Consider the following 288,358-nt stretch of genomic DNA (forward strand, 5'->3'; position numbering starts at 1 on the left):
GACCTGAGTTCAAATCCAGCCTCAGATACTTGACATTTACTAGCTGCGTGACCCTGGGAAAGTCACTTGACCCCAATTGCCTCACCAAAAAAAAAAAAAAGATATATGGCATAAATGTCAAATTAATAAATACAAACATACACAAAGTAGTTAAGGAGGAAGGACACCAGCAAGTTGGGGGCATCAAGATAGGCTCCAAGTAGAAGGAGGCATGTGAATATCTTAAAGGAAGAGATGGATTCTATGAGGTGGAAATGAGAAGAAAGTACATTTTAGGAATGGGGGAAAGGCCAATGCAAAGGCATAGATGTGGGAGATAGCGTGTCTCTAGGGAGGAACAAAGAGGCCAGTTTTGTGGGAGGGGGAGTAATGTACTAGGAGTCCAGGAAGATAGGCTGTAATAAGGATGTATGAGGCTTTAAAAATGAAACTGAGTTTATGGTTGATATCAGAGGCAAAAGGAAGTCACTAGAGTTGATTGAGTAGGGGAGTGACACAGTGGAATCTGCAGTTAAGGAAAATAACTGGCAACATTGTGTAAGATGAACCTGGAATGGGGAGAGACTTGAGGAGGAGAGATCAATTAAGAACTGTTGTAATTGTTGTAGGTTGTTGTAATAATCCAGGCTAGAGGAAATGAGGGCCTGAACTAGCTGTGGGAATGAAGAAAAGGGGTCAGATGTGAGATTTTGTGATGGCAGAAATGGCAAAATCTGGTATCTGACTGGATATATAGAAGAGAGACAGAGACAGAGAGAGACACACAGAGAGACAGAGACAGAGAGAGAGAGAGGGAGAGTGGGGGAGAGACAAAGACAGAGAGACAGAGACAGAGAGAGAGAGAGAGAGGAGGGGGGAGAGAAAGAAAGAAAGAGAGAGAGAGAGAGAGAGAGAAATAACAACCACAATAACAAGGAGGGTTACAAATGTGGGAGACTGGAAGGATGGTGATACTTTTGACAGAAACAAGGAAGTCTAGAAGAGGATTAGGTTTGGAGTTAAATATGCTCTATTTTGTACATGCTGAATATGAGATTTCCCCAGTATATCCATTTTTAAATGTCTTATAGACAACTGGTAATGTGGGACTAAAATTCAGGGGAGAGACTGGGGCTGGATAGATATGTGAATCATTGTCATAGAAATGATAATTAAATCCATGAAAGCTGATGAAGTGTGTAGAGATCAATAAGGGCCTATATCATAGAGAGCATTCACAATTAAAGGGTGTGATATGGATGATGACCCAGCAAATAGATAAAATGAACTTATCAAACAGGTAAGAAGAGAATGAGAGGAAAGTAGTATCACAAAAACCCAGAAATGATTAGCTAGGAGGAGAGAGTGGTCAACTTGGTCAAATGCAACAGATAAGTTAAGAAGGATAAGGACTGAGAAAAGAGCATCACATTTGGTGATTAGAGATCATTTCATCACTTTGAAAAGAACAACTTCAGTGGAGTGCTGAAGTCAGAAACAACCTTCTGAAGGGTTAAGGAATGAAAGGGGAAGAAGTGAAAACAATGGTTACAGACAGTTTTTTCAAGTTGTTTTGCTAAAAAAGGGAGGAAATATATAGGGCAATCATTTGAGGGGATGGTAGGGCACAGTGAAGGTGTTGTTTTTTAAAGGATGGCGGCACAGTAGAGGAGGAACCAATAGATAGGGAGAGGTTTAAGATGAGAGAATTCTCACTGTCAAAGACCTTGCAGCTTCAAATGGCTATCAGAAATTGATATGATTTTGCTAATGGAAATGACACTAAAGAAGGAACTTTACCTTTTACTTTGTTGCTGTACCCCAAGTACCTTTCTATATGGGTATTTCCACATGATCAGCAGTTGAAACCTCCTGCTATATGTGCCACCTTCCTCTATTTAGAATGTGAACTTCTGGAGAAAAAGGATTGCTTTACTTTTCTATTGGTATCTTCAGTGCTTAGCACAGTGCATAGTCATTCATTCATTCATCCATCCATCCAAGGAAGAGAAACTTGGAGCTACCAACTTGACCTGTGGAGTTAAGAGATCAGAGCAGGGCATCTAATGCCAAAGGTCAAATGTAGGAAAGTCCATGCATTGAAAGACAGGAAGATGGTTATTCTGAGATAAACAACATTGGACAGGAAGCTCAAAAGTGATAAACCAAGTTGGAGCCAAGGATGCCCATGTCAAAATCCAACAGGGGCCTGGCAAACAGGGCCTAAATGTAATGGGCAAAGGCAAGTTTTTGTGCTGACAGTACTTCCATGAGTGCCATCTCATTCTGCTGGGCTGTTCTCCTACTCACCCCCAACCTTTTAACATATTAAAAGACCGGTAAGCTGCCATATCCAGAACTAGAATGACTACAACAATAACAATGAAATTGTGCAAGCTCCAGATTAAAGACAGCAATCCTGCTGTCTAGTCCTTAACTATGTTAGAAAGAATAAAAGGTCTGGAAAGAATAGGTTCCATTTAATGAGTTAAAGGAATTTTTTATGAAGAAGTCTCATGGGGTGCTCAGCCAGCAGTTCAGAATCTTAAAAATATATGCCGGGGGAGGGGGGGTAGGGGCAGCTAGTTGGCACAGTGGATAGAGCACTGGCCCTGGATTCAGGAGTACCTGAGTTCAAATCTGGCCTCAGACACTTGACACTTACTAGCTGTGTGACCCTGGGCAAGTCACTCAACCCCCATTGCCCCGCAAAAAAACAAAACAAAACAAATATATATATATATGCCAGGGGGCAGCTAGGTGGCGCAGTGGATAGAGCACTGGCCTTGGATTCAGGAGTACCTGAGTTCAAATCCGACCTCAGGCACTTGACACTTACTAGTTGTGTGACCCTGGGCAAGTCACTTAACCCCAATTGCCTCACCAAAAATAAAAAGATTTGAATAAAAAATCTGTGCCAGACCTGCGTTTGAGATCCAGCTTCACTACTGAACAGCTGTATCTTCTTGGGCAAATCTTTTGACTTCTCTAAAGTTTCTATATGATAATTTGTTGTTGCTGTTCAGTTGGTTCAGTTGTGTCAACTCTTTGTGACCCTGTATGGAGTTTTCTTGGCAAAGATACTGGAGTGGTTTGCCATTTCCTTCTCCAGTGAATTAAGGCAAACAGAGGTTAAGTGACTTGCCCAGGGTCACACAGCTAATGAGTATCTGAGACAAGATTTGAATTCAGGTCTTCCTGACTCCACATCCAGAGCCCTATCACTGAGCCACTTAGGTGCCTCTGTTCTAGGTTTTTGGGAAGATTAAAAGATATAAGAAACAACCCCACCCTTCAGTGAGTTTATAATTTAGTAGAGGAACTAAGGTATATACAGATATAACTATAAAAAATAACTATAACACAAACTATTTTATGTGTACAAGAGTGGTTTGAAGATGATACTAAAAGATTTTAGGAGAGGTCACTTTCATATGGGCGGAAGTCAATGAAGACATATCATATCATAGGATTTAAAACTGGAAGGGACTTAATAAATCAGTTAATACAAAACTTTCATTTGAGTCCAGTGAAGGGTAAGGAACTGAGTAGCCTTGAGCAAAACATACTACAGCCATGGAAAGCTAATTATCCCCCAAAAGGGGAGTGGGTGAGAATAGGGCAGAATTGTGATATAGATCTAGTATGGGAGGAAATAGGAAAGAAACTGAAATCAGATTGATTCTAATAATGGATTCTGGAGTTATTTACATTTTTTGGGGGGGGGTTGCAGGCAATGGGGGTTAAGTGACTTGTCCAGGGTCACACAGCTAGTAAGTGTCAAGTGCCTGAGGCCACATTTGAAATCAGGTCCTCCTGACTCCAGGGCTGGTGCTCTATCCACTGCACCATCTAGCTGCCCCAATCAAATTGATTCTAAAAGAATAAACTATAAATACCTAGTGCTGATTTCCTTCTTTTTCTTTTTTTTTTTAAGAAGAAAAAAATGTAATACAATTTGATGGAGGGGAAAATAAATTTAATTGTTATAGTCATGAATTTGAACGGGAGGAACTAATTCATAAAATGGAAGAAAGTGACAGACTGGGTTACAGAATAAAATCCAAAAATTTGCTGTAAGAAAAAAAGGTATTCAAAATGTAAAGTTTCATGGAGAATTGAAATAAGGGGTTGGAGCTACACTTATACCTTTGCTGAATTTTTTTTAAAAATCAAGTGTGGCAACCATTATAGAAAAAACAAAATGGTTAAAAAGAGAGAGAGAAAAGAAAATTAAGGAGACAAATAGGTAAACTATTTTATACATAAAGACCCCAAATAAAAACAATTTAAATATTAAGTATACACATATCAAATGGCACAATATACTTAAAGGAAAAGTTAACTGATTTGCAAGACTTAAAGGAAGACAATGACAGTAGGGGATTTCAATGAGCCTCAATTAGACAAATATAAAAATAAGATAAGAAAGTAAGAATCTAGATAGAGTGTTGGAAAAACAAAGTATGTTGATGCAGTGGAAAACAATGGATATGGAATCAGATGTGGATATGACTTTTAGCTGTACCATTTATGATTTATTTGACCATGGGCAAATCATTTAATGTCTCTTGGCTTGAGTTTCATTTGTCTAGTGAGGAGGTTAAAATAAATGATCTCTAAGGTTTCTTCTAGCCTATAATAGACATTTTAGTAATTTCTGAATGGGAATCTTTTATTTTATATCATAATCATTTAAAAATATATCCCTCATCTATGTTTGCCAGTATATGGTATTTTAATTTAATATTAAGGATTATCCCGTTTTTAGCATCTCAGAGCACTTTTACAAAATCTGATCAAGTGTGCGGACATTAAAATACATAAATAAATGCAAAAGGCAGAAAACTCATTCAACTTCTCCTCTAAGAATTTTGATGCTATACCAGTTGGGGCATACATGTTTAGTATTGATATTACTTCATTATCTATAGTACCTTTTAGCAAGGTGTAGTTTCCTTCCTTATCTCTTTTAATTAGATCTATTTTTGCCTTTGCTTTGTCTGAGATAAGGATTGCTACCCCTGCTTTTTTGACTTCAGCTGAAGCATAATATATTCTGTTCCAACCTCTTGCCTTTACTCTGTGTGTATCTCACTGCTCCAAATGTTTTTCTTGTAAACATCATATTGTAGTTTTTTAATCCACTCTATTTGCTTGTTTTATGGCAGAGTTCATCCCATTCACATTCAGTTATTATTACTAGCTCTCTATTTCCTTCCATTCTATTTACCCCCTTTGTACTTTTCCCTCTTTCTTTCACCCTATTCCTCCTCACCAACGTTTTCTTCTTACCCCTGCCTCCCCCAATGTGCCCTCACTTTTATCAGCCCCCCCTTCATTTTCTTTACCCTTTTCTCCCCTGCTTCCGCCCTCCCTTCTATCAGTACCCTCTTTTCCCCTTTCCCTTTTACTTCCCTAAAGAATATGCTAAGTTTCTTTATCCAAATGAACATTTATATTATTCCCTCTTTGAATCAAATCTAGTGACAGTAAGGTTGAAATAATGTTCACCCCTCTCTTCTTTCCCTCTATTGTAATAGGTTTTTTTGGTTTTGTTTTTGTTTTTTTTAACGGGGCAATGGGGTTAAGTGACTTGCCCAGGGTCACACAGCTAGTAAGTGTTAAGTGTCTGAGGCCGGATTTGAACTCAGGAACTCCTGAATCCAGGGCCGGTGCTTTCCACCTAGCCGCCCCAGTAATAGGTTTTTTGTACCCCATTCTACCTCCCCTGTCCTCTTCTCCCCACAAACTCCCTTTTATCCCCCTAATTTTCTTTATATCATCACATCAAAGACAATTTATATTTATACCCTCTGTGTATAATCCTTCTGTCTGCCCAAATATATATACAGTTCTCAAGAGTTAGAAGTATTATTTTCCCATGTAGGAATGTAAACAGTTTAACCTTATTGAATAACTTTTTTTCCCCCTGTTTACCTTTTTAAACTTCTCTTGAGTTTTGTATGTTAAGATCAAATTTTCTATTCAGTTCTGGTAAGCCCCCTATTTCACTGAATGTCCATCTTTTCCCCTGAAGGAGAATGATAAGTTTTGCTGGGTAATAGATTCTTGGCTGCAATCCAAGCTCCTTTGCCTTTTGGAATATCATATTCCAGGCCTTGCTATCCTTTAATGTTGAGGCTACCAGGTCCTGAGCAATCCTGACTGTTGCTCCATGATATTTAAATTGCTGCTTTCTGGCTGCTTGGAGTATTTTCTACTTCACCTGATAATTCTGGGATTTGGCTACAATATTCCTTGGAGTTTTCCTTTTGGGGACTCTTTCAGGAGGTGATCGGTGGATTCTTTCAATGACGGTTTTATCCTCTGATTCTATAATATCAGGGCAGTTCTCCTTGATAATTTCCTGGAATATGTTGTCTAGACTCTATTTCTGATCATGGCTTTCATGCAGTCCAATAATTCTCAGATTGTCTCTCCTGGATCTTTTTTCTGGGTCAGTTGTCTTTCCAATGATTTATTTCACATTTTATTCTATTTTTTTCCATTCTTTTGATTCTGTTTGACCGATTCCTGGTGTCTCATGGAATGATTAGCTTCCAACTGTCAAATTCAAATTTTTAAGGCTTTTCCATTTGGCCAAATTAATTTTTTAAGGAATTGTTTTCTTCAGTCGATCTTTGTGATTTCTGTTCCAAAATGCTGATTCTTTGTGCTTCCTTTTCCAAGCTGCTGATTCTTTTTTCATAACTTTCTTGTGTTGCTTTCATTTCTGTCCCCATTTTTTCTTCTACCTCTCTCAATTGATTTTTTAATTAAAAAAAATTTTTTTTTTAGTGAGGCAATTGTTAGTGACTTGCCTAAGGTCACACAGCTAGTAAGTGTTAAGTGTCTGAGGCCGTATTTGAACTCAGGTCCTCCTGACTCCAGGACCGGTACTCTATCCACTGCGCCACCTAGCTGCCCCTCTCTCAATTGATTTTTAAAATCCTTTTTGAGCTCTTCCGAGAAGGCGTTTTTGTCTTGAGACCAATTCATCTTCCCTCTTGGGGCTTCACATGTAGGCAATTTGAGAGTATTATCCTCATCTGTTTGTGTTTGCTTCTTCCCTGTTGACACAGAAGCTCTCAATGGTGAGAGCTCTTTTTTGTTTCTTACTCATATTGCAGCTTATTGGTTTTTTCTAAGTTGTGGTCCAATCCTTGGGCACCAGGGTCACTGTTTCAAGCTTCTTGTGCTGGGAGATAGGGGCTGTGTCATTGACTTTCTACTCTAAGGCCTCTATAGCTTGTGGATTTCTCAGTGCCCTGGGCTTCCTCCCTGTGCTTGTTCCCTTCATGCTGGGATGGCCAGGCCTGGTTACGCCTATTCTGTGGGTGGTCACCTAGCTGGCAGCCTGCCCTCTCAGCTCGTGCTGGTAGATCTCACCACTGGCCTGCTGCACTACCAGCCTGCTGAGCCAAGATCAAGGGGCCTCAGTTGGTCTGCCGTGGCCTGTTGCTTCCCATTGACTTGTCCAGACCCTCTCCACACTGTGCTGCACTAAGGTGCACTGCACTGCCCCCTGCCGGACTAAGACCGACCTTTCCTGAAGTCTTTTAAATTATCTCATGCTGGAAAATTGTGTCTTTCTGTCTTTTTTTTGGTTCTATACTTTCAAAATCTGTTTAGAGGCTTGATTTAATGTTCTTTTTGAGGGAACTGAAGGAGAGCTCAGGCAGCTTGCTGTCTTTTCTCCACCATCTTGGCTCTGCCCCCCTCTTCCTATAAATATTGCTGACTTACTAATAATTATTAAAATTATCTACTCCTATTTTGTGGTCTTTCAGACCCAGCTCTCTGGAAAAGGATGGGAAAGAAGAAGCTTAAACTCAAACTCAACTGGCGAGGTAAGATATATGCCATTTACACGCCATTTACAAGTTATTAGCCATATATATGCCACTATGCAACTTTGCCACATGCCAAGACATGCCTCTACATGACTTCACCCCCAGCTCTGCAGAGCATGATGGGAAGAAAGAAGCTTGAACTCAAACTCATCATGCAAGATAATGTACATGCCATTTACACACCATCACATGCCAAACATGCCTCCACAGTCACAGCCAAACACATACCAAAACACACCACATGCTAAAACATGCCCAAACACACGGTGGAGACATGTTTTGGCATGTCACACACCAAAACACGCTGCATGTCACATGCCATAACATGCCAAAACATGCTTCAGTGAAAGGAATACTGACTCTGGAATAAGAGGACCTAGGTTCAAATCTCATGTTTCTTGCTTACTATCTGTGTGATCTTGGGCAAGGCAAGAAGTATGAAGTCCTCACCATGTACCAGGTACATAAGAGTAGGGGTCAGAGAAGTAAAACCCTTGTAGGAAACAAAATAAGAATTTTTTTTACATATTTACATACAATTTTAAAATGTAAAAAATTATTTTACAACCATACAAAAGCAGGTTGAAGGCTGGATTTGGCCTGGCTATAGTTATATCCTGAAAGATAGTCCCTGCCCTTGTTGTTCAGTCTTTTCAGTAGTGTCTGACTCTTTGTGACCCCATGTGGGTTTTTCTTGGCAGAGATATTAGGATGGTTTGCCATGTTCTTCTCCAGCTCATTTTTACAGAAAAGGAAACTGAATGACTTGCTCTGGGTCATACAGTTAGTAAGTGTCTGAGACCAGATTTGAACTCGGGAATATGAGTCTTATTGATTCTAGGCCTGGCACTCTATTCACTGTACTATCTAGCTGCCCCTTCTCTGCCCTGAAGAAGCTTACATTTTAATGGGGTCAAGAAATTAATAAAAAGGAGCTGAAAAATGGGCATGGAGGAGGGACATGGTAGTAAGTCTGCAGAGTCAGAAGCAGAGACAGGGGAAAATGAATGATGTCTTGCCTGGACTACCAGCCAAAATGGAGGGCTCAGAAGGAACTCACCAATGGGAGATAGGGTCTAAAGGTGCCAAAGGAGGTTCTAGGATGAGAAGTCCCCAGGCATTGAGGGAGTCACTAAAACTTTTGGGGCTTCAGCTCCCTCATCCATAAAATGGAGTTGGTCTTGATGGCCTCTGAGATCTCTTCTAGCTCTCGGATCCTATTGTCACTGTGTATAGGTAATTTTTTGTAGGCCTGATAATAACAACAGAAAATGATTTTTTTTTTTTGCGGGGCAATGGGGGTTAAGTGACTTGCCCACGGTCACACAGCCAGTAAGTGTCAAGTGTCTGAGGCTGGATTTGAACTCAGGAACTCCTGAATCCAGGGCTGGTGCTTTATCCGCTGCGCCACCTAGCCGCCCCCATCAGAAAATGATTTTGAAAAAGAGAAAAAAAAAGGGGAGACGGTACCCAAGATTAGTAAGGAGGGAGTTAAAATGTTCCTATTTGCCCTTGAATTCAAATTATCTGATCTTCATGAAGTACCTCCCAGCATCCCTAGTGTCCATGCTGAGTCACTACTAGTGAAATCTGAAAGATCATAGAAAATAAGAAAAGTACCATAATACTGGAAAAGGGCAAATGCTGTCCTACTTTTTACAAAAAGGAGGTGAACAGAGTCTGCAAACCATATGCCAAGTGAGCTTGACTTTAATTCGTGAGGAAATTGTAAAACAGATCATGAAAGAGCTAGTTAGTGACCATTTAGAAAGGGAAGTAAGTGTTCATTGCAAAGGACCAGCATGGCTTCATCAAGAACAGGTAAAAGGGGCAGCTAGGTGGTGCAGTGGATAGAGCACCGGCCCTGGAGTTAGGAGTACCTGAGTTCAAATCTGGCCTCAGACACTTAACACTTGCTAGCTGTGTGACCCTGGGCAAGTCACTTAACCCTAATTGCCTCACTAAAAAAAAAAAAAAAAAGAACAGGTTAAGACAGACTAACCTCATTTCCTTTATTGACAGGATTACTAAACAATTGGACCTATGAAATGCTGTGGATACAGCTTACTTAGACTTTAACAGAACTTTCAATACTGTATCTCACACTAGAGAATTTGGACACATAGATTATATAAGAGTATGATTAGATGGGTTCAGAGTACAATTAGATGGTGAGATGGCTACAATCAATGAACAGTTGTTAATGGTTAAACACCACTGTGGTAGGTCTCCAGTGGAGTACCCCAAGGACTTATACTGGGCCCTGTGTTATTTAACATTTTTATCAGTGACTTGGATAAAGTCATCGATATCATCAATATCTGATGAGCACAGATGGCACGCTAACCAAATTTTCAGATGACATCAAATTGGGAAGTCTAGCTAACACAGTGGATTGCTGAATCAAGATCCAAAAGTTCAGGGTAGAGCACTGAGGAAGGAGGGAAAGAAACAAGCATTTATCTTAATAAATACTTACTACATGCCAGGGATATTATTTTATTTGATCCTGACAACAACCCTGGGGGAGGTAGGTAGCCTGCATTTTATAGTTGAGGAAACTGAGGCAGACAGAGTTTAAGAGACTTGCCTAGGGTTACACAGCTAGTAATTAATTGAGCTGAGTCTTGTACTTAAGTAATAATAATAATAATCTACTCTAACAGCATAAAATGGGGGAGGCCACCATTAGCTAGCAGTTATAACAATGCTCTGAGAGTTCTAGTAGATTTCAAACTCAATATAAGTTAGCAGTGTCATGGGACAACCAAAAAAACTAATACAGACTTGGGCTTACAGTGTGAAAGACGTGGCTTCTAGGAATAAGGAAGTGGTGGTCAGACCTCATGGGGCATCTTGTTCAGTACTGGGTACCATGGTTTAAGAAGTATACTGATAATCTAGAGAATGTCCAGAAGAGAGCAATTTAGGATGGAGAAGGCCTTGAGGCGAACTCATATGAAGGAAACAGGCATGCTTTGCCTTAAGAAGAAAAGTCTCAGGAATAAGAAGTAGGAGAAATCAGTCAATCAACAAACATGTATTAAAAGTAAAAACATGGAACTTGTCCTCAAGAAGCTCCCATTCTAATGGGGAAGAAAACATGTAAAAAACTATGAACATATACAATAGACATGGTGCAAATGGGAGGTAATCTCAGAGGGAAGGCACTGGCAATAGGGGACAGGGGAAGGGCAGACCAGGAGAGGCCTCTTACAGAAGGTGGGACTGGACTCAGATTACTTTGAGGTGAGGAAGGCCTGTACCCAGGGAGGTTGGTGTGAGTGGAGAGAAGAGGGCATATATGAAAGATGCTGTAAATCAAAGCTTCTTTTTTTGTTTGTTTGTTTTGCGGATGAGGGTTAAGTGACTTGCCCAGGATCACACAGCTAGTAAGTATCAAGTGTCTAAGGCTGGATTTGAACTCAGTTCCTTCTGAATCCAGGGCTGGTGCTTTATCCACTGTGCCACATAGCTGCCCCCAATCAAAGCTTCTTAAACTGTGGGTCCCAGCCCCATATGGGGTCATGTAACTGAATGTGGGGGTCTTGAAAAATTTGGCAACAGGAAAAAGGTTATATATACCTATTTTATATACCTTTATACCCAGGGTCAAGTAAAAATTTCGCTGGCGAAAAGAGACTGAAAGAGGAAAAGTTTAAGAAGCTTTGCTGTAAATGACAAGACTTGGCAACAGCTTGGCTTTGTTGGGGTAAGAAAGTAAGAAGCTGAGGATGGCTGCAAGGTTGTGAGCTTGGGTGACTGGGAGGATGGTGGTGCCCTAGACAGTAATGAGGAAGCTAGTAAGGGGTGGGTGGCTAAGAAGATAATGAGTTCATCGTGGGATATATTGAGTTACAAGGGCTTTGGGAAATACTATTTGAAATGTTCAATGAGCAGTTATGGGAGACTGGAGCTCAGGAGACAGGTTAAGTCTGGATAGAGAGATCTGAGAATACTTACAGAGAGACAATAATGAATTCTTGGGAGCTGATGAGATAGGCTAGTGAGATAGTATAGGGGGACTGAGAAGAGGGCCTAGCCCAGGGCAGAAATTTGGGAAATACCTTCAGAGAATGCCTTGGGAAAAGATCCAGCAAAGGAAGCTGAGGACCAGTCAGACAAGTAGGAGAACCAGAAGAGAGTTAGTTGCTTTACTTCATGGGCCTCAGTTTTCCTGTCTGTCTGACTATCTATCTATCTATCTATCTATCTATCTATCTATCTATCTATCTATCTATCTATCTATCTATCTATCTATACCAAATGGGGTTGGATTAGATGATCTCTGAAATCTCTAACTTTATCATCCTATAGAAATAAAACCCAGGTTTTTTGACTCCAGATCCAGCCTGCTTTCCACTTCTGACTGCAAGTTCAGTGCTCAAACTGCTGAGAAAAAAAGTGACCCAGTTCATGACACTGTTTAGGGTTAAAGACACAGGGAATATAAATACCTAGTTTGGGAGGAAGAGCAAGGAGGATGGAGAACGGGCTTCTGAAGGGTATAGCAAATATATTATTTTTTGTTGTTTGTTTGTTTTTGTGGGGCAATGAGAGTTAACTGACTTGCTAGTAAGTGTCAAGTGTCTGAGGCTGCATTTGAACTCAGATCCTCCTGAATCCAGGGCTGGTGCTTGCTTTATCTACGGTACCACCTAGCTGCCCTCTAGCAAATATATTCTTAAGAACAAACTTTTAGCAAGTTAAGCCTCCTTGACTACATGGTGAGACTCCTTTCAACCCAACATCTTCTTTCCAGGGTTGAACTCTTCTTGACCATCTATTCAGATCCTTGATCATATTTATAATTATCCATAAACCATGAAACAAAACTAAATATAAAATAAAAAGTGTCTGCATATGTAGGGATGGGGAGAGAAAGAGGGGGAAAAAGCATGGTATAATGAAAAAGAAGGTTCGCTTTGGAACCAGAGGGGTATGGGTTCAAGCTCAGATTACATGTGTGATCACCAGCAAAGGCCCCCAATCTCTGGTGTCTGTTTCCTCTTCTGCAAACTAAGGGTCTGGATTAGATGACCACCAAGGTCCCTTCTAGCTCTAAAGCTGTGAAAAGAATAGTTAGACACGGAGACTTTCTGTACCTATTTTCTGAAGCAGGGCTTCAGGCCTGAAATGTCATGAATATCCTGGAAATTTTCCTTTTCAGCTTTCTTTTCCATTGTCCCCTTCTATTCTTCAAGATTTTTTTTTAAACATTTGAGGAGCTCATCCCCATCATACCTTTGCCCTCCTCCTTCACCCTTCTCTCTGGATTGGTTACTATCTGTAAGATGTAGGGGAGTCAGCTGAGGTGACAACACATAGATCCTAAGAATGGAAAGGACAATTTTGGTCTTTTCAGCTGCGGTAAAGAGAAGGGAAGGGAAAAGAAGGAAAGGGGAGGGAAGAAAGTGTCCACTACGTGAGGATGGATGGACACACACACACACACACACACACACACACACATACACACAGAACGAGAGAGGAGGAGGAGAGGGAGGAGGAGGAGGAAGAGGAAGGGGAAGGGGAAGGGGAAGGGGAAGGGGAAGGGGAAGAAGAAGAAGAAGAAGAAGAAGAAGAAGAAGAAGAAGAAGAAGAAGAAGAAGAAGAAGAAGAAGAAGAAGAAGAAGAAGAAGAAGAAGAAACAGGAGAGGAGAGAACGAGACGAGAGACAAGTGGGACAAGAGGAAAGAGAGAATAGAGACAAATGAGAGAGAAGAGACAGAGGAGAGGAGATAGAGAAGAGAGAAAGGAGAGGAGAGAAAGGAGATGAGAGAATGAGGAGGAGGAAGACAGAGAGAGAGAGAGACAGGCGGACAGACTTACCAGAAGCAAAGAAAGCAATGAATGACTCGCCCCAAAGTGAAGGTCTGAGTCGGGGGCGAGGAGGGAAGCTGGGGAGCATCTTCTGGAAAAGGAGGGCTGGGAGGCAGGAAGTTACAGTCCGGGCACCCGCAGGGATCCCCTGGGGCGGGCGGGGCTCCCTAACCACCTCCCCCCACCCCCAGCCCCACTCCTCCCCGCTGCTGCTGCCGCTGCCGAGGGGCGGGCGCTCGCTCCTTCGTGACTGCGCTCCTCCTCCGTCCACTTTGGTCCCTGAACTTAGTTTGCGCTCTGTGCCCGGAAGCCTGCCCCCGCGGGCGCCAGCTCTGCGCCGCCCGCCCGCTCCGTCCGTGCCTCCAGGACCCGGACCCGGGCCGGGGCCGCGCCGTCCAGGCCCCCCGAGCTCGGAGGCGGGAGGGCGATGCCCATCCCCGCGTTCCGCCGGGCACCCAGCAGTGCGGGCAGCGCTCTCCAGGCCAGCCCTCGGGGCAGCTGAGCCGGCGCCGGGAGCCCCCGGGGTCTGCAGCCGATCGACAGCGGCCCCTTCCTCCTCCTCCTCTTCCTCCGCTCCTCCTTCCCCAGCCGCTTCCTCCTCTTCCTCCTCCTCCTCGGCTGCTCCTCCTGGGCTGGGGCTGCTCCCAGGCTCGCGCTCCAGCTCCTGCTCCTCCTCCTGCTGGGAGCCGCCGCCGCTTCCTCCTCCCTCGCCTCCTCCTCCCGCTCGGGCTCCCCGCCTCCTCCGCCGCCGCCACCGCCTCCTCCTCCTCCTCCGTCGTCGCCGCCCGGCCGGGCCCAGGCCGCTCCCGAGCAGAGCCGCTCCCGCCCAGCCCGGGGCTCCCGGCGGCTCGCCATGAGCCGAAGCGCGGCCGCCGCCGCTCCTGCCCCGGCCGCCGCCGCAGCTGCCGCTCCCTTCCCACCGCCGCCGCCCGGGGCCAGCCTCCCGGAGCACGGCCGGCGCCACCGCCACCGCCACCCGGGGCAGCCGCATCGCCCCGAGGCCGGAGGAGGGGGCGCCGGGGGCCACGCCGTCTCCGTCCCTACCGGCCCCGGGCACCAGAGGGCGGCCCCCGGCGGCGCCGGCAGCAGAGTCCCCGGAGCAGGTAGGGGGGCTGGGGAAACGAGGCGGGGCCGGCGCCGGGGAGCTGGCGGGGGGGCGGGGCGGGACCCCAAACCCCCCCACCCCAGGCTTGCTGGGGCAAGTGGGGTGTGGGGGGGAGTGAGAAAGCCCGGAGAGCTCACTTGCCCAGATGTTCAGTTACTCAGACTGACACTCCTCCCCTCCCCCGGGGCTGGGGAGGGGGAGGGGGTAGGAAAGGGCAGATGTTGGGGCATCTTGGCTGGGGGAGGGAAGAAAGAAGCTGGATATGGGGAAAAGGAAACTGGGGGGTGGGGGTGGAATGTAGAAAAAAAAGGAATGAGAAGGTAGGGAATGCAGGGGAGACGGAGCTTCAGCGTTTGCAGGGCTTTTAGAAAGAGTTTTAGGGTGAGGAAATAGGACTGTGAATGATTCTGAAACTTTTTGGCCGGGGGCTCAGGCAATGCCCGAGAGTCCAGGGAACACCCGCGTGCCTCACCTGCTTCGCGCTTTACCGCCCTATCTCCAATCTGTCTTGGGTAACCCTCCTCCTCCCTTTACTCTCCCCCACCCCCAGCAAAAATCTTCTACCTTAATCAATGCAAGACCTTCCTCGCTTTTGATGAGACCGCCAGGAGTTTGTCAGTTTCTTTTTTAAAAATTCCATCAAATGACTTTATCCCTAAATGAAAGTGAACACGGGCTTTGCAGCATGTTTTCCTAAAGAAACCCAGCGGGCTACCACTTAAGACCACACCTTGAGAGAACCGCTGGACTAGGGGGCGGTCCTAGGGGAAGAACGTAGAGGTCCGAAGAATAAGAAGTCAGTCATACTATGCAGGAATGAAGGAAGTTTGGTAGATTGGACCCTGGCTTGTTAGGAAGGGGGAGAGGTAATGGGAGCGATGACCCGGAGGGCGAAGTGGAATTTTCTTTTGGATTTTGGAGTAGTTATTTTGGTTTTCCTGGGGGTGCAGCTTGAAGAGGAGAGGCTGGGGGCATCTTTTTCTTGAGGGGAGAGTTATGAAAAGATGGAAGTGAAGGGAAAAAATGATTTGAAAAAAGGAAAAGAGGGGTTGACTTACTTTTCAGGGGAAGAGAGAATGGAACAGAGGAGAGGGTCTGGGTGTTTGATCTAGAGGAGAGGGGATTGAAAGTTAAGTGAGTACTGGATTTTTTATCATCTTGGATGTGTGGTAGAAAGTGTGTTGTAGATTTAGTAGTTCTTTACTGTACTGCTATTTCATGGAGTTAGTTCCCTTTGATTTTCTTTGATTAACAGTAATCAGTACTTTAAAAAAAAGTTCTCTTCCCTCTCATACGTGGTTCAATCATTGTCAGTGCTGAAGATGAAAGAATAATTAGCAAATTCTTTAATTAGAACCCTGTTGTGCAAGATTTAAGTCAGCTGCTCTGACTATAAAGTACCCCCATACAGTTCATGTTATGTTTGAATTTTGAGTTTTATGTAGGCAGTCAAAATTTAAGATCCTAAGCTAATTATTTTTCATATTGGAATAGCCTGATTCATAAATTTGCTAATTGTCCTCCAGCTAGACCCTTTTGTCTTTAATCCTAACATATCTGTGAAGAGTGTAGTATTAACAAATGGTAATTAACATTCGGTAATGGCATCTATGAAATAATTTATCTATGATGTGTAGTCGCTTCTGAAATTTCATTAGGAAAGGGGTTATTCCTCATATTCACTTTGGAGAGGAAGCTTTTTACAAGGTACATCTTTGGAAATATTTGTCCTGGATTAGGTATTGATTAGATACTCATGGTAGATCTCATTTTTGAACTATGACATGTATTTTTGAGACTTAAAAAGGGTTGGCTAGGTCAGTCATCTCATTTTGGACCTATAGCTGGTTTTTGAGACTAAAAGCAAATCAATTACTCACAAGCATTTGTGTTACAAGTACCTACTGTGTGCCAGGTGCTATGCTAGGCATTGGGGGATTCCCCCCCCCAAAAAAAAGGCAAAACAAAACAGCATGTTAGAGTTATTGTTCTGGAAGAATTCTCCTTTATGAGAAGCTTATTAGATTAAAACCATACAGTTGATCTTACATATCACTGTGTTCAATTAAACTTAGGTTATGCTTAAAAACTGAAATTTTATTGCAGGGTCATGTGTGTATCTGTATGTATGCCTCCATACACACACCTGTATATATAAATAACTACTTAGAACTGTGACTTATATTCAAGAGAGAATTTATACAATTACTGAGGTATGGGGGGGGCAAGGAGGAAAAAGTAACTTTTTCATATTCCTGAACTTCAGTTTGAGGGGAAAGTAAATTTTAAAAAATTTACATAATTTTCCCTCTTGTGAATGGCCTGCAATTGTCTACAGTAATGGCCCTGAATCCCTCTGAGGTTAGAACAGTGGTGTTCTAGATAACACATTCTGGAAACATTTGCTCATTTTGTTAAGAGTTGTTATTTATTTTTTATCTTTTTTTTTGGAGGTGGGGGGAGTAGTAAGAGAATCTCTGCCCTCCCAGGACTTTTTAGAAACAGTAGCAGTGTGTCTAGACAGCAGTTGGCATGGAAGAACATATTTTGCTGGCTTAAGGGTGTAGTGTCATAGTTGAAGTGGTGTTTTGTTAGTTTTCTCTTTCATTATCTTCTAAAATATGTTTGAGAAAAGGAAAGGGAGGGGTTATTCCTAGGTGATCTTACTGATATTTAGGCTGATTTTTTTCTTTTACTCTTTCTATAGGGATGAACGTAAAAATTAAACTATTCAAATAGTGTCTAATACTAAAACTAGGAGAATAAATCATCTAAATATCATAGCACATTTTAACACAATTACATTTAAGTGGTTATCACTGTCTTTAATATTCTGATTATTTAGAAATTAGTTATGCTGATTGGTAATGAACCATAGGTAAATTATGCTGTAGGGACTGCTTAGCTTCTTGAAGACCTGACTCATCTAATAATGTAAAGAAATAGTGAGCATTTTAAGTGCTTATTAAGGACGATTCAGCTTTGAGGGATGTTTTCACCTCTTGGCATGGTCTTCTGAACCTCCTGATGAGAAGGCATTACGATGAAGTAGAAAGAGCCTGACCCTCAGGTCAGAAGTTCTAGTCTTTAGTCTGCAAATATCCAGCAGCCACTTCACTGTCTGGGTGTCATTTTTCTCATCTGTAAAATTAAGAAACTAGATGTCTAAGAATTCTTTTAGCTCTGAATTCTGAAAGTGTAGCCTTCACAAGACTGGCTTTGAAGGGACCTTTAAACTCCCAGGTGACCAGGCTGGGTGAGGCTCAATAAGAGACACTGGTACGTGAACCTGAGTTGATACGGTTGCTCCCTCATTCTCAGCTACTCTTACCATTGACCTGGCCCTGAGAACACCAGGACTTTCCCCTGGACATTCTCTAGGGCTTGGCTTCTTAAACTGTGGGTCTGAATGTGGAGTTGTGAACAATTTGGCAACAGAAAAAGGTTGTATGTACCTATTTTATACATCTATGTATCTGGGGTCGAGTAAAAATTTCTTGGGTGAAATGGGGTCATAAGTGGAAAAAGTTTAAGAAGCCCTGCAAGACTGATTTCAGAAAGACAGCAAAATTTCTTCAACACAGACTATATCATGAATGTGTTTAGGTTGGAGAGGCATTTAGAAGTATTTGGATGTATCTATAAGTATTAGTGGGAAGAGTGGAATTAAAAACTAGATGCAGATACTTAAAAAAAACATTAATTGAAAGTTGGCTATTAAGATGATGGGGACATTTTGGGATAATTAAATAAGTTTTAAGGTTTTACATTGAAAACTTTAGGAACTTTAATATGTAATATTTTAAGGGAGTATTTTGAACTGGGAGTATACTGAGCTGTTATTTCATTAAATTGTAAACCTTGTAGGGCCATACCCAGAAGGTATTTAAGAACTTCTATGAATCATAGAATTTCAGAGTTAGAAATGACCTCAGAAGTTACCTACTTTAACTACCAACTGAAGCATGTATCATCTCTGTGGCAACCTCTATAAGTGGTCATCTGACTTCTTGAAGATATTCAGTGATGAGGAACTCGTTACTTAATGAGGTAATCCATTCCATTTTTCTTATTCACTAAATTCATTGAAACAGGTATTATATTAGAAAGGTCTTGAGTTGAAATCTTCCTCCTTTACTTTTTATCAACTTGTCTTAGTTCTACCCTTTTGGACTGAGCAGAATATGTCTAGTTCCTCTTCCAAATAACAATACTTCAAATATTTTAGCAGGTGATTATATTCTACCCAATTCCACTCACCCTGGAGGCCCCTGCCACCATGTTTTCCATTTCTTAACAATAAGATTTTTTTGATATCTGTTTTTATATCATCATTTCTCCCAGGATCTCCCACCTTGAAAACCATTCCATATTATAAACAACATTTTTTAAAGACAAAAAGGAAAAGGAATAGGAAAAAAAAAATCAGCATCTGATCAATACTTCAAAAAAGTATGAAAATATATTCAGTGCACAACACTTTTATACCTCCCTACTTCTACAAATAGGTGGGGCCTCATCTCTTCTTTCTAGCCACACTTTGTTCCTCATAACTTTGCAGCATTCACTATTGATTTGTGTGTGTGTGTGTGTGTGTGTGTGTGTGTGTGTGTGTATCTTTCCATTTCCATTTTTGAAATGATTGTGTATATCATTTTCTTGGCTTTGATGACTTCAGTCTACATCATTTCATGTAGCTCTTTCCATCCTTTTCTGTATTCATCACATAAGACATTTCTCACAGCACAGTAATATTCCATTACATTCATGTACCACAATTTGTTTAGCTATTCCCTAATTGATGGGAATCTACTTAGTTTCTAATTCTTTACTATAATAAAAAAAAACCCAAGCAAACAAATATACTTTTCTTCAGGAGAATCATCTCTAGTTTAAGACAGTTTTTCTCCATGCTGGTTACCCTTCACTGGATACACTGAAGCTTATCAATATTCTTTCTAATATGTGTCTAGACAAGACCACATCTGGAATATTATTTTCAGACAGAGACAGAATACAGTTTGACTATCACTAACCTTCTCCTGGACCCTTTACTTTTACCATTGCAATTTAAGATCATATTAGGGTTTGGGTTTTTTTGCATTAACTCATTCAGCTCTGCTAAAAACAGCAGGTGTAATCATGTGCCCCTTCTTGGTACTTGTAAGATTTATTTTTTGAACCTAAGTGCTAGGACTTTACTATTAAATATCTTGTTTGCTTCTGGCTTGTCAGTATCTTTTTTCATCTCGTTTCTAACAGATTAGTTATCGCTTTAGCTTTTTGTCATCTCCAGATTCGACAAATGTGTTCTTTATAGCCTTATTTCACCATTGAACTAGCCATGTGAACTTGATTGAGCCTCTTGACTATAAAATAGCAACACCAATACCTGTACGTAGTAAATGTCTCCTAGGGGCAATAGGAGGCTCAAATAGGATAATATATGTAAAAGCTCTTTGCAAATTGTAAGGCACCATATAAATGTCAGTTATTACTATCATCACTTTTATTTTTCCAAATCATCGATGAAAATGTTGGTCTTCACACAGGACACTGAATTTCCTGCTTCTTAGCATTGTCACTGGCATTTCTCCATTCCTGGAATTCTCTCCCTCCTCATTTCTATTTCTTAGCTTCCCTTTTTCTTCAAGTACCAGCTAAAATCCCACCTACACATAAGAAGCCTTTGCTGATTTCCCTTACTGCTAGTAACTTCCCCTTACCCATCATCTGTATCTTGTTTGTACATAGTTGTTTGTGTGTTGTCTCCTCCATTACACTGAGTTTCTCAAGAACAGGGGTGATTTTTGGCCTTTCTTCATACCCAAGGACTTAGCCCAGTGAATTGTACATAGTAGGTGCTTAATAAATGCTTTTGGCTTGACTTGCAAGCCATATCTTTTTCTCATTATTATTCTTTGTTCCTGTTTGGGCTATACACAGACAGCTGACTCAGGAATAATTTCCACATCAATAAAGTCTTCCTGTTAGTTAAAATATAATATAAAGAGTATATCAAAAGGCATAGAACCACACTAAAACTTTTGGGACACCCTGTATTTCATTCTTTATGCTATTATTTAGTGTTCACAATTCCTGTGGCACTATTTTGAAAGAAGAGGTCAGGTGGGCATCTATTTAATAATCATTTATGTACTTTTTGTCTTGGAGCCACATCAGGCTCCAAAAATTTGCATTTTTTAAAAAAAAATTATAACTGGAATACTTCCTGCTATTGCTCACAAATCTTCAGAAACAATAGTTTAGTAATCATATTTGTAGGTTCATTTAGTACCCAGGAATGTAATATATTTAGGTAAAGGTTTTAGTTCCCGTTTGTCCCTTCCTGCTATATCCTTTTCAATGTAAAGATTGATGTCTCAGAAGGAGTTAAGAAGTTCTCCTTTCCCATTGTAATGTGTTATCATTAACCCATTCCTTCCATGCTATGGGCTTATCCTCTCCTTGGTATTCAGTTTGTGTGCTGCCAACTCTAGGTACAGGGAGCTTGGCACAGACCCAGGCCCAATTTTAGAATAGATTGTTAAAATGGGTAGTTTGCGAGACTACTTGTAAAAGGTTTATTATGTATGTTTGTGATGGTAGACTAATTCATTGAATTTTCTTCCAGAGAAAAACTGATCATCTCTTATGCATAGTTCTTACATGTTTGGTGTTGAGTGAACATTTGTAGTCTCTTTTAGATGATACTGTATTTTCTTATTTTTTTCTAATATTTTAAAAGAAGATATCCATTCAAAATGAGATATTTGTCTTATATTTTATTATGTTATTTTTCTTCTTTTATTTTAAACTTTTAGTGGAGATTTTTTTAAGGCCGCCAGCACTGGATAAATCTTGGAAAAGGATTTGTGAGATACTTGGGTAGGAATCCCAGAATGAAAAAGTGTGGAGGAGTTTGATCAGTGGAGGGGACACTTTTACTGAAGAAGTCATGGATCGGTCAAAAGAAGAATTTTATTTTTTGTGTTTCTCTTTTTGTATGGTAGCTTAAAAATACCAGTCTTCTGTTATTAAAGAATAAAAAGCTCTTATCTAAAAAGATATCAAAACCTCATTAGTTAGCACTGGAAACAAGAGACTGATCTTTTTTTCAGACCCACAGTATCATGTGGAAGGGTCTGTGTTGTATCATCCCCCTAGCCCTGAGAGAATGTTTGCTCTTTGATGGGAGGATTCATTTCCTTTTTGTGTCTTTGTAGCTCTAGTGCCTTATACATAATTGGCACTTAATAAAGGTTGAACTTCTGAAAACACTGATTATAGGGTAGCTGTGCTCCTAAGGCATTGTGGATGGTGACCCCAAGAAATCAAAATTATTAGATTTTAATATATAATATTCATAACATTAATTATGAAAAATTTTAATTGTTATATCAATAAACACAAATGGCTAAAAATAGTAATCAAAATAATAACAACAGGGGCAGCTAGGTGGCACAGTGGATAGAGCACTGGCCCTGGAGTCAGGAGGACCTGAGTTCAAATCCAGCCTCAAACACCTGACGCTTACTAGCTCGGTGACCCTGGGCGAGTCACTTAACTCCAATTGCCTCACAAAAAAAATAATAATAATAACAACAACAACATTTGTATAGGATGCTGGGCATTGTGCTAAATTCAGGAGGATCTAAATTCAAATCCAGCCTTAGACACTTGACACTAGCTGTGTGACCTTGGGCAAGTCACTTAACCCTCATTGCCCCAGAAAAAAAAATTTTTTTAAATGCTTTACAATTATTATCTCATTTGATCCTTACAATAACCCTTGGAGGTAGGTATAATAATAAAAATGATATCTAACATTTATGTAGAGCTTACTATGTGCCAGATACTGAGCTAAGTGCTTTTGCAATAGTTATCTCATTTGATCCTGGGAGGTAGGCGCTATTATTATCCAATTTTGTAGGGGAGGAAACTGAGGGTTATGTGACTTGCCCAGGGTCACATAGCTAATACTTAGAATTGCTTAAAAGGGGTTTTCTTATTAATTATAGTTATTACAATTATTATCAAAATACTAGTACATTTACATAATGCTTTGCAGTAATAAAGTATTTCTCATTTTTTCAAAAATAAAGTATTTCCTCATAAGTGTTCTCATAACTCCTCTATGGGGGAGGGGGTAGTAAAAGTTTCATTTAACCCTATTTTGTACATGGAGAAACTGAGACTCAGAGAGGTTAAAGTATTTGGCTGCGGTAACTCCCCCAGAGTAAGATTGGCACCTTGGTCTTCTAATTCCCTATCCAATGGCCTTCCATCAGTAACTTTCTGAACATTATAAATAAAGCAGCTCAAGACATATATGTCATATATAAAGAATATTCTTTAGTTTTGACTTTAATTCTTTGTGCCCAGCATGATGTTTGTCTTGGCATCAAAAAGTCATCTGATTTATTTGTAGGAATAGTGAAGTGGTGTCATGAACTAATTTGATTCAATATTTTAATTTTTTTGGAGAAGCAAACTGACAGCCATTTCCAAAGTGACATTTTATTTGAGATTTACAAAAGACAAAGGGAATCCATTTTATCTGTCTGTAAATAGAAATGAATTGAACAATTTCTTTTTTTTGCCTTCAGTTTTTATGAATATGCCAATACACCAGGACTTTGGTAACTTAATTGTTGGGGAAGTCAGGAAAAACTGAGTTTAAATCCACCCTTAGACACTTCTTCCTAGCTGTGCGACCCTGAACGAGTTAGTTAACTTCAGTTTGCCTCAGTTTCTTCAACTGTAAAGTGAGAATAATAATAGCACCTGTCTCCTAGAGTTGTGAGGATCAGATGAGATAAAATATGTAAAAAAGTCCTTAGCACGATGCCTGGCAAGTGCTAGGTGTTATATGAAGGCTCACTCTCTTCTGCCCCTTCCCCTTAATCGGAAAACCCGATTTTCCTTCTGGATTTTTGAACTACTTTCTTCATTAGCATCATATCTTTCTTTTTTATACAGATATCTCTCCTAGGTATTTAACTCTCTTGACTGTTCTTTTGCTTTCTCTTTGGGAACTGCTTGATTCTGAGACCCTGGCACAGGAGGTCTTGGGTTGTTGAGTCTGTAGTGAGGGGGAGAGAAAAGCTGGGGTAGCTCTTCACAATTGTATTACCCTTTTCATATGCTAATAGCTAGTGGGCACCCTTTCTCTAGCTTTTCCCCTCCCCTTTCCCCCCTACTCCCTCAGTCTCAGTCTCAGTCTCTCTGTCTCTTTCCCTCCCTCCCCTCTCTCTGCCAGAATTTAGCCCACATATTACAAAAGCCTACCAAGTAGTAATGATCATTAACCTAGCAAATTAGTAGATCACAATTTAGTATTTCTCAAAACATTGGTTTTTATATATAAGGGTCATCAAAAAACATTTAGAAAAGGAGCATTTAAACTCTGATTACATTTCATTGACAACAAAAGAGTAAATGTGAGTAAAGTCTATATAACTTTCTCGAACTGACAGAATGATGGAATATCATACACAGCTGGACAGGACTTGAGGGATGATTTCATTGAATCATTTTATAGTAAAGAAACTGAGGCCTGAGTGTTGAAGCCCAAGGTCACAAAACTCTTAAATAGCAGGATTAGGAGCAATGGGTAAATGTTGCAAAGAGATATATTTACAGCTTTGTGTAAGAAAAATCTTCCTAACATTTGGAACTCTTCCAAAGTAGATTAGGTTGCCTTTCACTGGAGGCCTTAAAGCAAAAGTCAGATGACCACTTGTCATATAGAGGGGACTCTAGTTCTAGAATGACTTGGACTAGCTGGGCTCTGATATCCTTTCCAATTCACAAAATTCTGTTATGATAACAACAACAACAACAGTAATGAGAGCTCACATTTATATAGCACCTTAAGTTTTTAAAGTATTTTACAAATCTTATCTCATTTGATCCTCACAACAACCCTTGGAGGTAGGTGCTGTTATTATCCCCATTTTCCAAATAAGGAAACTGAGACAGTGACTTGGCCTGAAGTCACACAGCTGTCTAAGGCCAAATCTGAAATCAGGTCTTCCTGACTATAGCTTCAGCATTCTATCTGGCAGGCCACCCTGCTGCCTTGTCTGATTCTCTGTCTTGTGCTTTTCAAAATTCTATCATAAAAAATTTGTGTTGTCACCATTAGATAGAATGTAAGTTCCTTGAGATCTGATTCTGTCTTTCTTTTCTGTTTACATTCCCAGTACTTAGTTAAGTGCTTAAATCCTTTTCATTCATTCAAAAAATAGTATTTTTAATAAAGCATTGTATATTTCAAGTTTTTGTGTATATCTATGTAAGATGTGTATGTCCAGTGGATTGTCTAAATGTGTCTCAAGGGAGGCATTGATAGAGAGTTCAGAAATCTTGCCTATCTCTCTAACCTGAGTTCAAATCTAGCCTCAGACATTTATTTGCTGTATGACTCTAGTCGAGTCACTTAACCTCTGTCTGCCTCAGTTTTTTTCAGCTGTAAAACGAGCATACTATCTTAACATCTCCCTTCCAGTTTGTTGGTATCAAATGGAGATGATATTGTAAAGTACTTAGCACAATGCCTGGCACATAGTAGGCACTGTGATAAATACTTATTTTCTTCCTTACTTCCTTTTCTTTCCAAGGGGTGCTCCAGTTCCTGCCTTGAAGTGGACGTGCCAAGTAGGAGAAGAACAATGAGACTCAGTGTTCTTTTTTCCAATCTCAGAGGATTATTGGGTTAAAATTATGGCTAATAGTATTGGCTCTCTCACTCCCCCAATTTTTTTCTTTTTTTTTCCCCATAAAAGTATTTTATTATTTTCCAGTTACATGTAAATATAGTTTTTTAAGGGTCATTATTTTAGGTTCAAAACAAAAACCATTGCCTGGTGCTATCTTTTAAAGGGAGGAAGAAGAGTTATCCCAAATTTATACCAGCAGGTATAACTCCTTCCTCTCAAACACTGTTTACATGAAAGACCATACTACTGAATAGAAGTAAACCCATTTATCTAAGCAGGAAACCAGGGATGTGTTGAAGAGCTGGCTTTCCCTACAAGCCTGGAGTTTCTGAAGTCGTTCTCTCTCCATGTGTCTGGAGCTGGTCTGAAAGAGAGGCTGACACCATTTGTGTCTCTTCAAAACTCTTTCACTGACTCTGCCCCTTATGCAAATGCACAAATCTGTAGCCTTTGTCAGCATTCTCTGTAGCGGCCTGGAGTCTGCTGCATCCAAAACACCCCAGGCTTGAAAAACCTGAGTTACACTCAAGTAGGCATGTTTAGCATACTGCTTTAACAACAAAACAACAACAAAAACAGTTTCAAATTTTATTTTCTTTGTATAACTTTTACTTTTTAAATTAACAAACATTAATTTTCTTACCCTTCCACCTTCCTCCCAATTCTTACCATTATTTTTAAATAGTTATTTTATCCACTGCCATATACCTTTCCTTGCCAAATTTCTAAGAGTTCAATAAATAAAATCATTTGACATTGTCAGCAACTTTACCAAATACAAAGGAGGAAAGATCCCAGTTTAAAAACATCTTTGTTAATGGGTAAAATGGGAGCAATTTTTGTTAAAGTGAGAGATTAATTACATCAAATACAGAAGGAATGCCAGGTGTAAAATGCTGTTCCTCCGTATACACTTTAAATTAAAACAAAAGCAGAAGTTAAGTGAATAATTATTTACTTTATAAAAAAACCCCTCATTTCACAAATTTTATTCCCAATAAAACTTGCTGACCCAGTCATCTAGCCTTGTGTTTTCAAATTCATTTGATTTAAATTTCTATTAATATCTTTTGTTTCGGGGCAGCTAGATGGCACAGTCGATAAAGCACTGGCCCTGGAGTCAGGAGGACCTGAGTTCAAATCCAGCCTCAGACACTTGACACTTACTAGCTGTGTGACCCTGGGCAAGTCACTTAACCCCAATAGCCTCACCAAAAAAAAAATCTTTTGTTTCTATGTAATCTTCATTTCCAAATATATCTGTTCCTTCCCCTTCCCAGTGAGACAGCCCTTGTAACAAGAAAAGAAAAAATGAAATAAGAAAGAAAAAGAAGAAAAAACAGTTTAGCAAAACTAATCAATGTATCAATTGAGTCTGACGGTATATGCAGTGTTCCACACCCATATTCTCCCACAACTGCAAGGAAGAAAGGGAGGACTTATTTTCTCACATTTTTCAGGGACAAGTTCGGTCATATAACTTGATTTTTAAAAGTCTGATTTATGTGCCACTTTCCAGACACACCTGTTATACACAGATGTTCTAGTACTCTGGAAAAAAGCCAAATTCAAAAGGAAAAAAAAAAACCTGTCCTGAAGGGCTTCAAGATAAATTATGTACTCATGCTTTTTTCCAGAAATTAAAAAATGGATAACTTAAAAGAATTCCACTGATTATTAAAGATCATAATTTTAATAATGTTTAATGGCATTGAATGATGACTGTTACTCCCCATTTTTATAGTTAGGGATTTTGACTGGATGGTCTAAATCTCTGTTCCTGTGAGCTGAAAGATTGGGATATAAAAATATGTATGTATGTGTACATATAAAAATATAGAGATGTTCACATATATACCTCATAGAGTTGTTGTGAGGCACTATATAAATGCTAGCTATCATTACTACTAATATTATTACATATTTTTATCTTTAATGGAAGAACTATGATTTATTGACATTAAATGCTATAGAGACATAAGTTTAATGCTTATGGAGCAGTTAAATATAATTAATGTTATCTTGTTCATCACATTCCTCGGTTACAATGTAATTATCTAAATCTGTGCAGAATAATCACTGCTACTATCTCCACTGCTGTAATGTTCCTTTTAAAAAAAGTTTCCAAAGTATCACCATCTTCCTTACATTGTAGCTTCTTTATCCAGATCAGGAAATAGACCAATACACTAACAACTGATTTAGAAACCAGGAAAAAAAAAGGTCAACTTTATGGGAGTGAACAAAAAAATTACGAGGAAAAAAACCATAGGGTTAAATAAACTCTGTACTTGAGTTTGCTATTAAACTTCATAGGGTGGTAAATTCTAAAAAACCTTCAGGAAAATTTGCTAATAGAGGGCAGCTAGGTGGTGCAGTGGATAAAGCACTGGCCCTGGATTGATTAGGACTTGAGTTCAAATTTAGCCTCAGACACTTAACACTTACCAGCTGTGTGACCCTGGTCAAGTCACTTAACCTTCATTGCCCCAAGAAAGAAAGAAAGAGAAAAATTTGCTAATAAATGAAGATCTTCAGTCAAATTTCAATCATGACCCCATTTCGGGTTTTCTTGGCAGATATACTAGAGTGGTTTGCCATTTCCTCTTCCAGATCATTTTACTGATGAGGAACCTGAAGCAAACGGGTAAATGACTTGCCCAAGGTCACATAGCTAGTAAGTGTATAAGGCCAGATTTGAACTCAGGAAGATAAGACTTCCTGACTCTGGTCCCCAGCACTCTATTCACTTTACTATTTAGATGCCCCCTAAATGAAGATAGTTACTACTAGTTAAGCCACCATTCGGATAAGAACAATGAGTAAAGAGGTACATCTCTTAATTTGAGGGATGTTAATCAATATTATCTAGGTGGTAGATTAACTTGTCTGGAACTCAACATAATGGCAGACATAAATGTTGCCTAGAAGTTGACCGGAATATGAAATTTAACCACCAAAGATATTTTGACATCATATGGTTATCCACCAACATTACTCCACCGAGAAATAGCTGCTTTCCTTTGTTTCTTAATTTCCAAATTTTAGTGGCATTTTTCTGTTTGAAATCTTCCATTCAGTTGTACTTTGAAGCAGAATTTCTATGGGATAAGGTATGTTTTAAACTGAATAGATTTATATTAACCTTTAAGTTACTACTGTGTGTGTGACTCTAATATAACTCATACTTTTCTGAATATCTGTGTACTCAGGATTGGGGAGGAGGGGGTGGAACAACACTATACAAAAAACTAAAAATTTTTATATTATTTGAGGCTAGATCCATTTGGAGAGTCTTGCTGAGAATATTTGAGGCAGTTGGATGTGCCGGGGTGTCCATGCTACATTAACAAAGTATCAAGAACATAACTGGAGGAATGAATTTATTGCCTTCGTCACTCTATGTTACTGCTGAAAGGAGGGTAGTATGAGCAGAAGCTTCTGAAACAGTCGCATGGTAGACTAAATGGAATGTTGCTGGGGAGAGAGAAACTGATCTGCCTCAGGATTTATGTATTAAAGGAGCTGGTAGACAGGAATTCATATATACTGTGTGTACACATACACGTATTTTTATGACCTTTTGGGACTATTCTCCTTCTCACTCTTCTGTAAGTTTATGTTCTTTTAGCACTAGCCTGTCTTTCTCTGGTTTGGCTGCATTGTCTCTGTAATATCTTTCTCACTTTCCTTCTGTTACCATTAATTTATTAATATTTATTTTATTTATAGGGAACCCATGTTAACAAGGTGATTCTTGTCACTGTGGGAACTTGGCAGGTCAAAGGAACTGAATAGGCATAAGGACATGAGTCAGGATTACTCCACAGAGAGGTATGAAATAAAGACAAGAAGTTGAGGTTAGGGCTCTACCCCAAAATGAGTAAGAGGCAAACCCTTGGGAAGTGCTAAGGGGCAGTTAGGTGGCACAGTGGATAGAGTGCCAGGTTTGGAGTCAGGAAGACTCATCTACTTGAATTAAAATATGGCCTCTGATACTTAATAGCTGTGTGATCCTGGGCAAGTTACTTAATTCTGTCTGCCTCAGTTCCTCATCTGTATAATGAGCTGAAGAAGGAGATGGCAAACCACTCCAGTATCCCTGTCAAGAAAATCCCAAATGGAATCATGAAGAGTCAGACGTGACTGACACAACCAAACAAGAAGAAGCAGCAAGGCTGATGGAATGAAGTCAACCAGCCTTGCTTGTATGTTAGCCCTCTGCCTGCCACTTGACTCATTATCTCTTTAAAAATGTTATCATATGCTTTAGAGTAATCAAGGGATATGCTATAGTATTTTTCTCATTGATACAATTACAGTCTCACTAATTAGTGCCCCCCCACTCCACTACTTTAAATATTACTTATTTAGTGAATGATAAATATTCTTCAGTTAATGAACTGAAGAAATCTTTCCCAGTGGTAATTATGCTTATTTTTCTATAGTTTAATAAATATTAAAATCATTGAATATGTACAGCTTACACAGTGTGAGGGAAGGGATTCCAACTCCACTTCAAAACAGAGGACTCAGAAACTTCAATTGAATCAATGAATAGTTTAAACTAGATGTTAAGGAATTTTCCTATAGTCCCATTAGGATTTTTTTTCAAACTCCAGATTACTATTAATGTCTGAAGAAATTTCCTAACAATTAGAATTATATACTAGTGGCATTGGTTGCCATGAGAGAGAGTTGATTCCTTCTATTTTGGAGATTTTCAAGCAGGGACTCTATGACTGACCACTACATAGCCACTGAGGACCCTTCCAACTCAAATTTTCTGATTCTGTAATCCTGATTACTAAGTATATAAAAAATGATGTTTCTCTAAGCTTCAAAAATGTTCACATCCGTTACCCCCAGTTTTCTTAGTAACGTAGACAGCTGGGTCATTTAAATATGGGGAATGGGATACAGTTGGTGACCAACAGAGAAGAGAAAGTTTGGACCAGCAATTTTCTAAAATGAGATAAAGATGTGATGAAGAGTAGGCCTATCAAGGAGCAACAAGGTTACCTACCTCAGGTTACGTTCCATGATTCTGTACTGGGTAAAATGAACTTTATTTCATGACTGTGTTCAGCAGTGCTTTGCAGACTGGGAGCAAAAGGGGAAGAATTCAGGTGGTGAGGGTTACCCAGGGATGAGGATTCATAAGTCAGGACTCAAACAGAGTTGAGGAGGCAAAAGATAGTAGTTAATGAAATACAAGACAGTAGTAATGGGTCTAGTCTAGGTGAGGAAGCATGCCAAAGCAGAGTGGGGAAGTTGGACTGGGAGGTAAGGATCCAGGACCATACCTAGTCTGTGGTGAAGAGTAGATTTAGTGTGTGACACAGTGAGAGAGGGAGAAGGAGAAAGCATAGGAAGGTTATGTTGGGAGATTGCTATTGAAAAATTCTAGATCTTGGAAATGGTGCAATTCCAAGAGATGTTGAGGACTAAGTTTTTTGGTTTTGTTTTGGTTTTTTTTGGTGGGGCAATGAGGGTTAAGTGACTTGCCCAGGGTCACACAGCTAGTAAGTGTCAAGTGTCTGAGGCTGAATTTGAACTCAGGTCCTCCTGACTCCAGGGCCGGTGCTTTATCCACGGCGCCACCTAGCTGCCTCCGAGGACTAAGTAAGTTTTGAACATGTCAATGTGGAGGTGGTTGGAATTGAGCAGGTTGAAGAATATGTGGTCAGGTTCTTAGAGGGGTTGTTTGAAAGGAATAGTGAAGTTCATGAGGATGAAATCAAGGGAGTAAAGTAGACAGGAAGATTATAATTCAGGTACTGGGGGTGATTGACAAAATTAGGAGACTTCATTTTAGGATTTCTATAACCTAACCAAGAATTGACTGGTACCACCTTAGAGGGAACAACGTGGCAGTGTTCCTGGAAATGGTCTCTTCTCTAGCTCCTATGATTCATTTCCTAGCTACAGACCTATTATTTTCAGTTCAGACCAAGCATCTCTGAACCGTGTTTAAAATTGCCTTTAGTAAAGCTCAGCTGCCTAAAATTCTTGTCCTAACTGGCATGTATGCTTGGCCTTACAGGGCCAGTCACCCTGATCCCTTGAGCCAGGCTCTCTGTCCCACCAGTCTTCCTCAAACAGATGGTCTTTTTTCAGACCTTGAGCTTATATCAGACAAATTCATCAAGTCCCAGTTTTCAGCCTCCCTAGTATCCACTTATTTCTAGATCTTAGATAAGACATTTTGTGAACCTAACATCTGAGGTTTTTATATTGATTTTTTTCACTAAGTAGTATTTCATTTTTTCCAATTACATGTAGAGATAGTTTTCAACATTCATTTTTATAAGATTTTGAGTTCCAAACTTTTCTCCCTTCCCTCCCCCTTCCCCAAGACATCAAGCAATCTGATATAGGTTATACATGTACAATCATATTAAACATATTTCCACCTTAGTCATGTTGTGAAAAAAGAATTAGAACAAAAGGGAAAAGCCATGAGAAAGAAAACAAAAAAAAGTGAAAATAGTGTGCTTCAATCTTCATTCAAGCTCCATAGTTGTTCTTCTGGATGTGGAGAGCATTTTCCATCATGAGTCTTTTGGAATTGTCTTAGATCATTGTATTGCTGGAAGAGCTGAGTCTATCATAGTTGATCATCATGTAGTGTTGCTGTTACTGTGTACAATGTTCTCCTAGTTCTACTCACTTCACTCAGCATCAGTTCATATAAGTCTTTCCAGGTTTTTCTGAAATCTGCCTGCTTGTCATTTCTTACAGCACAATAGTATTCCATTACATTCATATATCACAACTTTTTTCAGGCATTCCCATCAAAAATGGGGGGAAAAACATGCAAAAACAATAAAGTGAAAATAGTAAGCTTCGATCTGTATTCAGACACCATAAGTTCCTTCTCTGGCTGTGGATAGCATTTTTTATCATTAGTTCTTTGAAATTGTCTTAGATCATTGTATTGCTGAGAAGAGCTAAGTCATTCATAGTTGATCATCAAAGAATGTTGCTGTTACTGTGTAGAATGTTTTCCTGGTTCTGCTCATTTCACTGAGCATCAGTTTAGGGAAATCTTTTTGAAATCTGCCTGCCTGTCATTTCTTACAGCACAATGGTATTCCATTACATTTTTACATGTGGGTTCTTTTCCCTTTTTTATGATCTCCTTGGGATATAGACCTAGTAGTGATATTGCTGGATCAAAGGGTATGTACAGTTTGATTGTGCTTTGGGCATTGTTCCAAATTCTCCAGAATGGTTGGATCAGTTCAAAACTCCAACAACACTCATAGCTCCCTTTCTGAAGCTGAGTGCTTATTAATTTAAAATATATATATTTTTATCTGTTTTGTTAGATAAATTATATTTTATCCATTCTCAAATTTATATGTATGTGCATGCGTGTATACATACATATACATATATAAACACATGAATATCTATGCACATACACATTAACACATACACACATATTCAGAATTCCCAAACACCAGCAACCCAGTAGCCTCATCCCCCGCCCAGAGGCAGGGGTTAGAAGCAGACAGCATTGTACTCAGTCGTGTCCTCAGTTTTAATTAGCTATGCTCCTCTGCCAGAACCATATAATAATAGTTATTATTTTTAATCCAGAATTTGGTGCTTCTAAGATGTGAGCAGGCTATGGTGAGAATTTCTTCTGCACTATTCGTTTTTCTCAATACAACTCCTGCTACAACTAATATTGGCTGTCCCAAAAGTCTTAGTGCAGTTGGAGGAAGGGGGGAACCCATATTAACAACAGCAGGAGTTTGTATTTAGGAAAGCATTGCCTCTTTCTGTATGCCCAACAGTTAACAGAATTAGCCTGGCACACAATAGGCATACTTACTAAATGTTTATTAATCGATTGATTTATTACAATCATAGATCTGTGTGAGGGTGGATTTTTTCTAGCTTTAATAGGTTATGACTGCACTAAGACTTTTGTGACACCCTGTATAATTACAAAGAAAGGGTCTATAGAGTTGTGTTATTTTTAGACCATAGTAGAGGACTCTGACATGATGGTCTGGTGAGAGCGCTTTGTGAATTTTCGTTACAGTGAATAGTACTATACAACAAATCTGTTCCTATAACCATTACTACCTTCTCTCCTGGTAATGGAGGCCCCCCTTTTTTCTTTCTTTTCTTCTTTTTTCTGGTCGTTTTCAGGGCTTCAGCTCCCCTCATTCCCCTTTACCACAAACATTTCAGCAGTTCTCATTAGAAAAGCCTACCTAAAAGTCTCTAGCTGTTCTCTGAAACAGCACACAGTTTGGTTTGGAAATTTCAAGAAGGAAAAGTTGTGTCAGTGATGTCAGTTGTGTCAGTCTCTTTCTTTTTCCAGGTTTGGGATACAGGTTTTTCACTTCTTTATTCCTAGAGAGGTGCATGCATGCGTGTGTGCGTGCATATATGTGTGTGTGTGTCTGTCTGTCTGTCTATGTGTCTGTGTGTATATGTTCTTCAGTTTACCCACCTATTATTAATGTGATTTAGAGCAATGTACTTGTATTAAAACAGAGGACCATTTTAACAGAACATTTAGATGTCTCTTGGAGCTCCTTATAATGGGCTTTAATGTAACATAAGTTTTGGGGGTTTTTTTGTTTTTGTTTTTTTAGTGAGGCAATTGGGGTTAAGTGACTTGCCCAAGGTCACACAACTAGTAAGTGTTAAGTGTTTGAGGCCAGATTTGAACTCAGGTACTCCTGACTCCAGGGCTGGTGCTCTATCCACTGTGCTACCTAGCTGCCCTGTAACATAAGTTAATAAACATAAGTTTATGGTCATGATTTTATAGTGTAGTGTAGTGTAGCACTACCTCACCCTCCCAGATCAAGGTTGGCTACATCTCCTGATCAGGATTTTAGGGTCTTTTTCTAATGCTGTTCGCTTGAGATATCACTCAGTGTGTTTTTTCTATTGTTAATCACCTAGCTCCATTTAACCCATAACATCAATTAGCTTTTAATAAAAATAATAATAATTGATAATAGCCAACATTTGTATAGTACTTAGTGTGTGCCAGTCACTCTGCTAAGAGCTTTACTATATTATTATCTCATTTGATCTGCACAATAACCCTGGGTAGTAAGCGCTATTATTACCCCATTTTATAATTCAGGTGATTGAGGCAAGAAGCATCTGAGGTCAGATTTGAACTTAGGTTTTTCTGACTCCAGGCCTGGTGTTCTATGTACAGGGCCACTTAGATATATAAATAAAGGGATATTTATTTGGAGGATATAGAAAGAATATAGACTAGAAATACAAATATCCTCCCATATGGTGGGGTCAGGTGCGAGGGGGCAGCACACAGCACATTCTCCCCTCTACCACCCTGATCATTAAGGAGAGTGAGCTGATACAACAAATGTGGCATAGTTGCTGGATGAACCAGGCCACATCTTTGCTATTACTGATCTGGGTTAAGCAGCTCTCTCAGTACTTAGCTCTTTTGTGTCTGGTTTCTGACAAATTCCAGCATAGATTCTAGCCCCAAGACTTCTAGTGGTTGGTTTTCCTAACCTTTCAATGCTCACAAGGTCATAGATATTTCTAACACTCCACCTAATAGAAAAGAATGAACACCACAGAGACAGAAGCAAAAGCAGGGTTATCTTCCTTCCTTCCTTCCATGAGGGTTAAGTGACTTGCCAAGGGTCACACAGCTACTAAGTGTCAAGTGTCTGAGGTCACATTTGAACTCAGGTCCTCCTGAATTCAGAGCTGGTGCTTTATCCACTGTACCACCTAGATGCCCCTATGTACTTTCAATTTTGTGCCAGCTCCAGATGATAGAGGGCCTGAGACACCTCCCCAAACTGGAGATCCACAAAGCTCAGTCTCCTTGTCCAATGACAGCCAGGTAGGAATGAGAATCCCTTATGTTTTGGCCTTTTACTGCCTTTCGAACACACCCCAGTTCAAACTTTGCAGCCAGGCAGTGGTGGGTCTCTTAATGATGTTGGTAGACCAGAACCAGTTATAGAATGGCTTTGAACTAGGGAGTCAGCCCTTATGCATCATCATGTCTTTCTGGAGATAAGTTCCCCATCCTCTTCCACATGGGGATTTTACATCAACTGAGCTCATCAACTCCCTGTTACAATCAAATCATATATCATTTAGAACTGAAAGAGATCTTAGAGATGATCTATTATGTGACTCTTATTATATCAATTATTTTCTAACATACGCTTAGGTTTTTCTCTAACATACATTGTTTCAGCGGTTCTCAAAAATTTCCGTTTCAAGATCCCTTTACATTCATAAAAAATTATTGAGGAGCCCAAAGAACTTTTGTTTATGTGGCTTACATTTGTTGATATTTAGCATATTAGAATTAAAGTTGATAAAATTTTAAAATGCATATTCATTTAATAATAATAATAAACCCACTGTATGTTAACATAAATAACATTCTAAAGAAAAATAACTATTTTTCAAGGCAAAAATTTAGTGAGATTACTTTAATGTCTGACAGCAGAAGACAGCTGGATTCTCATGTCTGCTTTTGCATTCAGTTTCTTGTTTTATGTTTTCTTTGAAGTATCTGAAGAAAATCCAGCCTCACATAGACGTATGATTGCAATCAATCAACAATGTTTATTAAGCACTCACTATGTGCCAGGTACAGTTGCTAATTACTGGGGATACAGAAAGAGGCAAAACCAAAAAACAGTCCCTGCCCTCAGGGAGCTTGAAATCTAAGGGGAAAAAAAGGATGAATATTTTAATAGATAAATCATGTTTTAGTATTATTATGAAAATCATTTTAACCTCAAAGACCCTCTGAAAGGACTTGGGGACCTCCAAGGGATCCACAGACCACACTGGGAACTATTGAAAGAACTGGTGGTCTATATCATTAACCAGCATTTGAGAGCCAAAGGCTGATGAGTCATATAAAAATATTATATGCCTATTGGTTTAATTCAAAATTGTTAAAGTAGTGCCTCCTCTTTGTTGAAGATCTTTATGCTAAGTTATTTCGTTAGTTGTTAGTGTCTCCAGTGACAATTTCTTTCCCATCTCATATCATATCACATCTTCTTTTTTTTTTTGGTGGCAAGGCTATCAAGGTTAAGTGACTTGCCCAGGGTCACATAGCTAGTATGTGTCAAATGTTTGAGGACAGATTTGAACTCAGGTCTTCCTAACTCCAGGGCCAGTGCTCCCTCCACTGTACTACCTAGTTTGCCCTTTATCTTTTTTCTTCATCTCTGCTGCTGAAATTCTATACCATTATTCTGGGCCCAGTTCAGTGATGTCACTCAACTCCAAGAGGCTTCTCTGATTTTTCCGGTTACATATGATTTCTCTTTCACAAACAAACAAAACCCATACCACTTTGTGTCTTTTATCATATTTAGTCTTTTACTATAAGAGACCTTGTCTTATTTTTATATCCCCCATGGTAGTAGGCACTCTAAATATTTGTTGAATTGATTTGACAGTTAAGATCAATTTATTTACTGAAAAGAATGGGATATCTTTCAACTAACTGTATTGTGTGGTATTTTGCATTGATTTTATTTATTTATTTTTTGGTCTGACTTTGGAAGGTGTGTCCTGACTTTCATCAAATTTGATAGACTATTAAAGGGTATCAAGATAAACCTCCTATGGTGGGGTTTTTTTTGTGCTTAATCTGCTATTTTGAACCAAAATGATGGCTACTAAAATGCATTCAGTGGTCATTACTTCTATGCTATTTGACAGACTGCAGGGAAATTTAGTATCTGGGTAAATGTTAAAGATAAATTCCTTAAGTGGTAAAATTGTAAAACAAAGTGAATTTATTTTTCATAACTCTCCATTGCCTAATTCTAACCTTCATGGAATTACTAGCATATACCGTCAATGAGAAGTTATATATTAACATATTATTCATATTGCTGATTATCTAAGGCAAATATTTTCATGTTTGCAGTTGCCTTTACTCTGCTTAATTCAGTATTATTTTGTTGACATTATCCATAGCTTTGTTTTTCATTAGCCCAGCAGGAATAAGACAAGGTTTTTAGATAAAACAACTCCCTTCCTGCAGGGAAGGTATGAACCAGCTAGACCCTGTCTTTTTTCAGGCTGACCCTTTGTAGCAATAGGAGAAGTGATTTAGTCCATTCCCTGTTGATGAAGGGAGACAGTAGGTGAGGAGGGTGAAATGTATAGTTAGTCTTTTATGCTTACATTATTTGGAAGAATCAGAAATTCAGAGTATTAGACATATAGGTATTAAAATATGAATACGGAGGCAGCTAGTTGGCACAGTGGATAGAGCACTGGCCCAGGATTCAGGAGGACCTGAATTCAAATCTGGCCTCAGACACTTGACACTTACTAGCTATGTGACCGTGGGCAAGTCACTTAATCCTCATTGCCCCACCCCCACTCCAAAAAAAAAATATATATATATACACAAAACTACCTTCTGAAGCCACTTATATGATTTTTTATTTTTCTTTCATCTAGAATTATCGGTACCACTATGAACAACCACCCATTCATAGTTTTAGATAGTAATGACCCCATCCTGAATCAACATAAATTATTTCTCATTGACGTGTCTTACTGGGACCATAAATTAAATGTAATTTTATTTCATGTTGGCTAATTAATTGTGAAGGGGTATGTTGAAATTATTTTAATTTCTGGGCTTAGATTTGCTGTTTTATTGGTTACAGACTTCTCTAAGTTACTTGCTATCTTCCCATAGTTATTTTATACAAATATAAGTTATGTGAAGGCTTACTGTTAAAGCAGTCCTTAAATTTTGCAATATACATTGCTCATAGTTATTCCTCTTCTTATGGTAATTGTAGTGTTGCATATTATGCTTGATTAATTTTAACCCCTTTCTGTATTGTGCAATTTTGTAATACCAATTAACAGTGCTATACTTTAGATATAAATATTGCCTATTACTAGTTTTAGTCACCAGTCTTGAACAGGGTGTTCCAAAAGTCTTAATGCAAGCTTAGACTTTAATAGTTTAAAATAAGACTTTTGGGACACCCTGTATAAATTCCTGTAAAAGAAAATGATTTTTAAAAATCATTTCCTCTCATCCTCAGTTTTTTAATTTATAAAATAAGGGCTAGATAATCTCTAAGGTGCTTTGCTGCTCTAAATTCTTAACTTGAGGTCTATTAACTTGGTTTTAAAAAAAAGAAAACATTTTGCTATTTCATTATAATTGGCTTCCTTTGTAATTCTGTTTTATTGTATGTACTTAAAAAAAATATTCTGAGGAGGGTCCATAGTCTTAGCCAGACTGCCAAAGAAGGGGTGGAATTCATGACCCAAAAGTGATGAAGAGCCCTTCCCTTAGCTCCAGAGATCCCTCTTCTACATGTTTACTCTAACAAGATCAAAGACAGAAAGAAAGGTCTAATATATGCCAAAATATTCACAGCAGCAGTTTTTATGGTAGCAAGGACCTGGAAACAAAGTATAGTTTCACCATCTGTGGAACAACTGAACAAATTGTGATACCTCAATATTATAGAACATTACTACATTATAAGCATGAACCAATACTGAACGAAGTAAATAGAACTCGAAAAATGTCCTCTGTGTGTGTGTGTGTGTGTGTGTGTTTGTGTGTGTGTCTAGAAAGAGAGACAGAGACAACGAATAGTGGTGAAAATAAGAATAAAATGAAAATAAATGCTGTATAATAGTGATGTAGCTTGGTCTTGGAGAAGAGGTGAGAAAATCTGGATCCTTCTCTTTACTGCAGGGGCTAGAGGCTATAAGTATGTAATATTGGGTTGCTTTTGCTGAACAGTCTTTTTTTTTTCCCCTTTTTTAACCTTTGCTACAAGGGAAGGCTTGTTGGGTTAGGGGAACAAAAAGGGTATGTTTGGAAAGAAACTTAATGTAAAAACAAAAAGTAATTAAACTTAAAAAAAAGACCAGAAATAAATCCTGTGATCATCCTGTCTTCTGGATGAAAAATGAAACCCCAATTCATACTGTTTCCAAATTGATAGATGAGATTCTTAGTTAGATTCTGTTCTTTTTCTGTCTTAAATTCATTTCTTGCATAAATTCAAATTCTCTTAGGCCTTCAGTACTGATAGGGAAAAGCCTTAAAGTATATAAGCACAAAATAGTGGCTTCTATCCTATCTCTGATTGTGACCTCTGGCAAGTCACTTAATCTTTCTGGGTTTAGTTTCCTCATTTGTAAAATAAAGGGGTTGGATTAGATGACCTTTAAGGTCCCTTCCAGTTCTGGATCTATGCTCCCCTGGTCATATTAATGGGTCAATTATAGATTTTTCTGAATGAATAGCCACTCATTTGCTGACTTGTAGAAATGGCAATAGAATGAATTATCACTGCTTGGGGGATCCAAGCATTATTGCCCATTCTAATGGAAGATCCAAATTAATTTTTCACAGATATTTAAAATAAGAAATTTATACTGCTCTGTGGGAGCAGTATATAATCACTAAATATCTTTCACATTAAGAAAAAAATACCTTAAGATAATATATTAAAAAGTATTAGGACTTACCAAGTTTAATAAATTAAGGCAGAGGAGGAACCATGAAAATAATTTATAAAATCATAAAAGGTATGGATAAATTGAATGTGGATTTACTGAATATTGGAATTGAGAGACCTCCTTTGAAGCCTGAGAGAGGTAGTTATAAAATGTTAAAAAGAAGTTCTAAAAAAAAAAAAAGTTCTGATATATGCAGTGATTACTAAATTCTGAAACCCCATAGTGGTAATGATAGAAAATATAAAGAGATTTTAAAAGGGTTTATACACATTAATAGATAGTAGAGGTTGATATCATAGATACCTCCATGCTAATGTATAAACTATCCTGGGACATCAAAGTTGACAAATACTGGATTAGATGGATCTTTTTGCTGACCTAAGATAGAGTGTGTTGGTAAATGTTTAACAGCCAGCTCTATTGGTGGGGAAGGGGGCAGTGTATTCATGACCCTTTTAAATTAAATCAGCATTATTAACATTTTTTTTATTATTAACATTTTATACATCAACAAAATAATAACTTAAGTCCCAATATATAGCATTTGCTGATTTTTGAGGTTTAAATGCTCATGCTGAAATTAATCAACTTGTAAGCCATGGCTCCAACACATCCCTGGTCTTACATGTGTTCTTTTTGTTTTGTTTTGTTTTGTTTTTGTTTTGTTTTTTTTTAGTGAGGCAATTGGGGTTAAGTGACTTGTCCAGGGTCACACAGCTAGTAAGTGTTAAGTGTCTGAGGCCGGATTTGAACTCAGGTACTCCTGACTCCAGGACCGGTGCTCTATCCACTGCGCCACCTAGCTGCCCCCCTTACATGTGTTCTTAACACTAAGAACACACACACACACACACACACACACACACACACACACACACACACACACACCACTTTATCATATCATTGATTCAGGTATGTTAAGGACAGGGCCTGTGCTATATATTTCATTATATTATCTACATTGCCTTGAATGATAATATTAACTAGCTCACATTTATGTGATGCTCTTATGTCTGGAAAAACACTTAAAACAAGGTCAGTCATGGTGTAATAGACAGAAAACTGACCTTGAAGCCAGGAAGACTTGGGTTCAAGTCCAGCTTCTGACACATATTAGACATGTGACCTGGACTAGGCACTTCTCAATCCAATCAACAGTTATTAAGTACCTACTATGTGCCAGACACTATGCTAAGAGCTGGGGATATGATTAATAAGTAGAAAGACAGTCACTGCCCTTGAGGAGCTTATAATCTAATGAGGATGGTGAAGGAAGTAGGAAGAAGGGAGGAAGACAGGACAAAAAGAGATTTCTGGTATGGGGAGCATCTTGTTCCATGAAATTATAACCAGGCAGAGCATCAGATGCAAAGTGGAGTGAGCTGAGAGTGCAGTTTCTGCTTTCTATAAAGGAAGGCATTGGGAGGAGTTTGGTACTCCACCCTCCAACCCTCCAGTCTGAGGGGGAAGAGGCTGAAGGAGATGGTGTCATTCAAGACTTGAATATCTAGTTACATGCTATTATAACTTAGAGATATCTAGTCAGACCCCTTGATTTTTACAGATGAGGTCCCTGATGCAGAGAAAAATTAAGTGAAATATACACCAGGTTCACTGAATCCTAATCAATCAGTAAACTTTTCTTAATCACCTACTATGTGTTAGGCACTGTTCCTTTCCTCAAGAGAAAACAATTGGGGAATGGCTAAACAAACTGGTATATGATGGTAATGGAATATTACTGTGTAGTAAGAAATGATAAACAAGATGACGTCAAAAAAGCTTGGAAGGACATGTATGAAATGAAGTATTGGGAAGTGAGCAGAACCAACAGAACACTGTACACAGAGACATCAATATTGTTCAATGAAGAACTGTGAATGACTTGACTGTTCTCAACAATACAATAATCCAAAAAATCCCAAAAGAATGTTGATGAAACACTATCCACCTCCAAAAAAAGAACTGATATTGATGGAACAGACTGAAGCATGCTATTTTTCACATTCTTTCATTAAGTGACAAATATGATGATGATATTTTGCATGATCATAAAAATAAATAAAAATGTACACCATTTAAAAAAAAAGAATTGTTGGGAGCTACATAGATAATAACCAATCCATTATTGACCACTGTGACCATGATTTCATGACTTAAAACAACGACATTAATAGATCAATAAACTACCTATGTGCACAACCAAAAAAAAAAAAGAGAGAAAACAACACATACATGTACAAATAAACACAAACTATAAACAAAATAAGTAAATTTTTGTTGAGGGGAGGAAGGATAAGGGCAGCTAGGGGGCACAGTCTTCCTGATTCCCTGTGTGACCAAGAGATGATAGTGGGATCATTTGGAAATCATTTAGTCCAGCCCTTTCATTTTGTAAGCTCTTTGAGGGCAAGATGCTCTCTCAGAACCTGGAGTGTATTGGGTACTAATAGATGTTTCAGTATTTAAATGGAATAATACTGTTTTTGGTCAAAAAGTAATTCTTGTGGACCAGAGTGGTGGTATCTGTGAGGACAGTCATTGGGCCACAGTTCATTCTGTGTACCTGGATGGTACAGAATCTGTCAAATGCTTCATAATTTCTACATTATAAAACTGGTTGATTCTTCAGATTTTTTTTTTTTGGAGTACCATTTGAATAGCACTATTGATGTCAAAGAAACAAGTCAATATCACCTTCATCCATGATTTTTGGTGAATTTATTGCTGAGCTGATGTCAGTGATCACTGAAAAATCATGATAAATGGGAGAAGGTACCATAGAATGAGAGAAGCATACATGACCTATTTTTCAGAAAGAACAGGATAGAGATTTCAAACTATAATAGATCAAGGAGCTTGACTTTAATTTCTGACAAAGTTCTGGGAGGTGTTATTAAAGGGATGGCTTATGAACATTTAGAAAGGGACGTACTGATTACTGAATGTCAGCATGGCCTCATCAAAAACAAGGCATGCCAGATTAACCTCTTTCTTTCTTTCTTTCTTTCTTTTTTTGCAATTATTAGATATACAAAGTATATCTGGATTTCAGCAAAGCATTTAACAGTCACTCATGTACTTGTGTGTAAATGTGATGGAAAGATGTGGGCTAAATAAATATAGTCAAAACTGGCTAAATTATGAAACCAAATAAATCATTTTCAGTTTGGAGTGAATGCCGTAGTAGAGTGCCTAGTTTTTGGTCCTATGTTTTACATTTGTTTCCAAAGCATGGATAAAGGATTAGTTAGCATATTTATCAGATTTGCAGATGACATGAAGCTGATACACAGGATGATAGGATCTCAAAGGATTTAACAGGCTTAATAGTGGGCCAAATCTAATAGGGTGAAATTTAGTAGGGAATACAGAATTTCAGAAGTACAAGTTAGGAGAAAGTGTGGCTAGATAATATATCTGGGCTTTTGAGGGGACCACAAAGCTATGTGTGAGTTCACTGTGTGACATAGCAGCTCATTGCATTGTATTCTGCCCTGGTCTGATCACATCTAAATTATTGTATAAAATTCTGGTCATCCCAGTTTCAGAATGACTTTGATAACCTGGAAAGAGAGCGTTTAGAGGGTAAACAAGGGTATAACCATGTCATATAGAGATCAGTTGATTGTTTAGCCTAGAGAGGAGAAGAGGTATAGAGTTGGGGAGGAGGCAGGCCTGTTGGCTCTCTTGTAGTATTTGAAGAACTGCCATACAGAAAAGGAAATAGACTTGTTCTGCTTGGCTTCTAGGGCAGAACTAGGAGCAGTGGGTTGAAGTCGAAGAGGAGCAAATTCAATCAGCAAGCATTTTTTAAAATAGAATTTTATTTTTCAAAATATATGTAAAAACAAAATTTTAACATCAATTTTTTAAAAACTTTGTGTTCCTACATCTCTTCCCCCCTCCATTCCCACCCCCCCAACCACAAGAACTCAAGCAATTCAAAATAAGTTATACATGAATTAGCAGGCATTTTTAAAGTGCTTTCCATAGACCAGATATTATGCTAAGTGTTGGGGATACAAAAAGAAAAACCAAAATATACCTGCCCTCAAAGAGTTTACATTCTAATGGAGAAGATGACATGTATATGAATAGGTACCTAAGAGTAGATTGAAGTAATTTTAGAGGGGAAGGAAGGCACTAATAGCTGAGTGGGGACAGAAGAGGGGAATGGAATGCTGAAAGGTCTCTTACAAAAGGTGGGACTTAAGCTGACTCATTTTTTGTTTTTGTTTTTTACTTTAATATATTTTTCTTCCCTCCCACTCCCCTTTTCTTTTTCTCCCTCTCCCACTGCTCTTCTCCCTTGAACTGACTCTTCTTTTTCTTTCTTTCTTTCTCTTTTTTTTGGTGAGGCAATCAGAGTTAAGTGACTTGCCCAGGGTCACACAGTTAGTGTCAAGTATCTGAGGCTGGATTTGAACTCAGGTCCTCCTAATTCCAGAGCCAGTACTCTATCCACTGCTCCACCTAGCTGCCCCTAAACTGAGTTTTTTTTTTTTGGTGGGGCAATGAAGGTTAAGTGACTTGCCCAGGGTCACACCGCTAGTAAGTGTCAAGTGTCTGAGGCCAGATTTGAATTCAGGTCCTCCTGAATCCAGGGCCGGTGCTTTATCTACTGTGCCACCTAACTGCCCCCTGAACTGACTCTTAATGAAAGCCAGAGATCAATTCTTAGAAGCAAAGGTGAGAACAGAAGGCATTCAAAGCATGGAGGAGAGCCAGGTGCAAAGCCGTGGACACAAGTGATTAGGAAATGCAGTGTCATAGTGTGTAAGCAACCACAATTAGGCTGCCATGGCTGGATTGTAGAGAGAATGAAGGGAAGTGATAAGTAAACAGATAGGAAGGGGCTGTGTGATGAGGTGCTTCAAGTACCAAACAGGAGTGTTTCTATTTGAAACTAAAAGTAATAGGGAGCTACTGAAGTTTATTGATTAAAGGGGTGACATGGTTAGATGTATGCTTTAGAAAAAATGATGCTGGCAGCTGAGTGGAGGATGAATTGATGTGGTGGGAGCCTTGAGGCAGGGAGCCCAATTATCGCAGGAGTCCAGGCAAGAGGTAATGAGGGTCTGAAATAGTGTTGGGTATGTGGGAGATGAGAGAAGGGGCTATATAGGGGAGAGGATATGGCAGCAGAAGTGACAAGATTTGGCAACCGATTGGATATGTGGAGTGAGTGAAGGTGAGAAGGTTGTGAATGAAGGTGACTGGCAGGATGGTGGTGCCCTTAGTAGTAATAGGGAATTTGGGAAGAGGATGAAGTTGTTAGATGACGGGTTTGATTTTGGACCAGTTGACTCTCAGATGCCCACAGGACAAACACTCAAAATACTTTGCTTGTAAATGTGGCATGGGCATGGCATCCCCCTTTTCATCTTTGGGTTGGTTTCTTTACCCAAGGTGCACTAACAATGACTGGTTAAGGGTTTCCAGAAGGGGTGGTTATGCTACTGTAATTCATTGTTAGGGTAACCAAGGATAACCCTGGGATGGGGGCTAGTTCTTCTGTTCACACTGTAGTACCTGAGGCCTCACCAGGATGGCCTCACTAGTATGCTTCCCATTCAACAAGACTCGAGTTCCTATTCTGCCTTAGACATTTAATAGCTGGCCACAGACAATTTACTTATCCTCTTTCAGCTTCAGTTTCCTCATCTGTAAAATGCAGATAATAATAACACCAACTGCACAGGGTTGTGAGAATGAAGTGAGATAGCACAGATAAAGTGCTTTGCCAGATTTTCAGTTGTAGGCTAGTGAGTATCATGCACAAATCCGTCAAGATGATAACCATTAATTCCTAATCTGAAACACTGATTAAACAGAGGGCAGTGCAAGAAGAATTAAAATCCAACACTCTAGCTGTCATCTAGGGACATCCGTCGCCTTTATGTCTGTGGGGGTAGGGAGGAAGTGCACACGGACTTAGAGAACCATATAGTCCAGCAGCCCATGTGTAGGGAGCACTGGTGCAACTCACTTCATTGGAACAAAGATTTTAGTGTCCTTTGACCCCCTCAGGGACAGTCTGCAGGACAATTGGGCCACTTACTCCTTTTCTGGGCCTCTACCTTCTCTGCCTGGCCCAGGTTACCTTTCTGTTGGTTTTTCTCCTGGGCTGCCGAAGCAGAAACCCAGGTCCGAGCTCTACAAAGAAAACAGAAACCCTAAGCCTGCGATCCTTTTCTCTTTGGGCTGTTTTCTCAGTGTCTCCTAAATGCTCTTGTTTCTGCCTCTTTCCCATTACTGTAGTTAGGTCTTGAAGCAGTGCCTGGATAGCCTAGTATCAGGGATATAATTTATTGAGGGCATTTTTGGTTTGTGTGTGTGTTGATGAGACTGGGTAAAGAGAGGAAAGAGGCCAGCTGGTTGGCACAGTGGCTAGAGTGCTGGGCCTAGAGTCAGGAAGACTCATCTTCCTGAGTTCAAATCTGACCTCAGACATTTACTAGCTGTGTGACCCTGGGCAAGTCCCTTACTCTTTTTTTGCCTCATTTTCCTCACTTATTTTTTTTCTTTTTTTGTGGGGCAATGGGGGTTAAGTGACTTGCCCAGGGTCACACAGCTAGTAAGTGTTAGGTGTCTGAGGCCAGATTTGAACTCAGGTACTCCTGACTCCAGGGCCAATGCTTTATCCACTGTGCCACCTCGCTGCCCTATTTTCCTCACTTATAAAATGAACTGAAGAAGGAAATGGCAAACCACCCTAGTGTCTCTGCCAAGCAAACCCCAAATGGGGTCATGAAGAGTCAGACATGACTGAAAACCACTGAACATCAGCAAAAAGATAGGAAATTCCCCAATGTCCAACTTTCAAGTGCACCTCTGAATCTCTTAGGGTCTGGTATTCTTGGGATTTTGGGCCTTGATCTTGTTGTGCTAGAAAGCTAAACCCCACAAAAATAATGATATCTTTGTTCTAGAGGGAAGAATTTATTGTCAGAATTCAGACTGTAAGGGAATTCTTAGTTCAGTAATAAAAATCTGGACCATGAAAGGAATCATAAGTTCAACAACATAAATTTTATGAAAAATGGCATGTATTTATTAAAAAAAGAAAATCTTTGACAAGAATCCTAGAAATGTAATACACAAAATAATCCCTTAAAGAGCAATTAAATTTTTTTAAAAAGAGCAATTAGATTACCTATCCTAAATCCAGTTGGGCATACCTGGATTTACATCTATGTGGACTTTAGTAGGAGGTAGATTTAAAAGAGAAGAAAGAAAAGAGCTGCAAAGCTAGACCTCTATCATGGCTGCCTGGAAAGGAAGAAGCCCCTGCACAGCTCAGAGGTTGCTCTCTTATCACTAGTCTGCTGGAAAGAGAGGAAGAGTTTCCAGGCTCTTCTACCTCAGCAGACAGGGAGGGAAGAAGTACCAGGATAGGAGACAAGGTGAAGGGCAAAGACCCAGGAAACATATCTACTATTATTCTGTCAAACTAGTCACTGCCTTCTCTGTTGATTAAATGCCTCACTGGAGTTCTGCCAACAAGAAGTAATTTTGAATGAGGGGAGTCTCTTCATTTCATGGAGTGAGAAGTCCCATCCCTTTGATTCTCTGATCATTGGGCAACATTTTTATGCTGGTAAAAGCTAGTTGGAGAAGGGATGGGTTATTATACTTAGAACACAGCTACAAGGTATCAGTTATTAACTCTGTTATTTCCAAGGAAATTTGTCCTGCAATACTGTAACAGCCTAGTTGACTAGAGCAGGGCTTCTTAAACTTTTTCTAGTCATGACCCCCTTTTTGCCAGAGAAATTTTTATATGACCCCAGGTGTAAAGATATATAAAATAGGTATACATAACCTTTTACTATTGCCAAATTTTTTGAGACCCCCACATTCGGTTACATGACCCCATATGGGGTTGTGACCCACAGTTTAAGAAGCTAGGGATTAAAGGACCTTCAAGGTCTATTCCACTTTTAAGGTTCTTTGATGCTATAGTTTCTTTTTTTTCCCTTTTTTTAAATCTAAAGAATTTTGGAGTTTTCCATTACAGACTTTGACTCTTTATTTCTGGTTCATAGTCAAATCACCATGTTTTGTTATAAGTTTCTCTCTCTCTCTCTTTTTTATTGGTGAGGCAATTGGGATTAAGTGACTTGCCCAGGGTCACACAGCTAGTAAGTGTCAAGTGTCTGAGGTTGGATTTGAACTCACGTCCTCCTGACTCCAGAGCCAGTGCTCTGTCCACTACGCCACCTAGCTGCTCCAGTTTCTGTTTCTCTTAAAAATATATAATTTGTCCAGCTTTCTTTGCTTTAAAAAAATCAGAACAGGGACATCTAGGTGGCGCAGTGGATAAAGCACCTGCCCTGGATTCAGGAAGACCTGAGTTCAAATCTGGCCTCAGACACTTGACACTTACTAGCTGTGTGACCCTGGGTAAGTCACTTAACCGCCATTGCCCTGCAAAAAAACCCCCAAATCTACAAAAATCAGAACAGATGGCATCTTCCCCTGTGAACTGTTCATTACTAAAAATTCTTTCTTGTACAACCTTTGCAGAAGTTTTGTCTATACTTTTGTTTCTTTCAGAATGAATCTGATCTTTTATTTAAAGTTAATGCGTTAGTCATCATTTTTCACAGATAGTCATCATTAGAACAAACTAAATTTCTGGCCTTGTCACAATTTTTACTGATTCTGAGCGTGTTTGGAGGTGATTTAATGCATTATCATCAGCACCTATGCATCTTTAAACTTTTTGTCTTAGTCAACAACTCTTGTTCTTGACATTATTTCATCCCTGATAAGTTTCTTTTAACAAAGTAACTTGCAGATTTAGCTCCACAAAACTCAATTCTTTTTAATTGTCCATTTTATATTGGTAGGAAGCTACATGCACTTTCATCATAGCCAGTAGGACAGAAGTGATCCACCAACTTTGAAAATGCTGATGCTTCAAACTAAAACATCTTACTACAGATCTTGACTGTCATCATTTTTCTGTTTTGTGACACTGAAACTAGGAAGACTTGCTACCCAAGACACACAAAAAAATCTAAAACTTGGAACTGTTCTCAGGCCATTTGATATTATGGTCACTTTAAACAGGGCCTTCTATGTGCCAGGCACTATGCTAAGAGTTTCACAAATATTATCTCATTTGGTTCTCACACCAACCCTATGAGGTAGTGCTGTTATTATCCCCATTTTTCAGTTGAAGAAACTGAGGCAAACATAGGTTAGATGATTAATCCAGGGTCACAGAGCTAATTTGGAGTGTGGAGAAGTGGGAGGATGAGAAAATAAAGGCTTCTTAATTCAAAAATAAGACAAAAATTTATCCAAGCTATTAATAGCCATGTGAGAAAAAAGCTGTAAATCACTAATAGAAATACACATTAAAACAGTTCTGAGGTTCCTCTTCATGCCCATCAGATTGACAGTAATTTTAAAAATATATTTATTTATTTATTGGGCGGGGCAGTTGGGGTTAAGTGACTTGCCCAGGGTCACACAGCTAGTAAGTGTTAATTGACTGAGGTCGGATTTGAACTCAGGTCCTCCTGAATCCAGGGCTGGTGCTCTATCCACTGTGCCACCTAGCTGCCCCAGTATTTTTTTGAAAGGGACTATGACAAATTTTGGAGGAACTGAGGGAAAACAGGGACATTAACATACTGTTCGTGGAGCTGTAAAATCAGTCCAGCCAGCTTGGAAAGTAATTTGGAGTTATGCCCAAATTACTTTCCAGTAATTTGGAAAGTTATTAAACTTACCAAAATTTAGGAAACTTTGTCACTAGTCACAAAATGACTAAAAACTAGGTATATTCTTTGACTCAGAGATACCTCTACCAGACCTATTCCCCCCAAAAGATGAAAGACAGACGAAAAGAACCCATATGTATAAAAATATTTTAACAGCTTTTTTTGGGTGGTGGTTCTGGCAAACTAAGGAAATGCTCTTCACTGGGGAATGGCTGTGAAAATATTATTGTGTATAAATGTAACACTATGATGCCCTAAGAAATGATGAAAAGGGACTGTTTCGGAGCAACCTGGAAACACTTGTTTGAACCGATAGAGAATGAAGTGAGCAGAACCTGAAGAGACATTTACAAACAATAATAACCAACAACAGTAAATGACTGAAAGACCTAAGAACTCTGATCAATACAAAGCCTAACAGACAATATGCTTTTTGACCCTGGAGGCGATAACATGGTCAAGTAACATGGTCAGACTTGCTCTTTATGAAGATCAATTTGACAGATTTGTTCATTGAAGAAAAGTAAAAGAAGTTAAAAGAGAGTGAGTCACACCAGACTAAACTAATTCTTGACAAGATTAGGAAACTAGTAGGTGAGGGGAGTGATGTAGATATAGTTGCCCCGATTTTAAAGATTTTGATAAAGTATTTCATGCTGTTCTCTTGAAGAGGATAGAGAAATGTGGGCCAAAGAAAAGAACTTTACTCCCCTTTTTAATCAGTTGGTGTCACTGTGGAGCAGAGTTTTGCCTACAAAAGTTTGTTGTTTATTTTTGGTTTTGTACTCTCCTTCATTAGGATTGGGTGAGGAGCTGCTGCCTCCCTCAGTGGCAGCCCACTATACTATATCCATTCTGCCCCATCCACTTTGGAGACAGGAATTTCCATTGGCCAGCCATCCTGGACCTGAGCAGCCACACCTGCCTATAGTAACTGTTCATTCTTAACCCTAAGGACAAAAGTTCTGATTCTTCCTTTTGAGGCAGTTTGTTACATATGATTAATAAAATAACAATTGTGAGGTTCTCTCACATGGTCAACTCTGAAACCCTCACATAAAAATCAAATGATGACATTTAAAAATTCTGTGTATGTTTCCTCATTTTCCTTTTTTAGGGCTTAACTTAAAAGGCCAAGGTCTCTCACTGTATCCGGGACATCTCCAGTTGTCCTGATAGATATCTTGCCATTGGACCCAGATGGCTCCGGAGGAGAGAGTTAGACTGGTGACTTTGCATAGCCCTGCCTCACTTAAATCCATTTCATTGGAAGTCATGACATTACCTCCCCAATGTTATGATTCTCTTTGAGAATGAAGGACAAACAACAACATTAGTTCTATTTATTAGGTTGGCTGTCAGGGGTAGGGGTGTGGGGGTGGGGGGACCTGAACTTCCTAACAGTGAGAGCTATACAAAAGTACACTGAGTCGTTTCAAGAAGTGGTCAAGCAGACACTTGTCAGGTAGGTAACAAAGGGGATTCCTTCTATTTGAGGCTCAGAGCTGAGAGCCGCTGAGAAGCCTTCCAACTCTTAAATTCCGCAATTTTGTCAAATGCACAGTTAAAAAAGAAATATAAAAATACAGGCATGTGTAACAAAGCATTCACAATTGATTATGTATTTTTATGTGAAACAAAATCAGCATAAAAATAGAAAAACTGTATCTAGCTTACCTATTAACAAACAGGGTCAGGGGATTTGAAGTGAATGACCTTGTAGACCATTCCTCAGTTTTGTTTTGTTTTTGTTTTTTGGCAGGACAATGAGGGTTAAGTGACTTGCTCAGGCTCACACAACTAGTAAGTGTCAAGTATCTGAAACTGGATTTGAACTCAGGTCCTTCTGAATACAGGGCCAGTGCTTTATCCACTGTACCACCTAGCTGCCCCCATTCCTCGGTTTTTAAAGTGATGGCTGCAGTGGGAAAATGTGGTGTGAATTCTTCTCCCCTTTGAACAGATTCTCTGCCCAGAACCTCCCCTTGTAAGCTTTAATCCCTAGCCTTGGAGCAAATGCTGGAGTCCTACAAGAAGCCTTGTTGCTGTTGAAGATTCTTGCCTCTCTCTTCCACAGATTCTAACTCCCTTCTCTGTCTCAGAGTGATTCAAAAGGCAGATCCCTGTTTCCACAGGTCCTTGCTATTTTCTGGTCTTTCTTAAGGCTTGGAGGGAATGCTGACCCTCCAGGACTATAGTTCTCAAGATTCCCAGTGAAAGAGTCAAAACTGTTTCCTCTGCTCATGGGGAAATCAGTCTGAGACCCATGTGAATACCCTGTAAAATTTTTGCAATGGGGGTACCATAAGATAAGCCCATCTTTGTACTTTATTTAGGACCTTATAACTCCTCATTGTATATCAGTTGTCATTCAATTGTTCAGTTGCATCTAACTCTTTGTGACCCTTTTTGGGGTTTTCTTGGCAAAGATACTACAGTGGTTTGCCATTTCCATCTCCAGTAGATTAGGCAAACAGAGGTTAAGTGACTTACCCAGGGTCACATATCTGAGGCCAGATATGAACTTGAGTCTTGACTCCAGACCTGGCTCTTTATCCACGGTCCACCTAACTTCTTCCAAGGCAAACAGAGGTTAAGTAACTTGCCCAGGGTTACAAACCTAGTGATTATCTGACTTCAGATTTGAACTCAAGACTTCCTGACTCCAGGTCCAGCACTCTAGCCACTGAGCCGTCCAGCTGCCTGTCAGGTACCTACCTCTAAAATGTGGTTTTGTCAGCTGAATGGAAAAGGTGTAAATCAGTTGATGGGTGTATGTGTATGTGTGTATCTGGCATTCCTGATCAACTTCCCCTCCTCACACACAGACATTGTGTCTCACCACATTGATTTTGTTATCTAACATGGTGTCCCAAAAAGTCTTAGTGCAGTTTTAAGCTTTAATAGCTTAAAACATTACTTTCCCACCATACACCCCTCACTACCAACCCTCCTTTATAAAAAGTTAAGTAGAACCAGCCAATCCAGGGACTACCTCTCAGAGCATATATAACATCCAGCATCTGCAGTTGCTCACTTTTCTCTAACAAGAGGTAAGTACTGTATTTTATCATTTGTTCTTCAGGACAAAGAGCAGTCATTACAGTTAATCAATGCTGGGCTGCCTTTCAGGGATGTTTTTTATTTGCATTATCGCAATCGTTTTCTGTATTCTTGTTCAGCTTGTTTAACTCTGCATTTGACAGAATCACAGAGTTGGAGGGTTGGAAGGCTGCTCAGTGGCTCTTGGATCCTAGCCACACATGGAAGGAATTCCCACTGTCACCTACCAGACAAGTTCCTGTCTGACCGCCTCTTGAGATTGCCCAGTCTACTTGTGCACAGCTCTCCTTCTCAGGAAGTTGTTGGTTTTTGTGTGTGGTTTGTTTCCTGATATTAAAACCTAAATTCACTTCTTTACAACTCCCACCCACTGCTCCTGGCTTTTCCCCCTCAGGGACAAACAGCAAGTCTGATCCCTTTTCCATATGTCAGCCCTTCAAATCCTTGAAGAGAACTGTCATATTCTCCCTGAGTCTTCTCTTCCTCAAGCTAAAGGCACTCTATTCTTTAAAACAACTCTTATGTGTCATGGATTTAGAAGCCTTCACCATTGTGGTTGTCTTCCTCTGGATACTTTCCAAAATAGCAATGCAATTGTTTTCTTAAGCCATAGTGCCCAGAATTGAACACAATACTCCAGATTGGGATTGTGCTTGAGGTCAAAGTACAGTGAGACCTAGCACCTCCCTATTCCCAAAAGTTATACCTTTCTTAATGCAGCCTAAGATTGCATTAGCTTTTTTCTTTCTTTCTTTTTTGTTGTTTCCATGACTCATACTGCCAACTCATCTTGAGTTTGATATCTATTAAAATCTCCAGTGATTTTTTTCAGACAAGCTACTGTCTTCTTGTACTTTTGAAGTTGTTTTTGTACCCAAGTGCAAGACTTTACATTTATCCCTACTGGGTTTTATCTTAATAGATTTTGCCTAAGACTTTAACCTGTCAGGATCATCTTGGATTCTGATTCTATCATTCATCGTGTTAGCTGCTTCTTTCAGCTGGGTGTGATCTGCAAATTTGATGAGAATATCATCAATTTTTTTATCCAAGTCACTGATAAGTGTCTTGAACAGCCAATACAGATCCCTGGGGTACTCCATTATAGACCTCTTGCTATAATTGACACCGAACCATTATCAGGTGTATTGTGTGTAACCATTTAGCCATCTAACCATCCAGCCAGTTCTGAACCCAATTGTTTCATTGCTTGTAATTGTCTAATTCATCTTTCCATTTTCTTCATAAGAATATGAGATATTTTATCAAAAGCTTTGCTAAAAATACCAATTCAAACTGAATATTGTAAAATTATAATGATTAAGTTTGACCCTAAAGAAAGATATAAGAAAATACCTTCCTCTCCTCCTCCTTTCCCCCCTTGCTTCTTTGCATTGGTGAAAGATCATAAGTGTGGAAATACTTTAAGATATACTTGTTAGTTTTGCTGACCTTTTTCCCTTCTGTTTTTTTCTTCTTGATTATAAGAGATGGCTTTCTGGTCAGAAAAAGGGAAACGTAGGTGATGTAAAAACTAAACATCTCAGTAAAATTTATTTTGCTTTGTCATGATCTAGTAAAACTGTTTCCACAACATTCCCCTCATATGCTGGTTAGTAAACCTGTCAAAAAAAATGAAGTGAGGTTTAGTCTGGCATAACTTGTTTTTAAAGAAGCTTTTGATTTTAATGCACTGGTGGTGGAACTGTGAACTGACCCAGTCATTATGAAAAGTACTTTGGAACTGTGCCCCAAAAGCTATTAAACTGTGCATACCCTTTGACACAGTGATACCACCACTATTACAAAGAGCTCGAAGAAAGTGGAAAAGTACCCGTGTGTACAAAAATATTTATAAAAGCAGCTCTTTTTTTTGTGGTGGCAAAGAACTGGAAACCAAGGTGATGCCCACAAATTGGGGAATGGCTGAACAAATTATGGTATATGTATGTGATGGAATACTTTTTTTCTTTTTTTTGCAGGGCAGTGAGGGTTAAGTGACTTGCCCAGGGTCACATAGCTAGTAAGTGTCAAGTGTCTGAGGCTGGATTTGAACTCAGGTCCTCCTGAATCCAGGACAGGTGCTTTAACCACTGCACCACCTAGCTGGCCCCAGGAATACTCTTGTCTTGAAATAAACGATGAAGGCGGTGGTTTCAGAGAAAACTGGGAAGACTTATAGAAACTTATATGGTGAAGTGAGCAGAACCAGGAGAACAATTTATATAGTAACCCAATATTATAAAGATAAACAACTTTGAAAGACTTAGGAACACGGATCAACACAATGACCAACCACAGTTCCAGAGGATTCATGATGAAACATTCTGCTGATAGAGAAGTGCAGATTAAGCTATAAATGTGTGTGTGAGTGTACAGACACATGCATATACATATATATATAGTTTTATTTAAATATGGCCAATATAGGAATTCATTTTCCTTGGCTATACCTATTTGTAACGGGGCTTTTGTTTTTCTTGCTTTCTCAGTTGGAGAGGGGAAGGACTGAGAGGGAAAGAATGTGCACCTGAAAATAAAATTTAATTTAAAAATTGTGTCTTTTTAATCACCACTTCCTATTCTACACGTTTGCTGACCATCTCTTTAATGATTTACTTTGTTTTAATACTCTCTAAAATGTTATGGGTTTTGGTTGCTGTAAGACTTTGCAAAAGATACCAATTCATAGTTCTACCCATAATGAAAAAGTGTACCTGTTTTTCTATATTCCTACCAATCTCACTCATATGGATCTGTCATCCCATCAGATCAGCAGTTCTCTTCAGTGATGCAAGATTGCTGCTCATCCATGCCTCTTCATCCTACATCCATGCCTTTTAAAATATTCATGACAGTGGGCCAGCCCAACTTCCTTCGTTTTTCCTGACATTGCAAAAGTACCAAAGGAGCACTCTGTCTACCTGTAATCTTTCATTTGTTTCCTATGTCCAACTCATCATCTCTTATTGTACAGTTCTTTGGTGATGTCTTTTACTCCTATTCTTCTGAATTAATTGCAGTAGGTTGCAGCCTATCAAGATCCATCATGTGCTACTCCACTACCCTTTATGTGATAGATGTTTTTAGTTCTGAGGTAATTGTATTCCATTTTTTGCTTCCATAGGACAATGTCAGAAGAATTTTAGTATTGATAATATTTGGATAAAAAATAATTGTTGGAGGGGCTATGAGAGGACAGGCACACAAATACATTGTTAGTGGAATTGTTGATTAGTATGAATGTTCTTTTAAAAACATTTTAATAGTATTTCATTTTAATGAATTTAATTGGCTATTTTATATTTATACTGTTATAATTTTTCCAATTACATATAAAGATAGTTTTCAGTATCCATTTTTGTAAGATTTTGAGTTCCAAATTTTTCTCCCTCCCTTTTTCTCTTCCCTCCAAGACAAGCAAATAATCTGATGTATGTTATACATTACAATCGTGTTGAACATATTTCCACATTAGTCATGTTGTAAGAGAAGAATCAGAACAAAAGGAAAAAAACACAAGAAAGAAGAAACCTCTCCCTGCCCCCCCCCAAAATGTAAAAATAGTATGCTTCAATCTGCTTTCAGACTCCATCAGTTCTTTCTCTGGAAATGGAGAGCATTTTCTATCATGAGTATTTTGACATTGTCTTGGATCATTGTATCAATGAGTAGAGCTAAGTCTCTCACAGTTGATTATCACACAATGTTGCTGTTACTGTGTACAATGTTCTCCTAGTTGTACTCACTTCATTCAGCATCAGTTCATGTAAGTCTTTCCAGGTTTTTCTGAAATCTGCCTTCTCATCATTCATATAACTGTTTTTTAAATCAATTTAGAACTTTACTTTAAGTTTTATTAAACCTTGCCTACCCTTTGACCCAGTGATACTGTTACAAAGCATATACCCCAAAGACATCAGAGTGAAAGGGAAAAGAACCATAGGTACAAAAATATAGCAAAAAAAAAAAGAATCTATCTATATCAACATTTTTTGTTGAAGCAAAGAACTGAAAACTAAGGGAGTGTCCATTAATTGTGGAATGACTAAACAGGTTGTGTCATATGAAGGTAATAAAATATCATTACACCATAAGCAATGACAGAAGGAATAGATGCAAAAAAACCTGGGAAGACTTCTGTGAACCTGATATCTATCAATCTATCTTTTAATCAGCCAAGATTTGCCTTCTCACCCTCCTACCCCAAATCCTGCCTCCATTGAGAATACAAAAACCAAACAAAACAAACAACCCATTGTGCACACATGTAGTCCATCAAAACAAATGTCTACTTTGGACTTTAAAAAAAAAACCCAATTTGTCTCATTCTGCATTAAGACTTTCACCCCTTTATCAAGAGGTGGGAAGCATGTTTCATCATTAGTCCTCTAGAATCATGTTTGGTCATTAAATTTCTAGAGTTCAGCCCAAAAGTATTCTTTCATATTTACATACCATAATTTGTTTGTTCATTCCCTAATTTATGGGCACTCCCTCAGATTCTCATTCTTTGCCACTTCAAAAAGAATCTTGCATATCCTTAAAATTTGTTTTGCTTGGGACTAATTCACCTCCTCCCTTCTTCCCTTTCCTTCCTATATCCCTATTAAGTGAAATGTATTTTTGTTCCCAACTCTATGGATCTTCTTCTTCTTTTTTTTTTTTTACCAGTTTTAGATGAAAGCTAGGTTCAAATGTAAGCTACTCCCTTTATCCCAAGGAGGTACCTCCTTGCCTCCTTGTTTGTATAAGATTTTACTTGTGTACCCTGATATTGTGAGATTATTATCCCTAACCTTCCTTTCTTTTCCCCTTAAACACAACATACTCCTCTTTCCCTTTCTTTCTGTTATTTTCTTAAGATCATCAAGATATGACAGAACTACTCTTAGGTTTTGTCTAATTGGCCTCCCTCTATGAACCCCAATCATGATAGAGTTCAGAGGGAATACACATATCCTTTCCCCATATATATGCAGTTTATCCTTGTTTAGTCCTTTATCATTGTTCAGTACTGTTTACTTTTTTAATGCTGCTTTTCTCTCTTGTGTTTGTACTTCAGATTCTCTACACAGCTCTGTTTGTTTGTTTTATTTTCCAATCAGGAATGCTTGGAAATCCTCTATTTCATCTAAATTCCATTTTCCCCCTGTAGTATATACTCAGTTTTGCTGAGTAAGTTACTCTTGCTTGTAAAACCAAATTCTTTGCCTTCTGAATTATCATAGTCCAAGTTCTCCACTACTTTATAATGGTGTTATCTAAATCATGTATGATCCTGACTTTGGCTCTTTGGTACTTGAATTCTTTTTGGCTGCTTGCAGTATTTTTTCTTTGATCAGGAAGCTCTGGATTTTGATTATAATGTTCCTGGAAGTTTTCATTTGGGGATTTCTTTCAGGAGGTGACTGGTAGATTCTTTTGATTTCTACTTTACCCTCTGGTTCTAAGAGATCTAGAAAAATTTCTTTTTAGGTTTCTTGAAATATCTAGGATCTTTTATTGGTCATGATGTTCAGATAGTCCAGTGATTTAAATTGTTTTCTCCTTGATCTTTTTTCTAGGTCAGTTGTTTTTGCTTTTTACCTTATGCTTTCTTATATTTTTTCAGCCTTTTGACTTGATTTAGTATTTCTGATTGCCTAATGGAGTCATTGGCTTTTATTTGGTCCATTCAAATTTTCAGAGTGTTTATCACTTGGGTAAGTTTTTGTGCCTTTTGTATGAAGCTGTTAATTTCCTTTCTAGTTCTTTCTTCCATTACTCTCATATCTTTTTCATTTTTTCCTCAAGCATTCTCATTCCATTTATGAAAACATTTTTAAAATCCTGTATCATCTCTCCCAGGAATTCTAGCTTTTGTGTCCAAGTTGTGGGTTGTTATTTTGGTTTTTCGAGGGTCTCTTTTTAGATGTTTTGCGGTTGTTTCTTCTGCCACCATTCTGCCACTTATTATGATGGGGTTCTTCTTCTTCTTCTTCTTCTTTCTTCTTTCTTCTTTCTTCTTTCTTCTTCTTCTTCTTCTGACTAGTTCCTCTAGCCTGCTTCTTGATGTTAAGGCTGGGCTTTGTGGTATTTCTAGAGGGAAGGTCTGGGCTGGTCCGGTTGCTGTTTTCAGGAATAGGTTGGGACCTTTAAGCTTTCAGTACTACTAAAGTAGTTCATGGCAAAGTGTGAGCTCTACAAGTTCCTGACCTGAGTTTGAGTCTGATGCAGAGTAGACTGCTGCAGTACTCTGCTCCTATCAGCCACCTAGAAAGCTCTGTTGGCTCAGAGTGGCAGAATCGTAGGCTCCTTTTGGACCAAGATTCTCATCCTGGTTATTCTTCTACAGGCTTGGCTGGATGGTGAGAGACTCCGTTTTGCACCTGTGGTCTGAGCTACCCCACTGCTCCTGCTGCTGCTTCCACTGGCTTTTGGACTTCCTCTTTTCTCCATATACCATGTAGGGTCTGCGTACCCAGGAATACTGCTGTGCACAGGTCCCCTTCTCACTCCACCCTCCATTTGTGACCAGGAACTAGGTGGTGATTGACAGAGCTGACACTTGGCAACTATCCAGTCTCAGTGCCCCAGTGTGTATGTCTGGGAATATGCTGGTATGGGCCTGAGACTTCCTCTTGCCCTAATTCTCAACCTCTCCCCAGGTATTGGAGTGTTCTATGGGCAATGTGTTCCTGGATGACCTATCCCCAATGTCCACAGACCTCCTGATCTGACTCCCTGTGCAAAGCTGGGCTGGACAAAGGATTCATTGTGACCTTTTATGGATTTCCCCATCAGGATTTGATCTGGTGCATTTTCTAGATCTCTCAGAAGTTCATGGAGAGGAACTCACTGCATTGCTTCCTATCACTCTGCCATCTTGGCTTTAAGACAAAGGTTCTTAACTTATTTTTGTGTCACAAGCCCCTTTGCCAGACTGGTGAAACCTATGGACACCTCAGAAGAATGTTTTTTAAATGCATAAAATACATTGGACCAAAGGAAAACAATTATACTGCTATATCATTGTCAAAATATTTAGAAAAAGCAAACAAAAGTTCATGGACTTCATGTTAAGAATTCTTACTCTAGCTTGCAGCTAATGGGACTAGGAAAAGCCTCCTATAGAAAGTGATATTTGAGCCGAGTGTTAAAGTCTTTTTTTTTTCTTTACATTTTTATTTAAAGTTTTGAGTTCCAAATTCAATCCCTCCCTCCCTTTCCTCCCCCCTCTTCCCTACCTGAGGCACTAAGGAATCAGAAAAAGGTTATACAAACAATTATATAAAACATTTCCATATTAGTCATTTTGTAAAAGACTAAAATTTAAAAAAAGAAAGTGGAAAATTGATTCTTGAAGTCTTGGTAATGTAGAATGCCTCTTAGCTTGTGGTGCAGATGTGAAGACTAGATGCAAAATGAGATAGGTATCTTTTTTTTTAGTGAGGCAGTTGGGGTTAAGTGACTTACCCACGGTCACAGTCTGAGGCTGAATTTGAACTTAGGTCCTCCTGAATCCAGGGCAGTGAATCCAAGGCCAGTGCTTTATCCACTGCTCCACCTAGCTGCCCCTGAGATATATATTTTTAAAAGTTACCTTTTTTTGTTGTGAATTTAACAAGCAGCAAAAGAACATTTCTATATGAAAAGTAAACCAATATCTCACAAACTTATAATGCATTAAGCTCCAAATAAATACATGATCTAGATATAAAACATACCATAAATAAATGAGATGCAAAAGACACTTTTACTCACAACCAATACAACACCAGTTTGTTTTATTTAGCTATAGCTATTCCAGTGGAGGGCTTTTATTTAGCAGGGACAGAATAGGGGGAGTATAAGTGATAGCAGTAAAAAAGGAAGAAAAGTGAAAAAGAATGAAACAGTTTTTAAAGTATCCTGAAAAGAAGAGAAGTAAACTGAGTGAGAAGGGAACACAGATAAAGCAGGACAACATTAGTTTTGCCACATTAAATTTTATATATATACACATAAAATTTATATATGTATATATGCACACTTTTTAAAAAAAGGTTAAAATTACCTTGCTTTCAACACAGCTTCTCTCAGAGTATTATGATCCAAACATTTCCCAACTTTGTCTCCTTAAGTTCTGTTTCATTTTCTTCACATGGCACATTGAGGACTGGGGTGTCTAAATGTGATGGTTCCTCTGTCACTGATGATGAAAATAGATGGTTATTGGAACACTGAGAAATTGGTTCCATTTTCTATTTGTGGTGCTCCTTCCATTTTCATCTATGAATATTCTTTCAATGAGGTGGCTCAGTTGGATGTCATGCCAAATTATCTTTAGACTTCTTTTCACTTCCATTGTGACATTACTCATAATCTTCAGCTCTCCTTCATAATGTTTTACAAGGAGTTTGTATTCTAAAACAATGTTGCCATCTGACTGCTGTCTGTGACATTACTCATAATCTTCAACTCTCTTCCTCTATAGTGTTTTGCCAATGAGTTTATATTCTAAACCAATGTTGTCCTTTGCTGCCAGTTCTCTCCCCTTGACAAGTAAATCAGGTGTTTGTCTCAGATGGTTTTTGGACTCTTTTGACTTACTTATTATGGCAACTCTTTTGCATTGCTTCAACTTTTGTTTTTGTTTTTGGTTTGGGGGGGGGGCAGGGGAATGAGGGTTGTGACTTGCCCAGGGTTGTACAGCTAGTGTCAAGTATTTGAGGCCGGATTTGAACTCAGGTCCTCCTGAATCCAAGGCTGGTGCTTTATCCACTGCGCCACCTAGCTGCCCTCCCAATTCCTTTTCATACAATTATGAGTAATGAGCTCTACGATTCTGCTTTCCTGTGTTTGTCTTCCTATAGTCCTGCTAATAATGATCATTTAACTTTTTTGCCATCTTTGATAATCTGATGTGTGTAAGGTAGAACATCAAGACTGTTTTAATTCTCACTCTTTACATAATTTCCTTTGAGATTCTTGGCCTTTTGTTCCTCCAGATGAATTTTATTATTTTTTATAGCTCTATAAAGTAATCCTTTGGTAGGTTGATTGGTATGTCACTGAATAAATAAGTTGGTTTTAGTAGTTTTGTCATTTTTATAATAAAGGCTCAGCCAGTCTATGGACAATTAAATATTTCTCCAGTTATTTAGGTCCTTTATTATTATAAAATATTTTATGTTAAATACTGTCAGTACATATAAATAGGTAAGTTCCCAAATATTTTATGTATTCTGTTATTTTAAATGGAATTTCTCTTTTTACTAAATGATGCCTGATTTTCACATACCTTACTCCTTGTTTTTATAATCTTCTCAGGCATCCCAATTATGAAAGATAGTCATTTCCACCCCCTTCTTCTTGATCTAGTGTATTCCTTTCTTCTTCCCTTATCTTTCCTATCGTCAGATCATCCAAGAACAAGCCACCCCCAGGCCTTCTATTAGTCTTATTTTGCTCCATATATGATCCTTGAAGACATCAGGATTTTGAAGAGATACATGTCTTTCCATTCCCTATCAGAAAAATTATTTGTTCAACATTTAGTTCCTTCCAGTCCCTCAACTTTGTTTACCTTTTTAGGTTTCTCTTATCTCCTGTGTTTATATCTAAAAGTTTATACTAAGTTCTGCTATTTAAGTCCTCTCTTCCATTAAAGGTCCTATTTCTTCCCCTGTAGGATTATGCTTCTTCTTTGAGCATAAATTATTCTTGGTTGTAAGCCCTAATCTTTTGCCTTTTGGAAAATCCTCTCCTCAGGTTTTCCTGTTATTTATAGTAGTTACTGTTAAAAAAATTGAGTGGTCTTTGTTATCTGAATTTTTTCTAGCTGTTTACAGTATTTTCTTTCTTTTTAATTTGAGAGCTCTGTATTTTGGCTTTGATACTCTTGAATCTTTTCAATTTGGCATCCCTTTCAGGAGGTGATTGGCAAATTCTTTCTATTTCTCTCTGCCCATTAATTAGATCTGGACAGTCTTATTTATGACTTCTTGAAATATGGCATCCAGGGGATTTCCCGTGATAGTTTCCAGGTAGCCCAATAATTCTTAATTTTTCCTTTACATGTTTTCCAGGTTAATTATGTTTTTAAATAGTAGATACTTTATGTTTTCTTAGATTTTTTTCAATCTTTTGATTGTGTTCTACTATTTCTCTTTTGGAATCAATGAATTATTTGCTCCATTCCAATTTTCAGGGACACAGTTACTTAGGTAAGGTTTCCTACCTCCTATTATAAAGCATTAATTATCCTTACAATTTTTTCCCCCTTCCAGAGTTCTTATTTCCCTTTTAGTTTCATTTCAATCTCTTGCTGCTTCATAGCTTCCAAGTTCTCTTTGTGGCCAAATCACTTTTCTCACCAAGGCTTTCTTGTAGTTTGTTCAGTGTCTTTGCTTTATTCGTATCTCAATTCCTGGTTTGAGACTTTGTACAAGGTTCAGACTCCACCTCCTCCCACACTTCTGCATGGATTTGGTCATACCCTGTTTTGTTCTGACCTTAGATTCCTGTGTTCTTGCTGTTGTTGGCTTCCACTTCTGATGTTTTTGTGCTCAGAGTTCTGATAGTTTTCAGGTCCCTCTATGCTGTCCATGGTCACAGTATTGTGGTCTTCAGGGCCATTTGGAGTCTGGACAGGGTCAGGGTCATTTGAGGACAAAGTCTGCCCTTTTGTGTTCTTTTTATTGATTCTCGTCCTCTAGATTTTTTGACCATCATTCAATCTGATGCTTTAGATCTTTGCAGAAGTAAATGTGAGGGAGTTGGTCTCCAGTATAAACTTTCCCACTTTTAGCTCCCCTTGCTTCTTTGCAGAGGTGGGGCATACTGAATATAATGTCAGACTTTTTTAGCATGTTGATTAGTTTTGCTGAACATTTTTCTCTAGCTACTTGGCAGTCTAAAGCTGATTTTAGATTTAGATGGTAGAATCATGGGAGTCTTTATCAACAACAACAACAACAAAACACCAGAGTTTTATGGATTATCAACTTAAAAGAGGGGAAGAAGGAAGAAGGAAACTGAGAAAAGAAGATGTCAGGAATGTAGCAAGTATGTTATGAGACAGTTTTCCAAGGATGATAGTCTCTTTTCAAAGGGAGCATGGAAAGAGAGGAGATTAGGTGATATGACCTTGACACTCTACTCCTCTTGAAAGCATTCCACCATGTTCTAAGCCAAGTATAACCATAGTATGGTATGCCATTCTGTAGTAGGACAGGTAGTCCCCTGGTTTAGGGGAAGTAGATAATTGTATCTGCATTCCAAAGAAAAGGCTACAATCTTTGGAACAGCTAGGCATGGGGAAAGGAAGGGCTTAACTTCTGAGGAGTAAGAATGAGCAGAGATTTGTCTTTATGATTTGAGCTTATACTCACAGACTAGAAAGGATTTTTTTTTTTTAGGCTTAGTCACTTTGTGAAAATACTTGGATCGACAGCTCCATCCTCATTCTTTTTTCACCAGTTATAGGCTATATGAAGAACCTGATTTTTATTGGTCTAGGTTTGAATCCTGGCTTTGCTATTACCTTGTTCTATGGCCTTACGCAGATCATTTCATCTTTCTGGGTCTCAGTTACTGCTGGAAAATGAGAGAGTAGGGGCAGCTAGATGGCGCAGTGGATAGAGCACCGGCCCTGGAGTCAAGAGGACCTGAGTTCAAATCTGGCCTCAGACACTTAACACTTACTAGCTGTGTGACCCTGGGAAAGTCACTTAACCCCAATTGCCTCACTAAAAAAAAAAAAGAAAATTTAAAAAAAAGAAAATGAGAGAGTTGAAGTGGTTAGTAGGCTTATCATAGACATGAATCCAATAAATCCTAATGGCTCTCTATTGCCTCCAAGATCAAATAGAAAATCCTCTCTTTAGCTATTAAAGCAAGCTGGCCCCTTCCTACCTCTCCAGTCTTTTTACACCTTGCTGTTCCTTAAGCAAGTCACTTCATCTCTTTACTCAGGGCATTTTCACTGTCTATCCTCTACCTGAAACGTTTTTCCTTCTTTGCCTTCTGCTTTCCTTCAAGGCTCATCTCATGTGGGAGAAGTTTAGGGAAGAAGGAACCAGGGAAGAGAGAAGGAAGGACTTAAGTCAAGTGAAATCAACCAAAAAGCATTTATTTATTTATTTATTTTTTAACATATAAGGTATTTTATTTTTTCCGTTACATGTAAAGATAGTTCTCAACTTTTGTTTATACAAGCTTTACAATTTCAGATTTTTCTCCCTCCCTCCCCTCCCTCCCCCGTCCCCTAGACAGCAGGTAATCTGATGTAGGTTATGTCTATATATCTCTATACATATAGATATAGATATATACACACATAATAACATTAATCCTATTTCTGCATTAATCCTGTTACAAGAGAAAAAATCAGAGCAGTGATGCAAAACCTCAAAATAGAAAAAAAAAACAGAAAAAACCAACAGCACCCAAAACAAAAGGAATAATATGGTTCAATCAGCATCTATACTCTACAGTTCTTTCTTTCTTTTTTTTTCTTGGATTTGGAGATCTTCTTCTATCATGTGTTCCCTGGAACTCTTCTGTACCATTGCATTGGTGAGAAGAATATAGTCCATCACAGTAGGTCAAATGTTGATGATACTGTGTACAATGTTCTTCTGGTTCTGCTCATCTCACTCATCATCAGCTCACGTAAGACTCTCCAGGTTTCTCTGAACTCTTCCTGCTCATCATTTCTTACAGCACAATAGTATTCCATTGTATTCATATACTACAACTTGTCCAGCCATTCCCCAATTGATGGGCACCCCCTCAACTTCCAATTCCTTGCTACCACGTAAAGAGCAGCTATAAATATTTTTGTACATGTGGGTCCCTTTCCCCCTTCCATGATTTCTTTGGGCAAAAGACCTAAAAGTGGAATTGCTGGGTCAAAGGGTATGCACAGCTTTATTGCCCTTTGGGCATAATTCCAAATTGCTCTCCAGAAGGGTTGGATCAGCTCACAGCTCCACCAACAATGCATTAGTGTTCCAATTTTCCCACAGCCTCTCCAACATTTATTATTTTCCTTTTTTGTCATTTTAGCCAATCTGATAGGTGTCAGGTGGTACCTCAGAGTTGTTTTAATTTGCATCTCTCTAATCATTAGTGATTTAGAGCATTCAAAAAGCATTTATTAAGCAGCTATTATATTCCAGGCATTGTGCTAGCACTGGGGATACAAATACAAAGAATGAAACAAAACTTAACTTCAAGGGGTTTGCAGTCTTTTAGAAGGTGAGATGGAAGGGTTTGGGCCAGTGAAGTAGGTCTAAGATTGAATATGGGAAGGAAAAATATGACCAAACTTTGGAGAAATTAAGACATATTGGAAGGAGATTAATCTCTAGACCCAGATATTGGTCCAGATTATACTTCAAGTGGGCATCTAGGTGGTGCAATGGATAAAGCACTGGCCCTGGATTCAGGGGGACCTGAGTTAAAATCCAACCTCAGACACTTGACACTTACTAGCTGTGTGACCCCGGGCAAATCACTTAACCCTCATTGCCCCACCAAAAAACCAAAACAAAACTAAAACAAAACCAACAGATTATAATTCCAGATTGAAAAATAATAGAATCAAGGACAATTAATGGGAATATATAATAGGCAGTAGAATTTCAAGTGGTAGACTCAAGAATGACAAGGTAAATAAGAATAGCTTAGTAGAACAAGTAGAGGGTAGAACAAATTAATAGAATGGTTTGGTGAGTGGGGCAAATTGGTGAACTAGAGCAGGGCTTCTTAAACTTTTTCCAATACCAACTCCTTTTTTGCCTGAGAAATTTTTACATGACCCCCACATTCAGTTATGTGATCCCATATAGGGTCGTGACCCATAGTTTAAGAAGCATCAAACTAGAGAAGAGGTTGGGTGCAAAGATGAAAAGAAAATAGGTGTGGCTATTGAGTTATTTAGACTAAGGAAAGGATGTTGAGTGGAGATGTGAAATTATTCATAGAATAATAAATTATTAGAAAAGTTTTCACCAGATGCTTAGGGTTGAGGTGTAAACAGAAATAGTTTTTGTGAAAAACAAGATTGAAAAGAGAGTAGGAAAAGTGTCTAATGACTATCATTGAGCATACAATGTTTCCATTTCTGCCACTGCTGGAGTGACTATTATTGAACTTCCAAGTGTGGGCTGATCTGTCTCCTGGAAGAGAAAGTGAAGGGCCTTGAAGAAAACATCCTCATACTCCCTGGTGTTAAAGAGAATGATATATTCTTTTTTGTGTGTGTGTGTGAGGCAAGTGGGGTTAAGTGACTTGCCCCAGGGTCACACAGCTAGTAAGTGTCAAGTGTCTGAGGCCATATCTGAGCTCAGGTCCTCCTGACTCCAGGGCCGGTGCTTTATCCACTGTGCCACCTAGCTGCCCTGAGAATGACATTTTTTTTTTTTGCAGGGCAATGAAGGTTAAATGACTTGCCCAGGGTCACACAGCTAGTGTCAAGTGTCTGAGGCTGGATTTGAACTCAGGTACTCCTGAGTCCAAGGCCAGTGCTTTATCCACTGCGCCACCTAGCTGCCCCGAGAATGACATATTCTTAAAGGAAATAGAACTGGGGGCAGCTAGGTAGCACAGTGGATAAAGCACCAGCCCTGGTTTCAAGCGGACCTGAGTTCAAATCCATCCTCAGGCACTTGACACTTACTTTCTGTGTGACCCTGGACAAGTCACTTACTTAGCCCTCATTGCCCTGAAAAAGGAAAAAAAGGAAATAGGACTGAGGCTTTAATAGGAACAAATGAGATCTGAGATATAGGAGCTGGAACTTAATTATTGGCAAGATACTGAGAAGTAGAAGGGTGTTAACCCAGAGGTTAAAGAGAAGGGGAAAAGACAGTTATACAATTAGAACTTAAAACAGATTTGAGGATCTTCATGAAGATGACAGAGCTGAATGCTCTGAGGAGGAAAAAGCTGCTTGTCCTCCAGAGAACAATGATATATCAGAGCTTCAAAGCAGTCAGGCAAGAGATTACCCAGTTAGTGTCAGGGGAGACAGTGAAAAATTGTAGCAGTTGGTGATTCCCTGCGTAGAGGTACTGATGCATCTATTTGTCAACCTGATAATGACAATGGAGAGGTTGTTGTCTTCCCAGACCCAACAGAAGACCTCCCAAGGCTTAGCAAAATGGATAACAAGTGCCCCCTGCTGGTGATTCATAGAAGCACAAATGACACTTCCATAAGGAACTTTTAAAGTAGAGGCAATGATTATGAAGTCTTGGGTGTGTGAGATACTGAAAACCAAAGGGGGCACAGTTCATTTTCTTCACTGTCTGTTGCTCACTGAAGAAAAGGGATGCCAAAGAGAAAAATTAATTTGGAAAGCAAGCAGTTGGCTAAGGAGGTGGTGTCTGAGAATGAGATTTGGACTTCAAGCCCGTAGCTTAAAATATGGGGACAACAGATTTGTGACCAGAAATGGATTATACATACATAACAAAGCCTGGTAAGAATATATTTTCTGGATGTCCTAAAATTTAATCCAGAGGGCTTCAAGCTAAAAAGGATGACAGAGAAGATTATCTATTCTGTATCCCCCAAGTTATATATCACGGCGCAGGGCTTGATAACCTTTTTTGCATCATGGACCCCTTTGGCAATTTGGTGAAGCCTGTGGACCCCTTTTCAGAATAACACTTTTAAATGCATAAAATGAAATAGATACGATGGCTTTCCCTCTTTTGATTATCTCTAATTTATGTGTATATTGTGTTGTTTAAAATCTAAATGTGGCTTCTAATCTGCTCTGGATGAGTTCACTTTAATTAAAACAAAATGGGATGGATAAAAGATATTAATAAGCAGGTCTATTCATGTGAAGAAATTTCTCTGTCAGAATTAGGGGAAGAATAACATTATTTGGGTGAAGGTAAGTGGTAGAAGAAACAAGTGATTTTGTCATTAGAGTCTACTATAGACCATTTGGACAGAAAGAGTAAATAGATGCGTTTGGGAAAGACCTCACAAGCCTGCCACAAAAGATTGATATTGATGAATGTGAATTATCTAGACATCTACTAGAGCTCTTTCTCAGTAAAAAGCAGAGCAGCTAATAACTTCTTGATTTACCTTAGTAATCATTTCATTTTTCAAAAGGTGGAGGAACAAACAAGGCAAAGTTCTATTCTGTATATGATTCCCCCTAAAATTGGTGAACTGGTTGATGGTGTAGAAGAAACTTAAAGGGGAAGTGGCTACTCAATCCTAGAGTTTGTGATAAAGAAGGAGTCATTCCAGGCATCCTGTGACTTGCAAACTGGATTTTGGGGAAGCAGATTTCTAGAGGTTCAGAGGAAAGGTAGATAGGATCTCCTGGAGTAAAGTGTTTTAGGGGACATTAACCCACGAGGGCTTAGAGATGCTCAAGAATGAAATTCAGAAAACTGAAAGGGAAATGGTTGCAACAAGGAAGAAATATTGGATTTGTCTGTAGAGACCTATATGAATCCACAGGGAAGCAATTAACTGGGTTGGGGAGGGGGGGAAGACACACTAATGTATCTGATGAAGATATAATATATGTAAGAAATTGATTCAAAGATATAAGAAAAAGAGTCATTCCCCAATAGATGATCAAATGATATCAACTTATATTTCTGAAATCAGGCAAGGTATCAACAACCTTATGAAAAAGTGCTCTATACCACTAATAAAAGGGAAAATACAAATTTGATCAATTCTGAGGTTCTATTTTTTAACCCATCATGTTGGTGAAGATTTAAAAAAAAGGAAAATTACAATTATTGGAGAGTTTGGGGAGGACAGGCATATTATTGCACTGTTAGTGAAGCTATAAATTAGTAGTCATTCTGGAAAGTATATTGCATACATATTCAAAAAGTCACTGAGCCATCTATCTGTCCTTTTATCCAGTGACACAACTACTAGGCATATGCCCTAAAGATGTCAAAGACAGAGAGAAAAGATCTATATGTACAAAAATATTTTATAACAGCATTTCTTGTAGCACAGAACTGGAAACAGTGACCATCAATTAAGAAATAGCTGAACAAAATATATGTGAATGTAATGGAATATTCTTGTGCCATAAGAAATAAGGAAAATGACAGATTCAGAGAATCTGGGAAGACTTGTTTGAATTGATACAGAGCGAAGCAAGCAGAACTGGGAGAACTATTTACAATGACTAAAGTAATGCGAAGGAAGAAACTTTGAAAATTTAAGAAAGGTGACTAATGACAAATCATGACTGCAAAAGAATACATGATGAAGCATGCTTCCTACCTCTTGGCAGAGAGCACAAAATGAGACATTTTTTTCATAGGTGGCCAATGTATGAATTAATTTTTAAAATGTATACTTATTTGTTATAAGGAAGAGGTTCTATTTTTTCTCCGTAGGGAGGAGTCAGGAGAGGGAGTTGGCTGGTAGTGATAGTGATGCCCAAAAAAGGAAGTAAAAGAACATCAATAAAGTATTTAAAAATAGAAGATGGTAGAAAGACATTCAGAAAGACATACAAACAGTACACTCCTAGAACAACCATGACTGACAACCAAATGTATTATATAGTTTAGATGTATTATATGGTTTAAAAACAAAGCATAGTGGGGGCAGCTAGGTGGCGCAGTGGATAGAGCACCAGCCCTGGATTCAGGAGTGCCTGAGTTCAAATCCGGCCTCAGGCACTTGACACTTACTAGCTGTGTGACCCTTGGCAAGTCACTTAACCCCCAATGCCCCGCAAAAAAAAAAAAAATTCTCTGTTAACTATGCTCTTTTTTCTTCTTCTTCTTTTTTTTTTTTTTAAGTGAGGCAATTGGGGTTAAGTGACTTGCCCAGGGTCACACAGCTATTAAGTGTCAAGTGTCTGAGGCCAGATTTGAACTCAGGTACTCCTGACTCCAGGGCTGATGCTCTATCCACTGCGCCACCTAGCTGCCCCCAGAGAATTGCTTTTTCAAATTTTTTTTCTCTTCTTTGTATATAATAATAATAGTAGTAGTAGTAGTAGTAACAGCATTTATATAGTGCTTTAAGTTTTTTTTTTTGCAAAGCACTTTACAAATATTCTCATTTCATCCTCACAACAAGCATGGGAAGCAGTTAAAACTATCATCATCCTGATTTTATAGGTGAGGAAACTGAGGCAAACAAAGATGAAGTAACTTGCCCAGAGTCTCATAGCTAGTAGGTATCTGAGGCTGAATTTGAATTCAGGTTTTCCTCATTCCAGTCCCAGCACTCTATCCACTATATTATATATGGAAATAGTCATGTTTGTTGTTATTTTTCAAGTTCATAAAAAAAGGAAAATTTTTAAAAATATTCTGGAAAATGGAGGATACCATAAGATTGGAGGACAGATGTTCTTCTGGGTTTTTTTTGTTTTTGTTTTTTTTTTAGATAAGGGAATTCTGCAAGCTGTAGGCTGTTAAGCATAACTTTGATTCCTGGGACAATTCTAGAACATTAATGAGATTTGGGGCAAATGCCTAAAAAGGGAAGTGATTAGAAAGAGCCAGCATGGCTTCAACAGGAACAGGCAGTGTCAAACTGACCTTATTTACTTTTTTTTTTTTAGTGAGGCAATTGGGGTTAAGTGACTTGCCCAAGGTCACACAGCTAGTAAGTGTTAAGTGTCTGAGGACGGATTTGAACTCAGTTACTCCTGACTCCAGGGCCGGTGCTCTATCCACTGTGCCACCTAGCTGCCCCCTTATTTACTTTTTTAATACAGCTTGATAATATTCCATTTAGATCAAGCATTCTTAGCCTGGGGTCTGTGAGCTTGTTGCTGTTTTTAGTAACTTTTTTGGGGGTGAGGAAATTGGGGTTAAGTGACTTGCCCAGGGTCACACAACTAATAAGTGTCAAATGTCTGAGGTCGGATTTGAACTCAGGTCCTCTTGAATCCAGGGCTGATGTTCTGCACCACCTACCTGCCCCCAATAAGTATTTCAATATAATCAGTTTCTCTTTGTAACCCTTTGTATTTGATTTTAGGCATTTAAAAACATAATTTTGGGAAGGGGTTGGTAGGCTTCACCAGGCAGCCAGAGGGCTCCATGACACAAGAAAAGATGAAGAACCCCTGAATTAGATGGATTCAGAACTGGATGGACTCAGACTAGTTGTTAATGGTTTAATGTCACTGAATATGCTCTATCATGCTTCCCCATTCTGGTTTCCTGATTTCCTCAAGAGTATACGTTGTTTTTGTTTGTTTGTTTGTTTTTTGAGGGGCAATTGGGGTTAAGTGACTTGCCCAGGGTCACACAGCTAGTAAGTGTTAAGTGTCTGAGGATGGATTTGAACTCAGGTACTCCTGAATCCAGGGCTGATGCTCTATCTACTGCGCCACCTAGCTGCCCCAAGAGAATACGTTTTTAATATACAATGCTATGCATTCCTTTTTATTGGTCAGTCAGCAAGCATTTTTTGTTTTGTTTATTTGTGGGGCAATGAGGGTTAAGTGGCTTGCCCAGGGTCACACAGCTAGTAAGTGTCAAGTGTCTGAGGATGGATTTGAACTCAGGTGCTCCTGAATCCAGGGCTGCCCTGGCAAGCATTAGGTTAATAACCTCTTACTATGTGCCTGATTTCCTCAAGAGTATACTTTCTTGGACTTATGATGAAAAATGCTCTCCACTTTCAGAGAAAGAGCTGATGGAGTCCAAATGCAGATAAAAGCAAATTTTTTTTTTTTTTTTTTAGTGAGGCAATTGGGATTAAGTGACTTGCCCAGTGTCACACAGCTAGTAAGTGTTAAGTGTCTGAGGCCAGATTTGAACTCAGGTACTCCTGACTCTAGGGCCGGTGCTCTATCCATTGAGCTACCTAGCTTCCCCCAAGAAGCAAACTTTTTAAAACTTTCTCTTGAGGTTTGGGTTTTTGTTTTTGGGTCTGCATTGGGGTTTTTTTTCCTCACAAAATGACTATTGTAGAAGTATGTTTTGCATGACTCTGCATGTATCACTGCTCACCTCAATGAGGGAAGAAGGGAGGGTTAGATAGAGAATTTGGAACTCAAGCTTTTAAAAATGAATTAAAAAAATGTTTTTATGTGTAATTGGGAAAAATGAAATATTTTTTAAAGTATACCTTCTTTATTAGTATAAAAAGTGTACCTTTTTATTAGTCAGTCAACAAGCCTTTATTAACCACTCAGTCTGTGTCAGGTTGCTGTGCTAGGCATCGGGTATGCAAGAGCAAAAAAGAGAAAACAGTCAGCTCTCAGGGAGCTTGTTCCAATGGGGAGATAATACGTACAACATACAAATGCATATCTGACCATGTCTCTCCCTTACTCATTAGCTGGGGTCTTTGCCTTTATATTTTCAGAACTTAGGACAGATCTGGCACCTAGGAGGTGCTTAATAATGACAGCTGGTGGTGATGATAATATAATTCTGTATACATATGGGATAAATACAAAATAAATAGAAAGTAGTTTGGAAGCAAGGGCTCTAGCGGCTGGGAGCAGGAAGGGCTCTGTGTAGAATTCTGAAGGTGGCACTTGAGCTTCATCTTGAAGGAAGTGACATATTCTAGGAGGAGCTATTTTGGAAGGAGTGCATTTCAGGCCTGGGAGACAGACGGTGCAAAGGCAGGCACATGGGACAAGGACATGAGTGACGAATACTGAGAGGGCCAGTTTGGCTGAACTGTAGGTAGTGGGAAGGGGAATAATATATGATGAGTTTAGGAAAATTATATGGGGCCAGATTTTGAAAGGCTTTACTATCCTAACAGAGGAATTTCTTTTTTACCCTAGAAGCAGTAGGGAGCCACTGGAATTTATTGAGCAGGGGAGTGACAGTGCTTGAGGAAAATCACTTTGGCAACTGCGTTGAGGTTGGATTGGCATGGAAACAAATGTGAGGCAGAGAAACTCATTAGGAGGCCCATTTCCAAAGTCTAGCTTAAATGTGCTAAGAGCCTGAATTGAGGTGGTAGCAATGTAAGCAGAAATTGGATTGCCTATGAGATATGTTGTTGAAGTAGAAGTTACAGAATCTGGCAATGGATCAGATATTGGGGTGAGGGTACTTGAGGAGTTGAGGATAATGCCAAGGTATTACAAAGCTGAGAGACTAGAATAGAGCCAAGGCCCTCTATAGAAATAGAGAAGTTTAGCAGAGGGGATCCTGTTGGGGAGGGTGGATAAGGAGTTCTGTTTTGAACATGTTGAGTTTCGGGTGTTCTGTCCTCCACACAGGTGCAAAAATGATATTGGTAAAGCAAATAAAGGTCTGACTACAACTCTCCCCTGCTCCAAAAACTCCAGTGTGTTTCTCCTGTTTTTAGGTTAAAATACAAAATTCTTCACAATCTGGTTCCATCTCACCTCTCAGTTTATTACATTTCATGCACTTACAAGAGTATCTTATGTAATCATGGTATCTTTTGTTTTTATATCCCCTATATGCTTCCCTTACACCCTTCCAGAGGACCATACCATATAACAAATAGATTTTTTTTTTAAATAAGAGAAAAAAAATTCAGCAAAATTCATTACCACATGGGAAAAAGAATCATTACCTGCAGAATGAGGGAAAGTCTCTTTTCCCATACAGCTTGAGGTTTTTTTTGTTTGTTTGTTTTTGTTTTTGTTTGTTTTTTTGGTGGGGGGGATATAATAAATTCCCTGGTGGAGCTCTCTGAAGTGAGATCTGGCTACATCATGGCTCAACCCATGTCTAGTCCTGCTGGGGAAGCTACCATCTTGACTTCCTGCTCTGGCCTTGGGTTTGTTTGTAGCCCCCTTTCTTATTGCATCTTGACTTCTAGACAACTTTTCATGAAGTTTTGGGGTGGCAGGAGTCACTTTTCTTTTCTTTTCTTTCTTTTTTTTTTTTTTGGTGAGGCAATTGGGGTTAAGTGACTTGCCCAGGGTCACACAGCTAGTTAAGGGTCTGAGGCTGGATTTGAACTCAGGTCCTCCTGAATCCAGGGCCAGTGCTTTATCCACTGTACTACCTAGCTGCCCCTCACTGGATTTCTTGATCTTTATTTGGTGTGCTGCAGATTTTAAGTTTTGTTTGGGTAGGTATGTGAGAGATGGATGGTCTGTTTCTGTTCAGGAAGCCATCTTGGCTGGAAGATGTTTACCATTCCAGACCCATTTTCTAATTATAGGTCTCAATCCCACCAAGTCTGTGGTGATACAGGGGAGTCAAACTTTTCTGGTTTGATTAGGTTCACATGGCTTGTTATCTGTACTTTGTGTTTCTGTCTATACAGATCTAAGGCCATGGGTTTTATTTCTGACTTCCTTCTTTGATTTTGTCTCCTGTGGATATCTGGACATTTCTATTATTGTTTGTTTGTTTTTTTCCCCCACATCATCTTTAATTTCTAAGGCATCTATTTTAGTGGATATAGGCATGCAGCTTTCTCAGTTTAAAGTTTAAACCTTTTTCAGTTTAAAGCCTTTTTGATTAGATTCACAAGTTCCCAGACAAATACATTTTTACCAGTTCTTGTTAGGCACGCTTAATCTCTTACCCAAGATTCCATCATTCCTGTATTTAAATAATGATATCAAAAAACAAATCCCTTTTTTGGACATCAACTTCTTTTTTTTTTTAATAAAAGTATTTTATTATTTTCCAGTTACATGTAGAGATGGTTTTCAACATTTGTTTTTATAAGATTTCCAATTTCAAATTTCCCCCCCCCCAAAACAGCAGGTAATCTAATATAGGTTATATATGTACAATAACATTAAACATATTTCTGCATTAGTCATGTTATAAGAGAAGAATCAGAGCAAAAAGGAAAAACCTCAAAAAAGAAAAACAACAGCACCAAAACCAAAAGAAATAGGATGCTTCAATCAGCATCCATATTCAACAGTTCTCTTTTTTTTCCTGTATTTGGAGAGCCTTTTCCATCATGAATCCTTTGGAACTTTCTTGTACCGTTGTATTGGTGAGAAGAATTTAGTCTATCACAGCATCAACTTTTTTTGTTTTTTTGTTTTTTGTAAGTTAATTGGGGTTATGTGACTTGTCCAGGGTCACACAGCTAGTAAGTATCAAGTGTCTGAGGCCAGATTTGAACTCAGGTCCTCCTGAATCCAGGGCTGGTGCTCTATCCACTGCACCACCTAGCTGCCCCCATCAACTTCTTTTTAAAAAATTTATTTTATTCTGAACTTAAGAAATAAAACAAGCATTTCTGTAACATAGAATAGAAAAAAAGATGATTGTAATGAAGCAGCAAATCTATTATGTACAACTTCCTATCCCTTTTAAATATGTAATAAAGTTATCATGTAACTCTTCCCCTCCCCCGCCTTTTTTTCCCTTTCCTCTCCCCACTCTAGAGATGACTATATCATTAGGCACAAATATGTATATGTATGTAAAACTGATCTATTCATACTTCTATTTATCAGTTCTTTCTCTGGTTGCAGATAGCATCTTCCTTCATATGTCCTTTGTAGTTAAATTGGGCACTTATAATAGTCAAAATGGTTTATTCACTCAAAGTTGTTTTTAAAACATTATTGTTGGGGGGCAGCTAGGTGGTGCAGTGGATAAAGCACCAGCCCTGGATTCAGGAGGAGCAGAGTTCAAATATGACCTCAGACACTTGACAATTACTAGCTGTGTGACCCTGGGCAAGTCACTTAACCTTCATTGCCCTGCAAAACCAAACCAAAACCAAAAAACAAACAAACCAAAAACCCCAATATTGTTGTTACTGTATACAACATTCTCTTAGTTCTTCTCATCTCATTCTTCATTATTTCATTTAAGTCTGTCCATGTTTTTCTGAGATCTTTGAGTTCATCATTTCTTATAACACAGGAGTATTCCATCACAATCATATCCCACAACTTGTTCAGCCATTCCCCAATTGACAGGCATCCCTGCAATTTCTAATTCTTTGTGACCACAAAGAGAACTGCTATATTTTGGGACTTGTAGGTTCTTTTCCTTTTTCTTTAATCATCTTGGGAAACACACCTAGTAGTGGTCTGCTGGGGTGTAAATAGTTTAATAACTCTTTGGGCATAATTCCATCATCTTCTTAACCATTAGATTGGGAGCACCTTGAGGACATGGACTGTCTTTTGTCTTGTTTTGTATCTCCTATATTTAGCACAGTGTCTGGCACATAGTAGGTGCTTAATAAATATTTATTGACTGACTACTCAGCTGTTTACTTCCTAAATCTGTTTTTTATCTTTCAAAGCCCTTGTCTTCAATTGGCAACCATAATGAAAATTCTGCCTGAGTCCTGAATCTTATCCAGTACTTTGTAATCATTAGCAATGCTTTCTGGATTCCTTCTGGCACTATCGACTGTGCTAGAAGTGAGCAGTGGTATCTAGTTTGACAAGTCTTGGTGGTTTTTCTGTCTTAGCTATTTTCCCTGGGAAGACTACAGAGCTACCTTTTGTTGTCAGGTTGATGGATAGGAGATTTTGGATTTCAGTTAAGTGGTCTCCTGGACTGAAGTATCAGTTTATCAAAAGCAGAAAAAGGGCAGCACAGGTAACCATATTGAAGCCCTCTGTCCAGTAGGCCTCACTTACCGAGGCTGTTAGCTGTGGGGAAATATAGCAAGACCTCTAAAGAACTGACGGTCTCAGTTTCAGAAGGTGTGAAGGATGAGGAGGATATTCTGGTTATGCATAGAGATCCTGCTGGGATACATTCCTGCCATTGTGACAGAACAACACACGAGCTTTGTACAGAATGCAAATTGGTCTCTTTATTAGGGATGGCAGAAGAGGCCATTCTGCCCTTCAGATGACTGGAGGAATGAAGTATTTTTTGAAAAAATGGGCAAAGTATTTCTCCCCCTGCCTTCCCCCCCACCGGGGCAATGAGGGTTAAGTGACTTACCCAGGGTCACACAGCTAGTAAGGGTCAAGTGTCTGAGGTCACATTTGAACTCAGGTCCTCCTGAATCCAGGGCTGGTGCTTTATCCACTGTGCCACCTAGCTGCCCCCATGGACAAAGTATTTCAATAGGAACATGAAGGAAAAGAACACAGAGAGACATAGGGGTAATCCTAACTTGTGCTATGAAGTTGAGGAAAAATAGGATTTAAGGCAGAGAAAAGGGTCATGGAACTGAACAGGTTCTGTGATAGGTTTGAGACTCTTCTCATAGAAGATAGAGCTGGGCCCTCTGAGGAGGAAGCACTTTCTCCTACTCCAAACTTTTGATCTCCCACCTTTTTTTTTTTTTGGTGGGGCAATGAGGATTGTGACTTGCCTGGGGTCACACAGCTAGTAAATGTCAAGTGTCTGAGGCCGGATTTCAACTCAAGTACTCCTGAATCCAGGGCCAGTGCTTTATCCACTGTGCCATCTAGCTGCCCCTCCCACCTTTCTAAGTAAAACATTTTTAAAAACAGCCCAATATCTGTATATTTGGTTATAAGTTTACATGTGTACTACTATACAGATAAATCATGTATATTATAGACACTCAAAAATGTAAATTGAGAAAGGATGAGATAAAGATTAAATAAATAATATGTAAAAATATTTTTATTTTATCAATGCAGCAAAACATCTTTTGCTTACTAAAACATTAATAATATTATCTATGGTAACATAATATTAAATATAACAAATGTTTGTTGTTCAGTTGTGTCTGACTCTTTGAAACCCCCATGGACCATACTGGCCACGGGTTTTCTTGGCAAAGATACTGGAGTAGTTTACCATTTTCTTCTCTAGTAGATTAAGGCAAACAGAGGTAAAGTGACTTGCTCAGAATCAATCACACAGCTAGTCAGTGTCTGAGATAGGATTTGAACTAGGGTCTTCCTGACTCCAGGTCCAGTGTTCTATCCACTGAGCCATCTAGCTGGTCCATAACAAATATACTTAACAAATATTATATATAACAATGTTTCTAGTGAAAGCAGCGTTATTTAATAAATACCTCTATGTCCTAGAGGATAGGACAGACTTGTTGTTTACTCATTAATTATTATTATTAAGTGTTTTGATTAATGTAACTAGTCAAGCAGGTGAATTTCTTTTTTAGATACCTTTTAATTGAGAGACATAAAATAATTTGTTATTAATTACTTCATTTGATTAATGTAGCTAGTCAAGCGAGTTTCTTTTTAGATACTTTTTATTGAAAGATACACAATATGACAATCAAATAATATTTTAACAGCAATCATAATTTTTCAACAGGAGTCACTTCTCTGTAGACATACACCATATACCAAGCAAAGCGACTTGCAAAAGTGAATTGTCCCTGATTTCAGCTGAGCAGAAAGTTTCCTATATAAATACATTTCTCCTCACATAGGTCTTCTCTAACATTTTTAGACATACTTGGTAGTTGCTTAGTTCCCAAACTTTTAAGTAACAGAAAATTTTGCTGGAACATTTTTCTATTGGGCCCCCTTCCCATCTTTCTTGAATTTGGAGTCCTGAGATGTCTGAGCTCTTAGTGTTATTTTCATCTTTTATAGGAGCATTTAAATTTAGCAGCAGCTCTAGTTTTTGTCCAAATAATCCACAGCTGGTTGCAGTGGGTGAGTGGTTTTCCAATATGCCTCTGAAGATTATGGCCCAAGTCTATCTATACCTGTGGGCAACAAATGACTGGCAGCATTAGAGATCACATTGGAAATAGACCCCAGGGTCATCGGATGGGCTTACCCAGCCCCTTTCTACTTTCTCTCTTTCTGTCTCTGTGTGTACACAACACACAAAAACTTCATCTATAGGAGTGCTAGAGGGCTGCAGGCTGGACAGATGTAACAATCACATTTACCTTAGTGGTAGAAGCATTTCTTTTTAAGGGCTCAGACCAATGACTCCAAGTCTACATTGATCTGTTTAGGAGATGTTTTCCTCTGTAAAATGAAACTTCGAGGAGTCACCAGCAGAGCTAAGCAAGACACTGAGATCTGCCATCCTCTGATTTTTCCACCTTTTTTTTTTCCTGTCTCAACCCCATTTAGAGATAGCCTTATCTTTGGAATAGTTTTTCTATTCATTCCTGGTTTCTTAATAGGTTTCTGGACTTTAAAACTCCTGATGACCTGGTTTCAGCCTTATTACACACTATTACCCATCACATGGTCTTTGGTTCAGCCAAACTAGCCTTCTTACTAGTCCTCATGCATGATATTCCATTTCCCATTTCCCTGTCTTTGGACTGGGTGTTCCCTTAACTTGGAATGTACTTCCTTCTCATCTCTAACTCTTAGAATACCTAGTTTCTGTCAAGGTTCACTTTAAGTCCAATTTTCCAACTGGGTATGGAGTCAGGAACACCTGAGTTCAAATCATACCTCTGACATTTACCAGGCATGTGACCAAGTCAGTTAATTAACCTTCCTAAGCCTCAGTTTCCTCATCTGTAAAATGAAGGGGTTGGACCATAAGACTTAAAAGGTCACTCAACTCAAAAACCTATAAAACTATGAGTCTAAATTCAGAAGAGGGGGGAATTTGGCTGAAAAAAGCATTATGCAGGGGGCAGCTTTGTGACACAGTGGATAAAGCACTAGCCCTGGATTCAGGAGGACCTCAGTTCAAATCTGGCCTTAGACACTGACACTTATTAGCTGTGTGAGCCTGGGCAAGTCACTTAACCCTCATTGCCCCGCAAAACAAACAAACAAACAGAAAACCCAAAAGAACAAACAACTCATTATGTCTCCTTTACCTGGGTTACACTTTCTCACTGAATAATGAAAAGTGATGTACCCACTGCTGGCTTAGTGTTGTGATTGAGGACAGTACTGAGGACATTGGATTGGGACTGTGTAGGGGACGGAGGGTACAAGGAGAATTTTCCTGTGCACTTGGCACATTAGGCCAGTGGTGGGAAGGTTGTAGTTGTTTTCAAGACTAGCCCACATTTGAGGGAGGGGTGGGGATTGCTACCCTTCTTTGGGATCTTCTCACCCTCTGATTAGTTCATCACACATCCCTATCATACCATGACCCCCATTTAGGATTAGCAGCATGCTGACAAATGTTTCCCATTTTAAATTCTTCTTAGAATCCTTACCTCCTTACATAATCCACCATTTCCTAAGGATCTGCAGTTTGTCCGTGTGGTAATCCCTTCATCAACACAGACCACAATGTTCCTACAAGTTAATCAATAGTCTTCAGAAGTTACTGTGTCTAAAATATTTATCAGCCTTGCAGCCCAATCAGTAATGAATGAGTGGCTCTCTAAGCTTGGTTATGATGGTCCTTGGACAGCAGATAATCCATCACTGGGCCTATTCTCAGCGCTTTTTCATCTTGAAGAGGAACTAATAGAATTTGTGTCCCACTGACATCCTACATTAGCCCAGAGTAACCTCTATCACCACCACACTGAGGTACTGGAGTAAAACATTAGTACTTCAGGCTAGTTGAGCATTTGTACATGTAGCTTTTCTTTTTTAATGGTTCTGGATATTTTTGTCAGCTTAGTTTTGCTGCCATTGTAAGCTAACCACTCCTCAGAAGTAGATCAGAATACCAAGACTTACTTCTTACACATCCTCTTACTCCAGTAACACCTTTTGTACTTTACTTAACTTACTGAACTGTAGTTAAGAAGTGTCTCAAGTAAGGCTGCATCCATATGGTCCATCTCCATAGGAACTGGCCTCCTGCTAATTAAGTTTAAATGGTTATAGGTTTGTGCTACATGCAGAGTGAGGAAATTCATATGGTACTAGAATCTTCATAATAACCTATGGGAAGATAAGCCTGAAAAAGTTCCTTAAAGGCATTTAGTCTGCCTCAACTCCTCCATTAGATTGTGGTCTCTTTAAGGACAGGTATTGTTTTTCCACCCTTATTTGTGTGCTCAACCCTTAGCATAGTGCCTGGCTTGTAGTAGATGCTTAATAAATGCTAATTGAGTGATTAAATCTTAACCAGTGCAAGAATCTTATTTACGATGCTCAGATTCAAAGCGGGTAGGAAACACTGGAAATTAGTTGGGTGAATCACATTGTAGGGGGCAGCTAGATGGTTCAGTGAATAGAGTGCCTGGCCCAAGTCAAGAAGAATAGTCTTCCAGAGTTCAAATCCAGACTCAAACAAGTACTCAGACTATACAAGCTGTGTGACCTTGAGCAAACCTCTCCAGTATTTTTGCCAAGAAAATCCCAAACGGGGTCATGAAGAGTTGGACACAACTGAACAACAACAAAAATTACATTGTATATTCTTCCTTTTTGCAACACCTGTCTTTTCTCATCTGGCCTCCAAAGCTGATGCAGGGTAGGTTTTTGCTGTGATAGAAAACTGTCAGAGTAGGATCAGTTTTGTGATAAGGGGTGGAAGGGAGGACAAATTCTTGAACAGGGGTTCTTTTTTTTTTTTTTTAATATATTTTTAGTGAGGCAATTGGGGTTAAGTAACTTGCCCAGGGTCACACAGGTAGTAAGTGTTAAGTGTCTGAGGCCGGATTTGAACTCAGGTACTCCTGACTCCAGGGCCGGTGCTTTATCCACTACTCCACCTAGCTGCCCCAAACAGGGGTTCTTAACATGGGGTCTTATGAACTATTTTGTCTTTAAATTTAAATTTTTACTCCCCCCCCATTACATGTAAGAACAATTTTTTGTTTTGTTTTGTTTTTTGTCCTTTTAGTGAGGTACTTGGGGTTAAATGACTTGCCCAGGGTCATACAGCTAGTAAGTGTTAAGTGTCTGAGCCTGGATTTGAACTCAGATACTCCTGACTCCAGGGCCGGTGCTCTATCCACTGTGCCACCTAGCTGCCCCAAGAACAATTTTTAACATTCATTTTTTAAATCATAAAAGTATTATTTTCCAGTTACATGTAAAGATAGTTTTCAACATTTGTTTTCATAAGGTTTCTAGTTCCAAATTTTTCTCCCTTTCTCTCTTCCCTCCCTCCCCAAGACAGAAAGCAATCTAATATAGGTTATATATGTACAATCACATTAAACATATTTCTGCATTTGTCTTTAACATTCATTTTCCATACACTTTTTTTGTTTGTTTTTTGTGGGGCAATGAGGCTTAAGTGACTTGCCCAAGGTCACACAGCTGGTGTCAAGTGTCTCATTAACATTCATTTTTAAAAATTTTTGAGTTCTAGATTCTTTCTCTCCCTCCCTAACCATCTCCCCTTCATTGAAAAGGCAAGTAATTTGACATAGGTTATACATGTACAGTCATGCAAAACATATTTCCATGTTAGTCATGTAAAAGAAAACAGACAAAAAAGAAACAAGAAAAAGAAAGCAAAGAAAAATTATGCTCCTATTTGCATTCAGACTCCATCAGTTCTTTCTCTGGAGGTGGATAGCATTTTTTATCATGAGCTCTTACGAATTGTCTTGGATCATTATATTGCTCAAAATAGCTAAGTCAGTCACTTCACATTGATCATAATACAATACTGCTGTTACTATATACAGTGTTCTGGTTCTGCTCATTTCACTTTACATCAGTTCATCCAGGTTTTTCTGAGAGCATCCTGCTCATCCTTTCTTATAGTACAATAGTATTCCATTCCATTTGGGATCTTAGTTCTTAGCATGGCTCCTGCCTATCTTTTCTGCACTAAGACTTTTGAGACACTCTGTATAATAAGCACTTAATAAATGCTTTTTCATTTATTCAGTCATTTCTTTCTCACTCCACAATCCCATCCTTTGTTCTTCACCTAAGAACTGTGTCCCTCCTGAAATCCACCAGTCATGCATGGTCTTTGCAGCTGAGACTTAAAATAAGTTTCAAAATATACTATTTGTTTTTATTTTAAAATCATAAGTTTGGAAGGAATCTTAAAAGATCATTTAATCTATCCTTTACTTTCAGCCAGGAAAATACCTGTGTCATCCCAAAAAGATCTATTTTTTAAGGTCATGATTCAGTAACTTTTGTTGATTTGAGTGGCTTTATTAGGACTGAACAGTGTTTGTAGATGCTATTGACAGGTTACTCTAAAGAAAACAAAGAAATATTTATATGTTGGTATTAGAAACTGCCCAAGTCCCCGGGAGTATTTAGACTAAGGAGTTCCAAAGAAAGAAATTTTATAGTCTCCTTAAATAACTTGTTATTACCCATCAAAATTTTTAGGAAATTCTTTCTGAACTAATCTTAATCCATATCACTATAATTTAAATGCATTTCATCTTTTCCTTTATGAAGAATATTTGAGTATTATGATGAATTTCTGGTTCCTAACTATTTCTGGAATATCCCCAAGTCATTCTGTGTGAAATTCTCAAATCAAAGTTTGATTTCATTTAAGATTACAAGAAATGCAAGACATGCTACTGTTTTAGGATGAAGGCATTTGGGATATGAGTGAGGAGTCATGAAATTAAGCAATTCCTACTCTTGGAAATCATTGGCTTAGGAAACTATTTTGAATTTTTCAAGCGGAATTCTACTCTGCTCTGTAAAATGTAAGTTTTGGAAAAAAGTCACTGAGAGTCAACAATGTTTAGTCCTTAAGTACAAAAAGAGAATAAGGCAGCTGGGTGGTGCAGTGGATAGAGCACTGGTCCTGGAGTTAGGAGGACCTGAGTTCAAATGTGGCCTCAGACACTTGACACTTATTGGCTGTGTGACACTGGTTAAGTCACAACCCCAATTGCCTCAGACATCTGGGCCAACTCATTTAAAGCTCCCTTGCCTCACTTTCTTCCTGTAGATCACCATTCTGTGTAATGATTTTTACCAAACCAATGCCGCAAGAGGTTTGAGTTCCCTGTTCCCTGAACTCAGGAAAGGGACCACAGACAGCTAGACATCTGCCTGCCCCTCACCTTCATCTCCTTCCCTTTCCTTCCCTCATCTCATCTCTCCCTCACTCTCCCACCTTGTTCCTCTCTCCCCTCACTTATCCCTTTCTTTCACCCCTCACCCTCTCCTTCACCTTTTTCCTACCCCTTCCTTTCCCCCCACACCTTACCTGGCTGATCACCAAGGATCGTGCATGTGTTATGTGTGTGCATGTTTGAGGGAGGAAAAAAGTCAGCTCAACTGATGAATGCATTTGGAAAACATGTGCAATGTGTAATATTTGGGGACCTTTTGCCTCCAGGAACAGGGAGAGAAAAAATTGTCAGCTTAACTATATAATACTCACAACAAAGATATCTGAGGCTGGAGAGGCATACTCTGAGGGCATTCCTGTTACTACAGGTTTCCTGTCTGTAGAAACACATTTCTTCTCATAACACTCAGAGAACCAGATTCTTGTGGCAGGAGATAGTTTCTCAGTACATTCCTGCTACCACAGGCTTGCTCTCTGTGGAAACACATTTAGGCTCAGAACACTAAAAAGACAGGATACTTGTTGCATTATCCACAGTATTTGATAATATTTTAGTTGACTCAAGCCTGGTCTCTGTATAAGCTAATCTTGTTTGAGAAAACCCAGACCTCTCATCGTGGTCATGTTGCATTATCAAAATTGTGCATGATCTGAGGCACAAAACAAAAACCAAAATGCTGCAAAGTAGGCAGGACAGGTATTATCATCTCCTTTTTACAGATAAGGAAACTGAGGCTCTGTAACATTGAATGGCTTATTTGAGATCACACAGCTAGTAAGCTGGGGAGTAAGACTTGAATCTAGGTGTTTTACCACCAAACTTAATGAATTTATATTATATAAATCTTGCCCTTAAATAGATAATATAAAATGCTCAAGTAATATAAAAGCAGGTTGCAGTTATTTCATCCCATGATGGTTTTTTGAAGGCCATTGTTACCCTCCTGTTCCATCAACTTCAGTAGCTCCTGACTGCCTCCAGGATCAAATATAACATTCCCAGGCCTTTAAAATTCCCCATAACCTGGCCTGTTCCTACCTTTGTAGTCTTATCACTCCTTATACCTCCCCAGTACTCTGTGACCCAGTGACACTGGCCTACTTGCTCTTCCAGTCACTAGACACCCATTTCCAGACTTTGGAATTCACTTCCTTACTCCTCGTGCCTGGAATTCTCAGTCCCCATTTCCACCTTCTGCTTTCCCTGACTTCTTTGAAGTCTCAGCTAAGATCTCACCTTCTGCAAGAGGCTTTTATTCATCTCCCTTCATTCTGGTTCCTTCCCTTCATTAATTATCTCCAATTTACAGTGATTATCCTAGCCAGCATATCTAGAAATGATGCAAAGGAAAGAAATTAGGGCACTTTATTAAAAAGTTCAGATATACTTAATGGTGTAAGGAAGCAGTAATTATCTCCAATTTATCCTGTATGTGGCTTATGTATACATAGTTGTTTGCATGCTATCTCCCTCATTCAATTGGACTGTCTTTTACCTTTCTTTGTGTCCCTAGTGCTTAGCACAGTGGAGGCATCTAACAAACGATTGTTGATTTATGAGAACCATTAGTTATTTGCCATTTCAAAGTGCCAACTCTCAGTTTTCCATGTCAGAATTATTTTTGCATTGCTCATTATTTATATTTTCTCCAGCAGGCTTTCCTGCATTCTTAATGTCCTTTCTAATGCTATTCTGGAAGTTTCCTTCTTTAGATACATACTAACTAGCTATGGGATAATATGGAAAATCTCAACTCCTCAGAGCCTCTGTTTCTTTATCTATAAAATGGGGATAATAATACATACCTCATAAGAATGGTCTGAAGAAAAAGTTTTGCAAACATTAAAGTGCTTCATAAATATGTCCATTGTTAAAGATACCCAGCCTTCACTTTTTTCGGGGCAATGAAGGTAAAGTGACTTGCCCAGGGTCACACAGCTAGTAAGTGTCAAAGTGTCTGAGACTGGATTTGAACTCAGGTCCTCCTGAATCCAGGGTTGGTGCTTTGTTCACTGCGCCACCTAGCTGCCCCCTTCACTTCTTGTAAGGACAGTACCTATCTACCTCTCTTTCTCATGTTGACATTTTGATTTCTCTAATTCAGAGGTTGCTGTGGTTAAACCACAGGAAGATGATTAGCCATTTTGTGTTTCCCTTCCCATAATGCCGATTATCCAAAGTCAGTTGGTAAATGTGTCCATAAATTAAATCAATGCAACCAAGTGTTTAATATTTCTGGGAGAGTGAGTTTGCTTTCCCCAAAGTGAATTTGATCCCTTTTCAACAAGAAGCTTTCCGGTGCTAAATAACTGTCTGGTTTTCTATCGAGAATGCAGTAACATTTCCAAAGTAGGTTCTGCTGGAGGAAAACAAATCAGTACTAATGACAGGCTGGATTTGTTTTTTAGTTTTGTATTCCATTTATTGCATGATGCTTCTGGGAAGGTCAATGGAATTTTTCAGTAGTTGTGATTGATTATTTTACAGGATGGCATCAGTCTCCCACTATCTTCCAATCAGAATGTTTTTTGTACTGTGCACATCACAGATACTGCTCGAATTAATTAAACTAAGTTGAACTAAACTGAATTGAAAGTATAAATGGGGGGGTAGCTAGGTGGTGCAGTGGATAAATCACTGGCCCTGGATTCAGGAGGACCTGAGTTCAAGTCCAGCCTCAGACACTTTGACACTTACTAGCTGTGTGACCCTGAGCAAGTCACTTAACCCTCATTGCCCTGCAAAAGGAAGGAAGGAAGGAAGGAAGGAAGGAAGGAAGGAAGGAAGGAAGGAAGGAAGGAAGGAAGGAAGGAAGGAAGGAAGGAAGGAAGGAAGGAAGGAAGGAAGGAAGGAAGGAAGGAAGGAAGGAAGGAAGGAAGGAAGGAAAGAAGGAAGGAAGGAAGGAAGAAAGAAAGAAAGAATAAATGGCTGTTACATAAAACTCTTTTTTACAACATAGCAATAGGCCAAAAAAAATTCCAATTGGAAAGCCATTCTTTCTGTTTTGGATTTAGTATAATTTATATCTTCATTTCTTCTTATTGAAATCCTCTTGACCAGTTCAGTTGCCATCTCTTCCATGAAGCATTACCTGAACTCCCAATTAGAAGCGATCCCTTTTTCCTTAGCTCCTAGATCACTTTCTCTACATCAACAAAACTTTATTAAGCATCTACTCTGTGCCAGGCACTATAAAGGAGCATACAATATAATGTTGGAGAGAAAATGTAAACATCTATGTAAGAAGAAACTCTATACAGGATAAATGGGAAATAATCAACAGAGGGAAGGTACCAAAATTGGGGATTAGGAAAGACTTCTTGGAGAAAGTGAGATCTTAGCTGAGACTTGAAGGAAGCCAGGAAAGCCAGGAGGTAGAGATGAGGAGGAAGAGAGTTCTAGGATTGGGGGACAGCTAATAAGAGTGCCTGGAACTGGGGGATAAATTGTCTTGTTGAGGAAATAGCAAGGAGGCCTTTATGCCTATGGGTGTAGAGTAAATGGAGGAAAGGAAGGTGTAAGAAGACTGGGAGAGACAGAAAGCGAGTGCGAGCGAGAGAGCAAGAGAGCAAGAGAAAGAGAGAGAGAGAGAGAGAGAGAGAGAGAGAGAGAGAGAGAGAGAGAGAGAGAGAGAGAGAGAGAGAGAGAGATTATGAAAGGCTTTAAATGCCAAATAAAGGATTTTATAATTGGTCCCATAGGTCATAGGGAGCCATTGGTGTTCATTGAATAGTTCATTGGCATTCAGACCTGTGATTTTGGAGGATCTTTTTGACAGCTTAGTGGAGGATGAACTAGAGTAGGGAAAGAGACATGTGACAGGGAGATCAACCAGCAGGCTATTGCAGCAGTCCAGGAGTGAGGAAATGAGAGCCTGTACTAGACTTTGTCCTTGTCGCATTCTATCTCGTATCCTATTTATTTTTGTACATGTCATAGCCATTCATTATATCGTAAGTTCCTTTTCATTTTTATTTTAGCTCCAGCACAAGGGGCAGGACATTGAACACAGCAAGTATTTAATAAATACAGGTTGTTCCAAAAATCTTAGTGTATTCTAAAGCTTTAATATCTTTTAACTTCACTGAATTCACATCAAGTCACATAAGAGTTTAATATTTCAATTCAATGAGGCCATAGTCCATGTTTCTCTTACTTCACCATTGCCCCAAGAAGCTCATTATTTGGAAAACCTCATCATCCTGCAAGATCTCATTAGCTTCATCACTCCCCTCTGATTGAAAGGGTAGAGCCATAAACTCCAAAATCTTCCATTAAAGGAGGGAGGTCAGCTCAGAAATCTTATTTCTCCCCTGACTGCACTACTCTGGGACCTCTCTTCTCCTCCATGCCCTTTCTCTTCCTTTCAGCTTCCTTTCATGTGTTGTCCTTCCCCATTAGATCATAAGCTCTTTAAGGACAGGGAACTGTCTTTTTTTTTTTTTTTTTTTTTTTTGGTCAGGGCAATGAGGGTTAAGTGACTTGCCCAGGGTCACATAGTCAAGTATCAGAGGTCAGATTTGAACTCACGTCCTCCTGAATCCATGGCCGGTGCTTTATCCACTGTGCTACCTGGCTGCCCCCAGGGAACTCTTTTTTGGTGAGTCCAGTGCTTAATGAATATGTATTGACTGATGTGTCTAGAGCAAGTGGTATTTGAAGACTTTTAAACAGTTAAAAGTCCTCTTGTAATATAGGTATAAAGTCATATAGAACTAGATTAAGACGGTTGCAGTTGGTATTGTATATCACATGGACCCTAAAATCTAGGAATCCAATTTGACTATAATTGGTGTGTTTGTTTTTAAAATTCAGGACTTTTGAACAATGACAGCCTACAATTAAAGCTGCTGATATTAATTAACTTTTATCATCTCCCTTTGCTCAGGAAAGCAAGCAAATTATTCTCAGGAGCAAGTTGTGTTCACTAGTAAGATATGACTGATATTTATTTACCTGACATTTCATTTTGTAAGATGCTTTTTCATCAGATCACAGAATCATTGTTGGAAGGGATTTTTGAGGTCATCTTTTTCTTTTTCTTTCTTTCTTCTTTTTTTGAGGTCATCTTTTTCAACTCCTTCATTTTGCAGATGAGAAAATTGAAGCCTAGAGAGGTTACCCAAAGTTACTTTAAATAATTATCTTGATGCATGTGTATTAGAGAACAGCTAGGTGGGGCAGTGGGTAGGACACTGGGCCTCAAGTCAGGAAGACTCATCTTCCTGAGTTCAGATCTGGCCTCAACTAGCTGAGTGACCCTGGGCAGGTCACTTAACCCTGTTTTCCTCAGTTTCCTCATCTGTAAACTGAGTTGGAAAAGGAAATAGCAAACCACTCCAGTATCTTTGGCAAGAACACTCTAAATGGGGTCAGGAAAAGTTGGACACAACTGAAAAACAGCTGAGCAACTGGAGAGTGCCAAGAGTTTTAGTGATTTTTCCAAAATCACACAGCTGATAAATGTCAAAGGCAAGACTTAAATTTAAGTCTTCCTGACTGTGAGTCAAATTGCCTGTCTATTCACTAGGCCTTTAACATTACCCTCAGCTCTCTCCTCCTTTCAGTCAATAAGATGGCCTTTCTCTTTGTCAAGGCCAAGCCCTCCCATCTTCTCTGGCAGACTGGGATCTCACTCTTTCTTTTTACCTTTCTCCCCTTCCTCTCTCTCCATCCTCTCCCTTCCTCTCCAATGCTTTGTTTCCTCATCTCCTCCCCCTCCTCCTTTTTCTGTCTTTCTCTCTCCGTCCCATGCTACGTACTTTTCACTTCTCCCTCTCTGCTAGTTCCTTCTCTGTTGCCTTCAAACACGTTCATTCTTAAAAACACTTCACTAGGTGCTACTATCCTCTCAAGCTATGGCTCTGTATATCTCCTCCCTTTCTCAGTCTAAACTCCTTGAAAAAAGCAGTCTATACTTGCTGCCTTCTTTTTTTTGCAGGGCAATGAGGGTTAAGTGACTTGCCCAGAGTCACACAGCTAGTAAGTGTCAAGAGTCTGAGGTCAGATTTGAACTCAGGTCCTCCTGAATCCAGGGCCAGTGCTTTATCCACTGCACCACATAGCTGCCCCTACTTTTGCCTTGCTGCCTCCTTTTTATCCTCACACTCGGTCCTTAAACCTTTGCAGTTTGGCTTCCAATCTCATCATTTAACTGAAAGTGCCTTTTCCAAAGTTATCAGTGGTCCCTTAATTGTCAATGGCAAAGTCCAGGTGAGAACCCAAGTGGAAAGGGATGTCAAATAAGGCGAGCTGAACCTAGAAAACAATTTACATGAAAACAGTTCATGCTGTTTAAAAGAAAAAAGCTTCAACAAACTTAAGAACACTGATCAGTGCAATGAACAAGTACAATTCCAGTGATTGATGATGAAACATAATAACCATCTCCCAACAAAGAGGTCACAGACTCAAGATACAAAATGAGACAGACATTTTTGGACTCGGCTAATGTGGCTAATACTTGTCCTCTTGTGCATATTTGTTACAAGTATTTTGTTTTCCTTTTTGTTTTCAAGGGAAGAGGGAGGTGAGAGGAAGAAAAATGCTTGTTATTTGAAAATAAAGTAAAAGTATAAAAAAGGGGGGGGCGGAGATTGCATGCTTGCCATATGCCAAAAATTATGCTGTGTTTGGGCTAGAGATTCAAAAAGAGAGTGGGAGAAATGAGGTAATAAGTGGGGGGAAATGGGGAAGCATGGTACATATGAGGGGAGGTTCAGGGTATATTTTGGTTTGAGAAGTTACTAAGATGGTGGGAGAATGTAGAGGTTTAGATTAATACACTTGTTAAGGTAATGATGTTCAATTTGATTCTAGATCTAGAACTGGTAATCTTGAGTTGGCAGTGAGGTGGGGCAAAAGTCAGCAGAATAGATTAGGAGATGGCTAGGCCTAGAGTGAAGCATGGTTAGAACCTGTTCTAGGTATCGTTGGTGACTGAGGCAGTAATCAATCAGAGCAGACGTTCAAGGGATTAAAGAGTTAAGTTCACTGGGACATGGTTTCTGGTCCACACAACATGGCAGTTAGTACGGAAAAGAGCAAGGATCAAAGTAAAGTACAGCTGGAACCCAAGAGATGAAATGAGCAGGAAATCTGGAGCAGGTCAGATGTTCTAAAGGCCAAGGGTTTGTGAGTTGGTTGGGGTTTTTTGTCAAAAAATGTGGGGAGCACCACAGAACTGCTCCTTAGTTTGCACTCAAGCTGTTTCTTAGAAGCTCGGTTCCTTTTTATTTTGGAGGTTAGCATCCATAACCCATACTTGACCTCGATGGCCTGCTCTTTCTGACTCAGCAATACCTGCTAAACTGTTGACGAGTATATCTGTGATTTTACCCCAATTATACGTAAAAACAATTTTCATCATTCATTTTAAAAATTTAGTTCCAAATTCTCTTCCACCCTACCCAGTCTTCCTCTTTGAGAAGGCATGCCATTTGACATAGCCTATATGTGTTTAGTCATGTAAAACATATTTCCATATTAGTTATGTCGTAAAATAAAACATAGACCAAAATAAAAACTCAAGAAAAATAAAGGTTTTTCAAAGTATGCTCCGATCTGTACTCAGTCCATCAGTTTTCTCTCTCTGGAGATGGACAACATTTTTCATCATAAGTCCTTCAGAGTTGTCTTGGATCATTGTATTGCTAAGAATAGTGAAGTCATTCACAAATGATCATCCCATAACATTGCTGTTACTGTGTACAATGTTCTCCTGGTTCTACTCATTTCACTTTGCATCAGTTCATGTAAGTCTTTCCATACGCCTAGTTTTTTACCCCAGAATTCCTTCCCAGGTTTGGTGTTCTTGGAGTGGTAAAGTACTATTAGTAGAAACAAATCCTCTATCATTTTGGTTGGATTGAGGGTGAGAAAGTGGGTTGGGTTTTATACAGACTATGCTGACTTTTATGTCCTTTTCTTTAGACCCTTTTGTCTGTCCACTGGGTCCAAGATTCTTGCGTTTATAAACCAAAGCATCCTGTACATTAGAGTTTCCCTGCAATTCCAGAGTTGGTAGTGGTAGATTGGTCAAGGTCATGGTGAGCCCATCCTAGCAAAGACCAATGGGGTATGTGGTAGATACAGAGTGAGGAAGGGACTTCCTGCCTGTAGGCCCATAAACTTAGTAAATGAAGGGAAGAGAAAAGACAGATTGCTAGGTAGACTCTAACTTTCCAAGGTAGTCATTGACTTTGGAGACCATTGATATTGAGACTGTCCTACTCAGATCTGTTATGGATCAGTAGTCTTCAGCTAGAGATCATTGTGGCCAGTGGCCAATTAAAGCATCTGGCAGGCTGAACACCACTCATTAAATGCACACAGTTTTGCTCAAGAGAGATTTATAATGAGGGCCATCAAGCAAATGGGATCATGGATTTAGAGCTTTAATAGTTCTTACAGGTCATCTAATCTAGTGCCCTTGTTTTACAAATGAGGAAGCTTAGATTGAGAGAGGTTTAGGTAACTTGTCCACCATCGCACAGCATGCCGAGCCAGGATTTGAACCTAGATTCTCTGTCTAAAGGGCCATCACACTCTCCATGTCGTCATGCTGCCCATCAGGAAATTTCTAGCTCCATATAAACATAAACTGAGAAAAATTCCAATATGATTAGGATAGAATATGTAATAGTAATCCTAAAAACCCCACAAGACTTAAAATTATTTTTGAAAGGAGTGTGGCAATGGAAACTTCTCTTCGACCTAGTTGGGCCAGTGCGTACTTTATAATTCCTAGTGATAAAAAGAGAAAGAGAGACTGCAGGTAGCTCCTCTTTCTGCCAAAAGAACAGCCTTTTATTTACTCCTGCTCACAGAAGATATGAAGAGACATAAAGAGAGGCAAGAAAGAATTCTGCTCTCCTGCCTGGTCAGAAGAGAATGAGCAAGATGGTTTTAAAAGATTTGTCTCCAAGCCTCATCTATGACTTTGGGATTATCAGTTTACATGGCAGGATCTAGGCCTGCTCAGTCTTACCTTCTGAGAGCAGGAGGCAACATTTTATCTTCTATATTTCAAGCTCTGCCAGATCCGAAGGCTGCTGCTTTTCTAAGGAGTCCATTTTGAATCAAGGGGCACCTGCACAGCTTTCTTCATGGTGCAGTCAGTATGACTTTTGGGAACCAATGATTGTTCTGGCTGGTGCCCTGTGGCAGAAGGATGAGGTGTTGTCTTTCTTCCACCTCAGTTCCAAGTCAGATTTCTTTGCTTTTCTTGCAGCATAGGGTCTTGAACTATGCAATCAGGGAATGTATGTTGAATTTGATTAAATTAATATGATTATTTATCACTATTAATTCCTGGTGTTGTGAACTCAACAAACAGCAAAATATATGATTATTTTTATATACAAAGAAGAGAAAAAGAATTGTATATGGTTGGTTGTCCTCGAAGACCAAAATGACGTTATTATGTCGGGTCAAAGTACAGTGTGTCTGACGATAGCTGATCAGATCATTATGAACTCAGAAGGCTCTACCACGGGTCAGGCACAAATAGTATATATGAACATTTGAAGTGGAGATGTCTCTATATACAAAGAACAGAAAAAGAGAACTTTTACGAAACCATAAATATAGGTATAGCTTGTGGTTTTAAACTTTGTAATGAATTTACCATGATAGTTCCAGAATTGTCCTTCTTGTCTGTGTTTCTTTTTAAAGTCTTTTTTCCTGGAATTTTAAAGTATTTTCTTGATATTTCTTTCTTCCTTCTTGAGACATCCCTATCACTAAGCCCTTCTTTTTCATAATTCCCCCCAGAAGTTTATGTGTATACACACACACACACACACACACACACAAGTGTATATATGTGTATATACACCTTCCCCTGTAACAAATAAGCACAATCAGGCAAAACATATTCACACATTAGCTATATCTAAAGATAGTGTCTCATCATGCACCATTAAGCTGTCCCCTCTCTGTCAAAAGGTGTGGAAGTATGATTCATCATATGTCTCCTGGAGTCATGGTTGTTTTATGAATTCATCAGAGTTCATGAGTCTTTCAAGGTTCTTTTCATTTACATTGTTGTTTCATGGTGTAAATTTTTCTCATGGTTCTGCCCATTTCACTCTGCATCAGTTCAAACAAGTCTTTCCAAGTTTCTCTGAAACTTGCTTTCATAATTTTCATATATCATAATTTCTTAAGTCATATATTATAATTTGTTCGGTTCTGGACTTCTTTTTTTTACAGTTCTTTGCTATAACAAAAAGTTCTGCTGAAAGTAATTTTTTAGTGTATTGATCCTTTTCCTCTTTCTTTTGTGTCTTTGGAATATATATATATATATATATATATGTGTATATATATATATATATATATATATATATATATATATATTAGTGGTATCCCTAGATCAAAGGGTACACACAGTTTAGTGACTTCTTGGGCTGAGTTCAAATTGCTTTCCAGAATGACCAGGCTAATTTACAGCTCCATTAACTGTGCCTCACACAACTGACCTCCTATAGTCCCTCTATCAATTTCCATTTTCCTTTTTGGTCATTTCTTTCAAGGACAAGGGATGTGAGGGAATGGTAGAAACATCATCTATTACTATTCTGATTGGGACTTATAGTCATAAGACTGGGACAGTATAAGGATAGGAGAAACATGTATTATTATTTCAATTGGGACCCATAGCAGTACGTCTGAAAAGTTACTGCCACATAGGCTAGCTCTTCCATAAAAGGCAAGGAAACTGACCCTCTGAGACTTAATTGGTTCAAGGAATTAAGGCTTAAATTGTTGACATAGCTTCCTGGTTGTGTAAGGCTTAAAAGTATAGCACATAGATTAGTAGGTGCACCTTAGTTAAGCTTGTTGGATAGGGCACCACTGTTGGCAAATGTTTAGTTGAAGGGAGTTACACCCAAATGAATCAACACTATATCTTTGCAGAATATTTTCTCCATACTGTTGTTAAGTAAACTGTTTTTTGTTAACTCTTATATGGTCTGTGAGTGTCTCCTTTTGCTTCACTTCTAAATCAGAAATACCACTCTACCATAAGTTAAGCCTGGCCAAAAACATTTGTCATAACTGGTAGGATTGGATTGGAATGACATTATAGTTGATGTATACTGGAAAAGGTATGTAGAGGAAGAGAAGCCTTGGGTTATTTCATGGCTTAACAAGGGAGCTTTATTTGTGCCATACTTGTGGTCAAACACAGGCAAATCTTAATGAAACAGGAAAGGAACCCCCAGTGGGATTGCCCTGTTTGGTATCAAAGGTATCCTTGTTGACATCAAGGAGAAACACTTTCATGGCTATTGCTGATGGATGGCTCATACAAGGCTGGATCATTAGAAGGAGGAAATTATGTTGAACCCTTATGAGATCAAGGCTATAAGGGAAGAGAATAAGAGTGGGAATCAGTGACAGTTGAGAACCTATCCCTTCAGTAAAATCCGTGGGCTTACCCTCCTACTACTTCCTGGGGATGACTTCCTTCATTGGGGGAAATTGGAGGTCAGGCTTTTACCATCTAGAAACTTGAGAGTTTTTGGAATAAGTTTAAATAATGACTGATTAGGCACTAGAACAATGGTGGGTGAAGGTGAAGATGCATTGTGGCGATTTCACAGAAGACTTAAAAAGTAAATTGGGGGTGGGGCAGCTAGGTGTCGAAGTAGATAAAGCACCGACCCTGGATTCAGGAGGACCTGAGTTCAAATCCGCCCTCAGACACCTGACACTTAACTAGCTGTGTGACCTTGGGCAAGTCACTTAACCCCAATTGCCTCACACTCACACACACACACACACACACACACACACACAGTGAATTGGGGGCAGCTAGGTGGACACTTACTAGCTGTGTGACCCTGGGCAAGTCACTTAACCCCCACTGCCCCGCAAAAAAAAAAAAAAAAGTGAATTAAATCAGAGGTCTTTAGCCCCCCCCCCCCTTTTTTGGTCAACATGGGGAATTGCAATAGGTTTGGTGGTTTGGCTCCTTGGACAGTACTTTGCTTCACTAGCTCCCCTCATAACAACTCTGTGGCTTATGAGGAAGGTAGATGGCACCTTTCAGTTCATAAAGAAGTCTGTAGAAAACTAAACAAAGTTGTCAGGCAAATTTCTGCAGATTTGCCTGATCTCATCAATGTGATAGCAACACCTGGAATTGCAAGAGTCACAATCCTCCCCAGCAATTTGGATAGCATTGCAGGCCCTAGGAACGTAGACAGCAGTACAGGCAACCAAGTGGGTATCAGCACAGGCAGTGATGTGGTGCACAAGAAAGTATGCAGGCAAATTCATCATAGCTCTTTGATTAGTGCAATATGGAACTGATAAAGCCACTCTTTGTTGTTGTCAGTGAAGTATCCATTACTACACTCTACCCAAGAATGAGGGAATAGAACAAGGACCCTGGATTAACAATGAAATGAAGTCTTCAGGCATCAGTTTCATCATCATTTCTTTGATCCCTCAAGTGTGGTTCCTGCCTCCCACAATAGGTGCCCATGACAAATCTGTGCTATCCTAGAGAGGGATTCTCTGATCTAGTGGTTTTGGGATATAGCCTCCAACAAGACATACTTGACAAAGATGAGCCACTTTAAGATATTGTCTTGGATCAAACTCTCTGACCCTTCTCTTTTCCCTCCTCTTCTGGAATTTGCCCAAAATCTCAAGGTTCCTGCAGAAGAAGGAAAAGATCTTGTTCTTATATATTTGCATTGATGCCATAGATAGATAGATAGATAGATAGATAGATAGATAGATAGATAGATAGATAGATAGATAGATAGTATAAAAGACCATTATTAGAGAAGTTTGCTGGGAAGATTTTTTTCTTCTCCCAGTTAACTTCTTTCTGATTTTAACTGAATTGGTTTTGTTTCTGTAAAATATTTCATGTATGAAAAATTGTCCACTTTGTCTCCTTTGATCCTCTCTATCTCTTGTTTGGTCAAGGAATCTTACCTTTCCCACATGTGAAAAGTGTCTCCTTCCCTGTGTCTCTAATTTCTTTATGATGTGACCTTTAGGTCTGGGTTATGGATCCATTTGGAGTGTATTGTATTAAATGATGTGATCTCTTACCCTAAACCTGATTTCTGCCAGACTGCTTATAGTTTCCCCAGTAGTCTGTGTCAGATATTGAGTCCTTCTCCTCAGTAGTTGATGTCCTTGGGTTTGTTGAACTCGAAGTGGTTATGTTTGATCGCTCCTGGACCTTGTTTATCTAATCTGTTCCACTAATGTACTTGTCTATTTTTAACCAGTACCAAATAGTTTTAGATGATCATTGCTTTGTAAGGGATGAGGGTTGGGGGCGGGGGGAGGCAGAGAGGTGGAATCACGAAAGGCTTCATGTGGTACATAAGCTTTATTTCAAAGGAGACCAGGGTTTCCCGGTGGTGGAGGTAAGGAGGGAGTACGTTATAGGACTGAGACAGAACCAGTATTAAGGTTGAGAAATAGGAGATAGTGTGTTATATGTATGTGTTTGAAACAGCAAGACTAGACTGCAGAATAAATGGAGGAGAATATAGAAGAAGCCTGGAAACATAGGAAGGGGAGAGGTTACAAAGAGATTTAAAAATCAGAATAGTTTGTTTTTTCTTTGAGTCAATAGACAAGTACCGAAAGGGTTTTTTGTTGTTGTTGAGAAGGGGGTAGCATGGTCAGATGTGACTGGCCCAGACTCACAGAGGTACCTAATAAGCATTTAATAAATATTTGTTGAATGAAATCTAGACCTTCTTCAATATGATTGCCCATTATCTGTTTGAAGCTGTGGTTTCTAATGTTGCCCAAGACTTCTCCAAGCTAAGCATCCCTGGCTCATCTGACTAATTCTCATATTGCTATGGTCTCGGCTCCCCTTACCATTCTGGTATCTCTTCTCTGGATATACTTCAGATCGTTAGTGTGCTTCGTAAAAGATCACATCTGACTTTGGCATAGGATAGCTCTAGAGCCACTCACTGGAGCTGAGGGCTCTCATTGGGAGTTACAACATTTGTCATCAGGAGCCTCTCAGACTCAGCATCTGCCTTCACAGAGGACAAAAAGGATGAAATTCATGCATCAAATGTATGTGTCCCAAAGAGATTGACTAAAGACTATTTCATACAGGTGACTGAGGCTTCAGGAAAATTGGAGCTGGGAATGGGATGCTGTGATCCTCCCAATCTGTGTCTTTATTGGGGTAGTGGTATGGCAGTTCCAAAGATGACTTCTTAGCTTTCCCTTTTGGTCCAGAAGAAGTTCTATCTCTGACATGTTAGAGATGATGCCTCCTTTTGAGAAGTTGCCAGGATGGTGATTGGTGGGGAGCAAGATCTTATCTATTATCTCCACTTTCAGGATCTTAGCAGTAATTTTTTTTTAGCAGTAATTTCTTAAGGGGGTGCAAATATGGAATAGGAATAATCCCCATTTTACCCAACATTAGCTAACATGGAAGATGTGGGGATCCTATCTATGATCTAAGGGACTGTAGAACTGTTAAGACCCATATGGACACATTTATAAAATTATAATTGGGGAAATGGGTAGATTTTCTTGTTTAGTTTCAGGAATGAAAGGAGAATACAGCAAGAAGCCATTTTTAAAACTACATAGATGGGGGGGGGGCAGCTAGGTGGTGCAGTGGATAAAGCACTGGCCCTGGATTCAGGAGTACCTGAGTTCAAATGCAGCCTTAGACACTTGACACTTACTAGCTGTGTGACCCTGGGGAAGTCACTTAACCCTCATTGCCCCGCAAAAAACCCTACATAAATAGACAAGACACTAGCCGTTGAATATGGGCCTATGTCTTTCCAAGGGAGTTCTGTCTCAAAAGGGACTGGGCCCTGCCAAGACAATGGCCTTGAGATTTTTTTTTTTATCAAGTGATGATTAAAGGTGATGCTAATAACTTTTCTCCTTGGGATTTTACCTGAATGCTAACTCAGATGGTATGAGAGGAATAAACTTCCAATGCCAAAAGACCTTAACATGGAGAAGAAGACCTCAATTATTAATGGACAAATGTGCATGTCTGTTAAGTAGTAGAAGTTCATTTGCATTTCCCAGAGGAAAGATAGCACTTGCAGTTACAAAATTCCAAGGAGCTAGCATATCTTTACACTCAGCATAAGAAAGACCATAGAAATCATAAAACAGATACTATGAAAGGTTGCAGATACAGCAGTTGTTGTTTAAAGGGCTCTCCTGCAAGTATCGCTTGACTATCACCTTCCTTGCTTCTTTTATACTAAATTTTGCAGATGATGTTATAGCAAGTTCACATTCAAATGTGAACTTAAGTATTATGCAGTGTGATGATAGCTGGGCACTATGTATCTTTCCATGTCACTTAGGATGCCATTTGCTTTTTTGGTTGCCATTCTGGTCTCATCATGAGTTTATCCACTAAAATTTCCATGTCTTTTTCACAGGAACTGTTGCCTAGCCATGACTTTCCTGTCCTATACTTTCTTTTTTTTTTTTTATCCTATACTTTCATATAGGATAGGACTTCAATTTAGTCATATTATTATTTTACTGGATTTAGTCCATAATACTAGCCTATCAGGACATTTGGAATCCTGACTGTTATCCAGTGGATTAGTTATTCCTACCCCCACCCCTGCCTTACCCCAGGTCATGTCATCAGATGTTTGAAAAGCAAGCCACGTATACCTTTATCCAGGTCGTTGGTAAAAATGCCAAAGAAAATGAGACCAAGGACACATCCCTGGAATACTCTATTAGAGACTTCCCTTTGTCAGCTAATAAGTATCAACCTATTAATGACTTTTCTTTGGTTTCCATCATTTTATCAACTTGAAATTCATCTTACTGAAATGTTATGTAGCCTCCTTCTCTGAATCTTGTATGCAAGGATAGCATCAGAAACTGTATTATATGCTCTCCACCTCCGGATAGAGAACTGATGGACTCTGAGTGCAGATTGAAGCATTTTTTTCTCTCTTTATTTTCCTTGTGTCTCCTTCCCCCAACAACATGTCTAATGTGGAAATAGGTTTTGCATGACTTCATCTGTATAATTGGTATCATATTTCTTGCCTTTTCAATGGGTGAGGGAGGGATGGAAGGAGAGAGAATTTGGAACAGAAAAAAAATTTTAAAGGGAAAAAAATAGAAACTTTATTATGCTTTGCTGAAATAGTTATATCTGGAGTATTTCCAGAATCTTGTAGTCTGGCTAGTCTGTTTAAAAAAAAAATTAAGGTTAATCTGGAATGACTTTTTTTTGCTTCTTACGTGAGTTTGATTAGTGTGCTGGTTGTATTCTGCAGTAATTTCTTGATATAGCCTTTCCCCCCTTTAACTCTCTTTTCTTTTCTGTTTCTTTTTTTTTGGGGGGGGGTGAGGCAATGAGGGTTAAGTGACTTGCCAAGGGTCACACAGCTAGTAAGTGTCAAGTGTCTGAGGCTGGATTTGAACTCATGTCCTCCTGAATACAGGGCTGGTGCTTTATCCACTGTACCACCTAGCTGACCCTAACTCTCTTTTCTAACAAAAAAAGATAGTGAGCCAGCATATCCAACATTCTGCTCCCTTAGTTCCCCTGCTTCTCTCCCAAGAACAGGGAAGTGTGTCATCATCTGTTCCCTGGCACCAATATTGATCTTTGCAATTAATCTGAGTTTGTCTTTTGGTGCTGTTTTCATTTACATTATTGTCATCATGTATATTGTCTTGGTTCTGTTTGCTCTCCTCAGCACCAGTCCATAGAAGTGTTCCCCTATTTCTCTGACTTTTAGACATTACTTCCTACAACACAGTGGTATTCAGTTACAGGTATATACCACAATTTATTTATCTATTACTCAATCAGTGCTCTTTTTTTCTAATTTTTTGCTACCACAAAAAGTGCTGCTACGAATATTTTAATATATATGAGACCCTTCTATGAGACCTATTCTTTTTTAATACTTTTATATCACTGTCATTTCCTAATAACTGCTCTCCACAGTAGGATCTCTTCCCCCTTTATAACAAAGTACAGTTAAGAAAAACAGATTAACACATGGACCATATTTGGTACATGCCTTATTCATTATCTCTAGTTTACTGTTTTCTCTACCAAGAGGAGAGAAGTCTATTTGCTCATCAGGCCTCTGGAGTCAAAAGTGGTTGTTTCATTGATCTGAGTCCTGTTTAATATTGTTTTCCTTTACATTATTGTGGTCCTTATTTATATAATGTTCTCTTGGTTTTAGTTGCTGGTATGGGGGGAAAGAGCACTTTTTGTTCTGACTTTAAGCTAATTACTTAACATTTTGAAGTTTTTTAAAAGTCAATTTATTTCTTTTAGCAGAGAGTCAACTTTTGTCTTATGCTGCCTACAGTATTGAATGCTTCATAGATTAATTTTGGGGGTGTGTGACTGTGTCCTGAAACAGTCAATTATTTTTGTACTTCTGAAAATGAAATTCATCTTGTCAGGGTTCCAGACAGACCTCTTTTATTCTAATTTTTGCGCTTGAGCAGCTTGTGTTATAGAAAAGCTCTACATTTAAATCTGAATTTAAGTATTATACAGTATGGGTATATCTTTGTCTTTCTCACAGAACTAACAAATTGAATTTTAAAATTATGCCATGTACTTCAAGAACCAGTATTTCTAGCATGGAGTCATTTTAGTCCCCTAACAGAGGATAGACAAAAAATGAATTTCTAAAACAGTGTAGTATTTAAAATAGTCCCAGAGGGTATTCATGTATTAGATAGGGGTTTATAGTAGAAGTCCCACTCTCTGAGATCCTGTGATTTGATGAAATCAAATTAATAGAATTAATTTGAATTTAAATGCTGACAATTGAAACACCAGAAATGACACAATTTCAGATTTGGAAGGAACATCAGAACCTGTAGTGAAATAAAAATTTCTTCTACCATATATCCAACATAGTGGTATTTCAGCTTTTGCTTGAAGACCTCCAGTGATGGGAAACCTTCCCTATCTGTCTCAAGACAGATTTCCCTTTTTCAAAGCTCTAATTATAAGTCAAATTTGCAACTTGTACCCATTGCTCCTAGCTTTGTATTTAAGGGGCCAGAAGGACAAGTGTAATTAATCCCTCAACACTTGAAAGCCCTTCATATGTTTCACAATAGCTATAATATCCCCTACCCCTCCATCTCCAGGTTTAATGACCAAATTTCTAAAGTGGATATCCCTTATATGTTATCTCAGGGCCATTTACCTTATCAATGACCTTCCTAAAATATGGTGCCCAGAACTAAATGTGATATTCTAATGTGTTTTGACTAAAGAAGAGATACAGTTCCAATATCACATTCATAGCCTTAAACACAATGTTCCACCACCATCTACTTTGCCCCCCCACCTTTCTTTTTTTTTTTAATTTTTCCGTTTTAAAAAATTGATGCATATTTTACATGCCATCCCCCAATGTTTAGACCATAGTCTGTAATCTAAGTGAAATCATATGCCTTTGTGATGAGTAAATAATTACTTCAAAGAGGAGCAGGTAAAACTAGTACAAGCAGAGATATAGAGACATTTTAAGTAGCAGAAATATAGAAACACCAAGAAAAATACTCCTAAATCCAGAAAATATGATCTACTTGATTTATCAGTGATATTCATGAATATTGCTATTGATGCAGGGGAAAGATGACTGTGTTTGCTTTCTGTGAATGGTTTAGCAGCTGCACATAACATGAAACCCGGCAAACTGAAACATCATGAAACTCTGCTTGCAAAGTACATTGGCAAGACGAGAATTTTTGCAGAGACAATTAAGATGCATTTAGCAAGCAAAAACAGACTTTTTAAAAGTCCATGTCTGCGACGTCACAAGGGTGGCTTGCAAATTGTGTAAAGTTGCTTATAGAATTACTAAATGTAAAAAGCCTTCCTCTGCAGTGTTTTTTTCACCTGGAAAATTCCTCCATATAGTGAAATTCCTACTGTGTCTGATTTTGACTGGGGGTGTGGCGTGGTGGTATGGAACCATGTGAAATCCTGGAACTGATCTCACCTCATCTCTTGCTTGAGCTCCATACTGTGATATGGAATCTCCTGTGGGAATGTTGGACTGGCTGCATACTGGGACATCTCATTAAGATAGAAGTATCCTCAGGGCTTCCATACCTCTCAACTGTTAGTCTTACAGATGTGGAGACCTTCATGAAGCTAGTATTGTCTGAGGGTATTAATTTCTTTGTTTTTAAAAATCAGTTCCTTTAAAATAAATAGGCCTTGTGATACCCTTTCTTAGATCATTCTAGAAAAGGGACTGGGTGTATTTTTTTACTTAAAAAAAAATACTAGTACCACCTGCAGCTATGGCTCTGAATGATTACATATGTGGGTAATATGATGTGTAGGAGAATTATCTGTGTATTTGAAGATCTTTGAGATCCATTGAAACACCAAGTTTTGTTTTTCACTGTAAGTGGATGAAGCAGTTAGAGGTAGACTTAAAGGCACTTATTTGCACATATGCTGTTGAAACAGTTATTTCAAGTTAGGGAACTAGAGGGAAAGAAAGAACACAAGGTAAACAGCTTCAATTTTCTCAGTAAAGAATGAGGCAAGGGGCTGTACTGAGGGGGTGGGGTGGTTAAGGAGGGAAGGGAAAGCTTGGAATAGCCACTGTGGTGAGATAGAAAATTAATTAGGGGGAGTAAAAGGATTAGCTTGCTGCAGTGAGGACCCAGTTGAGATCATGTAAATCGGTAGTGACTTTGACATTCAATGGCATTCAGCAATAGATGAGTAGGAGCAGAAGAAGCAGGTGATGGAAGTAATTCAGGGCTGGGATTTGATAAGGCAAGAGTTGAGATAGGACAAAGGAGCAAGAGCTTTGAGATAATGGACAGTATGGTGTTGAATTGGCTAACTGTACAGTCAAAATTAGGAAGGGAGAAAAATGAAGCCAGGATAGCTAGGTCCTATCTTACTACCTGCCTGCTTAATTGAGGTTTCAATTCCCCATTAGCCATTTTTGTTTTATCCTTTCCAATATGGAGACCTTTCTTCTTGGTTGGGGAGACAAGAAGCAAATTTACAGTTGGGCAACTCTGCCTTTCTCTCTCATTATACCATCTCCTTTCCCCAAGCAGAAGTCCTATCTTATCTTTTATTTTATTTTTTTCCCTAATAGTTTTTTTTAACTTATAAAAATTATAAATTATTTTCTTTTCAATTCTAAAGCCTCTCCCTCCCCCTACTTCCCACTCCAATATAGTTTTTTTTAACCCAACAATACATTTTTGTTATTTTTAGCTTTCCTTTATGGTGTCAGTTCATTGTGAGCTTTTCAACACTATTCATACAGGACTGTGGTGAACTTTGGCATTCATCTTCCATTACACTACCTTGCTTCCCTCTTCTGTCCATCTTTTAAAAATCTCGGCTTACACATAATAAATGTTCAATAAATATTAGTTGATTGACCGAGTGGTGATTTGAGTATTAAAGATCATACCAAGAAATAATGAGAAGAGAAACTACGTTTTATAGCTGGGGTAGGGGATGAATTCTTCACCAAACAAGGGAGAGAGGCAATTAGCAACATCTAATTACATGAAACTGAAATTAATATATGTAGGGCAAGATGGGATCAACTAAGAAAAGGTTTTGTATTAAATATCTATTAAATGAGTTTTATATTCAAGATATATAGATAACTTAGAGATATAGGTGGTTCAGTGGATAGGGTATTATTTCTTTCTGAGCTCAAATCCAGCCTCAGACACTTAATAGCTGTGTGACCTTGGGCTACTAACTTAATCTCTATTTGCCTTAGTTTCTGAAACTTCTTTAAAATGGGGATAATATAATTGTACTTATCTCCCAGGATTGTAGCCAGGATCAATCAATATAATATTTGAGAAGTGCACTGTGCTATTTGTTTTTCTTTGCAATTTTGTTGTTATTAAATTGTTCTCTTAATTCACTCTGGATCCGTTCATGCAAATTCTCCTAGGTTTGTTGAAGTTTTCCCTTTCATTATTTCTTATGGTGCAATAATAATTTATTATTTTTACATTTCATTATCTGTTTAACCATTCCCCACTAGGTGGACACCCTCTTAGTTGTCAGTTTTTTGCCACTGTGAAAAAAGAGCTAATATTTTTACACATTTAGGCTCTTTTTCTCTTTCTTTGTTTTTAAGGTATACAAAAGGGGATGCACAGTTTCATGATTTTAAAGGTTTAGTTCCAAATTGTTTCCCAGAATGGCTGGACCAATCCATAGCTCCCACAGCAATGCATTCATGTATCTATTTTTCCTGCTACCCTCCCAACACTTCTCATTTTCCTTTTGTTGTTGTTATTATTGCCAATCTGAATGTCATGAGTGCCTTTTTACTTGTAAATTTCTTTTTTTGTTTTGTTTTGGTTTTTTTGCAGGGCAATGAGGGTTAAGTGACTTGTGTCACAGCCAGTAAGTGTCAAGTGTCTGAGGTCAGATTTGAACTCAGGTCCTCCTGAATCCAGGGCCAGTGCTTTATCCACTGTGCCACCTAGCTGCCTTGTAATTTTCTTAAGGCAAGATAAGATGTATAGAATGCAATAAGTCCATTAATCAAATTAAGTTCTATACATGACCTTTTCATTTGTTGGGAAAAAATATTCCAACTCCTGTCCATATTTTGATGTTTTAGAGATGGGGTTTTGCAATTTTGTTAACTTCTTTTCCCTTCCCTCCCTTTCTTATAGGTAATTTTGGTACCTCTTTCCAGTGCCAGCCAATACATCATGACCACATCTGTAATGAGGACAGTGACAAGGTGAGATGTCTGTTCATGTCTGCTTGAATGAAGTGCATGATGCCCTTGTTTCTATTTTATTCATATATTTAACTTAATGGTAAGCATCTGCCTAAGGGAGGAAAATGAAGGGATAAGGAAGGAATTACTGGCATGTTTATTTAGCCCATTTCCTCCAGAAAATCTGATTTTAATTCCTAAGGGATGAAGAGAGTTCCTTCTGTATCCTCATACCTGTTGCCTTCATCACTGTCATGTTATGTAATGTCCTATGGGAACTGCCTTAGAGTTAGTTTGATGTAGGGTTATTTTTCATACTAATAATATTTGCTTTCCCATTGTTAAAAACGGTTTCTGAAATCTGTTATTACATAATTTGATATACCTTTCAGGGTTTTCTTTTTTTAATTTTTTATTGTGAGGTCATACATCAACAAGTACAAACACTTATATGTTCAAAGAAAAACAAAAAAGGTTTGTATATGAAACTCTCACCTTCTGTTAGGTATAGGGTATTTTTGTGTGTGTGTGTGTGTTTTAATCAATGGATTCAAAACTTCCTCCTCTGTATCCCCTTCTGAACTTTCTTCTCTGCTCTTCAGGGTATTGGAAAATATTTTTTTTACATTCTTTTTAAAAAAACTTTTCATATCATTATTACTATCCATCCACTCATTCTGAAATTCTCCCACTGCATAAAAACCCTTACATGTAATGAATATGTATAGTCATGCAAAACAATTCACATATGGGCCATGTCTAAAAATGTACCTCCAGTTCATTGCCTTTCACCCAAAAGGTAGGAAGCAAGATTCATCATCAGTATTATGAAGTCATGATTGGTGTTTTTACTGATTAGATTTTCTGAATTCTTTCTGAATTCTTTTCCTATTACAGTGCTGTAGTCACTCTGAATCTGTTCATATAAGTCTTCCCAGCTTTCTCCAAATCTACCCAGTTTGTCATTTCTCATTGTTCATTGTTAAACTATTCTCTTCAGTTGATAGAAACTTGGTTTCCAGTTCTTTGCCACTACAAAAAAGAGCTGCTGCAAGTGGTTTGGTATGTATGGAAGGCAGGAGGGGAGGGAAAGGAAGAAGGAAATAAAGAAGCATTTATTAAGCACCCAAGCCAAGTACTGTACTAAGATTTTTAAATTATTATCTCATTTGTTCCTTGCAACAACGCTGGGAGGTAGGTATCATTAATTATCCCATTTTACAGTTGAGAAAACTGAGGCAGAATTTAAGTGACTTGCCTAAGGTTACATGGATAGTAAGTATCTGAAGCAGGATTTCTACTCAGAACTTTTTGACTCCAGGTCCAGTTCTGTATCCACTGTATCACCTAGCCGTCTGTCTTTGATTTCTAGGTATATATACCCAGTAGTATTTTCAGTGAGTCAAAAGGTAGCTACATTTTAGTGAGAGTAGTTAAAGATTATTTTCCAGGGTAGCTGGACAAATACATAGTCCCACCAATAGTGGATCAGTACACTTGTCCTCCCATAGCTCCTGTAGCAATTGCTATTTTCTTTTCTTTTCTCTTTTTTGTTCTCTGTTCAATGTGATAGGTGTGATATAGAACCTCTGAATTGTTTTAATGTGTAATTTTCTTATTATTAGTGCTTTAGAGCATATTTTCATATAATAATAAGAATCAGCATTTATACAGTGCATTAAAGTTTGCAAAGTGCTTTGCACGTGCATATTATCTCATTTGCCCTGACATGTAGCTATTGTTTTTATGTGAAAAGTTTTCAATTTTATGTAATCAAAATTGTCCATGTTCTCTCTTGTGATCTATATCCCTTGTTTAGTCAAGAATTTGTCTTTTATCTATAGTTGTTAAAAGGCAGCTAGATGGTGTAGTGGATAGAGTGCCAGGCCTGAAGTCAGAAAGATTGATCTTCCTGAATTCAAATTTGGCCTCTGACACTTACTAGCTGTGTGACCCTGGGTAAGTTTCTTAACCCTGTTTGACTCAATTTTCTCAGCTGGAAAATGAGCTGGATAAGGAAATTGCAAACCATTCCAAGTTTCTTTGCCCAAAAAAAAAAAAAAAAAACCCCAAATGGGGTCACAAAGTCAGACATCATTGAAAAAAACTGAACAAAAATAGTTGTTAAAAGGTATCTCCTTCCTTTCTCTTCTCATTTGTTTATGAGAGGAGAGTACCTTTTATATTTAGATCATATATCCATCTGGTGCTTAATGTGGTACATAGTGTGAGCTATTAGTCTAAACCTAATTTCTGCCAGACTGCTTTCCAGATTTTCTAGCAGTTTTTAATCAACTACTGAGGCCAGTGCTGATAGTTGAGTTGCTTGTGTTTATTGAACACTATGTTACTGTGACTGATTGCTTCTGGATCTTATTTACCTAATCTGTTCTACTAATTAACTTTTCTATTTTTTTAAACCCATACCAGATAGTTTTGGTGATTACTGCTTTGTAGTATAATTAGGCATCTGGTACTGCCAGGCCTCACTGGATCCTATTTTTTGTTCTTTATTTCCTTGGATATTCTTGAACTTTTGCTCCTCTAGATGAATTTTGCTATTATTTTGCCTAGTTCTATACAGTAACACTTTGGATGTTAGATTGATATAGCATTAAATCTGTATATTAATTAAGTAGTATCAGTTTTATTATAATTTATCTAGCCCAATCTTGAGCGATTAATCTCCCTCTAATTATTTAAGTCTTCATTTCTTTCTATAAATATTTTGTACACAAATTCACATAATTTCCTTGTGTGTTTTGGCAAGTGTAGTTTTTTTGTTTGTTTTTTGGTGAGGCAGTTGGGGTTAAGTGACTTGCCCAGGGTCACACAGCTAGTAAGTGTCAAGTGTCTGAGGTAGGATTTGAACTCAGATCCTCCTAACTCCAGGGCCGGTGCTCTATCCACTGCACCACCTAGCTGCACCAAGTGTAGTTATTTTAAAGGCGATTTCTTTTTCTTTCTCTTCCTATTATGTTAGTTTTGTAATATACAGAAAGATGAATTATTTTTCTGGTGTTTTTAAAATCTTGCTGCTTTACTGAAATTTTTGGTTGTTTAATTTTTAGTTGTTTATCTAGGATCCCCTAAATAAATCACATCATCTACCAAAAAATTGATAATTTTTTAACCTATGTTTATTTTTCTAAATTTCTTTACATACATTATTGCTAGAGCTAACATTCTAAGAACAATATCAAATAACACTGATGAAAGTAGACATCTTTGTTTTACCCCTGTTCTTAGTGGAAAGACCCAAAGGGTTTTTCTATTTTAGGTAAATAAGAGTATTTTACACATTTTTTGTTTTAGATAGATACTGTTATTCACATTAAGGAAAAGTCAATATATTTCTTTGTTTTTAAATGTTTTTAACATCAGGGATGTTAAATTTTTTCAAAAGTCTTTTCTGAATCTTTTGCTTATGATATTCTGATTTTTTTATTGTTTTTGTTACTAATATAGTCTCTAATCTTAAAAATTTTCCTAATGTTGAACCAACCTTTTATTCTAAGCATAATTTTAAATTGTTATAACATAAAACCTTTTAAATATATTGCCAAACTCCCTTTGCTCGTATTTTATTCAGTATTTTTCTATCAGTTTTAATTAGAGATATCAATCTATTGTTTTCTTTCTTTGCTTTCTTTCACTCTGGTTTAAATCTTAGGACTATGTCCCATAGAAAGAATTTGGTAGGATCCCTTCCTTCTCTGTTTTTTCAAATAGCATGTATGGGGGCGGCTAGGTGGCGCAGTAGATAAAGTACCAGCCCTGGATTCAGGAGCACCTGAGTTCAAATCTGGCCTCAGACACTTGACACTTACTAGCTGTATGACCTTGGGCAAGTCACTTAACCCCCATTGCCCCACAAAAAACAACAACAACAACAAATAGCATGTATGATTGTGAAATTCCTTTTCCTTTGAATATTTGATAGAATTCACTTGTAAATCCATTTGATCCTAGGAGTTTTTCTTTGAGAATACGTTAATGATTTGTTCATTTTCTTTATTTCTTCTATTCATCTAGGTAGTTTGTATTTTATAATTGTTAATCCATTTCATTTGTTACTAGTTTTCTTGGACAGAATAGATTGAAATAATTTTTTAACTTCCTTTTCATATGTTTTGGATAATCTTTTATTTATTGAATATGATTTGGTTTTCCTTTTTAAAGTTATATTAACTAGAAATTTGTTTATTTTCTTAATTTTTAAAAAGAAGCTCAGTTTTATTCAGTACTTCATTGTTTTTTGCTTTTAGTTTTGTCTCTTTAGTTTCAGAATTTCCATTTGCATTGGAAGTTAGGGTTTTCAATTTTTGCTTTTCTGGACTTTTTAAAGTTGCACGCCCACTTTATTAATATTTTTCCCTTCTGTTGATGAGGATGTTTATAGATTTAAATTTTCCTGAAATGTTTACTCTTATCGTATCCTAGAAGTTTTGCCTATATTATTTCAATGATGGTGTTTTCTTTGAAGTTTTCTATTATTTCTATGTGGTTTTTTTTACTTGCATATTCTTTTGGATAATATTTTGTTCATTTAATCCTTTATTTAGATACCATTTTTGTTTATAATTTTTATTTCATTGCTGGGCAGTGAGATATGCTGAACATTTCTGCCTTCATTTGTTAGAGGTTTTATGCATATATGCACATATGCACATATTTTTGTAAAGTTTCTATGCATACCTTAGCAACACATATACTCTTTTTGATTCTCACTTAGTAATGGCCAGCATGAACATAATTAACTTTGATAAATGATATACAGGTCCTTAATTTCTTTCCTTTATCTTTCTGTTTAAATTTTCAGGTTCTTTAATAGATTACTACAGTGGAGTTGCCATCTCTTATAGCTTTGCTATTTATTTCTCATTGCAGTTTGATTATCTTTCATTTCATTTAGATGCTATGTACCATTTGGTACATTTATATTAAGAATTGATATTATATCATTAATTATTTAGTTATCTATACATTTCGCATAATATATTTTTTCATGCTTATCTTTGCACCATCTTTTTTATTTTTTAATTTGCTTTCTCGGGAATCATTATGACTATTCCATGGCGAGTTAGGTGATGCAGTGGATAGAGCACTGGCCCTGAAGTTGGGAGAACCTGAGTTCCTATCTGACCTCAGACACTTACTATCTATGTGACCCTGGGCTAGTCACTTAACCCCAATTGCCTTGAACATTCCGGGCTATCTCCAGGCATGCTGGTATATATCTTGCCACTGGACCTAGATGGTTCTGGAGGAGAGAATGAGGTTGGTGACTTTGCATAGCCCTACCTCACTTAAATCCAATTCACTGCAAATCATGACATCATCCCAATGTCATGGTCCTTTTCAAGAACAAAGGACAAACAACAATAACAACAATATGACTATCCCTGCTTTTTTGCATTTGCTTGAGGCATAACAAATTTTTCTGCATCCCCTCATTTTTCTTCTATGTGAATCTTTATTTCTCGTGAGTTTCTTTTATAAACGATTTATTTTTGGATTCTATTTTCTACTCCATTCTACTACTCTTCTCTTTTTTTAATGAGTGATTTCGTCTAATTTATATTCACTGTTATGGTATGGATGATCAATCATTTAATAAACATTTATTAAGCACCTACTAGGTGCTAGACACTGCGTTAAGTCCTGGGGATACAAAGAGGCAAAAGACAGTCCCTGCCATGAAGAAGCTCAGATTCTAATGGGGGAGACAACAAGCAAACAAACGTGTACCACCAAGCTTTATACAGGATAATTAGGAGATAATTAACAGAGGAAAGGCACTAGAATTAAAAGGGGTTGAGAAAGCTTATAGAAGATGGGGTTTTAGTTGTGACTTAGAAGAAACCAAAAAGGTCAGTAAGAAGAGCATTGAAGGGGCAGCTAGGTGGCACAGTGGATAGAGCACTGGCCCTGGAGTCAGGAGGACCTGAGTTCAAATCCGGCCTCAGACACTTAACACTTACTGACTGTGTGACCTTGGGCAAGTCACTTAACCCCAACTGCCTCACACAAAAAAACCCAAAACAAACAAACAAAAAGAAGAAGAAGAAGAGCATTGAAGAGAGAGCATTCAAGATATGGGGGCAGCCAGAGAAAATACCCAGAGTCAAGAAATGGGGTGTCTTGTTGGTGGAACAGCCAGGGTTGAAGAGTATGTGTTTGGAAGTAAGGTGGTAGGGAGATGAGGAGGGTGGGGGTTAGGTTAGGAAAGGCCTTGAATGCCAGATAGGACATTTTGTATTTGTTCCTAGAGGCAATAGGACGCCACTGGAGTATTGAGTAGAGGGGTGAGCTGTACTTTAGGAAAATCATTTTGGTGGCTGTGGAGTGAAATAGGGAGAGACCTGGGGAAGGCTGACCAACCAGCAAGCTGTTGCAATAGTCCAGGCATGAGGTGATGAGGGCCTGCGCCAGAGGGGTGTCAGTGTCAGAGAAGCAAAGTGGGGTATATAGGAAAGATGTTGCAAAGATGAAATAGACAGGCCTTGGCAACAGCTTATATATGAGGGTGTGAGATAGTAAGGAGTCCAGGATAAATCCTAGGTTGTGAGCCTGAGGGAGTAGGAGGTTGGTACTGCCCTCTACAGTAACAGGGAAGGTAGGAGGTGGGGAAGGTTTAGGAGAAAAGAGAATGAGCTCTGTTTTGGACATCATGAGTTTAAGATGTTGTGTTTTTCTGTCCATCATATCTCTCTTATAATTTTTCCTTTTCTTTTTTTCCCTGCCCCATCCCCTTTACAAGGAAGAATAAGCTAGGGCAAGAGTAGTAATCTATTCCTGAAGTGGTCTGATTTCATTCCTCTCTTTACACAGCTTAGATTCTGATCACTAGTTGGTTTTTTTTTAATATTTTCTCTCCTTTTTAGCTTCCCTCAGAATTTAACTTCTTGATTGTTTTAGAGCCTAGGATGAGAACAAATAAGGAAAATGAGCTAGTAGCAAGTAGAGAGAAACCTGATCACCCCACCTAGACTTCACAGAAAAGGTGGTCTACTCTCAAACCCTGTAACACAAGAGGACCCATGTTTGAGGTTTTATTGTTGTTGTTTTTTTTCTTTTTTGGTGAGGCAATTGGGGTTAAGTGACTTGCCCAGGGTCACACGGCTAGTAAGTGTCAAATGTCTGAGGCCGGATTTGAACTCAGGTCCTCCTGACTCCAGGGCCGGTGCTCTATCCACTGTGCCACCTAGCTGCCCCTTATTGTTGTTTTTTAAAAAATGAACATGGGGGCAACTAGGTGGTGCAGTGGATAGAGCACCGGCCCTGGAGTCAGGAGGACCTGAATTCAAATCCGGCCTCAGACATTTGACACTTACTAGCCGTGTGACCCTGGGCAAGTCACTTAACCCTCATTGCACCGCAAAACAAAAACAAAACAAAAAATGAACACAGGATTTTTTTCTCGTTATCTACCTCTTGTAACTTATAGAATTATAGGTACAAAGTGACTGACATTGCATCTGATGAGTAAGGACATTCACTTGTTTTATGGTTTTATTTGATTCATATTAATTGTGTACAACTTTGTTTATTAATGCATATGTTGCTCGTTTAATGATTAGCTTAGCATCATTGGTTTGCCAAATATAATTTTTATGTTGTTACTCCAAAAAAATTGAAGTTGACATACTTTATAAGTATGGTATTGTTTTTGAACTGGAAACTCTTATGGGTTTCTTGATTTTATGGGTCAACTCAGAATATAAATGAGAATATAATTAGGATACTGAAATTGAAAAAAATTGAATTGGGATGTTGAAAATTAATTCATAATAAGATCAAGGCTGGGGAAGACCAATCAAAAGTCTGTGAATAACTTGACCTGTTGGATCATGAAAGAATAACATATATGCTGACTGTAGCATATAGCACTTGAAAAAATGATTTTATACATCCTCTTCTAAAGAGGAGTTGATTTTTTGGGGGGTGGGGCAATGGGGGTTAAGTGACTTGCCCAGGGTCACACAGCTAGTAAGTATCAAGTGTCTGAGGCTGGTATTTAACTCAGGTCCTCCTGAATCCAGGGCTGGTATTTTATCCACTGCGACACCTAGCTGCTCTGGAGTTGAGGTCTTAATTAGAAAAAGAGGTCTGATGGCAAGTTAGTTAAAGAGAGTTCTTAACAACTCATCCGTCCTGTGAGAAGAGCTAACGTTAGATCCTTCAGCAGAATGAGATAACTACCCTGTCGATGAAGTTACTCCCAGAGTTGAACGGCAATGCATGTGGACAAGGCTGAAAGTGGGTATATCATTCAACAGGGACATTTCAAGTCATTTAGGAAGTTTTTCTGGTAAAGTACCATGTCCTTCCAGGTAACAAACATGGGAAGTTTAGATCAACAAGGTGGCAAATTTACTTTGGACTTGACAGGCATCTGAGTTAGCAAAGATAAATAACTTGTTGACCTCCCTCAGAAAATCACCGTTTGAATTTGTATAAGATTTAGGAAAAGGCCAGTTTATCCTCACGTGGCTGACCTGCTTGCAAAAAATAGATATGTTTTGGTGTCCATGAGTTGCCAAAACCAGCTTATGATTCCTTTCTTAAGACTATCATTTATTAGAAATGGGAAATGCTTACTGATTTTCAGCATGTGAATGCTGGATTAAGGAGACTGCTAAAAAGGAGAGCAATAAAGCTGGAGGAAGCAGATGAGGTTATCCAGGAACAAATGGGTCATAACTTGAGATATAGCTGAGAGAAAAAACAATGTCCAGTTGTCATTTGTCTGTACTCACCTTCATACAATTTAAAAATATCCATGGACTACGGTATGCAGGATGGATTGGGAGCACAAAACTGCCTTAGGACACTTACCCTGAGAAGATTCAACCTCACCTGGCCCTAGATCATCCTTTCCTGTATGGGCTACAGAGTTGCACGGATAATATTGATACTAATACAAAAGTTTACCGAGATGTTACAAGATGGCACGGGGTGGGGGTGGGGGGGTATTAATTGTTTTAGTGAAGACTAAAAACAAAGAGGACTGAGATCATAACAATCTGGGGCAAAATCACCACAAAGTAAAAGAAGCACTATTAACTTGTGCTACAACTGTAGTCTAGATCAACACACAAGTGAAGAATACCCCTGGAAGAATACAACCTGCAGGGTTGGCATGGAAGAAGCTTAACTCTAAAGAATTAGTATTTGGAAATGAAGATGGGTCAAGGATAGAGCTCATCTCAGACCCCAGAAATAGCAAGAACAACCTCATCACTCAGATCACAGAAGTTTTAGATAAAAATATGACCATCATGATACAAGCAGAGAAGAATAATTATTTTTCATTAAAAAAATGTGGACTAGATGGCCATAAATAGGACAAGTGTCCTTGGTTCAGAGGAAGCAGATAATCCTCTATTGAGAAACCCCAAGTTTTTTTTAATCAAGGATTGAAAAAAGATGATAGTTTTATTGAAAAATATTAGTGTTGGGGCAGCTAGGAGGCCCAGTGGATAAAGCACCCATCCTGGATTCAGGAGGACCTGAGTTCAAATCTGGCCTCAGACACTTGACATTTACTAGCTGTGTGACCCTAGGCAAGTCACTTAATCCTCACTGCCCCACAAAAAAAGAAAGAAAAGAAAAAGAAAAATATTAGTGTTGAATTGTTTTGGTGGTTTTGTTGTTGTTGTTGTTGTTGTTGTTTGTTTTTTGGCAAGGCAATGAGGGTTAAATGACTTGCCCAGGGTCATACAGCTAGTAAGTGTCAAGTGTTTGTGGTTGGATTTGAACTCAGGTCCTCCTGAATCCAGGATCAGTGCTTTAGCCACTGTGCCACCTGGCTGCCCCATGATGACAACTTTAAAATAGAATTAAGGGGTGAGAAGAATGCTCTGGAAGAAAGGAAAAGGGAGAAGTGGAATGGGATAAAGTAGCTCACATAAAAGAAACAAGAAAAGGCTTACGGAGTGAAGGGGAAGATGGAGAAGGAGTGGGGGAGTGAGTGAGCCTTTCATCAGAATTGGCTCAAAGAGGGAATAACATAAACACTCATGTAGGTACAGTAATATATCTTGCCCTGCAGGAAAGTGGGAAGGGAAGAGGATAATGGGGGAGAGGTGAAAGAAGGGAGGGCAGATTGGGGTAAGGGGCAGTAAAAAGCAGAACACTTTTGAGGAGGGATAAGGTGAAAGAAGATAGAAAAGAGAGTAAATATTAAGGGGAGGGAATAGGATGGAGGGTAATAGAGTTAGCAATTGTAATTGTAAAAGAAATGATAAGCAGGATGTTATCAGAAGGACCTATGAAAAATGCAGTCCATCTACAGAGAAAGAACTGATGGTATCTGAATACAGATTGAAGTATAATTTTTTTGTTAGTTCTTTCTAAAGTTATTTTGTCTGTTTTCTTTCACAACTTAACTAATGTGGAAATGTTTTGTATGTTATACATTGCACATGTATAACTTATTGAATTGCTTGAGTTGTTAAGGGGGAGGGGAGGGAGGAAGGGAATTTGGAACACAAAGTTTTAAAAATCGATGTGAAAATTTGTTTTTACATGTAACTTGGGGAAAATTGTAAATAAATAAATGTATTATTTAAAATTTTTTAAAAAGAAAAATATTAGTGTTTAAAGAATGTTAGAGAGACTTGATAACCAGATAGAAAAACTTCTGTGAGATATCTCAGTTGAAGAAGAAATCAAAAAGTGAAGTAGATCAGTTTACATTTATAAGAAATCAAGGTATTTGTATTTTGGATATAAAGAAACAGACACTAAAAGGAGCTATCAGATTGATATAAAATACTTTAAAAAATGTTTGAAAGATAACTTCTGCTTTGAAAGGGCAGCAGAATTGGAAGCCTAGCTTGCTTCTTTCTTAGCCTTATAGGGTTTCTGACAAAGACAGATGCTGCATATAGAAACCCATTAACTAAGACTGAGGAGGTTCCCAGTACAATCAAAGGGAGAGAGAGAGAAACCCAGAGGCAGAACTTTTCTTGCCTACTACCTTAGCTGTAAAGCTCCTGGCATAAAGAGACAAGCAGTGGAATTTAGAAATACTCGTAGTGAGCTTGTCATTAATCAGCTTAGGTATAGTTGGAGAAAGATCAATATATGTCATAAAACAATTAGTCAATAAGCATTTGCTATGCAAGCACCTACAATGTGCCAGACACTGTGTTAAGTGCTGGGGATACAAAGAAAAGCGCCCCCCCCCACCAAAATACAGTCCTTGCCCTCAGGGAGCTCACAATCTAATGGGGGAGACAAGTAAACAACTATGTACAAACAATATATGTACAGAAGCAAGTAGAATAATCAACAGAGAGGTAGTATTATTGCTAAGGAGGATTGGTAATGGTTTCTTGTAGATGATGGGATTTTTAGCTCAGACAAAGTCAGGAAATGGAGATGAGAAGAGAGAGAATTCCAGGAATGGGAAATAGCCTGTGAAAAGACGTCAAATCAGGAGATGGAGTTTATTTGAAGAACAGCAAAGACAGTGTCACTGGATCATAGAGCATTGGGGAGAAAGGCAGGAAAAAGTTATAGCTAGTCTAGAAACATAGGAAGGGGACAGGTTAAGAAATGCTTTGACGTTGTGTACGGTGAGAGCCATGTTGTTTGGTAAAGAACTGTGAATGACTTAACTATTCTCAGCAATACAACAATCCCAAAGGACTAATGATGAAGCATACAATCCACCTCCAAAGAAAGAACTGATGTTGATTGAACACAGACTGAAGCATGCTATTTTTCACTCTCTTTCATTTTTTCTTTTATTTAAGTTTTCTTATACCAAATAACCAATATGGTAATGTTTTACATAATTGCACATGTATAACCTATATCTGATTTCTTACTGCCTCAGAGAGGGGGGAAGGGAGGGATAAAATTTGGAACTCAAAACTTTAAATAAAAATCTTTGTTTAAAAAAAAGAAATGCTTTATGTGGATTTAATATTTGTAGAGGTGACAGGAAGTCACTGGGGTTGATTCAGTAAGGTAGAAGGGGGGTGACATAATCAGATTTCTACTTTAGGAAGATTAGTTTGACAGCTGATTGGAGGAGAGACTTGAGGCAGGGAGATTAATCAGCAGACTATTGGAAAAGTCCAGGCATGTGGCAATGAGGGCCTGCAGTGGTGGCAGTGTTGGAGGATATAAGGAGTGCATAAAAAACATGTTGTGAAGGTAAAATAAACAAGACTTGGTAACAGATAAGAAGAGGATGAAAGATCGAGGAGTCAAGGATTATGAGCCAGGGCCACTGGGAGGATGGTGGTGTTCTTGACAATAATAGGAAAGTTAGGAAGAGGGGACTGTTTGGAGCAGGAAAGATGAGTTTGGTTTGGGACATGGTGAGTTTAAAATGTCTATGGGACAAGCATTTTGAAATGTCTAATTGGCTACTGAAAATTTGAGACTAGAGCCTAAGAGAGAGGTTTTGTCTAGCTAAATAGATCTGGGGATTTGCATGGAGATAATTTCATCTAAGGCAGTTGATGAGATCACTAAATGAAATAGTGTAAAGGCAAAAGAAAAAAAAAACCTAGGGCAGAAGCTTGGTGGCTACCACCAAATTAGTGAGCACGACTTGGATGAAGATCCAGCAAAGGAGAATGAGGATTGGTTAGACAGGTAGAAGGAGGAAAACAATGTCATAAAAAACCTAGAGAGGAGAAAGTTTCAAGGAGAAGAGGGTGATCAACAGTGTGAAAGGCTACAGACAGGTCAAAAAGGATGAGAGTTGAGAAAAAGTTGTTGAATTTGATAGTTTGGGGAGAACAGTTTCAGTTAAATAATGAGGTTGGAAGGCAGACTGCAGAATGAAGAGGAGAGTGAAAAGGAAGTGGAGACACCAATTACAGAAGGCTCTTTCAAGAAATTTAGAACAATAGCTAGCAGGGATAGACAGATCAAATGAACATTTTTTGATGCTGGGGGCAACATTAGCATGTTTGTAGACAGAAGGAAAAACAGTGAATACACAGGGAGAAATTAAAGATTAGTGAGAGAGTAGGAATGATAAAAGGAACAATCTGCTAGAGGAGACAGAATTGGAATGAGAATACTTTTGCACAATCTGGGTTTGCTTTGGCCAGGAGAAAGTCCCCATCATTATATGAAATGGGGTAAAGGAGGGAATAGTGGCAGAAGGCATCTGAATTAGAACCATCAAAACTTTTAATAGGCTAAATTATGATGTTGCAAGAGAAGTGCTTACTAGATATAATTCATTGTTAAATTATATATAATGTTGCTTTGTGCTTTTTTTTTTTTTTGGAGGGGCAATGAGGGTTAAGTGACTTGCCCAGGGTCACACAGCTAGTAACTGTCAAGTGTCTGAGGCTGGATTTGAACTCAGGTACTCCTGAATCCAAGGCCAGTGCTTTATCCACTGTGCTACCTAGCTGCCCCCAGTACTTTTGATATGTATATATAGTGTTGCACATGCATAAGGTTATAGTATTACATTTAACTATCATTACCACTGTTCTTAGTCTTGTATTTTTAAATTCTTCTTTGAAAGGACATACTTTGAGGGGCAGCTAGGTGGCATAGTGGATAAAGCACTGGCCTTGGATTCAGAAGGACCTGAGTTCAAATCCAGCCTCAGACACTTGACACTTAACTAGCTGTGTGATCCTGGGCAAGTCACTTAACCCTCATTGCCCTGCAAAAACAAAAACGAAAGGACATACTTTGGGGCAGCTAGCTGGCACAGTGGATAGAGTACTGGCCCTGGAGTCAGGAGGATCTGAGTTCAAATCCAACTTCAAACACTTGACACTTAACTAACTGTGTGACCCTGGGCAAGTCACTTAACCCCAATTGCTTCACACACACACAAAAAGGACATACTTTGCATTATGGGTGTATTACATAAAATATTAGTAAGAATTTGATGTACCTTGAAGGCACCATGAGTCTTTAACTTTCATTTCTCCAGGAATTCGTTCAGTTCCATATTTTTCCTTTTGTTTATCTTTCTATTAGATTTATCTAAAAGTGAGAGAGGGACATTAAAGTCTCCTGTCACTATTGTGTTGCTATCTCTATCTTATAGCTCACATAATATTTCCATTTTAAATATGGATGCTAGAGTATTTGGAGTGTGTACGTTTATTATTGATACTAGTTTATTGTTTATGGTTCCTTTCAACATAATATAGTTTCCTTGTTTATCCCTCTTTATTTTTTAAATGTTTGTTTTTGCTTTGTCAGATACCATGATTGCAACTCCTGCTTTTTTGGATTCACTTGATCCATAGTAACTTTTTTCCAACTCCTCAGTTTTATTTTGTGTATATCTTTGTTTCTCAAATGTGTTTCTTGTAAACAACAGATTGTAGGGTTTTGTTTTCTTATCCAATCTGTCCCTTTTTCATTTTATTGAATTGTTTAATCCATTCACATTTAAAGTTATGAGAGTTAGATTTATATTTTCCTCCACCTGTCTCTAATATTGGTCATTTTTAAAAAGTTATAATTGTCCTCCCTCTTCTACTGTGAACATAATACCTTCAATTCCTTTACCTTAATCTTTTTAAGATGGCCTTGTTCCTACTGCCTCTCTTCTTCTCACTCCTGATCCCTTCTCCTTTTTCATTCCTTTCCCTTTGAGGTTTTGCTTATTCATTCCTTTTTCTTTTCTGCTTTATCCGATCATATAATTCTTACACTCCTCCCACCTCAGTCAAGCAGATTCTCCCTTTCTTCCCTTTAAACTAGTCTTGTTCATTAGTTTTGGGTTTTTGTTGTTGTTGTTTGGTGGGGCAATGGGGGTTAAGTGACTTGCCAAGGGTCACACAGCTAGTAAGTGTTAAGTGTCTGAGGCTGGATTTGAACTCAGGTACTCCTGACTCCAGGGCTGGTGCTCTTTCCACTGCGCCATCTAGCTGCCCCCCCTCATTAGTTTTTTAATAACATTTTTTTTGCCCCTTTCCAGGCAGGATATCTCAAATTCTCTTCATTACCCATCCTCTATTTCTGTTTACTGTAAATCTCACTCTGGTTCATGACCCTGTGAACATTTTCTCTGCATCCTTAGGACTATAAAAACTTCCAAGGTATCTATTCTAGGCTTTTTCCTATAGGTATGTTCTGCCATTGCCTTGTAGAGCTTTTCTCTTTCCCATCTGCCTCACTCCTAGAACAATACCAGTTACTGCAGGTGTCAGGACACTGCCCCATAGTAGGGCCCCACCACTTTCCTGATTATGCAGCCTGCCAATTATGCAACTCTTCTCCCAGTTACCTGTTTTTCTTCTCATTTACCTCAAAATTTCCTCTCTGGATTCATGTAATCTCTCACTCTCCCAAAGGCCAACTGCTCCCAAGGAGTTCCAGTTCTTGCCAAACTCTCTTCCCTACTCACTGTCCACCTACCCCCACTCCTAACCAGGTAAGACCAGTAGACTTTTCAAGCACCAGGGGCAGCTAGGTAGTGCAGTGGATAAAGCACCAGCCCTGTATTCAGGAGGACCTGAGTTCAGGTCTGGCCTCAGACACTTGATACTTACTAGCTGTGTGACCCTGGGCAAGTCACTTAACCTTCATTTCCCTGAAAAGAAAAAAACAGAGTAAATAGACTTTTCAAGCACCAAAATCTCCAGGCCACACCCAGCACTGGATCTCCCTTCACAGATCATCTCTCTACCCATGGAAGCATTCATCAGTGGAATCCTCTTCTACCATCAAAGGAAAGCCTCCTTCTTTTCCATTCTTTTTCAACTATTCCCCCCTCTCCCCTCACCCAGGCTCCTACAGGCTCTTCTCTTTCTAAGACTTTAGGAGTCATCTTCCTTTCACTGTCAGCACTAGATTTGACCCCAACATTTCACATTCCTCTCTATTCCCCTACTCCACTTCCCCCCCATCCTGCTCCCCTTTTATGTACTCTCCTATGTTGTAATGTAGTCCCACAAAAGAAGCATTGATTCTCCCGTGGGTAGGGGATCTCCAGGTTCTGTCCATAATACCCCCAGGCCTACTTCCTCGTTGTTCTCTCCCTAGGACTTCACCACTTGTGCATATTTAGAAAGAAATCTCTTATTGGTTGGTCTTTTTGGCTGTTACTCTGTTGCTATCCTTGACTGCTGCACTTATTCATTCCTACTCCATATCTTTTATTTGGGGGTCTTCAAGAAGCAAATATTCTTTTCAGTTCTTATTTTCTTTCTAAAAATGGTTCAAAAATACCTCTTTATTATGGAATGCCCATCTTTTCTCATTTATGGTTAAGCTCAAACTTGCAGGGCCTACCCTCTCCTGGGGCTGCATCCCGAGTTCCATTGCTCTTTGGAATGCACCATTACATTATGTTTTCTGGTGGGTGCAGAATAGTCTTTAAGTTATTCAAAAATTTTTTCCTTTGTATTCGAAGGTCTTTCTCATGATTACATGCCAAACACAGTGTTTCTGAATTTAATTGTTAAATTTAACCACTGTGTATCTTAGAGTTTGAAGCCTTGGCTTTTTTTTTTTTTCTGGAGGCAATCTGTGAATTCTTTCAATTGATATTTCATTTTCTATATTCAGAAGTTCTCTTCTGTTCCTTCATTATGGTGTTTAATGGGTTGTTGTTGTTGTTTTGTCCTGTCATGTTCTGGCAGACCTATGATGTTTAGGTTATCTCTTTGTATCCTGTCTTCAAGATCAGTGTTTTAATTGCACAGTGAGCATATTTTCTTTTAATTTTATTGCTTTTTGCTTCTCTTCTTCTAAATTCTCTTTCACTTCTGTTTATTTGCATTCCCAGGGCAGCTAGGTGGCACAGTGGATAAAGCACTGGCCCTTCATTCAGGAGGACCTGAGTTCAAAATCCAGCCTCTGACACTTACACTTACTAGCTGTGTGACCCTGGGCAAGTCACTTGACCTTCATTGCCCTGCAAAAAAGAAAGAAAGAAAGATACTGTTATTTGCATTCCCAGTCTGTTCTTTTCTCTTTTATTTTTTTATTAATTTTCATTGCAGAGTGCAGATTTTTTATTCTGTCCATTATTTTTGCCATGCAGGCCATAAATTCTGCTCTCATAATTTTCATTTCTCTTTTGGACTCCACAGAAAAATGTGTTGTAGTTCCATGTTCTCCTTACATTTCACAGGGTCTTCTGTCTGCTCAAGTGTTGGATCATTTTCCTTTGTTTTGCTATATTTATTCATAGATGCATGAACTAATTTACTAGATCTGGAGGCCATATTTCCTTCTATTGTTAATGTTTTCCCTGTTGATCCATCTGCTTATGTTCAAGGTCTTTGAGTTTTCTTCTTCCTGAGACCTTTGGTAATTTCAGTCTTTATTTTTTCCCCCTGCTTTTTTTCTTATTCACCTTCTGTTTCTGTCCTCTCTGATGGTGGTTTCCTGGGGGGCAGCCACCTGCCATGATGGCTGTGTCACTTCCTGAGCAGACTTCCGCAGCCTGAAGCTGGGGTTCCCACTGCACAGGAAAGAAGGAAGAGAGACAGGGTTAGGGGTTAGGTTTTGTTGCAAACTCCCACGTATGTGTCAGGTCCTCGGGTCTGCTAGTGCAGCCTCCCTCCTGGTAGTGTGAGAGGTAAGGAAGGGGTGCTCAGTGAGCTCAGGGTCTCTGTGTGTCAGTTCATGGATTTTTTTTTCTTTTGGATTCTGGGTGTCCTAGACTATGGAGACAACTAAAAATGCTTTATCTTTGGTGCATATTTTCTAATTTGGAGAAGTCTGAGACAACATGAGGATCAGAGAAAATGTTCAGTCTTCCATTTTCTTGTTCCCATGACCCAGAACCTCTCTTGGTGTATCTTGCAATAATTTTTCAGAGTGAAAATTTTTCTCCACAGGGAAAAAAGACACCAGAATCAATAACTTGACTCTCTTGTGTACAACTTCCTGTTCATTTAAGCATGTAATAAATTAATTATTTTTCAAAGCTGTCCTGCTTACCTGTGATTTCCTCTGTCCTTTCTGTTTTCTTCTGTACCTTTAGAAAGCATTGTAGATACTGGTGCTTTTCTTTAAGAGTCATTAGAGAGGGGCGGCTAGGTGGAACAGTGGATAAAGCACAGGCCCTGGATTCAGGAGTTCCTGAGTTCAAATCCGGCCTCAGACAGTTGACACTTACTGGCTGTGTGACCCTGGGCAAGTCACTTAACCCCCATTGCCCCGCAAAAAAATAAATATTAAAGAGTCAATAGAGTCTTGGAGTTGAAGTTTAAATATTATTCTGTAAGGAGTTTGTGAAATAGTTTCATTCTTATTCTGGAAAGATGGTTAACTATAATGATTGAAGAGAGGACAAAGAAAAAGGACTAAGAGTACTTATTCCTGAGAAAATTGTTTAATTCTTATCTTGGGGGGAAGTAACAGCAAGAGTATTTTTTCCCCATTAAAAAAAAAATACGACCTTAACAAACATCACCTAAAATGAGCCCTTCCATACATTGTTGTTGTTGTTGTTGGTGGTGGTGGTGGTGGTACTGCTTCTGACCACTGATACCATGGGGTGATGTATTGATTTGCATGTGAAATTGGGTTTAAGTGAGGCAGAGTTGTGCAAAGTCCCAAGACAAAAGTCAAGACAACCTGCTGAGGCACAGGATGTGGTGGGTTACCTTGGCCTTTCTAAATTAAGGCCTTTCTCAGACCTCAGTTTGTCTGAGACAAGACCCATTCAATTCCATGACTGTGAGCTTGGTAAAAATTGAGACAAGATGGCCTAATTTACCAACACAAAAATACCAATATGGGAGGGCTTTTCTGCTTTGAGCAGAAACTTTGAGAATCATAGATGCAATAGGTAGAGGGACACTCAGTGGAACCATAGGAAGTATAATGATTTTGGTTATTGGAGGGGGTGGAGTAGGGAAAGGATCAGCAGTTTTACTAGGTTTAGCATTCCCTTTTCATTCTTTTTCCTCAACTGGTTTGTATGGTAATGGGGGGGGGGCACAATGGAGATTAGAAAGAATCTGTTAACCCATCTTTACCTATATCTTTTGCTGGAAAATGGTAACCACTATGATTTTCCCTTGAATTTGCATGTTTGGTATTCTTCCTCAATCTTTATTGGAGAAGTTGAGAGAGCTGAGTTGCATGTGCTGGGTCCACATCAAAAGTCTGCCTTTGTGACTTTGGACATATCATCTGGCCTCTCCCGGACTCAGTTTCCTTATCTAAAGAATAGATTAGACTTGATGATAATTCTTAATCTTTTCTTTTCTTTTTTTTTTTTTTTTAGTGAGGCAATTGGGGTTAAGTGACTTGGATGAAGATCCAGCAAAGGAGAATGAGGATTGGTTAGACAGGTAGAAGGAGGAAAACAATGTCATAAAAAACCTAGAGAGGAGTCACACAGCTAGTAAGTGTTAAGTGTCTGAGGCTGGATTTGAACTCAGGTACTCCTGACTCCAGGGCCGGTGCTCTATCTACTGTGCCACCTAGCTGCCCCAGTTCTTAATCTTTTTTGTGCGTGTCATTGTCCTCTCTCTGGAGGAACATGAAACTGCAAATCTCTTGTGTACAACTTCCTTTTCATTTAAGCATGTAATAAATTAATTATTTTTCAAAGCTGTCCTGCTTACCTGTGATTTCCTCTGTCCTTTCTGTTTTCTTCTGTACCTTTAGAAAGCATTTTCCAATACCTTCTTTATGTGAGGGTGGCCAGACTACCTTATCTTCCCTTCTACCTCCTCAATTCCACAAACTGAGAAAAAAGAACAATAAAACCTTTATAACAAATATGCATAGGCAAAACCCCCCAAATTACCACATTAGTGCTGCCTAAAAATATATGTCTTAATCTGCAACTTGAATTCATCACCTCTATATCAGGAGGTAGGGGAGTACTGCTTCAAAATCAATCCTCTGAGATTGTTGGTCATTACACTGATCAATGTTCTTAAGTTTTTCAGAGTTTTATGTTGGTTTTGTTGTATAAATTATTCTTCTAGTTCTACATACTTTTCTCATCTCCAGTTCATACAAATCTTGCTAGAGTTTTGCTGAAAACTTCCTTTTTTTTTTTTTGCAGGGCTATGGGGGTTAAGTGACTTGCCCAAGGTCACACAGCTAGTAAGTGTCAAATGTCTGAGGCCAGATTTGAACTCAGGAACTCCTGAATCCAGGGCCTGTGCTTTATCCACTGTTCCACCTAACCGCCCCCTGAAAACTTCCTTTTGATCATTTCTTATGGTGCAATAAAATGATGTTATTTCATATAACATAATTTGTTCAACCATTCCCCTATTTATGTGCACCTCCTTAACTTCCTTCCAGGTCTTTGCTAAATCAAAAGAATTCTTGAAAAGAGATTTTAATTGGTATCCTAAGCAAACTGAAAGTTGGGACATTGTTTCTAGAATTGAAGAGAAATTGTAGTGACTACTTGTAATCTTTCTCATAAGTGATACAACCAAAATAATTATGCCTCTGTTATATTGTTTGTTACACTGTTAATAAGTAATGTAGCTATCACCTTTGATATTTAGTTAAATTTAGGAGATTAGATTTGAGATATATGTATGTATGTATTATGTGTATACACATATACATTCATCTATAGCAAGTGGGAGGTGAGTAAAATGCTTCTGTGAAAATAGATTTTTCCATTTTATTAAAGAAATAACAGGGGCAGCTAGGTGGCACAGTGGATAGAGCACTGGCCCTGGAGTCAGGAGGACCTTAGTTCAAATCCAGCCTCAGACACTTGACACTTACTAGCTGTGTGACCCTGGGCAAGTCACTTAACCCCAATTGCCTCACCAAGAAAGAAAGAAAGAAACAAAGAAAGAACATTTCATGAACTTTGGTGCATGCTAAGACTTAATTACTTAAGGAATAAGTTGTTTTAGTTTTATTAATATGGAAATATCACAACATACGTTTATGATTGCCTTAGAATCTGGAATGAGAACAAATCAGAAAATATAGTACCAGTCTATAGCAGATGATGATGGTTAACTTTAAAACATATCTACATTTTTACTGTGGGGAGATTAATTTGTGTTTATTTCTTGGGCTTCTCTCAATCTACAGTATTTATTCATCATATTAAGAGTTTTCTTCTGTTTGCTTATAATTCTAGGCTTACTTCATGGATTTAGACTGTACCAGGCCAAGATCTTCCCCCCTACCCCTTGGGTTGTATAGAATGGGTGCAGAACCTTTTTGCTTCTGTCCCTTCTTCAGTCTAGCTGCTGCTGCACCTTCCCTGCCACAAATCTCCTTGGGGGTCTAGGAACAATCTCTTCCCTTTGCCACCATCTCTGACTTTTGCCTCCTTCTCCTGTTGGCCCTGTGCTGGTGTTTGCCAAACTAGTGGTGTCTAACATGCGGCCTGTGCAAAGTCAGTCCACAACATTTCAGAGTCCAGCCCAAAGCAGATTAAAATTCAATTGGGCAATATTTAACAAAATAAATGAAAGTACAGTAAGTGTAGATGACACTACATTTTGAAACCAAGTCAATCTGTGGACCCACAGGGATCCTTATGTACAGTTCAGTGGCCCCTGTTTCTATTTGAGTTTGACACCATTGATTTAGACTAAAGGTCATCCTATTCTTTCTTTATCTGATAGCTAGATGATGCAGTGCATAGAAGTCAGGAGGACCTGAGTTCAAATCCTGAATCAGGCACGAGAGAAATTATTAGAATGAGCCCCTCATTATAATATTCATTCTCTCATTAATTGTTAACCAATCAGAGTTGATTGCCACCCTTAGGAACACTCACTCTTCCAAGAACATATAAACTGGGAGCCCACTGCCATTGAGGGCTCTTTGGCATTGAAGAATACCACTGACCTCTTCTATTAATAACTTGCTAGCCTTATTAATAAAATGATTAAATTACCCAGAAATTGTTTCTCAAACTTTTTACATGTCATAGGCACTTACTAGCTGTATGACCCTGAGCAAGTCACTTAACCTCTGTTAGCCTCAGTTTCCTCATCTGTAAAATGGGAATAGTAATGGCAGTGTTGTTGTGAGAATCACATGAAATAGCATGGCTTTGCAAATATCAAAACATTATATAACTGCTGCTGCTGCTGCTGAGACCACTCAGATTCAGACACTCATTACCTCTTTGTTGGAATAGTACCATAGCTTCCTGATTTTCACTTCCAGCCTCACCCTATGCAATTTCTTCTTCATGTCAGTAACTAATCTGATCATGGCCATATGATGATCAAAATCCTTTAATGATTCTTCTCCCCACTGAATAAAAGTCTAGACCTCAGTATGGGATTCAATATTCTTCATAAGCTGCCACTAACCTTCTTTTTGCATATTCCCTAAATAGGGTTGGTATGCTCTGTTCCCCTCCCCTGTTAAGGGCTAAAATTCTAGCTAGTCTGTCTAAAATCTCTAATAAGTGGTTACCAATAAATTATAAGCTTTAGCAAAAGTTAGACTTTTAAGCATTTATTAAGGAGAATAAGAATTTGGTAAAGAGAGAAGAAATGGCCTATATTCCTATCTATTAAAGGGAGAGAGCATTCCTAGCTCCATTCTCCACCAGAGTCCACAGGAAAGAGAGCAAGTCAGAGTGCCAGGCTCCCCCTTCCTCCTCCCACAAGCAATCATCACTTCCTGGCGCCAAAGAAAAACCGTGGTCGCCCCTCAGAGACCTTCACCTCATGGCGGAGCTTTTCTACAGTAAGTCTCCAGCAGGTGGCGTCATTCCAATCGTTACCCCCCCCCCCATTTGCCTTCTAGAGACCTTCATGATCCTACTCAGGTGCCATATAATTCAATTAGATTTACTTTATCCCATTAAGTGAAAATGAGCTCACTTTCCTCAAAAATTTCATACCACTTTGTGCCTATAATGTACTTATCTTTTTAAAATTTTGCATTAAAATTATTCAAGTACATGCTTTAAATCCCCTATTAGATTATAAACTCCTTGAGAGTAGGAATTGTCTTATTTATTTAGTATCTCTTACCATAGCTGTGTATAGTGAACTATACACAGAAGGCTCTTAATAGATTGTTGAATGATTGTTGATTGAAAGCATGTAACAACTAGCTGTGTGACCCTGGGCAAGTCACTTAACCCCAATTGCCTCACTAAAAAAAAAGAAAGAAAGAAAGTATGTAACAAGGGGCAGTTAGGTGGCGCAGTGGATAAAGTACCAGCCCTGGATTCAGGAGGACCTGAGTTCAGATCTGGCCTCAGACACTTGACACTTACTAGCTGTGTGACCCTGGGCAAGTCACTTAACCCCCATTGCCCCATAGCAAAAAAAAAGGAAGGAAGGAAGGAAGGAAGGAAGGAAGGAAGGAAGGAAGGAAGGAAGGAAGGAAGGAAGGAAGGAAGGAAGGAAGGAAGGATGTATGTAACAAGCTCAGCTACAACTCCCTAGGTTTCCCCTGCCTGCAACTATCTCTTCCTTTAGTGGAAGTGGGATAATGAGTTCCAGACTTTAGATTCATATTCTTAACTCAACAACCTTACTTTTAAAAAATGTTATTACTCTGTCCATCTCATGACTGACCTCTCCTTAGAACAATTTTTTTAAAAGAGCTCTCTACAGATAGATACATAGTCTGACTAAACAAATTCCCACATTTACCACGTATAGAAATGTATGTGCTTTTCTGCATTTTAAGAGCATCACCTTTTTGGCAGGAGATATGGGGGAGTTTCATCTTCCTGCTTTTGAACATAAGGTTTATCATTGCATGGATCAGAGTTCTTTTCTTTCCGCAGTGGTTGATATTTTTCACTTTGTTAAATATTTCCCAATGCCATGTAAAATATTTTATCATTAATTTTTTTAAATTTTGAGTCCCAAATTCTCCCCCTCCCTTTCACTCCCTTCTACTCCCTTCCCTCCTTGAGAAGGAAAGTAATTTGATATTGTGGTCAGGATTCTAACATCTTTCAAAGTTGTTTTTCTCTATAATGTTTTTATTGTATAAATTATTCTTCTAGTTTTTCTCACTAAGCTTTGTATCACCTCATAGAGGTCTTCCAGTTTCCTCCAAAACTACCTATTATGGCACAAAAATATTTCATTACATTTATATACCACAATTTGTTCAATCATCCCCCCTTAGTTTCTAGTAGGCGGATACCCCCTTAACTTCTAATTTGGGGCTACCATGAAAACAGCTGCTATAAATATTTTTGTACATACAATTCCTTTTTCTTTTTTCTTTAGATTATTGACTTAGTGGTGATATAACACCCCAGTTACCTTTTTAGGGCAGTTTTAAAGTTATCTCTCCTTCTTGGCAGTAACCTATAATTTCTGAAGCGTGTGCCCAGCTAGATTTTGATCCTGTCTTCTTTGTTGTTGTTCAGTCATTTTCAGTCATGTCTGGATCTTCATGACCTCATTTTGGATTTTCTTGGCAAAGATACAGGAGTAGTTTGCCGTTTCCTTCTCCAAATCATTTTACAGATGAGGAAGCTGAGGACAACAGGGTTAAGTGACTTGCCTAGGGTCACATAGCTAGTAAGTGCCTGAAACCAGATTTGTTTGTTTTGGTAAGGCAATTGGGGTTAAGTGACTTGCCCAGGGTCACACAGCTAGTAAATGTCAAGTGTCTGAGACTGGATTTGAACTCAGGTACTCCTGAATCTAGGGCTGGTGCTTTATCTGCTGCACCACCTGGCTGCCCCCCTGAGACCAGATTTGAACTCAGGAAGAGGAGTCTTCCTGACTTCAGGCCTGGCACTCTATCAATTGTGTCACATAGAATATGTTATTGTTTATACTATCCAAGCAGTCATCCCCTTTTAGTGATAGATATTTTCTGTACAAAAACAAAATCTGGCTCATTAAGTTTTCTTTGCTCAACTCCATGAGATTTGAAGTGAGAGTATATGACTGTAGCTTTTGAACAATGCAAGACTTTTCTCTTAAAGTGATAACATTTCAAAGGTATTAGCAGAAATTTGGATAGGAGATAAAACTTTCCTACCCTCTTTTTTCTAAAGCACATATGCTTTATCCTGTAGCTAAGATCTTTAGACAATGATGGAGAGCACTAGTAAAGTTTTGGTCCTATATCCATGGATCTCACATTGAATCTGTATTTCTCTCTCTCTTTTTTTTTTTTCGTGAGGCAATTGGGGCTAAGTGACTTGCCCAGGGTCACACAGCTAGTGAGTGTCTGAAGTTGGATTTGAACTCAGGTACTCCTGAATCCAGGGCCGGTGCTCTATCCACTGTGCCATCTAGCTGCCCCTGTATTTCTCTTGATAGAAAACAGCTTATGGCACAAAGAACTAGTTCTATAACTTGAAATTCCACAATGTGGCTAAGTAAATGGCTAAGCCTTGTAAATAATTTTGTGAACTATAGTATCACCACTTTATCTTGGTTTCAGTAGTTCATAGAATAGCCCCTAGCACTTCTTGACTGGGCCATGATGAGGGGGACCTTTAGAAGAGCCTAATCTTACCCACTAAGCTCCTGGCATCCCAAGAGAAAACTCTCAGTTTGGCTGCTTCTGAGAAAATCACATTGATGCCCAGGGAATTGGAAAGCATAGCAGCATCTGGGTCTTATTCATCTCCTGGTTCTCAGCTAATTGATTATTTCTTGGAAACTCCTGACCCTCTCTCTAGGATTCTCTAAGTATACCATCATATCATCTGCAAAAGTGATAGTTTTGTTTCCTCCTTGCCTATTTTAATTCCTTTTTCTTCTCTTATTGCTAAAGCTAACATTTCTCATACACTATTAAATAATAGAAGTGATAATGGACATCCCTGTTTCACCCCTGATCTTATTGGGAATGCCTCTAACTTATCCCTGTTACATATAATGTTTGCTAATGTTTTCTGAACCTCTCTCTTTAAGATACTCTTTCATTTTAGGTCTATTTTTCCCAGTTCCCTCTTTTGCCCCACCCCTTTCTTCTTGAAAAAAAAATGTAGCAAGTTTTTATGGAGACATAAATCATAAGCTTTGCCATATATTATCTTGTTGATCAAATGATAATATTTGCAAAAGCACTCTGAAAAGCATAAAGTACTATACAAAATAAGAGGGTGGTAGTGTTTTTCACCCAGATGTTGAAATTAGTTAGAACTTGTAGTTAAGGTCAACATAAAATGAAGTTCAGTCTTGAGCAGTGACGTATTTACTCTAAGAATAGATATATTAGCTTATGGTAAGCCTATGTATCCATTTTGTTAAACTCCTTATTCATGTGAGGTGAACTAATTTTCCAGATCCTGGTATTCCATCAAAAAAATTGTTATTATTATGAACTTGACAAGCAACAGCAAACAATTATTTCCATATGCAAAGAGAACTGTATAGGAAATCATGAATCTTTATTACTTATGGCTTTCCTTTAAAAAAAATTACAGGAAGTAATTCTGAAAGTGTACTGCTTGTCTGTCTTTGAATTTCCTCTTACTCTCTTCTGTGCAATTTTTAAGTGTTTTTCAACACTTTCCTTTATTCTATTCTTCTTTTGGCATCACTGTCATCCTGTCATTATTCTCATTCCCCCTTCTCTCCCCACCCTCCAAGACTTCCCTTATAACAAATGAGCAAAACAAACACATACGTTACCCATTTCCAAAAAAAAAAATCAGCTCATTCTGTGCCTCTTGTCTGTTCCCTCTCTCATCAGTCAGCCAGTCAAACCCAGTTTATTAAGTACCTACTATGCGCTAGGTTCTTCACTAAGCACTGGGGATACAAAAAGAGGCTCAATAAGTGGGAAAGCAAGATTCATCCTTGGTCATCTGAAATCTTGGTTAGGTATTACACTGATCAGGGAGCTCAAGTCTTTCACAGTCGTTTTCTTTACAAGGTAATAGTCAATGTATAATTTATCTTCCTGGTTCTGCTTAATTTCACATTGCATCCATTCGTGCAGGTCTCCCCAGTTTTTCTGAATCCATACTTTTCATCATTTTTTATAGCATAATAATCCTGCATTACATTCATACAGCATAATTCATTAAGACATTCTCCAATTCGGAGCAGCTAGGTGGCGCAGTGGATAAAGCACCGGCCCTGGATTCTGGAGTACCTGAGTTCAAATCCGGCCTCAGACACTTGACACTTACTAGCTGTGTGACCCTGGACAAGTCACTTAACCCCCATTGCCCTGCAAAAAAAAAAAGACATTCTCCAATTCGGGGCAGCTAGGTGGCACAGTGGATAAAGCACTGGCCCTGGATTCTGGAGTACCTGAGTTCAAATCTGGCCTCAGACACTTAACACTTACTAGCTGTGTGACCCTGGGCAAGTCAACCCCAATTGCCTCACCCCCCCCCCCCAAAAAAAAGACATTCTCCAATTGAGAGTCAAAAACTGTTTCCAGTCAGTCTTACCTCACTCATGATGGTTTTGTGGCCTTGGAGTGGGGCCTAAACCAGATTAAAATGTAATTGGGAATATTTAACAAAATAAAACAAGGTACAATAAAACATGGGTGACCTTACATTTTACAAGGAAGTCAGCATGTTTCCTGCTGGGATCTTTATGTGTGAATTAGTGTAACAGCTTCTGCTCTCTCCCCCCCTCCCCCCACACCCATTTGACTTGGATGCTGCTAGTCTAGGCCATTCTAAGTTACAGAGGAAGTGCTGACCTGCATTGGTAGAGGGAGTTCCCTCATCTAATACCACGACTGAAATCACAGGTCTAGCACCTCTCCCTACTAGGGGAAACATTTGGCAAATTGGAGTGTGTGGTAGCTGCTGCTACTGCAAATGGGTTGTAACCAGTAATGATCTTTTTTGAGTACAAGTTTGTGTGCTCTGGCCAAGGCCTAGTCCTTGACTGGGCTGCTCTAGAAGGGGCTCCCGTTCCATGTCCCTAAAGGAAAGAGATTGTCTTGCTAATTGCTCAAGTGAATCCACTTCCCTTTCCATACAGTTAAGATGTTTGAAAATTGCTATGCTGTGTAACTTTACTAAAAGGCAGTGTAGTATAATGGATAGAGAGCTGGCTTCAAAGTCAGGAAGTCTGCCTTTGACTAGCTGTGTGAATGCTAGGTGAGTCCCTAAACCTCTGAGTACTTTAGGTAGCTCGATAAAACAGTAAGTGGTAGGGAGGGTGCTTACCTGCATTCATGGAGGGAGTTTCCTCATCCCAGAATTCCTGATATCGGTGGAATCACAAGGCTTGTCCCTGTTCCTTCCTAGTAGGTTTATAGTTTTCCTACTATTAAATAAAAATTTGGAGTAAAAATATTTTTAAGTACCACAGGCAAGACTTTGAAGGAGATGCAGAGATAAGTAAAATACCTCATCCTTTTAAGGGGAAGTTAAATAGGGGAAGTTGAATAAGTAAACATGTAGCACATGTTTCAAGTTACTATGGAACCACTCACTTTCTCAGTTATAGTGTGGGGCTGGTTTTGACCATCAAATTACAAAAATGCAGTTCAAGTCTCTATCCAGTATAAACGATTTCAACCGACCAAGCAGGAGCTAGAAATCAAATAGCCAAGTATGCAGTTGAAAGACTAGCCAGATGAAAAACAAAGGAAAATCAAGCAAAAGTATGTTCCAGCATACTACCACACCTACTCTGAGCCTTGGCAATCTGCTGTGCCTTGTTGTTGCTGGCTGTGCCTTTTGGCAGCTCCCTCACCTAGGTCCTGAATCTCCTCTTGCAAACGATGCTTTTACTCGATTTCTGCAGACATCATCTCCTGAAGCTGCATCCTCTCCCATTATTCTCTGCTTCCAAAGCTTCCTCGGGTTCTTCATGGGTCGGGACTGGGGCTGGGGGGAGGAAGAGGTACTATTGTTCTTTTTGGAAACTGTCCACCCCAGCAGCAGCTAGATACAGAAAGGCCCAGTTACTCCATAGTAAAGACCCAGGCACTGTGCTAAGCCCTGGGCATACAAATTGAGGCTGTCTCAAAAGTTTTCATTTCAGACTTTTAGGACACCTTGGATAAACAAGCAAAACAGTTCCTGCCTTCAAAGAACTTATATTCTAATGAAGGGAAGAGCTGGAAGAAGGGAAAGTACAGAGCCTGGCTGGAAATGTACAAGAAGGCTTGTGGAGGGCAAGAAAGGGGCAAGATAAGGCCAGAATTAGTCTGTCCAAACCCAAACTGGTTCGAGGGGCAAAGTCCACTTTTTTTGGTGGGGAATAAGGGGAGATAATGACCAGAGTTCTTTTATTAGAAAGGGCTTGCCTCATCTCAATGACATTCAGAAGGATTCTTAAGATAGCTATGGAGATGCTAGCTTTTTTTTCTTTTTGACCTTTCTTTCCAAGTTGTTTGTGGTTTTTTGGTTTTTTGTGTGTTTTTATTACAATGTTGTTGTAATTGTATAAATTGTTCTCCTGGTTCTGTTCACTTCACTCTGCATTGGCTCCTGTTTCTCAGGATTCTCTAAAGTTGTCTGTTTCATCACTTTTTTTTTTTTATTTTAGTGAGGCAGTTGGGGTTAAGTGACTTGCCCAGGGTCACACAGCTAGTAAGTGTTAAGTGTCTGAGGCTGGATTTGAACTCAGGTACTCCTGACTCCAGGGCCGGTGCTCTATCCACTGCACCACCTAGCTGCCCCTGTTTCATCACTTTTTACAACAAAATATTCCAATCCATACATATTTTGGTGATAAGTGAGAGAATCAGGATGATAGAGGGGTCATTCTATTGGAACAGGTATTATGAAATGGGATCTGTCTTTGTGCAATTAGAGAATTCCTTGGCAAGAAAAAAAACCTCTTCATGTGAGACAGAGGTGAAGATAGTGACAGTGGCAGAAGGCATCAGGGTAAGATGTAATGAGGAGGAGGGGAGAAGAGGAAGATCTCCATAAATGACCTCAATTTTTTTCAGTGAAAAGAGAGGCAGGGTTCTTAGTTGAAAGGTTGCAGACAAGGTTGGGAAGTCTGAGGAGAATGAGGAGATTTGAAAAAGCTTCTGTGCTAAGCGAGGTAGTGAGTCAATTAGGGATGTGCAAAAGGATTGTCTTGCCGCAATGAGGGTTTGGTTGAGATTATGTAACATCGAGTTGTGGCAGATTCAGTCAGCACAATTTGGAGATTCTTCCCAACATCATTCTGCAGTATGGGAATAAAAGCAAAGGCAGCAGATGGTGAGAGTTCAATTGAATGCTGAGGCTTGACAGGGCAAGATCAGCGATAGGATAAGGTTGTAAGGGGCTCAAGAGAAGAGGACGGTATAGAGTTTAACTGGCTCACCAACAAGTCTGATAGGGAAGGTAGGAGAATGTAGCCAGTGCAGAGGTGATTGCCTGGAAAAGAACTAAGGAAGTCAAGGGATTGGAAGTCTTGGTGAGGATGAAAAATAGAGTTTAGGGCTATAAGACTAAGGGAGAAATGGCATGATAAAAGAATGGGGTCAGGTAAGGCAATTTCAGAGTTTGTGAACACGGAAGTGGTGCAATTGTGGGTAATATCAAGATCAAAGGCATCATGCTCTTTGTGTGTAGCTGAGGTAGGGTGGAGGAGTTGATCATGAGAAATGAGTAAGTTGAGGAACTGGAAGATTGGAGTCTCCTAGTATGAGGGCAGGAGTTTGAGAAGAGAGGAAAAACTGTGAACCAGACACCGAATTCACTGAGGAAGGAAGGGGAGTATCCTAGAAGTTGGTTAAAACAAAACAAAACACCTGCCAGAATATTGATTGAGTGGTAGGTATGGATTGAGTGAACAGGAAAGGTTACTGAGTGATGGTGACATCATAATTTGGAAATAACAATGAGGAGCAAAGAGTATTACAACTCTTCCCAACTTGACCAGTGAGTGAGTCAAGGGGAATGAGTGAAAGTGCAGCCAGATCTGGAAAGGGAGGCCAGGTCTCAGTGAGAGCCAGAAGATGAAAGAAATGGGAAAGGAAAATATTAAAAATGAAAAAAACTTTGTTATCTATGGAGCAAGCATTCTGGAGAGCATAGTTGTAAGGGACAGAGAGCTTTAGAGTGGGGCATTGGAGGAAGGTGGATGTTGGGTTGAGGGGGATGGGAATGAGGAAGCAGGCTGTTGGGGATGGATAATAGGGGTTTTTTTGGGTTTTTTTAGTGAGGCAATTAGGGTTAAGTGACTTGTCCAGGGTCACACAGCTAGTAAGTGTTAAGTGGCTGAGGCCAGATTTGAACTCAGGTACTCCTGACTCCAGGGCCTGTGCTCTATCCACTGCACCACCTAGCTGCCCCCGGATAATAGGGTTTTAATAACAACAAGAGGTTCAGAATCACTGGGATGGGGAGAGTAGTATCTTAGTCATCTCTTTATCATAATTTCAGATTACTTTTCATAATGATTAGACCAATTCACAGTTACATTGACAGGGTATTAGCATGACTCTTTCCCCAACTTCTTGAACATTGATTTCCCCTATATTTTGCCATTTTCTTTAGTCAGTTCTTTTGAATATTATTTATTCACCCCACTCCCTTGCTGCCCCCAAATTGCTTCTCCCTCATGGAATGACTTGGTTTTATATGTTTGTGTTAATTTCCTAAATATCTTAGATTTAAGACTTAATCAGAAATATTTGCTACAAAGGTTCTCTACCCCCCACAGGTTGATAAGCTTCCCTTTTTATTCTACTTATGTTTATTTTGTTTGTGTTTTTCAATTTTATGTAATGGGAATTATCTATTTTATCTTTTGTGGTTGGCTCTGTCCCTTGTTTGATAAAGAAACCTCCCCCCCAACATAACTGTAAAAGATACTTGCTCTGCTTCTCTTGATATTTTTATGTTATGATCTCATTACTCCTTGTTACTGATCTGATTTTTGCCCATGTAACAACACGGAGAACACAAATGGTATATATCTAAATACTGTATGTAAGTAATGGATTTTTGAGTGGTGAATCACTGAAGAGTATCAAGTCAGTACATTGAGTCCAGACAACTAAGTTAGCGATCATGTTCAAACCAGATTTATTTTTAGGGTTAGTTATGAAGTAGAACCTGCCATTCCTACTTCATAATCCACCAAGTGTTGAGGATGTTAGAGTAAATGATGAAATCAATGTGTCCTCCAGTCACAAGATCATTTCTACTATTTTATTAAGATCTTCTTAACAATAAAAAGGCCTTATTTCCCAAAGTTCTTGAATACTATATCATAATTCCTCACTAAAACAAAAACTAAGCAGTGGGTAGATAGGCAGTGTATTCAAATAAAAATTGTTCATTAAAAAAAGGCAAGAAGAAAGTAGTACATTTTAAATTGTATACTCATGCTGTGGAATATTATGAAGTTAAACTTTGAAGTTTGGAATCCTGCATGGTGTCACAAAGAAGCAAGTAGGATAGACAGTGGTGTATTGTGTTTTTTTAAAGAAGTTTTTATATTATGGTATACACAATGGTGAGACAAGGTTCTTTTTTTTGTTTGTTTGTTTTGTTTTGTTTTGTTTTGTTTTGTTTGTGGGGCAATGGGGGTTAAGTGACTTGCCCAGGGTGACACAGCTAGTAAGTGTCAAGTGTCTGAGGCCGGATTTGAACTCAGGTACTCCTGAATCCAGGGCCCGTGCTCTATATACTGTGTCACCTAGCCGCCCCCAAGGTTCTTATTTTTAAATAAGTGGTATAGGACTCCCTCCCTCAGAAAAGCTGGTCTAATTTAAGGCATTTTTTATAGTAGAGTTGATGATCTCCAAAAAAAAACTACTGCTTAATGGACTCAGTGCTGCCGCCCCCCCCCCCCATATGAGGCCTTTATTGATGCCCTAGTTGCTAATGCTCCCTATCCCTCCTTCCTCACAGGAAATTATATTGTACTTGTTTCATATATATTTGAATTTACTTATTTTTCTATGTTACCTCATCCAATCAATGATTATAACAGTAATAATAATAACTAATACTTACATAGCGCTAACTACATGCAAGGCACAGTGTTAAGTGCTTTACAAATATTATCTCATTTGATCCTTACAATAACCCTGAGGAGTAGGTGCTATTGTCCACATTTTACAGATGAGGAAACTGAGACAGAGATTAAGTGACTTGTCCAGGGTCACACAGCTAGTGGTTGAAGCCAGATTTGAACTCAGGTCTTCCTGACTTCAAGCCCAGCTCTCTATCTACTATGCCACCTAGTAGAATGTAAAGACTTTAATTTTTATCTTTGTATCTCTTGTGCCTGACACTTTGTTGTTGTTGTTGTTGAGTTGTGTCTGACTCTTTGTGATTCCATGTGGGGTTCTCTTGACAAAGATACTGGAGCAGTTTGCCATCTCCTTCTCCAGCTCATTTTACAGATTAGAAAACTTCGGTAAACAAGGTTAAGTGACTTGCCCAGGGTCATACAGCTAGTAAATGTCTGAGGCCAGATTTAAATAAACTCAGGAAGATGAGCCTTACTGACTCTAGGCCTAGCACTCTTTCCATTGCACCACCTAGCTGCCTATGCCTAGTACATAGTAGGTGCTTAATAAAGTGCTTGTTGGATTGAATTGATTGACAGAAAGGCAAGTAAGCTTAGAGTATAAAGCCTGGAAGGGAACTTACACTTCAACTACTCCTACCCCGTCATTTTACAGATGGGGCGTCAATACAGACAGCCGTGATCTGCAATGCACATTCTCGAAACTGCTTTTTAAATTTGGATTTGGAATTCGTAGGTCATTATTAACTTGTCTATGTACCTCATAATTGCTTTGGCTAAGGTTAAAATTAGATTGAGATTCCTGAGCACCCACTGACTGGCTGTGTAGAGAAAGAGGCAGCCCAGTGAAAATGTTAAGATATGAATGGAGAAGGGGCAGCTAGGTGGTGCAGTGGAAAAGAGCACTGGCCCCTGGAGTCAGGAGGACCTGAGTTAAAATCCAGCCTCAGTCACTTGACACTTACTAGCTGTGTGACCCTGGGCAAGTCATTTAACCCTCATTGCCCCCCCCCCAAAAAAGGATATGATCAGAGAGAGAGAAAAAATGGGTATCTTTGGTTAGTGAGGATTGTCTTTATGGGGAAATTAAGACTGGTAGTGAACTGCATTTAGCAGTTCAAACATATATGACAATTCAAGATTTATGAATTAAACATGAATTAATAATTGCAATTTGTACCCATTTAGAAACAATTAAACAGTTGTATTTTTTTAAAAGTAATTGGACCCTGGGCAAGTCACTTAACCCCCATTGCCTCTTTAAAAAAAAAAGTAATTGGAGGCAGTGGTCCAGCTGAAAGGACCCGGCATATGGAATCAGAGGACATTTAACATGCTGAATCTCAGTTATCTCCTGCAAAATGAGGAGTCAGACTATATGGCCTCTAAAGCCCCTTCTAGTTATACATCTCAATCCAGTGATCCTGTGATGGATAATCTAAGTCTTTTCCATCCTCATCAATGTCTCTATCTCTGTCCTGCTCAGGTTTTTTCCTTTCCTCTCCTCTCCTCTCCTCTCCTCTCCTCTCCTCTCCTCTCCTCTCCTCTCCTCTCCTCTCCTCTCCTCTCCTCTCCTCTCCTCTCCTCTCCTCTCCTCTCCTCTCCTCTCCTCTCCTCTCCTCTCCTCTCCTCTCCTCTCCTCTCCTTTCTTGTCCTGTCCTGTCCTGTCCTTCTCTGTCCTGTCCTGTCCTTTGTCTGAAGCCCAGAGAGGTTGTATCTTACCAAGGTAAGACAACCCAGCTGTTGGCAGTGTCTAGTATACTTTTCATTGGACTGTGCTGCAACTGCCTTGATTTTTCCTGCTTCAAAATATTTAGATTTTTATTTAAATTACTATTATAAAATGTTTAGGCTCACCTCTTTTTTAGTTTTTTCCCCCTTTGTAACACTGCTTTTTTTTCTCCTGCTCTATGTGTCTAAAATGACTTAATGTGGTTATAACAGAACAGCTTAAAATATTTTAATTATATCATTAAACTTTACATGCTCTGAAATTACAAATAGCAGCTATTGCTTTTGTTTGTTTAAAAAATGAGTAGGGTGACCCTGGGCAAGTCAGTTAACCCCAATTGCCTCACCAAAAAAGAAAGAAAAAAGAAAAAATGAGAAGGAAAAGTGAATGTGTAATATTGATCAATTTCTAGAAGCATATTTTAAAATTTTTTTCTTGTAAATGTAGCTTTATAATTTTATTAGAGAGTATTTACTTTGCTTAGGTACATTTATCTAAGGCCAGGAAGTGGCACCAAAATATTGGGGAGAGAAAAAGAATTATGGGAGTACAGAAGAAAGAATACAGGTCTTGCTCCCTGCCCAGAATTATAGATGGAACCTGTCAGCCAAATCCTAAGATCCTTAAAAACAGTTTTGTCATATAATTATGGACCAGAGCAATAATGGCAGGAATAGAAGAGAAGAAATTCATCGTAAAAACATGTGAGAAGGATGAGAGTAAAACTTGTTTCTGAAAAACACCTTTAGTCCCATGGAGTAGCAGAGAAAGCAGGCCCAGGAACATGCAGGGGAGCAGGCCTGCAGGGATCACCCAGGAGAGCACTGATGGCTTCCCCAGCAAATCCCAGCTAGACATGAATCTCAGTGCTGACTCAGTGCATCTTAAAGAAGGAGGATCTCCTTTACTTTGATTCACCCTTCTTCTGCCCCAGCAGAAAAATAATAATAACAGCTAGTGTTTAAGATTTGCAAAAGGCATTTTATTTTACAAACACCTCATTTTATCCTCACAATAAACTTGGGAAGTAGTGGCTATTATCATCCCCATTTTACAGATGAAAATACTGAGGTAGTATCTTCTGTATTTATCTGAGCCTATTAGAACTCCAGTTTTCCCAATTCCAGGTCTAGAAATATGATGAACTTTCAAAAGACAAATAAGAGGCATCAATCTGATCAATCAGCAAATACTTATTTAGTGCTTACTTTGTGCCAATAATTACTGTTAACAGGGCAGCTAGGTGGCGCAGTGGATAAAGCACCGGCCCTGGAGTCAGGAGTACCTGAGTTCAAATCCGGCCTCAGACACTTAACACTAGCTGTGTGACCCTGGGCAAGTCACTTAACCCCAATTGCCTCACTAAAAAAAAAAAAAAAAAAAAGTCTAATAATTACTGTTAACGGTCTTCATCCGACTGTGAACACTTGGCAGCTAAAGTATTTGTGTTTGGGGAAGTGAGCATGAACTTGGGCTTTGGTTCCTTGGTTGCCTCCCTTTTCTCGTGTTCTTTCCCCATTAGATTATAAGCTCCTTGAGGGCAACGTCTATCTTTTCCTATTCCTGGTATTTCCAGTGCTTAACACAGTGCTTAAAACAGGCATATTAATAAATGTTTATTGATTAACCACAGGTGACCGAGCATTAATCTGGAGGTACACATTTCTGGAGATCCAGAGTTCCTGGGTCCCTCAGTAAGTGGTGATTAGCAGCAGGAGAAACTTGTGTGTCTAAGAGCGGGGCCTTTGTCAGGAAGAAGGCCCCACCCCTAGCCTGGCTTGTCAGAAGACGTGTTCTGGGAAGGAGCTGTTTAAATTGTACCTAACTGGGGCAGTACCACTTACCTGCCCCTGAAACTGTGATTCTTGACAATCTTTTGTTTGTCAAAAGCCAGTGATTTAGAGGGTCTGTTTGTTTTTCATGAAAAGACCCTAGAGTAACATGAACTATCAAGAAGATGGGAAGATTGACACTTTCTAGCTGAGTGACCCTGGGCAAGTCACTTAACCCCAATTGCCTCACCACACCCCCTCCAAAAAAAATTGGATGGGAAGAGAAGATTACTTTAAATCTTGTATTTACATAATTAAAACATCAGCTTTAAAGGTTTCTCTCATACTGTTTCATGTACTATTTCATTTTCTATGCTTCAAATTAAAATTCTAAGTAATTCATTCCCACCTTTTGGGAGGATGAGGTTAGAAGGGAGCCTTCTGCAAACTGTATTTACTATATATTCCTTCTGGATTCTGTTTCTCATTGCTTCACTGTCTGTGATAAACTTTCATTCTTGCAGTTGGTGAATTATCTAGGCCCTTTGGTTCTTCTCTTCCTTAGAATGTCATTTCCCTGATCACATCTTCATTAAAGGGTAGATGGAAGTAGGAACAAGTAAAAAATTTCTCTGTGTTTTAAAAATGCTGCCTTGGGGGCAGCTAGGTGGCACAGTGGATAAGGTGTCGGTTCTGGATTCAGGAGGACCTGAGTTCAAATCCGGCCTTAAACACTTGACACTTATTAGCTGTGTGACCCTGGGCAAATCACTCAACCCTCATTGCCCTGCCAAAAAGAAAAAATGCTGCCTTAAAAGATTTAATAGAAAAGATTGAATCTTTGCAGAAATTGGCATTTTGTGATTATTTATACATTCCCCTTATTCATCCTAAGTCCTTCACTAACAGAGGTAATTGAACATTGGCAGGCTGGAATAGTATATAATATTTTATTTTAATTGCTTACTTCCTTAAGCCAGATATAAGTAATTGTTACAAATCATTTAGAAGCTTGTTCTGTGTTATATCAGTGATACCGCAATGCTGTGTTTACCAGGGTTTGGGAACCCTTAAACTGCATTATGGCAGTACTGTGTGTGTATGTATTTCCTGGAATAGTTTTTTCCCCACTACTTACCCCTAAAGTGGCTACATAGATTACATCCAGAAGCAATGGTGGGATCATGGCTTTAGAATTCATTTTATCCTAGGGCTAATTCCACAATTAATGAATAAATGAATGAAGGAGTTTTTATTAAGTACTTCCTATATGCCAACCACTGTGTCAAGGCCTAGAAATGCAAATAGAAAAATTGAGATTGTCTCCAATCTCAAGGAGATCACACTCTAACTGATATACATTTTTTTTTTTAAAGTTCATCTTTAGATGGAAAGGCCCAAGGGTAGTTAAGGTTAAGTCAGCAGGTCAAATGATTGTTCTTAGGGTCTATGGGGCATAGAGGCAGGGGAGAGAGTCAGGCTTGTTGGTCCTCTGCCTCACCAGAAGGAATAGATCAATTCTCATCCAAGTCATATGGACAGTGAAGCAGCTTAGATGGGTTCTAGGTAGCCTTTTCTGGGGGACAAATAGGAAGGGATAAGGTTTTCCTAACCCCTCTATCTGCACCACACACACACACAATCCAAATGCTCAAGCAAGCCAATTGATTACCATTACTAATTTCTTTACTCAAGTAGCTCAGCATGATCTGTCTTCAGCCTGTCAAATTGTGCATTACTCCTCTTTACATAACCTATATTCTGGTCAAACCAGATTCCTCATAGTTGGCATTCTCTCTCCCATATCTGTGCCATTGTACATACCTTCTCCCCATTCCTGTCATGAACACCGTCCTCACTTCCCCCTCTTAAAATCCCTACCTTCCTTCGAGGGTTAGCTCAAGGGATACCTCCTTATAGGAGGCTTTTCCTGATGCCTCTTATTTACTTACTAGGGGCCTCATCTCCCTATTATATCTCATATGACTTTGCATACATTTTGTATTAACTGACCTGTGTATATTTTGTGTCCAGTCACTCCCTCCCCAGCCTGTACTCCAGGAGAGTAAAAGTACCATGAGGAGGAAGGTTAATTTTGTCTTTGGCTTTGATTGCTCAGAGCCTAACACAGTGCCCAACACAGCCCCAACCCATACCCACTGGAACGTAAGTTCTTTGAAGGTGGGGTTGTTTCTGTTTCCAAAGTACTCAGTAAATATTAGATAGAAAATAAATGTTTGTTGAATGGATGATTACAGAAGATACACATCCTTATAAACACGTGTCCTTATCAAATTCTGATTGTTGGATTCCCAGCAATGGCAGGGGTAAAAATCAATGTATGTATAGTCAACTCCAGCTTATAGGTGTGCCAGGGCTGCACTTTGATTTGAACAATTGTTGGTGCCACAGGAGTCTACCTACATCATGCCATGCTTTCCATTTCTTATACAGCCAAAGGGCTCAGTTCAACAGTTACCTAAAATCAGTTACCTTCAGATTTCTGTTCTCATGACAAATCTTATTCTTGTAATGTCTCCATTGAGAGAGAAAATGTCATTTGTTAAACCACTGCTGCTTTTGGACTGATGACAAAGCATTTTTTGGAAGGACCTTGCTGTTAAGTATTTGTTAATGTGTCGTTTTGTGATGTATATAACAGCACACATGGTTGGCCAAAAGCAGGCAGGGCAACTCTATATGCTTCATGAGTTACAAGCCCCACTGTATACACTAGGATTCTTGATACTCGGCTTTTAAAATATTCACAATGTACCTACCACCTGCTCAATTGTATTTTCTTTAATTGAGCCCTGCAGAGGGACTCAATGGGTATAGAACCCAGGACAGAAGTGGAAAGGGGGTAAAATAATATTTTTATTTATTTTTATTTATTTGTTTGTTTGTTTGTTTACTGTGAGGCAATTGGGGTTAAGTGACTTGCTCAGGGTCACGCAGCTAGTAAGTGTTACGTGTCTGAGGTCAGATTTGAACTCAGGTACTCCTGACTCCAGGGCCCATGCTCTATCCACTGCGCCACCTAGCTGCCCCTAAAAATAATATTTTTAAATTAAAATATTCCTATTGCAAAATAAACAAGCAAGTAGAGAGAAGACTATAGTTGTGGGAACCTTAAATCTGACATTTGTTTAATTAAAATCCCAGTACTCTAAGAGCTTTTTAGTTTTTTCTTCTCTGGAGCATTTTTATCATTTCAAATTATAATATACCAGGATAATTTATTCTCATCCTTTCCTAGGATAAACTTATAAAGAACAGACTGAAAATGATTACTATGCAATTATATTGGCACAGTGGATAGCCTGGAATCAGGCCTACTTGTCTTCCTGAGTTCAAATCTGGCCTTAAGATACTTACTAGCTTTGTGACCTTGGGCAAGACACTTAACTCTGTTTGCCTCAGTTTTCTCATCTGTAAAATGGGCTGGAGAAGCAAATGGCAAACCACTGCAGCATCTTTGCCAAGAAAACCTCAAATGGGGTCACGAAGAGCTAGACATAACTGAAATGACCAAATGGCAAACAAAAACAAAACTGGACTAATTCCTTTAGACCTAGTTTAAACTCTGTTACTTGACTGACAATATGAACCTAGGCAGTGTATCTCAATGTATCTGCCTGACTTTTAGTTTCTCTGTCTATAAAATGAATACATTGGACTAGATGATCTCTGAGACCCTTTCCAGTTTTAATGGGTTTTTTTGGGTTTTTGGGTTTTTTTGGTTTTTTGTGGGGCAATGAGGGTTAAGTGGCTTGCCCAGGGTCACACAGCTATTAAGTGTCGAGTGTCTGAGGCTGGATTTGAACTCAGGTTCTCCTGAATCCAGGGCCAGAGCTTTATTCACTGTGCCACCTAGCTGTGCCCCGCCCCCCAGTTTTAATGTTTGGTGATTTTATGAACTTGGTAGACTAGCTAAGGCAAGTTTTCCAAACTATGATACAGCCCCCCACACCCTAAACCCTGGAGGGTGGGGCCAGAATGGGGAGATCTCCATTTGCATGGAGCAGTGCCAAAACTCTTGTATATTTCTTGTATATTATCAAGTACAATTGCTGCATAAATATATCTTTTAAAAAAATACCAGTTCTCATCCGTCAACAAAAGTGAAACTCACAGGCAAATCTGTTCTGACATTGCAACACAACTATTTTTAATACAGTGTGCGCAAATGAGGCCAAATGTGAGTCTTTTCCTGTGTTATCTCAAGGTGCTGCAAGAGGCTTGTCCATTGTTGCAGTTGGTTGGAGTAGACTCATGACATAGCTGAGTTGTATTCTTAAGCTGCTTGCTGAATTTGAATGTGAAGAATATAAATGTAAAGTTAAGCAATATGTAATTTATTAACATCATTTTGGTCAACATAATAAAATAAGCTGGTTTCTCACTCAAACTTTTTTTAAAAATAGAAATAACTGAAGAACAATAATTCATAGTTATTTGAAATTTCCAGTATTAAATTAAATTGTCCATTTTTATTGTCTTTATTTTTAAAAAATAAGGTAATATCCCTTCAAGATAAATACAGACAATTAAGATAAATACATAACATTTGAAGAGAAAATCTATGCTCAGCACAGTGCCTGGAATATAGCAAGCATCTATTGACTGACTGGAGTAACTGAAAAGAATACAAGAAAAGGGAGCTTTGGGGGAGAGAGGAAGGAAGTTTGGTTGGGGGTGGGGAAGGATTGTACCTGTGATTTGTTTAGTAAGGTCAGCGCCATTGAGGAAACTTCTATTATAGAAGATCAATACCTACCCCGTAACATAGTGTCTTAAGAGACTATCTGGGGCAGCTAGATGGTACAGTGGTTAAAGTGCTGGCCCTGGATTCAGGAGTACCTGAGTTCAAATCCAGCCTCAGACACTTGACACTAGCTGTGTGACCCTGGGCAAGTCACTTAACCCCCATTGCCCCGCAAAAAGAGAGAGAAAGAGAGAGAGAGAGAGAGAGAGAGAGAGAGAGAGAGAGAGAGAGAGAGAGAGAGAGAATATCCTTTAAGAGAGACAGTTTAAGAAGTAGTAATAGTGAAACCCAAAGTAAAAAATCCTAATCAAGAAAATACACTCTGTTTATCATTGGGATTCACAAGTACTGTGGGAAAGACCACTGTTTGCTCTGTACAAATGTGCTAGCAGCTGCAAATTGAACAAAACTTAACAAATGGAAACCTCTTGGAAGTGGACATTCAAATTTGTTGGCAAGACAAGGGAATTTTTCCAGAGAAAACTAGATGCTTTCAACAAGTAAAAACAGACTTACCAAAAAAAAAATCTTGCTTGCATTGTATAAGATTGTTTACAGAATTACTAAGTGTAAAAAAATCCTCATTCAAGTGTTAGTGCTACCTACAACTACTGATGTGGACAAAATGATGCTTGGCAAATTATATGTATTTTAGTAAAGCAGCTTAAAATAATTCCACTTGCAGATAATATGATTAGAATTGCCCATATGTCTGAAGAACTTTGTGATCAATTAATTGAGAAATTAAAATCTCATTCTGCATGGCAAGTGTATGAAGGAACAGATGTAGAATGAAAGATTCTCATTTGATTGCTTTTGATTGCATTTATAGAGTATGTTGTTGAAAGTGAGGTTAGTGAAGATTTACTTTGCAAACCTAATGATTACAATGCCGCAAAAAGAAAAATTTTCAGACAATTTGATGTTTTTATATCAAGTTTATAACTATGGTTTGAATTGACAGACATATAAGTGACAAATGCAGCATTAGTATATGAGTAGCTAAATTCCAAAGAATTTACTTTAGGAAAAGAAGATGAGGCCAGGGATGCAGGTCCCTTGGGCCCTGAAAACAGTGAGAATGACCACATAATCACTTGGCTCTCTGTCATTTGATACAAGGACACTACCATCAAGATAGAACCAAAGAGACAAAACTGTTCTGTTTTGAATGTGGAATAGATGTGACCACAAATATGTCAAGTGCACTCAAGAAGAGAATTTTGATTGGGTTTGAAGGAAGTCAACACCCAAGAAACCAATATTAACAAACAACAGTTTGAAGCCCAAGTTTGTTATCAAGCATTAAAATTCAAAAAGGAAGACCACTCTTTCTTCTTTCTGTTTTCTCTATGTTCTCTCTAGACCTTACTGGAAAAGATACAGCCATTTCTACAACATTCAATTTGGCTTCTTTATATAAATAGTGGTATCTGGAATCTCTGTGGGAAAGCCTAGCGAAACAGATGTTACAGTTATAATGTGGGAGAATGGGGGGGGGGCAGCACCAAGCAATTTAATCACATAACCTACTTTATAAGCAATCATTTGTATCAAAAAATGATGAAGAGCTACATACAATTTTTAAGTTATTACCAAGAATTACTTCATCCTAAGGGGTCGATTAAAAGGAAGACTCTTTGTAAAATTTTGTCATGAAAGTAGGCTGTAGGATACTTTTTTATGTTACTGCCAAACACTTTGGCTTTCTTGTACCAACATAGTTCAAAGGATTTTTTGAGCTAAAAGTAGAAATTGACATTTTTCTTAGTAATAATAAAGATGAAGCAAATTAATTTTGTAGTAAATATCTTACTAAAGTTTAGGAATTTTGGTAATTTTGGAAAACTGAGTACTCTAAATAAGTTAATGCCAAGGTCTAAAAATCATCCTCTGATATAAAAAGATAAGATGATTGCATATATAAAAAAGAACTGTATATAAAAACTTACAAAATACTTCTAAATATGAATGGATAAAGAAACCAGTTGCCAAGAACTAATATGATTCACTTGGTCTTACTCAAGAACAGTATAAACTAGTTTTGTGTATTATGAAACAAGCGATTGAGCCTGAAAATTTCATGTTTTGGCTAAAGATGAATAAAAACCAAAGTGATATACATTTTACTACTAATTCCAACATCTTATTTGTGTGAAATGCTATAGCTTTTATAAAGATAAAATGTGTTTTGATTAATAATTGAAAAAGAATGGGGGCCAGCTAGGTGGCGAAGTGGATAAAGCACTGGCCTTGGATTCAGGAGGACCTGAGTTCAAATCCAGCTTCAGACACTTGACACCTACTAGCTGTGTGACCCTGGGCAAGTCACTTAACCCTCATTGTCCTGCCATAAATAAATAAATAAATAAATGAAAAAGAATGACCAAAGCAGCAGTAATTCTCTCTGATGACACCATGTTTGGAGAAAATTTGTGGCCCCGATTCATTCTACTCATTACAGTAGTAATGATATTATTAGAATTCATGTTTTGTAAATTATAAACAGGAAAATTTTAATGATTATAACTAAATGCTATGTTCTTGTATTTTTGTTTTGTGAGCTATAAAACATGATAAATTCTTGATTTTATTTGAATAAATATGGGATAAGAAAAATACTTGTCCTAAATTGTTCTCTGAAAAGTGTAGAAAAGGCAGTTTTTGGGGGGGGGGGATGGGGTATTGCTACGTAACTTGAGCTAAGCTTTCAGGACTAGTTTGTCAAGATTCCAGTCTTTAGTCAGTGATACAAAAATGTAACAAACTGAAACTGTTTTTAGGATCTAATTATTTATATCTGATGTTTCTTTCTTCTCTCTATCCATTTTGTGCTCAACCTCTGGCAAACTGGGATGATTTACATTTCTATTATTCTACTGAATCAAATTACCTTTTTTTACTTCATAGACTTAGAAGTGGGAGGGATCCTAGATCTCAACTAATCCAGCCCCTTTCCTTTTACTGTTGAGTAAATTGAACCCCAAAGAGGTTACTAGCCCAAGATCACATAGTAGTAACCATTCCCTTCCAACTTCAAATCTGTAATCCTGTGATCTCTCTTTCATATAAACCTTCTGTTGGATTCCTTGACTTTGACCTAGATTTCAACCGACAGTTTCATGTATGTTATATATAAGATTTTGGACTCTGGAATATCTGCTCACTCCCACCTCTAACATTCCTATCGGCAGTCCCAACCAGACTTCTGTTCACTCTCTAGTCTTCTGACCCCTAGGGGAAAAAGCCCTGCATGTCCTTTTCTGAATAGAATCTACAACTGGTTGACAATAAATACCTTCTCATACTATCCACAGCAAGTACACAGCAGGAAAAGAACACAAATTGATGATATTGCAGTATCACAAACTCACTTAGGAAAAAAAGTTTATTGCAGTGCACATTTCCCCCTCCCATATTCCCAACCTCCTACAATCTGCTACTTTAGCAATATAATCCCTATACTCCAAAAGTAACCCTTCTTTCAGCACTCTCCTTCCTTCAAGATGTCAGTGTAGATTAGTCATCAGCTTGCTTTCCTAAACCAATTTCTATCTTTCTTTTTCTCTAATTACTTTTGGTTGAAGAAAAGACATTTTCATAGGGAAAGGAAATGTGCCAGATTTGTACAAAATGACCAAATTTGTCTTTACTGCTCTTTGTATGTTTTCCTTTCTCACAACTCTTTTGGCCCTCTTCTTCCAACTGGAAGAGTTTTATGAAAATGCCCCCCAGCTAAAAGACGTTTGGGTGCCATCTGTTATAAATTCTGTACTATCCCTGCACACAAAATAGGTAGTACAGGGCTACTTCCTCTACCATAGACCAATAATTTAACTAAATTTTCTATAGCTTGCTGCAGTAATCTTAGACTGAGTATGTGGCCTGATTATTGCTAACATTCAAAAAATTAGAAGGGAAACTCAACAGGTATCTTGCATAGCTATGAGTAAGTTGAGAGTTCTTAACCAAATAGAAAACAGAGGCCATCAAAAAAGATAAAATAGACAATTTCATGATCCCCAAAGATAAACAATTCTGATTACAAGAAATTCTAAAGATTTGCATAAATAAAATCAGTACAGGTAGAACATAAAGGAAAGTTGTTGATTGGGGAAACATTTTTTATCAAATATTTTTATATAGTCAAATTCAGAATTTATAGGTAAGATGATGATGATGTGAACAGGTTTGTTCAACCATTTATATTTGCCTCCTTCACACTGGCTCTTTGCCTACATGGGTTTCCCAGTCTAAAGAATATCTTTTCTCCTCCTCAAAGTTGTATCAAAGGATCTGTAATTCTCTGCATTTTATTTAGCTTTTAGCCCCCTTGTGCTGGGGGGGGGGGTTGGTCTTGGCAAGGTCAAGGGCCACTTCTTCAGAAAGTAAGGGAAAGGAGGAAAGAGTGGAGATGATGTCAAGGGGTTTTATGAAGACAAAGGAGGAAGGGGGAGCTCACTTTTAAATGGCCTACCATGGTAATACCTTGAAATTCCTTGAAACTCCCTAAATTATTGCTTTTTCTTTCTTTCTTTTTTAAAATTTGCTTTTCCTCCTTTTTTGATCTCTTTTCCCACCCAGCTAAGGGTGTGGTTCCAAAATGTTCCCTCTCTCCCTCCCTAATATTTTAAGAAATTTTCTTTTGTCACACTCTTTCTAAAAAGTTTCTTTTTGGAGGTAGCTAGGTGGCACAGCAGATAAAGCACCAGCCCTGGATTCAGGAGGACCCGAGTTCAAATGTGACCTCTGACACTTGACACTTACTAGCTGTGTGATCTTGGGCAAGTCACTTAATTGATGTTTGCCTCAGTTTTTTTCACCTGAAGAATACGGATAACAGTACCTCCCTCCCAGGATTGTTGTAAAGATCAAATGAGATATTTGTAAAGTGTTTATTACAGTGCCTGGCACATAGTAGGTGACTGTAGAAATGTTAGTTGCTATTATTGTTATTATGTGATATAGTATATAAAGAACTGGCCTTGGAGCCAGAAAGGCCTGGGTTCAGGTGCTGTCTCTCTGAAACATAATCAGTCATTTAACCTCTCAACACTCCAGGCCATTGGTCTCTAGTGGCCTGTGGCCTGACCCCAAGGAGTATCAACCTGTCAATGGGTGGGAAGATTGATGGCCTCCCACTTGCCCATAGATAGCCAGTCATGGGGTTTTTCTCCAAAACCACCATACTTACCTTTATCATCCAACCCCCTCCCCTTCCCCATCCCCTGAACTGTCTCCCCTTCATATGTGGTTGAAGTTCCCGATCACCCCTATTTTGATTCAGGCATTGGCTCCCAAAGGCAATTATAACCTAAACCAGACCCAGACACCATTGGGAAAGTTCCCCTCCCCCCCTTCCCTAACTCAGCATATCTATTCCCATCCTCCAAATTACCCCATGGCTAGAGTGGGCACCTCATGGAGGTGGACTTTGTGCTCCAGGGTAGTAACTGGTAAGAGAGAGTCCTGCCTTTCTCCTTGTCATTTTAGATTGGACAAGATGAGTCCAGCATGATGAACAGATGTGGATGGGTTGCTCCTATAGAAGGTCTTCTTACATTATATTTCCTCTAAAACCTATCCCTTTTCTAGACTTCCCTATTACTGTTGAGGCTACTTTTATAATTGAAATCACCGAATTTCACCACCCTTCACCCCACAAATCCATTCAGTTGCCATATTGTGTCATTTCTACCTCTACATTTTAGAACAGTAGTGACTTTGAAGTCCGTGGACCTGGGTTCAAATCTCACCGGACCTGGGTTCAAATCTCACCTCAGTTATTACCCATGGGACCTTGAATAAGTCACTTAACTCATTTTCCTTGTCTGTAAAATGAGGGCATCAGACAAGATTTCTAAGGTTCTGAGGTTCCTTCTAGGTCTAGAACAATGATCTCACATCTGTCCCCTTCTCTGTATTCACACAGCTACTGGCCTGGTTCTGCCTTTTACCTGGATTATAGTGATAGCCTCTTAATTGGTTTCCCACTGCACATATCCTGGCTCTAATCCATCTTCTACTCAGGTGCCAAAGTAATTTCCCTAAAGATCTGACTGTGTTCCTTCCCTACTCAGAAAACTCCAGTGGCTTCTCATAGACTCCAGGATCAAATGTTATTTCTCCTTTAACTTAACTCAGTCTTTTCTATTTTCTTTAAGTTTGATAATGTACATAATTATTTGTACAGTAGCCGATGTGTATAATTTATAGAGAACTGTATAAATATCAGGGATGTGATCATTTTTTTTTAACTGATGCAATTTGGACACTGCTGCTCTTGGAAGTCTATAAGCTTCAGAGAAGGGGCTGGCCTTCATTGATAGGCATTTCCTCACAAATAGTTCTCTATACTAAAGAAACCACAGGTCCAGTTGCTTTCTACTATTTTAAGGCACCATAGACTGGGCTCTAAGACCCTTTTCTAGTTCAGAAGTGATCTGATTCTCTGATTCTCATCCCACTCTTCTCTACAATAATAATCACACTTATTGGATAGAGTGGTTTAGAGCAGGACTTCTTAAACTTTTTCCACTGGAACTTCTTTTCGAGGGAGAAATTTTTATGCTACTCCCCCCATATAGGTATATAAAATAAGTATACATTTTCCAAATTTTTCTCGACCCCCCCATGTTGTTCCTCGATCCCATATGGGGTCCAGACCCACAGTGGATGTATGTGAGGCAGGGCGTGGCAGTCACTGGCCTCACTTTCTCCTCCTGGAAGACAGGAGATGGCCCCAATGTAGTGGGAGACCTCGGCCTTTTTAAGCTCTCTTTTTCCCTAGTCTGTTTTGTCTGAGGCAACGCCCATTCAGTGATTCTGGCAAGTTAAAAAAAAAAAGCAAAGAATGCCTTCTTTTACCTAGTTTTTAAAAAAAATCGATCTGGGAGAGGAAGACGCTCAGGGTTTCTGTCCCAAACGGAAACAATTGCTATTTACACTCTCAGCCTTCACAGCCCAAACAAAGACCAAATGTGGCTTGGGCTGGGAGGTGCTTAGTAAATGCTTTTTGAAACGGCTTTTCTGTATCAATGAGGTATGAAACATAGGTCTGGGAGTTCTATTGCTTTTTCTTCACCATTTTTAGACTATTTCATACGCACTTTTCTTCTGGCTTACTTACACCTGCTATTACTGAGAGGGTAACTGTCCTACCCAGTGCTAAGTTTATTAGGCTGAGGGGACGACTTGAATATTTTAGTTGTGAAGGTTTTCTGGGCTGTAAGAGGGTTGATCTCTTAATGGTTAGCTTAATTGGAAATTCTCTGCTTTCTCATCTCCATCTCCAGGACTTGGAGTCAGGAAGAATTCCACCTCGGATATTTTCTAGTTGTGTGACCCTGGGCAAATCACTTCACCTCCGTTTGACTGTTTCCTCATCTGTCAGATGGGGATAATAATAGCCCGTGCCTCCCAGAGTTGTGAAGATCAAATGAGAGAATAATTGTACAAAGCTTAGCACAGTGCCCGGTACATAGTAGGCGCTCTATAAATGTCAGCTATTATTATCCTCATAAAATATCTCATCTTAAAAAAAACACCTTAAGAAGCTTTTGCCGGTGCTTTTAAATCTTTGTACCGTTCCTCTGAGACTGCCCCCAATTTATCCGGTATAAAGGGTGTCCTAAAAGTCTTTAGTGCACTCATGCAAGTATTGACTGCTTTGGGGACTTCCTGCATTTCTTGTTTGTACAGGGTTGCTATTTGCATGTCGTCTCCCCCGTAGGACTAGGGGCTCCTTAAGCGCACAAAGACCGGCTTTGGCTTTTCTTTGTCATCACCAGCCCATAGCAAGCAGTTTGTGCCTCGTCCCTAGCAGGCGCTTAATGAATGTTGACGGACTGCGGCAGCTGTAAAGAATCCTTGGCTGGGCTAAGAGGCTCTAAGTTGGTCCGCGGGGGAAGGTGTGGAAGGTCTGTCCCTTTAAATTTCGCCTGGGGGCGGGGCGGGGCCCTCTTCCGGCGGACCGCGCGCCCGCCCGGGGGTGGAGGGAGGGTTGGAGGAAAGAGAGTGAAAACAAAGAGGGCTCGGCCCCTGGAGAGCGGACCAGACACTCTTCGGGAGTCTCGAGCACGCCCCGCCCCGCCCCGCCCCGCCCCGCCCCGCCCGAGCCGTGTTAGTCTAGGAGGGGGTCGGGGAGTCGCTCGCGCGCGCGCATTCCGGCCTAGTCCGCTTGGGAAGCGGCGGCCGTGCGGCCGAGGGGCTGTCGCGCCGGCGCTCTGAGTGCGGGTCGGGTGGGCGGGGAGGCCAGGTAGGTGAGAGGGCGGCGGGGAGGGGGGGAGGTGCGGCCTGGCGCCCGGACACCCAGCCCGGCGCCCGCCGGGAGAGGGGGCAGGGCGGTCGTTCGAGGGGCTACGAGCGAGCGGCCGGCTGGGCATGCTGGTGGGGGGGCGGGGGATGGACGGCGCGAGGAGGCGGTGAGCGAGTCCGGGAAGCGCGGGCTCAGCGGCTCTTTCCTGTTGTGGCTTCTGGGATGGGAGGAAGGAAGCGCCGGCTGAGCCTCGCGGTCACTGGCTCGGCGGCGGCAGCGGCGGCGAGAGGCGGATCCGAGAGAAGGAGGTGGAGGCGGAGGAGGAGGAGGAGGAGGTGGCGGCGGCTGCCCAGGCTGAGGCTGAGGAGGCGGAGCGGCGCCTGAGCAGCTGGCGGAGGAAGCGGCCGCGGCCATAGAACTGCGGGGCCAGGAGCGCGGACAAGCCCGAGAAGCTGCTCCGAGGGGCGGCGCCTCCACCGCAGGTACGGCGGCGGGCGGCGGCGGCCGGGGGCACGGTCCTGGGGGTGGGGGGGAGCCTGGAGTGTGGCGGGGAAGGGGCTGCCCTCCTTCCTCCCCTCCTCCTCTCTTCTTCCTCCCTTCCCCCCGGGGCCGGGGCCAGGTGTTGTTGTTCGAGAAAGGGGGCGAACAGCCCGTCTTCCCCGGGCGCTTCTGCTGGGGGGGAGGTGTGTGTCTTGGGGGCCCTGGCTTCCTGGGGCCGGGGGAGGGGGGCTCTCGTCCTGTGTGTCTTCCCCCTTCTCTGGACGCTGGTGGGGCTGTCCTGGAGTAGTTCTCTTTGTTTTTGTTCGCCATCCCGCGGGGTGGTGCCGGCCTGGGATCGTCGCCGCCTCTTTTGACAGCCAGGAAAAATAGCCTGAGTGCTGAATGCGTCCACCCCCTTCTCCCCGGAGGACAGGCTCAGGTGCAGGGGTGTCTGCCACAAAATAACATTTGTTTCCCCACCGAATTTGGGAAATGATCTACCGGTCATGGCTTGGTTGGTGGCCGGCAGGTTTACGAGGTTCGGTTCTTTTTTGGCTGGGGGCCATGGCGGGGGTGGGGGGGGGAGCGGGAATCTTCTTTTGTCATAAGATTAAGGAAGTTTCTCTTGTTTTGCTCTGCTTATATAGCACGGGGAATGTTGAGGATTGTTGGTTGAGGAAGTTTATCGCTGTATCTTTACTTTTCATTGTTCTTTGGAAACCAGAAATAAAAACTTTTTCTTTTGGAAGAGCGAATATATGCGGCTGCAAAGGATACTCTTTCACGGGACTAGCTCTAAGGAATATATGTGGTCATTTTAAACATCAAATTAACTGTTTTAAGTTTAATTTATATTTCAGTTTGTGTAGAAATGTGACAAAGCAAATGCAGCGGCCCCCCGCCCCCATTTAGATTTAATAAATTTGGCTTCATAACCTTAGCCGTCGCTTTAAGGGCGTTTACTTGTGAATTTACGTAAATCACTTAACCTCCTGGAGCCTCAGTTTCCTTACTTACCAAATGAAGGGATTGAAAGCTGCTCAGATCCCTTCTAGTTCTTGAGCACTGATTCTTTGTTTTTATACTTTGTATCGCTGACGGCACTAACTTTGAGTAAATGTTTGCTGACTAATTTGCTTTCCTTTTGATGGGATGCATAAAATTTAAGTTCAGTGTTCAATAATATTAAAACAAGTCAGCCTTTTGCTAAAAAAAATTAATTTGTACATTTTTATGTGATCCATCAGTCCCTACTTAAAGCTTAAGTATCATAGGAGAATACAAAGAGGCAATGGTCACTGCCGAGTTGGAACTTTGTTTTTAGCTAGATAATAGGACATATATAAATAACACCAGATCTACTATTATACAAGTAAATATTAAATCTTTTTAATAAAGTAGGCCATATTTGTTTTTTAAGTATTAAATTCTTTACCAGCTTCTTAAAGGGGAGGTCTTATTTGGTACCCACATGCTTGATATGCTTAATTGTTTAATTTAGCTCACCTCTTGGGGGGGGGGAGAACCCACTAAATCCGGAATCCTTACATTCTAGAACTGGTTTTAATTACACTTCAAAAGTTCTTAAGACTGCTTATTCCTCTCATCAGGTTTAACTAAGCTAGGCAGAGAAATTGTTTCTTGTCATTTGCCTCTTCGAGTATGAGCAGATTAAGTTGTGAATTGGAAAATGTTGATAAAAGTCAATTAAGAATTGTCTCACTTCTGGATATCACTGTAAACAGTTGGGGTGGGTGGGGTGTGGGCAAATAGTCAAGTCACTTATTAATCACCTGTGCCAGGCATTGTGCTGGCAGAGATGGGGATACAAAAACAAAGTCTTAAGGAGAGGTGAGGAAGAAACTATGTACATTTATATTTATAGGTAGATACAAAATAGATACAAAGTAATTGGAGAAGAATACATTGGCAGCTGGAAAAATTAGCAAAGGCCTGTTTAGAATTGAACTAGAGTTTTGAAGGAGACTAAGGTTTCTGGGAAATGGAGGTATTAATAATAATAACATATGGTGCTTACTCTGTGCCAAGGACTGTGCGAAGTGCTTTACAATTATTATTTCATTCAATCCCTATAACGACCCTGGGAGATAGGTGCTATTATTATCCGTGTTTTACATTTGAGGAAACTGAGGCAAACAAGTGAAGTAACTTTCCAAGGGTCACTCGTCGAGTAGTAAACCTTGATTTAATGTGGTCTTCCTGACTCTAGCGCCTGTAGCTCTCCACTTTGTTACCTAGGCTTGGGGAACCATCAGGGAAGTGGAAGATGGAGTATTCTGTATGAGGAACAATAAGAAAAACACTTTGAACCACTGAGTGTTGGAGGAGAATAATATGTAATGAGGCTGGAAAGGTTGGTCAGCACCAAGTTCTTTAATGACATAGTTGTTCCTCTAATTAAGGTAGTAACAGAATAAATCTATGCTAACTACTTATGCTGACAGTATCATTTAATAGAGTGAAACAGCAGACTTGGACACTAGGTGAAGGGGGGAAATAGGCTACCAGAATACTTTTGGTTTACTTCTGGTCTATACAGGGTTCATAGGATTATAGTTGTAGAGATAAAAGAGACCTCAAAAAGCCTGTAATTTTATAGAAAAGAAACTTAAGGCCCATGGAGGTTAAGTAATTTGCTTGATGGTGTCTCATAAATAGTAGTCTTTAAAAGTGGGCTTTGACCTGAGTCAGTTTTTTTAGTTAAACTACCTTATATTTTGAGTATATGCCAGATAATAGAAACTTATATTATGCCAATAAAAATAAGGCAAACTTCTTTTAATGAAAGCATATTAAATTAACCAGATTTCTTGCACAATAACTGCAGATCAGTGCCTGGCACATAGTAAGCACATAATAAATACATGTAATGATTTTGAGCTGTATGCCAAAGATGGCAGGAGAGGGAAGATTCATAACTGAGAATATATTCATTCACAGCTAATGTGAGTGAATCTGTTTTTTCCCCCCTTCACACTGTGGGAAGATTTTTATCACCCAAACTTTACCATAACATTTACTCAGGAGGGATTGTTGCCAACTTTTTAAAGTTATGGGTCAAGCTGGCATTTAAAATAGCCTGACCATTTTTCTTAATGAATTAGCGTCACCAAATGAAGGTGAATTAAAATAGCATACAATTTGATTTATAATGACCATTAAACATTAGGCGGTTTTCAATTGCAACAGAAAATTTTTACTCACATGCCTTATTGAAAACATCCATGTAAATTGAATGATTACAAACTTGATACAATTTCCTATTTGTCTCATTTACATTCTTAAAACTTTAACTGCAAATAAAAATATTTGGCTACTTGTAGAAAGAATTTAGTCAAAAAAAGGGAAATTTATTCATTGTGTAGTTGCTAGTTCAATGCCAGCTGCTTAAAATGAATTTAACTTTCCATTATCCACATGGTAGACTATCTGTATGTACCAGCTGGTCCTGTGGATGCTTTTATTACATGCACATCATACATTAGTTTTCTCACTTCCCCTTTACTGAATCACAAAGGATTTGCTTTATTTCCTTTGTTTTAAGATTCAGTGCTATTTTATTGGAGTTAAATTTTGTTATGGTAAATCCATTGATAGAAACCAGATCTTTGTGGCTTAGATATATACTTGATATTCATTTGTATTGGGAAATAGCAAGTGAAATAATGACGAGCTCAGTTGGGGAAGGAGAGAAGGGGGTTACTACTACCATCTATTTATTTCTTCTTCCCACATAAATATTTTTCTGTGTTTGTATTTGGATGAATGATTAAGTTGTTTGAAGTGAAAAGGTCTAGGAGTGTTAAAACAAATTTAATAATGGAATAAAAGAGCTCAACTAGAAGCTTCAAAATCTAGTATAGTATAGACAAATTGATTTATGCTGAGTAGGATCTGGATATATTAAAATCCTACTAAAGAGATCTCAGTAATTTGACATGCTGGAAACACTCCAGCATGCACTGTGACAGAATAATAAAAGCTAGCATTTATTGGTGCTTTCAGATTTGTGTAAAGCACTTTCCATAAGTAATCTAATTTGATTTTCAAAGCAACTCTGAAGTAGGTGCTGTTATTAGCCTCATTTTACAGCTGAAGAAATAGGCTAAGAGAGGGATAGGGACTAGTTCAAAGTCACACAGCTGGTGTCTGCAGAGAAGATTTGAACTCGGTTCTTCTTGGCTCTACCATTGTATTAGATCAGTGTGCATTTTTCTGAAATAAGTGCATGTAAACTTATAGCAAAGTCTGTATAACTTACATGTGGAATTTGAGAGGGAAGGGAAGCAAAGAAAATATAACCATATCAGTCAAGATTATTTCTTGGTGTGATTTAAGAGTAGGCATGGTGGCATCAAGGAAGCATGGTCTGCCTTGCTTGGCATCCAGTTTAGCGAGCCCCAGGTGTTCTCTCTTTGCCCTTAAGTGACCTGGCCCCAGGAACAGCTTCAGTTTACACTCAAAATGACTATTCAAGTGCCAGTAATCATCTCATTTTCAGTTATTAATACCTGCTTCTCATAGGCATCAGCAGTTTCTGAAGGGAGCTTTCCCTAATACTTAATTCTCATTTTCCTTTACACATCTCCCCACCTTTCTTAAAAACAACAAATAATGTATTGTTACTATAGTGTTCAAGGGTATTGTGCTGTGTGGGTATTGGAGAGTTCATTCTAAGGGAAGGGGGTGTATCTGAGCTTCAGATATATTGGGGGAAGGAAGGGGCTTAAGGATGTAAATACCAGATACCTTCTAGTACAAGGACACTAACCATTACTACCTTAGCATGTACCACCAGATGATATAGGAAAATGTCTAAGGGTATGTATAAATGTTTTCTGCACTTGTATTTTGGAAGGTTATTAATCTTGTTGATTGATTTTTTTTTTTTTTAGTGAGGCAATTGGGGTTAAGTGACTTGCCCAGGGTCACACAGCTAGTTAAGTATTAAGTGCCTGAGACAGGATTTGAACTCAGGTCCTCCTGACTCCAGGGCCAGTGCTCTATCCACTGTGCCATCTAGCTGCCCCTGGAAGGTTATTAATCTTAACAAACTCTTGTCCACTCTCTTTATCTCTTTACTTATCTCCCTTAGCCCACCCAGAATCCACTAGGGGGAAGAATGGCTCCTGTCCCTTTAAAGGGATGGGTTTCCCTCCTCAAACCTTAAATTCAGGAACTTGGACAGAGGAACAAATAATAATCATAGTTTACTTGTAGCATTAAATAGCATAGATAAAATTAGAACATTTCTTTCAGTTGCAGGCTGTAGTAACACTACAGCTGGGAGGGTACTTACCCTTTTACTTTCCTCCCCTACTCTTCACCTCTGCTAGTGCCCTTTGAATCCTCTTATTGCCTCTATTCCTAGGTTCACTGCCCTCATGAAAAGGTCCTTTTAGGTTGATCTCCCTCCAAGTCCCACTGGATCCCCAGGCTACTATAAATACTTCTAAGCAAAAAGGGTTGTGTTCAATGGGCCCTCCTTAATAAAACCATCTTAGTAGCCAACCAGAGCAGAAGGAATTTTGGCTTCCAGAAGTTCTCTCTAAGCTCTTGATTCTGCTTCTTGCTTACCCATTTCCAGAGAAGGGGCAGACTGCACCTCCAGATGAGAGTTTCATTAGAATTCAAATTCTTAAACTCTTAATAATTTGGAGTACCAAGAAATAGAAATCAAATTGACTTGTGCTTATTATTTTAGTAATGGAGTGTTCTCTTTCCCTGTAAAGAACAGTTCCTAAACTTAGAATTTCTGGAAATGATGAAAGCAGCTAGGCTGTCCAAATTACAGCCCTTCTTCTGCCCTCCTCCCCTTGCATTGAACTATTGAGCAACAAATATTTATTGATATGGATTAATAGTGTTTTGATACAGAGAATAGGATTTCAGTGGTATGGGGTGAGGAAATTCTATTTGTCAGTGAAGGCTGGCACCTTTTCTTCATCTCAGGGCACAGAGATTGTTATCCAGGGTCACACAGCCAGGAAATGTCAGAGACAGGATCTGAGCTCGGGTCTCTTGGCCCGAAGTTACCCTCTCTACTCACTACATTAACCTCCAATTATATGTTATCTGGTTCTACCCCCCCCCCTCGTTTTATAGAATAGGAAACTGAGGCCCAGAGAGGTATGTCTCACTCATGGTATGTCGTAGAACTAGAATTTGTATCTGCATTCTCTAGCTCCAAATTGAGTACCCTTTTCCATTACAATAGGAAGTCTCTTGAATACTGAGAACTTCAAAGGCAGTAACCATGTCATGGAAGAGGAAAAGCCAAAGAATATATCTAGAAGTTAACAAGAAAAGAAAGGGACTTTCTGGCTAGGATGAGTGTAGCAAACCTTCATAGAGGAGGCATTTGTCATTTGACCTGGTCAATAAAGTACTGGTAGGAATTTAATAGGCAGCAATGGACAAAACACATTCCAGCCTATTGAGCATTAAGCAAACAAGACAAAAATGTCTGAAAAATCTAACTTGGGACTGTCTTCTCTCTTTTTTTATGTTGGTTTTTTTATCTCTTTTCTCCTTTTTTTGTTTCATGTACAGGTCTTGCTGTTATGAGTTGATTGAAGTTGTAGTTAAGAAAAATCACAAGATATTAGCTAACTATCTTCAGTTGATATAGCAGATATACTTTTGTTACCCTATGTGACATGTTAAATCTAAGGTGTGGTCGCCTTATTCCTGTCCCAAGTGTAGGGAAAACTAGCTGGGGTTTACTTATAAATTAGAAGCTTTAGCATCAGGTTTTGGCATTAAGCATTTATTAGTGAAAAAGAGGGAACACCTGGGTCAGAAAGCCAAGAAAAGACCAATCTAGCCTAGCATCCTCAACTTCACCCACCAACAGCCTATTCGAGCAATGAACTGAGAGAGAAAGCTCTTCCTGCATCCTGGAAGAGGCAGTCCTTAGACACTGCTTCAAGATAATTGGCTAGCATCACCCAAATCCATTGGTTCACTGGACTTGAGGGTGGTCTCTGTTGAGGTGAGCTGAGAACAATACCCTCTTCAGAGTCAGGCAGGTCTGGCTTCAATTTAATTAATTTTAAGTGGGTTAATCATCGAAGTCAATCACTCTCAGTCAATCCAATCGGTCCCAATCAATTTGGGGCCTTTGGGCGTTGACAAAAACCCATTGTTTTCTTACACCTAATATGGTATTTTAATAGTTTTAAAAAAACACGATATTATAGGTTTGAGCAGATACACAGAAATAAATGCTAATGTTCTCAATGACAAAGACAAACTACTCTTTGAAATTAATATATGAGGTGGGTGACTTGGGCTTAGGTTTTTCCTGTAAGTATCCAACTATAGGAAGTAGACAGCTGAAGATAGTTCAGAAAATAAAACTTATATTTGCCAAAACTTTCCAAGAAACTACTTCTTACATAAGGTATACTTGTTTCAGAAATTATTTGTAAGGGCAGCTAGGTGGCACAGTGGATAAAGCACCAGCCTTGCATTCAGGAGGACTCGAGTTCAAATTCAGCCTCAGACACTTGACACTTATTAGCTGTGTGACCCCGGGCAAGTCACTTAACCCCATTTGCCTCACCAAAAAAAAAAAAAGAAGAAGAAATTATTTGTATAAGAAATTATAGTTTTATGCTTTCAGAATTCCGTGGAGTTCACTATTAACTTCTCTAAATTAAGAAACTAAATCTGAAGATCAAATACTTGGGGACGGGGGAGAATTTGGAACAAAATTTAAAAAAATTAAATTAAAAAAAAGAAATGAGAACGAAAATTTAATATGTAAAATTCAAGCTTATGTAGCTTTGTTTTATTGTGTGTGGTATATGATTTGTTAATTTACAGTTTACTTTCAATCATTTTCTTTGTCAAGTTTCTGAATCTCTTTTAATCTCAGATAATTTAGCCAGTAGCTAAATAAAAAATGTTACTTTACTACTGAAAATGGGGTAGAGGAGAGGGAGGATTTTCTATACACACTGAATGATTCTATTCAGTACATCATATTAAACCATCATCTTGTTTTTCCATTTGTTATGCCTCCCCCCAAAAACACACCCTCATACAACTTTCTGTGCTATCTTTTCATTTATATTTGATATGACTTACTTTGGTAGTGTTTTTTAAAATCAGAGAAAGGAAACAGTTTGTTAAAAGTTATAGCATTGGGGCAGCTAGGTGGCGCAGTGGATAGAGCACCTGCCCTGGAGTCAGGAGTAACTGAGTTCAAATCCGGCCTCAGACACTTAACACTTACTAGCTGTGTGACCCTGGGCAAGTCACTTAACCCCAATTGCCTCACTTAAAAAAAAAAAAAAGTTATAGCATTTATCATATCCAGTCAGTGGAAGAAGGTCAATTCAGTTGATAAGTTAGTTTTGCAAAACTGCTTTTTCCCCCCTTGCTCTACTGTTATATAGGCTGGCTCCTCTGGGTAAGAGAGAGGGGTTAAACATTTATTAAGCATTTATGTGTATCAAGATCTGTTCAACAAAGGGAATACAAAAATGGGTGTGCTCTCTTCTCTGAAGAAACTTGCATTCTAGCTATTTAAATTTGGAGAGTTACAGAGATATTAAGTGGAACTATAGGGGAATATCAATATATTGACTTGATTATGATTCTGGAACTGAAAGATGATTGATGTGGGGAGGGAACAGAACAGCTGGTGAGATGATGACTGAGGAGTAAAGTGAAGCATTACTGGGTTTCCCTAGAATATAGAGGGCCAGGTGAGGGATTTGCCAGTGGGGGAGGTGATTAGAATAAGTAGAGTGACAGTTAAGGAGCTGAAAGGGTTAAGTTTTCCAGGCCATGGTCTTCTGTACCATTTGGAAATGTACATAATGTACATATGTAATGTATATAATGTACATATATGACAAATATATATAAACCCAAAATATATAAGACCTCTCACTATCCTGATTGCCCTCTTCATCCTTACCACCCACTTCTAAAGACACTCTCCAGCCTTTCCTAAACAGTGGTGAACAATACTAAACCTAATATAATAGATGTGGTCTCAGTCATACTAAACACATAATAATACATGGGGTCTCAGAGCAACTTTCAGCTTTTAATCACTCTTTAGATCTCTCTTTCAATGCAGCCCAAGATCACATTAGCTTTTTTGGCTGTCATATCACATTTCTGTTTTAGGTTGAGCTTGCATTTCACTAAAACCCCCAAATATTTGTCAAACTGTCCCTCCCCTAATGACACTGAACAAAATCCCCAGTCATATGCTACAGATGAATATAGTTTATCATTTCCTATGTTGCCAATACAAATTCTGTTCTCCAAACTAAAATCTGGCAGTTTAGGAACATTCAACATCAATGAAATTTTTACTCAGAGTTTAAACTAGTTAAATGGGGAGTGTCTTGTGGAGTTGATTTGGGGGTTTGAGTAAATTACCCTGAGCCGATAGCCATTGCTGATCCTTGCTTTAAAATTAGGATAATATACCTCTGGATGTGGAGGAGTGGCTTGGAATTATGTCTGTAGGGATAAATGAAAAAGTCTTAAAACAGCTTAGGAAATATGATTAAGGATAAGCAGTACAAAACTTCTATACAGGAACAATAAAGTCCAATGGATTACGATATAATTTGTACTGCACTCCAACAAGAGTTCACCTATCTTGCTTTTTCAAAGAGCACATGTACTTTTTTTTTTTTAAAGTGAGGCAATTGGGGTTAAGTGACTTGCCCAGGGTCACACAGCTAGTAAGTGTTAAGTGTCTGAGGCCGGATTTGAACTCAGTTACTCCTGACTCCAGGGCCGGTGCTCTATCCACTGCACCATCTAGCTGCCTCCGAGCACATGTACTCTTAAAAAGATTTACTGAGTTGTACACATTTTTAAATTAAAAAAAATCATAAAGTTTATAACCCGATAGTTTCACTGCATGTGCCCATTTTCTTAGGCTGAAGAGTATACAGTAAGACTGTCCACCAGAGAATGGGACATGTAAAGTAGAACTGTATATGGAACAATTTGAAATAAATTTGCGGTATCTAGTCCTTGCTTCAATTTTAATTACCAAAGTGACTTGAAACATATTTGTAATTTTCTTAAATTTAAGGAGGTTGTCAATTTCCAATTCCTGGCAAGGAGACCAGTTTAGATTTCGTGTCAGGAAGAACTTCCCAGCAATTAGTTATTCAAAAGTGGAATGGGCCACAAGAGGTGGCAGGCCTTCTGGAGTCCATCTACTCTGCTACCCTCCTCTCTCCCCCCCCCCCTTCCCCTTTGTGAGGCAGTTGGGGTTAAGTGCTCAGGGTCACACAGCTGGTAAGTGTCAAGCGTCTGGGGCTACATTTGAACTCGGGTTCTCCTGACTCCAAGCCAATACTTTATCCACTGAGCCACCTAGTTGTCCCCTACCTCTCCATTTTTTCAAGCAGAAACAACACTTGTCAGGCATGTTACTGGGGAATTCCTTTATGTAGATTAAATGACTTCTTACGTTCCTTTCAGCTCTAAGACGTTGTGATTCTGTGACCTGCCATCTTATAAAGTTGTGGGGGTTTTTTTGTTTGTTTTTTTTGTGGGCCTATGGGGGTTAAGTGACTTTCCCAGGGTCACACAGCTAGTCAAGTGTCTGAGGCCAGATTTGAACTCAGGTACTCCTGAATCCAGGGTCGGTGCTTTATCCACTGCGCCACCTAGCTGCCCCTAAAGTTGATTTTTTAAAAAATCAAAATGTATTTATTGATTTTAAAAAATTATTCAGAATTCACCTTCCTTTCAGTGGTCTTTTCCTTTCTTTTAAAAAAATAGCTCTTTATAGACTTCTTTTTTAAAAATATCACCAGTTTTCCCCAGTATCTCTCCCTCTTCCTTACAGAGAGCCATTCCACTAAACAAAAAGCACATTTTAAAGTCGCTGAAAATGAAAGAAAAAGAAGAGGAAAAATCAGCAGAACTGATCAATACATCAAAAATGTCTAAAAATATGTACAATATACACTTGTGAACTTTCTTCTATCAATTGCCAGAATATAGTATGATGGGAATATTTTCTCATTTTTTCTTTTAAGCAATACTTTTAAAAAATATTTGTAGCATTTACTTTTTTATTTGTGTGTAGTACTTTTTGCTTAGATTTTTACAGTCATTGTGTATATTCTTTTGTTGACTCTGTTTACTTCATCTGTTCATGTAGGTATGTTTTCTTTGTATTCATTATTATATCAGTTATCAGAATCTGTTTTGCTCAACTTTTGATTCTATTCTACATCAGTTCATGATAACCTTCCCATTTTTCTTTAAATTTTTCACATTTGTAATTTCTTGTTATCTAGGCATATTATTATGTTCATAACTATGACTAATTCAGGAATTTATAAACAGTCATCCAGTTCTTTTCCAAGTCTTTGTTATTAAAAAAATCTAACTGTATGTAAAAATCTAAAATATGTATCCATATTGAATTTTATCATCTTCATCTCATTATTCTAACTTGCCAGTATCTCTTTGGATCCTTATTCTGTCAAGCCCAGGGTTTTACCTATCTATCAACTTGGTGCCATGTTGAGAAGAATGCCTTTTGGCTATATTCAGATTATTGAAAAACATCTTAAATAGCACATGGCCATGCACATATCCATGGAATTTTCCACCGGAAATGTTCTCCCAATATGATATCTAACTATTGATGGCTACACTTTCAGTCCAGGCATTTAGTCACTTCTGTATTCTTCTGATTATATCTTTGTTCAACCCATCTCTCCATATTTATCACAAGAATAACATGAGATACTTTTTATCAAATGCTTTTCTAATATAACAATTCTCTTGATTTTCCAGTGTAGTAGCCCTGTCAAAAAAGGAAATAAGGTTAGTCCGGCATAACCTGTTCTTACTGGAGCCATACTGGTTCTTCGCAATGACTACTTTTTCTCCTAGATGTTCAGTAATCTCTTTAATTATACATTGTATAATCTCATATGGTAGATCATATGGAGTCCCCTCCCCCTTGTTTCCATTTAAGTCTGTTTTTACCAACTAGACTCAAGGCAATTGCAAAAATATTTTGTTGATTCCCTTTTTTTCCTTCTTTGTCAACAGTTATTCGCAACTGTGTAATTTTAAGATTCTAAATGTGGATTCTAATCTGTTCCCCCAGTTTTGGGGGAAACTGACTAAAAATCACTGATAAAACGAGTTTAGGTTTTTAAGGGTTTATTGGAAAATAGAAAGAAAAAGATTGGGAACAGAATTCTAACAGCCTGGCATTCCTATCTTTCCTCAAATTTCCTGTGAAGTCCTCTGCCGCCACCACCATCAAGTCAGGAAGCCAAAAGGCCCCAGCGCTCTCTGCGCAGGCTCCCTTTCCTCCTTCCTGTCTCCTCCCAGACCATAGGAGGCTCCTCAAGTTGATTGGCTGGTAGCCTTGATAGACAGCACCCATGAGCAAACGTCATTTCCTGATGCCAAGGAAAAGCCACAATGCCTCTGAGGCATTTTCCTCATGGTGGAGCTTTCCCACAGCAAGTCTCAAGTAGGTGGCGTCATTCCAATCATTACACTACCCTGGTTTGTGATCATGAAAAACAATTAAGCAAAAAGATTAGTTTTTACCATATCCAATAATGCCATATCTGCCCTAGTGGTCACCCACCTCTCTTACATGAGGAAAGAATTATGTTTCATTATATCTCCTTCAGGATCTTCCAGTTTTTCAGCTACTCAAATGAGTTTTTCATTTATATGTTGTAATAATGGTACATTCTTAGAACTACTTATTTTTTTTGTTTGTTTTGGTGGGACAATGAGGGTTAAGTGACTTGCCCAGGGTCACATAGCTAGTAACTGTCAAGTGTCTGAGGCTGGATTTGAACTCAGGTCCTCCTGAATCCAGGGCCAGTACTTTATCCACTGCATCACCTAGCTGTCCCATCTTAGTACTACTTGTTTTGCTCTATATTAGTTTATATAAATTTTCTCAGATCTGTCTTAAATCTCATAACTTATGGCATAGATGATACTCCATTACATTCATGATGGATTTTTGTTGGCTTTTGCTTTTTAAAACCATTCTCTAAGTCAGTGGGGGATAATTTTGTTTCTAATTCTTTGAAGCTATGTGATGTATTGCAATAAATATTTTGTATGTTTTTTGATTTCTTCTGGGTATATGCCCAATCAAAGAATTCCTGGGTCATAGACTGTACAATTGAGTCACTTCCCTTGCATAATATAAAGAACAATTGAAATACTTCACACCTCTGTAAACATTGCATCTGTGTGCCCGACTTTCTACAGCCCTTCTAATGTTGACTGTATCCATCTTTTTTCATCTTTGCCAGTTTGCATGATATGAGGTGAAACCTGAGTAGTTTTAATTTGCATTTCTCTTCCTGTTAATGATTTGGAGCATGTTTTCCTACTTTCATTTATGACTTGCAATTCTTTGAAAATGTGGTTCAGAATCTTTGACTAGTGGGGCAGCTAGGTGGCTCAGTGGATGGAGCACTGGCACTGGAGTCAGGAGGACCTGAGTTCAGGTCCAGTCTCAGACACTTAACACTTACTAGCTGTGTGACCCTGGGCAAGTCACTTGACCCCAACTGCCTCACTAAAAAAAAAAAAAAACAAACAAACAGAATCTTTGACTAGTTATTTGCAAAATGGCTCAGTCAATTCCTTATAAAGTTTGGATATTAGAATTTTGTCAATATTTGATCAAATTTTTTTTTCTCACTGTTTCTTTTCTGATTCTGTCTTCATTGATTTTATTTGCATTAAACCTTCTTGATTTGAAGAAGTCAGAATTGTCTTTATATTCTTCTCTGTCCCTTGTTTGGTTAAAATTTTTTTCCCATGGGTTGGTAGGTGTCACAGTAGATAAAGTACCTGCCCTGGAGTCAGGAGGACCTGAGTTCAAATTCAGCCTCAGACATTTGACACTAGCTGTGTGACCCTGGGCAAATCACTTAACCCCAATTGCCCTCAGGATTTTTTTTTTTTAATCTTAAAAAAAAAAAAAAGATTTCTCTTCCAAGCTTGATCTGATTCTCTTCTAATTGGGGGTAAGGAAGGAAAAGGGGGGAAAGTGTAGATAATGGTTTAAGCCTAATTTCTTATAAACTGCTTTCCAACAATTTTTATTTTAAAAAAAAAAGAAAAGAAAGTTCTTTAGCCACCAACTTTATTAACCACTAGGATATTGTTTCCATTGTTTTCTGGTTTTACTTATCCAGCATGTTCTATTGATCTATTTTTCTGTTTAAAATAAACTAATACCAAGGAGTTTGGGTAACCTGCTTTATAATTTTAATATGTCACAAAAACACTTTAAATAAAAGACATCTAAATAATTGAAGAAGTATTTTTTTGTGGTTAGGCTGAGCCCATATAAAAATGACAGTATATTAATATACATATTCAGTGCCTTGTCAGTCGTACTACAGAAAGATTACTTTATAGAACTAGAAAAAAATAATAAAATTCATCTATAGGAATAAAAGATCTAAAATCTCAAGGGAATTAATGAAAAAGAGTAGAAAAGAAATGGGACCTAACAGTACCAGATCTTAAATTATATTGCAAAGCGGTAATCATTAAAGCAGTTTGGTATTGGTTAAGAAATAAGATGATCATTGGAACAGATTAGGCATACTATGTATAGAAGCAAACAAGCACAATAGTCTAGTGATCCCACCCAAAGAGACTTTTTCAGGAAATGCAGGAAAGTAGTCTGGCAGAAATGAAGTAGAGATCAAGATCTTACTCCATATCAGTATAAGCTTTAAATGGGCATATTAATTAGATATAAACTGTGAGATCATAAATTAAAATAAAGAAAAAAATTACCTGTCGGATTTATGATTAGAGGAAGAGTTTATGACCAAGCAGTAGACTATAACAATAGGTAAAATGGACACATTTGATTACATATAATTTTTGCAAAAATAAAACCAATGCAACTAAAATTAGAAAAGAAGCATGCAAATAGAGGGGAAACAAATGTTTGTAAAAAGATTATCCAATAAAGGTCCTATTTCTAAAATATATAGGGGGGCTGATTCAGTTTTATTAGAATAAGTGCCATTCTCCAGGTTATGAATAGGGACTTAAGGAAGAAAATCAGTCTACAGACATATGGGAGAGTGGGGGAAATCTAAATCACATATACAGAAGTGCAAATTAAAACAGTTCACATTCTACCTCATTGCCAATCTGATGGGTAAGTGGAAGAAAGGAAAATTGTAAATGCTGAAAGGACTGTATAAAAACATTAATGCAGGGCAGCTAGGTGGTACAGTGGATAAAACACCCGACCCTGGAGTCAGGGGTACATGAGTTCAAATCTGGCCTCAGACACTTAACACTTACTAGCTGTGTGACCCTGGACAAGTCACTTAATCTCAGTTGCCTCACCCCGCCCCCCCCCCCAAAACAAACAAAAAAACATTAATAGATCCTTGGTGGAGCTGTGAACTGGTCCAACCATTCTGGAAAGCATTATTTTTAAAAATAGTACTTTATTTTTTCTATTTACAAGTAAAGATAATTTTTGACATTCACTTTTTTTCTTTTCCTTTTTTTTTTTTTTTTTAGTGAGGCAGTTGGGGTTAAGTGACTTGCCCAGGGTCACACAGCTAGTAAGTGTTAAGTGTCTGAGGCTGGATTTGAACTCAGGTACTCCTGATTCCAGGGCCAGTGCTCTATCCACTGCGCCACCTAGCTGCCCCGACCAGTTATCTTTTGATCCATTGTTTTATGTAATCTATATTCTTTCCTTGATTTGTTTTCTTTTAGACAGAACCCTCTCTCATTGCTCTGCTTTTGCACTGGCTCTTTCCCATGTCTGAAATGTTCTCCTCTGTGTTTCCTTTTGAGACTATGCTAAAGTGATACCTCCTCTTGAAGGTCTTTCCTAATTACACCCCCCCCCATTAACTTCCATCTACTGTGTACTTGTCTTACATATTCTTATTATGTATGTTGTTTCCCCATTAAAATGTAAGCCCTTGGAGGGCAGATGTTTATTTTGCTTTTTCTTTCTAACACCAATGCTTAAAACAATGCCTGACACACAGTAAGGACTTGATAAATACCTATATTCTCTCAGTCTAATCTGTTTTCTTCCTTTATTTTCTTTGTAATACAAATCTCAACTAGTAAACTATGCAGCCTCCAGATAATGTGTATATTTAAGGGAAATAGTGGTGCAAACTCCAAAATAAGTTTGCTCATAAATACACAAGCATTTTATTTTCTATTTATGTCTTAAGAAAGACTAAAGTCTTCTTCCAGCAGTTCATTGTGTTATAGGGGTTACCTTGAATTCCCAAAGGCTATGTGACTATAGGATGATAAACTGGCATGGTTTTAAGTACAGCTTCTGACAGCCTTGTATATCTGTCATCCAGGGGCCAGCCTCTCTAATATTGGAGAGTCTCATCATCACAGTTGGCCTCTAGATGATGGATTTTTTTCTAACTGGTATACAAAAGCCAGGAGTTTCAGTCTGTATTATAAGAAAGAAATATTTATACTTAAACCATAAATCCTTTAAAGTACTGAGTCTTAGGTTAAAAAACTTATTTTCTGGATTCAAATAACTTTAACCTAGAGGGACATCACAAAAGTTTATCAGAGAGCAAAAGGAATGCATTTTGCAATTTAAAATTTTGCCACAGGTAGTCCACGTAAATTGGGAGTTGACTGTTAGTGGAACATTTTTGTGGTAATTTTAAGAGTGGGCCTTTTTTTACTTCTCCTTAAACGTTTTATTCTATGAGAATATACCTTGCTCCTATTCTTTCTCAAAACATTTCTACTTTGTACTCATTTTGTCCTCTGTACTAGCCTGTCTCTCTTAACCCCTTACCCTTTCTAGCCATGTGCCTTCTTGTAACTGCTGTAATCTTATTTATTTTGCATAAATTGACTCTTCCCATAGGATTAATGACAGAGACCCCTGTTGTTTCCTTCTATATGGAGCTTTACTTTACAGTAGCATATTATGTGACAGGGCATAGGAGCTATAGAGTGCTCCTGATGTAGGACTGTATACTGAATACTTATGGTTATATTTAAAGGTAAATGAATGGCAAAGATACCCCCAAAGAGTCAGAATGGTTAATGACATAGTCTGATGCCATCCCTGTTATTTTTTTAAAGTATGTCATAGCTACATCATCATCATCATCATCATTATTATTATTATTGGTGAGGCAGTCGGGGTTAAGTGACTTGCCCAGGGTCTGAGTGTCTGAGGCCGGATTTGAACTCAGGTCCTCCTGACTCCAGGGCCGGTGCTCTATCCACTGCACCACCTAGCTGCCCCTACCTAATGATTTCTTAACAAAACTATAGTTCTATAGTATCTTTCTTCACATTTGCCTGGAATTATTTTGTCACCAAAATTTCTACTTGTCACTCCTTTTCTATACTTATGATAATTAGGAAAAAAGTTCCTTCTTGCATGGCATTCTCCTTTTTCATCACAAAAGATGGAATGGAACTTCATTTTCCTTAAATTACTAAGTGTATTGAGAATGTTGGTATAGCTTACCATTATCCAGTGCTATACTTGACCGCAGAAAGTAGGACTTACAAATAATTCACTTATGTTGCTCATGTTTAGTAAGAATTTATATTCAGGTCAAACTTTAAAATATGTAATCATTCTACCTTATAAATCCTTCACCTTCCGGGGTCTATATGAGCATGTGTTGTTCTCGTTTGCTTGATGGTTCTTAGAAATATGAGTCTGTTATCTTTTGTGTTGGGCAGAAGGAACTTTCCATGACCATAGAATAGTCCTTTTCTGAGCATTTGCCAATAAATATATTTCTTCTATTGAATTTGCCACAAAAACCAAATCTCATTTTAAAATTTCCTTCTATTAGTTATCTAGTGATCTTTAATTTTTTTATAGTAAAACAAATTAAATCCTAGATAATTTAGTTTCTTGTTTTATTTTGTTTTTGTGGGGGCAATGAGGTTAGTTAAGTGACTTGCCCAGGATCACACAGCTAGTGTCAAGTGTCTGAGGCCGAATTTTAACTCAGGCCCACCTGAATCCAGGGCTGGTGCCTTATCCACTGTGCCACCTAGCTGCCCCTGGATCATTTAGTTTCTTAATGATTTCTATGTACATAGACTTTTTTTTTTCTTCTAAGAGACAGAACTAGTATAGTTTGGGTATTTGAGTCTAGCATCATATCCATCTATATAACCTTTAAGATTTCAGAATTAGAACTTTAAAGAAAAATAATAGTACTGTGATGAAGGAATACTTGTAAATTTAGTAATACCATTGTGTGTTTTTTCAGACTCTTAATTTTCAAAAGAGATAGCACTGATCAGTTAGTTTTTGTCACCTTCATTTGTTTTGTTTAGTGTTTTTAAATGATTGTTGATTTTTCTTCCAGTCTCTTTAGACTCTTCAAATACTTGAAATATCTAGACTATTCCTCATGGGGTTGATTCTCCATATTGGTGCAGTTAGCCATGAACTATCCTTTTCTTCTCCCTCTTTTTCCCAGATCTCTCCCGGGTCCAATTCAGCACCTCTACCTGGCCATCCTAACAAGGTGATTTGTGAAAGGGTGAGACTTCAGAGCCTGTTCCCTCTCATCCCAAGTGATCAGGATACTACAGTTCAAGAGGATGCCCACTTCAAAGCTTTCTTCCAGGTTCTTATATATGTTTACCCTTCCCCTACCATAGGGTACTAGTCAGATAAATTCTAGGTTGTTTCCAGGAAGGCTTGACATGAAGATGGAAATCATTAGGTTATTGTAGGTTACTATCTCACTACTTAATTACTCATGTGTGTGTAAGTATGGATCTTCTTCCCACATTATTTCCCTAATATTTCTGTTTCAGCTAGTTGTTCTGAAGAATGATTTTCTTCTCTTGAACAGCTTTTATTTGTTCCCCTAATACTCTTGGCCTGCTTTCTGACCTTTTGGCCCCCATATCAATTTACCCTTATAGGCATAAATTAACCTATAAGAAGGTAGAAATGCAGTGGTTCTTAGCTAAGATAAATGAAAACATATTGGGGGTAGGGCAACTCCAAGACTAACTGTTTTTGTTTTACTTTGTTTTTTAAAAATCAGAGCTGCTTACTAAGCACCCACAGATGATGCAAATTCTAGAAAGGAAAAAAATCATTCATGCCTTAGAACTTACATGTTAATGAAAACTTCATGAAATTGGAATTTTGAAGTTAATTTTTTATGTTGGAAATAAAAAAACAATTCTTAAGAATTATATACATACATTAAATATTAAATTAATTGAATCTTAGCTAGACTTAAATTCTAAGTGATAGGCTTCCAAGAAAACAAAGGCATATTGCTTACATGCTACTTTCTTGGTATCTTAAGAGTTTGTTCAAACACAATGTTTGCTTAAAGGATATATACCTGTAGTAGAATATGCCCTTTAAAAACCTCCAGTTGATTATAATTTTGCTGTGGCACAGGAATAGATCTGCTTTATATAGTGAATAATGAATGCATTAAGTATAGGAACAAGTTTCAGGGATAGAGGAAATTGGCTTATTATTTTTACTAATGCCGTCAACAAGCAAATTTTTGAAGCTCTAGCCATTCTCTAGAACAATGATTTTGCACCTGAAGGGAAACTGGGGGTAATCTAGTCCAACCCACTTATTTTTACAGATGAGGAAACTGAGGGCCAGAGATTTCTAGGGCAAAGTTAAGACTTGAGCCTTGGAGGCAGCTAGGTGGCACAGTGGATAGAGTACCGGCCCTGGATTCAGAAGGACCTGAGTTCAAATGTGGCCTCAGACACTTAACACTTACTGTGTGACCCTGGGCAAGTCACTTAACCCCAATTGCCTCACTTTAAAAAAAAAAAAAAGATTTGAGCCTTGGTCCTCTGGCTCCAAATTCAACATTCTTGGATTGTTCATTTCAGTCTTTTCTAGTGGTCATCACTTCTTGTGTGAAGGATAATGATCTCAAATTTTGTATTAAAGTTTCTAGGTCAAAACTTTATATGGAATAATTCTTTGTAGTTACAGGTGTCTGGTCTCCTGGGAGGTCAGGTCTGTTACTAGAGGCAGTTTCTGGGATTATGTGGATTTTCACTGTGGCTATTGCTCTGTGTTAAACTTCTGAGAAATGGTAACTAAATTGAATAGATTAGATTGTAGCGATTGTATTTTTAAACTGTGTCTTTATCCTTTCTTTTAACTTGCAATTGAATTTGGACTAGTTAGTAAAGTGACTTACTGGGAACCAGTTGATTTTAGTGACCCATTATCAGCAACCAGTATTTATTCTGCCTGATAAGTCATTTTTATTTCTTGTCATGTACTGAATGGCAGTAGTGGCTTTAGAGTACATACTTAATGGAAAAACATGGGGTAGGATGACAGATTGAGCAGTGACAATGTATTGAGGAGAGGAAGAGGAACATAGAGAAAACTTATTGTGAACCTAATTAATAAGCCAGTCATTCTGAGAGCATTAAGGTACAACTGTAATAACAATAAATAGAAATGAAGTTATACAGTTCTGCCAGATTTTTTTTAGAAGAAAATCTTTTTTGTTATCCTAAATTTAACAAACATGAACATTTTCTTATACAAAGAATATTAAAAAATGACAGCAAGAATCTCAAGTTTTTTTTTAATATATACTAAATTTGATAGTTATAATGACACTGCCCAGCTTCCGTGGGTTCAGTTATGAACCTCTCAACCTTTTTCTGTGTATTTTTTAAAATGTTCTATTGGTTCTTTTTTCTTTCTTTTCTTTTCCTTTTTTGGGGAAGTACCATCCCCTGAAAAACAATAAAAACAACAAAAACCTCTCTTAAAAATTAGCCAAGAAAAATAAATTCACACATTGGCCTTATCCAAAAATGTATACTTCATTCTGTACTATCAGCTCTCTACCAAGAGGTAGTAAGAATGATTCATTATCAATCTTTGTGGGGTCATGATTTATCATGGTTCTTAAGTTTTTCACAGTCGTTTTCCATTGGAGTATTGTCCTTTTATATCTTTTCTCCTGGGTCTCCTCAGTTTTTACAAGTCCTCCCATGTTTCTCTTGCTCTTGTCAGTGCAATAATATTTCATTACATTCACATACCATAATTGTTCAATCATTTTCAATTGGTAGGCCCTCCATTTTGTTTCCAGTTCTTTGCTTTAATAAAAACTGCTGTTGTAAATATTTTTCTGAATGAAGCCTTCCCCTCTTTATTTGATCTCCTTAAGATAAAGTCCTGCTAGTAGTATGGCTAGATCAACAATAGTTATCTGATTGGGGGGAGAGGAGGGGAATGGAGTTGTGGTTCCAAGTTGTTTTCTGGAATATTTGGATCAATTTATAGCCCCACCAACAGTGTGTTAGGGTGTCTGTCCTTCCATTGCCCCTCTAACTATTGTCATTTTCCTTTTTTGTCATCTTTGCCCAAGACATGGGTATGAAATGGAACTTCAGAGTTCAGAGTTGAATTTGTATAATATTGTGGATTTTTTTTATATATGGCTGTTGATGGCTTGCCTTTCTTATTTTGAGAACTGCTTTTTCATTTCTTTGGCCATTTATCTATTTGGGGAATGAATCTTGTAATGCAAATTGTCCATTTACTCTCCTGTGATCGTTTCTTTCCCTTGTTTGGTCAGGAATCCTGCGTTTGTTCATAATTGTAAGAGGTACTCCCTCCCTTTTCCTCTCATTTAGAGCATTATGCTTTTTATGCATTTCACTATCCATTTGGAGATTGTTTTGCTTTGCTTTGGTTTTGGCTTTTTGCAAGGCAGCCAGGGTTAAGTGACTTCCCTGGGGTCATACAATAAGTATTGTCTGATTTGTGATCTGTAAATGTTGGAGGTAGTGCTTACACCAGTGGTGTAAACTTGCTTATTCCATAACAGTATGTTTCAGGGGTCCTCAAGACCCTTTCTGGAAGGCCTATATAGTCAAAATTATTTTCACGATATTACTAAAATAGTTTAATTTTTGATTCTGTAAATATCGATATCCTACACACACACACACACACACACACACACAAGCAAAGCTCTTTGAGGAGCTCTTAGTTTTTAAGAGTTTAAAGGGGTCCTGAGATGAAAAAAGTTTGAGAACCTCTGATCTACTTTAATAAGATCAAAGACTTATTAAGGTATAAATTTGTAGCCCATTTGTTTTAATTAACCAAAATCTGCCTTCTCACCCTCCTACCACACCTGCCCCCCCCCCCCAAATTGGGAACCCAAGAAAAACAAAACTCATTACACACGTGCATAGTCAATCAAAAACAAATTTCTACCCTGGCCATATCCAAAATAAAATTCTTATTCTGTGTTCAAAGTCCTATACCTCTGTCATGAAGTGGATAGTATGTTTCATCTTGGATTTGTGTTTGGATCAGTGTAATGATAAGACATTAGCACAGTAGTATTCCATCATACCTATATACCATAACTTATTCATCCAGTACACAATTTATGGGTACTGTGTCAGATTCCCATTCTTTGTCACCTCAAAGAGCTATAAATATTTTTATGCATCCTTGGAGCAAATTTGTTTTGCTGAAGACATATCTTCTTTGATCTACTCTCTCTGAAATTCCTCCTCCCTTGTCCCTTTTCCTTCCTATTTCCTTACTGAATAAAATGTAGCATTTAAATATTAAGGGTTCTCGAGGATATTGGAACTATTAAAAGAATGGGAATCTGTAAATTTTGTGTTCTTCATGTTTCCCAATGCCAAAAGTAATAATTGAGAATTGATTGCACCTATTTTTAAATAATGTGATTTTGAACTTTAGCTGCAGAAGGCACCTTTACAGTGTGTCGTTTAAACTTAATGTAAAATGGGTATAATGATAGCACCTGCCTCCAAAGGTGATTGTGTGGATTAAATGAGATAATACTTGTAAAGTGCTTTGCACAGGGCCTCCTGCATAGTAGGCACTATAAAAAGGCCAGCTGTTTGGTACTTGAATTTCATTTTGTTAACGAAACTAGGAAGACATCGATTAACATTTTTCAAATTGTAACAATATTCATGATGCCTAAATATTTGCTAGTATTGTCTTTCTTTTTCAAATCACACAAGAATCAGAAAGTTGCAAGGTACTTTAGAAGCTATTGAATTGAACCTCTTCATTGTACACTCTAAGTGGTTATCCTTAGTTTCAATAACCCTGGTGAGGTGTAATCCACTGATTGCTGGTCTGGCCCATTCTACTTTTCTAAAGCTCTTGTTGTTAGGAAGTTTTTCTTTGCAGCAAGCCTAAATCTGCCTGCTCTGTTTTATCATAGTTCTTGGTTGTGCCCTTGGGATTATAGTGGATAGAGCAGGTCTCTTCCATGTGGCAGTTCTTTAAATATTTCAAGACAGCTGTCATGTTTCTCCTAAGTATTTGCAGCTCCAGGTTAAATATTCCCAGCTTCTCAATTGATTCTTATATTAGAGTTAAATAGAAATTTCTATAGTCGAATGTAAGTTCCTTCAGGACAGGGATTGCTTTTCATTTTTGTCTTTGTACAGCCAGTCCAGTGCCTTGTACTTAATAGACACTGAAATGCTTGTGGAATCAACTTGATATGACATGATCTCATCATGTCTTTATCGTTGTGATGACTTTCATTTGTAAAGTCTCCAGTTTAACCATGTTCTTTCTAAAACATGCCTAGCACTAAACATAGTACTCCAGCTTGTGTGACCAGAGCAGAATGAATATAGCAGGACTATCACCTCCATACCCTATGCCTTTCTAACCAGTGAAGATGCCATTTGATTTTTTGATTTGACACATGGTCCTATTCATTCATACTGAGATTGCAAAGAAATAAAATTCCATATCTTTCAGACTTAGGGCTACCTAATAATAACAGTAGATAACTTTTACATAGCACTTAAAGGTTTGCAAAATGTCTTTTATATGTATCTCATTTGATACAGCAACACTTAGATGTTCTATTATTATTATTCTAATTTTATAGATGAGGAAATAGAAACTGAAAGACAGGATTCAGATTCAGGTCTTCTTGACTCCAAGTGGAGTATTCTGCCCCCTAGTTATCTGTAGACAGACCTGGGGACATAGTAAAGAAAATTGGATTCAAAATCTATTTCTTAGAAATAGCCAGGTTATCTTCAAACTTCATTTATCTATAAAATAACATTATCTCACAAGCTTTTAGTGAGAAAAAGCACTTTGCAGACTTCAAATTGATTTCAATCACATTTTGAGAACAAAATAGGAATAACATTTAAGTAAGAAGAATATAGATTTATAGCTTGTAAAGCAAGACTTTAGAAGTCATCTAGTCTGTCACACTCATTTTACAACTGAGGAAACTGGTCCAGAGAGCCTAAATGCTAGTTTCCCATGGCTCGGTGATGTATTCAAACAAAAAGCCACTGACTTCAAATTCAATAATTTTCCTATTGTACTGTGCCTCTCAAGTTTAAAATATTAACATAGTATTATACCTTTTATTAATAGAATAATCAATTGTATTTCATTCAAAATACTTTTAAGGAATGATGCTTTCATCTCATTAGTTGGATGAATGCAAATTGTTCCTAGATAGTCTTCTTGAGTTAGTCATCTTAATTTTTTACTACTGCATTCTTCAGTTTTGATCTTGCTTTTATAGTTGTAAAACAAATTTTGTTTCTCCTTTGAATATTTATACAAAAGGGTTTTTGTTGTTCTTGTTGTTGTTTTTAGAAAAAATTTTATGTGAACCTACTGTTTTTAAAAGCATTAGGTAGGGGCAGCTAGGTGGTGCAGTGGATGGAGCCCTAGACTCAGGAGGACCTGAGTTCAAATCCAGGCTCAGACACTTGATACTTACTAGCTGTGAGACCCTGGGCAAGTCACTTAACCCCAATTGCCTCACCAAACAAAACAAAAAAAATAAAGGCATTAGGTAGAGGTAACTTATAAACTTAATGTTATACATTATAATCAGCACAATGAGACCACATTCTGGAAGGAGCTATTGTGCCTCTGTGGACATAACATGCTCCAGGAAAAAAAGAAATTAGAGCTTTGGAAGCAACCAGCATCCAGAAAAGTGGTGGGAGGACATGAACCCAGAGAGGAGATTCTCTGTCTTATGAGAGAGGAATTGATCATGAGGAGAGCTGACTTTAAAATTGTACTGGATGATTTGGAAAACACATGGAAATTTCTACATTGAGGCAGTGATTTAAAGACTAAAAAAAATGATAAACCTTTAGCTAACCTGATTAAAAAGAGAGCAAAAATCAAATCAACAAAATCACAAAGGTGAAAACACAACCAGAAAAAAATAAAAGAATGCTCATAACCCATTATATACTTAAAGAAGAGACTTGCCTTAAAAAACACAAAATATTCAAATAGAAAACCAACTGAAAATTTTAATTCAATCTCAGAAAAGAACAAAGAGCTATAAAGGAACTACTCAAGAAAAAAATATCCTAGGACTGATTTATGGGAAAATTCTGTTTAACTCAACAATTTATATGAATATTAAGCAGATTATTTTTAAAAACTGAGAAACTACTAAACTTTTTAAATGAGCCAAATCTAGTCCTAATACCTAAACCAAGGAGAGAAAAAGTACAGAATACTGGAGACAAGTGTCTCTAATGAATATTAACTCACAAATTTTAAATAAAATCCTATCAAACTACAATAATTTATATAATCATTATAACCAAATTGGATTTATGTCAAGGATGGAACAACATTTCAACATTATGAACTCTTTTTTTTCTCATAATTTGAATTTTTAATAGAACGATTGGACCAATTTATAGCTCTATCAACAATGGCTTGGTGTGTCTATTCTAACATTGATCATTTTCACTTCTTGTCATCTTTGTGCTGAGCATGAGTGAAACTTCAGTTATTTTGATTTGCCTCTCAGTAGTGCTTTGGCATAGTCTTTTATACCATTGCTAATGGTTGGCAATATTTGAGAAATGTTTATCTGTTGGTTCTTAATCTATTGGGAAATGGTGGTTGGTCTAAAATATTCTTTTCCCATTCATTAAATGCATTGATTTTATTGATGTAAAAGCTTTTCAATTTCATAAAATCAGAATTTAGTTAATCTTTGATGATATTTATCCCTTTTTCTCCCTCAGCTATAGTTATTAAAGATTGTCTCCATATTTTTCTTTTCATTTGTTTTATGATGTTGTGATGTATAAAATCTAATGTGTGGTCACCTTAAATTAGAAACTCATAGCACCAGTCTTTGGGGCATTAAGCATTTATTAAAGTATAATGGAGGTTAGTAAAGAGAACACGTGGAGTTCAGAAGCTCCCTGTACCTGCAGCTGCCCCTACCACAACCTCCAATGGGAAAAAGAAAGATCCCCTGTACCCTTTGAGTGGAAGCTCCCTGCAGGCCTGCCTAGGCACGGTCCCTACACACAGCTCCAAGCTAATTGACTGGTAGCATTGATTGACATGACTTACGGGCATTTCTATGAATAGATGTAACTTCCTGACACTAGTCACAAGCTTTCTCCTCAGGGCAGCACTGCCCTGGTTCTCACTATATCTTTCTCAGCAGGGGGGTGGCAGTCTGATTCTCACAATGTGACCTATAGATTGATTATTTATTTGGAACTTAGTGTCATTGTGGTATACGGGATGCTGGTTTAAGCCCCTGTTTTGACCAAACTGCTTTCCACTTTTCCTAGTAGTTCTTGTCAGATTGAAAATCTTTTGCCAAGTTATTTGTGTTGAGCCTTGGACCTGTTGCATTCAGGTATTTCTGGTGCTTGCTCTTCTAGTTATGTTAATATCCTTTTATTTGGCTAGTACCAAACAGTTTCATTGAATACTGGTTTAAAATTCTAGGTCTGGAAGACGATCTTGCAATATCCCTCATTTCTTGTTTTTTTTGTTGTCTTGCTGCAGAATTGTGGATTAGTGGATAGAGCCTTTTTTTTTTTAATCAGGAAGACCTGGGTTCAAGTCCCACCTTCAACACATCCTGACTGTGTAACCATGGGCATGTCAGTTAACTTCTCAGGTGCTGTAGGCAGAGAGGACTTAAGTTGGAGAGAAGGTACAAGTCTGCCTTCCTGGAGGAAATTTCCTCATGTGGAAATTCCTTATACAAATGAAATAACAAATCTAATCTTTTTCCCTACTTATAAAATAAACCACTGGTAATTTTATATAGCATTAATTCTCCAACATAACTAACAAGGAGCTCAACAGCAATAAAGGACATGATCAAGAACTGGTATAACAAGGAGAGAGAGCTGGCTAAATTATATGGCAGTAGTGATAGAATACAGGTGAACTACCAGAGTGTTCTATTGATATCCTTATGATATGGGGAGAAAATTATTCAGGCCTTTGACATATTGGGGGCCCCTTGTAGCAAACTTTTTTTTTTTTAAGTGAGGCAATTGGGGTTAAGTGACTTTCCCAGGGTCACACAGCTAGTAAGTGTTAAGTGCCTGAGGCTGGATTTGAACTCAAGTACTCCTGACTCCAGGGCCGGTGCTCTATTCACTGCGCCACCTAGCTGCCCTTTGTAGCAAACTTTTGAGATAAATGTGGACAAAAATCTTATGGGATAGGTGGTCATGGATGGGTTCAGTCTGTATTGTTGTAAGTAATTCTTTTTCTTTTCTCTCTTTCTCTCTTTTTTTTTTGGTAATATCACATCCAGGGTACTATTACATTATATTCATATACCACAACTCATTCACCTTTTCTGTAGTTAATAGAAGTATAGGTGATTTCAATTATTTGTTGTTAAGAATGGAGCCACTTCATATTTTACACAGAAATGTTTTTATGCATCTATTTATGGTGATACAATTCCAGCAATGGAATGACAGTTTTGTGCCTTAATTCTGTAATGTTTTCCAAAATGTTTCTGTCGATCTGGGGCCCTACCCCCCATGGAGTAGAGCGCCTGTTTCCCCACTGACATTGGGTTTTTACCACCTCAGATTCCACAAATAACAGTAAAATTATGTCATTACTTGATATGTCACTGATTCCTAACTCTTTTGCCCCTTCATGGCATGAGATGACTCTAGTTTGTTATAGTTTGTGCCCAAGGAGCCTAAACCCTGACAAGTTCTATCATGCTAGAAAGGCCATATACAGACAATGTTTGTTTTCTGCATTACGCAAATTCTATTCCCCTACTACTGAGTAGCAGGCCTGTGTGGAGCCTCCAAGCACTGAAGCCTCTCTAGCTGCATGGACCCCAGGCACTGAAACTGCTTTGGGCTGCTGGGTCTAGAGCCATGGAGGTGGCAGGGTGAGGCTCCTCAAGGAGAGAGGGAGGCTTCAGAAAGGTCTACTTAGGATGATCAAAAACTGTACATAGGGGGCAGCTAGGTGGCACAGTGGATAGAGCACTGGCCCTGGAGTCAGGAGTACCTGAGTTCAAATCCGGCCTCAGACACTTAACACTTAACTAGCTGTGTGACCCTGGGCAAGTCACTTAACCCCAATTGCCTCACTAAAAAGAAAGAAAGAAAAACTGTACATAGAAGAGAGATCCATGCTAGAAGTCACCCAATTACACTCAAAGCATTGTTGCACAATATTTCTGAAAGAAGATATCAAAAGGAATTTTTTTTAAAGTTAGCCTTATTAATCTCCCAAAAAAGTGAACAATTTCAGCAACCACCATTCAACATACCTACTTCCCCATACATGAAATTTTTGTGTGAATCATCTGTACCTTCATTGAGTTTATTGATAACTAACTTCAGAATCTTTTAGTTGCTATTCAGGCATACAGGCCATAATTTGCTGTGCCAAATTATGATGTCATTTCTTCAGCTTTAAATGCAACTCAAAAATCTGGTCATTTCAGTAACATCACAAATCTATGCATATGTTTCTAAGTACAATTGCTTTTCAGGTGCTTAATACTTAGTTTGTTTCATAGTGAAGTAGATAGTGATATAAATTTTTCTGGAATATTTCCTGTAAGGAACAATTTTTTGTATCCTACTTTTAAAAATCCAATTTGTAACACTGCTACATTTTATATGAACGTTTGTCCTATTTTCTCCAAGTATTTTGTACTTCTTTTACCATCATTATACTATGGTCATTTGTGTATATAGTATATGGTCATTTGTGTATATACCATCTCATCACAAAGTGTTATTATTTTATTTAAAAATTAGACAAAAATTTGCAGATGATTATATTTAGTTGTTGAAAAATTAAAATAATTATCTAGTTGTTGTGGTATTGCAAGTTGGTGGGTTGTTTTTTTTTAACATCCATATATCCTTTTAGTTCACAAAGTTTATTATCTTATATTAAGCCAGATGAATAATGTTGGGAGATAAATGATCTTGAGGTTGAGAAATGTAGGTGATCTTAGGGTACTTGTAACATCCATACAAAGATGGCTTAACTTTGAGTCTACACACTAGAGATTATGCCCTGGGAAATTTAACCATTTCAGATCTGTATCTTCTGGTCTGGCCTGCACTGTCTCCATTGCTGAGTGCCTCAAACTGCCTGTTACATCTAGGGGGCTCCAGTAACACTTGACTGGCATCCAGGCCATCTTTTTGAGTATCTTTTTTTTCCTTTTTTCTTTTTGGTGAGGCAATTGGGGTTAAGTGACTTGCCCAGGGTCACACAGGTAGTAAGTGTCAAATGTCTGAGGTCGGATTTTAACTCAGGTCCTCCTGACTCCAGGGCTGGTGCTCTATCCACTGCATCACCCAGCTGCCCCCTTTTTGAATATTTCCAAAAAAGTCTACCCTCACTTTCTTTTTCCTCAACAGGGTTGTTGAGGATCAAGTTCTAGAACCATAATCTTACCAATGAAACTATTGCTATTGGAGTGGAGAAGCCATGTTATTCTACTCTCCACTGGCCCCAATCAGCATTCCAGAACAACTCTCTCTGGGATACCACTTCCCATATGTTTTGTTGTCCCTTGAAGTCAGGGACTACTGTGTCTCAAATTTGTATCAAGATTTTAGCAAAGTGCCTAGGACATAGTAAATGTGCACTAATAAAGTTGTTTTTTTGTACAGATTCAGTAAGCACTATGAGGTCACAACAGCTGACTCTGACCGATTACACACAAGTACCCCCTTGAAATTTTACCTCATCTGCACATTCCATATCAAATAATAATTGTTCTGCATTTGTTGTTAGAGTGAAATCACATGTTAGTTTCTCTCTCTCTGAACTTTGTTTTCATTGGGAAAAAGTGCATGTATTTATGTGAAAATTATGTTTTGCCTATCCAAGAAGGTCTAATGCCCTTCCTGAGGGCATCTCATGGTTTGGAACTTTAACCTACTCACTTGATCCTTGAGGGTTAAAGATATAGTTTTTTATATTTCCTTAAGTGCTTTACATATGGTAGATGGCCTAGTAAAGGTTTTAGTAAACTTCTCTTTTTGTTTCTGTTTTTAGTGAGGCAACTGGGGTTAAGTGACTTGCCCAGGGTCACACAGCTAGTAAGTGTTAAGTGTCTGAGGCCCGATTTGAACTCAGGTACTCCTGACTGCAGGGCCGGTGCTCTATCCACTGTACCACCTAGCTGCCCCAGTAAACTTGTTTTAAATCAAAATTCAGTGCATAGTTACTGTATACTCCTCCTGCATTTAAATGACCAAAATTATATTTTTTCTATACTTTTTTGGATCACATGTATTGTGCAAATCTGAGTATGCCTATTCTAAGTTGGAGCACTTAATAGAAAATAACCATAGAGATTCCATGCTTAGATTAGGCAGACTAAAAGAAAATGGAAACCTTTTTTTTTTCCTTTTTCTTTAATTAGCCAAGGGGAGGATTTGTGAAGAATTTAATATGTTAGGAAGGTATTTAAATAATGGGAATTCAGTTCCTTAACTGACTAGGTGTGTTCATTTGAGGGGGCTGGAAGGAAGAGTTATTATTTCAAAAGTACCACATATTGCTTTGAAACAGTTTGAAATAGTGAGAATTTCTGAAGCAAAGGGTACATGTTTCTCCATCTCATTAAACTACTGGATTTTTTCAGAGCTGTGATTTGTTTCTTGTTCTGCAACATCCCAATATTTCTATTTGCAGATCTCTCAAATTTTCAAAAACAAAACTAAAATACTTAATTTATTTTAAGAGTTAATATAATCTATAATACTTTGGTCAAATGGTAGTTGCTAAACCAAACAAATTACAGTGTATAACAACTCCCATAAGCCCTGGTTCTCTTTAGAATGGTTCTAGATGTATACATCAAGTAAAACGACTAAATGCAGTGTTCTTATTTCCATTCATTTAACATTGAATAAATGAAATAGTATATATAAACCGCAAATGAGCTTAGAGATCATCAACTTTCTTTCCCATGCTCCTTTATTGTGTTAATTAAAGAAACTAACACCCAGAGAGTTGTTATAGGTCTCCTAAGTCACACTGGTTGTAAGACTTATTTTTTAGTCACTGTTATTCATTGTCAACTCATGCTCCATTCTGATGCGTGCATAGCAAATCTTACCCATCTAATTTTGCTTTTGTTAGCTCTTAAAAATTTTTTTCAATCTTAATATTTTTTTCCAGTTACATATATAGTTTTCAACATTCGTTTTTATAAGATTTTGAGTTCCAAATTTTTCTCCCTTCCCAAGATGGCAAGCAATCTGATATAGGTTATATATGTATGATCACATTAAACATATTTCCACATTAGTCATGTTGTGAAAGAAGAATCGGAACAAAAGGGTAAAACGTCAAGAAAGAACAGGAGGGGGGGGGCGGGGCAGTGCAGCTAGGTGGCACAGTGGATAGAGCACCAGCCCCTGGATTCAGGAGGACTTGAGTTCAAATGTGGCCTCAGACACTTGATACTTACTACCTGTGTGACCCTGGGCAAGTCACTTAACATTCATTGCCACCACCCAACCAAAAAACAACAATAACAACAAAACAAAAAAAGAAAGACACCCCCCCCCAAGAAAAAATAAAATATAAAAATAGTGTGGTTCAATCTACATTCAGATTCCACAGTTCTTTTTTTATGTATGTGGAGGGCATTTTTCATCATGGGCCCTTTGGAATTGTCTTGGATCATAGTATTGCTGAGAAGGGCAAATTCTATCACAGCTAGTATTACACAGTGTTGCTGTTACTATATACGGTGTTCTCCTGGTTCTGCTCATTTCACTCAGCATTGTTAGATCTAAAATTATTTTTTTTCATTTTCTATTTCAGGTTTGTTATAATATGATTGGTTTCCTAATTAAAGCCAAGTTTTATGTACAAAAGTGCAGTAATATTGAATATGAACATTCACACATTTTTGACAACCACAACTCCTCACACACAATTCACACTATGGTCCTTTAGCAACATAAAGTGTGTGTGTGTGTGTGTGTGTGTGTGTGTGTGTGTGTGTGAGAGAGAGAGAGAGAGAGAGAGAGAGAGAGAGAGAGAGAGAGAGAGAGAGAGAGAGAATTGCTTTCCAGATGTATTTATACTTTGTTTTGTGGCTGGATGGGTAGAGTAGTGTACTTAGAGCCAGGAAGACCTATGTGAATCTCTCAACACACTTATTGTTATATGACCCTGATTAAGTTGCTTAACTTCTCTCAGCCTCAATTTCCTTGTTTGTGAAACGGTGATAATAGTAGTGCCCACCTTACAGGGTTGTTGAGGATCAAATGAGATATGCAAAATGATTTATAGACCTTAAACCTACATAAAAATAAAGCTGTTTACATGTTATCATCATGTCCTTCCTTCCCCTCACTCACCTTTACCGCCCCCCATACACATACGGCCAGAATAAAAATATAATGCAAATGCAAATTGATTGGATTAAGACTAGCTTACACTAAAAAATTAAGAACTACTTCTCTCCTATTTTGAATATATAGAAGGTGTTATGACATCTCCCTCCCTTACTCATTCTCCCCTCCAGAGTTGGGGGCTAGACAAAAAGGAGATGGACTAGTCTGCATTTTGTGTTGGACATCCCACCTAAACCACAAATATTTGACATAGTGTGTTTTTAGGGAGACAAGTTGCATATATTGTAGTTTGTGCCAAGAAAAAATGTTTTTGATATTTGGGAATGGGGGAACAGGTAGGATGACCGTCTTACCCTCATTTCATATTTTGTGAACCTGCCTAGGAATTTGATCATAATTCACATCAATTTATGGACAGCTAGGTGGTGCAATAGATAGAGCCTAGAATCAGGAAGACTAATTTCCTGAGTTAAAATCTGGCTTCAGACATTTACTAGCTATGGCAAGACACTTAACCCTGCTTGCCTCAGTTTCCTCATCTGTAAAATGAACTGGAGAAGGAAATGGCTATAGTTTTGCCAAGGGATAAAAGGCGTGAAAAGTCAGACATGACAAACAAATGAACAGAACAATCTGGTGTGTGAGGTGTGTTGATGTATTTACACCAGGAGTATCCTCCAGGGCCTTCAAACTGTTTTATGGTCCAAAACAAAAATTAAAAGGAAATGAAGGAGGCAGCTAGGTGGTGCAGTGGATAAAGCACCGGCCCTGGATTCAGGAGGACCTGAATTCAAATCTGGCCTCAGACACTTGACACTTACTAGCTGTGTGACCCTGGGCAAGTCACTTAACCCCCATTGCCCCGCGACAAAAAAAAAAGGGGGGGGAAATGGAAAGTGTTGAGTGATAAGTATACTCTTTGTGCCCAGTAAATTTGTTTCTAGTTCTTAAAACCACTCAGTAAACCACACTATAATTAGTCTCTTCTTGTAAGGCGTTCAAGTAGCTGGACCAAACAGTGAAAAGGGTAGACCAGATCATCTTAGGTCCTGATACAATTTTTTTTTTTTTGCTGGGCAATGAGGGTTAAGTGACTTGCCCAGGGTCACACAGGGTCGGTGCTTTCTCCACTGCACCACCTAGCTGCCCCTCTACAATTACTTTTAATGAAAAAGGTGTTGATGAGTTTGAGTTTTAAATTTGTTTCCTGTTTTCAATGCAGATAATGAAAATATAATTGGATTTCATAAGAATACTTTTTATGGTTTTGTAGGTTATTTTGTAATTTGTGATATATTTGAAGAGGAAATATTGTCACTTAATATAAAAGGAAAATAGTCTGATATTTGGAATAGTGTGACTAAATCATTTGAAATGATAAATTATAACTGCTTAGCAATTTGTTAACATTTATTCTGATTTTAATGAAATCACTAATTCTTCTGTTTGCATGAACATTTAAAAATCAGAGCAATCAGTATTTCTGAATGTCATTATGTATCTGCTTTTGAAGTGATATGGGATAATGAAAAGTATCCAATTTGAAGCAAAAGGGTGCTTTGATATAGTTTGAATTGTAGCTACCCTCTAATAGAATTAATACGTGTAACAAAGAGTCAGATTTTAAGCTAGAAGGGATTTAAGAGGTTGATTTCAAACCCTTCATTTTACAAACAAGGAAACTAAGGATCAGGCTTGCCCAAGGTCATGCATGTAGTAAGTATGTGAGGTAATAAAATACAGGTCTTCCCTGACTTCAGGTCCAGTGGGCTATCTACTATACCACTAAACCTTCTACTATAATATGTTAGTAACTAGTTATTCTAGAATTTTAAAAATATGATTTTTTTGCTTATGTTAATTATGATTATTCTATCTGAAAATCAGGTCTGTTTTGTTGTGGGCAAAGGGTGGGGAGGTAAATAATGAAAATAGGAAATTGGATCAGCTAGGGTATAGTGGATAGAACATTGAATTTGGAGTCAGGAAGATCTGAGTTCAAATGTGGCCTCAGACATTTACTGTGTGACCTTGGGCAAATCAACCCCTATTTGCTTCAGTTCCTCATCTATTAAGAAGGGGGTGGAGGGGCAGCTAGGTGGTGAGGTAGATAAAGCACCGACCCTGGGTTCAGGAAGACCTGAATTCAAATCCTGCCTTGGACACTTGACAGTTACTAGCTGTGTGACCGTGCGCAAGTCACTTAATCCTCATTGCCCCACAAAAAAACAAAGGGAGAGTGGGGTGGGGGAAGAGATTGATCTCTATATAAGGTTGTAGACTTTGTTATTACCATTTGTAAATGCTATCTATAACCTAGAGTTTTGTCATGATTACCTGGTAACTAGTTTAGTTTTGAAACTAATATCCAATTGACCTGTATTGTTTTTCTGTGATAACTCATAAAACCTAATGCATTCAGTTTTGTGGCATCTGTAAGTTACTAGTATTTACTGAATAGCTTAAAATCCCATATTACTTTTTTCCATTTAAGATCTATTATTTAAATAATAAGGAAAATGCAGAGAGATGGGGAATTACCTTGTTTTAGAGATTTTTTTTTACAAATGTATGTATATTTATGGTCTGAGAAATAAAAGTAAATCATTGATCCAAATATTGCCTCTGTTGTAGGTAGCTTAACTATATAATTATCACCATGAGGCTTCATTTTTAAATATATTTTTCCTTAGAAAGTTGGGGTTTTTTTGTTTTTAAGGTAAAATTCAGAAGCATCTGCCGCTTTTCTAACAGTGTAGAATGTTTTATTTGAGGAGTTTTATACCCACTGTATTTGTCTTGTTATGTTGGCAGAGTGAAGACAGCCCAAGTCCCAAGAGACAGCGGCTTTCACATTCAGTCTTTGAATATACAGCATCACCAGCTCCATCACCACCAATGCGACCATGGGAGATGACATCAAATAGGCAGCCTCCTTCCGTTCGACCCAATCAGCACCACTTCTCAGGGGAACGATGCAACACACCTGCACGCAACAGAAGAAGGTTAGTAGGCTAATTCTTTAGTTAAGCAATTCTGTTTGAAATTTTCTTCCAAATCAAAGAAACCTAATTAGAAATCACTATGATGGTCCCTTAACTGTGTGGAATGTTCACAAGTTTGGGGCATATCTATCTTCTTTATACTTTGATGGTTCATTAGTCTCCTAATAAAAGTATGAAGGAAGTAAAAAAAACTCATTCAAGTGTCTGGGAATTTTTGTACTTACTTTTTATTATAAACTTAACATAATCAAAAACCTACTTGTCTGTTCTCTTCTAAATTTTGAAATTTATAATCGATGCCCTTTTTGGTGTTTCCTTCTTTATTTTGCATCACTAATACTACTCATTCACCCCCACCCTTAAATGCCCTCTTTTGTAACAAGTATAGTCAGGTAAAACAAAGCAACACATTAGCTGTTACTGAAAATGTTTCATTCTGCCCCTTCTGATCCATTACCTCTTTGTCAAGAGGTGGTAAATGTATTTCACTTCAGTCATCTGGTATCAGTGCTTGGTGCTGGTTAAAAGATAGCAAATGTTATCAGTAGAGCAGCTAGGTAAAAAAGTAACATAAAGAGTAGCATGTTCAAAAACCACAATCTTTCCAGATCAGTACACACTGTTTGACACAAACTTCTGAGAAAACAGGAAAGCAATCTGGGAGAAATTAGGCTTTAACCAATATTTTCATAAAACATACCAAAATAATTTCTAAATGGTTTCACATGCTATTAGGCCAGTTTTTCCTTGTAAGGTATTGAAACTTCTTCAAAGCTTAGACTTAGAAGGGCCGATTTTTTTCCCCTTTTCTTTATTGGGGGGGGGGGGGCAATGAGGGTTAAGTGACTTGCCCAGGGCCACAAAGCTAGTAAGGGTCAAGTGTCTGAGGCTGGATTTGAATTCAGGTCCTCCTGAATCCAGGGCTGGTGGTTTATCCACTGCACCACCTAGCTGCCCCCGAAGGGCCACTTTTTAATATAATTTTTAAATGATATCAAAAAACAAACTGTTACGTGTATCAGGTAGGAGTCAAACAAAGATACCTCCTTCCACCATTATTATTTGTCAGTTCTAGAGATGCTAACAAAATCACTAAGAAAAGAGAAGAAAATTTAAAGCATAACTATAGGTAAAAAATAGACAAAATTATCTCTATTTGCTGTTGATTTAATAATTTGCTTGGAAAACACCAGATAACCCACCTCACCCCTGCCCCCAAAACCCCTAATTTAAATAATAGCTTAAATAAAGCAAGCTACAAAAATCAGTAGCATTTCTACATAATAATTACAAAAGTCAGGAGAAAATAATAGAAAAACAAGACTCATTCAAATTTTATGAAATAAATTGATGAAAAAGCATCTTTTCAGCACTTACTAAGTATCCAACAATGTGCTAAATGCTAGGGAAACAAAAAATAAGAGCATTGACTAAGGAAACAGTCATAATATGTTAAAGTACACTTTGGGGTTAACTTCCAAAACACTGGTCACTACCCATTTCCTTTATTGACTTCTCAGTGAAGTGGGAATTGTCAATTTTGGCTGAACTGTTTGAGAAACAAGTGTACTAATACACTTTTGGTGATGCTGTTTCCATTTTGGAAAGTGATTCAAAATTATGGTGGGAAAGTAACTGAAGTATCCATACCACATCTTTTAACTAATAACCATAGACTTCTCAAAGACAGGAAGTATATGCACCAAAATACTCATCGCGACACTTTTCATGGCAATGAATTGGAAATGGTGCTCATAGACTGAGAATGACTGAATATAATGGGATTTGTAGTTCATAAAAATAATGGCCTATCATTGTGCTGGAAGAAATGATGAATGAAAAGTATTTTTAAAAGCAAAGGAAAACTTGTACAAACTGCTGCTGAGTTAAGTTAGCAGAACCAAGGAAGTAATATAAAAGATGGCAGTGACTAAAAAACCGAACACTGAATGGGATGTAATTGTGACCAGGCTTGATCCAGAAGAGCTGCAAAAACATACCTTATAGGGGAGGGGTGAGGCGCTATAGGTGTGGGACATTAAAGAGATTACCAGATTTACTGTCACCTTCATTACTCTAGTCTGATGGTTACCCCTTCCATCCAAGGCCAACTGCTTAGCATATCCCCTTGCTTCAATCCCCTCCCATCTCTTCTAGCAGATTGCCCCCACTATTACTTCCTAGCCCGCTAACCTTTAATCTCTCATATCTATTGGTTTTTTCCCTGTTGTATGCAAACACCCACGTCCCTCTTGTTTTTAAGAAACAAAATAAAACCTAACTAAGCCCTATTATCCCCTTTTCTCTCCTCCTTTTCGTAGCCTAACTGCTTGAAAAAGTTATCTGTATTCATTGTCTCTACTTCCTTCCCTCTCCCTTTTTTTAGTTCTCTACAACCCAGCATGAGACCTCATCACTGAATTGCCTTTCTCTTATTACCAGTGATTTCTTTTTTTTTTTTTTTTTTTGCAGGGCAATGGGGGTTAAGTGACTTGCCCAGGGTCACACAGCTAGTAAGTGTCAAGTGTCTGAGGCCAGATTTGAACTCAGGCATTCCTGAATCCAAGGCTGGTGCTTTATCCACTGCACCACCTAGCTGCCCCCTACCAGTGATTTCTTAATGGCCAAATCTTATGCTTCTTGACTTCTCTGCAGCATTTGTCTCTTCTATCTAGCCTTTCATGACACTGCATGTCTCTTTGTTCTCCTTTCTGTCAGATCACTTTTCATTCTCTCTTGCTAGGCAATCATTTCATGCCTACTAACTCTGGCTGGGGAAGCAGTATCTCAAGGCTGTATCCTAGACTCTCTTATCTTTTCTCTACTTTCTCTGTTGGTGACCTTCAGTTTCCATTCATTTAATCATCATCTCTATGCAGAGACTGCCAACTCTAGTCCTAGTCTCTTTCCTGGGTTCCATTGCAACATCACAAACTGCTTAGTGGACATTTCCAACTGAATTTCCCATAGATATCTCAGACTCGCTGTCTGAAGCAATATTCATTATCTTTGTCTATAAACCCATCCTTCTGAGGTCTTCCATCCTTCCGGTCACCCACCTAAGCAACTTCAGTATCATCCTTGATTACTCACATTTCCAGTCAGTTACCACATCGTCATTTCCACTTCCATAAAGTCCCTGAAATATCCCCATATTTCTAATCATATCATAGCCACCATAAATCGAGCCATCATCGCTTCTCTCCTGGACATAGCAATTACCTCCTAAAATGGTCTCAAATCTCTTCTCACTCCAATTCATCCTTTACACAGCTGCTCAAGAATAATTCCTAAAGTGTGTAGATCTGATCATGTCACCCTTGGAGCTCTTCTCAGTAAGATCCAGTGACCCCCTAAAACCTCAAGGATCAAATATAAACCTCAAGGATCAAATATAAACTCTTCTGTTTGGCATTTTAAGCCAACCTGCCCCCATCCTTTCTCTCCACCCTTATTACATGTTACTTTCCTCTCTGCATTCTACAGTCTAGCCAAACTGGCTTTTTTCTGCCTTTCACAAAAGTCACTCTATCTTTCATATTTTTCCTTTGTACTTCTTGTCCACTATGTTTTAGGCAGTCTTTCCTTGCCTCTACTTCTTGAAATTCTTGGTTTCCTTCAAGATTTATCTTTAACTCCATTTTCTGCTTGAGACATTTCTGGGCCCCAATAGCTCCTGATTCCTTCCACCTCCCTCATGCCAGGTTCTCTGTTTTGTTATGTATCTCTGTTGTTTTTTGCGTTAGAATACAAGCTTCTTGAGAACAGGGACTATTTGACTTTTGTCTTTGAATCGCTACTGCTTAGCACTGTGCCTGGCACATAATAGCCACAATAAAATGTTTGTTAATTGATAAGTATCCCCTAAACTGATTGCCTTCCCCCGCCCTCCTATCAGAGATGGCTCCTTAGGTATTGGGAGTTGATGGGAAATTCTTGTCCCTTCCCCATTACTTTGCATTTTTATTGTAACATCTGGGACATAAATGTTTAATAAATGCTCTATCATTTATTCATATGCTCTACCCATATCGTCTTTATCTAATCTGTTCTGTTGATTTACTTTTTATTTTGTTTTTTATCACCAGATAGTTTTAATAGTTACTGCTTTATAGTGTAAATTTGAGATATGGTAATACCAAACTCCCTTTATTCCTACTTTAAAAAAATTATTTCCCTTGATATTCCACCACATAAATCTGTTTTTTCCAATTTATCAAGTATATCTAGTTGTGTGATTAGTATAACACTAAATGTTTAATTTGCTTTTCTCACCCCATTACTATCTATTTACTTTGTATACATTTCTAATTTACCAGTCCGTGTACATGTTGACTCCCTTACCTCCCACTCTAGTAGAATATTAACTACATGAGTGAGGCCTAGGACTGTTCCCTTTTTGTATTTGTATCTTCAGCACTTACGACAGGGCCTGACATATATAAGTGCTTAGGTGAATTTAATTACCCATTAGCTTTTTTGAATAGCCTTCTTATAAGTCTTCTCACACACACACACACACACACACACACACACGTATATGCTCTTTTCATTTTCAAGTAGCCATAATCCACTACTGCTCTAATATTTCTTATGCATATATCTGAGCATGTCAGTCCACTGCTCAAAATTGTTTTGTGGCTCCCTCTATATACCAGTCTTGCCACAACATGATGACAAATTATCTTTGCAACTTTATGCAATATTTCTTTTTTGTATTTACTGTGTGTTCCACTCCAGCTTGACAGTTCTACACCCCAGATATACATTACATACTTCCATGTATTTTCTTACTTGGCTGCCTATATTTGAAATACCTTCCTTTGCTCCCTTTTACATAATGATTTCCTTCCCCTTCTGTAAAGTACAATTCAGATTATACCTCCTTTGGTTTAAGATTGTTTCCCTGATACCTCCCAGTCAGTAATGAATTTCCCCATAGATATCACATAGCAGTTTGTTGCTCCATATAATTCGTTCATTGTAATTTTTATATCCTAATAGCTTCCAGTGTTATTTGTCCTACTATATTGTTAGTTCCTTAAGGTCAGGGAATCGATCTTATGTAAACTTTCTAGCTCCATGTATGTCTAGCTCTTAATTTATAGTGAATACTTAAATGTTTGATGTATAAACCTAATGTTCTTTATTGAATTATAACAGGTCATTATTTATTGAAGGTCTTAGGATTTAGAGCTCTTAAAAGACTTTAGGGCATCAAGGTGGGCATGATGGTTAGAGCACCAGGCCCAAAGTCAGGAGCATTGCTTTTTCTGTGTTCAAATCAGACTAGCTCTTTGACCCTGGGCAAGTCATTTAAACCCTGTTTGCTGCCTCCGTTTCTTCATCTGTAAAATGAGCTGGAGGAGAAACCACTCCAGTATCTTTGTCAAGAAAACCCCAAATGGGGTCAAAAAGAGTTGTATTTGACTGAAAACAACTCAACAACACAAGACCTTAGAGGTCATCTAACACTTTGCTTTTTTATCTTCTCAGAGGCATATGATTTTAAATTTTCTTTATGCATGATGTCTTCAAAATAAATGTGTTTTTATATAAAGATCATATGTTCTTTTAACATTGTTGCTTTTTTGCTTCTCTTCTTCCAGATTTACCTTTACTTTAGTATATTTGTATTCCCGATCAAGTATTCCCTCTTTTGCTTGTTAAGTGGATTTATAACACTGGATTCAGATATTTCTTATTCTAATTATCTCTTCTACAGAGGGCATAAATTTTGCCATTTGTTCTTTTAACTTCTTTCAAGGCTCTTGTTTTTCATTTGGACCATTCTGGAACATTGTGCTGCAGTTCTGTGCTCTTTGGGAAATCTATGGGCCTCTCTCTCTCATGGGGTGTTGGGTCATTTTCCTTTGTCTTGCAATATTTATTTAGACACATTTATGGTTGTTTAGATGTCTTGATGGCCATCATCATTTCTGTTTTAATTTCCTCTAAGTTTTTAACTGATGTTTCTTCTTATCCTCTAAGGTTTTTTTGTTTGTTTTTTAAATTTGTTTTTATTTTTGGCAGGGCAGTGGGGGGTTAAGTGACTTGCCCACGGTCACACAGCTATTAAGTTTCAAGTGTCTGATACTGGATTTGAACTCAGGTACTCCTGAATCCAGGGCTGATGCTCTATCTACTGTGCCACCTAGCCGCCCCTCCTCTGAGTTTTTGATGATCTTTCTTATTTTTTTTAACTGATGTTTCTTCTTCTTGAGATCTTTGGTATTTGGGATCTTTTCTTCTCATTAATGTTACCTTAATGCTCACTTTTTGACTCTTTCATGTTGGATAGTGAGTTTCTGGGGCTAGACCCAAAGCTCTCTTATCCTCTTCCCACACTGAGCCAATCATTTAACCTGTGCCCCCTAAGCAATTTCCTAAAACAGGTTTTTAACAACCTATAAACTTGTGTGTGTTTTTTTAATATTTTGATAACCATATTTCAATATAATTGCTTTCCTTTGTAATCCTAAGTATTTTAATTAAAAAAACATTCTGGGGGCAGCTAGGTGGCGCAGTGGATAGAGCACTGGTCCTGGAGTCAGAAGTACCTGAGTTCAAATCTGGCCTCAGACACTTAACACTTACTAGCTGTATGACCCTGGGCAAGTCACTTAACCCCAATTGCCTCACTTAAAAAAACAAAACAAAACATTCTGAGGAGAGTATAGGTGTCAGTGGGTTCATGATGCAAGAAATGAGCCCCTGCTCTGAGACCACAAGGTGCAGAGAAGGTCCCTATCTTCCTTGGTATTGGATGCTCCCTGTTCTAGTGAAATGACAGCTTCATTGCCCCAAAATCCTCACATAGTGACCAGTAATGAAAGGTGGGCATATAGGATCCTGTTGGCAGTCTAAAATAATTTGTCTTCCTTCTCTTTCACATTTAATGTATTTCAGTCCTCCTGTTAGGCGCCAGAGAGGAAGGAGGGATCGTCTTTCTCGACATAATTCCATTAGTCAAGATGAAAACTATCACCATCTTTCATATGGACAGCAGCAAGCAATAGAGGAGCCTCGAGCCTTCCATCCTCCGAATGTATCCCCACGTATGTTACATCCTGCTGCTCATCCACCTCAGCAGAATGCAGTGATGGTTGACATACATGAGCAGGTAATGTGCTGAATTGTTCCTATTAAATAGATATTGCAATTCAATGAGATTTCTTCCTTTTGCCAAGTTTCTTAATCACATAAATAATTAAGACATAGCAATTTAACTTGCATACAAAGGATACCTTAAGTTCTCAAAAAAAATTAAAAATCAGTATCTGAGTTATAGAGGGAAAAAATTCATGTTTTAAATGGATTTCACTTTATTAGAACTCCCCAATTAAAGGGAAAAGGGGTAACAGTTTCAGAATCTCTTAAGAAGCTGCAAATGTCAGAAAAGGCCCCAGGGAGTTGTTATGGCTTTATTTTAGCTCAAAGGCTTCTCTGTGTCTCAGGCTAAAGAAATTCACCCAGTCCTGGAGATTAGAATAGGAGCTTTTAGATTGAATGGGAAAGGATAGCCTCAAGGTTTTGATCAAATTTTTCATCTTGGTGTTGAAGTTTCTATGGGGGAAGTTCTTTTTTGGCATTCATATGCCTTTTATCCCATGAGTCAGTATGGCCTAATATATAGAGGTCTGTCTCACTATCCTTTAGAATCAGGAAAGCCTGGGTTCAAGTCCTATCTCTTAAATATTAACTCTGTGGCATTGGCCTGTCATTTAGCTTCTCAGTGCCCCAGCCAATTCTTCAACACTACAGGTTACCAAGGGAAGGGAGCTCCTTATAAGGTTATATCAGAGCCCCAGACCTGCCTCTCATGTCCAAAAAAGAAGTTCACTTTTATCATGTTTGTAATAAAGTAAAAATGTTCTCTTTTGTGGAAAGAGTGAGCCCAATTTTGTGCCTTAAAAATGGAGAACTAGGGGCAGCTAGGTGGTGCAGTGGTTAGAGCATTGGCCCTGGAGTCAGGAGGACCTGAGTTCAAATCCAGCCTCAGACACTTGACACTTACTAGCTGTGTGACCCTGGGCAAGTCACTTTACCCTCCTTGCTCCCCCCACTTGACCCCCCCCCAAAACCTAATTATTTAAGAAGGTAGAAGATCTCTCAGTAGCCCTAAGATCCAACAAATGTTGATTAAGCTATACTAAATGTTGGCTATATAAAGGCAAAATGCAATATTGGAAGAATATAGAAATACCCATTTGAAAATTATTCTAATATTTAGAGTTAGAGGCAGTTGCTAATCAGATCACTCATTTTAGAGATATGGAAACTGAAGTGAAGGGAGTTTCCCAAAGCTCCCACAGCTTAAAAGAGTCTCAGATCTGGCATGTGGTTCCAGATCTCCTGACACCAAATCCATTGCCCCTTTCAGTAGACTTCCATACTTGCCTAATGTTCATATTTAATTCATCATCTGTTTCTAGTGCTCATTATTGTTAAATTCATCTCTTCATTGTAGCTCCATCAAGGCACAGTCCCAGTCTCTTATACTGTAACAACAGTTGCTCCACATGGGATTCCACTTTGCACTGGCCAGCACATCCCTGCTTGCAATACACAGCAGGTTCCAGGATGCTCTGTGGTTTTCAGTGGACAGCACCTCCCCGTTTGTAGCGTGCCTCCTCCAGTAAGTATTCATCTAGGTTCTTATAAGGTCTTATCAATAATATGCCTTAGTGCAAGGATAAGATTATACTATGGAATAGAATGGAAAAGCATTTAGTAAGCATTTACTTTATGCCAAGCATTTTAGATGGAAATAGTAAAATGAGACTGTTCGTTCCTGTTCCTAAGGTGTGCAACTTCCTATTGTCTTTGGAGATTAATCTTGATCCTGCAGTTAGTCTTGAGCTTCTGTGAGTCCATTCTTGACAGAGCTACCAAAATACAAGTCTAACCATGTCATTCACTAGCTTAAGAAACTCCAGTAGCTCCCAGAAAAATTCCTCTCTATATTCTGTCTCCAAGCTACATTTTCCAGTTTATTTCACTTTGTTCCCCTTGAAGCATTCTACATTTCAGCCAAACCTGTCACCTTGCTGTGCCCTAAACATTTCATCTCTCAACTCCAGGTCCTTTCCATAGGTTGTTCCCTCTGCTGGAACATCCTCCTCTCTCACTTCTGCCTCTTAGCATATTTAGCTTCCTTCAAGACTTAGTTATTGCATCAATTCCCACTTGAAGACTGTCCCTCTCCCCTGCATCCCAGTTGTTAGTACCCTTTCTTCTCAAATTCTTGTTTATTTACATGTTGCATGCCCCAGCCCACCTTCCCCCCTCCTCCCCCGAAGATGATGGTAAGTTTCCTGTACTGTTCAGTTTAGTTTTATCTTTGTATCCCTAGCACTTATCATGATGTTTCACACATAAGTGCTTAATAAATGCTTACTGTATTAATTTGAAATAATGTGGGGACTTTTTAGGAATATATAGGGAAGAACAAAGAAGAGAACAAAGACTAGGCTGGGCATCTGCCTTAAGGACCCCCTGCTTTTCTTTTCTCCCCTTCTCTTTCCTCTATCCAGTAGTGTCTCTTCCTGTATCCTTTCTTTTCTGCTCCCTCCAAATGGGTACAATGAATAGTCTTACCCCATCCTTCTCTCTAAGTGTTCCACCTGATCTGATCCTTTCTAAGTGAGTGCTTTTATATCCTTTCTTCTGCCTCCTTTTCCTTAAATGAGCGTCCTCTAACTATGCCATCTTAACTGTGTGGAAGTAAGCTAACCTTCCTGATCTAAAAACACTTAAAAATCAAGTAGATCATAGCCATCAGCAATCTAACAGTAGAATGGGTAAGGAAAGTCATCAGTAACTCTTAGGTTACCAACTTCAGTGACTAGCAAGATGATGAATTAGGAGGGCCAGTAGTTTTATGAGCACGAATGAGAATGTCAGCTTTAGACATTGAAATTTAGTTAATAGCATGCTTTGAATTTTTCTCATTTGTTACAGTTCACTATTAATTTTACCTACTGAAAGTATTCTGACAGTTTACTTATTTTCTCTGATAGACATTTTTTATTTTTTTGGTATTCTTTCAAATAAGTCATAGAATATCCTGACCTTATTAGAAACAAAAAATTAAATTACTGTTTTTTTCCTTACAGATGCTTCAGGCATGTTCAGTTCAGCACTTACCAGTACCATATGCTGCATTCCCACCTCTTATTTCTAGTGACCCATTTCTTTTACATCCACCTCACCTTTCTCCACATCATCCTCCTCATTTACCACCACCTGGCCAATTTGTCCCCTTCCAAACACAGCAATCACGATCGGTATGTATATGTTTTTATTCTTTTGCCTACAAATTTGCTCGAAAATTTAAGTCCAGATCTGCTGATTGTCATTTAGTAGAACAAAGATGCATGTGCCTGCTAACTTAATTTTTTTGTACTAGGAAAAAAACTCCTATATTCTACAAATAGAAATTTGGCATGAATTAATGCAGATTCATTTGAAATTAATTGGGAGGGGCAGCTAGGTGGTGTAGTGGATAGAGCACCAGCCCTGGAGTCAGGAGGACCTGAGTTCAAATCCGGCCTCAGACACTTGACACTTACTAGCTGTGTGACCCTGGGCAAGTCACTTAACCCTCATTGCCTCACCCCCCCAAAAAAAGAAAGAAATTAATTGGGAGTTCCTATTTTATATATTAATGACGTGGTACAATTTTGTTTTGCTATTCTTTTGTTTGCAGTCTCAGTACTAAAAGTAAACAGAAATAAAAATCCTTTTGGACAGTTTAGAGGCAGGAATTAGTTTCGTTTAAGATAGCAGTAAGCCTTAGATTGAATGGAATATATGAAAGCTTTTTTCTAATATTGACTTCTTTTTTTTTTTCCTTTACTATTTTCCCAGCTTCCTTTAAAGGTCTAGGTTTGAGCCATGTAGCATCTGTGAGCTTTAGCAAGTCACCTTTAGCACTTTATTTCCTTCAACTTGCCTTTGATCCTGTTATCTCCAACCAATTACTCTGACTTTCATCTCTTCTCTGTAATGCTCAGTCGCTTCCTATCTACTGGTTCTTTTCTCTATTGTCTACAAGCACTACTAAGTCTTCCCCATGTTTAAAAAGTCCTCACTAGATCTTATTATTGTACTTATATCTCCTCCCTTTCTTGGGTAAACTCCGTGGGGGTGGGGGGCACCTTTTACATTTGGTGCCTCTACTTCCTCTCTCATATGGCAGGGACTAGATCAAGAGTTGTTAGGCTGGCAGTTTTGGTAGATCATGGAACATGATATAAGCATGGGGTTATGGCTTAGAGATCAGTAACTCTGTGCCTGGGGAGCAGGGACATACATATGTGAGTTCTATGTATTCAGGAGGGAAATGATCAGAATATGAGTCCCAGGATTAATAGCTGAGGGAAAAGGTAGGTAGCAGTTAATAATTAAACTATCCATAATTGGCATCCAAGAAATTAGGTGAAGCAAGGAGAACATGCAGAGAATGAGTTCTAAGCAGTGGGGTAGAAGACAGTATCCTGGGCCTCAACATATTCCATATAAGCAGCCGTGTTGTGACTATTGACTATAACAGGTTAGTTACCTGTCCTCATTCCTGGTCTCTTCCATCCTGCTGCATGTAGGTGCGATAGCAGGTGAGAGCTGGAAACTTACAGCAATGCACCAATTACCTTGGATGCTCATGGTAGCTGATTGTGGCAGAAAAGATGAAACTGTTAGAATCTTTATTCCTAGCAAGCTTTTATTTATCTTCATTTTGGTTTTTTTTAACGAACTAAGATATGTAAAAGTAGAAGTATCCTTTAATATACAGAATTTCATTTTATTGAGAGCTGAGCTAAAAAGAACCCTTGTAGTGTGCAGGAAAAAAAGCACCACCAAATGAAGACTTATTTAAAATAGCATGCTGTTTGGGTTGGAATGAGGAAAACTTGTCCCTGAAAACTCAAAGCATTATTTTCCTTATAAAGACATGAAAATCACTGAAAATCAGAACTTAAAACAATATTGCAGTTTGGTTTTCAGTTTTTGTATGATCACAATGTCAATAGTTGATATTTCTGTGTAGTAGAAACACATATCCTGTCCCGATTCTTTGTTTAAAAAATATTGCTATATCCCACTACTTGATGTATTGCATTTATACATATTAAAAGTTTTAGGTGGACCCTGGGCAAGTCACTTAACCCTCATTGCCCTGCCAAAAAAAAAAAAACAAAAACGTTTTAGGTGGCTGAAAATCATGAGTATGTCAAAGGACTATGAAACAGAAGCAACTTTAAGCAATGTATATATCCTAAAATGTTCTTTTTCTCCTTTATGTGAAAAAAGATTCAGATAGTAAAAGCAGTTTATCCTTTGAGGTCCTAAATAATGGAAACACATAACACCTTTTACTTTGTATATTATTTTCAAGTTAGTAAAGGTCCATAGCAAAGTTCAGTTTGTTCATCACTGGGTCTTTCAGAATGGTGTTTTTGACAGAAGATTCATGGTCTGAAATAGCAAGACAATTGTGCAAAGATTGTTTCAAATCTTGAGCTGAAAGTGATCGCAGTTTGTCTGAACATGGAAATAAAATTTGGTTTTTTTGTGTGTGTATATCTTTAATCAGCCATTACAAAGGATAGAAAATGAAGTCGAACTCTTGGGAGAACACCTTCCTGTAGGAGGCTTTACTTATCCTGCATCAGCCCATCCTCCAACATTACCTCCATCAGCCCCTCTCCAGTTCTTAACACACGATCCTTTGCACCAGGAGGTATCTTTTGGAGTAGTAAGTTAATTTTTTATTCACATTAATTTTAGTAATTTTACTACTATGTATATCTTCTCATTTTAATAGTTAACATTTTATAGTAAAATAATATAGTATTTTCTTGAAATAATTATTTCACATGGAGTACTGCTATTATTTAGTCAAAAGCCAAACGTGGCTTACTTACGTCATTATTTCTAGATAAATTTTTTTATTCTACCACATGTGGATGAACAGTTTATAATGTTTTTTCATTTAAGAGTTTGACTTGAAAATGAATAAAAATAGGGATACAGAACGAGCAAGTAATAATGTGTTACAGATACCTACTTTAAAATCCATTAATTGTTTGATTTTTCAGTTTAAGTTCAAGCAAATAATTGGGTGGTCAACTTCATTTAAAGCTAAAAAATAAAATCAAAAGAATACAGTAATGCTACTTTTAAAAGTAGACAAAATCATTTTTTGTTGCTGTTCTTGGCTTTAATGTTACGTAAACCAGGACTACCCTAACCTTTGTAGTCTTCAGCCATGAAATTGGGATTTTCAGGGGGTGCGCCTATACCTTTCAGTTATGGTTAGGTACAGAAGTTCTCACTTCCACAGAAATGAACCTGTGGGTGGACCAGGTGACCTCTAAAGTCTCTTCCTCCAAATCTATCATTCCATAACGAGGTACGCGAATATTATATATGTTGTCAGAGATGCTTTGTCCATTGGTTTTGCTTAATTGTTTCCCTTTGATGCATGGGGGTATTCATTATATATTTTTAAGAAATCTTTTTCTTTTCTTTTTAAAAAAAGAAAGAAAATAGGGATGTAGAGTGGAAGAAGTATCTTTCACTGCTTCATAGGTGTTTCAGGGACCAAATTGGGAATATTCACTAACACTTTGAAATTCCATCCTTTTTCATCTTCCTCGACATAGATATACACACATATTAAGTCTTCATTCTAGAACATAACATTTACACACCAGCCTTGCCTCTCTCTGACATTTCAGTCCTGCAGTCATAAGTCTCTTGCTGAGTAATTCTACGTCAGTGCACAACACAGGCATCTCTGACACAACATGTCCAAAACTGAACTTCTCCCAGACCAGCTGGTCCCGTTGATTATTCATTATATTAATGGTGGCACTGTTCTTCTAATTTTCTCAAACATTGAAGTAATAACACTCATCCCTTTATTCTTACATTTCATCACTTAAGTGTGTTAGTGTTTTAAGTGAAATGTGATTTTTTTCCTTCAAACTTGTGATTTTAAAAGGTTTACTGCATTCTCAGTGATCTCAGGATCATTCTCTCAGAATTGAAAGGGACTCTCGCATCTGACCTATATGTGAACATACCTAGCAAGGATCCTTCTTCTTCTCCTGGAGTATATATTCAGTGGAGGACCCACTACTTCCTCCTGAGGCATCTCATTCCATTTGGGGGTAGCTCTAATTGTTAGGAATTTTATCCCCCCTTAAAACCTAAACCTAAATTCTCTTCCTTGAAACTTTTGCTGGTTTCTCCTGGTTCTGCCCTGTGAGGTCAATGAGAATATTGGGGGGGGGGTGTTTTTTTTAAACTCTCCTGCATATTTTCCTTTTAAAATCTTCTGCTTCAGGCTAAACATCCCAATTCCAGATTTTAAAAACCTGCGTTCAAACCACACCCCAGATCCACAGTAGCTTTGGGGTCCTTGGGAGTCGCTCGTCCTTTCTGAGCCTCATTTCCTTCTCTGTGAGATGAGGCTTATAATCCTGTGAGTTAGGTACTATTGTGAGGATCAAATAAGATAGTATATGTAATGCCCTTAGCAAATCTTAACTATAAATTGTTGGTATTATCATTATCATTAAAACGATCCTTCTCTGGTATCAGCTTAAAGCTCTTCCCTCTGCTGGATGCTGTCCAGTTTATTAATGTCCTCCTTAAACTATATGACATGGAACTAAAAACAGTAATCCAGATATGAGCTGCTCATAGTAGCATTTTTGTGATCAGCTCGTGCATCTTACAGCAGAGAAATGATTTTGACTGCTCTCAAACACCATTGACTTGTAGGAAGTTTTCAGTCTTTTACAGTTGAACTTCTCTATAGCCTGTCCACCCCAGGTTATACTTGTGAAGGTGACTTTTGAACCTGAGGGTAAGATGTTACTCTTATCCTTATTAAATTTCTTTTTCTAAAAAGTACAGATTTGTTACATATTGAGCCAATTGTTTTTCCAAAGGTTTCAGTGAAAGTCAGTGGAAGAACTGGATTTGATATGCAAAATTTTGCTTGAGAGATAATATTTAGCTTTCAAAAAATGAAATGAAAATGAAAGTCTGATTTCATAATGGATAGACCATCCTTGGAGTCAGCCCCTGGACAATCTAAATTTCAGTGCCACCTCTGACACATACTGGCTGTGTGATCCTGGGCAACTCACTTATCCTCTCAGTGCCCCGAGGCAGTTTTTCACTGGTGGAAGGCATTTCCTCCCTGGGAGTTTCCTATAGCAATAAGATCACAAGCTTGTTCTTCCCCCCAAAAAACTTTTAAGAATTTTAACTTTTTAAAAAAATGAGTATTGCATAAAAGTGACAGATTAGTCAAGTGCACAGCCACCATTGTTTTGCTTTTTTCCTTACAGCCTTATCCTCCCTTTATGCCTCGAAGACTTACAGGACGCAGTAGATACCGATCCCAGCAGCCAATACCACCCCCCCCTTATCATCCCAGCCTCCTGCCGTATGTACTGTAAGTTCTGTCTCTGTTGTTTTAATGCTTTTCTCTAGCTATTAGACATTTATTGCTTTTATATAACTTATTCCCTCATATGTACTGCCTGTAAAGCTTAATATAAACAAAATAATATTGATGTGTATTTTAAGGGTGTTTCATATTCAGAATGTTTTGCTTTATTTCCAAGAAGTATAAAGCAATGTTGAATATTAAAATACAGTTTTTGTATCTGCATGTCTCTTACAAACAGATCAGAGAAATTAATCTTTAATCTCCTACAAAATTAATAAACAGATCAATTATAATATCTTATAATATCTCCTATAAATACAGATCAGAGAATTAATCCCCTATTAACCAGATCAGAGAACATGATAGCCATACCTGTCCTCCTACAAGACAGATCAGAAACAAAAACATAATACCAATTTAATTTTTGTCCCAAGAAGAGAGCCCAGAGACTACTTCTTTCTGAGGGTATATTAGGGTTTTTTGTCCTGTGATTACAGGTTGTTGTCAGTTTCAATAGTATGGTACAAAAATCAACCCAGAAGCAAAAGGCAGTTTAACAATTTCGGTTATAACAAGTATGGAGGAAATATAGATGCATCATGACAAGATTATAGGATTCCAAATAAGGGTTTGGCAAGGATGATGATGGCCAGATGTCACCATAAGATAGGGGCTTACTATCCTGAGGGAAAAGAAGTCACTAGGTAGGGTCTTTTATCTGCCAGCTATCTGTGTTCTGTTTGGAGTTCAGTTGAAGGACATTTTGCTCTTATTAATCCAGGGTTTCATAAAAAATACTTTTGGATAAGAAGGCACCTCCATCAAATCCAAGTGATCCATATATTCAAAATAACAGCAAAAAAAGGGGTAGCAAGATACAAGGATAATTGAATTTCAAAAACATTTTTCAAGTACTTGTTATGTACAAGGTGTTGGAAACAAAAATGATTAGTTTCTATTCGCAAAGAATTTAGCTTCATTGAAGTCTAAATGTGTATCAGAAATAAATTCATAAGCCAACAGGTGTATCAAGATAGGAGACAAAAGAAGATTCAAATGGAAGGTTTTTGTTTTTGTTAAAACTAGTATCACCTATACCTTTCACTGCTTCTGGTTCCTTTCTTGTTGCTGCTGCTTTTCTTATGAGGAAGAAGAGTAGCCTCTGTCTCTAAGATTTAGAGAAATACCTTCTGAAGGATTCTTAAATTCCCAATACATCTCTCAATTTTCCAAGAGTTTGATATCTTCTGTAAATATATTCTCTTGTCACTGATAGAACCATTCTACTTTGAAACCTTTTTTTTAATACAGTTAATTTTAAATTTTTTTTGGAGGTTGAATTTTTTTTAATATCTAAAACCTCATGTTGTGGTTTTAAGATGTGAAAACAAATTAACTTTTATTGGTTTGATGAAAAGGATTTTCTTTGACAATGCATGTGTAATCATTTAAAGGGTTTTCTTTGTTTTAGAGAATTGATCAAATTAGTTGACACATCTCAAAATTAGCCTTTTAGAGTTGGAAGACTACTTGGTTTTTAAAGTGTTCAATTCTTCAAAGGTAATCATAATTAATATTTATTTTTCTCCATGAAATAGTAGTAGAGCTACTTATTTCCTGGTGGTACAATTTTTTTTTCTTTCCAAACCACTATGATGTATGAGATATAAATATCCAACCCAAAGAAAATTTAAAATGACAAAAGAATTGGGAATAGAATATCTCCTATGGATGCCTTTACCTTCCCTTAGAAGGGACATGAACATTGAAATTCCACGTCTATAAAAGTAGAAATCTGTGTCTCATGCCAAAATCTTGTTTCAAGACTTGACAAATTAAAACTACCAAAGTGGCAATGGCTATTAAACTGTCAATAAAAAATTAAGTCATAGTTTCATGAAATGTAAACCCTAGACTACTACTAAATCTACTACTAAATTCTGGCTGCCATTATTTTACCCACTGCCACAAAAGTGATTTGATACCATTTTGTCTCTGAAATCTGCTACTCTTGCTCTTCATATCAACATCCTTCAGCAATAATTATATCTATCTAGTCTTCTCTTCCACCGTACATTATCCCACATTTCCTTTACCAGTTCTTTGCCCAAGCTGTCCCCCCACCAAAACTCATTATTCTCTTTATTTAATTTGCCCTTTGTGGTCTGCCTTTTCTAGAAACCAGACCTTCATGAACTTCAGCCTTTCTCAAACCCAGTGAAACAGTCCTCTCTAATTCCCTTCCACTCCCACTACTCACTGGGCTTTTAAATGTGTTAAATAAATAGTAAGACTTAGTGTTCATTGTCTTTCTTGTAGATCAATGCTTCCAGTGCCACCGGCAATAGGTCCAGCCTTCAGTTTTGAATTGGATGTAGAAGATGGAGAAGTAGAAAATTATGAGGTTAGTAAATAATTTTTAAATAAATCAGTATATTCCAAATGGTCTTCCATAAAGAAGAGAAATGAGATGTTTATTCTCATAATTACATTTATATAGTGCTTTAAAGGTTGTCAAATCCCTTAAATTATATTCCATTTGATCTGCATATCAACCCTGTGAAGGTTGGTTCTGTTATTCCCATTTTACAGATGAGGAAACTGAGGCTCAGAAAGGCAGAATCACTTATCCAGGATTATACAGCTAGTTAAGCAGCTAGGGCAGGATTTGAACTCATGTTCTCCTTATTTCAAGACCAGCAATCTATCTCCTGTCTCTTTAACAAGGATTATATTTACATAAAATAATTTTACTACTCCAAGTACAATCCAAAATATAAAGACACTTATATTGTGATAAATATCTTGCTTTTCAGAAGTTTTAAGTTGTTACATAAATGCATACAGTACATTCTTTGGAAATAGCCAGTCATCTCTTTATTAAGAACTTTAAAATGCCATGTAACTAAATGATTGAACAGCTATTTTACATACTTCCAGCCTAGGGTTGTTTAATTGTTCAATTGTTGTTTCAGTTTTTAGAATTTGAGAGTTCTATGATTATTTGCTTTGGAGAATTAGTTAGGATTTTCCTTGCTTGTGCCAAATATATTTTTGCTACTTTATTTGTAGCATATTGCCTAGTGACTTGAAAAAATATTTGTAATCCCTTTGATTCATTGTCTAGCTAATTTTTCTTTTATCTTCTGGCATCCTGATTAATTTTTGTACTTCTCACTCTTTCTTCCAAATTTGTTATTTTGTTTTAGTATGTACATTGTCTTCTCAGTTCTATTGCCTTCCTAGGTTTTTTCTTCAATTTTATTTTTATTATCTATTGATCTTTCTTTGATATCATTTATTTTGTTATTTGCAGTTTCCATAGGTATGACTGGATCTTGGATAGTGTTTTGCAGTTTCCCTGGTTGTTGTATTCTCATTTGTTAGTCTTTTTAAACTTCCAATATTACGGTCCATTTATTATCCAGTTTTATTTTTCCTTTTGTACTTTTATCCCACCCATTGATGCTTCAATTTGGATTTGTATATCCCTTGAGGCTTTGCTGTGTTGCATAAGTTCTTTACTAATTTGCGATTTTTAAACATTATTTTTTTTTTCCCTGTCAGGGCAATGAGGGTAAAGTGACTTGCCCAGGGTCACACAGCTAGTGTCAAGTGTCTGAGGCCGGATTTGAACTTGGGTCCTCCTGAATCCAGGGCTGGTGCTTTATCCACTGTGCCACCTAGCTGCCCCCTAAACATTACTTTCAATGTTCATTTTTATGAGATTAGGAATAGTACCTTCTATCCTTTACTGGTATGCAGGGTAAAGAGGGTCAGGGATTCTCTAGGCTTCTGTAGTGTGAAGTAGGTGTAGGTAGGTTCCACCCTTTTCAGGTCTAGTTGCTGCTCTTAATACCCTTGGGGACCTCATTGAGCTCCCATGAACCATGGGAGTCAGGAACATGTCTTCTTTCTTACAAGTTTTATCATATTGGGTATATTTTTAGTAGTCGTAAGTCTTTCTAGGAAACAAATAAGCATGTTGTGTTTTTTCTTAAGTATTCACCAAGGACTCTGGTTGTGAAGGTTTGAAGAATAGAACTATCTTTGAGTCAGGTGTTCTTGTTCATCTCCTTGGCTTTCCCTGCCCCAGCATTAGCCATGGTAAGACACAGTGAGTTGTGCTAAGAAAGGGAAGGGAAGAGAAGTTGACATTGGAACTTTTTAAAAAAGTATTATTAATAATGCCTTTTGTTTTTTACTCCATAGTCATTTCCCAGTATTCCCAGTCCCTAGAACCTCTCCCTTCCATCCCATAGCTTTTTTAGTGACAACCTGCAGAACCCCCTTTTTCCCTTTTTGGTTCTCTACCTAAGTCACTGTCCATGCAACACTACTTCAAAAGCATTTGAGTAGAAAAATGTAACAAAAAGCTGCAAAGTGGGACAGCTACATGGATAGTGGATAGAGCACACGGCCCTGAAATCAGGAGGACCTCAGTTCAAGACTAGCCTCAGATACTTAGTAGCTGTGTGACCCTGGGCAAGTCACTTAACCTCATAGCCCCCTTAAGAAAAAAAAAAGGCAGCAAAGTTAATTATGCAGATGCATAATGGGAGACTGGAGGATAAGGTGAATTTTGACTGTACTGGGGTTGGTGGGAGTGGGGGCTCTCTTTAAACCATGTATCTAACAGAGCCTTCCTCTCATCACCCCAACCACCATTACATTGTCCTGGTGATGAAAACACAAAAGTAGCTAATACCAAAATTATAAATGGAATTTTTAAATGAATTAAGTATTTTTCCTGCATACACAGGCATTACTAAATCTGGCAGAACGACTGGGAGAGGCTAAGCCACGTGGATTAACAAAAGCAGATATTGAACAGCTTCCATCTTACCGGTTCAATCCCAACAACCACCAGTCAGAACAGACTTTGTAAGTGTTTACCTGTTGGTTAAGTCTGTTAAGCACGTGTTTTTATATTTTGAGTTTGGATTCTGCATTGATCATTAGAAAACCAAATGCCCTTTTTCATTTATTTCACATTCCATATCCTTAAGTTAACTCTAAAAGTTTCACAGATAGTATAAAATATTGATAATATACTTCTTTATTGCAGTAATCTCTTTGAAGAAGCATCTTTGGGGTATTAAAGTAGGAATTATTTTATATTTGCTCAGAATACATCTTTATTATAATTTTTTAAATTAAAAAAACAAGTATAGTATAAAACGTACAAAACTTCAAAGTTTGTTCAGTTTTACATGTTCATTTTCAGAATAATTGCATGTTAATAATTTCTGTTTAAACTTGTAATTTAGGAGGAAATGTGATGGGATTCTGATATATAGTATATGACAATTTCTAAGATGTCTCCAGATATAACAAGACAAAAAAACCCTAATATACTGTTTCATTTGGATAGCATTATTCCATTGTTTTGTTTTCTCTTTAGGTGCGTAGTATGCATGTGTGATTTTGAGTCAAGGCAGCTACTTAGAGTCTTACCCTGTAACCACGAGTTCCATGCCAAGTGTGTTGACAAATGGCTTAAGGTAAAGTAGAAGTTTCTATTAAATAACTTTTGACATATGTTTTTGATTCCTCCTCACTATAGATGTAAAAGGTTTCTCAAAGCTCTTATGTTGAGGTTTGGTTTTTTTATGGAGAATATTATGTGGTAGAGGTATAGGGGACATGCCTTGGAAAATGCACACAATAAACATTACAAAATATTACAAAGACTCGTTCTAAAACTATGAACAAGTTAAAAGTAACTTAAAAGTACTTCTTTGTTTTGTTTTTGTTTTGGGGGAGTTGGGGCAATGAGAGTTAAGTGACTTTCCCAGGGTCACACTGCTAGTAAGTGTGTCAAGTGTCTGAGGTCGGATTTGAACTCAGGTCCTCCTGAATCCAGGGCTGGTGCTTTATCTACTGTGCCACCTAGCTGCCCTGAAAAAGTACTTCTTAAATGGCTGTCATAGACTCTTAGTTGGAAGGAGCCACTTACTAGCTATGTGACCCTGGAAAAGTCACTTAACCCTCATTGCCCCGCAAAAACAAAACAAAACAAATAAGGAGTATTTCAATATAATCAACAGACTTATATGAAGATAGAGTATATTATGATAAATACTGTGACCATCTCCATGTGTGTTTGTACACATACACATTTGCTTTTTTTAAAAAAGGACATAGAATCAGTGTTACTAACTGTGGAATCTAAATTATATTGTTGCATTCATGTGTATATATTATATTACCAAGAAAACAGTAAGTAGGTCATGTAAATGATTCAACAGACTTGTAAAAATAAACAAAATTCCATCCCCCATAACTTTTGTTTTCTTGCTTGATTAATTCTGTAATATATAAAAACATGTTTAACTTAAACTATATACCTAGACTGCTTGAGTGGAAAGGCACTTGAATAAACCTTTAGTTCACCATTTCAGGTAGTTCTGTTTCAATATGGAGTCACATATTATAACTTCTTGTATTTAAATTTGTTCAGTGGTAAAATTATTGTGAATATAGCAAAAATGAAAGGCCTTAGACTATTTCATAAACTTTAGTCTGATAATAGTAAGATGAAGAGGCGGAAGAGATAGAAGGGGGAGAAAGGGAAAAGAGAAGTGATTTGAAAGACTTGAACTTGTATTAGGGAAAAAAGAAGCAGCAACAAAATGCAGCCATCTCAGTGAGTTAGCATTAAATGAATGGGCTTTATTAGAATTCTAGGTATGATTCATGCATATAAAGTCTAAGGAAAAAGATTACTTCAACATAAATACCTTTTGAGTTGAAGCCCATATAGTATATTCATCCCCCCCCAATTCCTGATCTTGGACTGCCCTAAGACTAACCCTCCTGTGACACCCACTCTTTAGAACAGGTATCAGCAAACTACAGCCCAGGGCCAAATCTGGGACTTTCCTCTATCTGTGTTTGATTTAGCCCAACAATGCCCAGAAGCTGAGAATGGTTTTACATTTTTTTAGTAAGCTGAGTCTGGCCCTCTGGATTATTTTGTAGATGTCATTCTTAACCCCCTCCCTCCCTGTAACCATATAAGCAGGGGGACAGTTTTGATTTTTTCTTGTGTTCCCAAGGCTTGGCATATTGCCTGGCCCCTGGTGAGTGTCTAATAAATTTAAGCTGTTGGTATTTGATTTGTCAACATATTTGGTAACCAGAGCCATTTTGGGGAATGGTCCTTGCTTTCAAAGGCATTTTTTCCTCCAGCTGATCTCTTCAGTAAAACTTATCAAATTCAGTAAACCCCAAATCACTCAATAAATTTAAGTGTGTGCCTATGAATTACATGTATCTAAAGGCTGTCTTCATTACTAGGTTTTAGTTCTTTAAAAGCCATCTGTCTCATTCTTTGTTTTGTACCAGCCCTTCCCCTTCCTCCAGAACCCTTCTCAGTACATTACACATAAACCTTTATTTTCTTTCCCCCAGGAGAGTCTTTTCTTTCCTTTATCTTTTCCAATATTGAACCAAATTCTCTCCCTTCTAGTCCTTCCCCCATCCATTGAGAAGGCAAGCAATATGATATCATTGTACACATTAGACATTTAATAAATATTTACTTACTGAATAAATTAGTATAGTCCATGAATCCATAGCAAGGTTACCAGCCTCAAGTGTTATTACTTGAGAATGACACCAGCTCCATTAGGAGAAATGTGTAAAACAATCCCACGGATAACTTCACCCATGCAGAGAGAAAGTTGAAATTAGTGGTGTCTAGATTATGTGATCTAAAATATAATCAACTGCTTTTCCCAAAACAGAAACTGACCCACACAAAATTTCCACTTTGCCACTAGGTGTCAACTCTAGCCATATTTCACAAAAAATTGTGCCCCAAGGTCTATCTACTTTTGATTCAGTTTCTAAATTTGTTTAAAGATGAGGGAATTTTCTGTTAAAGACCACTGTCACAAAAAATACAGAGACCATGAAGAAAGAAAAAGCAATCTGTTAGTCTGGAGTTATAGGAGTTATTTTGTTACTGTTTTTTGGGTTTTTTGTTTGTGTTTTTATGAAATGGAGAATATAACCAATTCTATACAGCTATGAACAGTTAAAGAGGAGAAAATAAGGGCAGTAGAATAAGTGTCTGAGGTGAAATTTGAACTCAATCCTCATGACTTCAGGCCTGTCAATCTATCTACCAAGTCTCAGACCCCGGGTTAAGAATTCCTGCCTACCTGTGTGTATTGGCCTAGTAGTCTTTGAATTAGCTAAAGAGAATAAGGGCAGTAAATGGGAGAGAAATTCATGTACTAGAGTGCTCTCATTGTTATTTCCCCCCTTATAGCATCTTATTGACATGAGTTTGTATATTAAGAAGTGATTTGTCAGCTTTCTTCTTACTTTAAATTTTAAGGTGTTTGTTTTACTTGAATAGTTTCTTTTACCTGTGAAAATCTGAAAGAATTGGCCAGGTAGAAAGGTGTTGCTTTGCTTTAGAAATTTATGTTCAAACCTCAAAAAAAAAAAAAAATAGAAACACAGGTTTAGAGTAGGAAGGATCATTAGAGATCATCTAATCTATTCTCTTTTATAACTGAAGGAAACAATATCAAAATGGTGAAGTGAGTTGTCCAAGAGCATATGGTCAGTGAGTAGCAGAGTCAGGATCAAGACACCGGACCAACTGAGCTAGTACAATAAAACACTTTGCAAACATGTCAATGCAAAAGCTAGATGTATTATCTAACACCAGATCATGGAGTCTTTTCTATTATACTTTGCTGCCTCAGTCAATTTGTATGACTTTGAATCTTTTAATCAAAAGCTAAAATACTGCTTTTTTTAAAAAAAGAAAAAAAAAGATTGATTTTTATCCCATGCCACCTAAAGATTATATTTAACAGTGTCCATGGGTTAAATCAAGCCAAATGCCAAATGTTCCCCCAACCTAATATAATAATAATTCACTTTTATATTTTGTTTTACAAGTTTACAAGAGCCAGCATTATTTTTCTTCAGTTTATGTATGAGAAAACTGAGGCATATAGGGGTTAAATGACATACCTACCATCAGTTAGCTAATATGTGCCAGGTTTTCAAACCCAGGTTGTTGTTTTTTTTATCCAAGAATGTTCTTTACCATACTGATTCCCCCAAAGCTGAATTAACTGTATTTTGATGATTAGGATACAAAATGGAGGCATCTTTTAACTTTTAATTTTAACAATGAATGTAATAATGAAAAGAAATGTTGTTCTTTGAATAAATGTTGTCTGAATCACAACTCAGTCAAGTCTTATTTTGCCTTCATCTTACAGGCAAACGTACCTGCCCAATTTGTCGAGCTGACGCATCAGAAGTGCCATCGTGATTCAGAATGACCAATCTAAGAGCACAAATTTAGTTTGGGTGTTCCTCATCACATGTATATATGGACTTTTCATTGAATTTACCTGTGTGGCTTCCAGCCTTCCCCCTACCAAAAAGGTCAATGGACCTTTCTTTGCACTGTGTGATTTAATTAATTATAAAGCTTACATACAATTAGTCGTCACAATTATGGGATGTTATACTAACAGTGTGATTGGAACTCCAAAGACTTTTTCTTTAGCTTAATTTTGTGTGTGGCACTAACATTCCCTGGTTTTTGTGTGATCATTCCGAGTGTTGCTGCAAGATTACTGTGGACGTGATCTTAGCATGTGCTTTTATAAAGAGTGGTAGCTCCAAACAATATAGCAATCTACCTTATATAGGGCCTTCAGAAACTGTGAGTGGAAATGAATGAAATGTGTGAGTTTGATGGTGATATATCCATGTATGTCTGCAAGTATGCAAGTATTTGTGTGAGGGTGTGGTAGCATATGTATGTGTGAGATCCTATATACCAGCATGTACTGATGAATGTGTGTAGTGTTAATTATGCTGCAATGGATAATCTTGTGAGTTATTTAAGCAGTACTAGTACGTGTACACTGGTTTCTCTTCCTTGTGTTTGCTGTGCACACTGAATGCTAAAGGGTGCAATCATTAGAAGCATTTAATATTCCTCTCTCCCCCAATTCCTTCCTAATATAATTTAAGTATACAAAGACCATTTTATTCTTCAGGTGGCTGTTATACTTTCCCTTTTTTGGTGGTCTCAACTTTGGCCACTTATAGAAAAAATGTTACCAGGACCTAATTTTTAGATTCTCTTATGAAAGTGAATTGTTAAAATGTCAGGCTTGCTATTCCTGTTAGAAGGTGCAATATATCACACATAATCAGTTAGCAATATTAACATGTTCAGTCAGTAATTTGACTGTTGATGTATGTTCCCATCTCCTTAACATTTCATGTCAGCTTGTTAAATAAAGTACCTGTGATTTTTTTCTTTTTTTTTGTTAACTGTTAGGTTTTTTACTCTGTGAAGATGCTTCAGTAATTTGTTACTAAGAATATCCCCAGTCCATGTAGTCCCACCTCCTGAAATTAGCCTTCTCCTTCACCAGAATCTTTCTTTGCATTGAGTAGTTCAAACTGGATTCCTGGCACATATTCCTTGTTGTATAGTGCAAGCAAAAATTGAGAGGAAATGACATTTCTCTTCCGCTGTTAAGTAGTTTAACTAAAATTCTGATTCTGAACATAGTCTGGCTAGTTCTCTTTTGGAGAGTACCATTTCCCACTTGGTACCCCTTTTATCTTGTGCTGTATGGGTGAACTCCATGATGAGACCCCTGCTTTTTTTTCTTTGTCAAACATGGGGTTGGGGGATGTTGGGGTGGGGTTTTTTTTTTCCTTGCATGAATGAGTAAAGTGTAATACAATCAGTGGTCCAGGATGTCAGCAGTATAAAAGAGGATTCCGTTCTGGATTAGAACAAATAACGCTGTGAAAAAAGGTAGTTAACCTCCCTTCAATTGACCTGAATAATATTATAGTTGTGGTCTTGAATAAACTGATTCACTTACCATATCTCAAACTGATTTAGACTGTTTTTCAGTAATAGAGTTAGACAGAAAAGAATTCCATTTCCTGAATCCCTCTGCTTCTACCTTGGTTGAACATCGTTACTTTGGTCACAGTACCATAAGCAGCACACTTAGTTAGCAGTCTTGTCCCAGCTTTAAGTTCCTTGTGTCATAACTTTGGATGCCATTCAGCTTGTCAGTTATTTTTTTCAGACAGTGTTATTGCTTACCACCATGGCTGCTTTGCCCTCTTTTGTAGACTCTATAGACTAATCGCAACGTGAAGTTGAGTAACATAAAACAAGCACAATTTTGCCCATTTTTCTGACACTGTTGACTCCTACCTAGTTAAAATGAGAAGATAGAATTATAAAACTTTTTGGTCTGCCCATATTTGTCAGATCTTAAGAGCACTAATGAAATAAAACAATGATAAAAAAAATATATACAACATACTATTTTTTTAAACGGTTATAGACCCCCCCTCCCCCAAAATGTGGTAGAGTGGACTTATTGACACAACCAACCACAAACCAATTAAATCATGTATAGTTAACCTTTATTTTTTTAAAATAAGGAAATCATGTTTAAAATTGCATATGCCACACATCTGATACATAGACTCTTTTATATAGCTGCAGAAAAAAATCTTTTTATCTGTACAGATGTAACAATAACACAACTACACTCAGTATTCACTTTATTGAAGCATGCAAATAAAGCACTTTTTCTAATTTAGATAGAAATACATAATTAACAAGGCACATTGTACTAATATTTAGATAAAGTAGTACTTTTTTCCTTGAACTTAAGAATTCTTGTTATAATGTCCCTTTTCCAGTGAAGTTCTGTGAAGCAGTTGACAGTTTAGAGGGCAGTAAGGACTAATTTGGTAAATATTGAATTTAATTGTTGCACTCTTGTAGCTAATCTGAAATTTAAAAAACTGTTATTTGCATGGAACTCTTGGAGATGTATGCAGATTTATTTCCATGAGGTAGCCTGTATCTAAAGCACACATGCATGTGTTCTGAACCAGCTCAGACTAGCTGCATTTGAACCTCCCCTGTTGTGGCTGACAAAGGGGGAAAGAGAAAGGGGTTTCTTGTTCAGCTGTTACTGCCTTTAAATTAATGCACCTCCACACCCTTACAGTGGTAATTCACAGCACCAGAATCCAATACGATATTTGTTTATTGCCTTTGCCCTCTTTTCCTTCCAAAAATGAAAATGATTGATTGGCATTACCATCCTTAGCTCTGCTGTGGTTGATGCATGAATTGTCAACTTTATTTATTTTTGAAAGAGAGATGTCAATGCCTCCAGATATCAAATCTCATTTCTTACTGAAAGTTTTTCAAGCAAAATGGGGGAAATGTGTAAGTATGTTTAGGTTTTATACAATCTCTTAACTGTGATTTGTTTACAGCTCTTAAAATTTAGGCCTCTTGTAAATACTTTGGATGGGATCTACCAACTCACTTTCCTTTTAGGAAAACAGTTTTGTTGGAGATATCTTTGGGCCGCCATTAAAACTGTTTTTATTTTCCTTTTGGTACATTCAGTTACCTCATTTTGCTGTTTGTTTCAAATTTGCTAATAATGATTATGAAAGCTTATGAGTTTTTTGTTGGAAATCATATTTGTTGTCTTTCCTTCATCATACTCTATTGTATCATTTAATGTAGTTTTAAATGTATTATAATACCTGTAACCAAATCATTTGAAGGCTTGATAAATTTTTAACAAAATATGTACATTTTTTTATGAAAGTTATTAGTAATGCTTTACTAAGTAGTGCAATGAATTTTTATTTTTAATCCCTGTGCCCTATTTTGGAGTTGAGAGGTTGTTCAGTAATAAATGTATGATGGTATACTTAGAATTTTTTGTCATTCTTCCTGCTTTTATATATTTGGGTATTTAAGCAGATTTTATGTTTTTTATAAATGAGTGTTTGGAGAATATACAATACACTCCTTCGCTGAATTAAAAAGTAAAGTAGGGGCAGCTAGGTGGTACAGTGATAGAGCACTGGCCCTGAATTCAGGAGTACCTGAGTTCAAATCCGGCCTCAGGACACTTGACCACTTACTAGCTGTGTGACCCTGGGCAAGTCACTTAACCCAATTGCCCTGCCCCCCCCCCAAAGAAAAAAGAAAAAAAAAACACAGGTGTGGTTTTAAGCCATTTAAGGCTTTTATAAAGCAATTATTAAAATTTACATCCACACTAGGGACACCCTGTACAGTGTATGCTTGTATTAGAAACAGTACATAAATGCAGCTAAAAAGCATCACCAAAAAAGGTCCTAAAATGTGAGAGCCTTTTATTAAGTAATAGCCTTGTGTTGGTGTACATAACATAAGTGGTTATCAGGCCTTTTTTTTTTTTAAAGTCAGCCAGTTCACCATATTGCTGATTGCAGTTCCAGCAAGCAATGGGCACAAAACACCCAGGGATGCCAGTCAATGTTTCATCATCCAGAGTTGCTGTTTGTTCTCTTTTTTTTTTTTTCCCTTATCATAAACTCAAGGCGGTGGGGGAGTTAACTTTCTTTTGCCCCAACTGCACAGGAATTATTTTTTTCAGGCTGGTTCCTGGACATACTTCCAGCATCCTCTCCCCAAGAAATACTACTTTTCTGTACTTAAATGTTTATCTTCTTGATTACATGAATTGTTTTGGGAGCAAATTATGGTCAGGTTCTCCCTGACCATTGGTCCTCTGGAACCCAGTGTCCACTTAACAAATTGTCATTTATGTTAGACCTGTACAACACCCCCCTCCCCATTATTCTTTACATATTCTGTATTAGATAGATCTGTTATTTTCTCACAAAAGAAAGTAAGTGTCTTGAGGGACAGGGACTATTTAGCTTTTGTCTTTCACTCCCTAGCCTCTGGCGCATAGTAGAAAACTTGATCAATACTGTGGCAGATCTAGAACCCAAACTTTTTTGAATGGGGAGGGGTTGCATTTTCTGTTACCTACACTGTAGGATTCAATTTCAAAAGGCACTTGATGATTTTCCTCTTTAGCTTTTTCTCTATGTTGTTCTTGTTAAAGATATCTTCAACAATCCTTAAACCACCAAGATCAATAAGCTTTCTGGTACTTTTGTATTTTTTTACCTTGAGTTTAAAAACAAAAACCCTATGGCAGCTGTTTGGACAGAATGTAGCATCATTTTTTAGGAATAGAATGAAAAGAGGGACTTCAGTCTTTTCTGGAACAAGTACTCAGGCCTTTTTCTACCTTTTCACAATTATTACTGTTGGGGTATCATGGAAAAGACCAACTTAGAAAACTTTCACAAAAAAAAATCCAATGGGTTTAAAGCAACTATGGCAAGAAGGCTTACCATTACTCCCAAGAAGATAAAGAGCAAGACTTTTCAAACTATTTCAGCATTTGCGGGAATGTTTTACAAAAGTAAATTTCTATGTGTGAAATTTTTTTCATATTTCAAATCTTTGGGAATATATTGTTTCTGAAATCAGATCCTCCATCTCCAAATTACATTTTCATCTTCACAATCTAACTGTGCGCTTGTTCTTCAGTCCAACAATCTCACCAGGGCTATCCAGAAACTGATACATTTAACCATGTATAGGCATAAAATTGATTATATTTGTATATAATCAGAGAAAGAACCACATAAAAATAGATAAATTTCACTACAATCACAATTCCCTCATTTTTACTGGTATCTTTACACTAACATGTTAATGTTATTATTTCTGAATTCCCCGTTGCCCTTTAATATAGATCAGTGACTCCAGTATATTGGATTTATTTCTCATTAAAACTCTTTTGATAGTCCTCTTTTTTGGGGGGCGGGCAGGGCAATGAGGGTTAAGTGACTTGCCATTGTCACATAGCTAGTGTTACCCAAATTGGTTCTGAAATATTCACTCTTTCAAAGAATTACTTGCCCACACAAGCTAATCAAAATTAAGTCAGTTTTTTTTATTATTTGGCACATAGAAGTATGGCTGGGAGAAGAAGTCCTAAACTTCACAAACAAAGGAGAAGGGTAATAGTTTTATAGAGGAGAGAAGAGAGTGCCGGGAGAGACTTAAGACTGAAAAATTACAGCAATTTGGAAAATGATGATGTTAGCTATTTGGATACAGGAATAATAAAAATTCCACATTTCTGACTCAAGATTATTGTCACTACCTGGTCCTAATCACATAGCAAACATGACTGGCTCCTAACAAAGTCATGCTTATAAATTTCCAGGTGCCCAGCTCTTCTGAGTGTCTAACATGTATGCTTTATTATCTGTTTGAGTGAACACTACCTGGTTAATTAACCACTTTGCTTTTCCAAGGAAAGAGTAATCTAATTGACCCCAGCAAGTTGATCAACCATATTTCTCCATGGTCAGTGTCCCCCTCAGGGCCAGAGCCCAGGCCTACCAGGCTGCTACTACAGCTAGTAAATGTCAAGTGTCTTGAGGGTGGATTTTGAACTCAGGTCCTCCTGAATCCAAGGGGCTGTGCTTTATCCACTGCACCACCTAACCTGCCCCCAAATGATAGTCTTTTTAAAAAATTGTGTCTGTAGATGCACTTCAAAAAGTTTTAAAGTCTCTCTAAAAATAGCATATCAAACCTGTAACTGAGAAACTGAACTACTTGTATCCTCTCATATGTTTTAGAATCATTGATTTAAAAGTGAGAAGTTTTAAAGATCATGGATACAAATCAATTCATTTTACAAAAGAGGATAAACAGGCCTAGATCAAATAACATCCAGGATCACAGAGCTAGAAAGTAGCAGAGTTCAGAATTTAAAGCTAAGTCCTTTGAGTCCCAAATCATGTTTTGTTTGTTTTGCCAACTCTTTTTTTCCTTTCATCCAGACCAATAAGTATTGGAATATTGCCCTTGCAAGGGATATGTTGTTTGCTTTTACATAAATGTTATCTTCTGAGCTTATGAAAGGGAAAGTTTCTGACAATGCCAATCAAGACTAAAGCCAGTTGATTCAGAACCATGGGTTAAATCCACCAAAGAACGGTTGAATAGTTGAAATCAATGCCCAGACCAACATTTTCCTTAAGTAAATCCAGAGGACATCCTTGAGGCACATGTGTTTAACTCCTTTTGACCAACAAACAAGTCTCCCAAAGCCTCTTCTCCTTATGTGAAGCAGGAATAATTCAAATAAAAATCTTCACCCTTAGCAAGAGACTTCCCACCAGCTTGAGAAGTTAAGAGTACGTACTCAGGAGGGGAGACTTAGGTGAGAACAAAGGCTCTTTTATATGATTATTTGAGTATGAAAGTGCTCAGAGGCTCAGGTGTGACATTAAGGTGGCTAACAAGTTAACATTTGTTAATAAGCCTCTACTATGGGGCTCAACAGGAAAAAGTCAAGGTGAAGTTGCACAAGGCACATCTTGTTCTTTTAGAAGTTGTGTTGTCAGATTGTAAGGTGGTTTTTGTTTGCTTTGGGGGGGGCAATGAGGGTTAAATGACTTGCCCAAGGTCACACAGCTAGTAAGTCTCAAGTGTCTGAGGTCAGATTTGAACTCAGGTCCTCCTGAATCCAGGGTCAATGCTTTATCCACTGAGCCACCTAGCTGCTCCCAGATTGCAAGTTTTGATGCTTTTCTAGCCCTCAGGTATTTATTTCATGTATGCTATTGAGAGACCTTCCATCCTCATTGGAGGCCCTCAGATACCCTAACACCCTTAAAGTATTGTCTCAGGAAGTTTTAAGTACAAAGTGTTAAGAGAAACTTGAAATCACTTCCTAGGTTGAGGAACTTGAGAAGGCTTCATGGAGGAGGCGACCTTGAAAACTGGGGGACAGAATCCATCAGAATTTCTGAAGCCCCTAATCTCATAACTTCTCCCTTGGATGCTAAGCCCAACTCCCCAAGACAAATCAAAACAGCTAACATTTATGATGTGCTTAATATTTACAAAACACTTTATGCGTTTTCTCATTTGATCCTCAGACCAACCCTGTAAGGTGCTATGTAGTCTTCATTTTACAAGGAAACTATAAGGTAACTTGCCTGGAGTCACCCAACCATAAGCACAATTTTAATTTGAGTCTTTCCAACTCCAAGGTCAAGCCATCTAGTGTGCCACAAAGCTGCCTTCAGTGTTGCAAATGGGATTGACTTCTGCTCCTGCTACCACAGCAGCCATACAGTTAGTCTCCCTTCACATCAAACCACCTTATTATACTCCAAAGCTCAATTCAAATGAACACATTTAAGTTTGTAATTGCCACCTGTGTCAAGCTAATAGAATGTGGTAGATAAGGGGATTTAGCAGTTACTCAAAGGCCCACCTGGAGATTAAACTGATTGAATTAAGTGAGAGTGATTGACTGCTGATTAGCCCACTTCCAGTTAACTAGATCGTAAGCACCTCTGGCTAGCCTTTAAGAAGGTATTCTAGGGGCAGCTGGGTGGCACAGTGGATAGAGCACCAGCCCGGGATTCAGGAGTACCTGAGTTCAAATCTGGCCTCAGACACTTTACACACTTAATAGCTGTGTGACCCTGGGCAAGTCACTTAACCCCAATTGCCTCACCAAAAAAAAAAAAAAGAAGGTATTGTTCTCAGGGGCTAAAAACTTTGAACTTAACTCAAGAATACGTTCAAGTGCAGCGAACCAATGGATTTGAATGATGCTAGCCAATCAGCTTGAAGAACCTCCCATTTCTGGGAGGAGAACATGAAGGAGGAAGTTGACCCTGGTCAAGGCCTTCTTCCTCTTGGTTTCTAGACATCAGCTTGGTGGCACTACTTCAAGTGGGTGATTAGGAATGCTAGGATTTCCATGCTATAAGGAATCTGATCTCAATCTTTCTCTCTCTTTACTATCTTATATCTTTTAATAAACCCTGAAAAGCCTAAACTCTTGGTGAATTTATCAGTGATTTTAGCCAGTTTCCCCCCAAAAAAACTAGGGGGACAGATTAGAACCCACATTTAGTATTTTAAAATACAAACACCAATTATATATATATATGTAGGTCACAATATAACATCAATATTCCTGTCCTCTCAAAATTAGCCACATAAGTTATAATAGACAAGACTATTGGTCCAACTAAGAGAGAAGGGAAAGGAAATAAAGATTGATTACATGCCTAGTGTGTGCCAGATACTGTGGTAAGCACTTCAGAATGAAATAACTCATTTGATCCCCACAACAACCCTGGGAGGCAGATACTATTATCCTCATTTTACATTTGGGGAAACTGAGGCAGAACTCTGTACCAAACTGCATTCATCTTCCCCCTAACCCCCAACACAGCCCATCTCCTATCTTCTATTTCTGTCAAAAGTTGCTAACCAGGTCTCCAACAGAAATCATCCCCCAACTCCACTCCCTTCACTTTCCATAGCCAATAATTTCCAGTTGTACAGGCTGTCCACCATGCCGAAAATTCTGTTGTTCACTTCCACTTAGAACCCCCTGGCTCCCTTCAGGCTTTATCTTAAGCACTATCTCCTTTCCAAGGCCTTTCTTGTTTTCCCAAGTCGTTACTGTCCCCATTCTCCAAATGGCTTAATATTCATTTTGTATAAAACATGTTGAATCTTCCCCAATGCCTCATTAAAATGTGAACTTCTCACTTGTGTATTTGTATCCCCAGTGCTTGCTACATTAAAAAAAAAAAAAAACTGGACTAATGGAACAACCTGTGGCTTCATTGGTATATATAACTTCTGCTAAGGAAACTCCTAATGCAGGTTAGCACCTGCTCTAAAACTTATATCCTTAGCCCCAGAATCTCATAGCCAGGATGTGTGAAAGAAAGGCAGATCTTCCTGACCTCAGAAAGCTAGCTCTCTCCTCTCTCTCTCTCTCTCTCTCTCTCTCTCTCTCTCTGCACTGCCTTTTGCTTGGTACATAGTAAATACTTGATAAATGATTGATTGATTTTATGTCCAGTTTAAACTGAATTCCATATAATCTGTTTTGCATTTCTAGCCCACCTTCCAAAAAGGATTTGAGGAGGCTTAACATAAAATAAAGTACTTTGGTGATTCAAAAGGCATTTAAGTTCCTACTTCTTGATAAGAGCAAGTTGATAATGCCAGAGACCTGAAATTAGCAGATTACTACAATTGACCACCAAATTTAGCTCTACCTCTCTTGGAAACTAAAGAAAAGACCTGAAGCCATTGTAGTAAACAATAATTTCATGAGAAAAGTAGACATTTGCCTTTTCCTTGAAGTAAAGTGAAGCAGGAATTTACCATGCAGGTCCTTATGTCAGGATTAAGGCAACAAATTCAGCAATGGTTTTATATAGTGCATAAACAAATCTTTTAAAAGGAATAATTGCTGCATTTTTTTTTTAAACAGGGCAATGGGGTTAAGTGATTTGCCCAGGGTCACACAGCTAGTAAGTGTCAAGTGTCTGAGGCCAGATTTCAACTCAGGTCCTCCTGAATCCAGGGCCGGTGCTTTATCCACTGTGTCACCTAGCCGCTCCCGCTGCATTAATTTAAAAAAAACTTTGGTTTGGTCTCTTTTGATTCCTGACCTCGCCATGGTGGGTCAGATGATAGGGTCTCTTAGAAATAGTTAGATTTTTTTTTTACCTTTCTCTCTGATCCGAATGCTCTTTAATAAATACTTAAACATTTAAATAGTCTTGCTAAAGCTTATAATTTATTGGCGACCACTCATTAGATTTTAGATAGTATAGCTAGAATTTTAGACCCTTACAAGAGAGAAGAAAGAGGAGTGAGAGTGGGAAAGGAGGAAAGGGGGATGAAAAGAAGAGGAAAAGGAGGGAGAGAGGGAGGGAGATTAGAGAGGGAATGAAGAACAGAAAGAGGAAAAGAAAGAAAGGGAGGAAGAGAGAGAAAAGAGGAAGGGAAAGAGGGAGGAGAGAAAGGAAGAAAGAGGGAAGGGAAGGAGAAAAAGGAGACAGGGAGAAGAAGAGAAAGGATAGAGAGAGAAAGGGAGAGAGAAGTAAGAGGGAGGGAGGAAAAGAGAAGAAAGGAAGAAAGAGAAAGGAGAGAGGGCAATAGAGAGCAGACAACAGCTATCTTCTCTAGCTGGCTTCTCATTACCTCGTAGAGGCAATGTAGTATAAAGCTTTCTGGAGTTACATTCTTACAATCTAAGTGTCAGTATCTACTTCTTGTGCTAGCATTTATACAGCAAATTTAAGATTTACAGAGCACTGAGGCAGCTAGGTGTTGTAGTGGATAAGGCACCAGCCTTAGATTTAGGAGGAGCTGCGTTCAAATCTCAACTCAGATGTGCTACACTTACTAGCTGTGACCTTAACTCTCATTGCCCTGAAGAAAAAAAAATTTACATGCATTATCTCATTTGATCCTCATAACCACCATGTGAAAAAGGTACTATTATCATTCCCGTTTTATAGATGAAGTTGAGGTTCAGAGAGGTTGTGACTTGCCCAGGGTGTGAAACAGCCCTCTGTGTACTATACCAGCTAGCTTTTGGTTTTGTTTTTTTCAGGGAAGGGAAGGTTCAAGTAGTTTTTTAATTAGGCAGAACTCTAGCCATTCTCCCTCTAATCCAACAATTTAGCCTTTGCTGGAGAAGAGTAATAGGAAGGGAAAAGAACACTTAATACTGACACCAAAGGTTTTACATCATCTCTATACGAAGAATGTTAGGCCTGTTCTTTGTAGGGTGTGTGACCGCTAGGTGGCGCAGTTGGATAAAGTTCTGAGCCTGAAATTAGGAAGACTGAATTTGGCTGAGTTCTAATCTGGTCTCCCGACACTTAAATAGCTGTGTGACCCCAGGCCTCAATTTCCTCATCTGCTTTGCCAAGAAAACCCCAAATGGGGTCACAAAGAGTTGGACACTACTGAACAACAACAACAAACTTGTAGACTGCCCTAGTGTCCACGTGAGGAGAAATGACTCCTGCTGGAACTCATGGCGGTAATGTGTCAAAGGCTCATTTATTGTCATTCTCATGAGAATGGGCAACCCAGTGTGCAACTGGTGGGTGCCCAGAACGGAGGCTCACAGGCCCCATTTTATGTCCTAGTCCCTAGCGCGAATGGACCCTCCCCTTTTTCATCACTAATGGATTACTCAAGGGTTACAATCTATGCAAAGGACTAGCTAATCAGAACGCAGTATTCCCAACCCTAATTATGGACCTAATTGAGACCAGCTGGACCTAATTGAGACCAGCTTGGGGCTCCTAGAACCATGTGATGTTGTTTGCCAGAGGGGGAGGAGGGGATCTGAGACCTTTGTTCTAAAACAGGTCTGGAGGAGTGCAATCGGAATGGTGACCACCACATTCCCATTGAGAGGAGACCATTCCCCATTTCCTCATAGTCTGGGTTTGGAAAAGAAACCCTTGTTTGTAGTATCTAGCAAAAACACCGTGCCCTGAACGTGGTAAGGTAGTCATATATCGGTGCCCTTAAAATGTAGCTAGCCTCACAGATAGTTAAGTCTACTAGACCAGTAATACAAAGTGTCCCAAAATAACAGCTGCCTCAGGAGACTTTTGGGACACCCTATATTTAATCAGACTTTCAATTTGCCTCTCAATTTGTCTACAAAAAGCCTATGAAGCAGGGCGCAGCTAGATGGTGCAGTGGATAGAACACCGGCCCTGGAGTCAGGAGTACCTGAGTTCAAATCCGGCCTCAGACCACTTAATCCTTACTAGCTGTGTGACCCTGGGCAAGTCACTTAACCCAATTGCCTCACTAAAAAAAAAAAAAAGCCATGAAGCAGGCTGAAGCAGATCGCTGAAGCACTTGGGGACTTGATCAGACACTAGGAAGGATGGCCCAGATGCTCATCCAGTGCATACCAGGCCAATCCCTGGCCATAACTGGGCATCCTGACTTTTGTCTTTCTGTTGGACTTCAATGACTCAGAAAGAGACAGTCAGGCTGCAACTTTGTGCAATTCTGTCTCACTTAAATACCAGTTCACACGTAAAACTATATTACCCCATCACGTCACTGGTCTTCGAAAACCTAGGAGGAATAACCAGCAGCAGCAGCAGCAGCAGCAGCAGCAGCAGTATAATGTGGTCTTCCATTCTCCCTATTCTTCCAAGACATGGATTCTGTTTTTTGCTTCCTTAACATAATTGGAAACTTCAATATGTGCCATGACATACTTCGGAGGTGAGTTATTAACCCTGCCCATCCCCCAAATAAATGGGTGTACGACTGCATTGTTGGAGAGGGTGAGGGAGCAGAGTAGACTTCTGAAAAGGGATTATTTTGATGACAAAAAGGGAGAGAAACAGAGGGGCAACAATTATTACTCAGCTAGGAGATGGTGGGGCCCCAGACACAACTTACTGAGAAATTGCCAAGCCTCAAAGGTCCTGGTCCATAGGATGGGGGTGAGGGCGCATCGTGGAAAAGAAGGGGAAAAAAAGGACTGGCAAATTGGCCAGACAGTGCAGGACCAAACTGGGTCGATTCTGTCTGTCCCTTGTTGACCCTGGAAATTTATGTCAAATCAAGCCTGAGCATTTCTTCTCAGGGAACCAGGGCATTCCAATCAGCTAGATGGAAGGAAATCCAGGGGCAGCTAGGTGGCGCAGTGGATAAAGCACTGGCCTTGGATTCAGGAGGACCTGAGTTCAAATCCAGCCTCAGACACTTGACACTAGCTGTGTGACCTTGGGCAAGTTACTTAACCCTCACTGCCCTGCAAAAATTAAAAAAAAAAATCATAAAGGAAATCCAGGAGAGGTCAAACCAAGATTTTCAGTTATTGTTATGATGATGGTGGTGGTGGTGGTGGTGGTGATGTTGTTGTTGTTGCTGCTGCTGCTGCTTGCTTTCTCAATGGGTGGGGAGGAAGTGGAAGGGAGGGAAAGTGAGAGAGTATTGACTTCCTCCAAACACATGTAGAGCTAGAGTTTTTTGGAGTCTCCTCTTCAACAGAGTCCAGTCTTAAGGGTCTTTTGGCCTCTCATTTCCCTCTTATGTCTTTCAGTTCCTTTTAGGTTTATGGTCTAGGACTGTACTTGAATGAATCCTTCCAAACAGTAGGCCGAGATTGTAAAGCACTTGATGTTGATCCTAACACATACTAGACACTCAATAAATCCTGTTTCTTTCCCCTTTTCTTCTGTCTCCAACACCGCCCCCTCCTACACCCTCCAGCCCTTGCAGCTGTGTTAGTGCCTTTGTGCTCTAAACTAAAAGACTTTTGTGTAATCCCACCTTATGGGTTTGTTATTTTATGGAATATACTTTACTTTATTTAAAAGTGTCTTTCACCAAAATTAAAAAAAACAACAACAACACAAAAAAACAAAAACAAAAACAAAAAACCTCCATGTTCATAAGGGTCAAGGTCCTGAAACCAGAAGATAAACCTTCAGTGGGAAATGTAGGCCCCTCCCCTCAAAAGTTAAAAATGCTAATATCCACAAATGAGGCCGGGCTCCTCCCAGTCTAAAAAGGGGCTGCCTCCCCTCTCCCTTCCCAGCAAACCAAATCACATGATAAGGGAGCCCCAAAGCTTGTCATATGGGGGGAAGTGTTTAGAAGGCTTGTCTCTGTGTCACCTTCCCCCCATTGACTACACTGTGTTTTGGTTGGCTAGTTTTGGACACCAGTATCTTGGCACACAGTTTGTAACTGGGGAAGAAGGGAGGGAACAGCGGTGTTAAAGGATAAAAGGCCTCAGGGGCCCATGTTTTGCCACCATTCCATTAGGGAATGGCCCATCCTTGAGAGAATGTAAATAAAGACCTTTGGGGCAGCTAGGTCACCGGCTCTAGAGTCAGGAGGACTTGAGTTCAAATCCAACCTCAGACACTTGACACTTACTAGCTGTGTGACCCTGGGCAAGTCACTTAACCCCAATTGCCTCACCAAAAAAAATAATAAAAATAAAAAATAAAGACCTTTGATACTTCTCAACCATGAGTCCAGACAATTTTAAATGGGGTTTCTCACACCCTCTAACCAGCTGAACTGCTGACCTTCAAGAAGTAATTCCCTGGCTATAGCTTTAAAGACTTTAAGTGAAATAGCTATTGCATGTTAATACACAATTGGAGGCATTTTACCTGTAAATATTAAAGGTAGACTTTGAACCTCAAGTCTTTCTGTCTCCAAGAATGACACTCTTGTCTTTTAGGGCTACTCCATTATCACCACTACTCACATATGAATACTCCTGTGTTCAAAAACTTTTTGTTTTTGTGTTTTTTGGTTTTCTTGCAGGGCAAAGAGAGTCTACGTGACTTGCCCAGGGTCACACAGCTAGTGTCAAGTGTCTGAGATCAGATTTGAACTCGGGTCCTTTTGAATCCAGGCCAGTGCTTTATCCATCCTGCACTATCTAGCTGCCCCTAGGTTCAAATACTTTAAAAAATTGTCTACTATGGGGCAGCTAGGTGGCACAGTGGATAAAGCACTGGCCCTGGATTCAGCAGGACCTGAGTTCAAATCCGACCTCAGACACTTGACACTTATTAGCTGTGTGACCCTGGGCAAGTCACTTAATCCTCATTGCCCTGTCCCTCCCCCCCCCAAAAAAAAATTACCTACTGTAAGATTAGTATGTGTTATGGGGTTGGGACATATCAAGGAATTTGGGACTATTAAATTTTAAACTGGCCAGCTAAACTAAAGGACATGGTTCTGGGATAACTCTTCTTGAGAAGCTAAACTAAAGGACAGACACACCTTGAGAAGTAAGGGAGATAAGCCCATTTGGCATGGCTGCTGCCTGGTCAGTGACAAGGGAGAGAGGTAACTCCAGAAATCAGACTACCCCTCACCTGACTTTTCCTGACCCTCCCCCAATAAGGGCTCAGGTGATAACCCCATCTACCATCTATCTACAAAAGCTTCTGCCTTTCTCCTGTTAGAGAAGATAGGTATCTCAGAGAATGGTCTCTGAATCATCTCCCCTTGAGAGAAGTCCTTGCCTTCTTTCTTGGTCTCCTTTCTCTAGTGCCTAAATAAAAGATTATTTTATTCTAATTGGAATCGTGTGTGAGAGGGTGATGTAGGAGGCAAAAAAGGGGTTAACAGAAAAACCTAAGACCCAAGTTGATCTGAACTCTAAGAGGGATCCAGACCCCAGCTAATGGATAACTTAAGACTGGTCTTCATTAATACGAGTCAGGGCCTAGGTTCTCACTACCCCCCACATTAATCAGCACTCATAACAAGAACATACAGAGGCAGGTCATAGAGAACTTAACTATAACAATGATACACAGACAGGGTATAGAAATTCAAACTTATAAATGAAAATATTTTGAAACTAACCATGGGAATAAAAAAGTGACATGCTCAGAAAAGGCTAAATTTGTTCCCAGATTCACCTTATGGCATGTAAACCCCTAAAACACACCTCCACAGAAAAAGGTACCCGCCTCAGGGGTTAGCTTAGGACCCCAGGAACTCCAAATTAGGATAGGCCCTCCCCTGTACCTCTCTAAGGAGGATATTATTATAATGAGACTGATAATCAATTTATCCATACTATAAATAGAACTTTCTTTTCTTTCCCTATTCGAGAGATACCTTTCCACTTTTCTGGTTCTCTCCCTGTGGTCACTTACAGTATTGCAATAAAACTTGGGAAACTGAGTCACTGAGTCTTGTAATTCTTTTGGGACCACTCACGATCAATTTGATCTTAATTCCATCCCACATCAAGGGTGTAATTCTTTTTTTTTTTAAATCATAAAAGTATTTTATTATTTTCCAGTTACATGTGATAACTACAAATTTACTGAGAACTGCCTGATCCCCACCCAGGCAGGTGAATTGCCTGGGGCTGACGGGTCTTTGTCAATTCCAGACTCTTGATAGACTTATGGACCTTCCCCACCTTACTCCCTGGACTTTATGTTATTATGTAAAAGGGTCCACCTACATTAAGTAGTTTCTATTTAGAGTTAAGTAGCATCTATAATTAACTCAGGAACAGTTTTATATATATATATATATATATATATATATATATATATATATATATATATATATGTAGGTATGTATATATGTGTATGTATACATATATGTGTATATGTGTATATGTATATATAGTTTCTTTTGTCAAAGATTCATTTAGGTTATATATGTACAATCACATTAAACATATTTCTACATTAGTCATGTTGTGAGAGAAGAATCAGAACATAAGGGAAAAAACTCAAAAAAGAAAAAAAAGTAGAAACGGTGTGATTCAATCTGCATTCAGAATCCACTGTTATTTTTTTTGGATGTGGAGAACATTTTCCATCATGAATTCTTTGGAATTGTCTTGGATCATTGCACTGCTGAGAAGAGCCAAGCCTATCACAGTTGATCATCACACAATGTTGCAGTTGCTGTGTATAATGTTCTCCTGGTTCTGCTCACTTCATTCAGTATCAGTCCACTTAAGTCCAGGTTTTTCTGAAATCTGCCTGCTCATCATTTCTTACAGCACAATAGTATTCCAGTACATTCATAGACCACAATTTGTTCAACCATTCCCCAATTGATGGGCATTTCCAATTCTTTGCCAGAGGTTGTAATTCTTTAAAGAGTACCCCCAAAGGACCCATACCATCACCAATTACCCCCATGACAGTTTGCCTCGGTTTCTGCTGTCAGCAGCTGGAAAATGTTTCATTTTTCAATACTAATAACATGTAGGGGAGATGGTAGGAAAAGGGGGAGAGTATTAAAAGGGGTGTGGGAAGAAGGGAAGGCTTATTTTGGAGGTGGAAGAAGGTTCTACTAATGAATGCTCCTATGGGGTTTAGATGAGGACCTTACAGTGGACTAGGGTTGGGCAGAAAGTCTACTTGTCCTGGGATCGGGGGAAGTTGGAACCCCTGGGGGCAACTGGCACCAGGAGGAATGGGAGAGCATGAACACAGGGAGATTCCAAGGAAACTATAATTAAAAAAAAAAGAAAGATCAACAAGAGAGACTATGTATCAGTGATGGGGAAAGGACCCTACCATGGGACAGTGTCCTCTCTGACACCTGATATAATTGGCATTGTTCTGAGAGTGAGGTTCAAGGAATAAGGAGATTCCTGGGGTGAGCCCTACAAAGCAGAGGTAGAAAGTGCCTAGAATGGATACTTTGAAAGCTTTGGGGTTTTGTTTTTGTTTTTGTTTTTTTGTAGGGCAATGGGGGTTAAGTGACTTGCCCAGGGTCACACAGTAAGTGTCAAGTTTCTGAGGCCAGATTTGAACTCAGGTACTCCTGAATCCAGGGCCAGTGCTTTATCCACTGAGCCACCTAGCTGCCCCCATTTTGAAAGCTTTGATTGTTTGAAGAATACAGAGAAGAGAAAGAAACCATATAATTATAGGGGTCATGAATCAGAGAATGAGGACTAGAGTAAAAAGAAAGAAAAGATAGACAATGAAAGGAGTGATAGAAACTGGAAAGGAGCACAAAAAATGAAATTTTAAAAACTAACGAACAAGACTAGCTGAAGGGTAGGACAGGTAGAGGGAATCTACCTTACTAACTAAGAGGAAAAAGGAGGGAGAAGAAATATATAACCAGGTAAATGCAGGAGGGAAAAAGGAATCAATAAACAAAGCCCTAAAGTGTGTAAGAAAATAATGGGTTTTGACAATGCCCAAAGGCCCCAGCTTGAGGGGATTAATTTGGACTGATTGGATTGACTGAGAGTGATTGAATTTGCTGATTAACTCACTTAAAATTAATTCAATTGAAGCCACAACTGCCTGGTCCTCAGGAGGGTGTGTTCTCAGAGACTGTGGACTTTGACCTCAACACAGGACCACCCTCAAGTCCAGTGAACCAATGGATTTGGGTGATACTAGCCAATTAGCTTGAAGCAGTGTGGAAGGACTGCCTCTCCTTGGGACACAGAGCATGCTCAGTTTGTCTCTTGAATAGGCTGGTGGTGGAGAAACTGAAGAAGAACCAGGCGAGGCTGGAATGCTAGACTAAATAGGCCTTTTCTTAACTTTTTGACCCAGGTGTTCTCTCTCTTTTTTTTTTTTATAATAAATGCTTAATGCCCAAAAACTGATGCTAAAGTTTCTAGTTTATAAATAAACCCTAGCTAGCTTTCCCTACTCTTGGGACAGGAATAAGGTGACCACACTTTTAATTTAAAATGACACACGTGAAAGTCGTAAAAAACAAGAAGAGGCAATCAGGGATGCAGTGAAGGGAGCCAGTAGGAACAGGGCCGCTTTAAAAAAATTTTGAAGTTGCTGAAAAACATAAACATAATACTGTGTTTATAGCAGAAGAGGGAGGAAGGGAATCATGAAACAAGAACAAATTTAGAGGCAGATGAGAAAAATATATACTGAATGCTTATAGAGTTTTTTTCTTTTGTTTCGTTTTGTTTTGGGTTTTTTGGGGAGGCAATTGGGGTTAAGTGACTTGCCCAGGGTCACACAGCTAGGAATTGTCAAGTGTCTGAGGCCAGATTTGAACTCAGGTCCTCCTGAATCCAGGACGGGTGCTTTATCCACTGCACCACCTAGCTGTCCCCCGAATGCTTATAGTTTTAAATGTGAGTGGACTAAACAATCCAATAAAGTAAAAAAGGGTGACATATTGGATAAGAAAACAAAACCCTACTATCTGTTGCCTACAAGAAAGATATCTTAAAAACTGAAACATACACAAAATAAAACTATGGGGATGGGAAAAAATTTATTATGTATCAAGTGAATCCAAAAAAGCAGGAGTTCCCATCATGATATAAGACATAAAAAATATTCAAAAAATAAAAAGAGATAAGCAATAAAACTATATTTTAGGGGAAACTAGGTGGCACAGTGGATAGAGCATTGGCCCTGGAGTCAGGAGGACCTGAGTCCAAATCCAGCCTCAGACACTTGACACTTACTAGCTGTGTGACCCTGGGCAAGTCACTTAACTCTCATTGCCTGGCCAAAACAAAAACAAACAAACAAACAAACAAAAAACCCCTATATTTTACTGAAAGGAACTATAGACAATGAAACAATATGGTATCAGAAATAAACTTACACACTCCAAATGTGTTAATATCCAAATTCATAAATAGAAAACTAGAGACTTAAGAACCTGAAATATTCATTTTACAAAATTAGAAACCCCCAAAATAAACCTACAATTAGCACAAAAGAAGAAATGTTAAAAATTAGGGAGGAAATTGATAGATTGGAAACAAAAAACTCATAGAAATTATAAATAAAATTAAAACCTGGTTTTTTGAAAAGACTAGTAAAATTAATAAGCCCTTAGCTAATCTGATTTAAAAAAAGAGAGCAGAAAATCTAATGGATAAAATAGTAAATGAGTAATGTAAAATCACAGCAAAACCAGAAAGAAATACAAAGAATAATCAGAACACATTATACACAGTTATATACTAACAAAACTGAGAACATAAAAGAAGTAGAGGAATATCTTCAGAAATAGAAAATCCCCAAATTATCCTATCAAACAGACTACATCGATGTATTTAAGAAATCATTCATTATGATCAAGAGGGACTTATGCCAGGGATGATTCAACATTAGGAAAACAATCAATCCAATTAATTGTGGAAATTTATTTTGATTTGGGGATCCTACCTTTAGGCTGAGATTAGAAAGCCTTAGACTCTCAGGGTCTCTTCTGTGTGGGAGGGGCTGGTGGCCCTCCCCCCTCTGTTTCAGTTGAGCCAGAAAGCCCTGTGGGCTGTGTAAGACACAGACAGCTGGGGGAAAGAAGCCCCCAGCTCCCTCTGACCTGAGCGGAGGTATCTGAGAGATGCTGGACTCTGGCATAGCCTGTGCTGAGGCATGTGAAGCTGGAGCGCACCGCCCCCTACCCCCCACCACCCACAGCTCTGGCTGGCGGATTAGCTTGGTCTGTGGGGGCACAGGAAGCCCCGAGATTTGAGTGCAGAGAAGAAAAGGTATATATAGACCTGGGAGTTAGACTTGAAGGGGGCTGAGGAGATTAGAGAGGTTCTGACAGATGGGAGCAGACAAGGACGGAGCGGTTCAGGCGGACAAGGACGGACGAGAGAGGCTGAGAAGAGATTCGGACAAGGAGACGGGGGACGAGATGAACAGTAACGCAGGACTAGGAGCAAGGAGGAAAGGCTGGCGGACAAGATTAGATGGGCAGCAAAGGCAACAGAGGGCAGACGGACGGAGCAGACAGACAGAAGGTCAGTGAGAGAGAAACACAGGGGTTCAGCAGTGGCAGTAAGGAGAGGAAAGTTAGAAGCAGGGGGATTTACAAAGTGAAAGGGGCTCAGAGTTAGAATAAAGTATAACGTGCCCTGAGGCTGGAGGCGGCTAAGGCCCTTATTGTATTCAAAAAGTTTGAAGCACAGCAGGTGGGAAAGAGATGCAGTGGAAAGAGACACACCGCAATGCAGTCAGGTTGTATATTTTATTTCCCTGTATTCTTAATTTTAAATAGTATCTCATAAATAAACTCTGCTTTGATTATTTAGTTGAGAGGCTTCTTAATATTTTGCTTATCAATTGGGAGTGGAGCAGTGTGGTGGAACTTTAGAAACGGCCCATACTAAATTAATAGCAGTCAGATAGCCAAATAGTCAACAGTCCCAGAATTAGTACCCCAATCAAATTAGTCCCCCCAAATTAGCCCTAGTCATTTAAAATATTCTCACATTTGAATGGCAACCATGAAGGGATTTACGGCCCAATTATAATTTTCCAAAACTTATCATTTTTCATATAGTTATAATTTTTCATAAATCCAATTATATAATTTTCCATGTTAGATATAGCTATTAATAATAAATTGTTTTTTACATAATCATATTAAAAACCAATGCTGGGGCAGATAGATGGCACAGTAGATAAAGCACTGGCCCTGGATTCAGGAGGACCTGAGTTCAAATCCGGCTTCAGACACTTGAGTCTTACTAGCTGTGAGACTCTGGGCAGGTCACTTAACCCTCATTGCCCCAGGGGAAAAAAACAATGAATGCTTCCAAAAACACATGCTCATCTCAATATATGCAGAAAAAGCCTTTGACAATGTACAACATTTTCCTGCTGAAAAAATCTACAAACTATAGGCATAAGAGGACTATTTTTAATATAATGAAAGGCATCTATCCAAAACCAAAAACAAGCATCATATGCAATGTGGATCCACTAATACCTCTTCCAATAAATAAGAGAGTGAAGCAAGAATGCCCACCCTTCCCACTATTATTTGATACAGTTCTTGAGATACTAACAATAGCAATGAGAAAGGAATTAAAAGACTAAAGATAGGGAATCAACAAAGATACTAATTGAGACAATAACCTCAGCAAAGTTGCAGGCTACAAAATAAATCCTCAAAAATCAACATAATTTATCCATAATGATAACAAAACATAAAAAGGAAAATCTTATTTCAAATAACTACAAAATGCATAAGATATTTGTGGATCAACCTCCCAAAGAACACAAAAGATTTGTATAGATTGAATTACAAAGTGCTTCTTAAAGATATAAAGCACAACCTAAATCACTGAAAGAATATTCAGTGCTCATGGCTAGGTTGTTCCAATATAATAAAAATGACAATACTACCAAAACTAATTCAAACTTTTAATTCTATACCAGTCAAATTACCAAGGGAATACTTTGTGGAACTTGATAAAATGATAAGAAAATTCATTTGGAGGGGCAGCTAGGTGGTGCAATGGATAAAGCACCGGCCCTGGGATTCAGAAGGACTTGAACTCAAATCCAGCCTCAGACACTTGTCACTTATAGCTGTGTGACCATGGGCAAGTGACTTAACCATCATTGCCCCACCCCCAAAAAAAATTCATTTGGAAAAAGAAAAGATATAGAATATCAAAGAAAAGGATGAAAAGAAGTAAGGAGGAAGGGGCACTAGTACTTGTAGACCTCAAACTATATCATAAAGCAACAGTTATCAAAATCATCCGCTACCGTTTAAAGAATAGAAAGATAGATTAATGGAATAGACTAGATGAGAAAGATTCAAAAACAAAAGAACTCAATAACCCAGTTTTTTATAAAGTGAAAGCATAAATTACCTAAGGGGGAACTCCCTATTTCATAAAAATTTCTAGGAAAAAAGGAAAGCAGTCTGGCAGAAATTGGCTTAGAAGACCACATTCCACAATACATTCCAAATGAATATGTGACCTTAGTATTAAAGATCATACTATTTTTAAAAATTAGAAAAGAAACAGACCATATACCTCTCACAATTATAGGTAAGAGATATATTCTTTTTTTTTTTTTTTGGTCTTTTTGCAGGGCAATGGGGTTTAAGTGACTTGCCCATGGTCACACAGCTACTAAGTGTCAAGTGTCTGAGGCTGGATTTGAACTCAGGTACTCCTGAATCCAGGGCTGGTGCTTTATCCACTGCACCATCTAGCCACCCCTAAGAGATGTATTCTTAAACAAAGAGAGAGAGGTAATTAATTACAAAAGATAAAATAGATAACTTCGATTAGTTGAAACTGAAGAGCTTTTACAAGACAACATTAACACATCTAGGATAAGAAAGGAAGTGGTCAAATATGAAAAAAAATTTCTGTCAAATTTCCCTGATAAAGTTTGGTATCCAAGATATTTACATATATATGCATGCATGCATTTATACATACATACATGTATGCAATTCATATATGCATGTGTGTATAAATGCACATATATACATGCGTGCATGTTTGATATATGATTAAATTTTATTTTTAATATATTTTAATATAAAACAAGCATTTCCATAATATTACAATAAAAAAGATGATTGTACATGAAAACTGCAAATCTGCTATTTACAACTTGCTATTCCTTTCAAATATACAACAAAATTATCATGTACATTTTTTTTCTTCCCTTCCCCTTCCCCCCAACCTAAAGATGGCTACCATTAGATATAGATGGCTAAATACAAATAGGTGCATGTATGTATGTGTGTATGTAAAATTATTCTGTATATGTATTGATCAGTTCTTTCTCTGGATTCAGATAGCATCTTTCTTCATATATCCTTTATAGTTAATTTGGGTATATGTAATAGCCAAAATGACTTATTTGTTCAAGTCATTCTTTTTTTTTTTTTAGTGAGGAAATTGGGGTTAAGTGACTTGCCCAGGGTCACACAGCTAGTAAGTGTTAAGTGTCTGAGGCCGGATTCAAACCCAGGTACTCCTGACTCCAGGGCTGGTGCTCTATCCACTGCGCCACCTAGCTGCCCCTCAAGTCATTCTTTTTTTTGGGGGGGGGGGCAATGGGGGTTAAGTGACTTGCCCAGGGTCACACAGCCAGTAAGTGTCAAGTGTCTGAGGCCGGATTTAAACTCAGGAACTCCTGAATCCAGGGCTGGTGCTTTATCCACTGCGCCACCTAGCCACCCCCAAAGTTGGGTTTTTTTCTTTGGTTTTTGTTTGGTTTTTGCAGGGCAATGGGGGTTAAGTGACTTGCCCAGGGTCACACAGCTAGTAAGTGTCAAGTGTCTGAGGCTGGCTTTGAACTCACGTCCTCCTGAATCCAGGGCCAGTGCTTTATCCACTGAGCCACGTAGCTGCTCCCTCAAGTCATTCTTAAAACAATATTGATGTTACTGTAAACTGTTCTCTTGGTTCTGCTCATTTCACTCTTCATTATTTCATGCAATTCTTTCCATATTTTTCTAAAATTTAGCTCATCATTTCTTATAGCACAGTAATATTCTATCACAATCATCTACCACACCTTATTCAGCCATTCCCCAATTGATGGGCATCCCTGCAATTTCCACTTCTTTGCCATCACAAAGGGCACTGCTTGGGGACAGCTAGGTGGCATAGTGGATAGAGCACTGGCCCTGGAGTCAAGAGGACCTGAGTTCAAATCTGGCCTCAGACACTTGACACTTACTAGCTGTATGACCCTGGGCAAGTCACTTAACCCTCATTGTTTCCCCCTGCCACACCAAAAAAAACAAAAGCGCTGCTGCAAACATTTTTGAAGCATATAGGTTCTTTTCCTTTTCCCTTAATTATCTTTGGTAATAGACAAAGTAGTGTTATTTTGGGACCAAAGGGTATAGGTAGTTTAATAACTCTTTTTTTTTAATAGAATTTTATTTTCCAAAATATATGTAAAAACAAATTTTAACATCAATTAAAAAAAAATTGTTCCAACTTCTCTTCCCATCCTCACCCACTAGAACGCAAGCATTTCAAAATAAATTATACATGAGTAGTCATGGAAAATATTCCCACATTAGCTAGGTTGTGAGAAAAAAACAGTCAAAAAACTCCCAAAACTTCAGACTGAGGAATTGTCAAAGGGAAAAAACATTTTTTTAAAAAATGTGTTTCCAAGGGCAGCTAGGTGGCGCAGTGGACAGAGCACCGGCCCTGGAACCAGGAGCACCCGAGCCCAAATCCGGCCCCAGACACCCAACACCCACCAGCCGCATGACCCCGGGCAAGCCACCCAACCCCAATTGCCTCACCAAAAAAGAAAAAAAAAAGAAAAGAAAAAAAATGTGTTTCCATCTATTTTCAGATACTATCACTTCTTTCTCTGTAGATGGGTTGCCATTTTCATAAGTCCTTCAGGGTTATATTGGACCATTGCCTTGCTGAAAATAACCACATGCTTCCCAGCAGTTCATTTTACACTATTGCTGTTATTTTGTATGCGGTGCATTTCACTCTGCTTCAGTTCATGTAGGTCTTTCCAGGTTTTTCTAATAGTATCCTGTTCATCATAACCTAAATAATGTACCTTAAACTTGACAAAGAATTTTCTTCATATTAGCCCAGCAAAGTCATCATAACTATTTCCCTCCATCCTATTCCCTTCCCATGATATTTACCCTATTTTCTATCTTCTTTTAAACTATTTACTTCTGACTGTCCCCTCCCCTACTCTGCACTCCCTTTTTTTTCACCCTTCCTTCCTTATCCTCTTCCCCTCATACTTTCCTATAAGGTTAAATAGATTACTCCTCCCAACTGGGTGTGAATGTTATTCCCTCCGTGAGCCAACTCTGATGAGTTTAAGGTCTTTGAGCTAATTCTATGTTCCAAATTTTCTTCCTCCCTCTCTCCTCAACCCTCCCTATGAAATCAAGCAATTCAATATTTCATACTTGTGCCTTTATGCAGAACATCTTCACCTTCCTTGAAAGTATTTTGCTTTTTACTACTCTCTCCCAGAATCTAAAAATATGGAACGCTTCACGAATTTACGTGTCAATCTTGCGCAGGGGCCATGCTAATCTTCTCTGTATCGTTCCAATTTTAGTATATGTGCTGCCGAAGTGAGCACAGTTTAATAACTCTTGAACATAATTCCAGATTTTTCTCCAAAATGGTTGGATCAGTTTACAATTCCACTGACAGTGAATTAGTATGCCAATTTTTCCACATCCCCTCCAATATTTGTCATTTTCTGTTAGGTGTAATTTGTTAGGTGTAAAATGATATCTCAACATTGTTTTAATTTGCATTTTCCTAATCAATAAGGATTTAGAAACGGGCAGCTAGGTGGCGCAGTGGATAGAGCACCAACCCTGGAGTCAGGAGTACCTGAGTTCAAATCCGGCCTCAGACACTTAACACTTACTAGCTGTGTGACCCTGGGCAAGTCACTTAACCCCAATTGCCTCACTTAAAAAGAAAAAAAAAGGATTTAGAGTATTTTTGTAGGACTATAAATTATTTTGATTTTTTAATATGAGTCATTCCCCAATTGACAAATGGTCAAAGGATATGAACAGGCAGTTTTCTGATGAAGAAATCTCTCAACATCTTTGGGAGATAGATGATAGAGTAGATACAGTGCTGGGCCTGGAGTCAAGAAGATCTGAGCCCAAATCCAGGCTCAGAAACCTAGTAGCTGTGTGACCCTGGGCAAGTCTCTTAACTTCAGTCTCTTCAAAGTCTTGTTATTCAGTTGTTTCAGTCGTGTCTGACTTTTTGTGACCCCATTTGGGATTTTCCTGGCAAAGATACTGGAGTGGTTTGCTATTTCCTTTTCCAGTTCATTTTACACATGAGGAACTGAGGGTCACACAGCCAGTAAGTGTCTGAGGCCAGATTTGAAATCAGAAAGATGAGTCTTCCCAACTCCAGGCCCAGAACTCATCCATTGTACCACCTAACTAACCTCCTCTTCAGTTTTTTTGTTTTGTTTTTGTGGGGCAATGGGGGTTAAGTGACTTGCCCAGGGTCACACAGCTAGTAAGTGCCAAGTGTCTGAGGCCGGATTTGAACTCAGGTCCTCCTGAATCCAGGGCTGGTGCTTTATCCACTGCACCACCTAGCTGCCCCCCTTAAGTTTTAATACGGGGATAATTATAGTGCTTACTGGGGGCAGCTAGGTGGCTCAGTGGCCACCTAGATTCAGGAGTACCTGAGTTCACATCTGAGCTCAGACACTTGACACTAACTGTGTGACCCTGGGCAAGTCACTTAACCCTCATTGCCCCATTTAAATTAAAAAAAATAATAGTGCTTACCTTACAAGTTTGTGAAGTGCTCAGCACAGTGCCTGGAACATGGTGGATACTATATAACTATTTATTCCTTTCCCTTGGTGCTGTTATTGTCCCTCTTTTACAGATGAGGGAACTGAGGCAAAAAAAATTAAGTGATTTGCCCAGGGTCACACAGCTAGTAACTATCTGAGGCTACATTTGAATCAAGGTCTTCCTGATTCTAGGCCTCTTATTAATAAGCATTTTAATCTGTTCCGACCTCTACTTGCCCCTCCCCCGGGCTGTACCAGCTAAAATTAAGGTAAACCGAGGGATGAAGTTCCAATTGTGATCCATTTATTAATAAAGCACAAATTTACCAGTAAATAATATCTAAACTTCCTCAGCAAAGCTAAGACACTAAACGAGGGAGATAGCCCCCTTTTTTTTAGTGAGGCAATTGGGGTTAAGTGACTTGCTCAGGGTCACACAGCTAGTAAGTGTTAAGTGTCTGAGGCCGGATTTGAACTCAGGTACTCCTGAATCCAGGGCCGGTGCTCTATCCACTACGCGATAACCCTCTTTTATAGTTTTGGGAAGTACAGAAGAAAGAACAGGGTTTAGCAGGCAGGGACCAAGTTATGATAGATTAAAAGAACTCAATATCACAAATGGCAAAAATCAATATGATTGGTCCCAGGGCCAATATGATTGTTTGCAGATTGGAAGTCAGGGGCTAGCAACAACCCCCTCCTTCCCTCCTGTGACTAAGAAATGTTTATTGTTTGAGTCCACCTGGAAGATTAATGTTAATGGACCAGAAGTCTTTGGCTAGCAAACCAGATATCCTTGAAAAATAGCTTGGTGGCATAAAGATACCAGAGTAGACTCCCTGGTGTCTGCCCACATGCCTCAAGGTTACCAGATTTCCTTGAGGCAAGAATAGAACAATGATTAGCAGGAGAACGTGGATTTTGAAACTTAACTCATTACAAGCCAGCTAAATTTCTGAACTAAGGTTAGAGACAAAGAACCAAGACTTGGACAGTAACAGGACAAAATAATTATAAATAGGATCAATAAAAAAAAGGACACAGAATTATTCTGACATTCAGAGCAAACTTAGAAAGAAAAAGAACGCACTTGTAAATAGTTACATAGTCTGGCAAAACAAATTCATCACACAAGACATGTGTCTTTCTGCATTCTAAGTTCATCCCCTCTGATTCGGGAGGGAGGTGAGTGACGCATATCATTCCTTTGCATTTGTGTTTTATCATTGGGCTGAACAGAGTTCTACTGTCTTTCAAAGTTGTTTTTCCCTATGTGTTGTCATTGTATGAATTGTTCTCTTCCTTCTCAATTCACTTGGGCATCAGTTCCTAGGTTCTTGCTTCCTCTGAAATGGGCACAGCAGAGCCCTTTGAGAGGTTTGGAGGCAAAAAGGGAAGCTCTCACTCCTGATGAGGCCAAGAAGCTGTCATTAAAACTCACCTGGAGGGATTTGTTTTTTGTTTTGTTTTGTTTTTCAAAGCAAGGCCCAGATGCATGGCTACTCCCACAAGGATAACTCAGCCTCTGCTTTAATGAAAAGCAGCCAGCCCCTCTGCCACTCTGCTCCCTATCTGCCTGTCCTTGATTGCCGGTCCTCAGTACATATACAACCAAGGTGTCAGATTGAAGATTAGTGGCCACAAGCTCTGTCCCCAACATTGCTCTTTCTGTCCTGATCTGCCCTTCTAGACTTTGTGAAACTCTCATCATCCAGCCCAACTTGTCTAGGGCCAGCAAACCTCTCCTTTCTTGTTTTTTGTTTTGTTTTGTTTTGAGGCAATTGGGGTTAAGTGACTTGCCTAGGGTCACACAGCTAGTAAGTGTCTGAGGCCAGATTTGAACTCAGGTCCTCCTGACTCCAGGGCTGGTGCTTTTTCCACTGCACCACCTAGCTGCCCCCAAACCTCTTCTTTCTTAAAAGAGGAAACTGAGGCTCTGGGTGCAGTGATTTACCCAAAGTCACCCCCAGTGACAGAATCAGAACTAGAAGCCAGTTTTCTTATCTCCTAACCAGTCCTTTCCTAGATCCTGACCTAGTATGCATAGTTGAACCCCACTATCCATTTTCTCTCTGTATTGATGCAAAGATTATATCCACTAATGGGAATAATAGGGGTAGCCAGTTGGTGCACTGGATAGAGTGCTGGGGCGGAAGTCAGGAAGACTCAACTTCCTGAGTTCAAATCTGGCCTCAGTCACTTACTACCTGTGTGACTTTGGGCAATTCACTTAACTCTATTTGCCTCAATTACCCTGTATGTGAAATGAGCTGGAGAAGGAAATGGCAAACCACTCTAGTATCTCTGCCAAGAAAACCCGAAACTGGGTCAGAAAGAGTCTCACATGACTGAAATAACTGAACAACAAATAGGAATAATGAACTTCACACCTGGGAGCCAAGATAGTAGATTAGCCGGGCAGTATAGCCAATCCCCCTCAATAAAGACTCCCCTAAAAACACCTAGAAAATTCACCAGACCAAATCCTGATAGGGAAATCCAGAAAAGATCACAGTGAGTTATTTGTCTAGCCCAGGTCCACATTTGGCAGAAAGGTCTACAGACACTGAGGACAACGTTGGGCCAGGAGCACTGTATGTGAAGAACTCCAGCACCCAAGGAGACACTGGGCACTGGGGCAAGAGGAGATCCCGCACCCATACTGGGGCACCACCCACCTAGGGGCATCGTGAAAGGGATAGGTACCAACTGGGAGCTTTATCATCTACTATCCAGTTCCAGGTCATAGATCCAGGTATGGTGTATCCAGGTAGAGAGGCCCTGGGTGGTTTACTGAGAAAGAAGGAAGTTCAGAAGCAAGCAGCAGCAGTGGGGCTCAGACCCCAGGAGTAGCAAAGGGTCTTAGTTCCAGCATCTAGCTCAGCCTACAGAGGAATAACTAGGGTAGGAATCTGAAACCAAAGTAAAAGCAACATTTCTGTTATTCTGAACCAACAAAACTCTCAAGCTGGTTGATAGAGACTGAATCTAACAGCTGTCTATTGTTGCTCAGACAGAAACCCAGGTTAGAAACTTGCATAGCTTAAACAAATGGGATGTTTGGGGGGGGGGCAGCAATCAGATGTTGCATTGTATCTGACTACTTTGGCAGCACTGAAAGTGTACAGTCTTATCCCTGAGATTCTAGAGCCTGACTATAAAAGCACAATACTCAATACTCCAAGAAAGCAGCAATAGTACAAATCCAGACCATCTTTCCAAAAGTGTGTAGGGCCCATACCTAGCATCAAGTCTGAAGTCAGGAAGTAGGCTGGAAGAATGAGCAAACAAACAAAAAAAGAATCCCATCATAAAAAGATATTACAGTGAAAGGGAAGCTCTACATACAATCCCAGAATGACCGCCAAAAATCTACAAGCAGTGTCTCAGAGAAAAACACAGGTTGGGCACAAAATCAACTAGAATTCCTGGAAGAGATGAAGCAAAAGTTTTGGGTTTTTAAAAAAAAATTATAAGGGAAATGAGAGTACTTGAGGAAAAAAATTAGAAAACAAATGAGAGCTATGAAAGAAAGAATTGGAAAGGGAATAAAAAGTTTAGCACAAAAGATACAAAAGATAGCCGCCCCCGGCTCTGTTATCTTAAGAGAAGGATTGGAAGAAAGGGAAAGAGGAATACACAGAGGCAGGGAGGGAGAAAAAAAGTGAAGGAAAATTATCTCACAAGTAGAAGTCTTTAAAAGGGGCGGCTAGGTGGTGCAGTGGATATAAGCATTGGCCCTGGAGTCAGGAGGGACCTGAGTTCATATTTGACCTCAGACACTTGACACTTACTAGCTGTGACCCTGGGCAAGTCACTTAACCAACCCAATTTCCCTGCCCCCCCCAAAAAAAGAAGTAGCCCTATAAAAGCACAAGTAAAAGTCTTTATAAAGAGGAGGGGATTGGGGAGCTACTGACTCCATCTTCAGTTTCACTTTCATCTCATGTTGTTCTTTGTCCTTTGTTCTTGAAAAGGACCATGACATCAGGGTGATGTCATGACTTGCATACTGAAGATGGCCCTGGATGTTTTTAGGCAACTGGGGTTAAGTGACTTGCCCAGGGTCACACAGTTGCTACGTGTCTGAGGTCAGATTTGAACTTAGGTCTTCCTGACTCCAGACCCAGCACTCTAGCTACCTAGCTGCCTCAAGAATACTCAGGAGTACAGAAAAGAAAACTCATAGTTAAGAAACATGTGTTTAACAAGATATATGTAATATAAAGCAAAGCTTCTTGAACTGTGGATCATGACCCCATATGGTGTCGAGTAACTGAATGTGGGGGTCAAGAAAAATTTGGTAACAGTAAAAGGTTATGTATACCTATTTTATATACCTGGTGTTGCATAAAAGGGGTTGAGTGGAAAAAGTTTAAGAAGCCCTGACATAAAGTACTGAACAGATAAATAAAGCAAGACATAGGTGACATATGGTACTGACAATTAGAACCATATATCAGTTTTATATATATATATAGAGAGAGAGAGAGAGAGAGAGAGTGAGTGTGAGTGAGTAAGTGAGTGAGTGCGTGAGTACAGGCCATTAGCTATGGAAAGAAACATCTGTTCAAACAGGAAACAGGGTATATAGGGAGTTCTTCATAGAAAAGCACTATTATATTTTTTGCTTTCCCAGTAAACTATGAGTCTTGTGATTACTTAAAACCAAAATGTATTTACTTAGGTTCAAAGTTAACAAAACTACATTTCAGCCATAAGTTCATATTGTGTCTCAAGATATTAGCTGATAGCGTGACATTTAAAAATTAAGGTAGGGGCAGCTAGGTGGCACAGTGGATAAAGCACCAGCCCTGGATTCAGGAGGACCTGAGTTTAAATCTGGCCTCAGACACTTAACGCTTACTAGCTGTGTGACCCTGAGCAAGTCACTTAACCCCTAATTGCCTCACACACACAAAAAATTAAACTGAATTCTTTAAAAAAAAATTAAGGTAGGCAATGTGTTGCAATGGATATAACACTGGCTCTGAAGTCAGAGAACTTGGGTTCTAATCCTACTTCTGATACCACCCTTGTGACCTCAGGTGAGTTGTTTAACCTTTTCATTTCCTTCATCTGTAAAATGGGGGGGGAGGGGGAATATGCTGGCTCTAAGGTTCTTTATGATCCTAAATTTTTGCGACCAAAAACAATGTTAGTCATCTATAAAAATACTCACATATGCACATAAATCCAGAATTCTTACATTAAAAATTGATTGAGTTTCAGTGGATTTTGAACCCATTTGTTAAAAATATAAACATGTTAACACCTAATTAGTTTGTAAGAATTACCAATTGACATGAGAGCAGATGGAAATCTACTACACAGATTTCAACAAAAACTTTTACATGATTGGTGAATGAGATTTAAAACAACAGTGTGATGATGTGTTAAGTACAGTGTCAACAAAGCCCTTCTTCCATTTAAATCTATGTGCCTTTGTCTTGTATTTTTATCACTTATGATAGCCATCAACACCAAGTATTGACACAAACTGAACTTGAATTAACCTCATCACCAAACATTAAACTAAGTTGTTCACAAATAAAGAAGCATATTCAATCACATTGCTCTTACTGCTTTTTGTTGCAAAAGTAAAAAAGGATTTTTGTAACATTAAAATAATTTTGTAAAATTATTTTAAAACCTTTGTGTATTTCATCTATTACATTTAATTTCTATTTTCATGTATATCTTATAATGCACATGTTAGTGCAATAACACATATGTATAAATAAATGTATATATGTTGGGATGTATAGTCAAAAAATCTTTAATGATGAAGTGCACAAACAGTTTGGGAACCACTTAACTATACCTCACTATCTTTCTCAACAGTTGATTATGAAGGGCAGCTAGGTGGTGAAGTGGATAAAGTACCACTCCTGGATTCAAGAGGATCTGAGCTCAAATAGGCCCCCAGACACTTGACACTTACCAGCTGTATGACCCTGGGCAAGTCACTTAACCTCATTGCCCTACAAAAACAAAACAAAACAAAACAAAAAACCAGTTGATTGTGGAAGTCATCTACGTGGTGCAGTGGATAGAGTACCAGCCCTGGAGTCAGGAGGACCTGAGTTCAAATTTGACCTCAGACATTTGACACTTAAAAGCTGTGTGACCCTGGGCAAGTTACTTAACCCTGATTGCCTCTTTTTTTTTTTTAAAGTCTTCAAGACTTAAGAACTCAAGCAATTCAATTTAAGTTGTTGAATATTACCTTGATCAAACTTTCAGTTTCAAAGATATTTTGAAATATTTCACTAAGGCTTTTCTAATTTGAGGATTGAATTTAATCTTTTTTAATTTAAAGAAGATCTGCAGTGTATTCACTTTCCTTTGTGGGCTATGTTCATTAAAATTTCCTTACCCTAAAGAAAAAAAAAAAAAGAAATTCCCTCTGTCAGTGTAGGCAGACACCTTCTCTACAATGTATAGTCTCAGCAAGTTGCCTGGGGCTCTGAGAGGCTCAGGAAGGGTCACTCAGCCAAGATTTACTATAGACAGGACAGATACCCACCTCTATCAGAGACCGAGGCCAGCTCTCTATCCACTATGACACTAATCCTTGAAATTCATTCACCCTAACTGAGTAAGATCAAACAAGTCGCATTTCAAAATGCCAATTAGGATTCTGAAATCGGATTTTTCTTGGAAAAGAGAGATAACTGACTTGGAGAGGACCAATAATACTAAGTGTGATTCACTTGAACCAGATTAATTTTGTGGTTTGGTTTTGGGGTGTTTTTTCCACTCTTCACCTGCTGACACTATTGGCAAGACCTAATTGATGTGCCAACAGTAATTTGGGGATTTTTTAAAACCGTAAATATCTCTCCAAATAATCATGCTAGCCTAGTGGCATGAGATTAAATTCCCAGCCTTAGTTCCACAAGCAAAAATTTCAGAAAGGTCTCCTTAATACTTGAATACTGGCAAAATGGAGCTGTGCCTAATTCCTTCCTGAAACGCAGGGGCTGCTTGGGTGGTTTATGTGTCTAACCAATGAGCAAGAAAGTAACTATCAAGGGATTCTCTCTCATTCTTTGACATTTGGCATGGTGAAATTTAAAGAAAGTTATCTATCTAGCAAGTTAAGAAATTTGCCTAATTGAAGAAAGAATTCTGAGGAAAAAGAAAAAAAGAGAAAAGATGTTTGTTATTCACTGTATTAAGCATAAATACTCTAGATAATAAACACCAGAAAGTCATCACAGCTTCCAGAATCCTGAAACATTTCACTTACACATAATCCCCACTTCAGCTAAAATCTTCCATGTAACTAGAGGCTCTTCTGTGAAAGACTTATTCCTTGGTGGCCTATTTTGAGAGGAAAAATGATAGCTTTGCATTACTTGTAACTCCCAGGGGCCCACTACTGCCCAAAGGGTCCAATACCCAATATATTAGACTTAAACAAACTAGTATGTGAAAGATCTCTCTGTCTCTCCTCCTCTCTTCTCTTCTCTCCCATTTCTCTGTTTCTCTCTGCCTCTGTCCTTCTGTTTCTTTGTCTCTGTCAGTCCTTCTGTCTGTCTGCCTGCCTTCCTGCCTCCCCCCCATCTCATTCTCCTCTCTCCCTCTCCCTTTTCTTTTCCTTCTCCCTCTCCCTCTCCTTTTTCTTCTCCTCCTCCTTCTCCCTCTCTGTCTCAGTCTCCCTCTCTGTCTCTGGGTCTCTCTCTGTCTCTCTGTTATTTCTCCTTTCATCATCATGCCTTCCAACCCTACTTAGGTCTCTAGCATACCCAGCTGACTCACCTGAAATAGGAATCTTCTAAGTGTAGACATATTCTTTATTCATTCAACAATCTCTCTATGGATAGCAAATATGTGGATTTTGACTATGCTTATTTGTTACAGAGATTATGGTCTTTCTTTTTCTTTTTTTTCCCATCTTGGTTGGCAATTTGAGGAGGAAAGGAGAGTGACAGATAATGTTGACCAAAAAGAAAAAAAGAAAGAAAGAAAAAAAAAGAAAGGAAAAGAAAAAAAAGAAAAGAAAGGAAAGGAAAAGAAAAGAAGGAGGGTCATCGAAGCATTTTTTTAAAAAAATGTACTGAAGAGAACAGAAGAAGTTCAGATGGAAACAGATAAGCAAGACAGCTTTGAAAGTAATCTATGCTATTTTTTCTTTCTTTTTTTTTCTTCCTTCCCTTTTCTCCCCTCCCACCAGAACAGAGATAATCTGGAATTAAGTTTTGTATTATATCATCTGTATAATATGTATCAAATTTTTTTTTTCCATCTCAGTTGAGGTGGAGTGGAGAGAGGTAGAGAATTTGAAACTAAAAAGAAAATAAAATTTTTTAAAAGAAAATAATCTGTACTGAATTGATCACATACTTTATATATATATATATATATATATATATATATAAAATAGAGATTCTCAGTTTCACATATGATTATCTTTTTCTGTTCTATTTTATACAGAGAAATGTTTGTGGGCTTTTGGTGGTGAAGTTCAAAATAATATAAATTTGAACTTAAAAAAAAGCTAATGTCACTTCAGCCTGGGCAATAATAATCTTCATTTATTGAAATAAGGAAGTTGCAAAGTTCAAATGCGTGTTAAGCAATGTGGTTTGGCACTCAGACCCAGTGATCAAATATCAAAAGGACTGAGAGATCTCGAAGTTCATCCATATGAGACAGAATTTGGCGGGCTGCTCACAATCCCATCCTCCCTGCATGGATTCTGAATGAGATCACTGACACACGATAAATAAATAGCCTTTCCCTTTTTATCTTCAAACCAACAGAATACCTGACCAATTACATTTTATGAGATGGCAGCTTAGGACCGAATAGAGATCAAAACACAGAGGGTGGGGGGCGGCTAGGTGGTACAGTGGATAAAGCACTGGCCCTGGATTCAGGAGTTCCTGAGTTAAATACCAGCCTCAGACACTTGATACTTACTAGCTGTGTGACCCTGGGCAAATCACTTAACCTCCATTGCCCCGCAAAAAAACAAAACAAAAAAACAAAACACAGAGGGTGGGAGAGGCAAAAGAACCATTTTAGGAAAGCAGGATCTGTGACCATTGTCTTCCTATGAGTATTATGGAGTTGGGGGGCATCCAACTGGTCACATCAGGGGCTGTGTTGACATTTGTGACACACACAAAAACTTGTTTTTCTTGGTCAAGGGGTGGCAGGGTGGGGGAATCACAGTCCAAACCCATTTTTACACATATAAGGAATATTTCTTAAACCCTAACCTTTCTTTCTTTCTTTCTTTCTTTCCTTCTTTCTTTCCTTCTTTCTCTCTTTCTTTCTTTCTCTCTTTCCTTCCTTCCTTCCTTCCTTCCTTCCTTCCTTCCTTCCTTCCTTCCTTCCTTCCTTCCTTCCTTCCTTCCTTCCTTCCTTCCTTCCTTCCTTCCTTCCTTCCTTCTTGGTGGGGCAATGAAGATTAAGTGACTTGCCCAGGATGACACAGCTAGTGTCAAGTATCTGAGACCAGATTTGAACTCAGGTCCTCCTGAATCCAGGGTCGGTGCTTTATCCACTACGCCATCTAGCTGCCCCTAAATTTAAATGTCTTGCTCAGGATTGTTGTTGTTTTTATTGTTCAGTTATTGAAGTCACGTCTGATTCTTCATGACTTCGATTGGGGTTTTCTTGGCAAAGATAGTGGAAAGGTTTGCCATTTCCTTCTCCAGCTCATTTTACAGTTGAGGAAACTGAGGGCACAGAGTGAAGTGACTTGCCCAGGGTCACACAGCTAGTAAGTATCAAGTGTCTGAGGCTGCATTTGAACTCAGGTCCTCCTGAATCCAGGAACAGTGCTTTATCCACTGTACCACCAAGCTGCCCCAGGAACATTTCTTTAAAATGAAATTCCTAGTTTTTTATGTTATTAGCACCTTAATAGAGAATAAACCAGCTAGTGGAGAAGATGGCTACAACCTGTTTGTGATAAGTTACCATGTATATTCACTCTCTATCAATGGTAAAACTGACACCCAGGCTGGTCCTTTTGAAACATCTCTAGGACATGTCCCCTTCTCTCCTCTGACAATGTCACCTTTTTAGTGCAAGCTCTGTAATGGCTATACTATATGTTAGAACTTCCCTTCTTTATAGAGGAGCAGGGCAATGGAGTACGAACAGTCCCATAGCTCTTTGGGCATAGTTCCAAATTGCTCTCCAGAATGGTGGGATCAGCTCACAGCTCCACCAACAATGCATTAGTGTTCCATTTTTTCCACAGCTTCTCCAACATTTATTATTTGCCTTTTTTTTTTTGGCCATTTTAGCCAATCTGATAGGTGTGAGGTGGTACCTCAGAGTTGTTTTAATTTGCATTTCTCTAATCAATAGTGATTTAGAGGATTTTTTTCATATAGCAATAGATAGCTTTGATTTCTTCATCAGAAAACTGCCTGTTCATATCCTTTGACCATTTCTCAATTGGGGAATGACTTACATTCTTATGAATTTGATTTAATTCCCTATATATTTTAGAAATGAAGCCTTTATCAGAAATACTGACTGGAAAAATTGTTTTCCAACTTTCTGCCTGCCTTCTAATGTTGGCTGCATTGCTTCTGTTTGTACAAAACCTTTTTAATTTAATGTAATCAAAGTCATCCATCTTGCATTTATTTCATAATATTCTTTCTCTTGTTTGGACATAAATTGTTTTCCTCTCCATAGATCTGAGAGGTAAACTACTCCTTCCTCTCCTAATTTATCTGTGGTATCACCCTTTATGTCTAAATCTTGTACCCATTTTGACCTTATTTTGGTATATGGTGTAAGATGTTGGCCTATGCTTAGTTTCTGTCATACTATCTTCCAGTTTTCCCAGCAGCTTTTGTCAAATACTTAGTTCCTATCCCGGCAGCTGGAGTCTTTGGGTTTATCAAACAGTAGATTACTATAGTCATTTACTACTGTCTCTCCTGTGCCTAACCTATTCCATTGATCCACCACTCTATTTCTTAGCTAGTACCAAATAGTTTTGATGACTGCTGCTTTATAGTATAGCTTCAGATTTGGTATGCCTAGCCCACCTTCCTGTGCATTTTTTTTTATTATTTCCCTTGATATTCTTGACTTTTTGTTCTTCCAAATGAATTTTGTTATGATTTTTTCTAACTTTATAAAATAATTTTTAGGTAGTCTGATTGGTATGGCACTGAATAAGTACATCAATTTAGGTAGAATTGTCATTTTTTTATATTAGCTCGGCCAATCCATGAGCAATTGATATCTTTCCAATTATTTAGATCTGATTTGATTTGTGTGAAAAGTGTTTTGTAATTGTGTTCATAGAGTTCCTGAGTTTTTCTTAGCAGGTAAATTCCCAAGTATTTTATATTATCTACAATTACTTTAAATGGAATTTCTCTTTCTATCTCTTGCTGCTGAGCTTTGTTGGTCATGCATAGAAATGCTGTTGATTTATATGGGTTTATTTTATATCCTGCAACTTTGCTAAAGTTGTTAATTGTTTCAAGTAGTTTTCTAGTTGATTTTTTAGGATTCTCTAAGTACACCATCATATCATCTGCAAATAGTGAAAGTTTTGTTTCCTCATTGCCTTTTCTAATTCCTTTAGTTCCTTTTTCTTCTCTTATTGTTAAAGCTAACATTTCTGTTTTGTTTTGTTTTTGTTGTTGTTGTTTTGTAGGGCAATAAGGGTTAAGTTACTTGCCCAGGGTCACACAGCTAGTAGGTGTCAAGTGTCTGAAGCCAGATTTGAACTCAGGTCCTCCTGAATCCAGGACCGGTGCTTTATCCACTGTGCCACCTAGCTGCCCCCTAAAGCTAACATTTCTAGTACAATATTAATAATTGAGGTGATAATGGACATACCCGTTTCACCCCTGATCTTATTGGGAATGCCTCTAACTTATTCCCCTTACATATAATGTTTGCTGGTGGTTTTAGGTAGATACTTCTTATCATTTTAAGAAAAGCTCCATTTATTCCTATGCTCTCTAGTGTTTTTAATAGGAACAAGTGTTATTTTGGGGGGTTTTTGGGGGGTTTTTTTGTTTTGTTTTGTTTTAGTGAGGCAATTGGGGTTAAGTGACTTGCCCAGGGTCACACAGCTAGTAAGTGTTAAGTGTCTGAGGCCAGATTTGAACTCAGGTACTCCTGACTCCAGGGCTGGTGCTCTATCCACTGCGCCACCTAGCTGCCCCTGGAACAAGTGTTATTTTGTCAAATTCTTTCTTTGCTTTCTTTGCATCTATTAAGATAATCATATGATTTTGGTTAGTTTTGTTATTGATGTGGTTGATTATGTTGATAGTTTTCCTAATGTTGAACCAGACTTGCATTCCTGGTATAAATACCACCTGGTCATAATGTATTATCCTGGTGATCATTTGCTGTAATCTCCTTGCTAATATTTTATTTAAGATTTTTGCATCGACATTCATTAGAGAAATTGGTCTGTAATTTTCTTTCTCTGTTTTGGCTCTGCCTGGTTTAGGTATCAACACCATATTTGTGTCATAAAAGGAATTTGGGGGGCAGCTAGGTGGCGCAGTGGATAGAGCACCGGCCCTGGATTCAGGAGTACCTGAGTTCAAATCCGGCCTCAGACACTTAACACTTACTAGCTGTGTGACCCTGGGCAAGTCACTTGACCCCAATTGCCTCACTAAAAAAAATAAATAAATAAATAAATAAAAGGAATTTGGTAGAACTCCTTCTTCACCTATTTTGCCAAATAATTTGTATAGCATTGGAATTAATTATTCTTTAACTGTTTGGTAGAATTCACTTGTAAACCCATTTGGCCCTGGAGATTTTTTCTCAGGGAGTTAATTGATGGCTTGTTCAATTTCTTTTTCTAAAATGGGCCTGTTTAAGGCTTTTATTTCCTCTTCAGTTAACCTGGGCAATTTGTATTTTTGTAAATATGTATCCATTCATTTAGATTGTCAAATTTTTTGGCATATAGTTGGACAAAATAGCTCCTAATTATTGCTTTAATTTCCACTTCATTGGTAGTGAATTCACCCCTTTCTTTCTTTTTTTTTTTTTTTTTTTGCAGGGCAATGGGGCTTAAGTGACTTGCCCAAGGTCACACAGCTAGTAAGTGTCAAGTGTCTGAGGCCGGATTTGAACTCAGGAACTCCTGAATCCAGGGCCGGTGCTTTATCCACTGCGCCACTTAGCCGCCCCCACCCCTTTCATTTTTGATACTGGGAATTTGGTTTTCTTCTTTCTTTTTTTTTAAATCAAATTAACCAAAGGTTTATCTATTTTTTTCCATAAAACCAACTCTGAGTTTTATTGATTAATTCTATGGTTTTCTTGCTTTCAATTTTATTAATTTCTCCTTTGATTTTCAGGATTTCTAATCTAGTATTTAATTGGGGATTTTTAATCTGTTCCTTTTCTAGCTTTTTAAGTTGCATGCCCAATTCATTGATCTCCTCTTTCTCTTTTTTATTCATGTAAGCATTTAGAGAAATAAAATTTCCCCTAAGCACTGCTTTGGTTGCATCCCATAGATTTTTGTATGTTTTCTCATTATTGTCATTCTCTTGGATGAAGTTATTGATTGTTTCTATGATTTGTTGTTTGACCCCACTCGTTCTTTAGGATGAAATTATTTAGTTTCAAATTAATTTTTTTTTTTTTTTTAGTGAGGCAATTGGGGTTAAGTGACTTGCCCAGGGTCACACAGCTAGTAAGTGTTAAGTGTCTGAGGCTGGATTTGAACTCAGGTACTCCTGACTCCAGGGCCGGTGCTCTATCCACTGCGCCACCTAGCCGCCCCTCAAATTAATTTTCAGTCTACCTTTCCATGGCTCTTTATTACATGTAATTTTTATTGCATCATAATCTGAGAAGGATACATTTACTATTTCTGCCTTTCTACATTTGACTATGAGGTTTTTATGCCCTAAACCATGGTCAATTTTTGAATATGTGCCATGTACTACTGAGAAAAAAGGTATATTCCTTTCTATCCACATTCAGTTTTCTCCAGACATCTATCATATATAACTTTTCTAAAATTCTATTCACCTCTTTAACATCTTTCTTATTGATTTTGTGGTTAGATTTAATTTATCTAGTTCTGAGAGGGGAAGGTTCAGATCCCCCACTAGTATAGTTTTGCTCTCTATTTCCTCTTGTAATTCATTTAATTTCTCCACTAAGAATTTGGATGCTAAACTACTTGGTACATACATGTTTAGTATGGACATTACTTCATTATCTATTGTACCTTTTAGCAAGATGTAGTTTCTTTCCTTATCTCTTTTAATTAGATCTATTTTTGCTTTTGCTTTGTCTGAGATAAGAATTGCTACTCCTGCTTTTTTTACTTCAGCTGAAGCATAATATATTCTGCTCCAACCTTTTACTTTTACTCTGTGTGTATCTCTCTGCTTCGAATGTGTTTCTTGTAAACAACATGTAGGAGTCTGATTTTTAATCCACTCTGCAATTGGCTTCCATTTTATGATAGAGTTCATCCCATTCACACTCACAATTAAGATCATTAACTGCTTATTTCCCTCTACCCTCTTTTCCCCTTGTATGTACTCTTTTTTTCCTTCTTTCACCTTAGTCCTCCTGGCCATTGTTTTGCTTCTGACCACTGCCTCCCTCAATCTGCCCTCCTTTTTTATCAGCCGCCCTTCCTTTTCTTGCCCCTTTTTTCCCTTGCTTCTGCCCTCCCTTCTATCAATACTACCCTTTTCCCCTTCCCCTTTTGCTTCCTTGAAGAATAAGCTGTTTCTTTATACAAATGGGGGTGTATTTTATTCCCTCCCTGACTCAAATTTGAGGAGAGTAAGGTTTGGGGGAAGCTAGGTGGCAAGATGGATAGAGCACTCGCCCTGGATTCAGGAGGATCTGAGTTCAAATCCAGCCAATGTCAGACTTGACATTTACTAGCTGTGTGACTCTGGGAAAGTCACTTAACCCCAAATGCCTCACCAAAAAATAAAAAAGAGAGAGTAAGGTTGAAACAATGCTCACCCTTCCCTTCTTTCCCTTTATTGTAATGGCTTCTTTTTGTCCCCTTCATATGATGTAATTAACCCCATTCCATCTCTCCTTACCTCTCCTCCCCCTAGTGTCCTTTTATTCTGCCCCTTAAGTTTCTTTATATCATCACATCAAAGTCAATTTAATAACAATACCTTAATAAAGATACAGATTCCAAGAGTTAAAAGTATTATCCTCTCTCATAGGGATGTAAACAGTTTAACCTCACTGAACAATCTTTTTCCCCCACCTTGTTTACCTCTTTATATTTCTCTTGAGTCTTGTATTTGGAGATCAAATTTTATGTTCAGTTTTGGTCTTTTTTTTTTCAGGAAACCTTGGAAGTCCCCTATTTCATTGAATGTCCATCTTTTTCCCTGAAAGAGAATGATCAGTTTTGCTGGGTAGTTGATTATTGGTTGTAAATCCAAGTTCTTTTGAATTCAGGAATATCATATTCCAAGTCCTGCAATCCTTTAATGTTAAAGTTCCAGGTCCTGTGCAATCCTGACTGTGGCTCTATGATATTTAAATTTTTTTTTTCTGGCTGCTTGGAGTATATTCTCCTTCACTTGATAATTCTGGAGTTTAGCTACAATATTCCTTGAAGTTTTCCTTTTGGGGCCTCTTTCAGCAGAAAATCTTTAGATTCTTTCAATGATGATTTTATCCTCTGATTCTACAATTTTGGGCATTTCTCCTTGATAATTTCCTGGAATATGGTGTCTAGAATCTTTTCTTGATCATGGCTTTCAGGTAGTTCCATAATTTTTAGATGATCTCTCCTGGATCTATTTTCCAGGTCAGTTGTTTTTCCAATGAGATATTTCACATTTTCTTCTATTGGTATTTTGAAATGTATCCCAGGAGCAGCCAGGTGGCACAGTGGATAAAGCACCAGCCCTGGATTCAGGAGGACCTGAGTTCAAATCCACTCTCAGATGTTTGACACTTACTAGCTGTGTGACCCTGGGCAAGTCACTTAACTCTCATTGCCCCACAAAAAAAATAAATTTTCAAAAAATCCTGTTTCATTTTTCTTTCCAGGCAGAGCAAGTACTTTGATTAACCTATATATATATATATATATTTTTTTTTTTTGGCGGGGCAATAGGGGTTAAGTGACTTGCCCAAGGTCACACAGCTAGTAAGTGTTAAGTGTCTGAGGCCAGATTTGAACTCAGGTATTCCTGACTCCAGGGCTGGTGCTCTATTCACTGCGCCACCTAGCCGCCCCCTAACCTATATTTTTAATTTTTTGGTAAATTAACAAACTTTTATTTATATCCTGTTTGATGTACAAATAAGAAATATCTATTTAGTAAGATATTAAACAAGTTGACACATTGTATAAATCCTTTCAAATTAATAAATTGTATTACCTAATGAAACCAGAGTTTATGCTTTCCAACTAGAAGTAATTTTATTATTCACCTGGACCTCTTCAGGAAAAGACTTTTACCATTTGTTATCCAAATTCTTTAGTAGGTTCAGAAATTTATTTTTACTACTTATAATATTCTCTTGCTTGGTGTAAATTTCTTAAAAGTCATTTTGAGGGCAGCTAGGTGGTGCAGTTGATAAAGCACCAGCCCTGGATTCAGGAGGACCTGAGTTCAAATTCAGCCTCAGACACTTGACACTTACTAGCTATGTGACCCTGGGCAAGTCACTTAACCCCTGTTGCCCTGCAAAAAAAATTATTTTGAAAGTTATTTTTCACTGTTTAATATTTATTATTTAATAAAATAAAACTAAGGAATAAAAGAGAGAAAGCATGAGATGGTGGGAGATTAAATGTTGTGTCTAGGAGACAATAACTAGGCCAGTTTGTGCTGGAGTATGTGTGGATAGAGAATCATAGGAAATCTACCTGGAAAGATATGGCAATTGCCCGTTTTAGTCTTTTGCCTCTTCTTGTATCCCCAGTGCTTAGTGCAGTGCCTGCCACATAGTAGGTGCTTAATAAATGTATATTGACTAACTAACAGAAAGAGAAATTAGAGCCAGATTATGAAGGGGATTTAAATTGTCAAGCAGAGGAAATGGGAGAATTATGCAGTTTGGGGGGAGGGAGTCTTAGGGGTTTGGGGAGAAGCAATCGAGGTTAAGTGACTTGCCTAGGGTCACACAGCTAGTAAGTGTCTGAGGCCAACTTTGAACTCAGGTTCTCCTGACTCCAGGGCTGATGCTCTATCCATTGTGCCACCTAGCTGCCCCAGTTCTCCAGTTTTAGAGGTCAGACAAGAAGAGAAATATGGTTCAAGGTCACCATTCCTCCATTTCAGCTTTCTTCTCTGCAAAGTCACCTGCTAAGAATGCTATGTCATGGCTTAATTATATTTGAGGTAGGCAGAGCAAACATAATTCTCCCCATTATAGAGCTGAGGAAACTGAGGTACAACCACTAAGTGGCAGGGCAGGTGCTTCTAACTCCTACTCCTCTGCTCTTTTAACTTCTTCCTGATGCCTGTTGCCTCCTTTCTATCCACATACAGCCTGCTAAAGGGAAGCTAGTGCTTTGACCCAGCAATACCACTACTAGGTCTGTATTCCAAGGAGATCATGGAAAAGGGAAAAGGAACCACATTTGCAAAAATATTTATAGCTGCTCTTCCTGTGATAGCAAAGAATTGGAAATTGAGGGGATGCCCATCAACTGGGGAATGGCTAAACAAGTTGTGGTATATGAATGCAATGGAATACTATTGTGCTGTAAGAAATGATAAGCAGATGGATTTCAGAAAAACCTGTAAAGACTTACATGAATTGATGCTGAGTGAAATGAGCAGAACTAAGAGAATATTGTACACAGTAACAACATTTTTTGATGATCAACTGTGATGGATTTGGCTCTTCTCAGCAATGCGATGATCCAAGACAATGCCAAAAGAAATAAGGTGAAAAATGTTCTCCACATTCAGAAAAAGAATTATGGAGTCTAAATGCAGACTGAAGTATATTATTTTCACTCTTTTTAAAATTTTTTTTTTTTGTGGAGCAAAGAGGATTAAGTGACTTGCTCAAGGTCACACAGCTAGCAAGTGTCAAGTGTCCAAGGTCACATTTGAACTCAGGTCCTCCTGAATCCAGGGCCGGTGCTTTATCCACCGTGCCACCTAGCTGCCCCCTATTTTCACTCTTGTTGTTGCTCTTTTGTTATAATTCCTGTTTATTTTTTCTTGCATTTTTTCCTTTTGTTCTGATTAATGTGGAAATATGTTTAACATGATTGCAATGTATAACCCATATCAAATTGCTTACTGGCTTCAGGAAGGGGGAGGGAAGGGAGGATGGGAGAAAAATTTAGAACTCAAAAAATATCTTTGCATGTAATTGAAGAAAATTAAAATAAACAAATAAATAAATAGATGAATGAATGAACAAATAAATGTTTGTTTTGTTTTGTTTTGTTTTTTGGTGAGGCAATTGGGGTTAAGTGACTTGCCCAGGGTCACACAGCTAGTAAGTGTCAAGTGTCTGAGGCCGGATTTGAACTCAGGTCCTCCTCAATCCAGGGCCAGTGCTCTATGCACTGCACCACCTAGCTGCCCCGAATGAACAAATAAATGAACAAGCAAATTAATAAATGAATGATTGAATAAATAAGAAAGTGAATGAATAAGTAAATGAATGAATGAATGGATGATCGAATGAAGGAATGAAAGAATGGAGGACCAATAACAACAAAAATAAATAAAGAGAGGCAAGGTATGGTTGTTCTCTATGCTATCTCTGTATCACTTGTTTCTGGGAGTTTCACAATTGAAGAGCAGGAGGCCAGTGACCTTATATTTAGATGCTCCAGGCACCCAGAGAGGCAAGAAGGCAACAGCTGTGATCTTTCAAGACGAATGAAGAGACTTTGACCAAAGCAGTGTTTAATAAATATTTGTTGAATTGAATTACAGGGAAAATCCACGTAGGTAAGAGGTGGGGTCAGTTCTGTGTGCCTGGCTGTTTATATTTTATTGTAATTTCCTTAACAACTCAGGGTGTGTGCTTATGAATGGGAGGCTGACCCTTCCTATGTCAGAGTGGTAACACAACTATTTACTCTGAACAGCATCCTGTTGGGGCTTTATAGGAGCTCTCCAATATTGGCTCATGATCAACTTTATAGGGCAAGTAACACGTTCCACAAAGGGCCTTGTGTCTTTCTGTGGCTTTGGATAAGGATGTGGATGAGGAACTTGTGACTTAAATATATGTTGTATTTTCATGAACTTTCCTTTGAAAAGGTAGGATTATGTTTCTTAGATATAATTCTCCCTCTAGGTTGTATAACTCATTCCAGAATTATACTCAGAAGATATGACTTGTAATATAATAACAGCTCAACTTTATATAACTCTTTTTGGCTTACACACATGCGCACATGCTATAATATCAATAATAAAACACACCCAGCACTACAAGGTTTGCAAAGTCCTTTTTTCTCATCAAAACTTAGCTAGAACAAATATTATCCCTATTTTACAGATGAGGAAATGGAGGCTCAAATTTTTTCTGAAGGAACACAACTAGCAAATGGCAGAAAACAGGACAGAAAATCCAAGGTCTTCTGGCTTTCTGGGGGAAAAGATGGTTTTGGACCCTTTCCTCCATCCAGGCATACCCTTGCATCTTTATCTCTTGACTCACTTCTTCAATGATCCAATTTATGAAATCTTTCAGTATCTGTTTTCCTCCTTAATGCCTTCCCTCAGTTAATTATCTTGAATTTATCCCATATAGAGTTATTTTCATGTTGTTCCACCCCATTAAATTATGAGCTCCTGAAGGACAGGGTCCCTTTTACAATTTCACTAACTGTAAAATGAGGATAATGACAACTTAGCACATGGTTGGCATTTAATAAATGTTTATTCCCTTCCCTTCCCTTTTATATATATAGGGGGGTGGAGCAATGAGGGTTAAGTGACTTGCCCAGGGTCACACAGCTAGTAAGTGTCAAGTGTCTGAGGCCAAATTTGAACTCAGGTCCTCCTGAATCCAGGGCCGGTGCTTTATCCACTGCGCCACTTAGCTGCCCCCTTCCCTTATATTTTGGACGATAATAGACAATGATTTTGGAAGCTATCTGGCAGCAGAAGGCCCTGCCCATTGTAATGATTGGAGTGATGCCACTTGCTGAAGAATGACTGTAGGAAAGCTCCACCATGAGGAGAAGGCATCTGAGGGCAAGCCATGTGGTCAGGTCCTTGGCGTCAGGAAGTGACGTTTGCTCATGGGTGCTGTCTATCAAAGCTGCCAGCCAATTAACTTGGAGCTGTGTGTGCATGTGGGGGGGAAGTTCCCAGCTTCATAGGAGGTGTTGGGCCCTTTTTGTTCCTGATCTCGCCATGGCGGGTCGGATGATGGGGTCTCTTAGAAATAGTTAGATTTTTACCTTTCTCTCTGATCCTAATGCTCTTTAATAAATACTTAAACACTTAAATACTCTTGCTAAAGCTTATAATTTATTGGCGACCACTCATTAGATTTTAGATAGTATAGCTGAAATTTTAGCCCCTTATACCATACTCCCCATCCAATCAGAATTCGTTGTTGACTACCTGCTGGGGCTAGGGACAACCCCCACATCCCCTCCCCACTGCCCCCCATCCACTTCTTGACCCACATCAATGGGGCTGCTGGGGCCCTGGAACACTAAGAGGGCACTTACTTGAGAATGAGTTCTCAGCATTGGCTTACAGAAAATGTCAAGCCTGAGTATCTTTAAACGTCCTTTTTCCCCATCACTGGGGAAAAGGCTATTCTGAAAAGTGGGGGGTAAAGGGAAGCCCAGAGCCTCTCCTTTCCAGACACAACCCATAGGCTCATGGACTCAGTTCCAGAAGGGGCTTCAGAGGTGAGTCCTTTAGTCCAACAACCTTCACTTTGCAGAAGGGAAATTGATGTGTAGTTTGTGCTTACTTGATCATGTGGCTTACATAACTATTAGTGATAGCTACATGGGCTCTATGAGATAGATTATTACGGACTTGTAGTCAGAAAGACCTGAGTTCAAATTCTGTCTCAGGCACTTGAGGAGCTGGCCTCTGTTTCATCAGCTGTAACATGGAGATAACTGCCATCTACCTCATACAATCGTCAGGATCAAATAAGATAATAAATGTAAAATACTTTGTAAACTTTAAGTGTTTAATAACAAGACATGTAAATAATAGAATAATAAATTGTGTATAAATGTTAAAATGTACAATAATAGTGTAGGAGGTATTATTATTATAGTGTAGACTATTATGACCAAATCTCTTTTAAATGAGTACAATGGATAAAAGAATCTTTTATCTCCTGAACATAGTTATGATGCGAAACAAGGCCATATTTATCCAAGGAAAAACCTATATTTGAAATCTCTTGAAAGGTATCTAGGGGGCAGCTAGGTGGCACAGTGGATAAAGCACTGGCCCTGGATTCAGGAAGACCTGAGTTCAAATCTGGCCTCAGACACTTGACACTTATTAGCTGTGTGACCCTGGGCAAGTCACTTAACCCTCATTGCCCCGCCAAAAAAGGAAAAGAAAAGAAAAGGGAAGGTATCTAAAACCTAATTCAGCAGTTCCCCTCCCTACCCCCACTCCCAACCCACCCCTCCCACCCCCAGATATATCTTCTACTGTCCTCTTTCTCCACTGAGGCTCAAAGTTCTCTTTGAAAAGATACTGGTTACTGGAGAATTGGCTATAGTCTTGACCTACTCTTCCTTTCAAGACAAGACACAATTGAGTAAATTTGAGGGCACATTCCTATTTCTTCCTTCCTAAGACATTGACTACAGGAAGCACTGCCCTAATAAAGCATTTAGGGTCACCTGATCATAGGTGTTGAAAACATGGGAGATCGGGTGGGGGGGGGCGGGGTCTAGACCCCCTGGCTCCTTTGGGAAGAGTAAAAGTGAGAATTCAAGCCTCAGAATCTTGGTATTCAACTTGTTGAAGCAAATGTACTTAAGTTCATGTGTGTCTGTCTGTCTGTGTTTTCTTTTTTCTTGTCTTTTTTTTTTTAAATGTGTGTGTCTTCTTTTTTTTTTTTTCCTTAGTGAGGCAATTGGGGTTAAGTGACTTGCCCAGGGTCACACAGCTGGTAAGTGTTAAGTGTCTGAGGTCGGATTTGAACTCAGGTCCTCCTGACTCCAGGGCCAGTGCTCTATCCACTGCACCACCGAGCTGCCCCTAATGTGTGTGGGGTCTTCTTTGTGGTGCATGGATAAACTGGCCTGGAGAGAAAATATCTAGATGGAGCAGCCCATAGAGAGTTGCACTAGGAATCAGGACAATCTGAGTTTTAAGCCTGACTCATACACCTGCTAGGAAGTCACTTAACCTGTCTGCCTCAGTATCTTCATCTGTAAAAGTCTGGTAATAATAGCACTGACCTCACTGGGTTGCTCTGAGAACTAAATAAGATAATGCACATAGTAGTCCTTTGCAAGCATTAAGGTCCTATGGAAATGCTATTTTTTTTTTAAGTGAGGCAATGGGGGTTAAGCGACTTGCCCAGGGTCATACAGCTAGTAAGTGTTAAGTGTCTGAGGCCGGATTTGAACTCAGGTACTCTTAAATCCAGGGCCAACACTTTAACCACTGCGCCATCTAGCTGCCCCCAGAAATGCTATTATTAAAAGAATTTTTTTCTTTTAATAATTTTTTTTCTTTCTTTCTTTCTTTTTTTTTTTTTTAGTGAGGCGATTGGGGTTAAATGACTTCCCCAGGGTCACACAGCTGGTAAGTGTTAAGTGTCTGAGGTCGGATTTGAACTCAGGTCTTCCTGAATCCAGGGCCAGTGCTCTATCCACTGCACCATCTAGCTGCCCTTAAAAGAATTTTAAAGAGAAATAAGGCATGACCTATATTTAGAAATTTTCCTATAGCTTGAAATTTCTGGGTAGAGATAAGATTTAACCCAGAATTGCCATAGATTTATGAAATGTTTTATGTAGATGATTTCAACATTTAAAGAACCTCTGTCCAGGCCTGAAATGAACCTGGACTAAGGTAAGTGGGGCAGGCATTTGCAGTAGTTGGAATAACTTCACCTGACCCTCTGGACAGGTAGGGGCAAACTCATTTCTTCCTTTCCTTCCTTTTACCACTGGGAAACAGTGACCTTGAGAGACCTTCCATCTGCATCACTATATGTGGAATGCCCATGACATATCCAAATAAAAACAAAGTAGTTGGAGTTGGGGGTGTGAGGGAATTAAGAAAGGTGTCTTGTAAGATGTGGTATTTGAGCTTAGGAGCCAGAGATTTCAAGACAGAAGGGAGTATGTTCCAGGCATGGGTGATGGACTGGGCAGAGGCAAGAATTGGAATGTCATATATAGCAGAATGCTTTGGGTTGGAACTCAGGCTGAGTGTGTGAGGAAGAGTACATGTAAAATCAATCTTTTTAAAAATAATATTTTATTTTTTTCTCCAATTACTTGTTTGTTTGTTTTGGTGAGGCAATTGGGGTTAAGTGACTTGCCCAGGGTCACACAGCTAGTAAGTGTTAAGTGTCTGAGGCCGGATTTGAACTCAGGTCTTCCTGAATCCAGGGCCAGTGCTCTATCCACTGCACCACCTAGCTGCCCCTCTCCAATTACTTGTAAAAACAATTTTTAACATTTGGGATTTTTTTTCAAGTTTGAGTTCTAAGTTTTATCTACTTACTTCTCTCTCTCCCCAAGATAGTAAGAAATCTGATTATAGGTTATACATGTGCCAATCATGCAAAAATATTTCCATATTAATTATTTTGTGGAAGAAAAACCAAAACCAAAATAATGGAAGAAGGAGAAAAGTGAAAAGTACTATGCTTTGGTCTACATTTAGATGCCATAATTCTTTCTCTGGAGATAGATAGCATTTTTCATCATGAGTCCTTTGGGATTGGGATTGTCTTAGATCATTAATTGCTGAGAATAGCTTTACGTCATTCACAGTTGCTCATCATATAATGTTGCTGTTACTGTGTCCAATGTTCTCCTGGTTCTGCTCATTTCACTCTGCATTAGTTCATGTAAGTCTTTCCAGGTTTTTCTGAAATCATCCTGCTTGTCATTTCTTTTAGTACAATGTAAAGAATGAATTGTTATTTGAGGTTTTTATGCCTCCACCCACTGGTTGTAGCTGTTGCCGGGGCTCTGGCACCTCACATCATCACCATTCGCTGACACCTACATGGGCCTGGCAAAATTATAATGAGTGGAATCCTAGTGAGGGCAGTCATGTGACTGTCAGAGCGGCCATCCCATTGGCTGGGACTGTGTGGGGTGTTTCTAGGTTTGGGAGAGGAGAATTGGGCGTTCTAGGTGGAAGCTGGAAAGCAACAAGCGTTCTGCTGCATATTTTCAGCTGATTCCTGGGCGGTGGTATTTTTCAGGTATTATAATTTCCCTTTCCCCATTTTTATTTCCTTTCCCTTGATCCTACTGATCCTGTTTGTGGTTTTTTTTTAAGTTCATTCTTGTTAAAATAAATCTTGTTCTGTTTTGAGGGAGGCTGCCAGTCTCCTTCCTTGCCCCAATATTGTGGCGAGCCGCTTAGCTAGCACTCCCCAATTAAAAATTGGTCCCCACAACAATAATAGTGAAATCAGTTTTAAAGGAAATGGGAATAAAAATTGGGAAGTGAGGAGGAAAGGTAGGTTTAGAGGAAAGATGAGTTCTGTTTTGGACATGTTCACCATCCAGTACAATGGACCTGATTTTCCACCTTCCAATCCAATCTTCTTTATCTCCCCTGAGCCTCAGTGGTGTGGCTACAATTTCTCTAAGTCAGTAATGTCCCTTGGAGTACGTATTGAGGTTGGGTGATGGGTGAAGGGAGGCATCCTATTGCTAACTGATTATTTCCACTTCCCTCTTTCAAGGTCAGGCTCCCTGGTCTATTGAATCTATGATGTAACTCAAGGCAAAAACTAGACTGATAACATTAGAGAAGCAGTCATGAAGACCAGTGCTCTTGATGGGAGATGAAGGTGGTCCAGGGTGATTCTCTCCATTTTGTTTTTTATTTCCACAACCAGTCCTGACATTTCTGCTTTTTCTGTGTACCTTGAAATGGTCCAGGGGCATGCCCCACTCTAACCCCAAACTCATTTCTCATCTCATACAACCTTTTCCTCTTTTGAAATAGCAAGTTGTGGAGGCAGGTTGGGAAGAGGGGTTTTTTTTTTTTTTTTTTTTTGGCGGGACAATGGGGGTTAAGTGACTTGCCCAGGGTCACACAGCTAGTGTCAAGTGTCTGAGGCTGCATTTGAACTCAGGTACTCCTGAATCCAGAGCCAGTGCTTTATCCACTGCGCCACTGGGAAGAGTTTTAAATGGGAAACAGAGAGTAATCCAAAGATTGCAATGGAGCCTATGAATTTCGAAAAGACAGTACAAAGCCTCCAGAATATTGGTTAGATCTCTCATGGAGTAATTATGGGAGGACAACAATATGAATCTTGTAGGAGAGGAAACATGACTGGATTGCATGGATCCATTGAAATGCATGGTTTCAAACCTCTGTCTTCCTCTGTGAGGAGGGTTATTATCCTCATTTTACATATGAGGAAATTGAGGTTCACAAATAAAGTCATTTGCTCAAAGTCATGCTAAATATCACTACTAAATATTGAAGCTAATATTAGAATCCAAGGCTTCCTGACTTATGGACCTCAAGTTGTTGTTTTTTTTTCTCAATGCTTTTTTTCTCTACCGAGGATATTCATCGATTAAGCAAACCAAAAAAAGGGGTTGTGATTCTTGATTCATAGTAAAGAAATTCGGATTCAATGGACAGTTTCTCTTGCAAACACCTATAAACTTGTTTGTTTAAGGAAATTTTTACTTTACAAGGAAATTGGCAAGCATTTGTTTCAGCTTTGTAGTTTAACTTCCTTCAGTCACCTACCAGAAATACTTTTATTAATTTTGCTTTGTCCATTTTAAAGAAATTATTATTTATTATTATTTTTTTTTTGCTATTTCTCTCAAAGTCATTGATAAAATGAAATGCTCTTGAATTGTCTTTTGTTTTGTTTTGGGGTTTTTTTTTTTTTTTGTGGAGGCCAATTGGGTTAAGTGACTTGCCTAGGGTCACACAGCTAGTACATGGTCAAGTGTCTGAGGCAGATTGAACTCTGGTCTTTCCTGACTCCAGGGCTGGTGCTCTATACACTGCACCACCTGGCTGCCCCTTCTTGAGTTGTCCTTAATGCAATAATTAGTGATCAAACATAGTGACAGAAACCTATTTAGCCAGCACGTGTTTGATTTAACATGGCAGCACCTTGTAAGAGAGAACATTGGGATTTTTGAGTCGGGAATGTAGGGCTCTAGAGATCAGGTAAGTTACTGCACCTCCCTGGTTGATACACTTGTCTAGTAGATGAGGCTCTAAAATCCTTTCTGATCCTAATAATCTGAGTCCATGACATCAAAGATAATTGAAGATATTATTTCCACAATAAAATCCTACAAAATATTCATTTAATAACCAAATAAAATCCCTAGTTTCAAGGCAATATAGCCAATAGCAAACCTATTTCTGTCTATTTTAATTCCTAGTTTGTTAAGAGAAAAATTGAATATCAACTAATTTGGCTGCAAATCATCCATACTCAATTTAGCTTTTTAAAAAAACTTACCTTTTTTCAGAAGTCTTAAAAAATATATTTTTTAGTACTGTGGTAAATCTGATTTGATAGTTTACATGCTGAAAACACCAAATCCATTTTTTTTTTCATTATTTGGGTCGTTTGGCTCCTATGAAAGGCATTGCCCCAAAGTGGGAGTCCATTTTGTCACATAGTAAAGTAGAAGACAGAGCCAGAATTGACCCAATTCACAGAACAATATTATTGAATATAATACAATACAATGTGATATAGTACTATATGATATAACATAATGTAATATGATACAATAACTACAATACAATTCAAGTGCAACATAACACAACCTAATCTAATCTAATCTAATCTAATCTGATCTAATATATAATTTCTAGGGCAATTTACATTTTCAGAGAGTCTTAGGGAAAACAGTGAATGGATTTCCTCACTCTGGCATTTCAGACACTTTAGGGTCAGTAGAACCCATTGAGTGGCTACTGGAATCCCAGTTCATTGAGGCATTCAGAAACTAACATCAGTCCTTCTTTAGGGTGAGGGATACATAGAGAGGAGGAAGAGGAAAAGGAGTGACAGTCTGATGTAGACAGGTAGAAAAATTAATCAAGTAACAAATATTATTGAAAATTTGCTAGGTGCCCAGGAGTGTGTGTGTGTGTGTGTGTGCGCGCGCGCGCATAGGTAGGGCAAGGGGCTGACGAAATAAAAAAGAGGTAAAAGATGGGGGAAAGAGACAGAAATGGGAAAGATGGGAAGGAGAGACATTGACCTACAAGTCTCTGTCACTGTTCATCCCTAGTAGATTCTTAGAAAGATAGATAGAGGGGCAGCTAGGTGGCGCAGTGGATAGAGCATCAGCCCTGGAGTTAGGAGGACCTGAGTTCAAATCCGGCCTCAGACATTTAACACTTACTAGCTGTGTGACCCTGGGCAAGTCACTTAACCCCCATTGCCCTGCAAAAGAAGAAGAAGGAGAAGAAGAAGAAGGAGAAGAAGAAGAAGAAGAAGAAGAAGAAGAAGAAGAAGAAGAAGAAGAAGAAGAAAGAAGAAGAAGAAGAAATGTTCTCCCTTTTGAAGATAGATACTCATGAAAAGAAATTAGTTTCGTTCAGTAAATTGGATTTTAACCAGAGGCAGCTAGGTGGCATTGGATATGGAGTTTAAATCCCTGATATTTACTTACTACTGTGTGACCCTAAGCAAATTACTTAACATCTGTCCGCCTCAATTTTCTCTGCTTCAAAATAGAGGTCATAATAGCACCTACTTCTCAGAGTTGTTTTGAGGATCAAATGAGGTAATATTTGTTGTAAAGGGCTTAGCATAGTGCCTGGTGAATATTAGGTGTTTGTTGTCATTCAATCAGGTCTAACTCTTCCTGACCCCATGGACCATAATGTGCATGGGGTTTTCTTGGCACAGATACTGGAGTGGTTTGCCATTTCCTTCTACAGTGGATTAAGGCAAACAAATTAAGTGACTTGCCCAGGGTCACACAGCTAGTAAGTGTCTAAGGCTGGGTTTGAACTCAGGCCTTCCTGACTCCAGGCCCAGCTCCTCAATCTACTGAACCACCTAGCTCCTGCTTTTAGGTACTCAGTTAATATTTATTCTTTCCCCTCTCCCCATTACCCTTAACTCTCCTTCATTTCACTCAAATCTTTCATAAGGCTGCTCAGAACATTCCTGGTGATCCCATGTGTCTCTTTGCAAAAGGGTATTAGTTCTGCCCTCTGCCTCCTATCATCTACTGGCTTTAATTTTTAATTTCAGAAAATAAATTTGCTTAAGAATTTCCGAAGACAAACAAGCCAACTTAAGCCACATCACCTGCTCTGGCTTCCACTCTGAAGATAAATATGCTTAGAACCATTTAGAGTGTCCATGTCAGGTGTGTGCCAGAGAAAGTGCGCCATTGCTCATGCCTGTTAAACATTAAATTAGGTTTGCCCAGAGACCAGAGACGTTGAAAACCAGCAGTGAAGGGAAAATGCTCTCCACATCCAGAAAAAGAACTATGGAGTCTGAATGCAGATTGAAGCACAATATTTTCACTATCGTTGTTGTTTTGTTGTTTCTTCTTTCTTGTGGTTTTCTCCTTTTGCTCTGATTCTTCTCTCACAACATGACTAATATGGAAATAGGTTCAATATGATTGTAATGTATAACCTATATCCGATTGCTTACTGGCTTTGGGAGAAGGGAGGAAAAGGAGGGTGGGAGAAAAATTTAGAACTCAAAATTTTACAAAAATGAATGTTGAAAACTATCTTTGCATGTATTTGGAAAAAATAAAATACTATTAAAAGAAAAAAGAATGAATGGGGGGCAGCTACTTGGTGCAGTGGATAAAGCACTGGCCCTGGATTCAGGATGATCTGAGTTTAGATCTGGCCTCAGACACTTGACACTTACTAGCTGTGTGACCCTGGGCAAGTCACTTAACCCTCATTGCCTTGCAAAGAAAGAAAGAAAAAAAGGAAGGAAGGTAGGAAGGAAGGAAGAGAAAAGAAAGAAAGAAATTAAGATGATATAAAAACAAAAGATAGCAACAAAAAAGAAAGAATGAATGGAAACCCAGAAAGAGTTCATATACAAAATTTGGAACTAAAAATCCTATGAAAACAAATGTTGAAAACTGGAAAATAATAAAATACTTTTATTTATTTAAAAAAAGAGTTCATATAAATATTTGTGTGCATATGGATACATTTCCTCTTTCTTTAATCTCTTTTGTTTGTTTTTTGCAGGGCAATGAGGGTTAAGTGACTTGCCCAGGGTCACACAGCTAGTAAGTAGCAAGTGTCTGAAGCTGGATTTGAACTCAGGTCCTCCTGAATCCAGGGCTGGTGCTTTATCCACTGCACCATCTAGCTTCCCCTTTAATCTCTTTTGATAGAAATTAGTGGTAGTGGTATGGATGGATTAATCAAAGTGTAATCACATTTTGTTAACTGGGGACATATTTCTAAATTTCTTTGCAGAATGGCTGGACCAATTCATAGCTCCAAAAGCTCATTAAACTATCTCCCCCCAAAAAAAAACAAAAACAAAACACAACACAACTCAACAAAAAGCCCCAGCAGTGAAGAATATTAGGATGTTTTTGTGTTTTAAAATCCCATGTCAAGAGGTCGTCATGAAATGGTTGGCTACCAGTCAGAATCCTTTATTTCCTGAGGGCCCTGGCACCCGGAACTATTTATTCCAGCCCCAAGCAATGGACAAATAAATAGTTATCAAGCACTTGATATGTGAAGGGTAGAGTTCCAGGAGTGTAGATTTTGAATGAGAAGGGACCTTACAAATCATAGAGACCAAGGCTCTCATTTTTCAGATGAGGAAACTGAAGCAGACAGAGGTTCAGTGATGTGCCCAGAGTCATGCAGCTAGTGTCTGAGGTTCAGTTTGAACCCAGGTCTTTCTGTCCCTTTGTACAACGTTCTTTTTACTGTACCATGTTATTCCAGCCCCTGGCTTGCACCCTAGTTGGGAGAGATGAGACATAAATTCATTAAATGTTAAATAACAATACAAAAAGTAAATAACAGTGCAATAGGGCCATAGTTGTGAGAAGACCCGGTTTATTAACAAATGAATAGTCTAGATAAAGGCTAGGTGGTACAGTGGGTAGAGTTCTGGGCCTGGAATAAAAACCTGAGCTTAGATCCAGCTTTACTCTAGCTATGTGACCCTAGACAAATCTTTCTGCCTCAGTTTTCTCTTTTTTTTTCTTTTGAGGGTTAAGTGACTTGCCCAGGGTCACACAGCTAGTTAAGTGTCTGAGGCTGGATTTGAACTCAGGTCCTCCTGAATCCAAGGTCAGTGCTTTATCCACTGCGCCACCTAGCTGCCCCTCTGCCTCAGTTTTCTCATCTTAAAATAGTGATAATAATAGCACTGATATGGGTCCAGGCTAACTCAGAGGTTTTCTCCTTGAGAAACTAAACTGAAGAACATACTCACTTAAGAAGGGGAGATTAAGCAGTGCCCTGGACAAAAACTCCCAGAAGTCAGGACCACCACCCCTCATTCAAGTCTCTCCCACCCCACCTGGAGATATCCCATTAGGCGTGACTGTCACCTGAGCTGTACCAGGGGACAGAGACACCACCACCCTTCATTCAAGCCTTTCCCCACCCCGTCCCCAAAATGAACTTTCCATTGTCAGAGGGTCACCTCATCTATCCTCTACAAAAGCTTTTGCCTTTCTTTGATTGGAGGAGAAAGATGTCTCTAAGCCATCTCCTCCTGGTGAAGGGAAGTCTTTGACTTTTACTTTCTCAAGTGCCCAGATAAAAGATCATCTTTATTCTAATTGGATTGTGTACAAGAGTTCCTTCCTTCCTTCCTTCCCTCCCTCCCTCCTTTCCTTCCTTCCTTCCTTCCTTCCTTCCTTCCTTCCTTCCTTCCTTCCTTCCTTCCTTCCTTCCTTCCTTCCTTCCTTCCTCCCTCCCTCCCTCCCTCCCTCCCTCCCTCCCTCCCTCCCTCCCTCCCTTCCTTCCTTCCTTCCTTCCTTCCTTCCTTCCTTCCTTCCTTCCTTCCTTCCTTCCTTCCTTCCTTCCTTCCTTCCTTCCTTCCTTCTATCCCTGTCTCCTTTCCTCTTCTTTTCTTCTTTCCTATAGTCCTTGGCATATAGTAAGTGTCTTAGGATACCATTATTATTATCAGCTATTCATCCTTGGTCGTCTGCACAGGGATCTCCTAGCTTAGAAACTCAAAGATAGCAAACAAAAACAAAACCAAAGGGCCATTAATTAGGTCTGTGCACAGTCTAAATACCTAACTGAAATATTAATTCTCAAGTTCTGTCTCCAAGCTTTGAAACATGTAATGTAGGTTCAATAAATAGGTTAATATTAATTCAGGGATTTTCTTCAGTACTTTAAATATTGGTGTGTCTGGCATCCCTGAAAGGGATCAGCAGGCAAGTATAAGGGCTGAAAAAGGTTTCCATTACAGACCCTCATTAAGTGATTTAAATGGCTGCCTCTTCAAATGATGATAATGATGACTACGATAACTATCATTTATATAGTGCTTTATGGTTTGAAAAGTGCTTTATAAATATTTTATTCTCACAACAATCCTGGGAGGTTACATACTATTATTTTCCTTATTTTACAGATGAAGAAACCGAGGCAGACAGAGGTTAAATGACTTACCCAGGATCATACAGCTATCAAGTGTATGAGACTGGAAATGGATTTAGGTCTTCCTGATACTGAGCTCAACCCTTAATCCACTGTGTAACCCAGCCATCTCAGCTATGATTTCCTATTATAGATTCAGATTTCTGGGAAGAAAACACCTTATTATTTTTCCCTGAGTCCTATACCTGGCAGACAGAGTGGAACAGCACTCATTTCTCCTCGATATCAAATTCCTGGACACTGTGCCTTCCTTTTTTTCTTTTTTCTTTTTTCTTTTTTTAGTGAGGCAATTGGGGTTAAGTGACTTGCCCAGGGTCACACAGCTAGTACGTGTTAAGTGTCTGAGGCTGGATTTGAACTCAGGTCCTCCTGACTCCAAGGCCGGTGCTCTATCCACTGCGCCACCTAGCTGCCCCTTTCTTTTTTTTTAATTTAATTTTTAATTTATGGAATAAAACAAGTATATCCATAACAGTATAATAAAAAAGATAATTGTATAAAACAGCAAATCTACCCTGAACAACTTGCTATTCCTTTCAAATATACAACAAAATTATCGTGAAAATTTCTTTTTGTTCTTTCCTCTGCCCCCAAACTCTACCCTAGAGATGACTGCCATTAGACACAAATAGGTGTGTGTATGCATATATGTACATTTATTCTATACATCTATTTATCGCTATGACTTTTTAAAAGGCATTGAGCAACTTGCTTTGAACTCACTTGTAACTTGAGGTTTTATGCCTTGAGAAGCCTCAGGGCCAGCCTGTAAAGGTCAAATTAGAAAGGGTATAATTAAAGTTAAGAACTACCCATTGTAAACCTGATGATCTCAAGACAATGACTTTTCCTTTCAAATGACTTTCCTTTAAGCTGAACCACAGAAGCAAAATAACTTTTAACCTTTGCTGTCTTGGGCAGCAGGATGCAGTAGAAAGTTGTGTACTTACAAACTCAGATGACCTGAATTAAAAACTGTAGTTGAGTGATCTTGGACAAGTCACTGAACCATTTTGTGCCTCAGTTTCCTCATCTGTAAAAGGGTATCATGACATCCCCAATGCAGCTAAAAGCAAGTGCTCAGTAGGTTCCAAAGGACAGTTTGTGTCAATTTGGTGTGCTGGGTGGGGTCCCAGGAATATATGAGGATATCTAAGTTACATTTGAGAGCTGATGAAGAGGTAGGATGCGGAATGGGTTGTAATGATTGGTGGCATATAGATAAATGAAAACATGATGACCTAATGACTTTCTTTACTTAGAAAGTCAGTTAGACTGGTCTGGGACTGGTCTCATACCTGGGTGGTGCTCAAGGGCCAGGTGTTAAGAGCAGGGGGGGGGGGGCAGACCTAGTACCCACTGAACTGCATATATTTCCCATCCCAGCTCCCCCAGATGATCTAGGACCAGGGCTGTACTGGAGCCAGCTCAAATTTCTTCTCAAAAGAGCTCATTGTTTTTTGTTTTGGTTGGTTTTGGTTTTTTGTGAGGCAATTGGGGTTAAGTGACTTGCCCAGGGTCACACAGCTAGTAAGTAAGTGTTAAGTGTCTGAGGCCGGATTTGAACTCAGGTCCTCCTGACTCCAGGGCCGGTGCTCTATCCACTGTGCCACCTGGTTGGCCCTAAAAGAGCTCATTGTTAAAGGAACATTTGCACTTCAGAAACTGGCAAACAAGAAGTCAGGTCTTGCTATCTTGTCTGGTTAATTGTCTAGACTAAAGAAAGGGTTAGAGAAAAGGCCAGCAATGCAGATTAAACCAAAAAGTCTGTAATTGTACCCTTTCCCCCTCAGGGAGCTAGTTGTTAAACATTGGCTAACAAACCACTGGCTGGGATTGCAATAGCTGTAGCGCTTACTAAGGAGAGAGTCTCCCTAGAAAAATTGCCAGATAAGGAGGGGGTGGGGGGAGTCAGTGGCTGCTTTTAAAGTTCTTCTGCGGCTTTGAAAATACCTAAGAGACCCACCAAAAAAAAAAAGGGAAAAAAAACCTACCTAAGAGAGAATGTTATCACCAAGCACTTATAATTGCAAAAGCCAGTTTGTAGTGACGACGCACCCACACACCTCCCCACTGTTGGACAGGAGTTCTGGAAGTCCTTGCTTTACCATTGGCAGGTCACAGATTTATGAACAGACCACAAGTTAAGGAAACCAGTGGACTCCTTCTTGTCTAGGCTTACTTTTTTTAGTGTCTATATTTCCCCACTGCCTAGAGGAAATAACTAGAATTATTTCCTTAAATTAAATCTATTTGAATTAATGTGAAAATGTTGTAAAGCATTTTGAGTACATAAAGATCAATCTCAACAAACATTTATTAAGCACCTACTATGTGCACAGCATTGGTGCATAGTGGTATGCACAGGATTCCTCCGCACTTTCTCCATCTTTTTCTCCCCAGGTTTTTTTTTTTTTCTTACTCTAAAATAGGTAAGGAGGGATCCTATGTGAGGCATATGAGGCCCATGAAGGTTATTCATCATTTTTCACAGCTTTTATAAATCTTTGAGATTTTTACCCAAGGAATTAAAAAGAGTCATAAAACAACATTGGCCAAAGCTCATTGGAATCATAACTCTCCTATAGGTCTCCTTATCTTACAACATTAATTTCCATTGTTTAGAGGAGAAAACTAAAGCATTTATCGACAAATCTTAAGCATTCACAGAACAACAGCTCTAAAAGAATTGATTAAATGTATGGTATGGGCGGCCAGCTATGGTGTCGGCCAGTGGATAAAGGCACTGGTCACTAGATTCAGGAGGACCTGGAGTTCAAATTGACCTCAGACACTTGGACCCTTACTAGCTGTGTGATCCTCGGCAAGTCACTTAACCGTCATTTCCCCACCCCCCCAATTTTTTTTTTTTTAAGGTAAGGTTTATACATATGATTTTCCTTTGCTTCTCAAGTTTGAGGTCTGGAACTTAACTATCTTTGATGTTTTTTTTTTTTCTAGTGAGGCAATTGGGGTTAAGTGACTTGCCAGGGTCACACAGCTAGTAAGTGTTAATGTGTCTGAGGCCGAGATTTGAACTCAGGTGACTACTGACTCCAGGGCCAGTGCTCTATCCACTGCGCCACCTAGCTGCCCCTTTTCTTTGATTTTTGATGTAAGGGGTGTTCAGGACAAACTACCACCTCTGGTGTGAGGGCCTCAGCAAGCCCTCACCAGGGCTGCTCATCCAGTTTTGATGTCTACTTGGCACTCAAGCCTCACCTGTGGCTCCAAGAAGCTGCAGTATGTGCAGTGGCTACACCCTGGTAAAACTGTCTGGGTGGACAGGCTAAACCAGGTTGTGGGTACCAATAGACCTCAAACCCTGTGGTATGAGAAGGAAGGAGTATGTGAAGACTTAGCCCGTGAAGGACTAAGCATGTGAAGACTTTCCTGGCAAATGGGCAGATAAGAACAATTTGTTTCAGTGGCCACAAAGGGGGATAAAGCAGGTTCGTGGAGTGTTTAAGACCTTGGTCAGACATCTAAGATGCCAAGGTCACCCACTGCATCCTGGCTCATCTTCAGTTATCCTGACTTTTGTCCTGTCACTGGACTTCCAAGACTCAGGAAGAGAGAGTGAGCCTGAGTACTTTGCACAACTCTACCTCACTTAAAATCCAATCATGTTGCAAGTCAAGACATCCAGGATGTCAATGGTCCTCTTCAAAATCAAAGGGCAGATAACAACATCTTTCATCTAGAAAGAGAGAAGGATCAGCAAGCTGCTGTACTGCGAACACCTGCTGGTGTCTCTCAGAGGATTGAAAGTGTTCAGGAGGACATGAGTTCAAATCCGGCCTCAGACACTTGACACTAGCTGTGTGGACCCTGGGCAAGTCACTTAACCCACATTGCCCTGAAAAAAAACCCAAACAAACAATAAAAGAAAGTGTTGCATGGGTGTGTTGGTAAATGTTCAACAATTGGCTCTTTGAAAAAAATACTCTAGAATATACTTTTGGTGAAATCTGCATAAGTAACATTTTTCCCATCACTCTCTTAATCTGGACAATGAACAAAACAATAAATCAAGCCCTAAATTGAAATATTTGTGCTTTCCAAGTTGAACAATGGTCCTCAAAAATCAGCATAAACTAGCTCCATCATACTCCTGGGAGTAAGCTCTGGGGGGCTGACTGTTTATACTCCCATACTAAGAAAGGAAGCAAAGATAATGGGAAGAAAACATGAAGCATAAGAAAACTGAGTCAGAGCAAAGGAATAGTTTGTTACTAACTCTTCCATCACCTTAACTTAGTCAGATGTAAACACTATGCTTTTAATTTAACCCCTTGCTTTTGTGATGAAATAATTAGATTTAGCAGATGCTCAAAGACCCACCTGGAGATTAATCTAGACTTGATTGAATCAAGTGAGAGTGATTAACTGCTGAATTAGCCTACTTCAAATTAAATGGATTGTAATCACACCTTGAGAACCACCTTCAGAACCAATGGATTTGGATGACGCCAACCAATGGATTTGGATGACGCCAACCAATCAGCTTGAAGCAGTGTGTAAGGACTGCCTCTCTTCTCAGACCTATAAAAGCTTCCACAATCAGTTTGCTGGAGAGAGTTCGTGACTTGAAGCAGGCTTGTGACAGAGGACTTGAGGAAGAACCAGGACCAGGCTGGAACTCTAGCTAAATAGGCTTTTTTTCTTAACTTTCTGAAACTCCATGGGACATAATCTGTATGCTTTTATAAATGTGTAATGCCCCAAGGACTGGTGCTAAAGCTTCTAATTTAAGGCGACCACAATTTAGATATTAAACATCACACTTTCCACAGGGAAGATAAAGCACATTCTGCTTAGAAAAAAACCCTCCATTAGTACTGTATTTGATGTTTCGAACTTACTTAGTTCAATATTTAAGGAGTCATTCTTTAATTTTTGTTGGTACTCCCCCAACTGATACAAATCATGCCCTTTCTAGTCCTTAGTTGGATAGGCTTTTTTTTTTTCCTTCCAGTCGCTGTAGCCAAAAATATTTGTCCCCTAATACCTATTCTTCTGATGATGAACTGGATAGTACATGGAGAGTGCATCAAGGGACCTGGGTTCAAGTCCCATTGCTAATGCTAATTACTTGTATGACGATGGGTAAATCCCCCTACTATGCTGGTTTCATCATCTGTAAAATAAGGAGGTGGATTAGATGACCAATAAGATCCCCTTCAGTTTGAAATCCATGCTCTTCATGATTAGCTAGGCTGGTCCTTGAGTAACAAGCACACAATTCATCACTGGACCCAGCCTTAAAGTTGTTCTGAGATTTTAAAAAAAAAATGTTAATGAGAATTGAGCAAAGGCTGCTTACGAAGTGCTTTCTGATTGTTTGATTTTTTTCATAATATGTTTGGAAGGAATATTTCAATAAATGTTCATTGGTGTTGTTAGTCATTTTGTCAGTCACATCTGACTCTTCATGACCCCATTTGGGATTTTCTTGGCAAAGATAATGGGCAAAGTGTTTGCCATTTCCTTCTGCAGCTCATTTTACAGATGAAGAAACTGAGGCAAATAGGGTTAAGTGACTCATACAGGGTCACAAAGCTAGCAAGTCTCTGAGGTCAGATTTGAACTCAGGAAGATGAGTCTTCTTGACTTCAGGCAGGGCTCTCTATCCACTGTACCACCTAGCTGCCATTTCAATAAATATGATACCCCTATCCATCTCCAGTTTGGGTCATCAGAGTGGAAAATTACAGTACTATCTACCAAACTGAACTCCTGGTGTCAAAAGGCCTCTCTATACACAGAAGTGTAAAATCCTATAATGTGAGTAAAAGGAAAACCAGAAAGACTGAATTCAAAAACAAGACCAAGTGTCGTCACTGGACAAATGGGGATTATTAATTACGTAGTCACACCTTAAAAACGGATTTATTCTCATTTTTAAGATTTTACCTCTGTTGATAACAGGCCCTCTCATTCATAGCCAGGGATCATGTCTGACATTTAGTTCTATCCCCACAAGCCCAGTACAGTGCCTTGCCCATAGAGGTACCTGATAAAATACAACCTTTTTCTAGAATTGAGGCTCCTCTGCTCCTCCATTTTCTTGGATTGTACAGGTTTTCACATGTTATAAGTATAAGGCCTACATGCCCTTGAAAACCTGAAAGTCTGGTAGGCTTCATGGAACAATGATCAAGTGACTCCCCAAACAGGCCTGTTTAGTGGAAGAACAAACCCCAGCAAACCCGTCTGGTGAATGGATAGGAACTCAATCTCTCCTTCCTGTTAGGTGCCTGTGGAACTCTGAGAAAACTAAGGTCCCTTTCTTTAGGCCAAAGGTAGGCAAATTACAGATGGAGGGCCACACCCAACCAGGTACCTATTTTTGTGCAGTCAGTGAACTAAGAGTGATTTTTATGTAAATATGTAAATATAATAAAACTGAATTTTTAATGTAAAAAACATTCTTAGTCCCCCCATGGTACAAAAACAGGCTTGGTAGGATTTGGCTTGTTCTAGACTTCACTATCACAAACACCCCACCCCCACCCTCTCTCCCCCGCAAAGTAATGTTTTCTTCCGAGTACATTAGGATTCTTCGATGTTTAAAACAGACTTTGCCACAACCACATAGAAAAGAACATAAGTGTGGATAGAGCACTGGCTTTGGAGTCAGGAGGACCTGAGTTCAAATCCAGCCTCAGACACTTGACACTTACTAGCTGTGTGACCTTGGGCAAGTCACTTAACCCCAATTGCATCAACACCCCCCATCCCCCAAAAAAAGAAAAGAAAAAGAAAAAAGAAAAAAAAGATCTGGGTTGAAAGGAACATAAGTAAGGGAGGAGGAGTTCTGTGGAAGTGGGTAGTGTTTAGCATTAGACAACTGAAGCTACCCTGAAGGGTTAAGAGGCCATAGTATCCACCTAAACTCTATCAGAAGTGCTCCCCTGCTTCCCTTTATCTCTGCCTCAGATCTAGGGAGCCTCGGCCGTCAGATGCAGCAATAGATGGCACCCATATAAAAGCATATATAAGGGTGACCTTAACTGTAGACTTGGAAATGGTGTAAGGGGAATGAGAAATGCCAACTGTTTCCAGGATGGTAGGATCACAAATTTTAAATTAGAAGGGACCTCATAAAGTCAAACTCCAACATTTTACATATGTGGAAAATGAGGCCCATCAAGGTTAAACAATGTGGTCAAGGTAACAAAGAGCCAGGGTTGGAAGCAGGGACCTTTGATTCGTCTTTCTTTTGATGACACTATTAGAATCCAGAAAAGGGCAAAAATGACTGGCAAGCTGGCCAAGGTAGCTCAATTGTAGAGCAGATGGGAGGCTATAAAGAGTAAGGAGATTGGAAAGGGAGCAAGGGGTCAGGAAATGAAAGAATTCATTGGCCAAAGGACTTTTTATATTTTATCTTGGTAATAACAGGAACATTGGAGTTTATAGATTAGGAGGATGACATGGTCAGATCTGTGCTTTAAAAAAAATCACCTGAGACAGAAAAACTTAGTAGTTTAGGCTATTCTAATAGGGGCAGGTGGGTATTGCAGTGGATAGAGTGCCTTTCCTGTAGTCAGGAAGACATTTTCCTGTTAAAATCTGCCCTCAGACATTTACTAGCTAGCTGTGTGATCCTGGGCAAGTCACTTAACCTTGTTTGCCTCAGTTTCCTTATCTGTAAAATGAGCTGGAGAAGGAAAGGGCAAACACTTTGCCAAGTATCTTTGCCAAGAAGGGCAAACACTTTGCCAAATGAGGTCATGAACAGTGGGATGAAACTAAAAACGACTGAACAACAACAAAAATTGTAATAGTCCAGACAAGAGGTGATGAGAGCCTGTACTACAGTGGTGACAGAGAGAAAAGGATATATCCAAAAGATATCCCGAAGATTGAAGAAACAAAACATTTTCATTATATTATATATGACTATGAGTGAAAATTTATAACACCTAGGTTGCAAGTTCTGGAGGATGGTGTTACACGGAACAGAGTTGGGAAAGGGAGAGGACTTTGGGGGAAAGGTAATGAATTTTGTTTTGGACGCCTGGAGTTTGAGGTACCTCCAGGCTATCCAATTTGAAATATCTGAAAGGCTGCTGGTAATGTGGACTAAAGGAGAAAGATTAGATCTAGAGATAAAGATGGGAGAATCATCTCAGAGAACTGATAGGATTAAAGGCAAGATAGTATGGGGGGTGGGGCAGCTAGTGGCACAGTAGATAGAGCACCGGCCCTGGATTCAGGAGGACCTGAGTTCAAATCCGACCTCAGACACTTTACACACTTACTAGCTGTGTGACCCTGGGCAAGTCACTTAACCCCAATTGCCTCACCAAAAAAAAAAATATATATATAGTATGGGGGAGGGGGGTGGCGAGAAACAACCCAGAAGGCCCAGGACAGAGCTTGGTGGCAACTATAGTTAGTGGAGGAGACCCAGAGCAAGATTTGGCCATGTGAGTGAAGAGTGGAACAGGAGAAGGCTGTGTCATGAGAACCTAGAGAGGAAATCCAGAAGGAGATGGTAACTGACAAGGTCAAAGGCTTCAAAGAGGTCATGAAAGATGAGGACTGAGAAAAGTTAGGGCCATTATGAGATTACTGACAACTTTGGAGAGAGCAGTTTCATTTGAATGATGAAGTCAAAACTCAGATTGTAGAGGATTTTAGAAGGGAACAAGAGGAGAAAAAATGGGACACCTGATGTGTAGATGACTTAAGGGGAGTAGAGACATAGGACAACCGTTAACAGGGATAGTCAGCTCAAATGGGAGGTTTGTGTTTTTTTCAAGGATGGGGTGGAAAACATGGGCATTTTTATAGGCAGAAGGGAAGAGTGAACTGATAGGAAGAAACTGAAGATTAGAGAGAGGATAGGTCTGAGAGTGGAAGCAACCTGCTGGAGAGGGCTGGAGGGGATGGGTTCAGTGGATTTGGAAGAGAGAAGGGCTATCTCTTCATGCAAGACAGGAGTGAAAAAGAAGATAGTGGAGGAAGATGTCTGAGTGATGTAAGATAAGAAGAAGGCTAGAAAAGGGAGCTTGCAATGGAATGGCTTCAATTTTAAACATTATTTAATTTTAAAATATTTAATATTATTAGCTATTTATATTATTTCATTTTTTTAAGGAAAAGAAAAAACATTCAATTTGGCCAGTATTTATTGAATACTTTTTTTTTGTTGTTGCTCATACTGCACCTAGAAAGTTTTTCTTTCTTTAAGGGAAAGGGTGAAGAGTGAAGGGGAACAATTAACCCATGATTAATGAGGAATATAGGCTTAATACACAATTATTTTTTAATCATAAAGGTATTTTATTATTTTCCTGTTACTCGTAAAGATAATTTTCAATATTTGTTTTCATAAGATTTCTAGTTCCAAATTTTTCTCCCTCCCTCCCTTTCCTCTCCCCTCCCCAAGACAGCAAGCAATCTGATATGGGTTATATATGTACAATCACATTAAACATATTTCTGCATTAGTTATATTGTGAAAGAAGAATTGGAACAAAAGGGAAAAACCTCAAAAAAGAAAAACAAAAGTAGAAACAGTATGGTTCAATCTGCATTCAGAATCCACAATTCTTTTTTCTGGATGTGGAGAACATTTTCCATCATGAGTCCTTTCGAATTGTTAATACACAATTATTATACCTGTGTAAATGAAAAGATCATTGGAAGAAAGAAAACATTTGAGAAAGCCAAATTCTGACTAACTACAAAACAAATAGTGGCTCTAGAGATAATGAAATATACCTCTCTTTCCAAATGTTAAAATTTGTAGATCAGCATATTGTACATATCCTCAGATCATATCATTCTAGTCTCTAGGATGTTTTAACCTAATTGCTTTTATTTGTTATTAGGGACAGTGCTTTTGTTTTCCCCCAACAGTGACGGTGATGTAAAAACAAGAAGTATCCTAGGAGGATGAAGGTTTAAAAAAGACCATTGGATTTGGTAAAAATCCCTGGTTTCCAGGAGAACATTATACACTGTATCAACAACACTGTGTGATGATCAGCTGTAAAAAACATAGCTCTTCTTGGCAATACAATGATCCAAGACAATTCCAAAAGACTAATGATGGAAAATGCTCTCCATCTCCAGAGAAAGAACTATGGAATCTGAATGCAGATTGAAGCATAGTATTTTCATATTTTTAGGTTGTTTTTTCTTTCTCATGCTTTTCCCTTTTGTTCTGATTCTCCTTTCACAACATGACTAATGTGGAAATATGTTTAACATGATTGTACATATATAACCCAAAAAACCCCCAACAATCCCTGGTTTCCTTTAAGATAGCAATTTCAGGAGAGGGGTAGAGACAGAAGTCAGAACACAAAGGGTTGAGGATAAAGTGAGTGTTGAGTAACTGGAGACACCAGATATAAAGAACTTTTTATAGAAGTTTGCCAAAAAAGGGAGAGGAAAGACAGGATTGTGGCTGCATGGTGTGGTAGAGTCAAGATGAGGCTTTTTTTTTTTAGGATTGGGGACACTTGAGCTGCATATTTGTGGGGTCAGAGAAGAGGTAGGGGAGAAAGAATGAAGGGGGACAGTGAAGTGGATAAATCACTGGGCCTGGAGCCAGGAAGACCTGAGGTCAAATCCTGATGCAAACATTCCGAGCTGTATGACAGTGGGCAAGTCACTTAACTTCTCTCTGCCTCAGTTTCCTCATTTGTAAAATCGTAATAACAATAGAACCTACCTTCCAGGGTTGTTGTGAAGATCAAATGAGAAAATAATTGCAACACACTTAGTACAATGACTGACACATAGTGAGCACTCTATAAATTTTAGCTATTATTATTACGATTATAGAGTGAAGCTGTAAAATGAAGGGGGATGGTTGGAATGAGTTACCTGGTCTTTTCTCTGAAAGCTTTTTGCTCCTGTAAAGCTTAATATGCCCATTATCCCACGTAAGCCAGAAGTCAAACTCCCTTTGCTGCTGCATCTTTCTACTTGTCAAAGAGAAGACAGACGACATGTTTGCTGGCTGATGCAGGTTGTGAGCTTTTCCAGCCATTTCTAGGGGTGACCAGTTTGCATCAATTACCTTCCCTAAGCAATCACAAAAAGACATCAATAAAACTTTTTTTTTTTAAGTAGATTAGGCTCTGGTCAAGAGCCAAGATTCTAGGAGGAACACAGATTAAATCACTTTCACTTTTGTGGAAATTTATTTTTGATTTGGGGACCCTACCTTTGGGCTGAGATTCGAAAGCCTTAGGCACCTCAGGGTCTCTTCTGTGTGGGAGGGGCTGGCGCCCCTCCTCCTCATGCTTCAGCTGAGCCAAAAAGCCCCGTGGGCTGTACAAGATAGCCAGGTCAGACAGTTGGGGGGAAAAAGCCCCCAGCTCCCTTCGACCTGAGCGAGGTATCTGAGAGATGCTGGGCTTCTGGTGTAGCCTGTGCTGAGGGCACGTGAAGCTGGGAGTGCACCCCTCCCCGCACCAGTCGCAGCTCTGGCTGTCGGATTAGCTTGGTCTGTGGGGGTGCAGGAAGCCCCCAAGATTTGAGTGGAGAGAAGAAAAGGTATATATAGACCTGGGAGTTAGACTGGGGTGGGGGGCTGAGGAGATTAGAGGGAGGTTCTGTCGGATGGGGGATGGATGAGAGAGGCTGAGAAGAAGTTCGGACAGAGGAGAGAGGCTGAGAAGAGGTTCGGACAAGAGAGATGGGGGACGAGATGAACAGTAACGCAGGACTAGGAGCAAGGAGGAAAGGCCGGTGGACAAGGTAGAGGGGCAGCAAAGGCGGCAGAGGGCAGACGGACTGAGCAGACAGACAGAAGGTCGGTGAGAGAGAAACACAGGGGTTCAGCGGTGGCAGTAAGGAGAGGAAAGTTAGAAGCAGGGGGATTTACAAAGTGAAAGGGGCTCAGAGTTAGAATAAAGTACCTTAGTACCCTGAGGCTGGAGGTGGCTAAAGGCCCTTATTGTATTGAAGAAGTTCCAAAGAGATGCAATGGAAAGAGACATACCGCAATGCAGTCAGATTGTACATTTTATTTCCCTGTATTCTTAATTTTAAATAGTATCTCATAAATAAACTCTGCTTGGATTATTTAGTTGAGAGGCTTCTTAATATTTTGCTTATCAATTTGGGAGTGGAACAGTGTGATGGAACTTTTATAAATGGCCCATAATATAATAATAGCAGTCAGATAGCCAAATAGTCAAAAGTCCCCAGATTAGTCCTCCAGTCAGATTAGCCCCAAAATTAGGCTAGTCAGTAAAAATATTTTTACATTTAATGGTGACCCAGATGGGACTTACAGCCCAATTATAATTTTCCTAAACTTATCATTTTCCATATACTTATAATTTTTTCATAAATCCAATTATATATAATTTTCCCAGATTAGGTTATTATTAATAATTAGATTTTTTTTATAACTTCTTAACTTGATCTACAAGTCCTAGATGATTAAGGCTGATTGATGGTGATGAAAAGGTTGAAAAGATATTTTTGGCGGGGTGCAGCTAGGTGGCACTAGCCCTGGGATTCAGGGAGGGACCAGGAGTTCAAATCTGGCCTCGAGACACTTGACACTTACTCGCTGTGTGACCCTGGGGCAAGTCACTTAAACCCCCCATTGGAAAGGGAGGAAGGAAGGGAAGGAAAGGATAGGAAGGAAGGAAGGAAGGAAAGAAAGAAAGAAAGGAAAGAAAGAAAGAGAAAGAAAGAAAGAAAAGAAAGAAAGAGAAGAAAGAAAGAAGAAAGAAAAGAAAAGAAAGAAAGAAAGAATTGCTTTGTCCATCACAATCTGTTTTGAACTACAGTCATATCTATGTCAGGGTAAGGTATAAAATGGGATGGGGTTGTGGTACTAGGAGCAGGAGACAACATGCTTTGGGAAAAACAAAATACTGGCTTTTTCCTTTGCAAGTTGTGGGGTTGAGAAATGACAAGGTTGCGTTTTCCACTTGTACAGTTGGTAGGAATGAGTTGATTTCCAAATATACAGGCTGCTCTACTCAGGAGGTTT

General features: G+C 38.7%; 1 protein-coding gene and 1 non-coding gene across 7 annotated transcripts; one reads left to right on the forward strand and one right to left on the reverse strand.

Moving 5' to 3' along the window:
• The first annotated feature begins 14,528 nt into the window (after window positions 1-14,528).
• RNF38 (ring finger protein 38) lies at window positions 14,529-220,075 on the forward strand. Of its 6 annotated transcripts, none has more exons than XM_043970884.1 (13): window positions 14,529-14,761; window positions 106,253-106,323; window positions 174,607-174,669; window positions 191,633-191,823; window positions 198,733-198,946; window positions 200,294-200,461; window positions 201,942-202,112; window positions 204,422-204,583; window positions 207,195-207,301; window positions 209,618-209,702; window positions 212,061-212,182; window positions 212,703-212,802; window positions 216,553-220,075. In XM_043970884.1, the coding sequence occupies exons 4-13, from the start codon at window positions 191,717-191,719 to the stop codon at window positions 216,613-216,615; spliced, it is 1,299 nt and encodes a 432-aa protein (XP_043826819.1). In that variant the 5' UTR covers window positions 14,529-14,761; window positions 106,253-106,323; window positions 174,607-174,669; window positions 191,633-191,716; the 3' UTR covers window positions 216,616-220,075. The 6 variants fall into 6 exon arrangements, with proteins under 6 accessions (XP_043826819.1, XP_043826810.1, XP_043826827.1 ...); XM_043970875.1 differs by having other exon boundaries at window positions 14,530-14,761; window positions 174,607-174,756; XM_043970892.1 differs by having other exon boundaries at window positions 14,530-14,761; window positions 174,607-174,654.
• A 22,246-nt stretch (window positions 220,076-242,321) lies between these two features.
• LOC122737459 lies at window positions 242,322-242,428 on the reverse strand. The gene has a single exon (XR_006354293.1). It is a non-coding gene; the product is annotated as a U6 spliceosomal RNA (small nuclear RNA).
• Window positions 242,429-288,358: the final 45,930 nt, after the last annotated feature.

Source organism: Dromiciops gliroides, chromosome 1, assembly GCF_019393635.1.
Source record: "Dromiciops gliroides isolate mDroGli1 chromosome 1, mDroGli1.pri, whole genome shotgun sequence".
NCBI classification, from domain to species: Eukaryota; Metazoa; Chordata; class Mammalia; order Microbiotheria; family Microbiotheriidae; genus Dromiciops; species Dromiciops gliroides.

Excerpts from the sequence above, each read along its gene's own strand:
- RNF38 (XM_043970884.1), top strand. The coding sequence starts at position 191,717 with ATGCGACCATGGGAGATGACATCAAATAGGCAGCCTCCTTCCGTTCGA. Across the intron at positions 198,947-200,293 it reads TGGTTGACATACATGAGCAG|CTCCATCAAGGCACAGTCCC; the intron begins GTAATGTGCTGA and ends TCTTCATTGTAG. Across the intron at positions 212,183-212,702 it reads CACCAGTCAGAACAGACTTT|GTGCGTAGTATGCATGTGTG; the intron begins GTAAGTGTTTAC and ends TTTTCTCTTTAG.